The sequence below is a fragment of the Anastrepha obliqua genome, chromosome 1 (genome assembly GCF_027943255.1).
Source record: "Anastrepha obliqua isolate idAnaObli1 chromosome 1, idAnaObli1_1.0, whole genome shotgun sequence".
Taxonomy (NCBI): domain Eukaryota; kingdom Metazoa; phylum Arthropoda; class Insecta; order Diptera; family Tephritidae; genus Anastrepha; species Anastrepha obliqua.
In genome coordinates this window covers 112,801,794-113,020,831 of record NC_072892.1, presented here as the reverse complement: position 1 = coordinate 113,020,831, position 219,038 = coordinate 112,801,794, and the positions used below count along the sequence as shown (strand labels likewise).

At 36.1% G+C, this 219,038-nt stretch overlaps 3 protein-coding genes across 9 annotated transcripts; 1 reads left to right on the top strand and 2 right to left on the bottom strand.

The window, feature by feature from the left end:
• Positions 1-1,021: 1,021 nt before the first annotated feature.
• On the bottom strand, positions 1,022-6,096 carry LOC129235655 (protein suppressor of hairy wing). Of its 2 annotated transcripts, none has more exons than XM_054869610.1 (9): positions 6,016-6,096; positions 4,688-5,103; positions 4,457-4,615; positions 3,125-3,552; positions 2,877-3,009; positions 2,615-2,805; positions 2,446-2,552; positions 1,692-2,371; positions 1,022-1,614 (listed from the first exon to the last, which is right to left on the bottom strand). In XM_054869610.1, the coding sequence occupies exons 2-9, from the start codon at positions 5,096-5,098 to the stop codon at positions 1,357-1,359; spliced, it is 2,367 nt and encodes a 788-aa protein (XP_054725585.1). In that variant the 5' UTR covers positions 5,099-5,103; positions 6,016-6,096; the 3' UTR covers positions 1,022-1,356. The 2 variants fall into 2 exon arrangements, with proteins under 2 accessions (XP_054725585.1, XP_054725584.1); XM_054869609.1 differs by having other exon boundaries at positions 5,909-6,047.
• Positions 6,097-7,444: 1,348 nt separating this feature from the next.
• LOC129235654 (palmitoyltransferase ZDHHC6) lies at positions 7,445-25,187 on the top strand. Its single transcript, XM_054869607.1, has 6 exons — positions 7,445-7,632; positions 10,030-10,214; positions 23,440-23,521; positions 23,587-23,885; positions 23,957-24,175; positions 24,298-25,187. Exons 1-6 carry the CDS (start codon positions 7,572-7,574, stop codon positions 24,808-24,810), a joined length of 1,359 nt encoding a protein of 452 aa, XP_054725582.1. The 5' UTR covers positions 7,445-7,571; the 3' UTR covers positions 24,811-25,187.
• A 6,365-nt stretch (positions 25,188-31,552) lies between these two features.
• Positions 31,553-216,205, bottom strand: LOC129235652 (F-actin-monooxygenase Mical). 6 transcript variants are annotated; one of them, XM_054869601.1, is made up of 24 exons: positions 215,911-216,205; positions 214,876-214,965; positions 190,245-190,344; positions 125,182-125,217; positions 88,202-89,186; positions 87,735-88,126; positions 87,441-87,673; positions 84,539-84,665; positions 83,989-84,464; positions 83,645-83,706; positions 82,181-82,429; positions 77,525-78,043; positions 76,542-76,811; positions 75,991-76,474; positions 73,397-73,515; positions 64,954-65,112; positions 60,301-64,884; positions 57,485-57,517; positions 39,670-39,928; positions 39,279-39,495; positions 39,066-39,152; positions 38,889-38,989; positions 35,804-36,033; positions 31,553-33,200 (listed from the first exon to the last, which is right to left on the bottom strand). In XM_054869601.1, the coding sequence occupies exons 5-24, from the start codon at positions 89,183-89,185 to the stop codon at positions 33,195-33,197; spliced, it is 9,591 nt and encodes a 3,196-aa protein (XP_054725576.1). In that variant the 5' UTR covers position 89,186; positions 125,182-125,217; positions 190,245-190,344; positions 214,876-214,965; positions 215,911-216,205; the 3' UTR covers positions 31,553-33,194. The 6 variants fall into 6 exon arrangements, with proteins under 6 accessions (XP_054725576.1, XP_054725577.1, XP_054725581.1 ...); XM_054869602.1 differs by lacking the exon at positions 57,485-57,517; XM_054869606.1 differs by lacking the exons at positions 77,525-78,043; positions 82,181-82,429.
• Between the last annotated feature and the right edge of the window lie 2,833 nt (positions 216,206-219,038).

The window sequence follows — 219,038 nt, the reverse complement described above, 5'->3', positions numbered from 1 at the left end:
ATTCGGCGATAGCTATTAACGACAGAATCCAAGCTGCAAATAACGCCTACTACGTTAACATAAAACTATTTAAATCAAAAGATTTGTCCAGAGCACAGAAAATAAGAATGTACAAAGTACTGATACGACCCGTCCTTACATATGGTGCAGAAATATGGACGCTGAAAACAAATGACATTCATCAGCTGATGTGCTTCGAAAGACGTATCATAAGGAAAATATATGGTCCGGTTGCAACAATAGATGGCAGCTACCGCATTCGCTACAATAATGAAATCGAAGAAATCGTTCAAGGACAAAATATAATACGTTTTATCAAAGCCCAACGAATTAGATGGATTGGGCACGTACTGCGCATGCCGAAAGAGCGAAATGCTAGGAAAGCTTTTATTTTAACACCAATTGGAGGAAGAAAAAGAGGACGCCCACGAAAGCGATGGTTAGATGACGTCGAATCAGATCTTAAGCAAATGAACGTACACAACTGGAGAGATGTAGCCATGGATAGAATAAAGTGGAGAAGAATTGTTGATGAAGCTATGGTCCACCACGGACTGTGAGGCTAAGAAGAAGAAGAAGAAGTTTCCTAAAAAAAAATGTATGTAGGCATATGATAGCTTCAGAATTCGCTTTACAAAATACTTTTGCAGTATATCAACTTCTTCAAACCACCCAAAACCCTACACCTGTGCTGCGTATGACTGTATTGAACGACAAATTGCAAGAAATTGAAATTTCTTTCTTAAAAAAAAAAAACACGATCCATAAATACCATTTTTTGCTGCAGCTGTTGTTTTCAACATATTTTTAAAATTCGTCTGAGGTGTTATTTCCACTCCTAAGTAAGTTCTAATCGATGCATATGTGCAGTATTACGGGACATTAGCTCGCTAAGTGATTTATCCTAACAATTATGTAATTAAGTGAAACGAGCGCCTTAAATTATGCAATATGTAGATAGACGTGTACACATTTTGTTTACATCCGAACTATCTAAGATATTAAAAACCAAGTTTCCTCCTTGTTATTTTATAACTTCACTTCGACTTTTATTCATTGTTAATGTAATATTTTACAAAAATTAAATATATTCCATTCCGGCAAAAAACGAGTGCATGTAAAATAATTAATTCTCAATTCAGTTATAAAAAAGTACACACATACATTCAATACCGGCATAAATCTATGCAATACGTTTTGTATATTTGTACGTAAATCTGTACATAACATCAAATATGCGAAAATGTTAAGACGTTAAGACGTTAAAAGGCAATTTCACTACCGTAGTTTTTCATATTATTTCATATGAGTTCATAAAAAACAAAGGCAACGTTTTCTGCACCTGTACATTTTAAACTAATTCTTCATATTACTATTGTCATCAAATTCGTTATCAACATCATCGTCTTCGTCATCATCATTACCCAAAACATATTCGACTACTTCGTCGATTGGATAATTGTTCAACAACTCTTTAATGGAGTCATTGTGAATCACCACCGTAAACAGCAATTTTACATATTCACGCATGCGCGTTGCGTAGTCACAATCACGATATGTTTCTGCATCTTTTGTCAAGTTGTAGCCACAATTCTCAATAACGCGACACAAAACCTATATATAATAAATAAATAATTTATAATAATTTAATAAATTATAAAATTTATTTTAATGTTACGGATGAAACTTACGTTCTCTTCGCTGTTAGTTGGCCAACCAAATTTCTTTAATGTTTTGTTGTCGACTAACATATCTAGCAATTTACCAACATTATCCTTAAGTTTCATATCCTCTTCATTCAATTGAATCGGTTCACTTGGCGTGACGGGTTCTTTACCGATAGCGACCGCCAGCGATTCAGCCAGCGATTTACGTCGTTCCTTTTTAACTTCCGACGATACATCTATAGAGCCTATTGTAACTGTTTCAATCGGACCGTCTCCATCCAATGGTACGACGGTGAATGCTTCAAGAACAATTGCATCATCTCGCTCCGCCCTCGGCAGATCATTGACGATAAACTCCTTCACAACTAAACCTCCATTGCTTCCATCTTGCGTATTATTGTAAATTTCTTTGCTGTTCACACTACCAGCAGCCATAATGGCGGCATTACCTTCGGTTTCGCTTAGAATCTGAATTTCGCTTGAAGTTTCACCTTCAATTTTATATACATTTTCACTGCTTTTACTTTTTTTGTTTTCTTTCGGCTTTTCATTTACAAAATCTTCGGGATCCACCTCGTGTACTTTAAGAATATGAAATTGCAAGTTCTTGACGGTACTAAAGTCCTCATCGCATACAGCACAATCAGTGCGAGCACGCGTCTTAGATTTTCGGGTGCTTGACCTTCTAGGTGTTGTGGTTGATTCTAGTAAATGAATAATATAATTGTGTCAGTTAATAAAAGAATGTTACAAAAGAAATAATTAGTAAGGAGCTCACTTTTATGAGGAACATTTGCCATGTGATCTTCCAGTTGAGACTGATCCGTAAATGATTTATTGCACTCATTACATTTTTTCACGTGAGTCTTTCTATGTTTCTCCAGCCTATTATTAATATTTATTTATCACAAATATGTGCATATTTACAATTTACAAAGTAAACTCACTGCTTTGGTGTTTTGAATTTTTGTTCGCAGTCTGAACATTCGTATGGTAAAACATGCGTTCGTGCATGATTTCGCAGTTGAGATGCTTGTATGAAACTTTTATCACACTCCATGCAACTATGTGGCCGTTCACCCGTATGCCGCTTCATATGACGGTTTAGTACTTCTTTAACCGCAAATGATTGATTACACTGCAAAGGAAGAGAAGAAACCAGTAATGTACTTCATTCCAATATATATTGGACATTCTAAACGCACATACCACAGAACAAGTGTAGGGCTTCTCACCGGTATGGTATCGCCGATGTTTCTTCAGTGCAATTAATGACGGAAATTTTTTTTCACATAAATCGCAATCGAAAGGTCGCTCTCCCGTATGTGTTCGAGTATGTATACTACAAAAGTGAACGAATTTCTTTTATTAGATGATATAAAATGCTATAGTGTACAAATTTTGTACTGCTGTTCCAGACATATTTTAGAAATACTTGTTATGGTGATATTACTTACTTTAATGTTGATAGGCTGTAAAAACAATTTTTGCATTGCGGACATCTATATTCGGGTTTCTTTGCCACGTGTGTACCCAAATGCTGCCGCAGATGCGCACGCAAATTGTCCAAACGGAAGAAAGCCTTATCGCATACTTTGCATTTCATAGAATCAGTGCCACTGGCTGAGCATGAAGAATATTTTTGATGACGTTTAAGATGGTAGGCACGGGTAAAATCTTTTCCACATATTTTACAAGCAAATGGCTTGCCACGATTTTTATGCTGTTCTTCGTGTAAATTTAATAAGTTTGCGCTGCGTAACTTTGCATTGCAAATCGAGCAGGGATAGTCATCAAATTCAGAGTGCGTGATAAATATATGACGTTCATAGCTCATTTGCGATTTGAAGGATTTAGGGCAATCTGGGCAATTGATGTGCCCCAACTAAGAAAATATGAATAAATTTACTACAAACGAATGACGATTACAATTATAACTAAATATACTACAATTATCACTAATCAATTATAACTAAAAATGGACGATAACCAAAACGCTCTGATGCAAAGCCTTTCATTTTTACTATTCGCAACGACGGTGAGTTTTTGATTTTAAACTTGGTTGCAGGTATTGAGTTTCATCTGCAGTTCCCTATATATAAAAGGCTTAGTATCAATACATTTTGAGACTCTCGAACATTTTTAAAATACAATATTTTACAAATTTTCATAGTGGTGACTAATAAAAATTAATTTTGAATATCTTTTTACTGCTGTTTCCGTGGCGCCGCAATTTAATGGCGGGTTCTTATAGAACTCGACAAAAGAAAACGAAATGAATGAGTAAAATTTTTTGATATCTCGCTTAGTTTTCGAGATATTAAATAAAAAAAAATAATAATAATAATTTTTTCTTTTTTTCTTTCGATAGAATTCGGCGAGATAAGACAAAATATAGGAGTAAAATGTTTCGATATCCCGCGCTCCAAAAAAATAACCCTCATTAGTCCGACTCCGGCTACGCAATTCACCGTATTTTTGCGTAGAACTCCTTAAAAAAATAACCCTCATCAGTCCGACTCCGGCTACGCAATTCACCGTATTTTTGCGTAGTACTTCTTTTCGCGTGGGCCGCCTTCGGCCGCGCTTCAAAAAAATAGCCCTCATCAGTCCAACTCCGGCTACGCAATCCACAGTATTTTTATTCAATATCTCGAAAACTAAGCGAGATATCAAAAAAGTTTACTCTTTCATTTCGTTTTCTTTTGTCGAGTTCTATAAGAATCCGCCATAAGATTGCGGCATCACGGAAACAGCAGTAAAGAAAGGGGATTTATTCGAATACATACATGGAATGTGTCGTAACTTTCGTTGCAACAAAAGCAAACATCTTTGTTTTCCATTGTTATAGCATCTTTCTCGATTTTTTCCAGGTTTTTCAACATTTCATTTTTGCGTAAATGATAGCCACTGTCATAACGACAAAATTCCATATGATTTTTGAGCCCCTAATTTACAATTGAAAATAAATATTAAATAATAAATAATAAGACACCTTATTTGTAATTTAATTTACTTACACTGAAGCGGCGGAAAGTTTTGTAACATTTGCCACATACATGCTCCACCATATCATTTTTTCCATCAGTGTCATCAGCTTCCTCCTCGCTAATTTGCAGCTCTTCCGCAACTTCACCAACGGCATTTGTTCCATCTTTTTGTTTCTCATTTTGATCAGACAGCACAAAGGCTATTGTTTCTCCGCCTTCAACATTTTCCTCGTCCTTAATAGTTTTAAGCACATAATGATCCATGTCTGTCTTATTTTCACCAGTATTACTATTTCCTATGGAAAGTTTGACATGCTTCGCCGGTGTACTAGACTCGGAACTAACTGGTTTCGAGCGTTTGGAAGCGCGTTCGTTTAAGATTTTTACAGCGCTGCCAGGTTCTTTGACCTTCGAGCTAGACTTTTTGCTGGTATCACACATTTTATCTGAAAAAAGATTACATGCATGCATAAGTGTTGAATAATATTTTGGGATACACTCATAAATCTTTTATAATGTTAAATAACAATAAGCACAAGGATAATATTATTCGTGTGGTATCTAATTAATTTAATATTTATTATTATTTATTTATAGTGCAGAAATATACATGAAATAGGTGTATATATAATTGATTTTTACACAAGGTCTATTACAGCTATCTAAATAATCAATGGTAAATTTTTAGCCTCCGGTACCCTACTAAATATGATGTATAAAAATCATAACCAATTTTTAGGCACCGAGTACTTTCAAAAACAAATTGAGGACCAATGAAAAAAAATGTATACGTCAGCAACGCCTAGAAGCAGTATTATACTATGTACAATACAGCAACACAATCAGAACAATTATACTGGAAGCAAACCGATCTTGAGGCGCAAGGCATATCTAAACTTCGCGTATACAATGAACCGAACACATACACATGCGCTGACATCGGCAACAGAACGAATGCAACAAGTCTTTATGTGGAGCTCTACATATGTACATTAGTTGCGAGAAAGTGAGCACCATTGGGCTGATTTTCAAGCGAAATGAAAACCTCATTCAGCGTGTAGATTTTGTCAAATTTATTAGCATACTTTTTTATGTGATTACAAATACTTAGGACTTTTAACACACTTTGCTGGTGGTCATTTAAGTTTCAGTAAAACTGTATATAGTTTTATTGTGATAAGCGTACGAATTCCTTTACAAACCACACTCAATTATTGTTTTCAAATTCCATTGTCACTGCTTTAAGCCTACCTTTGATATGAATTCGATGTATTTGCACTATTGTGTTATATTTAATACAATTTTAAGATAAATTTTATTTTATTTGCATTTTTTTCGAATTTTATTACGGAATTTACCTAATTTTATGCTTTGAAAACGAATTCCACAACTCCACACCAAATGCAATGATATACGGGCGTTGCCATACCTTCAAGCCATCGTAGACCATGTCTTTTTTAATAAAATCTATTACAACTTTTGAGATTTATTTTTATGGGATTTATTTTATGTAAATATTTCTAAATAAACTTTATTCATTGATATTAAAATATATGTAATACTTTTTGGGCAGCCAATTCAACAAAAATTAGTAATCGGTGAGAAGTAGAAAATTTAACGTTTTTAAATTAAATAAAAAAATAAATAATTGGCTCGTACACTTCTGTTAGGTGTTTGGCCGAGCTCCTCCTCCTATTTGTGGTGTGCGTCTTGGTGTTTGTTCCACAAATGGAGGGACCTACAGTTTCAAGCCGACTCCAAACGGCAGATATTTTTATGAGGAGCTTTTTCATGGCAGAAATACACTCGGAGGTTTGCCATTGCCTGCCGAGGGGCGACCGCTATTAGAAAAATGTTTTTATTAATTTTGCTTTCACCGAGATTCGAACCAACGACCTCTCAGTGAATTCCGAATGGTGATCACGCACCAACCCATTCGGCTACGGCGGCCGAAATTATTAAATTATTATTATTAGTATTAAATACTTTTATTAAATTCCACTTACGTTTCGTATGCAACACTTACCATTATCTAGTTTTACCAAATTTCGTAATTAGTTGTTGAAATTGTATTTTTTAAAATATTGGTTTTTTACCAATTTCATATTTCAAATATCTCTTAATCTTGCGATAAAACTTCTATGTGTATGCAAGCATACGTGACTAAATTCTTAAACCAGTTTTACTTCTATGGGAAAAATGGGGAAACAATAAAAAAAATTATCCGATTCTGGGGCAAAAAATAGTAAACTCCACTTCACGAAAATTTCTTTCCCGTCCTAACAAGACATCATTTTTACTCACAATTTTTTGGAAATTTCAAATACAGTCGAAAATAAACTGTTCTGTAGAAAACGAACCAATTCCAAAATGTAAACAAACAAATGCAAGCAAACAACAAGTGACGAATCCACTTTTCTGCTACTTCTTCTTCTAAACCAATTACAAATACACGGTCTCGTTCTTTATTAGGTTCATATAAGGCCATTAAACGGGTAGCAGCAGTAAGGCAAAATATACAGGAGCAATATATTTTGTTTTTGCTTTTGGTTCCTAGAATTTTAAAATCTATAAACAAAGATTGACAGCTTAGAGCAACTCAACCAAAATTTGACCAAGAAATAGAAAAGAAGTAATATTACAACACCACTATTTCTACAAGCTGTACAGAATCCAACCATTCTTGAGTTTTAATAAAAGGTGTGGTTACTCTGGTAGATACCGACAAATGGTTTTCTTATTTGCCAATTCTGACATTCGGTTGTGATTTGCGCATTTCGGCTTCCGCACGTCAGTCGCATTTTAGCATTTGTATGAGTTGGTTTTTGTTTTTAATATATATTTACTTTAGCACAGTGAATCAGAAATTTACGCAAAAATATAAACAAATACAGTAATTAATAGTATAAAAAGAATGATGGCTGCAGTATCAGGAATGTGGAGATTTCTACATTGGGGTCCACTAACTGCGTTGAGTAAGTAATTAATTTTTTTTGTGTACATGCATCGTGCATTGGCGATAAAAGACAATATGAATGGTAAACCAATGACTAACGGGTTTAAGCTATTTGTCAATGAATCTGCATCGATGGAAACTCGAGACGCCAACTCATTTTGCGTATGAACAAAATCGAGTTGGCACACCAAATCTTTATTTTTATGTGTACTAATATTTGCTTCTGATACATCTAAAAGCAATCGGCAAAGCATAGTAATGATATTAGCTTCAGTACTCTATGAAATTTAATTACATAGAACGTCTGAAATAGTGCAAGTACGTTAAACAGAGTAGAGCCATAACCCAAACTCACTTAGCAGTTGTGTTTTTATTTATTTATAGAAGATGTACGTATTTATGTCGGCATAGTAAAACATATTTAAACCTTAATCAACTTATGTTAATTTCCACTACAGTCTGAACTACGATATGGCAAATTTCGGAACTATATTGGGTCAAGTACTGCTACACCCAGAAGTAGCCTCCAAAATTTTAAAGAAAGTATTATATGCGGCCGCCGAAGCCAATGGTGCGTGAATACCATTCGGTAGCCCTCAGGTTCGAAACCGCGGGCATCAAACACCAAATGATAAAACATTTGTTTTTAATAGCGAGTGCATTTCAGCCATAAAAACTATCCTCATGAAAAATCATCTGCCATTTGTGGAAAAACATCAAGACGCACAACGCAAATAGGATGAGGAGCTCGTCCAAACACCCAACAAAGGGTGAAAGCGCCAATTATAAATATATACATATATATGTACATACATTATATTATACATATATTGTTACAACATTAACAGTATTCTTAGTTCTGTCTGTTGTGCGTGCTAGCTGTGGTGTGAACTATACGGAACTTCCGTATTCGCAGACGGACGCGGAAATTATTCATTTCATTTTACTTTGGTTTAGTTTTGGGCCGCTCAATTTATTTATGCTAATGAAACACTTTGTCCCTAAATTTTGTGGGCAGTCTTCTTGGGCATCTTGATTAGCGCCATGAATATTTTTTGGTACGTTGAGTTAGTAATTGATCATTGAATAGCACAAAATTTGGTTGTAGCAAACAACACTGAATGAATTGCAAAACCTCTCCCACAACTTCCTAATATTTATTGCCTCCAGTAATATGCATCCACCCTACGTGCGTTGTACATTTGGAAAATCAAAATCTAACCGAACCGTTAAGTTTACGTTCTTTTTATTCGCTTTTGTTCCTTAATGTTGTTAATTATACGCCCGTTCTACCCCATTCGCGGCACTTTCCAATTCCGTGAAGCCTCGGCAGCCACATTTTGCGTGCTCACTACTAAATTTATATGTAAATTAACCATATTAGCACAATGAAGCGTTATGACCATTTATTCAATGCGAATTGGCATGGTTTTTACCATGAATGGCACATAAGAAACTACGCAGTGCTTAATCCTATTTTACTCAAACAATTCCCCACATGTATTTGGGAAATATTGATGGAGAGACAGTTCTTGATCGAATATAAACCTGGGGAGTTTCGGTAAAGTAGAACCGACTGTCGTGAGCACTTTTAGAATAGAAAATATCAGGTAATCCTCAGAGTACATCATGAGTAGACCATGTTTGTGGAATAAAAATCAAGCACGTCTCAGTTTTTATTATAGTGGATCAAAGTTTTAGTCATAGAAATCTACTTGTATATGAAATGCTTTTAAGTCGAATTTTCTGTGTTTTAACCATTTAGCTTCTCTTTTTATTGGCCAGATTTTACCACTTTTTAAGAAAAATCCCAAAAGTCCAATTAAATAGACATTTCGGCATACAATTTTCTACAAAAAGGTTTTTCTTAAAACTTCAGTGGGGTCAACGAAGATATAAAACCAGTCACACGGCCCCTGACTATATGACTTATTAGGCACACTTGTGTTCTATATATTATATCAGCTTAAACTCCTACGGAATTGACTCATACATACTCAACATATGTATGCCCGGAATGTGAAAGTACTCCGCACGATACTACCAACTCCTCACATATCCACTCTGTTCAGATCCGTGGCATCGTAGCGGTCCTCTGGTGGGTGCTTTGAATAAGTAACGACACGTTTCGAAGGCATATAGGTAATAGACGTCTGTTGGCGAGTACAGCATCGGGCCACAAACCGTGTGGTTCACTCACTGTGTGACTAAAATCTGTATTATTGCACTTTACTGGAGTATAGCTTGGATAGAGTCTTCCCTGACATATGCAGCATGTATACACTCTAGGTCTGGCGTTGGACTCCGTACCGTCTCGGGTTAGATGTATGTTGTGTAACCTCGCTGCTAGGTGTTCTAGGATCGATCGAAAATTTTCTAAATTGTAATCACTTTTCGATATTTCCGTACATTTCAGGCATCATAAAAGTAATAACTTTAACTACGCTCTACATGAACTCAATGTGGTGGCCACCGAATGCCTCTTTGGGTGGTTTCTTTAACCAGGGACTTTTTTTGCTGCTCTCCTCTGTGGCCACCTACAATTACATAATGGCGACGCTAACAGGACCAGGTTTATTGCCGAAAAAATGGAAACCAAAAGTAAGTGCATCTACAAAAAAATATACACACATACGTAGTAACATACATATATGAGTATGCATGCATGTATTGTATCATTAGGGTACCTCAACAAAAAAAGTTGCTGTCTTTCCACCGGAATTATAAAATCTCTTATATTCAAAGATTCCCGCCAAAACTTTTGAAAAAAAATTAAGATTTTCATGAGCTGGATAGATTGGAAAATTCCTCCAATAATTGAGTTTTTTATAACTGAAATTAGTTGTTAAAGTTTTTTTTTAAGAGTTTAGATTAAAAGGTCTGTTTTATAAGGTTTAAAATTTCATCAACAGAACTAAAATAATAATAATAATAAATTAATTTTTTGGGGTATTTTTAAATCCGCCCAGCTCACGTAAATCTTAATATATTTTCGAAATATTTTGGCAGAACTCTTAAAATATATTGAATTATAAAGGTACGATTTTAAAAACATTACCAAACAAATTTTACAGCATTTACGGACATAAAATACATAAAAACCGAAATAATGGAATGTTTTTTGCAATACTTCAATTGTGTTGTTAAATTTGTATTAATTTGAACAAAAGCAGACAAATACTGAAGACAGCCGAAAATTAATCATATAATTGTTTTCGAATAAGCTTTTTACTAAATAAAAATAAGTAATTTTGACTGATGGAAATCTTTATTTTGTCTTTTACGTGCTCCATTACTTGTCTGTTTGTATACTGGAGACGACTCTATTTGCAAAAATTCTGAATCTTCTGACAGGGTAATTGAGCGTCACCTTGTATATTTTTAAATCTAAGTCAAATCGTACTAAAACAATAACAATGCGTGCAAACTCATTCATAACAGTTATTGTATGCAACAAATTTTTAACAAATACATAAATCTGAAAATTTTCACCAGTTTGTTGAAATTAAGAAATTTACCAAGTGTCCTTGACGTTGATGCAAAATATACCCAAATACTTGAAAAACATTAAAATTCTCTGATATTGACCATATAAAAATTCTTGATGGCATAAAAACGAAAACAAAAATAAAAAAAAAACAAAAAAAGTTGCAGTTAAGGAAATAAAGTTTTAAATGAACTTGAGGCAAATTACTCGTAAAGAATTTTCGTATATTAAAAGCATTATTTGCTTTCTTAATCGCAATATGGCTGATTCTGTAATGTGAGTAGTTTTCATATGACTTTTTGGCAAAACTGAAAAATAACGCAAGCACTGCAAATTTTTTGATATACATACATATAAAAAATTGTTTTTATGTATTTAACGACTTGAAAATTACAAAAACAAAGAAGAAATCAATAAATAGTTAAGCTCCCGTAGATACAATTATGTAGTATTTTTTACATAAATGGCTTTGCACCATTCATCTGGTAAGTCATAATGTTACGAAAAAATCATCCATAGAATACCTTTTAAATATACAATAAGCACAGTAACATTTTTTCAAATGAAATGAAATGAAAAAGGGGGAGATCTGCACTTCGACCTTAAGATTTTTTGAGCCCTCTCCCCACCATAGCTCGTCATCCAAACCTGATGCTGCTTAGAATGATGTGTATAATTTATTATAAAAAAAAACATAGCCAAGCTCTCTAAGTTTTAGTCGTGTCACCAAAGAGATATGTGAACTAGCATTAGGATGAAACATGAGTTGTTTGCTTCAATCCACGTAATTCATTAAATGTTTGTAATAGAAATTAGAGCTGTTAAAAATGCTAGCTTTCAAATCGAAGCAAAACTGTGAGAGTAACTTTAGCTGTTACGTTTTAGGGGATATGACAGCGAAAGGCGAAGGAAATGAAAAAAGGTGTAAAGTGAGATTACATAGTTGAATGCAATCAGTCTCCCTATCAGCCGTTTTCCAGACATCAACGAAGTAACACGAACCATAGTTGCGTCGATTTTTTCGTATATCACCAAGCAAATCTCTGTTTTTGCCGACTTCAATTGTAAACAAACCGTCATCATATCCCTTATCACGTCATCAAATTAGCTGCTTCACTCAAATACGCTGAGAACCGATTAATTGTTTAATGTTGGCCACACCTTTGCGTTCTGTACATTGTGGGTGATGACAATAACTGGAGTGTTCAAGGGAAAGACTTTTACGTATTGACGACAGTTCAACCAATCATATACAGCGGAGTGGACGTCACTACAATTCGATTGGTCTCGTATAGCCATGAAACATCAGTGATAGAAAAAAAGTGTCCATTTGGTGATCATTTCATGGTAGGCAATAGTAAACTTTCGACTGCATTTTTGCCATGAAAAATAACAAATATCCCATATTCGTGGTCCCTATAAAAAATAGTTTAAATATTTAGTGTGCAAGACTTACTTAAAACTACTTACACATATACCATCGGTAACTCTTGATGAATTCAAAACATTTTTTAATTTTTATTAAAAGCAAATTGTTAGTACAGTTATACAAACTAACTTACGCTGCGATAGATAAAATTAATAAATAATGCAAAAGTGGATTCTTGGGTATCTGAAATAAATAAAATATAGCCAGCTTTTTAGAAATATTTCTAAATAAAATAAGTAACTACAGGGTAAGCCAAATAAGACCTACTACTACTACGCAGCAGGTCCATAGTTTGCCTAGCGGTATGCGCAGTTGCTCCATCTTGTTGAAACCACAAATTAGGATGCTGCTCCGCCAATAGCCGCAAAAAATTTTCAATCAATGTTCTGTAAGAAGCCCCTGAAATCGGTTCCAGCGTTTCATCCTCATTTTCGAAGAAATAGTGGCCATAACACCGCACCAAACAGTACATGGATGCGTGCAACTGATGTTGTTGTGTCCTTGGATTTTCAGAGCCCCACAATCTACAGTTTTGTTGGTTGACATAACCATTTAAATGGAAATGCACTTCATCCGACATCAAAACATTATTTAAAAAATCAATTTATGTGGCTAAATGTGTAAAACGAATTGCGTTTGTAGTCGTTTTTGGTGGTCTTGCGGTACGTTTCCATAATAAATTTCCAACAATTCAATTATAACCAACAAAAAGAGAAAAATTAATATGTCAAAAAATAAAAAAATATTTGTGCTTAACATTAGTAGCTCTTATTTGGCCCACCCTGTATTTCATAACTTTGATACGAATGTTGATTTCTTTGATTTAGAAATAGTATTATATTGAGAAATTTCTTTTGGAAAAGTCAACAAATTTTCATCTAAGTTTTGAACTTTTTAATCTGAATCTTGAGATCAGGTACGCAGCAACTTGGCTCATGAAATTTTATTGAAATAAGTGTAAGCGGCCGCCATAGCCGAATGGGTTGGTGCGTCACTACCATTCGGAATTCACAGAGAGAACGTAAGTTCGAATTTCGGTGATACACCAAAATGAAGAAAAAGTTTTTTCTAATAACGGCCGCCCCTCGGCAGGCAATGGCAAACCTCCAAGTGTATTTCTGCCATGAAAAAGCTCCTCATAAAAAATATCTGCCGGTCGGAGTCGGCTTAAAACTGTAGGTCCCTATATTTGTAGGGCAACATCAAGACGTACGCCACAAATAGGAGGAGGAGCTCGGCCAAACATACAAAAAGGGTGTACGCGCCAATTATATATGATATATGTATGTATGTAAGTTTCAAATGGCAAAAAAAGAGTTTGGATTTTTAATAACTTTTTCTGACCGCTTTCTGCATTTCACTCCATTTACAAATTAATTTCTAAGGAAAGAATTGAATTGCAAACAATTGAAAAGAACCAACTCAAGTTTTTATAAATTCCACTTGTTACATAAGAAACAAAACACAAGATCCATCACTAAATATGTTTAAATCAACACGATTATTTGCCTCTTAAAATTTGCACTTATTTATGGGAGGTTGAATTAGTTTTAAAGGTTTTTTCGAAGATTTGGGGCTTTATTGTGAAAAAACGGTACAAAATAAGGGATAAACGCTAAAAAAAAACACTTTTTTCATGAATTTATTGTAGCGAAACGGTTCAAGTCAGTTTATTAAAGGTTGTTGCATATTATAAAGTAACACTTCAAGAATATTTGATAAAATTTTCATGTAAAAATATTACAAAATGAGCGAATGAGAGCACATTTACGTAGACGTCTTTTCAAAAATACATTTTACAATAGTCAGCATATCTCAGCGTAGAATCATCTGAAATCAAAAAAATCGAATAATTTAGTTAAAGTATGAGTTAAACTTCCTCCCAACGTTTATTTTGACGATTTATTTTCATTTTCAGCCATTTGGTAGTCGTTTGAATTAAAAAGTGATTTTTGGCGAAAAAATGCCGCCATTTTGTAGGTGTAAAACCACCTTAATATAAAAAAAAAATGGCGAAAAAAAAACGTTTGGAGGAGGTTTTTTATATGTAAAATATGTGTGCAAAATTTCAAAAGGATCGGTTGGGTAGTTTTCAAATGCCAATGACTACGCACTTTAAAAAAAAAGGTTCGAGAAAACCGTTTAAAGTTTGTAACGGACTACGCGCGCAACTGCTGCGTCTCGGCAGATATTTGAGGCGGCTCGGCTTTATGCTCTATAACTTAAAAAGTTTTGAAATGTTTTACTACAATAACATGCAAAAAAAAAAGAATCGATTTTTATCCCTTACCCTCCCCTTAAAGCCACAGGTTGGTTCAATGAGGGCAATGTAGAGTGAGGAGAGGGGATATCTCTGGTGGTATCACAATGGGCCTACAGCAGGCCTAGGTGTGCCAAGTGACAATCACTATACCTACCTACTTCGAATGGTTTTGATCTTTTTTGGCTTATTATTTTAATTAAATTTTTGCATAATCGAAAATTTTTCTAAAAGTTCAGAATAGATGAAAATTTGTTGAATTTTTCTTGAATTTTGTAAAGTGTAAAAGTTTGATTTATATGATTTTGGTTAAAGGATAAAAATAAATAATAAAATTAGAATAATATTATTCTTCCAAAAACGTTTTAAATTTCACGTTTAATAAACGTTTTATTAAAAAAAGAAAAATCATCCTAGACTTAGTAATGCTCTCCACTGTTGGTATATTAATACTTAATTTATATTAAAAATTTAGGAATTTATTTATTAACATCTTTTTTCTTAGATTCTCTGTAGATACGCGGATTCGCAGTTCATTTAATATCAATAACAGATCCGTTTTGATGTTGTCCCCGATTGGCTAATGTGCTTGTAGATCGCGTGAGTTGTAAAGGAGCCAGTCCGCGCTTCAACCCTGAAGGCGGGAAATCTCAATTTTGTTACTCTTGCCGATACGTCGCATTTACAAACCGCTCAAATGTAGTTTTGTACTATCACCGACTTTATGTATGTATGTAAACACTTTCGCGTGCATAACTCTTCATTGTCGCGTGTCTTTAGGTCCTGCGCTTAATAAATAGCGCAATTTAGCGTAAACAAAGCACGCCACCATCGGCCATTTTTGTGGTGCCAGAACCTCCCCTCCCAAAGTGTGACATTCGATAAGCATCTGGTAGTTGGTATGGGCTGCACGATATTCTGCGCATTTAAAGTTCCGTCTCAATTTTGTGGTAATTATTTGTTGCTATCACGCGACCACGAATGCTTCTAACACTTCCTATTGCAATAAATAACTGTATTTATTACTAGGGAAATACGTGTATTTTATATGCAAAAGGCACTAACTTTCTTTAAATACAAATTTATAGCACTATAATTATCAAGACCTACATTGTTGCAAGTAAGTGCATACATATGTATATGTGCATGTAAGTAAATATAAAGGATACTAGGATATGACTGACTGCACTATGGGCGAAATCTCTTTTTTTTTTGCCAAAACCTCAATTTTTTAAAAGATTTTGCGTGAATGAAAATTAAAAAAATAGGTAAATTTTTGCAAAAATATGGATTTATTTTATTAGTGTGTGCATTTTTTTTTTAATATTGCCCATTAGAATCTATAACTTTTTGCTACCTACCTGGCAATTTATGGATACCTTGACAAAAACCCCAGTCCCCTTTTGAGATCAAGAAAGAAAAAATCGTATTTTTGAACGACCGTTTTGCATTGACCGAAGCAAGTAAATTTCACAGGCACATAGTTTTGGTGAATACGACGGATGTGATAAGACTTTTCAGCCACAGTTTTGTAAACAGATTTTAACCGCTGTGGCGAGCTAATGCTAGCATCGACACATAGTGGAAGTTTAGCATTCGGTTCTAGGCACATAATTTGGGAAATTTGCTCTTTAAACAAATCAGTATTAGACAGTTTAACTGAAATTGTGTTCTAGTGGCACCAGGTCACCAGATTCAGAGCTCGGTTTTAAACTAACTTCGGAAAATTCATAACTATATTGAAGTAGCCAAAGCTCTAGTTCTAGTACAAGTTCATAGTACAAAACTTATGGAACTCTTTGAAAAAGTATTGAAAGCGAAACCCCGTTAACGAATAGAGGAATGAAAATTTATACGCCACTTTAAAACTTAAACGACTGCTCGCGAAATTTCTCGTGTTTCAGTGCCGAGACGTAAAAGACCGACAACGATATTTCTCGTTTCCATCTCTCACTTAAAAAACTTCAGGGCCGAAGATTTCTCGTTTTTATCTTTTTTCTGTGAAAATTATCTGTTGTCACGGTAATTGCATACATCTTGAGCTTGCTGGCAGTTGTTTGGTATTCTCTTAATAATTTTAATTTAAAGAAAATTAAATTCCCTTGAATAATGTCTAGAAGAACACTAATACGTGTAACAAAATGAGTGTTCTTCAGATGATTTGTCGGATATATTGAGCGATAACGACTGTAATTTTATTACAGATTATGAGGGCAGTGTGTATGATGGTGACTATTTAGACAATTTTGAAGACTGTGCCAAAAATAGTTATAGTGATGATGATGAGATTAATTATAGTGCGCAAACTTAAAACTATGCCACTAAATGCAAGTTCTAGTGAGACCGAACAATCGGAAAATGAAGATATTTGGATTAAGAGGGACTGAACTATACATCTAGAAGCATTTGTTCGTACTTCTGGAGCAAAAATTGTACCATAAGATGTTCGAAGTATACCGCAGTATGTTGTACTGTTCCCGAACAAAGATTTTTTTACCATGATAGCGGAGCAAACCAATATTTATTATGAGGAAAACAAGGACAAGTATAAACCTCAGTGTAAAACTTTGAAATTTCAACATGTAACATGTACAGTATTGAAGAAGTTCTTTGGTCTGACAGTTCTACTAGGGCAAAACTTTAAATCAGGTTTGAAGAAACACTGGTCAACTAATCCCCTTATTGAAACACTAATCTTCTTGCCGGTCCTAGAGTAAACCTTCGAGAAATAATATGCGTTAATTTAAGTGTTAATATTTCATATTAATTCATTCTTTATTTACAAGCCATTTGCAGTGGTTGCGCCAGTATAATGAAAAAACTGAATATCGTGCAGTGATGAAAGTATTCAGATGAAACTATCCTGGAAGGTGGTTGCGCGCAAAGTCTTTTAAATCGGCATCATAATTTACATGATTGCTTTATTATTTTCATTGTTTTTTAAATTAGTAAATTACCGTAAATTATGCTTTATTATTTTCATTGTTTTTTAAATTAGTAAATTACCGTCAATCCATTATTTTTATTGGCGCGTTAATCTTCACCTATTGTCGGCGTTTGACAATTGAGTTTCTCGCATAACCATGATTTGTGTGAAAACCAAAAATATTCATTGCGGTAACATAAAAAAGTGTAATAAGGCGCCTTCGATCCGCCACTTCTCTGCTCGCTTCACGAAAAATTTCCATGTGAAAGCAACCAAAAAGTTATCGGGCAAGATTCGCTACTAACAAGTATGGTTGTATCTCATAAAACTGGTACATATAACTCATATTTTCGATGCTGATATTAGGCAAGTTTCATTAGACCGCGTTCATGCAGGGAAACTTTTGTTGTTTGAGCTTTGTGAATTCTCTTTTGATGTTCCCGACCTGTTCACAGACCTTGCAATTGTTAGTTTTTAGTCTACAGTCAACAACAACATTGAGAAGAATGAGAACACAAAGGGTTTTGACAGAGTACGACGAGCTTCTCAAGAAATGAGTTGAAGCAAAAAAAATATTTGATTTTTCTTACTTGAGAATAGCTTGGAACTTAAAATGATAATACAAAACAAAAATATTGTTCGATTGTGGCGTTAAACGATTCATGATGACTTGCCCAACCTTGCAGAACAGAAATGACAACATAGTTTGTCATTCTTAGCTGTCAAAAATTCAGCAAACTTTCACCAGAATTTCTAATAAGAGTGTTTAGAAAAATTTTGTGTATGCAGTTTTGTGACCGATTCAATTTTGGTGTAATACTCGTATTGCAAATTTCAAGTTGCTCAAAAATCGCGTATATTTTTTATAATTTTGATTTTTGCTGACGGTGTTAGGTGTTTTCTTCCATGTAAAAAATGTCGAGTCATTGATTGGTGTGGAGACTTAATCACCATGCAGCCCGTTCCAGGAATGGGATAACGAAGATTAAACTTAGTTAATTAAGAGATAACGTTTTTGTTTTACTAAAAGCCTCGAGCTGCGGTTGAAGAGTTCTGAAATGTTGCTAACCAATCAAGTTGTTCGGGGTATACAACTCTTAAGAGGATTTATAAGAACATCATCGTCTACTTCAATGGAATCGGTCCGACAAAGACAAAGAGTAGCAGTAGCTGTACCACAGAGGGTGCTAACGCGACGAAATTTCAAAAACTAAACTGCAATCAGCAAGAAAAACAGGCCTTCAAATTATTGTATTAAGTTTTTCAAACTACGTTTTTTTGTAATTTTTACTAAATTATGGAAAGCAGCGTTGGATGCACAAATGCTGTGTTCATGAAATGGGTTTCAAACGTAATAGTGTGATTGCATTATATAGGGTTATTCAATAGGTGCGCTTCAACTTTTTTCCGATAGGGAGGGCGAACGACGCAATATTTTTTATTTTTCGCTTGTCATTTGTAAACTTCATTAGTATACATTTCATCATGGAACGCTACACACTTGAGCAACGATTGCAAATCGTGCAAATTTTTTATGAAAATAATCGTTCTGTTGCTGCTACTTTAAGAGCATTACGGCCATTTTACGGCCCATTTAACAAGCCGTCCCGTTTTGGGGTTATGTGAAGTCATTGGTCTACAGTAACAAGCCGGCGACGATTTGTGAGCTCAGAGCCAATGTTGACCGCGAAATCGCTGGAATTTCGGCCGATTTATGCAAAAGAGTGGTCGAAAATTGGGTTCAACGATTGGACTTCGTAAAACGTGCACGCGGTGGTCATACAAAAGAAATCGAATTTCATACTTAAATGTATATGTTCAAACTCGATAATAAAAAAAAATTAGTTAAAAAAGTCAAACCGTTTGTGTTTTATTCAAAAAAGTTCAAAAGTTGAAGCGCTCTTACTGAAAAACCCTATATTTAGCTGGAAAATCACAACCAACGAGCTCGAGCACCTTAAAGTAAATAAAATTTTTGTTTATCGCACCATTACTCATTACAATGATACTGGTAGCAGCGCGAAACGTCATGGAGGTGTTCATCGAAAGACTGCAACGTCACGTGAAATGGTTCAAAAAGTGAAGAAGCGACTTCAGCAAAATCCCCGACGAAGTGCCAATCAAATGGCGAAAGAACTAAAAATACCTGACCATAGCATCCGTCTCATACTGAAAAATTATCTCATCATCAAGCCTTAGAAGATCCAAAAAGTGTATGATCTCACACCAAAGCAGCAACAAGTCAGACTTGAGAGAGCGAAAGACTTGTTTCGCTTGGGCGAAGACGTCAATTTCAGAACATTGTCTTTTCTGACGCGAAAATTTTTCAAATTGAGCAATTCATAAACTTCCAAAACGGTAGGGTTTATTTGACCGATCGTACATACGAGAATTTGAGTCATTGGCCACCAGGAGGAAGTACCCGCCACAGGTAATGGTTTGGGCCGCTGTAACCGCAGATAGTCGCTCTCCAAACGTTTTTATCGAGCATGGCGTCAAGGTAAATTGCTTTGAAGTCGGGGGCAGACAAACATTTCGGTTGCAGACCAAGCGGTTCAAAAGGACTCGGCACCGTCTCACAAAGCTCGTTCCGAACTTAAAAAATTAACGTTCCGTTCATAATGTCCACACAATGACTCTCACACTCACCAAACGTAAATCCGATGTTAATTTAATTGGTTAATTAATTCGAGTGCCGGACCCTGTACTTAAAAGAAAGTTTAAAAATTGAGGTACTTTTTAATCATTTTAACAAGTTTTTCTTAACTGCATTAGAACTATCGATATCGATTCAAACCATAGCTGAAAGTTGGATGTAAATATATGGTTTTTGTAAGATAATTAACTAATAGGACTATGAATAAGTTCGTGCGGTTTTACAACAGATGGCGTAACTTGATTATTATTCCATCGATCCACATTTCCAAACATTCATTGGAGAGCTACTGTCGTAAGGCACAAACGTCAGTATAAGTTTTTTATTTGAAGCGTAAACAACAATATTTTTACCACACTTGAAAATGTCGAATTTCGTGCCAAATAATGTGTTTTTGCGGGGAATTCTTCTTCATTATTTTAATATGAAGAAAAAAGCAGCCGAAAGTCATCGTATCTTGGTGGAAGTTTATGGTGAGCATGCTCTAGCTGAGCGAACGTGCCAGAAGTGGTTTGCACGCTTTAAAAGTGGTGATTTTGGCTTGGAAGACGAAGAACGCGAGGGTGCGCCGCCAAAGTTCATGGATACCGAATTGGAGGAATTGCTCGATCAAGATCCGGCTCGAACGCAAGAAGAGGTTGCAAAAACTTTGGAAGTTGATCAATCAACCATTTCCAAACGTTTAAAAGCCATGGGAATGATCCGAAAGGTAGGCCATTGGGTGCCGTATGAATTGAAGCCAAGAGACGTTGAACGCCGTTTTATGGCATGCGAACAACTGCTTCAACGGCACAAAAGAAAGGGTTTTTTGCATCGAATTGTGACTGGCGATGAAAAGTGGGTCCATTACGACAATCCAAAACGTCGGGCAACGTATGGATACCCTGGCCATGCTTCAACATCGACGTCGGCGCAGAATATTCATGGCCTGAAGGTTATGCTGTGTATCTGGTGGGACCAGCTGGGTGTTGTGTATTATGAGCTACTGAAACCGAATGAAACGATTACGGGGGATGTCTACCGACGACAATTGATGCGTTTGAGCCGAGCACTGCGAGAAAAACGGCCGCAATACGCCGATAGACACGACAAAGTTATTTTGCAACATGACAATGCTCGGCCACATGTTGCACAAGTGGTCAAAACATACTTAGAAACGCTCAAATGGGATGTCCTACCCCACCCGCCGTATAGTCCAGACCTTGCGCCATCCGATTACTATCTCTTCCGATCGATGCAACATGGCCTGGCTGACCAGCACTTCCGTAATTACGATGAAGTCAAAAAATGGATCGATTCGTGGATTGCGGCAAAACCGACCGAATTTTTCACAAAGGGAATCTGTGAATTGCCAGAAAGATGGGAAAAAGTAGTAGTAAGCGATGGACAATACTTTGAATATTAAATTTGTAACCATTTTACGTCAATAAAGTTTCAAATTTCGAAAAAAAACCGCACGAACTTATTCATAGTCCTATTATATTTTCACACAGAAAAAAATAATAAAAAAAAAAATTCCAAAACTTGTCAATAACTCGCTGGGTTATAGTTATTTAACGCAGTATATATTAAGTGACTGAATAAAATCGAGGTTCTACTTCGAATCTTCTGTATATTTAAATATTGATGAATCTGCCATTGGCTTTGGTCTGATCTGTGTATGTACGGGACTGGAGTGATTCGGAACAAGGCTAATAACTGTATTCCCCGAGAGTTGGTGAGGGATGATTTATGCTGTTTCAGAAACAAGAAGTAGAATAAACAGAACTCAAATTCAGAAAATTAATCACTCTATCTGAAGATGTTTAATTCCTGCAAATGACGTCGGTTGGCAATCATATTTGACTCCTGTGAACTAGACAGCTGATACTGCAGCTGCAAACAGGCAAGCATGGAGTGCCATTTTCAAACTCGACAACGAAAAGGACGTTTTTGCGTCGAAAATCATCATGACTGACTGAGGTTTAACAAAATGCGAATGAAAAGAGATCTATCGGAAATTGGTTCAGGCATATTCAAGAGCATGTATATTCAGAAAATTTAAAATACAAGTTTATTCCTCAAAGTTATATTATCGCCTTCAACGTACACTCCATCAACTGCCACGTACTTATCTTATGTCAGCGTTTGATTTCATTTTCATTCAACATTTTTGGAACTATATTTTCCATTTTTATTTGCGTTGGGTCAGATTCAGTCTAGGAAATCATGTCTTTGGAGATATCAACGCGGTCTCTTTTTTGCATGAAACTCTGGTCTTTTGGGACCAACTTGCAGCAACACCGCACAAACGCAAATCATTAATACAATGTCTTGAACGAATCCATAAGCAGTGTTCAAGTTCTCTGCCAGCTGACTGATGGCTAATTTGCGGTTATTGATATCAACTTCTCTTTCACTACGCAGGCCATTCTTCATACTCTATGTACTCACGATCCCTTCTGAAGCGTTGTTTTCTTTATAGTATCATTACCGAAACAGTTTACCATCATTTCTAAGGTTTTATCACCATTGAATCCATTTCTAACTTAAAAATTTAATACAAACTCATTGCAAATTCAAATCCATTTTAAAAACTGTAATAAATCGAAAACACGTACAGAGATGGATTCACTCAAGACGGCGTAACTTTTACGAATGTCAAGGTAGGAATGTTAATCACAGAAGTGGCAACGTAAAAAGAAAAAACAGAAGTCAAATCAGTTGACTTAGAGCATCAGCTGGCGGTTGTTCCGGGAAGTTTTTGTTCAAAGTGATATGAGGCCTCTTCTATTCGCCACTTCTCTACTCGTTATCTCTCTGCTCGGCTCACTTGACGAAAAATTTGCATGTGAAGGCAACAACAAAGTTATCGAGCAAATTTCGCCGATAGCGAAAATGTTTACACATAACTGGTATAACTCCAGCTAACACTTGGCGAAAAGAAGAGGCCTATTATATTGATCATTATGGAGAATATTTTTTAAAAGAAAAAGGCTGAAATAACACCCTCTAACGTCCACGTACAAATAATACTTTTCCTTAATTACCTTTAATAACAAATACCAATTTCTACTCATTTCTTTTAGGACCCAAAAAATGAAAACGAATTACAATTCTGCAAGGTATGCGAAGGCTATAAAGCGCCTCGTTCACATCATTGTCGAAAATGTGAGTTTTTTTTGTAATTTATTTTTAATATATTCTGACTTTCGCACATGTAACTTCCTCCCCAGGTAATCGGTGCGTTAAGAAGATGGATCATCATTGTCCGTGGATAAATCATTGCGTCGGCTGGTCGAATCATGCCTATTTCACCTACTTCCTTGGCTTTTCCATCTTGGGTAGCTTTCAAGCGTCCATTATCTTAGGATTTGCCTTCTACCGTGGCGTGCATCGGTACTGGTATCTGACACACGGTTACCTACATTTAGCCACTGTGCAATTCACAATGACCAGCATTGTTATGACCATTATAGCCATGGGCCTGGCTATTGGTGTTGTTATTGCCTTGGGCATGCTGCTTTACATTCAGGTAAATATAAGTGCCATACCTCTTTGATAAAGGACTGGAATTAATATTTAATTTAATTGTAACATTTTTAGCTGAAATCAATTCTAAAAAATCAAACTAGTATCGAAATGTGGATTGTGGAGAAGGCGATTTATAGACGTTACTGCAATCCAGATGAAGAAGAATTTGTATATCCTTACGATTTGGGCTGGCAACAGAATTTGCGTCATGTATTCAATAAAAAACTACTCGAAAAGGGTGCGGGCATTGTGTGGCCTGTGGTAGAAGGTTGTGACCAATACACCTTAACGGTAAATATAACCACTTCTAAATATGTGCATATGTATGTATGAGTATAACGCATATGAAAATTGCTCACTTCCCGTTCACTTTCTTTCCTTCCAATGCGTTAACGCGTAAATTTTATATATAGCGTGAGCAAATCGCCCAAAAAGCAGAGAAGCGCGCGCGTACCAAAACATTTAGGTGTATTCGTCCAGCAACAGGTCATTTCCTACCACTCTTCTCGCAGGGCTTGCGTGTATGCTTGTCGCCACCCTGCAGCGATGAGGCGCGTATTCGTCTCGAAACTGGTGACGTCATTAAAGTGACACGCTTTCGCCAGCACTGGTTGTTCGGCGAACGTGTGGTACCTGATGTAGAGTTGCACCACCCGGAACTACAGCGCAAGGGGCCAATACGCGGTTGGTTCCCTCGTCGTTGTGCCATTGAGCTAATACAGCCAAAGGAATACTACTATGCAGATTACACTGATCAATCAGAAGAGGGTGAGGCTGATAGCGGTGGCGACCATCAACATGTGACCGTGAACAATGAAAAGGCGAATATTGCCACAAATAGCGTGCCAAAAATGTCTAAAAAAGCGCTTGCTAACGGCAACTGTAAACAACCAACTCTAAATGGTCAAAAAAAGAAAAACAAGTGAAAGCCAACAAATGGAAAACTTGAATGTGGGCGAAAATAATGGAAAATATACAAGTGCAATTTTCAGTCGCTATGTGGATGTTTTCTACATCGCCGGGGGTTTTTAAATTTACTTCGGGAGCATAGCGTGTATCACTCAACTACTTCCAAGACTTTCTTAGTGCTAATATAATTTATACACATGTAGAAGCCATATACATGCATATTTATAATACATACATACATGCATACATATATATGTAGATGAATGGGTGTTGTATACTGCATAATTGACATACTTTATAACTATTTTTAATGCTGAAAACATACATATGCATATACATACATATATGGTCTCAACCGGTAGTTTAATAAAGGCAATTACTGTTGCAAATTTTATTTAAAACAAGTTGTTTTTTTGTTTTTGAATTTGATAGCTGCATTGCATGGTGAAACGAATTTTAGTAAATCTATCATCCTTGGTCTACCGGTAAAGAGCTGGCTTGCGGCACTGAACACTTACCCACTCGCCACGTTCGATGGAGGAGCAGATGATGTATCAAAGCAATTAAAACAAATCGTGCAAAAACTAAAAGTTAATGAAATTTTTTAACAAAAAAATTTAAGTTTGGCTCTTTTTGGCGGAAACCGATCTGAAATTTTGTGGTCGACATGTCCGAAGCCGATGTTCGGTCTTTCTCTAAATTTAACATAGCGATAATTCATCTCAGAAGGTCATTCCTCTTATATTTATGGAAGATCATGACCATTTTGCGCATGAATGCATACAGGGCGATAATCGAGCTAAGCAAGCAGATCCTCCTCAAGAGGACGTGTTTGGCGGAAAAACAACAAAAAATTCCTAAATATTGACAGGTTTGGATGGATTGGAAACCATTTATCAAGAAGAAAGTAACGCACAATTACTTAGAATCTAGAACAACCGGATTTTGTCATATGGGGCTAGTTCGAGTCTCAATTAATGCGGCAATAATGTGAAGCATTATGTTCGATGTAAAATTTTCCGCAAATGTCAAGCATTCGAACATTTCGAATTTTTTACTTTTAATGCGCGCGAAACCGGCATCTGCAAAATTTGTGAAGAAAGAAGCAAATTCACAATTTTTTAATTTTTATTAAATGATTTTGATTTATTGTGCTCAAATACAGACACTAATGCGTAACGTATTGTTTTCATTGTAAACAATTGAATTAGTTTGAAGAAATTTGTCGATTTAGCCACTACCCCCTTCTTGAATATTTCGGTCATAAGCCACTTTCTTTTCAGCAGAAAACTTTGTCTCCTTAATTTTTTTATATTTTAATAACAAGCCGCTGTCAATGATCTCCATGTTGGCCACTGCTAAATTTATCAAAATCTCACTTCGAGCAAATGCAAGCCGCGCAAAATATCCGCCATATTTGGATTAAATATCAGCTGGGGATCTGCAACAGAGTGGGAAAAGAGTAACAGGCCATGGTCTTATATAAACAGAAGATGCTGTCTTTTATATTTTGCGTAGAATGGAATTGTTGGCGTTTGCCGATTTTATTGACATCACGACGGCAAAACGAAATATCTCCTATCATCAAACAAATAATCGGCGCACTCCCGTATCGATAAGATACCTTGTGTAATGAGAAACCAGCATTAATACCGAAAACAATGTCAGCCTTGAAATCCAACGTAGAATATCTCTCTTGCCAACAAGTGCTACTTTGGAATAAGTAGGCAATTGAGCAGTAAAGTCCTCTCTCGACGAACAAAACTAACACCCTATAAGACTCTCATCATGCCCGTCCTAACGTATGGCGCAGAAGCTTGGACGATGCCAACATCCGGCGTCCCTTGGAGTGTCTGAGAGCAAGATTCTGCGGAAGATTTTTGAACCTTTAGATGTTGGTGACGATGGCACAATGAAACGATGAGCTGTATGAGCTTTACGACGACATAGACATAGTGCAGCGAATAAAGATCCAGGGATTTCGTTTGCTGGGTCATGTCGTCCGAATGGATACAACGCTCCGGCTCTGAAAGAACTCGATGCGGTACCAGCTGGTAGTTGGAAAAATTAGGTGGAGAAGAACTTGGTGTGTCTAACTGGCACCGATTAGCACGATAAAGAAACGACTAGCGCGTTTTGTTTAAACTCGGCCAAAATCGCGTTAGCCGCTCTCACGCCAATCAAGAAGAAGAAGAAGAATAGAAGCCTAGTAAAATAGTAATAAAAATGGATTTATTATTTTTCAAAATATTCTCCTTGGAAGACAATAAAGCAACTTTATCATCTCAACGATCCGCAACGTTTTAGCTGGTGGAAATAATTTAATCAAAATCATGTGGGTTCCAAGCCACGTAGGAATACCTGGCAATGAAGCCGCTGATGAAAGAGCGAAACTGGCAGCAAATCAACCACTTATCACCTTGAACGTGATTCTCAAAGAAGATGTTTTTAGGCTTTCAGAAGCAAAATTTTTCAAAGCCAAACTTTCTGAGTGGAATAATTTCCGGCATCACTACTCAGCATTAAACTCGGTAAGGCAGTCACCCACCTTCCCGAGGGGAATAAACTGTAACGATCTTAGAAATTTCTCCCGCCTACGAATTGGTCATACGACAGCAACGCACAACCATCTCCTTAAGGGTCTTCCACCTCCACTGTGTCCATTTTGCAACAGCGGTTCAATCTCGGTCATCCACTTGCTCGATAATTGTCAGCATTTTTCAACAATAAGATTCAACGTCTTCGGTTACAACACCCCTTCCGATGCCCTGAAAAGCTATGGCTCCGAATCCGTCAAGAACATCAACAAGTACCTTACGTTAGCTGAGCTTAGGAAGTTAATTTAGAGTTAATTGTCTAATAGCGTATAATGTAAGATATTAATATAATACTATTTATTGTTACTCTGGTAAATTCATTAACAAGCGAGCCGAAGGTGTTTACACTAGTGCTCCATTTCAATGTAAAGTAGTGGATCTCCTCTACTTTTCTTATATATAATAATAATAATAATAATATTTTTCAAAATATTCTCCTTGGAAGACAATAAACCTCTGCATTCGCTTAAATCAATTTTCAAAGCACTTTTGCCACTCAGAAGTGGATACCTCCAAAACGCGGTGTTTAAAGACTTTAACATAACAGCTTCTTCAGGCGTTTTAAAACGTTGATTCATTGACCTCGAATTTTATTTTTGATGGCGGGGAACAAAAATAAATCATTAGGCACCAAATCAGAGCTGTATGGCGGATGTGTGTGCAAAAAATCTCTTCTGTGAGCCGATACGTAAGAGCTCGCATTGTCTTGGTGAAGGTGATGATTCTTCTTCGGCGCCTTGTTTTCCTTAACTCTGCGAGAACTTCTCGCATAAAAATGGTTGTGTACCACTGAAAATGGCACAACAACCATTTTGGCCGGTCTTTACGAAATTCATCCTGCAAAGATCGACGTTTCGTTTCACCAGCGTTTCACAGTGGGTAAGTGTGGTGCTACATTGTCAAAATCGAAGTAGTTAGTTGATCAATGCACTCCTGTCTCGATAATCCAAGTCGAAAATCGTAAGAAATCATTGCACGAAAATTTTCACGAGCTTTTTTCCATCTTTTGGTCGAGATGAGTTTTTCCAACTCACTGAAAAAAGAACAAAACTCGTCAGTGAAAACGTTGTATGTACGTTTATGCTGAAAAATACCAAACGTTTCGATAAAAATGTCGGATTGCAGCTCATCACACTCAGTGGTGCAAAGGCGCAAAATAAAAAAGGTAACCCTCGTATAGCTCAAAATTGCGGAATATACACTGTGGTCAGGGTACCTGATACCTCCGATTAAGACATCTTACTATTTACGTATAAGCCGAGCCGCTTTAACAGCCAGACCCCGCAATATGGTTAACTTTTCCCGCATCCGTTTGAAAGCTACCTTCTACCAAAGCCTTAGTGTGGCCGCTAACTATTGTTTTTGTAGTTATTTCGTTTGAATGGGAAGCAAGAACGTCTATTAAAATCTTAAAAGTACTTTTGTTGGCCCGGTAGTTAGACACAAACCCCTCAAACTTTATCGTTAGCATAGCGACATTAATTGTCCACAACAACCTAAGGACTTACACCAATGTAAGCACATCTAAAGGATTTAAATGAGCGTGTACAGGGTCCGGCACTCGAAATGTAACCAATTAAAAAGGCCATCAATTTAGTTTGGAAAATTACTTTTATTCAATTCAAAGTAAAAAATGTGTGAAAATAATACAAAATTAAGAATAAATTTACTTTTGCTCGATATGACCACCTTTTGCCTTGACTATGGCCATGAGGCGGTCCAGAAACGAATCGCAAGCTGTCTGAATGTAACTTGCAGGTATTTTGGCTCACTCGCCGACAATGGCTTTTTTCAGCGCATTGAGGCTGGTGAATCATTTAGTTCGGACCATGCTCTCCAAAATGGCCCAAAGAGAATAATCCATCGGGTTCACGTCTGGTGAATCTGAGAGCCATTGCGTGGACGTTATGAAGCTCGGGGCATTGTTTTTTAGCCGTTCTTGGTTCACTTGAGCTTTGTGAGACGGTGCCGATTATTGTTGAAACGTCCATGGTCTGTCACCGAAATATTTGTCTGCCCACAACTTCAAAGCAATCTCCAGATTACTTTCCCGATAATAAAGCGTTTTTCAGTAAGAGCGCTTCAACTTTTGAACTTTTTTGAATAAAACACAAACGGTTTGACTTTTTTCACTAATTTTTTTTTTATTATCGAGTTTGAACATATACATTTAAGTATGAAATTCGATTTCTTTTGTATGACCACCGCGTGCACGTTTTACGAAGTCCAATCGTTGAACCCAATTTTCGACCACTCTTTTGCATAAATCGACCGAAATTCCAGCAATTTCGCGTTCAATATTGGCTCTGAGCTCACAAATCGTCGCCGGCTTGTTACTGTAGACCAATGACTTCACATAACCCCAAAGAAAATAGTCTAGAGGCGTCAAATCACACGAGCGCGGCGGCCATTCGACCGGTCTATTTCTGGAAATAATGCGCTCATCGAACTTACTCTTCAACAAATCAATTGTAGCGTGTGCTGTGTGGCCCCGTCCTGTTGAAACCACATGTCGTCTAAGTCCATACCATTCAATTGCGGCCAAAAATAATCGTTTATCATGTCGCGGTATCGATTTCCATTCACAGTAACGTGGCGATCGTTCTCGTCAACGAAAAAATATGGGCCAATTACGCCGCCGGCATGTAAACCGCACCAAACAGTGATTTTGGCAACGGTGCCTCATGAATCACGTGTGGATTGCTTTCTGCCCAGTAACGCATATTTTGCTTGTTGACAAAGCCATTGAGCCAAAAGTGAGTTTCATCACTGAAGATGATTTTTCGACTTTAAACTTTCTTAACAGAACACGCATTTTTATAATAAAATTCAATGATTTGCAAGCGTTGCTCAAGTGTGTAGCGTTCCATGATGAAATGTTTACTAATGAAGTTTACAAATGACAAGCAAAAAATAAAAAATATTGCGTCGTTCGCCCTCCCTATCGGAAAAAAGTTGAAGCGCACCTATTGAAAAACGCTGTATTTCACATTTACCTTGACGCCAGACTTGATGAAAACGATTGGAAGCGTCCATCTGCGGTTACAGCGGCCCAAACCATTACCTGTGGCGGGTACTGCCTCCTGGTGGCCAATCGATGACTCAAATTCTCATATGAACGGTCGGTCAAATAAAACACTATTGTTTTGGCAGTTTACGAATTCCTCAATTTGAGAAATTTTCTCGTCAGAAAAGACAATGTTCTGAAATTGACGTCTTCGGCCAAGCGAAACAACTCCTTCGCTCTCTCAAGTCTGACTTGTTGCTGCTTTGGTGTGAGATCATGCGCCGTTTGGATCTTGTAAGGCTTGACTTTGAGATCATTTTTCAGTATGCGGCGGATGGTACATTAATTGATTTTGCTGCAAGCCACTAATTTTCTATTAAAGTAACCGTTAACATAGTTTTTTTTTCATTAAAATATTATTAAAAAAATTATTATTTGTGCTGCAGATTTAAGTCGTCGTAAAGTTCATTTTTAGGGCGAATCAAAAATGAGTTCAAAAATTAACAAATTATTCGTTTTTCAAAACTCCAAAACTAGCGTCACTAATAAGAATTTAGATTCTTTCAGGTTTCACTATTTTTATTCAAAACACGGCCCTTAACAATTACATGTGACAAATACACCAAGAGTACGTCTACAGGTAAATTCCGCCAAATAGTCGATTCAAGAATGCCGAGTTGTTGCAAACGTCAAGATATCGAAGTCTGTGATTTTTCTTTCCTCGGTAAAACCATTTTCATGAAATTTTTTCACCAACCTTTGCACTGTCGACTCATTCGGACGATCATTTCCTCAAAAAAAATCACGAATCTTGCAATACGTTGTTCTTGAAGATCAATTACTTTAATAGCTTAAATGGCCCTATGCTCCAATTTGGAACTCAGGAATTTGTGGTGATTTTTATAATAAGTTTCAATAATCTTAACGCGTTTTCCTATCGTGTACAATTGTACATCTGTCTACTTGACAAATGTCAAATATGACATAAAAAAAGTACCGTCTAGGAATTTTTCACTGTTGACCTCTAGGCGTCACTTTATTTCGGTTAATTTTCATATTCATTATCCACTCTGATACCAGAACCTACCTGATAATTTTATCTTTTTCGTCAGCTTGAGCGGAAAAAAAATAATTTAATTAAACAGAATGCTTCAATTAAACGAAATTTCACTTTATTAAAATTAACTCATCATCAAAGATCTTTACTTTAATAAAATAAATGTAGGTAAATATTTGTTTTCCATTTTTACTTGCTTTGTAAATTCGATATACATTTAGTATATATGTATGAATGCATATTGTAGCGTATAAATAAAGTAATTACAATAATATTTATAATTATAGCTGATACCATATAAAATACATTCACATTCATGTGTGCTGATTACGCTGAATTTGTGTTGCCTGCACTGTTTTCGAACGTGCATGGGCGGTGTGAGTGTGAAATTCTCAACTCAATGGCAACCACACATGCACAGACAAATTACACTAACCAATTACATAAAATTAATTCATGTTAAAAAAAAAGTTATTTAACAAAGTAATAATACAAGAAAAAAAAAAACAAACACATGCATGCAAAAATGTGTATGTACGAACAGCAGTGTGAGGAAATATGGGATATTGCGCATAAAATATATTACATTTGAGTTTTTCTTTTATATACCGAGTTGCAAAAATAAAATGTGATTACAAATCGGATATTTTCATATTATTCTGAAAAAACAAACACAAACTAAAATACAATTATGATAATTGTGACGAGTACAGCTCAAATTTTGTACTGTGCCTCAACTCAAACCAGCACACGACAGAGTGCTTTGGTTGTGGAATTTCGGAGCATAAGGAAATAAAGCTTACTAAAATAAAAAAAAGAGTTCTGCACACATACATGCTCAGAACGAACAATTCTCAACTATATAAATATCATCATTAATACATACAGAAAGTGTATTAAAAATAAATGAGCAGGAGAGGCTTGGCCGATTAGTTCGGTGTTTGGTTACAAGGACGATTATATATGTATATACCATATATACATACATACATGTGTGCAAAATGTATGCTATGCACATTCTATTCTATGCATTTTTATGAAACTTTACAAATAAAATATTTGCATGGGCGTACTGGTGTACATATGTACATACTTATGTGTATCGAAGTATCGATTGTGCACACAAATTGTATGTAAAATTCTCTTGCCTATACGTTTGATTGGCCTGCATTAAAATGTTTTTGTTTTTGGTTTTTGTAATATATTTATGTACCTAGTTTTGCTTTGAAATTTTAGCAATATTTTTTTTCTTTATTTTTTTTTACTGCAGCTACCTTTGTTTGTGTGTTTGTGTTTAGTTTATGCATTTTATAATTGATTTCGTATATTTTGTTGAAGGCCAGTATTGACGAGTTGAAATTTCTTAGTTCGGATAAGTTTTTTGTTTCTTAGTTTCTGTTTGTTTGCTTACGTTTCGGGTTTAGTAATTTTAAATACAATTATTTAATTAATATTGACTATATCTAGCTGCTAGTATAGTTATTTAGTATTTTATAATATATAATTGCTATTTGATGCGACTCCAACGTTTTTTGCTCATTACGATTATCTCAATATATGTAGTCCTTAGCCAGAAGATTGATCAAGAATAAATGTTAAAGCACAAAATAGATTGACTATATCTCCCAAGTGCCTGGTTTTTCGGTTTTTTGGTTAAATGTTTAAAACGTGTTAATTGTTTAGATTTAAAATTGCATAAAAAAGTTCAGAGGCGAATAGACTCCATTGAAAGCGTATGTTTCAAATCTATAAAGATGAGAAAAGATATTTATGGTTAGTTTTTTTATGTTAATGAAAAAAAAATGACGTAAAGCACATAAAAATAGTTTATTTAAAACTATATAAAATGTATGCCATTTATATATCAGTCGATAAAATAAAGTAAAAACGCACCAAAAAACCAACAAGGATAATACTTTGAAGTCATACTGTAGAATAGCTATAAATCAATCAACAAGTGAAAAAAATAGTTTTTTTTTAGCATTGGGAGACTGTAAGCGTGGTTTTGTCAAAATAATTAAACAATTGAGTTATGTTAACTAGTTAAAAAAATTAACTGTAAAATCATAAAACATCTAATGAAATATCATAGGTCTCCGATTCGCCACCTTTCTGATCGTTATGTTTGAGCTCTGCTCGCTTGAAGAAAATTTTGCATGCGAGTGAAAACCAAAACCATGTTATCGAGCAAGATTCGCCACTAGCGAGTACGGTTCTGCTTCATAAAAACTATATTCAATGCTGCCAACTCTCTTTTCTGATCCACGTTCATACACGACACGACGACACTTATGTTTATCTGCTCGTCTCAATGTTGTTGTTGGCTGTAGACTAGATACTAAAAACACTGTATGAACACGGTTTCACTAATACTCATAAAGTGCTCCCAAACACATGTAATTTATGGCAGCTCTTTTTCAGTGCTGCCAAAATGCGTTTATTCATGCCAGTTGCTTCATCTATTTGCCACTCGCTAACGCATGGCGAATCGTAGATGGGTACTGGTAATATACATCAGCAAGAACTTTTTACTCTTATGGTAATTTCAACATACTAATCTAAAATGTTGTTTTTTTTGTGGGACGGTTTGTGACGAGTTTCTAGCAAACGAGCCACACACAGGGTATCTAAGAATTAATCATCCTATTGGAAGATGTTTAATTTTCGAAAATGTCATTCATATTTGACAGACAGCTGCAGTATAGAAACAGGCAAGCAATGGAGCGCGTAAAGATCAAAAGACAGATTTTTTTTTGTTTATATTTAGTAAAAAAATTATTCAAAAACAAAATTAGATGATTAATTTTGCGCAATTTGATAGACACATTTATTTGGTGTTTGGCCTTTTCTCCATCAATTTGCAGTGTGAGTCTTGATAATGTTCCACAAATGGAGATGGTTTGTTCTGAGAAGCTTTTTCATGGTAGAAATACTCGTGAAGATTTGTCACTGCCTGCCGAGAGGCGAGCGCCATTAGAAATTACTCTTTTTTAATTTTATTTTTCATGCGTACAATGGACTTCGAACTTAGGCAGTTACGCAAAAACCGTTCGATTACGGCGGCCACTGTAAACAAAATTGATAATAGAAAAAGAAATAGAAAACAATTGCATTTTGCAATTTTGAAAAAAATATAAAAAATGTTTATGTTCTTTATGTTAAAACAAAAATCAATCCTCAATTAAAAAAGAAATATGAAAAATCTGTAGAAATAGATGTCTTATTTGAAAAATTCAATTTCACGCGTATTTGAATAGTTGCTTAGCTCTCACTACCGGGTATACTTCTTGGTGTTAGAAGAATGTTGATATTTTTATTATTTTAATTCGCAGGTTATAAGTTCGACCTCCATATGGCAACAATTTCTTCTACAAGTTCACGAAGCGTAAATAATAGTTCGTCTGCGATGGGTGGTCTCTGATTACGGCATGTGAAGGTATCGTCTCTCTGTAAATGTCGTTCAGGCCAGGAGTTATCCACGTTCAGATGATGTACTAATTATGACAATAGCAATGCCTAGAGCGTCTTAACTATTGGCGAAAGGAGAAGAAATATCGGACTGTGTGACTCTCTTTGGCACAATTCAGAGATAATTAGAGAAGTGAGTAACATGATGAGCTCGGTGAGAATTCTTACTTCCGCAGTTCCCAGACGTTTTAGCATCAGCGGGCAGGCGGAATTTTCCTACAACTCCCAAAAACTTACACTCAACAAGAAAATCCGGGGTTAGAACACTTTCAAATTATACTTGATTCAAGCACATCTGAGTTGCTTTTAGCTTCGTTTGAGTTACAGAAGCGACATCTAGCCGAAATTAAGTTTGAATGAAACCTTCGCTGACAGACGCAGTAGAAATATTTTTATGTTCCAAAGTTACGAAGGAGGTGAATTGTTGAAATAATCATACTTTTCGAGTCGTTGTGGAATGTAAAACCGTCCGCCATAAATAATTAGTAATCAGTTGTAAATTGTAGTTCATTTTCTCGACCTAAGTTTGTTTAAAAAATTATTGAAATGCTAAACCTTCACTTACACTTAAATCCAACATAAGTTTTGAATGAGGATATAGCATTTCTTGGGTTCTAGACTTGCCAAACTTTTTAGTGCTGTACATATGCATAAATAATTTGTGAAAAATACCATACAATATATCAATTTTGTTTATAAAATAACTTTCGTGTATAAAACAAAAAAATTATATTAATTAAAATAAAGATGATTTTCAATTATTATATAAAAATTAAATTAAAATTGCATAAGATATATAAGAGCAAAAAAACACAAAAAAACGAGGTAGTAAATAAATAAATATTGGAAAAGAAGAATGTGCAACTGTATGCCGCACTCACATTTGATTCATTGTTGATGTGCGTTGTTGGTCCACGCGCACCACCAACACTACCCATCAAATTAATACCATCCTCGGACACTGCCGTCGCTGACGCCATTAAGTCTGCAGCTGTTAAAAGTTCGGCACCAGAGCTAGTTGGGCGCAAAGCGGCACGTTTAGCAACAATTTCCAACATCTCATTGAGTATTGCACCCTCTGCTGCCACATCGGCGGAGCTCTTATCTAATTCTGTAGAAAGAACAAAGGAAAATGATTAATACCTGGGTTTTTCAAAGGAAATTTTAATGAGTGGATTCAAATATTCCATATTATTTCTCAATTTTATTAAAAACTTATTTCTTGTAAAAACATGTGAACTAATCCACCTGGTCACCTAGACGAATTGTTCATATCATTTACAAGATAAAATCAAATATATTGAGCCCTAAATGCCAAAAGCGGGTAAGATAATAGGTTCACATATAAAAACATTACTTTTCAGAGCTTACAATCCGTAATTAAAAAGCGACATTACCCATACAAAATTTCTTTCCGAAATACGAGATTATAAAATAATCCTAGATTATAACCATACTTTAAGCGACAAAATGTTCGATTTTTTTTGTTTTTGATAGAAATCGTTAACTTACCACCATATGTACGAGCTGTCAAAGCCCTACAAAGTGCCGTTACAAAGTTGTGGTGGTTTTGTTTCAAATACTAAAAAACATTTTTATTGAATAAATTTTTTGTAATAGTGTTGCAATTTTAAAATATATGAAATTTTTACAGAGCATTAGAATTTGTATTCATTGTGTTTTTATTGGCGTTTAGTTTTATTTGTAATATTTATTTGCTCTCTGCATTTACAAAACACCAACATTTCATCTGTAATACAGTTTTCACAGCCCATTCGATGATTTTATTAAAGGCATCATAAAATCGAACGGTTCTGTATTCCCCATTAAGAAGAAAATAGTTTCTTATTTAAAGTTGGCGAAAAATAGTTTGTTTTATTTAAACCTTCATGAAAAAGTATACATTTAAACGCCTTAGAACATCGAACCAACTGGATTTGGTATACACCTGTGTTCGAAATAATAGAAGCACGACGAATTACTAAGTTTTAACAAGTTTTTCTATTTAATTTTGTTTCTTTTCAATGTTTTTATAAAAGTGTAGTGGATTCTATTGATTACATGATCCCAACGGTGGCATTCAATATGAATTTTGCCAAAGAATTTTTTTTTGAAAGAGTTTCATTTCGCGGGAAATGCAGTAAGGGACTTTTACTAAACAACTGCGACACTCTGTCTTCACAGGTGGTTGAAAAATGGATTGTGGTGTTGGAGCAGGTATACTGTATATGCATATTCTTATGGACTTAGAATTGAAAAATCTGTGCAACTTCCTAATACTAGCAGTGTTTTCCAGGCGCAAATATTGGCAATAGGGGAAGCTTGTTGGCTACTAATCGCAGACTTCACTTACCATATAAGGGCAATACCGCTACCCTTTCGGATAGCCCAGCTGCAATCCAGACTCTTGATTCGGATACATCAACCTCAAAATTGGTGGAACAAAGCAGAAATAGCTCAAGGTTGTAAGAGTATAAACCATAACGTTACCTTAATCTGGGTCCCGGGACATCGGAACGTTCACGGAAACGAAAAAGCGGACTAACTGACAAGAGAAGCATCTGCCATGAAGAATATTTTTGCAGAATCGGTATTCACACCACTGGGTGTAATCAGGAATGCAATCTCCTCAAAATATCTACGAATCGCGGATTTTAGATGGAGAAATCAGACAACCTGTAAAGTCAGCAGAAGGCGGGCCACCCCGTCTACAACTACAAACAAACGTCAACATTGACAAATATGAAACGAAGAGATGTCTGCAGGGTCACGACAGTGATAACTGGCTTCTGGCCCAGGAGAGCAGGCAGCCGAAATGGGCATCCGTTACAATATATACTGCCATTGTTGTAATCAACCGGAGAAAAAGGAAGCTATATTTCACTTCCTCTGTAAATGCCCTGCTCTATGGATAACAAGGATGTTACACACCGCTTTTGGAAAACCTCAAAGTAGGTCGGGAACTTTGCAGACCCTTATACTGTTTAAGTTGCTATTTACTTCATTTGTTCGGTCTGCATAGGAATATCTTATTTTTATTTGGCATCTTTACCCCTAATTCTCTACAGACAGAATTGAACGAGTACAAAAAGTTTTGCTTAAGTATGCTCTCTCTTCGCTGAATTTCTCCCGCTGAATAAACCCCGTCCAATAGCAGATCGATTTTGACGCTATCTTTTTTGTTTAATATTTATAATAAATATCCGTTCTATTTGAATAGGTTCTGAACCAATTATGTCTGCACTGCTCCTAATGCTCGCACTCTTCATGAACTCAATGAAATCTCGAGTTGAATAAGAGTTTATATTCTTTAAACTATCATTTTCTGCTCAATAAAATTGTGTATTGTAATTAAATTTTTTGATAACGATGTATATATAGTTATATATAATTGGCGCGTACACCCTTTTTGGGTCTTTGGCCGAGCTCCTCCTCCTATTTATGGTGTGCGTCTTGATGTTGTTGCACAAATGGAGGGACCTACAGTTTCAAGCCGACTCCGAACGGGAGATATTTTTATGAGGAGCTTTTTCATGGCAGAAATACACTCGGAGGTTTGTCATTGCCTGCCGAGGGGCGACCGCTATTAGAAAAATGTTTTTCTTAATTTTGGTGATTCACCGAGATTCAGAACTACGTTCTCTCTGTGAATTCAGCATGGTAGTCACGCACCAACCCATTAGGCTACAGCTACCGATGTAGTCAGTATGAAAAATTTTAAATCAACTGGTAAGTAGTCAGTAAGAAGAATTGTTTATTGACTTCAGAATAAATAAATTCTTGCACAAATTTCAACACATTTCCTACCGTACCTCCTTCTTCTAAAGTTTTTAAGACTCAATATTTGTTTTTTTTTTTTCAAAATAACAGTAATAAGCAAGCAGTTTTTTGTACTTCACTCAGTACAAATTTTGGATTTAGAAACTTCATGTGCAGTATAATATTAAGATCTATACTCGTACTTACTATTGCAAGATAATCTCAAGTTAAGCTCTTCTTTCAACTGCGCATGCCGATGCTCTAATTGTAGTTCCTGTTGCCGTATGCCCAGTTCTTCATCACGCTTTCTGTACAAAAAGAGAACAGTAATGAAACACTTAAATACTGAAATGAACCGAATCCTTTTTTTAAAATTTTGCTTACTTAAGTTGTTTGATATTGCGCCAAATTTCCAGCAGCTCTTTCAGTAGTTTTTCATCATTGCTGCCAATATTGGTATGTGTTTCAAAACTGCGAAAATACGAATATAACGTAAAATTATTAAGGGAAAATGAATGTTATCTTTGTTTGGTGAGGTCTCAAACCATCACATCCACAATAATAAAAAGCATTTATGGTTTATCATACAGTTCTTACTTGCTGGCATGTTGCTCACTCTCGCCGCGCAAAGCTTTCTCAATGCGTACGCCACGCGCCTCCAACTCCCTCAATTGTACTTCGATCTCTTCTTGCTCACGCTGAATCTCCTGAGCGATTCTTAGTCGCTTGAGCTCAGCTTGTCGAACAGCCTTCGATATGGCACGCTGCCGCTTCTGCTCACGCGTCTCGGTAGCGTTACTCTCATCTCTCTCATCTTAAAATCCATGCAAATAATTATTTTTACTCATACTCATTTACAAACGAAATGCAAAGAAGTTCAATAAGAGTTAAAGAGAAAGAAAAAATTAGCCAAACAAATACTTTTAAAGAAAATTCCAAACAAAATTACTATCGAAAAAGTGGAAAAGTGTAAAACAAACCAACGAACCATCGGATCTCTGGTAATTGAGTGGCAAAGGCGGAATGGGCGGTGGTGCGGATTCATCGAAGTCATGGCTCGCCACATAACTCGGCCTGTTGTGGATAAACAATTGTGGACTGGATGATGAGAGCGCTGCAGTTGATGACTTTTTGTTGCTGCTCTTTGTTGGTGTAGTGTTCAAATGTATATTGGTATTTGATGAGCTCGTGTTTGATGTAATCGCGTTGTTGTGTAGCTGGGCTTCATAGAGATAGCCATCCTTGTCCTAATGACGTGTTTGGTAGATTTCGATTTTTTTTTTTTAATTTGAATTAAAATTTTTTTATAATATTTTTAATGTTTTATTTTTTTTTATGTATTCATTCCGATTCGGTTTCAGGCAATATTTTGTAAAATACATTTTTTTTCGTTAAGTGTGTGTTATTTGCATATTATTGTTGTTATTTTGTATAAATGTGTTGTGATGATGTTTTTAAGCCGCGTGCGCGCGCAATGATGTTTGATTAGCAAAAAGGCAGCAGCATTGTCAGCGGCGTGGAAAAAGACACGATGAATTTAGATTTTAGTAATATTACACATTCAATGAATTGGAAATGAGTGTTGACTATGTGTCTATAGCTTGGAGTGAATGGCGTCTAACTACTCGAACATATAAAAACATTAAAACATTAAAATTAAACCGCTAGCACCAGTTCAGCTCCAAGCAAAACAAAAAAAAGCAAAAAAAAAAAACTGAAGAAAGTGAGAGCCATATAAACTTATACATAAAATGCATGAAATAATAATGGGGACCATTACATGCGCCAAACTAAAAATATTGAAAACCAGTGCCTATTAAGTATTACCTACGTAAATAGGTGATTCACAAGGTGTTGTAAGCAGCGAATTGTCTGTGCCATCAAGTTTTTAACGGTTAGAGGGCTTGAAACCTTAACCAAGTATTTTGGAACTCATCACATTTCTTAACATTACTTGTAGGTACCTTGCCAACCCGCTAAATATAATTTTAGCCATTTACAATTTACGACAAACAACAATACGACAATTACGACATCTTGTAAATACCCCACTAATATATATTAAGAAACTTAAAACCTCTTCCAAGAATAACTCGAACCGAACACCATTTAAAATATTTTTTTATCAGTAAATATTTTTTTATATAATTCGCTATGTACATATGTATTAAGGATGCCAATATTAGTGGCACATTTTGCCCCGAGATTTCGGAATATTTTAAAAGTGAGGCCGGAACATAACTTTCTTAATAGGGGTGGAAATTCAATAACTGAAAACATGATATATAATAAATCCATTTCAAATTGAAGATAGGCTGATTTTAAAAATTTCATCATTAATACAGTTAATACAGACAAATCTCAAAGTAAAACATTTTTTATATTGAGCTTAAAAATTATGTGATTGCGGAACGCATGCGCCTATTACAAATAAGAGTGCAAATAGTTATAAAGTACAATACTTTTGAAGATAATAAGTAAAATTAAAAAAAAAAAAATTATAAAAATATACAAAATCAACACCTCTCGTATATAACCAAATTCGTATTTAAAAACTTAATTAATTATTATTATTCCCTTTAAAATGTGAATAGCAAATCATTTAAAATGGAGTTTTCTAATCTTGACCCGAACCGAAAACATCTCTCAACCTCAACACTTGCCGACTGAACTGTCAAAAGCCATTTCAAGATTAGAAAATATTTTAACATCTTTTACAGGTATTAGCTTTTCGATATAAGGATAGGCAATATTCCTTGATTGATTTAATAAATTATGGAACTTTTCCTTAAAACTTTCTGTTTCTCCTTCTTTCTATCGTTTTCTTTGTTTCATTTAATTTCTCTTGGCAAAAAAGACTCTGGCTGTAATTTTAGAAATATAGTTTGAAGATCTTTCATAATTGTAATCAAAGATGGCATTTTACAAAAATTATACTTCTGCTCACAAGAGTGGCCTCCTCGGGGATTGTCATCTTGCCGTGATGAGGGGGCTCAGTGAGTGCGATGATCCTGAGAATGATGCCGGCGGTAGCGTAGTAAAGAAAACTAAATCGAATCCTTCGTTGACGAAAATCTATAGGCGAAATAGGCAACTTTATACGAAACAGGCAAATTAGGTGGCCCTACGCCCCAACAGGAACTAAAGGAAATTATATATACAGAGAGTATACGAAGGTTGCCTTTGCAACACTAAGTGTGATGAGCTGTAATTCGACATTTTATCGAAAAATTTGGTATTTTTAGCATAAACTTACATACATATAACATTTTCACGAGTTTTATTTGTTCTTTTTTCAGTGAGTGGAAAAATTTAACTCGCTCAAAGGCTTCACGCAAGAAGACGCGAAACAGAAGGTGCTGGACCGGGAGGTGGGCACAGCTGAAGGCAACTGTGTCAAAAAAAAAATTACAACTTGCAAGCGAGGGTAAAGAACCTGCAGCTTCAAGAGCAATAAATTCCGCAACAAAAGCTGAGAAAAGAGTCAATATAAATTCCAGCGAACTTGACGTTACTTATGCTACCATCGTTATCGGCTTAAGACGGGCTGTTTTACCTGAATCTTTCTCTGCACAAATACTCTCACAGAAAGAGTAGGGAAGGGTTGAAGATTCCTTATAATTTATGGTATAAGGGATATAAACCCAAACTTAAACTCGAATGTATACACTTTCGATTGTGTAATCGCATAAGCTGAAAACTGGTATGTGAAATGGCGCCAAAAATGTCCGGCTGAGAAGGTCCAATGGCATATGTAAAGAGAACAATATACCGAGTGTACACCTAATGACTGTGTATTAGGGTGGTCCAAAAAAAAATTTGTATGCTGCCGCCCCCCAAAATAGTAAAGAATGAAAAATAAAAAGACCCGTATTTTTTTTTTTTAATCAGACCATATTTAATGGTGCCGCCGGGGCTTTGAAATATCCCATGTATTTTGCATGGGGAAAAAATACTTTTTCGTAGATTTCATGTAAAAACCTGGAAAATGAATATATTTTAACCGGATAACTCAGTTTCTCTTCATAATTGGTCAGGGAATAACAACCAATTATGAAATAATTAATTTTTTTTGTATTAACTATTTTCATAAAAGTAATATAAAATATTGTTTTTCGATTTTTTCTTAGATTTTCGTTTTATGGGGGCTTTTTGGGGTTCTATAAAAAATAGTTAATACAAAAAAATTAATTATTTCATAATTGGTTGTTATTCCCTGTTCAATTATGAAGAGAAACTGAGGTATCCGGTTAAAATATATTCATTTTCCAGGTTTTTACATGAAATCTATGAAAAAGTACTTTTTTCCCATGCAAAATACATGGGATATTTCAAAGCCCCGGCGGCACCATTAAATATGGTCTGATTAAAAAAAAAAAATACGGGTCTTTTTATTTTTCATTCTTTACCATTATGGGGGGCGGCAGCATAAAAATTTTAATATAAATTTTTTCCCATGCATTTTTGGACCACCCTACTGTGTATCTATCGCGAGCAGCTGATATTGAAACAAAGATGCTTCTGAACCTCATCACCACCCAGAACAGGCGTATATGTACATATCTATGGAGAGTACTCAGCAGCAAAGAACTGTAAATGGGGAAATTATTAACAGTAAGCATCGACAATCAGCTAATAAAAGTTTTCACGGAAAACAAGTGTAGAATATCCTATAGATTCGGCACGATTCCCGTCCATTTACACAAAGCACAAGGTAATAGAGAAGCTGTGGCTGAAATGACAACGGGGATAAAAACAGCCGCGGTAGTTGCGGAAGGCTCAGATCAGCTAAAGAAACAGATAGCATCAAACCAACGTCAACATTGGAATCAAAACAAATGTTTCCCTGGCAAAATTGTGCTGTTAGAGGTTTTTACTCTTACACTATTTTATTGCTGATAGTCGACTTTTCAAAATGAGAATATATGATAAAAGCACATATGAACTTGCCTTCTTCCTTCACAATTTACATAGTGACTTCAGTACAGAAAATAAACAAACCTTTGTATGCAAATATATGCATGGTCAGACGCATGTGTGTACGATTTGTTCAAAGTATACTCTTAACTTTCCATGCATTTTCACTTATTTTTCCTCTTCTTTTTCTTTGTTTATTTTCTGTACTGACGTGACGGCACTTGGGTAGGCGCAATCCTGTATTCCATCATTCTCGTCATTAAAGCTCAAGTTTACGTTTGACGTCAATCCCATTGGTGAAAGGTAACCATAGCTTTCATTACCATCAAGAACTCATTTCCGTCAAAATTATAAATAGAGGGTGTAAGCCCTCGATATGTATTTTGATTGGTGCTAATACATATTAATAAAACCCATTTATTTAATATTCCAAACGCAAACCCAAAATGATAAAGAATAACATGGTACTCTGTTTGAACAAAATTGATTTATTTGTCATTAAGCTTAAAAAAATTATTGGGAGGTTGAATTAGTTTTAAAGGTGACACACAGATGGCGCTATTTATCACTTTATCGCGTTGGCAATACTCAATATATATTCATGACAAAGCCTCATCCCAGGGCTTTGTTTATCAGTATCTGTCATTTCGCTGAAGTATAAACAACGCAGTGTTTTCGTGCTCCGAGTATGTTAACTTTCGTGCCGTCGAAACGCAATTTGCGGGAAGCTTTGCTTTTCTGCTTCAATTTGAAAAAAAATACAGCCCAAGCCCGTGAATTGCTGCAGGAGGCCTACCCAGACCATACTCCGTCGATTTCAACATGTGAGTACTGGTTTCGACGATTCAAAAGTGGTGATTTTCACACCGAAGACAAGGAGCGTCTTGGCCAGCACAGAAAGTTCGAGGACGCGGAATTGGGGGAATTGGTAAACGAGGACTCGTGCCAAACCCAAGAAGAGCTTGCTGAATCATTGGGCGTTGATAAATCAACCGTTTGCAAGCGTCTAAAAGCGATGGGAATGATCCAAAAGCAAGGACATTGGGTCCCGTACGAGTTGAAGCTGCGCGACGTCGAACGGCGATTTTTTACGTGCGAATTGCTGATCGAGCGACAAAATCGGAAGGGTTTTTTGCATCGGGTGGTGACTGGCGACGAAAAATGGATCCACTACGATAACCCAAAACGCAAAAAATCATGGGGTTTGCCCGGCCACGCATCAACGTCGACGGCCAAGCGGTAAAAAGGCACGACAAGGTTATTTTGCAACATGACAACGCTCGGCCGCATGTTGCTCAACCTGTCAAAAAATACCTTGGAACGCTTGGCTGGGAAGTGTTACCCCACCCGCCGTATAGTCCAGACATAGCTCCCTCCGATTATCATTTGTTCCGGCATATGAGTCTCGATTTGGCGGATCAGCGGTTCTCCTCGTACGAGGCAACCAAAATATGGGTTGGGTCATGGATAGCCAAGCAGCGGCCAGAATTTTGGAGAAACGGCATCCGGAAATTGCCCGAAAGATGGGCGAAAGTTGTAGCTAGCGATGGCCAATACTTCGAATAAAATATTTTGTACCGTTTTTTCACAATAAAGCCCCAAATCTTCGAAAAAAACCTTTAAAACTAATTCAACCTCCCAATAATAAAATGATAAACATAAAATTGATAAACTAAAAAAAGTAAACAAAGGATATAATTTATCAAACTTAATGAAAAAAGTTGCCGACTTGACTTTGCTTCATATTAATAAGTAAGTTTGTATGTCTGTACTACAATCGCTCATTTACTGGAATAATCGCATAACTCAAAAAAAAAAAAATCAGGAAAAAAGATTTTCAATTTACTATGCCTCTCTAAATAAAAGTGAATACACATTTTTATCTATTAACACTATTTCTACCAAAGATGTCAAAAAGACACTTTTCAATTTTTATTTTTTAATATAAAGAGTTTTCCAATAACAGGTGTTTTCTATCGCTATCGAGAGATTATTAACGATTTTTTATGGTCGGAATTGGATGGTATTGATCTGGACAACAATATGGCACTACGTGCCACACATGCAACGAAACCATTGATCTTTTACGGGAAAAGTTTCCGGACCGTGTTATCTCTCGAAGAGGTGATCACAATAGACCACCGAGATCTTGTGATTCAACACCTTGTGATTTTTTTCTTTGAGGCCACGTGAAAGAGAAGGCCTACGTCAACAGCCCAGGGTCGATTCCAGACCTCAAAGATGGAACTCATGAGGCTATCGAGGACATAGGGCAGCTGCTTTGCAATTCGGTTATGGAAAATTTCATGAAAAGGATATTGTCCTGTAAGCGTGGTCGTGGTGGTCATTTGCCTGATGTTATTTTTCACTATTGACGGCATACCTTCCTCTTTATACTGAAATAAACATCCGATCATTTATATTATATTAAAAAATAGCATTTTTCGTTCAAGGGAAAACCTTTAATTTTTCTCTGACTGTAATCACATATCTCTCAATTCATGTTTTTACTTTTTATGTAAGAACTTTTCAATTTATTTGGCAGTATAATTTTCATTCAGCTAATGCTAGATTTGAATATATTTATGTACCTGGAATACCTATTCTACCATGGGGTGTCTTCTTGATGCCTTAACGCACATTTTCAATTCTAACTTATAGAGAAATTTACGTTACAATTCTAGGAAAATAGGATAATTTCCTTTATAACTGTAGAAAATCAGGGAATTTTCGTTTTAATTTTTATATTCGATTGCTGTTTGCAATATTGCAGATGATTGAAGTGAATAAATTCTAGAAATAATTGTAAAAGTATTTTTTGATATTTAATGCTTCTGTTTTCGCAGTGACTTCAATTCAGATATATAGTCGGGGAAAGTTTCTTTAAATTATAATTTCAGGTGTGTAAATAGGAGTGTCTATACCTTTGGTCAGTTTATCTATTGTAATCCCAAGGATGTCCGGAATTTCAAAAATTAAGGAGTATTGCAGGATATAAATAGTATCAGTGAAGAATATTTGCAGATTGATGAAGGACCACCACAATCTGAAAGGGATGATTTGTCTGAAGTTCTCGAAAGTCATTATGAGATCTATAGCGAATATGAAAATGAGTCGTCAAACACTGAATAAGAAGAGGAAAATATTCTGAATGGCTTAAAAGACACCTTTTGGTCGAAATAGGTATACACAAGTCGTGATACTTTAAAATAGTGTTGATAGAGTTTTTTTCTGTGAGCTATGTATAACGTTCTTCTAGTAAACAAGCGATATCCATATATGATATTATTGCGTTACGTATGAATAGCAAACGTATATGAACATGCCTGTTTATGTAGATACACACAGTGATGGACAAAAGTCTACATATACTCCCTATTCTCCGTTGGTTTAAAAGTGCAAACAGTTTATTGAAACATTTATTGATACAGTTTTATTTGAAACCTTTTTCTAATCACAATAAACTAAACAAATCTATTCTTAAATAAAAAATTACAAAGTTATGAGTGTTCACAAAGTCTATATACAGAGCGAATTTAATAGTTTATACATTGGTATGCTGTGTGCGATAACGGTAAAGTACCGTTTGTCTTTATCTTTCTTTTTGTTATGTTTGCTGCTTTACTGATAGTTTAAAAATTAGTTGTGACGTTAACACTTAAGCATCAAAAATGGCTCCGCGAAAAGAAATATCAGTTGACGTAAGAAATTTGGTTATGCAGCGTAGAAAAAAAACGAGTCATATGGCGGAAATTCAAAAATTTTAAACTTGAAATAGTATGTAGACTTTTGTCCATCACTGTATGTACGAATTTGTTTATGCATTTTGTTATGTGAGTGTTAATATGTAACTACATGCGTTCTATAATGACACTTCAATTTTAGAATTTCTATTCAAAATTGATTAAATGGTACTGAATTTGCATTATTTGCATTTTTATACCCGCTTATACATACATACCTCTGCAGATATACATAAGTACATACATACTTATATATTTAGTAATATTATTGTATATGTATGGGCATATGCAGATGAACAGCTGTGTTCACAATAATAGTTTTGGTTATTTATTAATTTTTTTTTATGAATATAAAAAAATTAGTTAATTTGCTTTTTATAAAAGTCAATTCTCCTAAAAAACTATACAACGTAAAGTTTCAAACTTATTACAAAATAAGAAAACAAATAAAAAAATTTTCATTAAAATTTCAAACTTTTTAATCAGTTTTTTAGGAAAATTCAGGGTATGCAGGTTTGTAATTTATATTTATTTTTACGTACTACAACACAATTATATAAGTCTATTAAGCAAAGTTGCAAGCTTTGTACAAAATTCAAAAAAATTAAACAAACTTTCAGCAAAATTTAAAAAATTTTTGTCGAAATTTTCATAAAACCATTTCCAAATAAAAGTTTCAAATTTTGTACAAAACTCAAAAAATTCAACGAATTTCCATAAAAATTTCAAGATTTTCGTCAGAATTTTTAGGAAAAATTTGGGTAAGCAAATTTGTAGCTCATTCAATTTTGAGTAATAAAGTGCCGGTTTAGAGTGGCTCCGAATTCGGGTTGATTTTTGATATTTTTTTTATTTTGTTATGCATTTTCTTCGATATAACGAATGCCTGCAAGTTTTTTTATATAGAACCAGTCACCCAAATCCAATAGCCTATAAAATTGCATGCCCAAAGTTTTTCTAAAAATTCTCTTTAAAAATTTTGAAACTTGAATGCAAATTTTTGGAATTTTTAAAAAATTTGACAAAGTTTGAAACTTTGAGTTATATAGATTTTTTTTGTAGTATAAAATGTATTTTTATTAAAAAAAATTAAAAAATAAATAAATATTCAAAGCTCTCTAAATAAAAGTGAAGAAAAATTTTTATTTATTAAAACTATTTCTACGAAAGTGTCAAAAAAAACATTTCAATTTTTTTTTCTCTGACTGTAATCATATTCTCTCAATTCATTTTTTTTTTTTAATTTTAATTAAAAAGTTTGAAATTTTGATGCGAATTTTTGGAATTTTTAAAAAATGTCACCAAGTTTGAAACTTTGAGTTATTTAGTTCTTCTTGTAGTATAAACTGTACTTTTATAAAAGAAAATAAAAGAATTAATTAAAAAATAAATAAATATTCAAAACTTTACAATAAGCCGTGCTGCTATATTGTGAGCCCAGGTGCAAGTATGTATGTATGAAAATGTACTTGCTCCGACAGTTATAAGAAAATACTAAGATTTCAATCATATATGCACGTATGTATGTATGGTAGATACATACATATATCAATATCGTTTTATTAGTTTTTTATTTATGACAGAAATCATACATTTCGTTGTTGTTTTCGAAATTGTTCATGTGCGATCTTAACTATTATTTATAAATATACATATGTACATATGTATATGCATATGCATATCGCTTATATGGTTTTTTATAATTACACAGTTGTATACTATTTCTATATATGCATATATATAATATGTATGTATGTGTGGAAGAGTGTTGATGTGTAAGTGCATGTTTCGTAAACCAAAAAGCATCACCACACATTAATAGTAATAATAAAAAAATTAAAATAATATTGTATATGTATTTCTCGTTGAATAAATTATGAATTAAATAAAATAAAACTATTTATTTGAAATGTCGCCACAAGGCAAGTGGTTGGAGTAGAGTGTTGTGGAGTAGTAGATTGGATTGGAGTGGATGTAGAGAACAGTAGAGTAGTTGCAAATGTTCGCCTGCGACATACTACATGCATACATAGATATGTATTTATATGTGCATACATATGCAAGTATTTACGCACATACACGAACTTCGTTTTTACTCTACATGTGCTAGAAAAGCTATTTATGCTGTAAGAAAAAAATCGAAAAAAGGAAACAAAAGAAATAATAAGTAAACCGAAATCGATTGTTTTACAGTGGAATTAAAAAAATAAATAAAATGTTTAGAAAGTTAACATAACGTGCATTTACTTGCAAAACACTAAGGTGCAGGTGCATGTGCATAAGTTAAGGATTTTGTTGCATTTCGATGCGAACACCGACAATTAAAACATTTCGAATAAAGTAATGCATTTAAAATACAATATGAGCGCATTTCTTTTTTAAAAACGAAGTCATTAGGCACAAATAAGCGTATAATGCGATAAATGCTCTGGATGTAAATTTACGTACTATAATTTAAATACATATTATTATATACAGTGAGTGTCATCTAGCTATTTTTGCAATGTTTACTTTTACGATAATCTATTATAAATAAATATAGGGTTTTCTAATAGGTACGGGTCGATGTTGAAAGACTGTGTTATGCTGTTCTGGCGACGTCTTTAACACGTTGAATGCCACGCCGATTTTACATGGTTTGCCCGTGGCGTCAACATGAATTTGTTAGTATGAAAACATTTTATGTGCACATGAAATTTATACACACATTTCTCATATTTAAATAAAATATTTTTGTATGTTATTATATCAATTAAACTATTGCAATAACTTAAGGGGCCACCGGTGACCCCCACGGCGCTACAAAAAAACTTAGTACCGGTCACCGGTGCCCCCATGGTGTTAAAACCAACATATTCGGATATGAGCTGCTATTCGTTTTCGCATGAAATCGAAAAAGATTTTATATGTGCGGCATTTTATTGCTCAGTTTTCGTTTTCGAACATTGATTTGCACCGACTTGGCATGTGCCCAAAATTAGGCAGCAGTTAAGCGAAATTAGTAAAAAAAAAAAATGTAGAATACACCAGAAATGTAATGCTTCCTTATGGTATGTCGCTGCAGTTTGAAAAGTGCTATTATTTTATATATATACATATGTTGTACTTTGTATTCAAAAATTTTAAGCATAGTACTTTAGTAAATACGAGGGGTGCCTTTTATATGTCGGGATTTGGCAACCCTGGTGTTGCAATCTGGCAACTGACAGCTGTATCGCAAAGTTTGACATTTTTTAGCTTTTACGTACTCAGAACGTTTTGAAATACCAGCGCTATTTGTGTTGTTTACAGTAACTCAAAAGATTCATCTCGGTCCAAAAATGGAATTAATACGTAAACATTTTCATGCGATTATTTTTTACAACTTTCGACGTGGATTAACTCAGCAACATTGCATGGATGAACTTAATTCATTTTTTGGCGATGAAGCTCCATCAAGGACCAGTGTTTATCGATGGTATGGTGAACTCAATCGTGGTCATAGTTCACTCCAAGACGAATTTCGTGAAGGTCGTCCAAAATCAGTTGTTGTTCCGAAAACCATTGATGCTGTGCGCGAACTGATATTGCAAGATCGTCATGTGACCTATCGTGAGATTGAGACAATCTTAGGCATTAGTGGGACCAGCATACATTTGACTGTCAAAAAAATTTGTTCGCGTTGGATCCCACACAATTTGTCAATCGCTCAAAAAAAGGCTCGTGTCGATTGGTCGAAGGAAATGCTCAAAAAATACGATCAAAAATACAGGTGATGAATCATGGATTTACACGTATGAGCCCGAAAGTAAACAGCAGTCGACTGTATGGGTGTTTCAAGATGAGCCAAATCCAACAAAAGTTGTTCGCGCACGAAGCACTTTCAAGCAAATGGTCGCCTGTTTTTTCGGAAAAACTGGACATGTCGCAACCTTACCACTAGAACAACGTAGAACAGTAAATTCTGAGTGGTACACAACCATTTGTTTGCCAGTTGTCTTCCAAGAAATTAGGAAAACCAATCGCCAAAGACGGATCACTCTTCACCAGGACAATGCGAGCTCTCACACATCGGCTCAAACAACTGCATTTTTGAGCACCCAAAACATCGAATTAATGGGTAATTCGCCGTATAGTCCTGACTTGGCACCGAATGACTTCTTTTTATTCGCGTACGTAAAAAACAAACTGAGAGGTCAACGTTTTTCGACACGTGAAGAAGCGGTTGCGGCATTCAGAATGCATGTTTTGGAGGTACCTCATTCAGAGTGGCAAAAGTGCTTCGACAATTGGTTCAAACGCATGCAAAAGTGTATAGATCTTCATGGAGAATATTTTGAAAAACAATAAAGTGATTTTCGATGATTAAAATTTGTTTTTGTTCTCTAATCCCGACATATAAAAGGCACCCCTCGTATAAACAAAAATAAAATAAATACTTGGCTCTTACACCTCTTTTGGGTGTTTGGCCGAGCTTCTCTTCTTACTTGTGATGTGCGTCTTGGTGTTGTTTCACAGTTTTAAGCCGATTCCGAATGTCAAATGGTTTTTTTATGAGTAGCTTTTTCATGGCGGAAATACATTCGAAGGCATGCCTTTACCAAGGGGCGACCGCTATTCGAAAAAAACTTTTTTCTATTACTTTGGTGATTCATGTAGATTCGAACTTACGCACTTCCGAATGGTAGTCATGCCCCAGCTCACTCGGCTACGGCGGCCACCTATCATCATCGAATACTTATTTGAAAAATGCAGCATTATTCGACAAATCGACGTGTGTAAATATGTATGTATACTTCTGTACGATTTTTAGTGGCACTCACTGTTTATTAAAGTTTGATTATGATTATGATGACTGTTACATAAGCAGACATGCCAAAAACAATTTCAACAAATATACAGTTAAATGTATGTATGCATGCATGTACTTGAGAAAAAAGCAATTGCCCAAGTTTGATATGCAAGTATCATTAAAAAAGGTACATCCTACATAAATGCTGCTATAATTTTGAAATGGACCCTCTGCCTAGGCCGAGAATCGTATCAAAAACTTTTTTACAGATATGCTAGTTTTCGAGAATGTTTTTTAAAACAGTTGGGGGTAAATTTGAATTAATTTATTTTTCTATCGATTCAGCAGTTTAGCAGTTTCATGGTGTTCAGCTCGCGGAGAGTAAAGCGCGGTTGTAGAGAGAGAAGTAGATACTGTGAATACGTTTTATTTGGTTTTGAATAGGCATGCGGTGTACTTTATTAAAAGATGTAAGCTCAATTGCTCAAGTACTTTTGTACGAGAGTGATGCAGTTTGATAAGCACATGGAACTGCTAGTTTTTCAATAAATCTCTTATTCAATTCATTCATGCAACAACAACTTGAGGGGGCGAGGCTAGCGTACTCGTATAAGTAGGCTAGGTTACGGTTGTTGCCACTCTCCTTGAGGGTGTAGCGAGATACACATAGGCTTGAAGACCATTGTGATACCACATTTTAAGTCTGCCAGACAGTCAAGAGAGAGAGAGTGGCCTGTGATGAAAACAACTAATATACAAACGTTATTCCTTGACCGATTGAGAGCATCCTTGAACGCCTGACGTTCCATTCTGATCAAATTATTTTTGTAGCGGTATAACTACAACATACTATTCACTCACTTCGCGTTGGCTGAAGTGTCAAAAATGATATCGGCCAGATGTCCCTCGAGACAATAGTTCAAGTTGATTGTTTCATCAAAATTTTCAACCACTTTTTCGCAAAATGGCGGGCCTACTTAATTAATCACGTCACAGTTTTTGAGTTCTAAGGCTGTACTCGTTTCGATTACCTCCGTATAGACTCTATATTTAAATTAGCTCCCCAAAAAAAACTCCAGTGGTGTTAAATCGCATGATATTCATATCAATAATAGGTCAAATTCAGTTGTTAACATCTCTCAATAGCGTAATCCATTGACCGTAACCGCATTCCCATTCGAATTTTCGAAAATTGTGCTGGATTATTTGACCAAACACAAGTATGATAAATACCATCGTGCAGCACCGTATTCACCTGACAGGGCGCCATGCGACTTCTTTTTGATTCCCAAGTTGAAGTTACCACTTCGTAAAAGGAGATTTCAGTCGATAGAGGAGAGCAAAGTGAATGCGACGAAGGAGCTGAAGGCCATCCAGGTCTACCAGGGGTGCATGGAGGACCGGATCATATTTTGGAGGAGATAAAATAAATTTGTCTGGAATTTAACTCTGTTTTGTTTTATTTAGACATTCCCGGTACTTTCTGATCATAGGTACATGGCAAAATATCAAATGTCAAGACAGTCATTACACTAGGCTTTGCCCTCATTAAAAACAAAGTTCCTTTTGAAAAACTCTTATTTAGCGCTGGCCTGTTTTTCATTTATTTCCAAACTTTGCAAAACTTTTTGAATGTAATGAAAAGTTTTCCACCAAAACTTAAAGATTGTTTTCTCCGTAATAGCATGTGATGATTAACGATAGAACGGTCGTGGCAGAATGGTTCGGCAGAGGCCCTCCGCAAGGCCCTCCGCAAGGCGGTGTTCTCTCGCCACTACTCTGGATTGCCGTATTTAACGACCTGCTGGAAGAGCTGGAGAGGAGGAGTTGCAAAGTGATTGCCTACGCGGATGACGTGGTACTTATTGTTAGAGGGAACTTTTTAGATACTCTGAATTGATGATAAAATACCTAGAGTGTTTCTCCCCTCAATAGCGAGCGCTCCGTTGGGGCTCTCTGACAAGGTGAAGTACCTGGGACTTATCCTTGATAGAAGTCTTACGTGGAAGCCAAACATTGAGCAGAGAATTAGGAAGGCAACAGTCACCTTATATGGTTGCATGGGCGCTATCGGCAAAAGATGGGGGCGCTATCGCCTAAAGTCACTTTTTGGCTTTATAACACGATTATAAAACCAATCTTGCTGTACGGAGTCCTTGTCTGATGGAACTCGCTAGAAAGGATGGTATCAGTTAAGAAGCTGGAGAGGCAACGAAGGTCTGCCCTCATTGGACTCAGTGGGGCGCTCCGTACCACTCCTACTCTAGCGCTTAATGCTATGCTGAATGTGGCACCCGTGGACATTGTAGGAAAAACTACCGCTGCACGCGCCGCAATCAGACTAAGGTGTTCGGGATATAAGCATGACTTAAGTTACGGGCACTCTAGCATTATTAAAAATTTTGAGCTCGTCCCCATGGTGCTGGATCACTGTACACCCACGCAAGGTCCGAGCGGACCTTTTTCCACTCATATTCCCTTCAGGTTTCTGGACCACTGTATTGTTTTCCAAGCGAAGGCATCCGCAATTAAGTAAGCAGTGGATTGGATTGCTTACCTCGGTAATTACCGTTAAAGAAGTAAATATTTACACTGATAGCCAAGCAGCAATTAGGGCCTTGGGCTAGTTGTTTGTGCGTTCGAGATTGGTCGGGGAATGTCTGGCATCTCTCTCGATTGCATCCGAATGTTTCAACATCAGTATTATTTGGGTTCCCGGTTACAGCGGCATAGAGGAAAATTGCTGGGCTGATGAGCTGGCTAAACAGGGAACTTTGGAGATGGTTTCGTCGCGAAATGAGAGAATTGGGGTTCCCTTGAGAACCTGTAGTCTTCTCCTGGAATGATGGGCCTCGAGTCCACTCAACGAGCGCTGGGCTAGTGCGCAAACGTGCAAGGTCGCGAGATCCTTCTGGCCACGGGTAGACCGGGAACGCTCGAGGGAACTCCTAAGGATCCCAGCTCTCGAATTTAGTGGGTATCCTTACCGGACATGGTCCGTTAGGTGTTCATGCGTTGATACTTGGGATTGCCTCAAGTCCGTTCTGCAGAAGCTGTATTGAGGACGAGATGGAATCCTCTCAACATCTTTTTCTCCACTGCCCTGCTCTCGTCTGGCAAAGATTTAGATATCTGGGCTCTCATTTTTTCGCTACGCCTGCGGATATAGGAGGTCTAAATATCACAAATCTGGTGAAGTTCATCAGTAGCTTGAAGCGGCTAATTACGAACGTAAATCAGCCACCGTCGGCGTCGTCGTAAATGCTTGGTCTCTAATCCCAAAGCTCCTTCTTCCTTCCCTTCTCCTTTCTCCTCTCCCCTGTATGGCATCACAACGGACGAATTTTTTGAATATTTGTCCAAGTATGCCCTAAACTAGGGCTTCCATTTAATCTAACTTACCCATAATACCATGAAACTATTAAGCCGATCAGATAACCATGTAATTTACATGCATTTTTCGAATTATTTTAAATTAAATTTTATATAAAGTATGAGAACTTTTTGTATTTTGCAAACATTTATTTTTTACGAAAATGTATCCATAAACTCTTCACGCTACGGTTTTCGAAATAAGGAAGCAAAACCCCATTTCCCTACGCGATAAATCGTTCTAGAAAAATGGTAGTGGAATGTTAGAGCGGCGCTGGAATGATTGCGTTGTTCTTGATGGAAATTACTAATTTTGAACAAAAAAAAACAAGTTTTCTTTGTTAAGACCTGGACTTTTTAGCCTATGTGTTATGTGTTGATTTTTGCTTTCAATTCAATTCGATTAAAAATATATATATAAGTACTTATATACTGCTAAGTGTGACGAATGATTGTGAAAACTTATAGTGGGGCTACAGTCGGTACAAAATTGATGATTTCGATGGTGAAAATAAAGAGTATCCTGGCCGGATGAAAAAGTTGAGGAAACTACTGAATGAAGATTCACATCAGATGAAATAATAACTTGCAGATTCATTTACTTATATATTTATATTATTTATTTATTAGAAATATAAGCAGATTCATTAAACGTAACCCAGTAATATAAATATTTCCCATAGTTTGAAAGAAAACCTTGGTAATGATGGAAAAACAAAGAAATTTCTTGACGCTCTTTCACGTCCATAGAGACGCTCAAATGGCAAAATCCTCGTATATATCGAATTCGTTTGGGCGGAGTGTTAAAAGGAAAACGAGTAAAGTCACAGCAAAGTGATTTTCCAGCAATATAACGCTCGTTCATATGCTTCTCAGGTCGTTTAAGCAACATTGAAATAGAAAGTCTCATTGCTCAGATATTGATTATTCTCTGCTGAGGACAAACATTTAGTTTTTGGTTGTGACTTCCCTTTTATTTGTGGTGTGCGCTTGTATTCAGCTGCGAATGAAGGGATCTACAATTTTATGTCGCTTTTGCAGATGGTTTTTATGGTTTCAGGGCAGAAAGCAACTTACTATTGCCGAGCGATCATTTGATATTTAAAGTCTACAGGGAACCCAACCCAAGTGAAGCCCATTCGGCGGCTATTTAATCTACTGTAAGCTACTGGAATAATCGGAAAATTTGTGACTACTGAAGTGCTATATTTAAACTCAATACTTTTCTATAATACATATTTATAAACTTATTAACCTGAAAAAAAGCCTCTAGTGCCAACTTAACAGAGAAGAGAGAAGTTTAATAAATTCAATAATGCTGTTGCATTTCAATAAAATTTAATTGCTAGGGTAAAGAAGTGTCGACAACTTTTTTATTAAATACGATTCAAAAAGTACTAAAATAATAAGTAACTAAAGGTGGCTCAAAATTAATCACCCTAATGGAAGAATTATAACTTTTGCAAATGGCGGGGTTTTTCAATCATATTTGACACTTGTGAACTAAAGAGTTGCATTATAAAAAGACGAGCAATGTAGCGCGTAAAGGTCAATATAAAGATTTCCATCACCCAAAATCATGTCTACTTTATTTAGTAAAAAAATGATTTAAAAACAAAATGGATGATTAATTTTGCGCTACCTTGTATAAAACATCATGTTTCAAAATCTCAAATCTATAATGGGAATTAATCTAATAAAAATAGCTCAAGTGAAAACATAGCGACTAATACTAATACTACTCAGTGTTTATTAATTAAATTCTAAGCATGAATGAGTTAAATATGAAAGAATTAATAATTCCATCTTTATACTCTTTTCTACAATAAGTGGCGATATGGAGTGATCCTTTTTTTATAACATTTTCACTTAAGGTAGCAAGAGCTCAAAATTCTCAAGTTAGTTTTCGAAACAAAGCGTTTAGGCCAGCCAAAAATATAAAAGAAAGTGATAAAGCGAAGCAACGAGAAAAAATTTAGTAAAATGAAGGCTAAGCTTACACCAAACCCGATAGTCCTGACATCGAAGCATGACTGGAAAAACGAAATTCTTAGGTTAAACTACTATTATGACAATAAATGTATGTATGTAAGATACCAAAAATATGTAAAGTAAAATACGAAGAATAGAAAATATGGCATGGCGTTAAGAGGTAGTGGATATAAACATTTACATATGTGTGTAGGTGTATTAAGCTGAAGATAAGAATGCGCCTCCTTGTACAAGAAGCGCGCGAAAAAATTAAATCTGTCATTGATCGAAGTAGGAATAAAGCAAACAGACATCTTTATATAATTTTACTTTCTATTTATGAGTATAACACTCTAGGGAGGCTAAAAAGACATATAAACACCTCGAGACATGTGAACTTAATTTTGGGTCGTAGAGTACGCAACTGTGATGCGTTTTGCTGGGTCATGTTATTTTCTCAAAATACTTCGATTTTATGTTTGGAATGAATTGGAATGCAATTTATCGATAAATTTTTAATTGAAAAAGGTCGCAGTTGTTGGCAATCAATTGTAACCCAAAAATAAAAAAGGAAGATAGAATGATTTTCCAACATATATAATTTGCGCTTACACCCTATTTTGGGTGTTTGCCGAGCTCCTCTTTGTATTTGTGGCGTGCGTTTTGATGTTGTTTCACAAATATTTCCAATGTAGCCAATGCAAAATGTTGTATTAATTCGAAAACAGAAATACAAAGTATGAAAAAATTAAAGTTTTTACAAATAGATCAAAAAATGTATACAATTGGACGACCTTCTTTCAGTTTTGTCTTTGCGATTTTTTTCATTCACAGCGATAACCGACAAGATATATTACTATTTCAAATCCAAATATTTTGTCAAAATGACATGATCCAGGAAATCGCCACACAAATCCGTAATCTACAACCCAAATTAAATTAATATGTTTCGGCGGTTTTCGCGTCATTTCAGAACTAGATATTCTACGTAAAAGAAATAAATAAATAATTGACGCATACACTTCCGTTAGGTGTTTGGCCGAGCTTCTCTTCCTATTTGTGGCGTGCTCTACAAATGGAGGGATTTACAGGGTTGCAGATATTCGACGGATCCGATCGCCTTGGTCGGTTTTGATTTGGCCTCTTTGGAAAGAGCATCACCAGTCGAAAACCTTTCGTACAAACGTTTAATGGTGTTCTTAGAAGGCGCACTTTTCATATTATTTAATTTTTTATACGCACGTTGAGTTTTCACAATTTACTTCTTTTGTTGAATGTAAATTTCAACAATTTGGGAGCGCTCGCGTAGCGTGTACTGTTCCATGGTAGACATCTGCTTGGACTGACGCTTTCAACGCGGTATGCCATTAAGCGATCGGACGTCTCTGTCAAAAGATACGGGGTTGCCAGATGGGTCCGTCGAATATTGGCAACCCTGTACAGTTTTAAGCCGACTCCGAACGGCATATGGCTTTTGCTTTTTCATGGCAGATATACATCGGAGGCTTGTCATTTCCTACTGAAGGGCGACAGCTATTGGAAAAAACTGTTCCTATTAATTTGCTGTTTCATACACGGAGATTGAAATCTACATACTCCAGAATGAGAGTCACGCACCAACTCATTCGGCTACGGCGACAGCCGCACAGACTAATTAATTTTTCTCTTCTATTGAAACATTAAGTAATTAAATGGACGTGATGTTGTTGTTGTTGTTGTTGTTGTTGTAGCAGCATAAACATCCCCCATACTTACATACGGTGAATGCTGCTGGAGTGACAGTCCTTGGCCGGATATAAATCCGGGTCGTTTCGGTAACGTAGAACCGACTGGTTTTTATTTGTCGAGAGAAAAGTCTGGCCTAACGAGCCAAAATATCAACTGCTGGCAGGAGTTGCTCTTCACTCGACCGCAACTCTCTAGCCTCCAGTTTTAAGCTGGATAAAGCTGCGTCGAGGTCAATCCTATTTGTAGAGCGACAAAATTTAGGCCTGTTATAACTGAGTATTGATTTAGAGTCTCTATAGTCTTTTTAAGAATTTGGCATGCTGTAAAATGTGACGAATCTGGCGGCGCATTCAATTAGTTGAGAAAGGGCTTCAATCTTCCATTGAGTACCGTTGGTAAGCGATTCTGAGAAGCACTAACGCCCGGTGATTAGCAACAACTGCAGAGACCACATGGATTCTAATTATTGGGGATGCATTCATTAGACCAGGTAGTAGTAGTAGTAGCTGGCATATGCTAAGTTACCTTAAGTTACCTATTCTTCGCCGCGAAAAAATTACTTCAGCGTAATGCACATACAACAATAAATTTACTTTCACCCACATGCCTATTTACAAATACACTATCAAATATTTAGTTAAGTAAATTAATTAATATTTCGTACATATATATGTACAATACCAAGCCTTTAGATAAACAATCCTAATTCAATGAGGACACAATACGACAAACTATTGCGACATTAAATGAAGACGGTAAAATTTTTCCATTAAAGATTTTTTAAGTTTTAAAAATAATTCGTACCAGCTAATTCACCCTAGTATTTAAAACAAAACATTTTCCAGACTTTTTTCTTTCCAATAACTCATTGTTTTACTTTTAAACGATTTAGTTTTTATCGAATTAGGATTGTTTAACATAAACGCATGTAGGCCTGCAATAATTTTATTTATTTGACATCACACACACAAATGAATATCAGTCCAGCACCAAGCATGCTAACCAAATCCAACAGACAACATCAGTTAGCTGCCAGTATGCGCACACATACAAGCACAAGCACGCATCAGACAACACTACAAGAGGCTCAAGAGCAGAGAGTAAACTGTGTACTAACCTTGGATTTCTCCTTAGTTTTCGGAGATATACGGAAGCGACTAAATACACCCATATCAGCGCCACCCGAAGCTGCTGTGCTATTGTTGCCACTAGTTCCCGGACGTTCTGACTGAGCAGAGCCAAGTACACTAGTTGCGCTACCACCACCATTGTTGCCACCAGTGTCCTTCTTCTCCTTATGAAAGAAGCTGGACAATGATTGTATTAGGCTTTTACGACGTTCCGGATCTTTCTGTCTACGACTAGATTTGCCTTTTGCCGCTTTATTGCTAGCGCTGGCGCTGCCACTGCTGGATGGTATGGATGTTGAAGAGAGCAGTAAATTGGGGTCGGATGTGAAGTCGGCAGTCACACCCGTCGCTGACTTAGTGTTAGAATTTACATCGGTACACAGTTCAGTCGGTTTGCTTGCCATGTATACTAAATCGTTGACACTCTTCGATGCGCTTAGTCGGCGATCGCGTAAGTTCTGCTCCATTTCTTTTGGCGATTTACTCGGCGGTTGAGACTGCAAAGGCGTAGTAACGCTATTTTTCGCATCTATATGTTCGAGATGCAGTCGTTGGCGAAGTAATTGCATTTTCTCCTCTGGACTAAGACCGAGCTCAGTGTTCGATTTGAGACGTGCACGTGCACGTGCTTCGGAGCGTAAATTTTCTGTCGATACCGAAAATGAGCTGTCAACACTTTGTGTGGCTATCACAGGTTTTTGAGTGCGATTGTGACGCCCCGGTGCTATTGGTGCTGCAAATTTATACACATTTTCATCCTTCAGTGTTGACTTGTTTGATTGGGTGGGTAGCACATATGAAAACGAAGGAGTCTTAGTCAGTTTATACCTTTCGAAGGCGTCCAACTGTTCAGCGTCCAAGTGTTCGCTAAATGGTCGTTGCTGATAGGCAATAATGCGCGTCGGGGAATTGCCTGTCATACCGTAAGCAGATACATATGTCGAAGACTTTTGCAGCGGGATGCTTTCTCTTAAATTCACAGTAGCTACACTCTCTTCTGTGGCATTTACTGTAGTCGGCGTTGCTGCTGTAGATTCGTGATAGTGTGCACGGCTGGTACAATTGGTATCACTGGTCGTTGTTGCCGCCGCCAGTTTCGGTGTAGGACTTAGACTAGAACCGCTTGCGTAACCACTTGTAAGCATCGTGCGCTGACGACTGCGGTGCAAACGCTTTTCGGCATTCAATTGCTTCTTCGATTGTAGTTTGTCCATGACCAAGTCATGTATCAGGTCCTTCTGTTTGGTGCGCTCCTTAGTGATCTCTTCTAGTTTGCGGGTTAATGTAGGAATTTCAGGTACCTTGTGGATTTGTGCAGCCGCTGTGGAAGGACTGGCAGTTGCAGTTGTGGTTACAGTTGCATTTGCAGTTGTGTTCTCCGATTCGGTGAGTTGCAGCTTGGATGGTGTTGGTTCTATCACAGTTTGTACATTGCCGACAGGCATTTCACCCTTGGAGCTCTTTCGCTTTTGTTTGCGTACATCTGAATCACGACCAGTGCTGATTTGTGTAATCTTCTGTTGTAACGCACGTACGCACTCCTCATACGATAGTTCATTTGAGGGTTTGCGCGGTGCCGCCTTGGGCGCAGTTGCTGATGTTGGTGCTGCGGTTCCTACCGCTGAAGTGTTGGTACCCAACAATAGTGACGGAGCAGGAATTTCTTGTGACAAGCAATTCGGAGGTGTGGCTTTGCTCGATGAGGCAGTAGAAGTACTCGCTGTAGTGCACGTTGACTGCGAGGTTTTTGGATTCTTATCAGAGCTGCTGGGCGTAGAACCAGCCGTCAATATAGCAATTTTGCTTCCAATATAAGAACTGTTGTGCACATCTAGCGCCTTTGGTGATGAAGAATCCAGCGGACTGGTGACAACGGTCAGTGCTTCACTCTCTTCTGTTGTAGTTTTAGCCGTGTTGGCATTCGAAAGCTGAATTTGTGAATTTGGTGTTGCTGAAAAGAGGCTATCGTCCTCTAAATCGTTCAAGGTGCTTGAATCGGTGAGCGATTGAGTCATAAGTGATGGCGGACCAGTAGCTTGCGATTTTTCCGACAATGAAGCGACTAAATTTGGATCCTCGTTCACAGGAGTCTTAAGCAGATCATGGTCGTGGTTGCTACTTTGCAAGACACATGCACCCTGTTCAATGTAATCTATACCAAGTTTCTCATCGCGTTTGGTCGCCAAAGGCTTTTGGCTACTATTTGTGTAGATGGATGGATTCGTTTTGTGCGTGGGTATTGGCTTTGGCGTCGTCGCTTCAATAAACTCCATGTATCCACAGTTATGCAACAGCGCTGCATTGGTAGCAGAATACGCTTCCGCACATGAGCCCTCCGATCCGGTATCCATGAATTCGATATCATCAATGTCAATCGACTTCAGTATGCCCTCGAATTCAGCAACTGGCGCTGTTTTAGTTATCTCTCCGAGCATTTCAATTGTGCTGGGCAATTTCGAAGCAACTGACATCCGCTTTTTCTCCTTTTTATTGCGTTTAATAGTACCCTTGTTAGAGTTTAGCACGAATTCCATATCGACAAAATTCTCGGAAATGCAATCGTCTGCCGTCCAATCGGACAGCTCCGTTTCGGTCAGAACTTGGCCAGTGCCAGTGAGTTCGGTTTCTGAATCGGAACCACGTGACATCAAATCACCCGTGGGTGTTATATCACTATCCACTAGCGGCGATGTTGGTGTGCGAGGCAAAATAGCAATCGCTTTAGCGGCAGTTGGTGTTGTGGGTGTGTTTGGTGATATTTGAGCGCTATTCAAATTTAATGTAATTGGCTTAACAGCTTTTGTATGCTCCACAATTTGGTCGACAATTAGAGGCAGATTTTTAAGGCTTTCTACTTTATTATCATTTTTGGTATCGAATTTGAGGTTGACTGTTTTCATGTTTGGCGGTCCACGCTCAGGAATCGGCGGTCCACGCTCAGGTAATGGCGGTATTAATTCCTCTACCTCCGTCGTCTGCTCGGATTCTTCGTCTACATCAAGCCTATTTTTATTGGTCTCGATCACTGTGCATTCAACTGGCTCTGGTGTGGCCGTAACTGGCTCCATATCAGCTTCGTTCTCATCCTCAATCTCCGTTGTCTTAACTGTAGGCGTTTCTGGCACAAGTACACCTTCAGGTATTTCCATGTATTTCAAATCATCTGGATCGCCAATATATTTGCCATCAATTATCATTAGACTATCGATTTGCATAAGCGTTCCCGAGGTGTCATGTATTTCTACGCGTGGCACTTGATGACCAATTGCCATGCCACCGGTTTGCGTATCCGGACTAGTCGTTGATTCCAGTATATAGTGTTGTATATCTTCAATGCTTGATGAGCTTGATGTGCAACTAGAACCCGTTGTTGATGACATAGTGTTTGTCTTACGTGTACTCCACGGTATATTCGGCACTTGTATTTGCAATGTATCATTCTCGAATTGTTCTTCCAATTTTTCGGGTGAATCCATTTTCTCCTCATCGCAAGAGTGACTTAAGAGGTGTTGTTGATCTTCTGTTTGGTGCAATGTTGACACCTTACGGTCCGGTTTGACTTCCTGACCAATATGCCCCAATATATCAGGTATACTCTCCTTTACATCCTTCGAAACATCCGGCTTCAACTCTTCTATAATAGTTTTATCGCTTTTCACTGGTGATTCGCAGGTAAGATCTATAATCTTATTACTATCGGCAGTGAGTAGTGCATCATTGTTTTCAGGCGAGTTAAATTTCATCTCATCATTATCAACTCTTATATTCTGGATGAAATCGATATTCGATTCCGATGTTCTCGTTGGTGTGTCTACATTGGTTAAATCTATGATTGGCACAGGCTTTTCTTTATCCGGCGAAACTAAATCTATTGTGCCCATTATTGTGTGATTGTTAGTTGGCGTTGAAGGCGATTTTTTGTTTGCGGCTTCAAGTACAACTGCGTTAACAGTTTCTGAATATTCCATGCCTTTATTAAGCTCATTTTTGCTATTTACAAAAACGTTCTCCTTCTCATTGTCTGTCGAGGCAGTGGATGAAGCTTTCTGTATGGTAATCTCAACCTTTAGATCGTTCAATATATTTGTGGTAGCTGAGCGCATCAAATCGTTGTTTGCGTTTTCGCCCAATTTCGTACGGTCCAAAAAAGTCTTCATGCTAGGAGAGATGCCGCTACCAGGATTCAGCAACTTCTGACATTCGGATATATTCGATTGGAAACTGCGTATGCGAGAGTCGAGTACAGAAGTAGAACCGGATTTTTGGATCTTATTGCCGTTGCCCTGTTCACCAAGTAGATAACGTTTTTTAAGTTCTAAACTTTTCTTCGAAGCGATACCCTCGGTACTGGCCGTTTTATTCAGAAGATAATCGCCTGGACGCGGATTTTGTAAGGGCGCGCGGGTTTTCGTTAAGAGTGTGGGATCAACTTGAACAAGAGGCTTGAATTGGGGTTGTGGTGGATTTACTTGATACTTCTGCAGATAACTGCCTCTTAAATTGTGCGTATTATTGGTAGATGGTACGTGGTGTCGTTGGCCGGCGGTCGATGCAATAACGGTAGATTTTACCTGTAATGCATATTAGTTAAGACATATTTGTAGTTTTATCGTTGTATGTGAAAATGGCGTGCAACTTACTTGAACTTTCGTTGGCTTCCTAAGGTGAGTGTCGTCAATGAAAATCTTTGGGGTATCACGAGTTAATTCATCATGGTCGAATTCCGAATCAGTAGATATTTCCGTGGCGGAATTGAGCTCAACCTCCTCGGGAGAAGAAGACTCTGATTCGCTTTGAACCTGCAAAATATAATGGTGTTTTAATGCTTTTTGAATTATATATTACTATTAAAATTGGTTTCGAACTGATGGAAGAAACAAAATTCAACAAATATAAAAATAAATATTGTAGATATTTTGTACTAAAAAAACGGTCATAACAAAACAAAGCAGTAAGTACAAGGCGCATTAATTAATAGTTGGCATTTCCCTTGTGGTATTTTTATTTGCAATTAAGTTGATTTTAGTTCGGATGGTGTGGTGAGTTTGAAGCAAATGGATTCGGCATGCAAAACGAACGAATCGTTGATGATTTTTAATTTCTTTACACAACAATCTGCAATAAGGTACGATCCAAAAAGGCACAGCACAAATGAACACAAGTATTATGCTTGAGGAGTTTTTCAGTTAAATATACGAATATGTAAATACTTTTAATTTATTGATTACAAACTGTTATTAGCATGAAACGCAGCAAGCGCACGAAAAGTAACGTTGACAGCAAGTTTAAGGTCATAGGTCAGTAAACATTTCACGATTTGTTGTACATCGTTTCGCGTTAATACGAGCGATATTCGATTGAGCGTCTCTCGTATAGCGAGCGAACAAAGGCAGTTATTTAAAGGCAGTTAATATTTGTATGTGTAACACACGCTTGAACGCCGAAGCGGATTTGCTTGGGAGGGTTAAGTATTAGTTCTTTTTTACCTTCAAAGATCGTACCCGTTGAGCATTATGACTCAATCAATTCTCTCTTTAGCGCTTTATAATTTTTTAGCTTTCTCAATTCCTTTTCGTCTTAAAATTTGAAATGTGGGAGAGAATTTTGTTGTTTTGTTGTTGCATTCAAGGATGTTTTTTATTAAAAAATTTTTTTGTTTGTTTTTTAGGCACACCGAGCGTAAACAAGCTGGCGGGCGGATAGGCAGACGTTTTTTGGTTGAGTGGCTGTTGGTTGCTTGGTACGTTGGTTGGTCGTTGGGAGGTCGTACGTACGGGCATGTAGACAGATGTTTTGGTTGTTTATTTTTGTTTATGTTTTTTATGTTTTTCAATTAAAATAGCTAATGTTTTAATGTTTTGGTGCGTTTTTTATTTCTAATTGTTGATATTTGTGGGTAGTATTTTCGTGTAGAATTAAATATGGCGTTGGTTTCACACCATTCGTTTTTTTTTTTTTTGTTTTTTTGATGTTTATAATATAATTTCTTTTTTAATTTTCTTATTAGTATAAATGTATATTTTTAATTTTTTTTTCTCAATTGATATATGTATGTAGACTATATAAAGTATAGGTGTGTATACGGAGTTAATTTCTTTTGAGGTTTTCCGCTTTCCTTTTGTTTTTGTACGTTTTAAGCATCATGTTAATATCTCCAAAATCTACTGTTAAATGGAAATTTAGTGCATTTCACAAAATAAAACGAATGCATATGTATTTCTTTTAAGTTATCACGCACGATTCTTTGGAGTGTTCCCGCTCGCGATGGCGCGAAGGACTACGTTTGGTGTAGTCGTTGAAATGCATGCTGCGTCCAATGGAACTGCCATAACCCAGACTGCCACTGCTTAGATATGGGTTATAGTCCAATGAAGAAGTACTTGTAGGCAAAGTTGCGGTGCCATACAGGCGTCTATTGCTCAGTCCGTAGTCTGTATTATAGGTAGGTGTGTAATTGTAATGACTAATCGGCCGTTCGCGTCCTAGCGCTCGCGATGTTGGAAAACGTGTCAGCTGTTTGGCTCTATAACCACTTGGCCGATAACAATCTAGCTCATCCTCTGCCGCCTCGAGTGCCTCACGTTCCAGACGCTCTGTTCTGACTGTATTACGCAAATAGGGATTTCGTTCGGCGGCACGTTCATTGATGAACTCACTTTTACGATTATGCAAGCGTTTGCTACGGTCTAGCAACATGCGCGTGCTGGCATCTATCGATTGCTCAGAGGTTTGGCCAGCTGGTATGTGTCGCATCGGACGCTTTGGTGCTTCACTGGTCGATGTATGCGATATGGAGTTTTCGGCACTCGAACGAGATGAAGGTACACCAAGATTCAACGAGTGTTCGGAATCGTACAGCGGGTTGGTGTTTGGGGAATCATTGCGTAAATCTGAGATCGACCTTGAAGTGGACTTATAATCATTATGCTCGTCGGCTGTTAGTCTATGTCGGCGACTCGATTGGGGTGAGTGTGATTGTAATTTTCTAAATTTCTTTCTATTCCTTGAGATTTCTCTGAGCGAGTCCTGATCGTCAGAGTGTTGTCCATCCGCTTCATCAAATATCGTGTTCCCATCAGGCCATTTGCGATTGCGAAACACCTCGGGTACCGGTGGTTTTGGTGCTGTGTCCGTGCATTTGATCTCAATTACTGTATCGGGTGATTCGCTCGTATCAATTTCTGGTGAAAGCTCTGGCTTAGGCCACGGCCGGTTTTGAAATACTTCGGCTATGGGTTCTGAAATATCTGGCACAATTATGGGCTGTGGGTTTGTAGGAATTTTTAGCTTTTGTGGTAACGGCGCTTCTCTCGCCTCCCCGTTACTCATGAGCTCGATAAGTGCAAATGAGCTACAACGAGAACTGAGCGAGGGCAGATCTTCAGATTCTGATGGAATTGAAAGCTTCTTGAAGTTTGGCGGTGTGCCCTCTCTTTGTGTGCTAATGCTATCTTGTGTGCCGCGGCGCGAGCTACGCGGCGTTGGTAACGGAGTATTGCCTTTGGAGTTATTCCTACTGCTGACTTTGATTTCGTTCGTTTTCTTTTCTTTCTGTATAGTTTTATTTTCTTTTTCTTTTTTCGTTAACTCTTGGTAATCTTTGTCACGCTGTATCAAGGCCTGACGTCTTTCCATTTCGAAATCTTCAATTATACGACGTTCTTCGGAATCGCTGCTGTTGGAAGAAAGATTATTGAGCATTTTTATCGAACTTGTTGGCGAAACGTCTTTAATTCTAGCATCTTCGACACCACGACGTTCGGCATGCACAAATTTCCGACGTGGCATAGGACTTCCCAGTATTTTGGTCATATCCCATTCCAAAGATCGCTCTTTACTTCTCCCTTTACTGGAGGGTTGTACATTCAGCGTTTCATTTAGACTTTCTTTTGCCGTATGTAAAGATGTATTCAATAAGTTCTGTGACTCTATATGTTCTACCTGATCTACGAGATTTTCATGATCGGATGACGGAGTTGAGTTTTCTGTATTAGCTAAAGCTTGTGATAATCTCCACTGCATCAATGGAGAGTCACTGACGACTACATTCGAAACTTGCGATAACTTTCGCGGCATAACTGGCGATTCATTGGTAGTTAAAGCCTTGTCAGGGATTGAGGTTTGTGACATTTTACGTTGTAATAATGGAGTATTTATGGGTGTGGTAAGTTGTTCTTTCAAAGATGCTTGTGAAGACCTTCGTACCGCACTAGAAGATTCCTGAGCTAGTGCTATTTTCTCATTTATTGAGGTTTGGGAAAACTTTCGCTGCGCTACTGGAGATCCTAACAGAGAGCTCCTTGTTGCATCAACTGAAGCTTCTGAATGTTTTCGACTTACGGCTGCACGCTCTTTGACTAAAGTACTTAAGTCATTATTGGATAGTACAGTTCCAGAAGGTTCTTCGGAAGGAGTATAAATTTCGCAAATTGGTGCTTGTGAAAGCTTTCGTTTAGCAGATGTGCACACTTCTACTGGAGTACCGTTTTCATTCAACGACTGTGATGAATTTTGCTGCATGGAAGAATTATTATTGTTAGTAATTTGGTCCTCTGATGACTGTGGTGACATATGTTCAGCATTAGAAGCTTCATGGTTCTCAGAATTTGCATTAATCGGCACAGTAGTAATCTCTTTATCGTTCATACTTTTCATATTTTTATTGATTGCAACTTGTGTCTCATTATCAGAAGAAGTGTGTACCCCCTGTACAATGTTCTCTTTTTCAATAACTGGGTTTACATTCATTACTGTCGTGGACTTATTTTGAAATTGATTTCCTTTCCCTTCCTTTTCCTTACACTCTATATTTTCCTCCACCTTCGCATCTTCCAATTCATCTTCGGATATGTTGCGTGGGAATTTATGTAATGAAATGCCACCATTTGCTGCAAGCTCGGCGGTCAAACTTTTTGTGAATGCTGTTTGCATCAAATCCTGCACCGATGGTGGCATATTGTCGGGGCATAATTTTGCTAATTTATGTTTAATGCGTTGCGGCGCAATGGGTGCCGATGCTTCGCTAGAAGATGAGGTGCTTTTTTGTCTGCGTTGCGGTCGGACTGGGAAAGGTGTTTCTTTTGGATCCATATAGAGCATTGATTGTATACTTTCCAATGTTAGTGGTCCAGCTCTGGCAGCGGCGGGGGTACTGGTGAAAGGTTTTTGAGGAGCTCCAGATTCATTAGTCACTTGCAGGCCTTGCGTCTCCCCTGATTTTATATTTTTGTACTCATTATCAGTTTTACTCTCACTTTGGGCGCTTTCAGAACACACTTTTTCAATTTTAACTGGCGCAAAGTCAGCTGTAGAAACTTCGTCCTTTTCCAATGACTCAAGTCTATCGACAAAATCGTTCTCCTCCTCGGTTTGACTTTCAAGTGGTAGGCGTGGTGTAATGGCCACTATCTCATCATTTGAATCAAATTCCACATTTACAAGCATTTCGTCTGAGAACTGACTGAACAGCTTTTCGATGCTTTCATCCTCTGATGAGCCACGCATGCGCACTGTGGTCGGCGCAACACTGGGACTTTTGCTAATAGATGTGCAGAGCGAGTCACACTCCTCTTCCGCATTAGGATTGCGCTCTATATTTTTACTTGCCAAACGTTCTACAATGTTTTGGAACAGTTCATCTACATTGCTATTTGATTCCTTTGAGGAACTTTTCGTTAACTTTGCAACGTCGTTGTCTAGCTTATCCTGCAGAGAGGCATCTGAGCAACGGCGTGAATGTAAGCTGGTTTGGGAATTACGTCGTGAATTACTTAGCGATTTGTCGCAACCGGTTTTCGGTAAATTTCGTATGTCTTCAACCAGCGGACGCCTTTTCAAAGGTGGAGTTAGTGGTACTTGAGTATCTAAGTTGTCGGAGTTTTGTCGCGACAAAGTTTTGGACTGTGTAGTTATTGTAGTAGCAGTATCCGTCATTGGACTGGGCTCATTCGAAGTGATGTCTGTGTTGCTCTTTGACTCGATAGGTGCTGCATCTTGAATACTATTCGGGGCATTATTCGGTGACAATTGGCGCGCTGTGTTCGTTTCACTACCTTTTTCCACTAATAAGTTCATCTCGAAGTCCTCCATTTGATTTTTAGGTGGAGATATTGCCTTCTTTGGAATTTTTGTTTGCTTTGGAACTCCTTTTGTGGTATTCTCTAGATTGTCAAGAGTTTTATTCTGATTTTTTATTGGCGAAGGAGACTTGCGTTTAGTATCCTTCGCATTAAGTTGCAAATTAGGCGATGTTTTCGTTTTCATTTCAGATACTTTATTCAGGTCCTTAACTGGCGATGGCGACTTCTTCGCCGTGGCACCATTTTTCACTACTTTTTTCATTGGCGTAGTTGTAACACTTTTTTTCTCCGGCGATTTCTTTTTTGTTGGCGCTTTCAGTTTTTCGGGCGATTTGGTTTTGATGCCGAAAAATTTGGCGAATTTTGATTCACGATATTGCACTGGCAAATCATCGTATTTCGTTTTCTTCATAGCCTCCGCTATAGCAGCTGCCTCTTCCTCTTCAATGGCTCGTTTCTTTGAAAAGAAATTATCTCGTTTCTTTTGCAGAAAGTTGGTTGCCTCATTGCGCCATTCTGATCTTAAATACTCCATGGTCTTCTCCAGATCACTCAATGAGTCTGATTCACGCGAAATTATAGAATCATGGGAAATGAGTGACTCACGCGACTTATTTAAATTGCTAGTGGTAGATTCCATACGACGCAGTTTGAACGATTGTTCCGAGGATTTGATAGAACTCATTGATTCGAAACGTGCAAGCAGCCCTTGCACACCAATTGGTCGATCGCCATCTTCTTTAGTTTCTTGTTCATCGTACTCCAAATTTTGTTCCTTCGGGTAGCGTTCGAATTCACCCTCCCCCAGTGATTTGGTTTTCAATAATCTCCTTTTATTTTCGTTGAGCGACTGCTGGGGTCTGCCCAAATCGATGCCAGTTTCTTGGAATATTTGCTCAACTTTATCTGATATATCTTCACTAGGTGATTTTTCTTCCTTGAACAGCTGTAGGTACTCAGCGCTTGGCGAATGCATTTCCTGATCGGTCGATTGCAGAATTTCATCCAGAACACGATCTGATTCATCACGTGGAACGATAGATTTGTGATCTTGTGTGCCGTTGTTTTTCTTTGTCGAGGTCACTACCTTCTTTTTAGGCACAATTTTCTTGACGATCTTAACGTTACCCTTCTTCGTCAGTGTCGCCGTTGCTGCTGTGGTCTTGACCGGCGTTTGTCCATTTTTGACCGCTTCACTTTTACTGGCTAGAATAGGCGTCTTCTTCTTCGTCAAATCAACCGCGCCGTCCAATTGATGATCACGCAAACTAAATGCAGCATTTCCAAGCGAAGCTTGGCGTCTGGGGATCATCGCCGGAGACTTCTTTCCGTTTCCCTTATTTGTCATACTGCTGTTAGAAGCACTTGCATCTGTGGATGCAACTGCGACAGGCGCAATAGCGTTTTCCGTTTGCGATTTCTTCAACTTATCTGCCACAGTGACTACAGCGCTGCGACGGTGGGGTGTGGGACTGCTAGGGAAATATTTGCCTAAATCAACATCTTTTAGATTCTTCTGGTTTTTATTAACCGAAATGGCATTCGATTTCTGTTGTTTCTGGTCTGGAAAGTATTTGGACAGATCGACAGATGGATTTGCTTGCGAACTAATTGTTGGCACAACCATTTGTGATTTTATGGCGTCCATTGTGCCCGAAAAGCTCTTTGTCTCGATCTCTTTCAATTTCTCCTGCATCAAACGCCTATCGACTTTTGGTGAGAATTTACTCTCTGCATCATAAAGCAATTTACCGATATCTGAATTTGACTTATTAGCGCCAATAGGTTTATCTTTACTTGAGTCTTGTTCACTCTTATTATCGACACTCTTCACTAGGCCCAGTATATTTTGTATTTGCATGCGGCTATCATTTCCAATTACTTCATCCTTTGAGGTAAATTTTTCGGAACGCTTTAGACTGTTTGTGCGACTGATTTCGCCGCTTTTGTTTGGGTCTTTGGAAATGGGTGAAGTCTTACTTTTGAAACTGTTGGAACGACTGTTACTTGCACTGGGCTTTTTACTAGCACCAGGACTGGCAGTTGGACTAAGTTGTTGCCTTTTAAGGCTACCCGTACGATTGAGGGAAGCAGTCTTAATCTCTGCTTTTAAACTCTCCAATACCTCCTCGGGTGAAGTAGCTTTATGTGATAAGGGTGTTACAATAGGTTTTTGTATATCACTTTTGGCCGCATTGCTGTTAATTTCAGATTTAATTTCGGTTTTTAAATTATTTAAAATCGTTTCAACTGAATTAGCAGCAGGTTTTTGAAGTTTTGCTTCAACGCCATTCACATTTACCTCGACATCTGCATTATTTTGCTGCTCTTTTAAGGCATCTTGTTTTGGTGCAAATCGGTTTTCAAATGTGGATTTGGGTGCTAATGGATTCGAGTTGCCAACAGAACTGTCCGATAACCATTTTTCTTTCATTGTCAATTTTTTGAGTATGTCGCTCTTTACTAAATTTTCTTTTGCTATAGTTTCAAGATCTTTGCTCATTTTCACAACGCTGTTGAGACGATGCAGTTTTTCATTGATTGCCTCAATTTCAGCGCTGAATCGGCGTCCAGTAATTTGCTCTAATTTTTCTATATCAGCTTTAGTAGGTGGCGGTGCGGAAAATGGGACATTTGTCGAAGCGGCAGATTTGAATGACTTATCTGAATTGTATGACTTTTCGGAGGACTTATCTATCTCTGGCTTAAGATTTTGATTTGACTCTGACTTTTCAGGAACTTTATTATCTAATTCAATAATTTCCACATTTTCTTTGCTGTCATTATTTTCATCTGGTAATTTAACCTAATTATGGTAAATTTTTACGAAAGTTTGATTTGTTACAAAAATGTGAAGTAATGAAACCAACACCATTATTTTATGTATTTGTAGCAAGTATAATTATGGTGGTATTCGAGTGAAGAAAATAAATATAAAAAATAATTCATTGTAAGAAGTCATAAAAATAGTAAAGAACCAATTTTTCAAATAACCAAAACTCACCTCAGTCTCGGTATCAGTGGGCAAATTAGCGGGCAGTGGCAGTAGGCGCACTTCTTCTCTACGCAGTTCACGAGCCTTCTTGAAATCCTCCCCTTCCGTATCGTCTTTACCATCATCATCTGAAAGGTAATTTATTAAAATTACATTGTAAAGAAAAAAATGGCAAAAATTATACAGAATTACACATTTAAGATTTCTCATGACAGAAATACACTTGGACGTTTCCTAGCATTTTGGTGTTTCATGCGAGAGATTCGAACCTACGCATTTCCTAAAGGTAGTCACGCACCAACCCATTCGGCTAATATCGCTTCATTAGTCTGCTCTTATAAAGGGTTTTCCAATAAGAGGTGTTATGATCAATGGTTTCGTTGCCTGTGTGGTACGTAGCGCCGTTTTGTTGAAAATGAACGTTATCCAGATCAATACCATCCAATTTCGGCCATAAAAAAGCGTTAATCATCTCACTTTCGGCTACAACAGCAATATTTGCGGCTGTTCTTGAGTGACGTGCACGGGTTTTATTCTTCACATCACTAACTTGCCCTAACAGCTCGAATTTTTACACCAATTTCTGTATTGCGGTCCGACAGGGGGCTTCACGATGACCCAAAAATGTTTAAGTTTTACGAACCGTCTCTGCCAAGTTTTCACCATTTTTATAGTGAATTTTATTACTTTCAATGCGTTGTTTAAGCGTGCATCGTTCCATTTTTATTAATGGCGTAGTTTCTACTTGTCAAATATCAAAAAATGACAGCTTCAAAAGTGACATCTACCGAAATAGCGGGCTATTCAAAATAACACCTTTTATTGGAAAACTCTCTGTTTCACTGATAAGGTGGTACTCCGCATAACTTAGGTGACGAGAGACCGCACCTAATCAGCCTTTCAAAATCAGTTCGCGAAAAAACTGACTAGATATGTACTAACCATCCATATGGTACTCCGCATAACTTAGGTGACGAGAGACCGCACCTAATCAGCCTTTCAAAATCAGTTCGCGAAAAAACTATAACACCTCAACATTTTGACAAGTTTTGATTACTTATATTTATTTATAAAAGCGACACTTCATTCTATAACCAAAACCTTATTAATTCCAATTACCCACTTTGTACAAGGCTGATAAGAATTGGAAAAATTTTCATTTAATTTTAAAATTTTTAGTCAAAATTTCAAAAAAAAAATTGGATGCGCAGTTTCAAAGCCTATTAACCCTTATCGGTCGTAAGTCACCTCTGACGTGACAACAGTTACAGCACGTATTTATTTTTTCAATTTACCGTTAAAATTTGAGAATACGAATCTTTTCAGTTTATCGTTAACAACAGAGCATTTAACTTCCGTAATCAAATATGAATAGTGGTTTTTTTAATATCTGAACATATGTTTTTGTCTATAAAATGGATAAAGAAAATATTATAAATATCACGAAAATTTCTGAAAGTTATTTTAGCTCTAGTAACGGGGCTTCTTTATTTCTAAGAAAAGAAAAGTTGTAGTTCCTCCACAGAAGAAAATGGTGCAGAATCAGAAGTTGATAACTTAGACCAGGGTTTGATTGAAATCGAGAATAAAAGTTATGATGCTCTACCTAACAGGATTCCCTTTTCAAATAATGGTTGTCAAATTTTTGGAATTGTTCAAGAGCCTATTGATTATTTCAATGGCTTATTGTAATAGTTTACCATTCAATTTCTTCTCATTGTCTGATGTTGAAGAAAAGGGTTAAATTTTCGTAAAATAAGGTGCAAGTTTGAAGTGGTTTGATTGCTCGTTGATTTCTGACAATTTTTTCCGGATAGTGTTGTATATTTTCTCCATGTAAACATTTCCCCATTGCACAAAATATCCGCAACAACGTTTAGAAAAAAATTTATGGCAGGAGCCCTAGCAAATATTATTGATTTCAACAATGAAAAGTGGCTACACAGCCCTCTCTCTCTCTTCACTAATCAGCACCTATAGCTACCCGATAACTCCTAGTCATCAGCTGAGTAAAATATTCACATATTTTTTTACGGTAACTTTGTTGGCCCAAGGAGAGTTTTATAACTGTTTGGGGTCCAAAGCTATAGATGGCTAAATCGTTAGTTATTTAGAAAAAAATACCGTTATGTTTACCAATATAGTAACAGTTTTGAAATAATCAGAGCGCTGACTAATGACTTAAATGCGACTTGACTGGACGTAAGCCCTTACCGCTATATTTATTCTCAAAATCATAACTTTCCATAGAAAAGTGAAACCTTATTTTTGAATGTGCCAGCAAAGATTATAAAATTTGGAAGACCCCGTTGGGTATCAGAACAAGGTTAAAATTAAAAAAGAAATTCATTATTTTCTCGGTAGATGGTTGTAGTGATCGATATCTCGTAAAGTATAAATCAAACAATTTCAAGTTTATGCTCGTTGTCAAGGTGACATTTCACAACAAAAAAATCCTTAGCTGCAACCAAGAGATAATTCGGTACATTTTACAGTTTGCTTTGATAAAGGCGAAAATGCAAGCCAGGCCGCTAAAATTGTGAATGGTGTTTATGGTGCCGATATTGTAACAGGTACATACATACTATATCACTATCACTTACCCGCAATGCCTTCACTCGAATCGTAAAAGTCATCTGAATCATCACTATCGGAGTAATGTTGCTTGCCAATCCAGTCGGTGGCCAACTGCAAAGTTTGTGCCCCCAAAGGTGAGTCATTTGCCTCTTCGAACATATCAGCATCCGATTCAGTGTCGGAGTCATCGGAACTAGATAGATCCGACTCAGAATCTTGATTCGATTCAGGTAAGAAATTCCGACCTGACCATTCATGCTCGTCGAGTATATGCTCCTCTGAAGGCTCGCCATCAGACATGGCATCGGTATTTTCGAATTCGATACGCTCTGGTGTTTGACCACGATCCAACAAATCAAGTTGTACAACGCTGTCGGCGGGACCGCGCAACTTATCGGGTGTTTTGAGCATATCCACAGGAGACACGACAACACTTGCAGCATCCGCTGTAACAGCAACATCTGAAGCTGCAACTACTGCTGCGGCGGCTTGTTGTTGCTGCGTTGGTTTCTAAAATTTAAAAAAGTCATGACATTCAATAATATATATATGTATGTGTGTTTGTGTATGAATTTACCCTTTGTCCTGGCTTCCGCAATACAGGCCGAATAGCCTTCGCAGGTAGCCTGTAGTGTTGTGTGCAGTAGAAGCGTCCATTCGGATCATCACGATCGAACGCATAGCCACCCAGACGTAAGTTTGTGTGACAATGATGACACTTTAGACACGAACGATGAAATACAAGATCTTCAGCGGTGATTTTTTCCATTAAGTAAACGATTTGCTTGCAGAAGTGGCATTTTTCGGAAGCCGCTTGTTTCTTGAAGGCTAATGCAACCTTAGCGCTCTGGATTTTGCAAAATAAAAACAGGCATTGTCAGTAACAATGGACGTAATTTTAGGACTACATATGAAAACAAATCAGTTAGTTTATTGCTGTATAACGATTTCAGGTTGAGTGTGATAGAATATAATGGTGTTAGCGTATGAGTGCGGATATGAGTTTATGTACAAAATATGAGTGAAACACTTCGAGAAAAAGCCGCTGTGTGAGAGAATTCCCTTGATGTTAACCACTTATGCACACACGTATATAAAGCAAATACATATATACGAGTATACTAAGGAAGAAAGCAAATATTTTGCATATATTGAATAAATTCATCCAAAGCTACAAGGGTAGCTTGTCTAAATTGATTATCTTTGCAAACAAGATATTTTTTTACCTACAACAAACGAAGTAATTGCAAAAACAAAAATCCAAAGTTACGAAATGAAAACATCTTCACCAGTTAAACGCATAATAATATTAAAATAAAAAAAAACCAAATGAAAGCAATAGAGTCGACTTTACAAAGTTGGCCCGGAAAAAAACTGAAGCTAATTGCACATAACCATAGTCAACATAAATTCGACTTGAGTTCAAAAGCTCTTATAGATGTAAAAAACCTGTCCAGCTTTGTGCAGTCCATGGTTATGAGTCAATAGCTTCCGGACTATTTCGAAATTTCACTTTAATGATTGCATCTGTAAAGTCGACCCATCTGGCACATTACTCACTGATTTCGGCACTACATTGCCAGTGGTGGGGGTAGGATTCTTTTCGTCGCTTGGTTTATCATCTTTCTTCACGAATTGCCCAGCAATCGATGCAACCTTATTGCGGCCACGTTCCCCGACTTCAAGTATTGAGCCCTCCTTCAATTGTTTATCCAAATTTTTCAACGTTTGATCGATTTCTTTGAATTTCTCCTCCACTGATTCTTGGCGTGTCGGTTTCGCCATTTTGTTTTGTCTAGCCAAAAATTGCTCTTTACTCCATTTCGGCACTTTCTCACGTCCTTTAGGGCCGTGTATTTCTGTTCTCTTCGATTGCTCGATTTTCTTTTCGATTTCGCGCACATTCCAATCGTTGCTGTCGATCTTGCCGATGGCACGCATCAAGTCCTTGGGTTTCTTATCGGTGCCATAAGCGTTTTTCGAACTTATACGTTGCTCCATGGATTTGATACGATCGGTAAACTGTTCATCGGGATTATTCCTTGGCATAGATGAAGGTATATCGCCCCGATTGCGATCCTGTGCGGGGGGCACGCAAACGGGCGTTGGAATGTAATTTGATTTCAGTTGGTTTGATTTTAATGTACACAGGTAGAGGAAATATAGGAGGATGGGAGAAAAATTTAAGGGATGTTACATTTTGACAAAAGTAAAATAAGGAAAAGGGCGTTGAAGGTGTTTTATAGATGAAGAGAAAGAAAAAAAACCATGATATTTAATAAAAAAAATATAATAATCGTAAATAGTGTTTACATTAATCTAGGTACTTAACATAAAACATTAACACTTTTTAAACCAAAGACATTAAATACAAGAAAAGAACCGCAGCGAGAAAACATTTTTACAATTAAACAAGAATACATTTTTATTAGTTTTTATCGCAAGCATTAGTTGCGAATATTTCAACTATAAACAAAAAATAAAATAGAACAAAACAAATGAAAATAGAAACGCAACGATTGCACTCAGAAACTCAATATAGATTAATAACCTACGACTAATACGAGTATTACTAACCACGGAACTCTAACAAGAAGTGAAGGAGCGGAGTACATTGCTAACAATATTAAGCTGCAAATATTAAGATCACCTGGACTACCATTTTAAGTGGGTTTAATAATAATGGAATACCTCAGATAAATTAAATAATTTTTAGGCATTTTTCCATTTTAATAACGCTAATACCAAACTTAGACATGCTACTTATTTATCATTGATATATATTGGCAAAATAGAACAAAATATCTGATAATCTGACGAAATTGATAAATTACACTATGCAACAAATATTGATTTTTTCTAATTTTTTATTTATATTTTTTTCATAAGCGTCAAGTGAGTATTGGTGGCGCAGAGCTTGAACTCGTCCTCAAAAATGTTCCATCATGTTAGAGAAAGTATGGCGCATTTTGCCACAAAAACCATAAAACTCAAAGCTCCAAAGTTTGTACGAAATTCATAAAATTTTTTAAAAATTTCATAAAATATTACTCAAAATTTTCAAGCTTTTATTCAAATTTTTTAGAAAACTTTAAAGTAAGCACTTTTATAGCCGATTTAATTGTAGTACAAGGTGGCGTAAAATTAAACACCCAATCGAAAGATTTATAATTTTTGCAAATGGCGTCGTACGTCAATCATATTTGACACTTGTGAAATGGACAGCTGCATATACAAAGGGACAAGCAATGAACCGCGTAGTGGCCAAAATAAAGATTTCTTTCTCTCTCTCTAAATATATATTTTTTAAGTTAAAAAAACAGTTTTTTTTTTTTACTTTTTTAAATAAATATTTTTTTTTTGTTAATGATGTTAAAAATTTCTTTCCATATAAAGCATATGCTGGCAAGTCTTTTATATGGAAAAAATGCTCAGCATCTCAGCGTAAAAAAATTGTCTAAAATCCACAAGAATTTCAAGCTACTGGAAACTTGCACTTTGTGCGCTAATATTGAATAAGCTATCAAGCTACTTCAAAAATTTTGAATAAAAAGTTGGAAATTTTCATGTAATTAATTTTTTTACTATTATTTTTTTTTTTTTTGTTAATTTTGTGCAATGTTTGGAATTTTGAGTTTCATAGTTTTTGTGGGGCTAGAGAGTGCGCCCCCAGGTGGTGGATAAGGGAATACCTCCCAGATATGGGTGCTAGGAGAGAAATGAAGTATCTCTCGCGAACTATACAGGTCGGATACATAAAGTTCGTGATCCCTGATTCATCATGTAAGATGCGATCGTAAGAGGGTGTTTGTACTTGGAGCGTCGCTATACAAATGTGTTACAATAGATAGAACTCTCCACTTGCGAACGTTGGTAGCCCGGCCGTGAAACAGAATTACCCAAGAAACGGAGACCTATGTTCCGATTAGAAACGTTTATTAAATTGCAATGCTAAATTTTTTTGTGTTCCATTTATTGGCAAGGAAATAAAAAAAAAACACGTCGCACTCCTATTATTTTGAACACAGGTATGTGAATAGGTGGTATGTGAAAAAAAAATATCAAAGAAAGCTAATTTGTTATTATTTAGACGTTCACGGCTACTATTTGTTAAAAAAATTGAGCTACCAAGAGCCAATGAAGCTTATTAGCGTCTCACTTAACTTGCTCGTGTAGGAAAATGTTAATTTGCATGTTAATTAACAGCTTTTATTGGGAAAGAATTAGCGATGTTAAATATATTTATTAGTATAGCGCTTTAAAATGAAAAGCTGTGAATAAATATTAACATTTTGGAAAATGTTTTTTCGAAATTTTTCAAGCGAGTTTTGTTAGATTACGTGTTTACTCTAACCACGCTTTGCATCGCGCTCAACCTCTACGAGCAAGTCTTATTATGAGAGTCCCCGGAGCACAAGCCTCAATAAATTTAATAAAATATGGTTAGTCACACCACATTACTGTAGGCTAACAGGTCTCACGAGCGGTAAAGCTCAAATAAATAAAACCGCAAATGGAACCTGGAAGCTCAGGTAGCACTTAATTTATACTTGCTTCTTTCACACTCCTTAAGCTAAAAACAACGTTGAAGTGATACAAAAATTCTGAAACTGGGATAACGTTCGAAAGTTTATTGAAAATAACTGGGCCCTTAGCAGTGGAAGAATTATTTCGCATGTTGCTATTGATTGGTTTTCGTGGGTTAAAATAATACCATAGGAAATTATTTCATTTCAAAATGAAGTTACTTTTTTATTATTCAATATTCAAAAATGTTACATTTTTTTAAATTCGTCACAATAATTCTGGACTTTTTCAAATTTCAAGAGCCAATTATTCACACCCGAAAATTTGGACGAACTTCGGTAAAAACTAAAACACTCCCAAATTTTGCAAAACAAAAAAATCCTCGGAAGTTGAATATACACTAGGATTCAGGTATATTCGGCAAAGGACCGTAACAATAATTAAGAAAAATGGCTCGGTAGATGAATCTGCACTCGGATTAAAGTATATTCGATATTCGTTTATTACAATCGTTTGAAAATGTATCATGTTCTTTGTAAAAAAAAGATGCCTAGGCAGTTGAATCTACACTTGGATTTATGTATGTATGTATATTCGGCCGCAATGTCACAAATTTTTTAAAATTTATTGGGAAGGTTTTTTGAACAAAAATTTGCGCGGCATTTGAATTTACGCAATAATGAAAAAACTTATGAGAAAGGTCTTAAGTACCAGTTTTTAATTGAGGGTCTCACTTATTTGTATTAATTTTGTAAATTTGATTATTGTCACCGTTTATTGGTATGCAGAAGCATTAAGCTTTCGCACTGGATTTCGGTTATATTATCTCTCAAATAGCAGATAAACAAAAGAAAACGAATTTATATTTCGGTGTCACGTCTAAAAATGACAAAAAATTTGTTAAATTGAACTTAAAAAAATTCCCCTTTGATTTTCACTATGAAACTTGAAGAGATTTTTAAATCTTAATTGACCACAAGATGAGCAGTGATGTCGTAATGGATTCTATGTACCGCATTCCTATGGCAGCCGGTACTACGTGCCAGAATGACTCGGATTTTTCCCGACCAAGGGCTGCCGTCCCTGTGAACTAGCTCTGTCTGGTGCGCTGAATCTTACCAATGAGCCTGCAGTCCTAAGAGGGCTCCTCTACACCGTCATGAGTGGCAACCAAGGTAACTTAATCTAATTTAAGATGAGCAATCAGGCTATAATCCGAGTGAAAAAAAATATAAATTTGTTGCATAGCGTTGAGGGACATAGTCAAACTAACTATACAGGACAAAAACATAAAAAGAGCATAAAGCTCAAGTACAATACTTAAACAAAACTGCCTACATACCATACAATGCAATAATTTACTTAGCAACATATATTGACCGACTGAGTATGTGTGTTAATTGAGATTTTCGCATATTAATGGTATTCTTCGAATACTGATTAGATAAAAAAACTGTATTGCAGTAGATTAGCAAGAAAAAATAGATTCCTTCGCATATAATTAGTCATCAACTGTCAAGACGCCGATTATTGCAAAATTCAACTGTAGCATTTTGCGTGTAAGTAGGTTAGAAGGCTTGAGTACACAACACGGAGCATCATGCCCAGCACGCGGTCAAACACGGTAGTGATAGGAGGCAGGCAGGCAGGCAACAGTCAAACAAAAACTTCAATTTTCGACTTTCTTACAGGAAACAGCAATTTGCGCTCCAAATCCTTTACGCGATCGTTGAATTCCGGTGCTTGTTGGCGATATACGAACAGCGAGTAGTCCTCAAATGCTGTCGGATCATCGGTTTCGCGCAGCAACGTGTTGGCTTGCAACATTTGCAAGCTTTTGTAAAAATTCTGCGTCTGTTGATACCGTTGTTGTCGACGTTTGCTTAGACGGTCCTGGCGATTTTCTTCGATTTCTTGTAGTCGCTTCTGACGTTCCTCCTAATAATTCGTAATAACACCAATTGGCATAAAATTGAGTAAAGGGTCAGTCGGGTATAGGCTGATTAAACACAATGGGGAAGTTTTGATTCGAAACTTCGCTTAGAAAGATATGCGCAATCGTGCTTAGTTCATGAATGTATGGATTAATAAATGCATTTCTTTAGAAACTGAATTCTTATGAAGATAAATACATGTAAATAAGAGATGAACGACTATGCAGTGAGTAGCAAACATTTGTATGTATGTAGTAGTATAAGTAGTTAGTCGAAGGGGTGGATGGACGAAGAATGCAAGAACATGAGATCACAACTAAAACGCATAGTGAATACCTCAGATTGTGCGTCTGTAAAATCATTAATGACGATGCATGTACTCTGATGACGATGGTCTAGCATAATATGAACCTTATGAAAGTAATAATACACCAGTTTTTGTTTGTTTTCAAATGGAATAATTTACAATTAATAAAAAAAAAATAACTTAAGTAAGACCAATAATAAAATATAGCAAAAAAAAAAAACGTTTTTTCATGTTTCGATACATATGTACATATGTATGTATGCATATGATATTGTATAAGGTTTGAAAAGTGATCGTTGTTTGTAGGAGAACGGCCTGATTTTTGTTTTTGCTGTGTCAATTCTTTGCAAACGTTGGATTAGTGCGAAACTAATTCAAAAAAAAGTTTAAATTTTGCAGAACTCTCGTACTTCTTTTTGTCAAATTCAATTCAAATTTATTTGGATGGTTAACAATTTTAATTAAAACCAATTAAAAATGCTAAATTTTAAAAAATTCATTAAAAATCAACAATCTTAACAAATTTTTTTTTGTTTGCGGAATGTCAATGATTTTTTTGATAATTTAAATTCAATTTTAGGTGTTTTTAATTTTAAAAAAGTTTAAATTTTGCAGATCACTCTCTACTCCTTTTTGTAAAATTCAGCTCAAATTCATTTGAATTCTTAACAATTTTAATTAAAACTAATTAAAAATGGTAAATTTAAAAAAAAATCATGGAACATCAACAATCTTAACAATTTTTTTTTGTTTTGGCGGAATGTCAATAATTTTGTTGTCAATTTAAATTCAATTTTATGTATGTTATACTATTACTGACAATTTCTATTGTGGAGTTATGGAGATCACTTTTCAATGTCTGAAAATGCAATTTACAATAGCTTCCTTAAATACGGCGATTGTGATACTCACAATATTTGCAGCCTTCTCGGCGTTTCTCCTCTTTTTGGCACGACGTGGTGTATCAGTTTGACCTGCAAAAACAAAATTAAGTGAATACAGCTGCATATATACCCACAAACATGCATAAGTATATACGCTTATGGAGCAAATAATATTTCGTTGCAAATTAAGTTTAAAGTTCAACTTCGGGCTTAAATTTAAATTAAAAATTCCTCACTGCCCACTTGCACTTGAAAATTGGTCTTTAGTGGCAAGTTGAATTCAAAAATAAATTTTTTCTCGCTTGTATTCGAGTTAATTTTCTCAGCTTTTACTGCCACAAGCTTTTGCTTGCTCCATTTGCCTTTTCTTACCTTGTAGTGGTGAGTTGCCCGCAGCGGTCTGACCGCCGGCGCCTGGCTCATGCCTGCGTATACGTTTCACACGCTCCTCGTCCAATACCGAACGACGTTGCACCACTTGCGGCACATCGACCATATCTTCGATGGGACTCTTGGCTTTCGGGTATTTTGGCTTGGTTGAGAGTTGCAACAATTTCGAAAAGTCTGGCTGCGCATGCGCGTTGTTGAGACGATACTTTTCGCGCAATTCTGTGATGTCCATTTTGGGATGCTTTAGATACGGCACTTCACCTCGGAACACCTCGCGGACTTGATTTAAATAATGCAACCACAGTCGCGTATCTACCTTCTCTAAATCCATAGACCTCTCGCCGGTCATAATACGTGGTATTTGATACTCGGCTTCCAATATCCTGAACGCTAATTCGTTACGTTCAGCAGAGGTTAAGTCGCGTGTTGCTGCATAGTCAATTAAATCCGGCCGAAAACTAAAAGTTATAATGGAAAATAGGTTAGAGTATATGCTTTTTTGTAAAAAGGCATAACTCGAAGTGTTTTATACCGGCTAATTAAGGCGCAGAGTGATTTTCCATTCTTAAGTATGTCGGCAGGCTCCTTTATGTCCTTAACAAAATCGTACAAGTGTAGTTGTGTACAAACCCAATGTAATAAAGCTTCAGGCACAATGTCTATAAAAAGTATATTTTAATTAAAATATTTTTGAATTATTACATTTAGTAAAATTTATAATAAAAAAAAAAATATTAAAAATAATAAAATTCTGAACTTCTGACAAGAACCTACTTCGTTAAGCATGAAACCACACCCATAAACTTTTGAGGAATGCTGTGAGAGTGACAGTCCGCCTGATATATATCGGGTATCGAGTGTGTTTTTAAAAACTTGAGAATTTAAAATGATACTACAAACCATAAAAGTTATTGGAATACATTTTTTTTATAATCTGGTAGATAATTTCACAGCATTTATTTTTTTAATATATTTCCGATATATGTCCACCGCGACTACGAGTTACATGATCCATTCGACCAGTCCCATTTTTGACTACTTTTTCAAATAAATCTGGATAATAAATCTAAATGAGCTTAATCGGCAAAAATGCGATGCAAACGTTGTTCATTTGGCTCCAATTCTTGCACGAACTGTATTTTATAGGCACGTAAGCCAAGATCCTTAAATTTCCGTAAAATTATCCACGTTAAGATAACGGCCAAGAAGTTGAGAAAGGCGACAAATCGACATTTCGGCGTCTTCTTCAACAGTTCCCTCTGTGAACTTTGCGAAAAGATTTTTTTAAAGCAAATTTCCACAATTTTGAAGCGTTGTTTTGGCGTTAAACGATTAATGATGACTTGCCAAACCTTACTAAACAGAGATGTTAACACAGTTTGCCGTTCTAAGCTATCAAAGCATAGTTATTGATATCGACAGTTCTGATGCAGCTAAAAAAATACACTCAATACAATTGGCACTCCGTAGCGTAGACCTGACTGTCGTTTTAATACTAACACTCATTTACTGGGTTACACTAAAATTTTGAAAAAATTATTGTTTTCTATATTTAACTACGGCGGCTGCCGTAGCCGAATGGGTTGGTGCGTGACTACCATTTGGAATTCAGAGAGAACTTAGGAGAGAATCTCGGTGAACGGCCAAAAATGAAGAAAAAGTTTTTTCTAATAATAACCCCTCAGCAGGCAATGGTGAACCTCCGAGTGTATTTCTGCCATAAAAAGCTCCTCATAAAAATTATCTGCCGCTCGTAGTCGGCTTAAAACTGTAGGTCCCTCCATTTGTGGAACAACATGAAGACGCACGCCACAAATAGGATAAAGAGCTCGGCCAAACAACCAAAAGGGTATACACGCCAATTATACATATATATAGTGTTTTCAAATAAGAGGTGTTATTTTGATATTCAATGAAAATTTCTATTTTTTTTCCGTTAATAGTGGAAAATAACATCAGGAAAATCACCACGCTTACAGGACAATATCTTTTTCAAAAAATTTTCCATAACCGAGTTGTTAAATCATAAGATCTCAGTGGCCAGTTGTGATCACCTCTCCGAGAGATAACACGCTCCGGAAACTTTTCCCGTAAAAGATCAATGGTTTCGTTGCTTGTGTGGCACGTAGCGCCGTTTTGTTGAAAATAAACGTTGCCCAGATCAATACCATCCCATCCCGGCCATAAAAAATCGTTAATCATCTGTCGATAGCGATAGATAACACCTGTTATTAGAAAACTCTTTATGTATATATTTAACTAGACTTCAGAGTTTTCATTTGGTGTTAAAGTGGATTTTTTTAATCATTACTCTCCCCTTCAAATTTTAAACGCGTGCACGTTATAGATGTCGGTTCTTGGCAAATTCTTTCAAATCTTTAATTATATTATATAATTGGCGCTTGCACGTCATTTGATGGTTGTCTGCCCGAACTCCTTCAATTTGTGGTATGCGTGTCTTGATGTTTTCCACAAATGGAGGCACGTACAATTTTACCCGACCTTCGAACAACAGATGTTGGACATTTTTATGCAGAATTTCGTTTGCAATAGTTAATGTTTTCTTTATTTAATTATACCCGTGGATTTTCGTATACTCGTATTTGACAATTTCTTTTATTTGAAAAGATAATTTCCAGCTTTTCTTGGATCAAATTAACGAATTGTTGGCGTTGTCGATGGTCGTATAGCTTCAATTCTTGCGACAACTGAACCTTCGCGACCAAATCCTGACGCAAAATTTGCCACGTGGTAGTTACACATAGACTCAATTGCTATAAATGCTAATGGCATCCAATTTTAACATTTCAATTTCAACCGGATCAAACATGCTTTTTATGTTGTATACGGAACCAATCATCTAAAAACTTCCGATTGACTTTACTTCGACTTCTGTTCCGAAACGTAGTTTTCACAAATCCACCTTTGTCGCAGTTCTATTCGTTTTATACGGTTGTCGAGCGACAACGAACACATTTTAATTAATGAACGGTATCGTCATAGCTTTCAAAACAAAGCAAAGATAAAAAGACATGAAAGGCTGTAACACTTTATTGGGAAGTGTAAAGTTCTTTTATTATCAATTCTAAACTATCTTTTCTACAAACACTCCACTATTAAATTAAAAACCCCCTTTGCAGTTTTTATATAAAATATATTACTATTGTTCCACCGGTGAATCACTTAGGAGAAAAGAATAAAAAAAAGTCCTAGCCTCTTACATATAGTCCTAAAATAATTCGCTACATTTATTCTTTTTTTCGGACGCTAGAGTGGTTTTAACCCTCAAGGAAATAGAGAAATTATCTTTATTTCAAAGTGAATTCAAATGCGCGCAGGGTTTTTTCTAATTCAATGTTCCACCAAATCATTTCTTACAATTACTTATATTAAAAACATACGATTCCCGCATACGCAACTACTGCAAAACATACCTGCACTACGACGCGGCTTACGCAACACCGTTGACGCCTCAGCCAACGCTGGTGTTGTGACAATTTCGGCAATCGGTTGCTCCAATATCTTCGGATCATCCGAGTCCACGAGGGTTTTCACCTGAAACGGGTTCACAGCGGTGCGATTTAGATTTGGATATCTTGAGGCTGGGTCAACAGTATAGGAGCCTGTGTCACGCTGCAAATTTTCAGGCGTGGTCTGGTTGAGGAGCCTAAAATAAGGAAGTACAATGCAATTTTGTTGATCATTTAACTGGCACTACTTTCATCTACCTATAAATACTTTCACGTTGCGCCACAACACCCAGAATACTATTACGTGTATTCGACCACAATTTGGTTGCATATGCAGCATCCATGCTAGAGAGAAAGCCGCGAGCACAACCTGATCCAGTGGGCCAGAAAGGCTCCAGCAAGCTATCACCCACTAAACACTGTAACAAACGATAACCGTGGCGCACAATCACACGGCATGACGCCTCAGCGGCGAACATGGATGTGAAATCAAACATGGCCACGTCCGGTTTGCCATAGTGATTAACAGCGAACTCAAGATTTGGCATTTGGTACTTTGTGGAGAATTCGGCCGCTTCACGTGCATAATCGAGCAGCTTGTCGGCGCTAACGTTGGCTGGCGCGAGCAATTCCGCAGGATCGGAGAAATCCTAAACAGATACAGATACAATACAATTTGAGTAGATGAAACTCATTGTTTAATGATTTGCCTTTTTTCAGTTTACCTGTAAAATCACACCCTTGTCGATGAGGCTGTGCTTCTTCGCAGTCATAACAAAGTAATGTGTTTCGTCCTTGTAGTATACGATATTCTCCAAATCTATACCCGTTTTCTCGTAAAGCTCCTTGAAGAATGACTGATTAAATATAAAAGCCACACCACTTATCTCCTCCGCTTTAGCCTCCGCCTCGGTTTTCTTATTTATAAAATTGGCCGTAATTGCAATAGCAAGTTTTCCACGAAACTCTTTTCGTTTAAAGCCTTCTAGTGTGTTGCGTTTACCATCGGCTCCGATTAAAACATCGAATTCATAGTATGAAACTACATGATCCGCTGGCGTTACAGCCGCACGCCAACCAAATCCATCATCGCTCGGCTCAATTGTCCGCTCAAAGGACACATTCTCGTGTATTTCGACACCCAATAGCAGCGCCACCTTCATTAAAATTATTTGCAACTGTCTAATAGATATGTGATCTATAGAACCAGCACAAAATTTTCCATAGAACTTCTTTGCGCCCAAATTACGTAGATCGGTGATCACGAATGGCCATAAGTGCAACACATTGTTACGTGTGATCCGATCGCGCTTCTCCAGCACAACAACTTTAGCACCCAATAATTGCGCCTCAATGGCGGTGCGCAGACCACATGGACCTGCGCCAATGACTAGCACATGCGTACCATTGCACGCTGTTCCTTTCGCATATACACGATGAGCCGCTCGTGCATCGAATTTTTTCCATAGCGCCTGCGCTTTCCACGAACGAATTTTCGCTTTCAACATGGGATAGAATTCGTTGATCGGGGCTGACCGCAAGCCGAGTATGTCGCACATGTCACGATGTAAACCTAAAATCTGTCGCATTGTCGTTGCGACACAAAAGAGATCGAAGAGCTCGGAGGCGGCGATGGCCTCCTGCTCTGTAAGGTGTTGCTTCGGCGCCTTTGGCTGCTGCATTGTGCGTTGCTGTGAAGGACGACTCATGCTGAAAGTAACGAGTGAGAAAGAATTTGGAATTAATTAGTATCAATAGTATAGTGCTGGAAACTTTGTTGTTCAATTACAATAAAATTTTATTCTAAAGTAACTACTTATATAAAAACATTTGTACATATGTGCGTATTATTCTAAACACTACCAAGCACCACGAGAACAACGGAATATGTTTTAAAATGAAAATATTGCAGTTAACTGCAGCCAACAAGATAATGGATAGAAGGTAAAAAAGACCAAACCTACAAGTGTCAATTTGCGAATTTGAGATAGGTATGTCATAGTATGATAAAGAAAAACCGGTACGCGCTGACTGGCAGTTTGCAAATAATTTATGACAGAATGAACGTCGCCTACGGTAAGGATGAATATAATAAAGGCTCTTTCAAAAGTGACACCTAGATGTCGGTAGTGAATAATACCTACACGGCATAGATGGGCATTTTGCAGTAGCACTAAATATAGTTTTTTAGTAATATTGCAATTTAGTTTGCATTTACAGAAAATTTTTACTGATTACTGAAAAAAATTGCAGTAATAATATTTTTTACTGATTACTGAAGTACTGTCAGTAAAAGAATTGATGATATAATTTGATTTGCACTATCAGTAAAATATTTACTCTTTATCGATAGTCAAAATGTAATGCACTCTCATCAGGGAAATTAAATTATTGATATTTATACTCAATAAATATTTTTAGTTTTGTCCTATCTTCTTTTCCTCAGAAAAAGAAAAGAAGCGTATGGAATACTAAATACGAAATAGTAAGAACTTGAAACTGAAAATATTCAGCAAAGGCTGAAATAAAAATGATGTGAAAATATATTTAGTATTAAGAACGGATGGAGATCACAGTCTATCTTGTCCACACATCAAGTCCACCTTGCATAAAATATAATCTTAAAACAAATTCTTATTACGACTATGCTGTATAAGATGTAAACTATGAATTAATTCATAGAAAACCAAGGTTGAAAATCTTGAGTTGTGACTCTTTGCATTTCGTGTACGACATAACAAAATCATTACCTCAAAACTGTAACTGTCTACAATCCAAGCAAAAGAATAGTGTGAAGAGGCAAAGAGATTTGAGAAGTACTTTCTGATTCAGCCCGATGCTTGGGATGATGTTATTGCCGCTATTTCTGTCCCTAACATTAAATTGCGATTTTTAAAAAGCCATTATAAAAGTCATCACCAATTCCTGAGTTCCAAGTTAGAGCATAGGGCCGCCTACTATAAAAATGGAAAGAAAAAGGACTGACATCCCAAATCTGCACGTCCTGTTGAGAATAGTGTTGCTGAACAATCTTCAACATCACATCGATATCTCAACGTTCTAACAATTTAGCATTCATGAACCGACTGTTTGGCCGATTTTACCTGTAAACACGTTTGACATTTAAATGTTGTCATTTTTCACATATAATTGTTAAGAGCCGTATTTTGAATAAAAATAGTGAAACCTAACAGAATTTATATTTTACATGTTTTATTAAAGACTAGGCGCGTCTTTTGAAATACCCTTTATAACAGTGTATTTAGATGGGTCATATGTACACTTGTCTTCACATAATTAAGTCACTTGATTTTTAACAATATTCGCAATTTTTTTGAAGCAAATTTTTTATAAAAATATAGTTTATGTATAGCAAAGCCCTTGTGAACCGCAGTTACAAAATTGGGCGAATTTCGAAAAATTATTATTATTAATTTTTTTTAACCTTTTAATTTAAATTTTGAGAAAACTTTTGGGTATGTAGTTTTGTAGTTCATTTTAGTATAATAACGTGTAAATTAGAAGTAGCATGAAAATTGCATTGATTTTTGACAATTTTTTTTTGCATTCGATGTTGAGCATTTTCTTCCTTGTAAAAGACTTTTCTAATAGCGGTCGCCCTTCGGCAGGCAATGGTAAGCTTCCGAGGGTATTTCAGCTATGCAAAAGGTTCTCACAAAAACGGTTTGTCGGATTTGTGGAACAGCATAAAGGCTTACGGAAATTTCTTTAATTTTTAAAGTTTGACAAATTAACGTAAAAATTTAACTTAAAATATTGCAAATATTGTACAATAAAAAGTTGAAATGGCTTAATTATGTGACGAAAAGTGTATATATATTTATACATATGTATATATGTATTTGTGCGTGTTGAGCGAGCTACTCCCTAAAACAGCCCTAACAAATTTGATAACTGACAATTCAAATATTCAATAACTAACAATGAGTCACTGACCAACCAAATAAGAAAACGTTGAATCGCATAAAAAGGAGACAAAGACAAATCACGCATATAAAAACAAAAGAAATTTTTTACAAATATGCGAAGCAACAATAATAAATAGAGAATGTAAGAAGCGCCATAACACGCAAAGAATAAAGCACAAAAGAACATTCATCAAAATTATTTAAATTCTCTTTTGCAAATAAAACAGTTAAAGAAATTGGGAAGACAAGTATTTTTATCACTTGGGAGGTATTCCATGCATACTTGCGGCTAGCAGTTGCTTCACCAGCCGGTCATTTTCGAAGGCTTTGCGAGTTCATTGAAAAATATAGAAGTATAGACATATGTGCGTATATAGATAATATATGTAAGTTTGTATGCATGTACCTACACTTCATCAGGGAATACCTATCACGAACTCTGACAGAAGGAAACATGAGCACACTTTAAGTCAATAAGCAAAATTGTATATGAATTTGCTCTAACTAAATACGACTAATTCGTATCCCCACGATTTAGGTCGCTTTCTTTGCTTTCTTTAGGTCTTTGCTTTCATATAAAATCTTTGAACATGTACAAGGTGGCACAAAATTAATCACTCTATCGGAAGATTTATAATATTTGCGAATGGTGTCGTAGGTCAATCATATTTGACACATGCGAACTAGACAGCTGCAGTATAAAAAGACAAGCAATGCAGCGCGTAAAGGTAAATAAAGATTTCCATCACTCAAAGTCATGTTTTCTTTATTTAGTGCAAAAGTTATTCAAAAACAAAATTGGGTGATTTATTTTGCGCCTTTTGTACTTTGTATGGAAGAAAAGACATCACATCTCAACGTAAAAAAAAATTCCAGAAATCAACGGCAATTTGTAGTCACTTGAAACTTGCACTTTGTAACACTACAAAACTGCATACCCCCCAAAAATTCCAAAAAATTCCATCAATTGAAAGTTTTGATAAAGCTTTGAAAAATTGTATACAAAGTTATATGATTTGGTTGTAGTTTTAAACAAATAATGGTGTGTTTAAAATTTTGCAACGGACAGTTTGGACTATTTTTCTTTTTTTGTTAATTTTCATAAATTCTATTTTTTTAGTCCTGTTCACTGGTTCCTTCCTCGCTCGTGCGATTTAACGCCTCTGGTTTACTTTTTATGGGGCCATGTTAAGTCCGTGGTTTATGTCGACAAGCCAGCAACACTTGAAATATAGGAATCCAATGTTCAAGGCACCATTGACGCCATACGTCCAGATTCATGGGAAAAAGTAGTAAAAAATTGGACCCTTCGAATGCACCATGTACCTCGTAGCCTCGGCGGACATATGCGGAATATCATATTAAAAAAATAAATGCCATGAAATTATCTACGGGATTATAATAAAAAATGCACTCCAACAATATTTCTGTTCCGTATTATCATTTTAAGCTCTCAATCGCTTAAAAAACACGCGATACAATAAAGTGCAAGTTTAAAATGACTCGGAAATCTCGTTGATTTTTATAATCTTTTCCTTTGGCCGTGTTGCGCATTTTTTCCATGAAAAAATTTCGTGCATTCGTTATATGTATGTATGTATGTATGTATTTATGAACAAGCAAAGTCTGTCCTTAAAGTAAATGTTGGTTCAATGGGCGAAAATTGCGCATTTGTTAGTCAAGCCCTTGACCTGTGGTAACAAATGAATTCGCACAATTTGAGTTAGATAAATATACATACACATACATACATACATACATACGTCCATACATATATTTATTATAAACGGAATAGTATCAAACACTTGCAACTTTTCACCAGAAGATTAAAGTTTCAAAAATACTTCACTGAAATACTTAGCTCTATAAAAGGATGAAACCACCCTGAAATTTAAAAAAAATCGATTAATTTTTTCTTTTTAAAAGCATATTCTTGGGAATATCTTAAGATGTTTCTAATAAAAAATATTTAAATAATTAGAGAGAAGTTATGATTATTTGAATCTCGCGCAGGGCTAGGGATAAACGCCGGAAAAACGGACATGGTACTTTTTACCAGGAAGTACAAAGTTCCGGCGTGGAACCTCCCGAAGCTAGGCAACAACGAACTACTCCTCAAAGACCATGCGAGGTACCTCGGAGTAATACTGGACAGCAAACTGCTGTGAAAGCACAACGTTGAGGAGAGGGTGAAAAAGGCCAGTAATGCGCTGTACGCATGTAAAAGAATGCTGGCCGTTACTTGGGGTCTATCACCCTCTCTGATGCATTGGTGCTACACAGCAGTAGTCAGACCGATATTGCTGTATGGAACCTTAGTATGGTGGACTGCGACAAAAAAACGGACATACTTAATGCCGCTAGAAAGGATTCAACGACTCGCTGCTCTGTGCATAACAGGAGCGATGAAGACCACTCCAACGGCGGCGCTGGAAATGATACTCAGAGTGCCACCTATTGACCTCATGGCGGAAAACCTGGCAGCGAAATCCGCGAGGAGGCTAATGGCTGCGGGGGTATTCAACTGCAGAACCTTCGGTCACAGCTCAATAGGAAAGTGGAGCTGAGGTGGCACGGACTACATGACTCCGTACTTTAATTGGGAGAGAAGGTTTCGCACTACAATTGAAGAGGAGGGATGGCACAAAGGCATGAAGCCTGGCCATAGAACTTTTCACATCTATACAGACGGCTCGAAAACTCCAGACGGAGTGGGAGCGGGCATTTACTGGCCAGGCGGAAGTTTTTGCTGTGGGGAAGGCCGCGGAGCTAGCCTACACTAGAACAAGAAAGAACTCAACAATTAATATATACGTGGATAGTCAAGCAGCAATAAGAGCAATAAGCTCATATTGTATTAAGTCCAAAAATGTTCGACGGAGCAGGGAGGCCATAGAAAGGCTAGCCGGAAACAATAGGCTGCATATCTACTGGGTACCTGCTCACAAAGGCATTATGGGGAACGAAATAGTAGATGAGATAGCAAAGAGTGCTGTGAGACTACCATTTGAACAAGAGAACGACATACCAAAACCGCTAAACACAATATACAACGAAATGGACGACCACATGAAAAGGCAAGCTAGGTGGACTAACCCGACCACATGCAAAACAGCAAAAGTCATGTGTAGAACTAACGACAAAAAACTGACTCCATTCGTACTTACGCTCTCGCGAAAGGAATGCAGAACTATCATAGGTATGCTAACAGGCCACAATCTATTGGCTGCATATGCGTACAAGATAGGGATTGCTAACATGGACAAATGCAGAAAATGCAGAGGATGTTGAGGAGACTTTAGAACACCTTCTGTGCGTTTGTCCGGCATTATTAAAAACGCGACTAAGATGTCTGGGAGCCCCATTGTTTGAGGGTCTGGAAGACGTCTCAAAAGCGGAGCTCCCAGCCCTACTTTGATTCACCAAAAGCGCTGATATCCTACATGATGTCTACTTCAGGTATTCATAGAGGTCGGTCTCCATCTGGTATCGCTAGGGACCAAAAGGTCTATGCGTGGCTTATTGCCAACCAGGCTAACCTAACCTAACCTATGATTATTTGAAAACAAAGAACAGATAGCTTTTTAATCTTCTTTTGGGTGTTTTTCGAAACCACATTTTTCATTCTGGAAACAGGCCCAGATTGGAGCAACTCATAGTAAATAATTTTCTTCCTATCCCACGGAAAAACTTTATATGACGTTAATTCAGGGTTTCCGATAGTTTGTGCCGGTTTACTGACGTTCGGTCACTACCTTCGTTCTAGTATTGTAATTGAGCGTGTATCACCAGTTACCATCCGCTTCAAAAATTGGTCGACTTCATTGTATTTCAGCAAATATTCGCAGACGATGGGGACGGCGCAAATGGGTCTATTTCGTAAGTTCGTGTGGCATACATACATTGAGTTTTTTCTTGCGACGAGCCTTCACAAATGGTTTTCTGACTAATTCGTTGAATTTAGTCCTAAGCAATTGATAAGAATTTCATGGGCATTTTCGATACATAGTTATGTATCAACTATCAAGTTTGGTTATGGGAGAGAGGGAATTGATATTCAACCTACAAGTCGATTAGAACAAAATTTGCAAATTTCTGTGGATACCTGAAATCTTGGGAGGCATTGGATTCCCAAACGGCACAGTGGCGTCCAGTTGAACGACGGTTTAATAAAGGACTCATTATGTATTTTATCATGTTTCGAGTCAGCTGAAGTTCTTTTCATTTAAATAATTTAAATTCTACTGGACTGGAAATTATTTAGTTATTTCTTAAATGAGAAAATTGTGTTATATAGCTTCAAAGTGCAAAGGCATCTTTGAAGAAGGCCTAAAAATGTCTAGCGAGCGTAATATTTGATTCTATCCACGCCATGTGGTCTGCAGGCAGTTCAAGAGACCGCGGATTCGATGAAGCGGACCAAACAAATGCACATTTCAATTTTAATTTCTTACTTTTTGTGAAGTTATAAAGTATGTCTAGTGAGACTTACTGTTTGTTTATACTGAAATACTCTTATAATTAAATTGCATTTGTACATGTTCCGTAAATTGCTTTAATTTTTTAAAATCATTTGGAAGTGACATACAATTTAATACTTGACTGCTGCTATTTTTAAGGGGTATATGATTAGTCATTAACTATATATATGGTATATGCCCAAGAATGTATGTCAAAAAGCAATACCCAAAATGTTTGGCGTCCAAGTGTCACATTACTAAGCCCCCAAAGGACGTTAAAAATCAACCACTAGAAAAACACTTCTAATGCTAGCTGTAGGTTGCCGCACCCAAATTAAAAACAAAGCATGCCAAGCAATCCACACATGCTTACATATAAGAGTATGAGTGCATTATGGCTTCTAATTATTTTATATGACTGGGTTATTGATTTTCCCTGTTGACAAACTTGCACAAAAAAAGGACAATAGTGGCCGACTTTTCATGACTCTCAAGGTGCTGCCACCACCATATACAGTGAGACCTCGATATAGGAAATTAAAGTGGAAGTAAATAATATTGGGTTGGCAACTAAGTAATTGCGGATTTCACTCATAGATAGCTTCAGTTGAATTTTTAGGATTGCAGACGTAGTACAAATGTAAAACACATTTTGTTATTTGATAGTTGGCTATTCAGCTGTCAATCAGTAAAAAAAGTCTTTTGATCGGTTGTGTAGTTTTCATTTGGCGTTCGTTGAAAAATGGAAAATCAAAAGGAACATTTTCGTCATATTTTGCTTTTTTATTTCCACAAAGAGAAACTGCATCGCAAGCTCATAAAAAGTTATGTGCTGTTTATGGTGACGCAGCCTTAAAAGAATGGCAGTATCAAAACTGGTTTGCCAAATTTCGTTTCAGGTGATTTTTCGCTCGTGCAGTTGAAGTTGATGACGCCCTAATCAAAGCAGTAATCGATTCAGATTGTCACAGTACAACACGTAAGATTGCAGAGAAGCTTCATGTATCACATACATGTATTGAAAATCACTTAAAACAACTTGGCTATGTTCAAAAACTCGATACATGGGTTTCTCACGAACTGAAAGAATCGCATTTACGCAACGCATTAACAGCTGCGATTTGCTAAAGAAACGTAACGAAAATGAATCATTTTTAAAACGACTGATAACTGGCGATGAAAAATGGGTTGTTTACAACAATATCAAGCGGAAAAGATCGTGGAGCAGGCCAGGTGAACCAGCTGAAACTACATCAAAAGCTGATATTCATCAAAAGAATTTTTTGTTATCAGTTTGGTGGGATTACAAGGCAAATGTTTACATTGAACAACTAACGAAATTAAACAATGCGGTTGAAGAAAAGTGGCCTGAATTGACAAATCGAAGAAGTATTGTATTCCATCATGACAATGCAAGGCCACACACATCTTTGGTCACTCGGCAAAAATTATTGGAACTTAGTTGGGATGTTTTGCCACATCCACCATATAGTCCTGACCTTGCACCATCTGATTACTTTTTGTTTCGATCTTTACAAAACTCCTTGAATGGTAAAAATTTCAATAATGATGATAATGTCAAATCGTACCTGATTCAGTTTTTTGCTAATAAAAACCAGAAGTTTTATGATGCTGCCTGAAAGATGGCAAAAGGTCATTGATCATTCATGAAAAAATAGTGTTTGATTTTCTAAAAATCCGCAAATACTTAGTTCTCAACCCTATATAATTCAACATATATCAATACTTTAATTATTAATTATATTATCATCATAGAAACCTCAGCATAAAAAGAAACATAATGATTTTTCTGAAGAATATAATAATACATAGTTTAGTTTGCTTAGCTTTTTTTAACTTTTATGTTAAAATTGTAATTTAAAAAATATATTTAAGATGGATATTTAATAATTTAATCGCACTTTTTTTAATCAAAACTGATTAATTACACTAGTTTACAAGAAAAACGTATTTCGTTAAAAAATGCTTTTCCGACCAGTTCGTGGTCGCTGAATACGGAAATGAGTTTAATTTATTTGTCCAAAGATGGAATTTCGAGATGTATACAAAAAAAATCTGTTTTCTTGGTCTTTATCTTTTAGCAACTACTACAAGGAAAAAAACTCAAAAAAAGCGAATGATATCTTTCAAAAGGTATATCCAGTCTTATTAGGTTGATATATTTTATATCAATCGGTACTAGTCCGAGTTACTGGGATGGAAATTCAAAAAACAAGGACAATTTCAAGCTTTTTCGAAAACTTTTTAAGTTTAGTTCATTATTTTTAGTTGACAAATCAAAAAAAATTAAATGGTGAAACATAATTTCATTACGAAAATGTAAAGCCTCAGAGGGTCAAAACCGGAAAGAAAATGTAAAAGTTAAAAAAATTAAATACAAGCGGCCAATTTCAACTTCAGCCACTTTGCTCCTCATTTAAAAATCTACCAAATACTGTTAATTTTTATCGTTTCACTGGTTGCAAGGGAGTTGTTTTTGAAGTTTTTTTTACAATAATTGAAAAAATTTGTATTTTTGCCTATATCTCTCTTCATTCAAAAATTAAATGAATTACGCTTAAGGGGGGAAGCTGGTCTAGAATTTTGAAAAAATCGAAAAATTTTTTTTTGTCTTAAAAGGTGCTTTAGGGTCTTAGAAATAATATATCAAATGAGGGATGCCAGCAAAAATGTCTAAATGCCCAAATTTTTCATTCGACGGCAGTGCCTCGCAGGTATGCCCCGAACGCTACTTACAACTTTAAACGCGTTTTTCTCGAAATCACTTTTTTTAAACTGGCCGAAGACATAACTCGAACAAATCTTTACCGATTCTTACGAAATTTTGACAATACATTCGAAATACCTTTCTCCGGAGACGTACGTAGGATTTTTTATTTATATTACATAGTTTTTTTTTTAATCAACAATTTTATGTCGTTCTTTATAGTGAAAATTGTAACTTTTTGTTCAAACGTGCACCATTTCGCGAAAAAACAAAATATCGAAAAAATCCTACGTACGTCTCTTTCTGTTGTTATATAGAAACTAAAAAAATTTTATTTTTTGATCCAGGACAAAAATTAAGGAGTTTACGTCTTCGGCAATGGACCCACTAGAAAAAAGGGCGCCTTAGGAGAACTGCTGGACAGCGGCCATTTTGAAATTAATTCAGACGAAAAATTTTGTATTTGTACCATGAAAGCTATATTATTAAACCTATTTCACAGATTTTCGATTGATTCCTTTGTTGAGTCAAAATAAATTCATAAAATATGCCCATTTTTTGCGCTCTAGACCAGCTTCCCCCCTTAAACAGTTATTTTACTGTTTTGATTTTATGTATTCCAGTATTAAAAACAAGGTAAAAAGATGAAATCTAACACATTTAGAACCGCTTGCAGTCACATAACCTGGTAAACTCCCACCGTTTTTATGGATTTCTGGTCACAGAATCATCCATACCATTCCGTATTTCAAATAAACGATATTTGTATATAAAAATAATAATTCATAATTTTTTTCTCTGTAGACATTTATTTTTAAGTTATTTTATTTTAGTAGTCCCTCTTTTGGCAAACAATGGCAGCAACACTCCAAGTTTTTTTTCTTTTTTTCAGGCAAAAAAACAAAAAAACTTTACAAAAACGGAGTGCAGCCAATAAATGTATGTACAGTAGGTTCTGTTTTTATGCAAAAACTCATCACAGATTACATCAGAAATGCTAACCCTACAAGTATGGAACCGCCTGCATAACTATCTAGATCAGACGTGTACATTTCCTCAAGTGACGAAAGTGATTTTACGCCAAATCCTAAACGAACGCGCAACATGTGGGTATTGTCTGATTTTATTTCTGACTTAAATTTATTTTTCGATTCTGACGTTTCTTAAATAAAGATATAATTTTCAAAAATACAATTTTTTGTTTATGCGATTTTATTTAATTATTTCAGATTCATGCGGTCTATGGAACATATCTATAGTTATAATATGGGACTAGTGCCCTTTTTTATGCGATTTTATTACATTATTTCAGATTTATGCGGTTTTAGCACTTTTGAAACGTATCTATAGTTTTACTATAGAACTAGTAGCTTTTTTTATGCTGTTTTTTTTATGCTGTTTCTTGCGGATCGTATCTACCGCATAAAAACAGAACCTATTGTATTGAGATTTTGTATCTACCATGGTTTGTTATATCGAGGTGTTACCGTATATTTGACTTTACACTTTGTTAAGAATTGCGCATTCATAATAATATTTTTGTTGGGGCAGACAACATTTGCGTGTTTTTGGGCAAAATAAGTCCATTCGGAGTGAAGCAGATATAAGCGAGGAAAGGGGGCGAGATTGGTGTGGGTGCTGACGACGATTTTCATGATGATTCAACGTTGGCAATAAAATGTGTTTTTCTGTGTAATATGTATTTGTGGAAAATTATTGATATGTATACATACATACATATGTACGTATATACACCCATTGACAGCAAAAAGAAACGTGATATTTCGACCAATTATGCCCACTTTTCCTTTCATTGTTTAATTCTCATAAATTTTTTACAAAAATATAGTTCATTCTACAAGATTTATAAATATTCGACCATTTTCATCAAAATTTCAAGGTTTTTAATCAAAATTTAAAAAAAAGTTTGACGATAAAGTTGGCTTTGGTGTCTACTGTTAAAGCCAGATGTAAGCGTTTCGGCTCGTCTTCCTAATCATAATCCATTAATGAGGAAGCTGTCCGGTGACTACGTTTAGAAAAGTCTGTATTTACTCTGATAGCGAAGCGACGATTAATTAATTGCGCCCAAATGCTGATGCCCGGCATTAACGAGATGGCGGTATATCTCCGCATGCATTTGACATCGGTACCAGGGAATAGTGGCATGCCATGGAGTTGTAAGGCAGACAAATTAGCTTGAGAGGGCACTCTCTTTCGCCTCTCTCTTGGTATGGAGATTGGAGATTGTAGATACACCCCTCTCAGCTACAAACTACGTGGTACAAATACAGAGTGCGGCACTCGAAGTGTAACCAATTAAAAATGCCATAAATCTAGTTTGGAAAATTACTTTTATTCAATTCAAAATAAAAAATGTGTGAAAATAATACAAAATTAATAATCAATTTACTTTTGCTCGATAAGACCATCTTTTGCCTTGACCACCCTATGGGCTTGAAACGGTCCAGAAACGAATCGCAAGCAGCCCGAATATGACTTACAGGTATTTTGGCTCAATCGCGGACAATGGCTTTTTTCAGAATTGAGAGACATTGTGTGGACGTCATGAAGTTCGGAACGTTTTTTTCTAGCCTTTCTTGGTTCACCCGAGCTTTGTGAGAAGGTGCCAAGTCCCGTTGCAACGCCCATGGTCTGCCACCAAAATGTTTGTCTGCCCACGGCTTCAAAGCAGCCTCCAGACTACTTTCCCGATAATATTTCGTATTTACCTTGACGCCAGGCTCGACCCAAATTCTCGTATGAGCGGTCGGTCAAATAAACCCGAATTGCTCAATTTGAAAAATTTTGTCGTCAGAAAACACAATGTTCGAATTGATTGACCGCTTTCGGCTAAGCGAAGCAACTCCTTCGCTCTCTCAAGTCTGACTGTTTTGGTGTGAGATCATGCGCCTTTTGGATCTTGTAAGGTTTGACTTTGAGATCATTTTTCAGTATGCGGCGGATGCAACGGTCAGATATTTTTAATTCTTTTTTGCTTCTTCACTTTTTGAACCATTTCACGTGACGTTGCAGTCTTTTGATGACCTCCTCCATGACGTTTCGCGATGTTACCAGTATCACAGTATCATTGTAACGAGTGATGGAGCGATAATGCATGAAACAAAAATACCAGCATGCAAAAAACGCGTGGGTATCTGGTGACAAAGCCTCACCGAGGGGCGTCCTAAAGAGGATCGATGATACCGCTCTGCAAAACTGGCAGACCAAATGGAACGATAGTGGGAAGGGAAGAACGACTTTCACTATGATTCCCGGCATACAGAAATGGATCCGGAGAACACATGGAAACGTTACCTTCATGCTGACACAGTTTTTAACTGGGCATTTTTGTTTTAGGCAGTATTTGTACAAATACAAGTACTCAGACTCCCAATTTTGCCTATACTGCCAAGAAATATATGAAACGCCTGAGCATGCCCTGTTAGAATGCTCTAGATTTGATGGGGAACGGAGTATGTGGCGCTCAAATATCGGCGAGAGCATGACAGCTGATAGCCTAGTACAATATATGCTAGAATCTGAAGAAACGTGGAACTATGGTTGTAAAGTAGCCTCAACAATTATGCGAAGGCTGAGACATGATGACAATGAATGCAGACAAATGAGCGAATAAACACATCGTGCCCCCTCGAAGGACTATCTTAACTGGTAATACCGAGGGAATAAAAGCAGAACTGCGAGGCGATGGGATGGTTTAGTCCGCAGGCACTACGAAACTCAGTTCAAAAGAGCCGGGGAATATCGCATGTGAATCGGGCATATGCATGAGTCGGAACTCTAAGGTCCGCATACCACAAAAAAAAAAAACGAAAACAAAACAAGAATGATGGAGCGATGAACAAAAAGTTTATTTATTTTAAGATGCTCGAGCTCACGAACAATCGGTGGTTGCGATTTTCCGGCCAAATATAATGCAATCACACTTTTACGTTTGAAATCCATTACTGATTTTATTTTTTCGCGTTTACTCTAGGCAAAATGCTTCTGCGCGCATTTAAACAATATTCTGGACTATCATATATCCAACCAACTGACAGCTGATGCTCGTGCATCGGCTGCGCGAGCGGTCTGAGGTTGGTTACACTTCGTGTGCCGGACCCTGTAGCATTATCACTTCAGCCAACCCGACATGGATTGATAGTCTGACATGTTACGTTACAAAAATGTTAAGGTTACGTTAATCGGTTAAGGAAAAACGCCTCTATGTTAGTTGCTTTGATCACACGCCACTGTCTCCTAGGTCGACATATTCAAAGATTGAGCGTACCTCATTTTGACTATTGCAGAACCTGCAAGAAAGAAGAGGAGGAAGAGTCTGTCAGACATCTTCTCTGTCACTGTCCTGTGTGGCACGCAACTAGGTTTAGCTACAAAAAAGAAAAATAGTCAAAACTAGTCAAAATATCGCGTTTCTAATTAGCTGTCAACGGGTGTACACATCCAAATATATTTAGAATTTTATAAATTTATTTTTAAGCCCCTTTAATTGTTTTCAAAAAAAAAAAAAACAAAAAAAAAACAGCAAAACTATTAATTCGGCACGGAAATAAAGGGTGGTTAAATTTCAAGAGCCGATGTTGAATGTGAACCACACCTAAACGTCAAGTTTTTTTCTGCATTTCATTTGACATTTTTCAATTTCAGACTAACTCAATTTGAACCATGGAAAGACACACAATCGAGCAACACGTTAAAGTTATTCAGGCTTTTTATGAAAACGGGCGTTCAAATCAAAATGCATATCGCGCACTTCATCTTCAGTGATGATGCACATTTTCACCTCAGTGGATTCGTCAATAAGCAGAATTGCCGCATTTGGGCGAATGATAATCCAAGAGTGATTGCCGAAAAAGCAATGCACCCACAAAGAGTGGCTGTTTGGTGCGTTTATGGGCTGGCGGCATCATTGGGCCGTATTTTTTCCAAAATGAGACCGGTCAGGTAGTTACTGTAAATAGTGTTCGCTATCGAGAGATGATAACGAACTTTTTATGGCCCGAATTGGAAAATATGGATGTGGACGATGTGTGGTTTCAACAGGACGGTGCCACTTGTCACACAGCTAATGAAACAATTGCTCTTTTGCGCGAAAAATTTGATGACCGAATAATCTCACGTCGCGGCGATGTCAATTGGCCGCCAAGATCATGTGATTTGACACCGTTGGACTTCTTTCTTTGGGGTTATTTAAAAGAAGAGGTGTACGTCGATAAGCCAGCAACAATTCAAGAACAAAAGGATGAGATTATTCGGCACATTAGCGGCATAGAACCTGAATTATGCCTCAGCGTCATCGAAAATTTAGACCATCGGATGGAGGTATACGGCGAGGCTGCGGCAGCCATTTGGCCAATATTTTGTTCCATACGTAATTGAGCCATACCAATATTATCATAATAAAGAGAAATGACAATAATTTCTAAAAAAATTGTATTTTATTCTAAATCAACACCGGCCCTTGAAACTTAACCACCCTTTACAGGAATCGAACACCGCACAGGCATTTCTTAAAGCGAATAGATAATTCAAGGTTTTCCAAATTCAAATAGACTTTTTTTTTGGGAGATGCAAAAACTACCTGCCCTGCTGCCTTGAGTTTCAATAAATTTTACAGTGCATTATGAGAAATTAATTCCGAATTGCATGCATTAAATAGTGAAAATACTTTTAATATAAACAAAGACGCAATTCCACTTAAAATTTTAATGAATCATAAAGGCATTTTTGAATATTTCTATTCTTAGCTCAGCAGCCTAACGTCACTTTTTACCTGAATACATACATATCCACACTACACCCTCTGCTATTCTGTAGTATTTCTGGTATATTTTTAAAGAGCATAGTCAGACCGGAAATTATGATCCATCATTGGTGGTCGGAACTAGAGCACAACATTTTTAAAATCGTTATACGCCTGATTGCGTTGGTCGAACGATAATTTTCATTTTCACCAATTGGTGATGTGATTGGCAACCTGCCAAATATTAAATACACATTTCCTCACTGCTGTACCTTGACTTTAATTATTTGCAGCTACTTAGTATGTACTGCTTAAATTGAAAGCCTCAAAAGAGTTTTTTGGTGGATTTTTGCAAAAGTAACTTCATGAGACCTAATGCGCAAAATGTATCTAATTTGAGTCATGGTATGGAAACTGTACAGATGATTCAGAGAGAAAATTTTAACACATTCAAATTTCTGTAGTGCCGTCGCAGAAATTTATGTTAAAATAAATATGGTTTAAAATATTAGGAATTTGCCTGCATATCCAGAACGTTTGGGATTCATCAGCGTGGCTGAAATTAATTTGGTCAGAATCCTTTTAATTTTCTATACCCAACTTGTATTTCTATCTTCCTACTAAAGAAAATATGTTCACATATAAGTTGTAGCTTTCACTGATATTTTCGTAGAACATTTTACTCTGTGGACTTTTTTGACCAAGATAAAATAGGATTAGCTCGTAAAAAGCAAGGCAAAGGGGTTGTTTCAAAAAAGTGATCCGTGTGAAATTCTGCCATAGGGCATTGACTATCGCGTTCGGTTTATAACGCTTTGTACACGTAGTATAAAAATTACTATGAACAAGCTATGCAACATGTTACCCACCGAGACATGCTGGACTCAAAAGGGGCTTTCAGATGTGTATGCCCAATCGAAGTTTTTAGGCATTATCCTAATGTGAAATGCGTTTTTTTTTAATTAACTACAATAATGAAAACTGAGCGGTTTTCTAATCAGATAATTACATTTTGAAGCGAGAAACTGTTAAGATTCCCGCATTGGGTGTTTTGCGATTATTGTGGAATGATTGCATAACTGTCAGAATGGACACACCTACAGATAGAGGGCATATTTCCGAATTATCAGAACAAAATAAATAAACTGAAATAAAAAAGCAATGTCAAATATACAAAAAGTATAGGATTTTCCAAACAGAGGTGTTATTTTGATATTCAAAGAAAAATGTTATTTTTTAATATAATGATCGGATGTTAATTTCATTATAAAGAGGAACGTATGCTGTTAATAGTGGAAAATAACTTCAGGCAAATAATCACCACGACCACGTTTACAGAACAATATCCTTTTCATGAAATTTTCCATAACTGAATTGCAAAGTGGCTGCCCTGTCTCCTCGGTAGCCTCACGAATTCCATCTTTGAGGCCTTGAATCGACCCTGGGCTGTTGGCGTAGGTAGACCTTCTCTCTCACGTGGCCTCAAAGAAAAAAGTCACAAGGTGTTGAATCACAAGATCTCGGTGGCCAATTGTGATCACTTCTTCGAGAGATAACACGCTCCGGAAATTTTTCCCGTAAAAGATCAATGGTTTCGTTGCTTGTGTGGCACGTAGCGCCGTCTTGTTGAAAATAAACGTTGTCCAGATCAATACCATCCAATTCCGCCCATAAAAATTGGTTAATCAGCTCTCGATAGCGCGTTATTGGAAAACCCTTTAGTAGAAATAATAGTTTACAAGTGATAATTGCACTTTCAATAATGGGTTATCGCACACACTTCCAGCGCTTTTGCTTTGCTAGACCTCTTCAATATGTGCCTCTGAAGCACCACTAATACAAAGCGATAAGAAAAATTCGTGTAAACACTCAAAAGAAGCATAATAAGTGCCTCTAGATAAATTGCCTTTTCGTAACAATAATATTTATGCTATCAATTGCCGATGTTCGCGGTTATCGCTTGCCATTTGACATTTGTTATGGGTGTGGCTTTTATAGCATGTGGTAAATTAAAACTGTAAATAATGTAAATATAATAAAAATAATGTCAAGAAAGATAATCTCAAAGTCTTAAATTTACTATGACTTCGTAAGTTAAAGAGTAATCTCTGGATTAATTTTTTTTTCTATTATTAAATAAAATTCTTTCTCCTGCTTACATATATATTTTTTTTCATATTTTCAAATAGTTAATTTTATTTACCATATGAATGTTTTTCCAAGCAAACCAATGTAGCCTTTTAAGGGGGAAGTCTACTGTGACTAGGGAAAAAACAGGCTTATTTTCCGGATTTTATTTCGAACAAAATATTGCTCGTACATAAAATCTATTTAAACTCTTATCTTTATTATATATTTAAGTTTTTGAAAAAAAAATTTTAAGTCAAAATATTCAAAATGGCCGCTGTGGCACTTCTGCAAGCGCAGGTCCGCTTTTCTATACGGTGTACACGATATCTCGAGTTCTGATAAATGAATCAGGTTAAAAATCTGCGCTTGCAGAAGTGCCACAGCGGCCATTTTGAATATTTTGACTTAACATTTTTTTTTCAAAAACTTAAATATATAATAAAGATAAGAGTTTAAATAGATTTTATGTACGAGCAATATTTTGTTAGAAATAAAATCCGGAAAATAAGCCTGTTTTTTCCCTTGTCACAGTAGACTTCCCCCTTAAAAGGCTCGCCTTTGCAACACTACGTGTAATGAGCTATAATTCGATATTTTCATCGAAGAGTTTGGTATTTTTTATCATAAACTTACATATAACGTTTTCACTTAAGAGCCTAATTTGTTCTTTGTACAGTAAGCTGAAAAATTCATCTGGCTCAAAATCTCGCTGGAATTAACTTAAAAATTTTCGTGCGATAATTTATTACCATTTTAGAGGTAGATTATCGATACACGATAGCGTTGATCAACATACTTCGACTTTTGGCATTGGAGCACCACCCTTAGCCACTGTCCAACGCTGGTACACTAAGTTCCAACGTGGCCGTTGATCCTTACAGGATGAATTTCGTGAAGGCCGTCCAGACACGGGTGTTGTGCTAGAAACAATCGATGCTGTTCATGAAATCGTCATGTGTCATATTGCGAGATAGAGACGTCCTCAGGCATTAATGAAACCGGTTAGGATGGTTTGATCTCGTTAGATACAGCATAATTTGACAATCGTCCGAAAGAGGACTCGTATCGATTGCACAACAAAGCAAAGCGTCACCTGTTTTTTCGTATAAACCGAAAAATCTGGTCAAGTCGCAACTGTACCACTAGAGAAACTTAACCCTTTGCTTTCGGCGCGTATCAGCTAGTTATTTGTCCCTGAGTGATTTAAAACAAATATATGGATATTAGAAATTGATCGTTGAAATTGATTTATTGTGTTTAATAGTATAGTTTTCTACTGATCTCAACTCTACTGATCCCGGAAATATTTGCTTTCCTCTAAATGACATCTTGCCACCAGACTTTTACGATGAATTGCGAATGATGCCGCGACAGTGGCACAAAGGGTTGAAACAGTCAATTCAGAGTCGTACTCAACCATTTGTTTATCAAAAGTTTTCGAAGAATTAAGAAAAAACAACCACCGACGGTGAATCGTCCTTCACCAACACAATGTGAGCTCTAACGTATCGGCTAAAACAAAAGTTTTTGAGGAGCCAGAAGACTGAATATATGGGTTATCAACCTTACAGCTGTGATTTAGCACATAAATATTTTATTTTGTTCCCCAGGATCAAAAATAAAATGAAAGGTAACGTTTTTCAACGCCTGGTTCAAGCGAATGCAGAAGTTTATTTACTTACAAGAAGAATATTTTGAAAAACATTATTATTTTACTGGGTTTTCATTACTGGGCGCAAAATTTAAAAGGCAAGCCTCGTACTTGAAGTATGGGATTTCTTTTTTTTTGCGCAAAAAAAAACATATTCATGTTATCAAAACTGGCACTTAAAAAAATCGCAATTTTTTGTTAAATAAAAAATAAAAACAAATTAAAAAAAAATAGGTTTAATTCACTCATTCTGGCAGAACATTCAATACAAAGCTTTCTTATGAGAACTTATGGTTATGCAATTTATAAAGTCCATGCTCTTTTTTGATTTTGGAAAACACTTTTTCTATTATTTGATGTTTCATCCCTGGGATTTCGAACCCGGGCACTACCGAATGGTAATCACGCCTCAACCCATGCGACTACGGCGGCTGCTACTTATTCTCTCGTGCTAAATAAATACTGAACGGATTGCTGCCTGTTTCATAATCCCGGCATAAGAATAATTTAGAATAATTTTATAGTATTTAAAATCTGCTTAGCAGTTGCTCTTTTCTAGAATACGAATCCAATTCAACACTGCGCATAATTTCTTAAAGCCATTCTTAAACAGTTACTTAGTACCATGCATGCATGCATATTAAGAAACTTATGTAGCCTGATTAACATCTCTGTACACAAGCAATACAGAAATTGCCACATAAAAATTTAAGATAATGGAAAAAATAGTTTTGCTTATTATTTAAATGAAAACTAAAAAATTATTTTATGCCTGAAAATGTCTTCAACACCTAATAAATTCTTCAGGTCGAGCCAAGTCGGGCCGGGCGAAATCCTCATATTTCAAATGAGGCGCAAAAACATACAGCCAAACGACAGCTGATTGATATTCTCATCCAAATGAAATAAGGTTTCTGTTTTTCATTTTTTCCTTCTATTCATAGAAGATTTAAAAATGTTGTACCGGTAGGGCAATTTTAATTGGTTAGTTGCCAACCAACCCGGCAGGGATAATTTACTTGAACTAGTGAAACAAATTTCTATGTAGTTCAGAACACTCGATATTTCAGCAAATATGAACCCGTATAGTATTGACTACTTTTTGACAATTTAAGTTTGTCCAAATGAGACGTTTTAACAAAACCATAGAGGGCAATTCACGTGCAGAATCGGTAAATTTCCCTACCAAATAAATAAATATATACTCATATTTGCGAATCAATTAATTAATGCGAGTGCATGTAGCACAGTTTATCAAGTAAGTGTTTTGACAACTATAACAACAAATAAAGCGTAGGCAAATTGCGGAACACATTGAGTCACACGTTTTTGTACGACACCTAATACAACTCAGTGAGGGCTAGGTTAGTGGGCAAGCGTGCAAAGTCGCGAGATTCTATTGGCCACGGGTAGATCATGGACGCTCAAGGAAACTTCTAAGACTAACAAAGCATCAGCTCTCGAATTTGGTGGATCTGCTTCCGGACATTGTCCGATTACTTCAAGTCATTTCTACAGAAGCTCTCTGGCGTATGAGGTGGAATCATATCAGCCCTTTCTGCCTAGCTCTCTTGCCCTGCTCTCGCCGGGCTATGATTCAGACATCTAGGCACTAAATTTTTTACTATACTTTGCAGATATAGCAGATTGAAATATCACAAACCTGGTAAATTTCAACAGGAGCTATTATAAGGACCTGAATTGCATGCAAAAAAGAGCGTTATTATCGCCAAAGACATGATTTCCAATGCTGAATCCGACACAAATCAAACGAATCATTACTGGAGACGAGACGTGGGTTTATGAGTATGAAGAACGGATTTGTGGAAAAACAACTCGTAGATTTTGTACCATGATAACGCACCGTTGCACTGTGCCATCATTATACAATATGAGAATTTTTGAGCAAGCGCGAAACGAATACGACCCAACACCCATCGCATTTACATGATATAACACCCTGTAATTTTTTTCTGATTCATCGAGTCAAAAACCACTATGAATAAATGAATGAAAAAGTAATGGAAAAATCGAAGACGGCTTTGATGGTTGCGCCAAGAATAGAGTTCCAGAAATGTTTCAAGCGCTGGATCAAACACTGACATACATGCGTGGCAGTTGAAGGCGATAATATTACTTTTGTTAAATACTACAATATATAAACTAATATTTTGAATTTTTTGAATATATAGCGGGAACTTTTCGATCAAGGTGGTATTTTGACACTTAGTTGAATGGTAACAAGATACAAAAACTTAATTTGAATGTTTAGGTAGCATTAGATTATAAAAATATTAAAAATGTTCAGTACTAATAGCGCCATTCTTATACAAGTAGTATGCAGCGCGTACAGGGTTGCCCATATTCGACGGATCCGACGGATTTCGATTACTCTTTGGGCCCATTCCAATCGACGAGACTTGTCCGCAGGCAACAATCTTTGCGTCAATTGAATCTTATACGGGAACAAATTCAAATCAATGCGGATAATTCGTTGTAAAGTGGTCCGAGCAATGCCCAACTGCTGAGAACGGCGATTTTGGGATGTCCTTGGCGACGTCTCAACACTGGCCCGTACAAGAGCAATATTCTCATCCGATCGCCTTGGTCGGTTTTGATTTGGCCTCTTTGGATTAGAAAGAGCATCACCAGTCGAAAACACCTTTTAATGGTGTTCTTAGAAGGCACATTATTTAATTTTTTATACACACGTTGAGTTTTCACAATTTACTTCTTTTGTTGAATGTAAATTTCAACAATTTGGGAGTGCTCGCGTGGCGTGTACTGTTCCATGGTAAAAATCTGCTTGGACTAATGCTTCCAACTCGGTATGTCATTAAGCGATCTGACGTCTCTGTCAAAAGATACAGGGTTGCTAGATGGGTCCGTCGAATATGGGCAGCCCTGTATTTAGTCTCATCGCAGAAAGCGAGTTTTAGGCAATCCAAGTAAGTACAATCTGCTTTCCATGCGCTATATGAAGAGCAAAAGCTTCTAACGAATAATTCTAGTTTAGCGTTTTAATGACGTCAGTTTCGCACTGCTTTTTAAGCTTTAATTTTTTTAGAATGAAAATTCAAAGTTGAATGTTAAAAGTACGTTAATTAACCAAAAAACTATCAGAAATCAGCGAAGAGCTCAAACTACGAGTACAAATATTTTATTTTGTCAAAATACTTTCTTAACAAATGTGTTTTGGTTTTAAGGATACTTATCTATAGGTAATTTAGTTAGCGGCGCCGTTTTGCCAAGTAAAATTTGTTTCTGGTTGAACAGAAAGATTACAATTTACATTCTATTTATTCAAATTTAAGTCTTAAGATTTATATTGAATGGCGTATGTTTTGGCAATGTGCGGAAAAAGTGTGGCATTTTTATGAATAAAAATATATTTATTTATAATGAATTGAAATGCTGCTGTTTTCACCAATTAGAAATTCTTGCTTAACAGCGTGTTTGGTTTGTTTAGAAAATTTTAATCGAATTCATTTTGGCTACTTGCCATTTGTTGAAAGTTCACTTAGGATATACACAGTGTGATATGTTTATGTAGGTACACTTTTGCGTATTATAGAAACTACAGAATTTGTGCAAAATATATCTTGTTTAAGGTTTTTCAGATTGCGTTATGATTTTGAAATTAAAATAGTGGGCTATATAAATATATAAATCCTTTTCTTCGTTTTTGATTGGCGCTGTAGCCGTTTAAGCTAGTTCAACAAAGGGTGTCTGTTACTTATTCCTTCTCATGCTAACTGACGCTAATTAACAAATACAAAGGGAGGAAAAATACTATTTCACTTGGTACTTGCAGCATTGAGGAAGTTTTTCTCTAACTGTACCACCATCAGTATCTCATACTTTGAAAGCCGTAAGAGCCAACAACATTGCCCACTAAGCTCAAGCCAAGAAAATGTTGGGACTACCATTTATCGAATGGTGTACTCCGCTGATCTGTGATTCTACCACCTGAGCTAATTATCACAAAATCAGTATTCTTAATGTGAGATTCTCTCGACCGTTTTGTCACTTTAGACTTCACCCGTGTGATATTGGACTTAGTATTTATACCATTTGTTAGACATTCATTCATACAACACCGAAACGGTTCGAGAAAATATAATCGATGCACACATCTTCTCTTTGCCAGCTTTAAGCCGCTTTCGACAGTAAAAAAATGGGGTTCGTATACATACAACCGTTGAAAAATACTTAAGAAAGAAACAAAGTTCTCTCCATTTGAGAATTTTTTCAGAAAAATCGAAGATGAACAATCCAGAAGAGTGATCAAATTGTCTTCGCAAAACTTTTTTGCCACACGAGAAGTGTGCTTCGGATCATTGCCTTGTTGAAACTTTCAAATCACCGGTAAATTATCTTCCGTTTTGAAATATCTGAACGTACTTGACCGTTAGTACCTTCAATACGACGAATTGGCCGAACACCATTCCACGAAAAGCAGCCCAAAACCACTATTGAGTTTCCCTGTGCTTTATGATTAGTGAGACGAACTTGAAGTTGAACACTGCACGTTTTGGCCGCCGCACGTATTTCGTATTATCGCTGAATAAAATATAACGCCACTGAATTTGAGTCTAAGGTATGTGTACTCAAAAGCTAACTCAATTCGGCGTTGTCGTTGCAATGCTGTTACCAATGGCTTCTTTCGTGCCATTCACGGTCGAAGCCCTGCTTCCGCCAGTCGAAGCGCAATTGCTTTTCTATGTGAACAAAAATTTCTCGATGGATGTCAGCAGCACTCTTCCTGGGATCCTGTGTTGGCAATCTAACGATCATCTTATCAATTATACTAGTAGTCTTTCGCGCTTTTTTTTTCTGGAAACGTTTTCTGCTGTTTTATACTTAGAAAAATATTTCAAATTATTAAAAACCCTCGTTTTTGAAAAGTTTGACTGTATTGAAATTGCACTGTAGGATTGCTTTGATTGTTTTTCAAAGAGCTGGGGTAAAATTTTTCTCTTTCGACATTATTGAATTATTTCAATGAAGGTGCGCACTTCACTGCATTATTGAAGATCAAATTTTTATTTAATATTACTTCTTTTACGTTTAGGCTGTAGTCGCTTAAATAATAGTGGAAAGACTACCGGAAGGAAGTAAAAGTCAGGACTTCTCTGCACAAAAAAAAAAAATGTGAAGAGAAAACGATAGCGTCCTGAAGGAGCTAACAGAAGAAATTGTTCCAGCATTGCTTTGAACAATGAAAGATTTCCAAGTAGCGCTGCACGGATAGAGGAGAGATGTATAAAGAGGGTGATAATAAAACAAATATTTATAAAATCAAAATATTATGTTTACAGTGCCAGTCTCGTTACTTAGTGTGCACACCACGTATGTATGTATATAGAAGTGCATGTGTTCCTACATATCTAATCAAGACACCAAAAGCTGCCTGATACAAGTGCAAGTGATTGATTCTACCTGCTTTTAATCCATCATTCATATGAATGAAGTGACATTTTCCGGCGTCCAAGTGCTTCACACTGACATCGAGAATCCATTAGCCGATTGCAATTGCAACAATTAAATTTAAAATTCCAATGCTAAGCAATCAATTGTAAATTAAAGATGATTTGATCACAAATAAAGCGCAAATAAAAAGCAAAATCGAAGACTGGCCAAAGGAAACCGCAATCAAAGCGTAAAATTGTAAACACGGGAAGACTCACTTTAACATACACTTGTGATCACATAATTAGGTCATTTCAATCACACTCATTCTTTTTTATGCTAAATTATTTGTTCATTACATTTTTGGCATAATATAGTTTGTTTTATAACAAAAACGTTATAAATCAAAGTTTCACACTTGGTGAAAAATTTACAAAAATGTAAAAAAAAATGCAGATAATTACTACCAAAATTCTTAACTTCTTCAACAGAATTTTTACTGCTGATACAGTTTTATAACCTAGTCAATTTTAGTGTAAGTTTGAAGTCTATCGGCACACACGCGAAGCTGTGGGGATCTTCCAGAGAAGGAGACTGTTGAGCACTTTCTCTTTAAACATCTGGGCTTGGCAGCTAGACGATTAAGGTCACTGAGTGCTCCTTTCTTCGACAGATTGGGACAGTGAACTAACCTAAATCACATCAATCTTCTTTATTACATCAACAGCTCTGGTTGGCTGTAGATATCAGCCTGTTGGTATCAAAAGGGCCGACCTACCTGAAGTTGTTCAAGAGACGCGTTGGTTTTTGGCAATTTTTGTTTTATCAATGACTTTGAGCATTTTCTTCCATATCCGAAAATTTTGGTTTAAGGTTTAAGCTTTTAGTTATGACAAAAAGTGTTGCATGAAAAATATTGCGAATATTCTAAATAGACAAAGTGACTTAATTATGTGACCACAAGTGTACATATTTTTGTGTGCACATCTCTACAAACATAAGTGCAAAAGCACTACCTACATAGAAGTGCAATTAACTGGTAAAGAATGAAAAATGACAAACAAAAGCATAAACACCAACAATTTTTATGCTGTAGCGAGCAGGTTTGTGGCAAAGATTAAATGCAAGTTTCAGCAACAGTGTAAATCAAATTGTATAACAATGATAAAATTGTGCGAATGAGGCAAGAAAAAAACAAGAGAAGCATTTACATTTACCCCAGTACGTATGTATGGGCTCATGTAAAGCGTGTTAGTGTGTGCCTTTTGCTTATTGCTGGTGTTCGGGCGGCAGGAAGCATTTTAATTGAATTCAAATCAGCAGTGCAACAACAATTTCATTAGCTTGGGCAAATCAATTGGCAACTCTCTGCCAGAGTCGACACTTTGTTTTCTTCCTTCTTCATTGCTAAGGCTCGAATCGTTAGCGATGCAAAACAAAAACAATGTAGAAACGTTTTACTTTAGAAGACTTGCTGGCAAAGCAATGCATATTTTCTTATAAAAATTTTTGGCTCGTTTAATTTTGATGTGCCTTTTTATTCAGCAACCAACCACCAGTCTGAGCAGCTACAGTGATGTGCGTATTAATAGCGATTCAAAGCGCGAAATAATGTTTGCCACATATTTGGAATTGAAAACGCTTAGGAGGAGTGGGGGCCAGATTGTATAAAGACCAGCAAGTTAATATTAGAAGATAATAGTAATTTGGACTTTATCGAATTTTTTTTAACGTTCCACCTTTATACAGGGCCCGCCATCTATCGTTACGGATTTGAACTAGGTAGTATTTGAAGAATGGTAACACTTAGCTGTCATCTGATTTGACAGAAAATTAGTTTTATCCTTCCGCTGAACGAAAATGGTTGTGTATACGCTCAAAGAACGCTGGGAAATATTGCGACATTACGACATTATGTGTACGAAAATTACGTACGGCAATGGGAAGAAGAAAAGCACCGAATGAAGCGTATGTGCGTTACTTTGCGAAAAAAGTAAGAGAAACTGGGTTGCTTATTGACAGACCCGAAAATATGCTGCTGTGGCCGAGAGTGTTCGTGAATCACCAGGAACATCAGTTCACCGTCGTTCTCAACAATTGGACATTTCGGAGACATCATTGAGACGAATTTGGCGTAAAGACCTTGGTATGGTAGCCGAGGCAGCCATATGAATGAAGTTGTGTTCCATCATTAACCGAAAGGATTGTACTTCAAAATAAAAAAAAAAACAGTTTGGAAAAATATTGAGTAGTTTCTTTTTTATAGCATTTTTAATTCCGTAAAGTTATATGGCGGACCCTATATATATTTACATATATAATTTATTGTTAAAAAATTCAAAATTTCCAAAAATAAAGCCATCGAAGTGCTAGTTATGCTTTCAATCTGGTATACATTTCATTCAAGTCCATGGATTGGTTAAGAAAATAAAACTTAACTGAGTTTTTTTAATATATTGTACAATAAGTGGAAAAAGGGTTAAAATTCATATCGAAGTGAAATATGTAAGGGTACATAGGGTACAATTTCGCGAGGAATGAATTTCTAGAACATTTTTACCCATTGGCTCTGGCACGAAAGGCTCGTATAGACCCAATTTTTGGAAAGTCTAAATAAAGCGGCATTCAGGAGGTCGGTGAAACATTAAAATATTACAGAAAACTATGCACTAAGAAAATTCACTAGTAGTAGTTTCAGACAAAATCTTTATACAAAAAAACGTAGAAAATAAGAAGTATGCAAAAAAAGAGCTGGAATTATATCGATGAACAAAATATTAAAAAAAAAAAACATAAATTCAGGTGCTCAATGGAGGATCTTCCCACAGGTATGGAATTAAGAGTTATGCAATTTGAATAAACAGAAAAGTATGCGTAATATATCAATAGTATATAATATTATAGTAATAGTAAAGTAGCAAAATTTTAGTAAAACGCGATGATGTAAAAATTCAAAGCGATAAGTTCGGTAAAAAAAAGGCATGTCTACATCCTCCCAAGCATTAAAAGCCAAAGCATGGACTATATATATACGGATTGAAGGAAACTACCTGAGGTTGATGTTGTTTTGCCATACAAATCTGATTGGAATGCGACCGATTCCATGACGGGATGTTGAGTTGTGGCAAATCGATTCTTAGCAAAAAACTACGACCTGAAAATATTTTCCAGTGCTTGCTTTGCTGCCGCCTTTTCAAGCATTATAACTCTCATCACTTTTAAGGGAAGAGTTTTACTATTCGATTAAAATTGGCTAAAAAACTCAGATATCTAGTAATTAGCTCTTGGTATACTTATTATTTTTTTATTTTGCTTGTTCACTCCACTCGGGAGCATAGGGCCTCGACGAGGCTCAGTCTTGTGTTGGTTTCGTTAATCTATTTGGTTTCTGATAGGGTAGGTGATTAGCCTCCCGCTATACTTAGTTAGGTCTCTAGTAATCTCTCGAAATCTAAAAATCTATGAAACTTAGGTTGCGAGAAAAGTTACCCAGTAAGGGAATTTGATCACGAGCGGATCCCACAGATAGGTGTTGAGAAAATATTTGATTGAATTTCTTGCACATAAGCTGCCATCTACTTATACATACATGAAACATAGTTCACAACCCTGATACTCGCATTAATTGCTTTTTATATGCCCAGCACTGTAAGCACAAAACATTGCACGATTTAGCAATTCGTACTCTGCTGGTAGTACGAGTAGTTGTTGTCGATGTTGCTGCTTCTGCTGCTGTTGATGATGATGGCGTTGCTGACGGCGCGTGAAAATGCCACAATCGACGTGTATGCGGCGCACAACTAGAATTTAGTGATTTTTTTTTTTTCTTTTTTCTGTTTGTTCATTTATTCTTAGCGCTTGGAATTGGGTCAAAATATACTTGCACATGGCTGTGTTGGTGATGGTGTTGTCGATGGTAGCGAAAGCGTTCCACGCTCGGTAGTCACCGGAATCGCAGATGCTTAAAAATTAAACGTTTTTTGTGTGTAAGGTTGTGGCAAATTATGAATTTGTCGAAATAAAAGCGTTCATCAGTAATTTTTAACCGACGTCAGAAAATTTAAGAGATTCTGTTTTTCATTCCGATGCTCGGCTTCATGTTGAGGCTTTGCTCGAGTTTTTGGTTGTCATATAATATAAAACAAAATAGTTAAATAAGCAAAGGAGAGGAGATCAGATGTCTCTGAATCAAGAAGTGAAAGAATTTGAAGTGAAAAATTTTGCTTTGAGTATTTCATAAACAATCAAAACTATATCGCAGCTAATTAGGGAGACGTTCAGGATTAGAGGCACACAACTTTATTTAATAAAATATCGAAAATGAATAAAATGACAATTTTTTGGCGACTTATATATAAAATTGGGTGTTTGACCGAGCTACTCCTCCAATTTGTGTTATGCCCACAAATGGAAGGGCCTGCAGTTTTGTGCCACCCGCGAACGGGAGATGGTTTTTATGAGAAGCTTTTTTCTTGGCAAAAAAAAACCACTTGGAGGTTTACCAATGCTTTTCAAAGGCCAACTGCCATTAGAAAACACCTTTTTACCATCATTTAGTGCCACATACCCAAAAGGACTTAGTGCCACAATTAATTTTATATCATTTATTTACCATTTGTCGTGTGACCAAACACAAAAGGAGCAAAAAAACTCTTTCCAAATTTTAAAGTGCTTTAAAAAAAATCCGCTATTTTGTTTAACTATTTTTAAGGCTGGCAACGTTGATTAGCAAAACCAGCTTTTCTTTAATTACATCACTTTAAGGCGTCAGACTATTCTAGCAACCAAAAACAGACTAACATTGATAATTTATTTATGGAAAGTGTAAAGAAAGATTAGTAATTACTTTTTAGAGTGTTTTTTTTAATAAATATTGAAGTATTAAACACAAATTTTCTTATCATGCAAAATGGCGGTGACAGAACCAATCTTCGAAGATGACACTTTTTGAAAGTTCACGGGTGGACGGATTTGCTGCAAAGTGCAAGACCTGAAACAATAAGTAACAATTTGCGTGACACACGAAGTTATTTGCAAAAATTATAAATCTTCCGATGGAGTGATTAATTTTACGCCACCTTGTATCAGAAGGGCCAAAAAGTCATGTCGTTTCTGCGAGTTGATGAGTTCATTGCGTAGTTGAAAGTCGTGGAAGAGACATTTCAAAGATATTTAGTTTCGAAAACTTAAGCTTTATATTTTCTTTTGCCATTTTGAGTGAAATGGCTAGCCAAATAACAGAAGAGATTCATACCCGCCATTGCATGCTTTTGGAGTTGCATTAGTAATGCAACAGTTGCTATCAAAAACACTTGCCATGCTTACTCAAGTGCCTTAGATGTTCGTAGAACCGCAAAAGGTGGTGGTTTTCTAAGTTCAGATATGATAATTTCGATCTTTCTGATACACATCGATCATGAAGACCAACAATTTTAGACAATGACGCATTAAGGGCAGAAATGGAAGCAAATCCGTTTTAGACAATCGAGGAACTGTCAAATACTCTTAACCAATTTTGATCGACCATCCAAGAACATTTGCAACAAATTGGTACAACAAACATAGCAGGTGTTTGGGCTCCGCATAAAGCGTCTGAAGAAAACAGAGCTAACCGTTCCACGACATACAGCTTAAACGGTACACTAAGGAACTTCTTTTTCAATGATTGATCACTGCAGACGAAAAATGGGTCCTCTATGATAATCCAAAACACAAAGGCAGTGGCTCTCTTCGAATGAACCGCCACGAAGGGGTGCTAAACCAGATCCGAAAAAGGTGCTTTTGTGTGTTTGGTGGGGTATTCATGAAATCGACCATTTCAAAGTGCTTAAACCTGTAGAAACTGTTAATGCAGACCTTTATTGTGATCAATTCTTCTTCGCTTACGCGATTAACAAAGCCCGTCGTTTCTTTCTCGTGCTAACCGGTGCCAATTAGACACACCGAGTGAAGCCAAGACCTTCTTCCCCCTTCCAACGCAGAGAAGGCCTTCCTCTTCCTCTGCTACCACCAGCTGGTACCGCATCGTATACTTTCAGAGCTGGAGCATTTGTACCCAATCGTACGACATGACCCGGCCAATGAGCCGCTATGCTTTGAAAGCTTATATCGCCTACGATACTCGCTGTTAGCAACGTACAACGTTCCAAAAGTCTTCCGCAGAATCTTTCTCTGAAACACTCCATGTACGCTTCATCGGATATTTTCATCGCCCAAGCTCCTGCGGCATACGTTAGGACGGGAATGATGAGAGCTTTGTAGAGTGGCAGTTTTGTTTGGTCGATAGAAGCCTTTACTACTCAATTGCCTACTTAGTTCAAAGAGGCACTTGTTGGCAAGAGATATTCTGCGTTGGATTTCAATGTTATCAATTTAAATAGAGTAAATCAATCATTATATGAAACGTATCCAGCGTATTTGCAAGACGATAATGCAAAACCGCATTGCGCAAGAAAAACGCTGGAAAAAATTAATGGATTTGGGTGGGAGGTACTGCCTCACCCATTATACTCGCCCGATATTGCACCATCGGATTTCCTTTTATTCCATTCACTGCAACACTTTTTAATTGATTTTTATCAATCTGACATTGAAAATTTGCCCACTAAATAGCAAAACGTTGTTGCCAACAAGAATGATTACATCACTGACTAAGAAGAAAAACTTGTAAGAAATATATTCATTCGAATTTACTGCAAAAAAGCAACTTTATAAGCGCATAATTTTTTAAATTTCTTTTGGGCGCAACAAGAATAGGTGCGGAATTTTAAATTGATATAAATTAAGATAAGTTATATTTCAAACATTTAATAAATTAGTACTAATATTTATAAACAACATATAACTAAAGCATTATTCAATCAAAAAAAATTTGGAAAAAAGAAAATACTCAGAATGTATTTAAATGTCAAAGAAGAACTAATGACTTATACTTGTACATCATTGCAAGAAAAAAGTCGTCGCTTCAACTGGATTAGCTCTTCCGCCGAATGAAAGGTTAAATTAAATAGGCGAGTAGTGTCTTACCCATAGAAATAATAATAATAAAAAGCTTTACTTGTGAAGCTCTTTGCGACATTTCAAATCAAATCATCGGTGATTCTACCTATACGGCACCCGTTGATGATTAGATTGTTATTTGACATGAATAAAAAAAATTAAAATAATGCTATTCTACCATTTTTAATAACAAATATTCGTGGTTGCACATACGCTCATATTGGCGTTGATAGAATTGTGAAGAAATTGAGATACGCGTTTGCACATTTTTACTGTCCTAAAAAACATGAATATGTTGATGCTTCATTTTTATGGCATTGCGCGATCATCTTTCCTGTATTTTGTCTGCTTGTTACACATACGGACATACATATACAGAATTGTAAAGCACAGGACTATACACACGTTTAACCTAATTCCATAACGACCTCAATACCATGTGCTTGTGGAGCGGATAAAATCAGCTTCCTGTAGGGACACAAATTCCTTTCAAAAGCGCTCTAGTATTAACTTGCGTAGGCGTAGTTTCAGTGTGTCGAGGACCAGAAGGGATGTGCGTTGTACATAAACTTACGAATGTATGTATGGACATATAAAGGGTGGCCCATATACATAGGTCCTTTTTTCAATTCATGCACAAAAATCAATGTTGTCGGTGTATTATTGGTTTGTTCGAAATACAAATAATTCTCCTTATTTAGCGCAACCTATAACCCAGTTTGCCAAGATTCTGGTGATGGTTTCCAGCAGTTTCTGATGAATGGCTTGCTCGATATTCGCCTTCATTAATAGATTATACGGTCAACACGATTACCGATCTACCGACTGCAAAAAGTTTTTTGTGGCATGTACTGTGTAGCGTGGCGCGCCATCTAACTGAAACCAAAGATCGTCCAAGTACATGTGTTCAATTTCCGCCCATAAAGAATTGTTGAGCATGACTCTGACCGAAATTGAGTTTCCAACAGCTTTTTTAAAGAAAAATGGACCGATCTGGCATCGCTCCAAATTCGCACCAAACTGTCACTCTCTGAGAATGCATTGGCTTCCCGATAATTACGTGCGGGTTTCCTATTCCCAGATGCGGCCGATCCCCAGATGTTAATACTGCTGGCGAGATGATGCTATTTTCGGATCTCCAGATGCTTATAACATAGCTACCAAGATAAAAGTGTGTTTCATCAGAAATGATGATTTTTTCAACCAAAACGTTGTCTATTTCGAGCTGCTGAGACTGAGATGCAATAACGAAGCGGATGGTCGTTTGCCATCAATTGCTGTGTCAATTGCAAATTGTAAGCGAATAATGTGAGGTCTTTGGACAAAATACGCATCGTTTCAATAAACGCAATTGAAAATAAGTTTGCTATGTATAACAACGTTGCTCAAGCGTTAGGCGCTTCATTTAGTTCCGGAGATTTTCTGTCAAGATTTTCAGCAGCAATGAGCTGCCACTGTCATATGATTAAAAAACACTATATGGATCACCCTGTATGTATCAACACACACACTTTCTTGCCTTAAGTGAGTAAATGTATCTGCCTACATCCAGTTCGACTAGTATTCCTTCTTTTGAAAGGTCTAGCATTATTTCGCGTAAAAGATTGAATATGTACATACACATATATTTTTCTTCATACATACAATATATAATACTGTATGTGCATATAATATATGCGGCAACTACTAAGTCTACTATGTCTACTCTTTTGTCTGCAGGGATGTGATTTAATGGCCCTATATCCACAATTGTTTTTCTCCAAACACACGCATTTGGACTATTGTTTATGTATTTGCTTAGGCCTTTATTACCTGAAAATTTGTATAAAAACGTAGTTCCCCAATGCAAGAAAATAGTGAATTTAATGATTCAATAACAAGAAGTTTGAGCAAACCAATTTCTAAACAGTAATAAAATTGAAAATCTATTAAAAACTTTTTCCGGATATAAAGAGTGGGCCATCAATCAGCTTGTTGCTTTCTAGAGCCAGATGCTACTCCAGCATTAACATTAATTGCTTACAAAAAAACACTCGAAACCGCTTACATTGTACACTAATATCAACCATCAGGCCGCCGGGGTCTATCAGAATTGGAACGTGACTACTATTCGGAAATGCATAGGTTCGAATCTACGTGCATGAAGCACCAAAGGGATAGAAAAAATTTTTTTTTAATAGCGGTCGCCCCTTGGCAAGCAATGACAAACCTCTGAATGTATTCTGCCATGAAACAGTTCCTCATAAAAATATCTCCCGTTCGGAGTCGGCTTGAAACTGTAGGTCCCTCCATTAAAAGAAATTTAAAAAAACTACAAAAGAATTAAAACAATAAATTAAATTAAAAAATATTAAAAAAAAATAATAATAAAAAAGTATTTTAACTCTCTTTCGGGTGCCTAGGTCTGGCCAGACTTTTTCGGCTTTCGACGTGAATTTAACATATTTCTATTAAAGGTAACGACTTGGAAGAGCTCCCTAATGGATATAAAATCCTAAACAGGATGAAAAAAGGTCAGACCCGGAAGCATAACCGAGGGTTTTAAAAAAGGTGTCCAACGGAAGGTTAAAAAAATTAATTAGAATTGAAAAATTAAGAGAAGAAAGTAAAAAAAAATTAATTATTGTAGATATTTTTCTGTTTTCATTTAAAAAGTCATACCTCGCACTCTGCCTAATGTACAGAAAATGTACCGTAATCGTAATGAAAAATGTGCTGTGCCAGAAAAATCAAAGAATTTGTGTCAGACATGACATGGCGAGCACATATGAATGAATTTTGCAGACTTAATTTTCAAATCCAAAGCATTTTCATATTTACATGCACATACATATATATAACTGTATGCTTGTATGCAATATTTCGCATTGTAAGTTATGAATTATGTCAGTTTTATGTCAATTTGCATTCTTTGGTTTTAGGTTTTTAATATAATTATTTGCATACAGTATTGGTAAAAACAACAGCATCTCGATCGTGGCATAATTATTTCTTTTGTTAGAAAATCATTATAATATATTAATTAAAAATTATTAGGGAGATATACTATTTTGAAAAGGTTCTTCGTCTTCTTCTTCTTTATTATAGGATTTAATCCTGTTCTTCAACAATTTTGGTACAAGAGATACAATTTGTTTGGATAATACTGGATGTCCAATAGTCATTCCAGCGTTTGGAAGAGCGTCCGAGTGGCCTCATTGTCATCGGTTTTCCCGTAATTATTGATTTGGCCAACATCTTCCTCGATTTTTATATTGTTACAGAGTGCAAAATTAATCAAGCAGACAAACAATAGTGAAGAATAAAGATTTCCATGAATCAAAAACGTTGTTTTTTTTTATTTAGAAAAAACGTTATTCAAACACAAAATTGGATGATAAATTTTGGGCCACCTTGTATAATGAGTTATATTAAAGCTGAATGTACCTATTACCAACAATTTATATTGGAAAAGAGAGGCAAATAAAGCTTTTGAAACTAGTTTAAATATTATTGCAGGTTTGTTAGTTAAATAAACTGTCATATCACAAAGTTCTGATATATGTTTTATTTTTACATGAGACATTGCAAAGAGTAAAAAATCTATCAAGCGAAATTCCAACAAAAAATGCATGGACGCACAAATATTGGTATGCAAAATGGCACGTAAATGAACCACCATTATTAAACTGACATTTTTAACATATAAAAATCTAATTTAATGGAGCCTTGAGAGAACTTAATTTTAACCATTATTATCACAATTTCCGAATTTCAACCCCAACTTGTGAAACAGAAAAAAATCTCTGTGTACATATTTTAAGTCGTATGATATTTATCAATAATACACCAAAAGTTGTATACTCGGAGATCGAATAGAGTGCACTGTGCGACGATAAAATACGGCGATCATGGTGTGGGCTGGTTCTCGTCCAATGTATTAGAATAAAACAACGGTGGAGTGAAACATGTTTATGTTGATATATAATATTACAGCAATTCATGTGAATTAAGCAAAAGAGGAAATGGCTTTGCATTGGATTCTGCAGCAGGACAGTGACTACGAATGAACGCGCCAGCAGGAAATTAAGAATCATACGTTTATAATTATTGAGTGATCTGCGCAGACATATATTTCAATCTTATTAAGAACTTCTGAGTAAACAAAAGAATGTTTCTAATTGGAAACCAACAAACTAAGAAAAACGCACTTTGGTTTGCCGTTTCAAGATCCTATATGTAGCTATATTTCACCAAAAATATGCTTAGATTTAGCCGATTTCATGGCAAAACGTTGCACAGCAGCTATAATTGATAAGTAATATGCGAAAAAATATGAATTTACTTAATTGGGTTTCACCAATATTAGTATTTATTTTAATCAAAGTTGTTCAAAAATGTTCAAACTTTCTTTTTTGTTTTTGACCTTCTGAAAAAAAGTGTAAGATTTTTTAAACAAGTATACATTCTTACACTTTCTTCTTGGCATAATCCAAAGCCTTTTTAAATTCATTTTAATGCATACAATTGGTCTAAGCCAATAGGTAAAATAATTCTTATGAGCAAAGAGAGTGTCAGTTTTCATGGTGTTCCTTTTTTTAATGCAACTGTATCTATACATAATTAAATTTATTAATTGTATTATTTGCTTACATTATTCAGCCAATTTCCTGAAAAACCATGTGTAATCTGAAAGTAAAAATATAAAACTATTAATTATATCATCGTTTCAATAAATTATTGAATAGAAAGGTATTTATAAACTTAAAAATTACTTAGATTACAATGATTATCATAAAAATTGCGAAATCAGTAATAAAAATGTAAAAGTAAAATTGGTTTGCGTAAAGACCAAAAATCAGCGTGAATTTGTTGAGTGACTAATTTCACTTTTAAGCGATTCCATGGGTTTCGAAGACTTAAAAAAACATATTTGCATAAATTTTTTCTAATATAACAAAAAAAATATGTTATTTAAACTTTTCAACATGTCAAAATACAATATTTTGTGAAATCGTGGAAATTCGCCATATCACATAAAAATGTAATACTTCTATACTCGCACTATCAACAAGTGCAGTAAGATAACATAACAGTAAATATAATATATATAAAAAAAGAAACGGAAACTCGAGCAATCATATATCAAAAGTTACACATGTTACACCTAAATTAATTACCCTATCTAAAGATTTATAACTATCGCAAATGGTAAGCATTAATTAATATTTCCATCACTCAAAATCATTTTTGTTTCTATTTAGTAAAACAGATTTTCAAAAACAAAATGAAGTATTATTTTTGCGCCACCTTGTATGTGTGTGTGAAAAGACAGTCAGACTGGAACAAGAATATAATTCATATATCAGTACCCAGTACCCCGACAAAAAACTTAGTTATTGGATCTAAAAATAAGTCTCCCCGTATACACATTTATATATATGTGTGTGTGTACAAATACATACTCAGTCTCATACTCATGTGCTTAATTCTAGTTACAACAAAATTCGATCACTTTAATACAAATAGCGCGATATAAATATCGCACTGATTAATTTCCCCTGAGTGGTGCTAAAAGGATTTTGCACTCACAAATATTGGCGTATAAACAAATTGTCAACAACTGTTAGTACTCGTGGCACATTTTGATTGAATAGAAAACTGTATCAAAATTTTGCAAAATTAAAGTCTCAAAATAAATAATTATATTTATGAAAGGACAGCAATATAAAGTACACAAAGCAAGTATCCACATGTAATGCGGATGACGAAATGAGCACAGGTGGAAGGCCTCAGAAGAACATATTCGCCTAGAAGTACATTCATGCATTCATACATACATACATAAGTGCATGCCCGTGGTAATTGAACTATGGCGAAAATTATGATAATCATCATTGGTGCGGCAGCGGCCCAACCTGCTTAGCAATAAAATTGGAAGTGTGCACCGAGCCTGCCTGCAGCTTTGATAGCAGTAGCAGCGTGGAAGAAGGCAAACCACAAAAACATGAGCTGCCATTAGCGTGCAATACAGCTGGGAAGCTAGTGAAACGTGCGAGGTAGGTATGGCCCACCAGCAGCAAGTCATTAGTTTGGCTCAGCTGGAACCAACCAGCTAGACCGCAGTCAAGAGCCCCATATGAAAAATAAAAATTACAACAATAACAAAAACAGCTTTGTCCCAGTACTTGTACAAATGGGTTTTCACTGGTACCAGTTGTTGAAAGTCAATCGCAACATGATTTTGTTGTACGTACAGTAGCGGACACTGAAATTCGGACACTCAAAAATTAACGCAATTTTTAATATATATTTGTTTATTAACTGAAGCCATGTCGAAAATAGTTTTAGGAATGGATATATACAAGGTGGCACGAAATTAATCAAATATTTTGTTTGTTCAAAATTAATAAAAAAATATTTTGCTTAAAATTATAAAAAAAAATATAGAGCACTTGGTGGAAATTGTAATTTAATAGCCTTCAATTGGAATATTTTTAGTTGTCAGCGGAACCATCCCTATCGATATTCTAGCACAAGAGCGCAAACGGAGATGGGAGGCAAAAAACACAGGAGTCCCAGTACCACGCTTCTCCGATATTTGAGTTCAAACGGTTACACTTTGGCGGGCAAGATGGAAATCTGAACGGTATGGTAGATGGACAGCAAAACTAATAACCGATCTAAAAAAGTGGGTAGAAAAAAAGCACGGTGAGGTTAACTATTACCTCACACAATTTTTGTCCGGACATGGGTCTTTTCGCAAGTATTTGTGACGAATGGGAAAAGTGAGCCTTCCAAACTGCATATATGGAGATACTGAGTATGATGATGCGGAGCACACCTTCTTTAAATGAGAGAGGTGAACATAGAGAGAACAGGTCTGCAATGAGCTATTGGTCTTTTTACACCTGAAGAAGTGATCGAGAAAATGATGATAGACGAAGAAAAATGGAATGCCGTTGCAAATTTTGTGGAGGATATTATCCGAAAAAAGAAGCGCGAAATGTTGAAGAGCATTGAGCATAGGTTTCTCACAACAGGCGACCCTTGACGCAGGGTGAGTAAGTAAGTGTCCTTAGGACGCCGTCTTGGCCCTCTACCTCGAAGCAATACGGAAGCAGTCACGGGGTGGAGGGAAAAATCCAAGAGAAGAGGAGGGATATTTTTAGAGTGGAATCACCACACACGAAGTAGCGACGGTTACTATATGGTGCGAAGGCAGGTTTAACCTAACCTCGCCGCCAAAAAAAAAAACCAATACTTTACTGCTTGAAAGAGAAATTTATTTGAGCGAAAACCATAAAGTTAAAATTTTAGTTTTTGCGCAGTCGATTATATTTTTCTGATTCTCTATTTGTTCACGACTTACCAATCGCGCATTTAAATAATAACAAAAAGGGATATGTGAACTAAGTAACACAAAAACAAATTGTAAAGCCTGCTAGACTCTGTCAAAATTCAACTGCAGCTGATCGCTACTACAGAAGTGTCCGGATATCAGTGTCCGCAACTGTATTTAAAGCAATTGTAGTCGCCGTGCTGTTGTTTTTTCTTTTTCTTTTTGCCCAAAGTGACGCAAAAACTTGCGTTCCCAAGAGGCCGTGGTAATTACCAAACTATAATCGAATGAATGGACACGTGAAAACACTGGTTCGACCGGAGAAGGTGCATGAAATTGGTAAAACGATGTATCTGAAAGGAATTTCGGGTTTCAAAAATGCACTACTCACACGCCTTTATTGATAAAACTATGGAAAATATAATTTTTTCTCCAAGGAAGATATGTATGTATGACAATCGAGCAAAGAAATTCGAAATAAGAAATAATCACTCTTTCTGAATGAAAAAATAAAACCCTAAGAACAATTATCACTTTTTAGTAAAATAACAAAAATAAAAAAGATATGTTTTAAATTTTTCATGAAACACAAATCAGTGTTGACTACAAGGTGAAGTCCAAAATAAACTTGTTTTGACTGAGCTAAAATAGAAACGACAGGATCTTTGTTCTGATAACTTCGAGTTTATTTATTCCAAATATTCCCCTCTGGCCTCGATACACTGTTTTGCGTGATCTAAAGAGTCTTACAGCTTTGCGAAAGAGTGTTAGAAGTCATTGAGTGGAATGTCCTTCAGGATGTCGGTACAAGCCTTAAACGTATTGCTTTCATGGCCATGTCAATTTTCCGAATATGTAGAAGTCACAGGGAGTCATATGAGGCGAATACGCTGAGCCATTAATGATTAAAATGCGATTTCTAGTAAAAAAAATCAGTCACAAGAGTGGATCGATGAGAAGATGCATTATCATGCAATAAGCGCCAGTTTCCTCCTTCGCGGTATTCAGGACGAATTCGACGAATGCGATGCAATAAACACTTCAAAACGCCGAGATAGAAAATCCCATTGACAGGTTGGCTCATTGGCACGAACTCCTTGCGGACGATTCCCTTTGAATCGTAAAAGCAAATGTTTCGGTAAACGTTTTACCAATTTTAAAACAAAATTTGATATTACCTCATTTTCGATGACACAAACATACTGACACTTTAGACGGAATAACTTCGCTTCCACTGAACCGAATTTCACTAAGCTTTCACTGGAAGTCAGCTAGGGATGTGACTTCCAACGCACTAACTCATTGAAAATATGGCGCCATCAAAAACATTTTTATGACACCAGTCTTGTTCATTTTGGACTTCACCGTGTATAACAAGACAAACTAAGGCTAATGCAAGTTAAAAGAAATAGCGATTCTTTTTTATAATTTGCTGTCATAAATATTAATATATGAAATAAGTAAATGTTTAAGGGTTCTCTTACTAAACTTCATTTACAAAAAGTAAAAAACTAAAAAATAGGCATACAAATTCATACAAAATATGTTCAATGTTCTAAAAAAAATAGTATAAAAAACACAGATTTGTTTAATAAAAAAAATCCGAATCAAATAGACATTGAAAATAAAAAAATCGCTCTTGTTTGCGCTTCGTTAAAAAAAATTCATACGCATGATTCAATAATAAAAGGTTTGACAACTGATTTCGATGCTACTTAATTCATTGATGCAATTTGGCAGTAAAGGGAAAATAGGCATGAGTTTATTCCTTCTCTGCAAAGGTAGGAGAACATTTAAAAAAGGTCGATGTAAGTCTACTTATTTATTTATATTTCTAACTTAACCGTTCCCGTGGATTTGCCACATATACATACATATATTGATAACCTAATTACTGAATTCTTTATTTTTCTTGGTATTTTTGTTTGTATAGCTTTAATGTAGTAGCTTTAAGATTTGCTATGATTTTTTGAGGTTTTAGAAAGAGGAATATACTAAATCAAAAAACCAAAAACATACAAAAATTAAATACACCTTGACCTAGTATTTTCAACTTAAATGTAGGATTTTAACAATTCGTGTCACTTTCGGTACCTTTCACAAAATCCTTGACAACCTGTATCTTAAAATTTTAAAATTCCCCCAAAAAAAGGTATAGAGATATTTTCGCATTCTCAGAAAACCTTTGTGAATCCATGTTCGAATTTTGGAGACCGTTTGCTTGCGATAAAAATTAATTCATATGGAAAGCGTTGGTAATACAAGCACTTTAATTCCATGTATGTATAATGGAAACACAGAATTGAAAGATGCGAAAGTCAAAACAAAAGTCTGTTGACTTTTTTTGCGAAAATTTCCATTTCTATACTTTTAAGTACTTTTTTCAGAATTTGCTTGAAAATAAAAAGTAGATTTTCAAGAGATTTATTTATTAAACAACTCAGCATTTCTTAAGTAACTGGCACAGGGTGAAAATTAGCCGTCTTATATCACCTTTAATTTTTACTGTAGTATTGAAGTAAGTAAGCAAGTAAAAAACTAAAACACAATTAAATCCATTGTACTGCACTCGGATTCTCTTTTTAATTTTGTTTAAATCTACTCGACCTCCGAAGAAATCTGAACAAATCTAGTGGTGCTAAGGAGCCAAGGTGGTCGCTCCTTAACACATCAGTGCCATATTACGCATACGCTGAATTTCGGGACCATATGCAACTATTTGCAAGTTTATCCGAATGAACGGGCTTATAAGCACTATTGGTGAGTAATTACAACTCATGCCTGCAAAAACAAAAATTGAAATTCAATTGCTGTGCTGCTTTGGCGCCAATATCTACATAAATATATAGAAAAATAACAACAAATTTTACCGCTTACAATTCCAGTTCAATGAATGAGTAAATGCAACGGCACATCCAAAGGTACTTACTTATATGTAGTACTCTTTTATATTTTACATACATATGCATGTGCACAGATGCCGCTGGGAAGTTTTCTTCTGCAGTCAACATTAAAGTCTATAAACTAAATAAATTCCCTTCACTGTCGATAGCCCTTTCATCTTAAAAATTACTGCTGACATTTTCATAAAACATTTATAGATTCGGTAATAATGATTTATTGGCGTTCTACTGTAGTTGCAAACCAATAGGGTGGCTGACGTGCGATTCCTCCTGCCTAAAATAGTAACCATTTGAGTCAGCTTTTCTCCATAAAACTGGACACTTAAACTTAGTTCCTTTTATGGTATTTGAGTATTGACTGCGTTCATTTTAATTCTCTTTTAAAATCTTTGACGAATTCTGCACTGTTGTGCGTCATTTCTCAACTTACAATAGCTACAAACTTCCACACCACTTTAGTGATTTTTAAATCGGGGTCTATACTGCAGACATATCGATAAAACTGGGAGCCCAGCATTCAAAAGCTAAGGAAAAAAACATAAGCTACCCAAAAATTATCATTATTTTAAAATTTTCGATGAAAAAATCACTCCCTGGTTGTAGGTATTCTAACTCATCTCTACAGCTTCTACTGGTCTGATCCTAGCGGCAATATATATATTCTTAGCTCAAAATTAATCAAATTAGTTACTCAGATATTAGTAACTTTTCCAGTCTTTTTCTTAGCTTTTGAATACTAGGTTCCCAATATTTAGAGGACCACCTCACCAGTTTTGTAGCCATAAATATTATATGTATATAAATAAATATATATGTATGTAGGTGCATATTTTTTGATGATCTTTATGAATCTTTTTAAAAGCGTTTGATCGATGTCAACAAAAATGATTATTAAAAAATAAATTCGATAAATGATTTCACCTTCCGAACATCCTTCCCTGCATTAACACTTCCTGCGTTAATGCCCCCAAACTTAAAATAATGCGCTTCAGATAAGTGGTCCTTTCTTCGAAGACTTCGGCAGTCTAAGCAATGGTTTGTTGGAAGAAGTGAGTGGACTGGCCAAAAGTTCGGGATAGTTTAGGGGCATATAGGGAAAGAGTTGGAAAAATATTATATTTAAATTTTGAAAAATGAGACAAAACTCTAGAAAATGAAACTGTTTCGGGACGACTCTCGATATGGCGATATATATATTTTTTTATTAATATATTTAGTGCCGTTTTATTTATATTGAGTTCAAATTTGCTTGCTTCATTCTTAAACATTGTCTTCATTGAGTTATCGTTTGGGGTACTGCGGTGTCTCCCACGTCCTATTTGAACTATCCACTTGGTAACTTCGGCGAGCCTTTCTATCTCATCAATATATATGTATGCCAGGGGCGTTTCCTTGCTAAGGCTTTAAGAAAATATTTTCCAAAACATATCGGTATACCTTTGATCTTTACAAATATAAATCTTGGTTGTTGTGGTTGTTTTTGTTGTAGCAGTTTACAGATAGCTAACAGAGCTTTCAGTTGATTTCAGCAGTGACTCAAGGGCAAGAGGTAGAGAAGTAGGCTTAAGTGGTCATGAGGGAGAAGTGTTTACGGTCATGCAAGGTAGATTCGAGCGAAGGACGGCAGACATCATCAGTCCAACCAGCTGCCTTCATTCCCTTCCCTGTAAAGCTCCCTTGTGAGTTGAAGTAACCCGTTTGCTAACCGTAACTTTGATGGCTGCAGAAGGGAGCGGCAGAAGTTGGCTTCAAAGCTCATTGTAGCTAAAGAGTCAGATGTCTCGTTACCCGTGATTCCCACGTGTCACGGGGCCCATGTTAGCATCAGCCTGGATTTACAGGACTCAACTACCCTTAAAGTGGTTCGAGGACTATCTAAGGCCAAGAACGCAGTTTTGCTGTCGCTGCAGACACAGACAGATCTGCCTCCCCACCTGTTTTCTACAAGATACTTCATTGTTTCTTGAACAGCATACACCTCCGCTTGAATCATAGATGCCTACATTCCAAGAGCTAAGTGAAATTGCGCCTGATTTGGTCATTCCTTAAAAATCGCTGAGAGCCGGCTGATATTGTCCACATCTCTGCATTCTGTACATCGTGCGTCTATACTACAAACTCCCTCATTATCTTTATAACTGAAAGTTAAGTACTTTATCTGACTCGGCTTCCGGTATTTGCTCCACTCCCCTTCAATTCATGCACACATACACCTTCAACGCATACATGCCTTCAAAACACTGCAAAGGTGATCTGAAAGGAGCACTACTGGTAGGCTCGTTCTAAATGACCCTTCCGCTGACTTGTCCGCGTAGTCATTCACATTAATGACGTCAAACGTTTGGCGTTGTCTAGACATTGCCAGTTCTCCAACAGCGTCGCATCATTCATAAACTCTTAAGAGAGGAGCTTCGGTTTAACTTTTGCGTCCTAAGCTGTCCCACCGACTAATAGTAACAAAATATCTGGTCATTTCAACCATATCTGGTTCGGTTTGTTTGGATGCGTTCAGAATATATGACACTTTCCAATGATAGATTTTGAGTACTCTAAACTCCGATAATTCAACCGACGTGCTTTGGAAACTAAAGAAACAAATTTGAAACCATGAATGTACGAGTACACCACTTAAAGAACCAAACACTAAAAACTAAGTATAATAAACATCGCGAAACTAACCAAAGCAACAATGAAAATACAAATTTATGATATTAAAACGGCAGTTAAGATGAGTGGTGGTTTTTACCTCGTGCAACATCAACAGCAGCAAAGTAACGGCCAGCAGTAAACTAACAACGGCGACACACCAACAATGCAAACGACAAGTGCAATATTGGCAACTCGGCCACTGACAATATTGCTCGGTTGGTTGGTTACTTGGTTGGTTGCTTGGCTGACTGGATAGTTGGCTGTGAGCAACACAAACGTTACAAGAAAGCATAGAAACAACAAGTGCATACAAATCGTCGCTGAATTTCTGCAGACAAAGGGAGTCGATCACCAGACACCGACAGTGCCACCATCACAGCCATTCAACTCAAAAACCTGACTACTTGGGCGTCAATTTTGCGGCTGCCGGAGGTGATTGCAGCGCGCAGATTGTTGCCACGACAAAAACATTACCGCAGAGCTGCCAACAGCAAAATATTTGTGTAGGTATGTTAGATGTTTATATGTATGTATATGTGATATATTTACAAATATGTACGCATTAACCAATCTGCCTCTGCAGGCTTTCACTTGGCACATGCATAGAAAAATTCGAAAACAAATAAATTTCAATGAATTACGTACGCAGCAGAATTGAAGTGAAAAGTAGGAACTTGCATGTTCTTACTACAAAAAAAATCATATCAAATTGCTCAGTTTCAATTTTACTATTTATTTCGAGCGACGTGAACAACTCTGAGAGAAGTGACAAGGAATCTGGCATCTTTCTAAAAGATGACGCGATTCGGTTTTTCATAAGCAAATCTAAAAGGCAGATTGGCATAGGATATGATGTGTTCTCTCAGCAAGTCTGACTGAGAGAAATTTACATATGTATAATATTATGCATCCACCTTAAAGTTTCCTAAGCCCGGTTTCGAGACTAAGAGATGGTCCGAGAAGCGATAAAGCAGACGAATGTTCGAAGAAAGCGTTTGTGACAGCAATTGAGGAATTTGAGGAATTTAGTTCAAACATACAAGCCCCGCTGAGTTTCCTGCATACCCAAATTGTGGAAATATTTTGAACAGCAACTAACAGCAGTTGAACTACTCTGGACATTTGCAGAGTAGCAAGTTCATTTAGATGAACGAAGTATGTGGAATTTACTGAGGCTGTAATATAATAAAAGTAATAACTAGAATGCTAGGAGAGCACTAGGATGTTGCCCAACCTATCACCAGGTCCAGAGCCCCAAATAACTACTTCTTGCCGAAGATATTGATATAAGAAAATATATTCCACTAGGTACTGTCAGCGTCAAGAGGAAAAAATGTACGCTACATATTGGAAAGTGTTGACTATTTTTGTTTTTTCATTTCAATAATTTTTTTTTATGTATAATTTTTTATAATTCATACTACAACAAAACCATATAATGCTTTGTAGAAAATTTATAAAAATTCGGCAAAGCTTTTTACTCAGACTTCTAAGAAAAATTTCGAGTAATTCATTAAATTTTGGTGTAATAAGGTCAAAAATCACATTTATTTTTAAGAACTTTTTTTCGCTGGCGGTCTCGCGCATTTTCTCCATTTAGCGCATGTCCGGCTTTTTTTTTAACATGATCATGATATAAGCAGTGCGCTACAGTAAAGCCAGGCATGGAAGTTATTTGAATGAAATTGTATTCCCTGTAAAATATTTATGTACGCGTAGCAATTAACTCCATTCTTAGTTAAATGTAATATTCCACTACGAGTATTAAATTCAATTTATTTGTACGATCCTAAAAGAATTAGTATTACAATTTAATTTATGATATAAAAATGTCTTGTTCACTCGATGGTTGCAGTAGCGAAGCTTTTTAATATTGCTGGGGACAAGAAAGAAAAGAACGCGTTAACTTTTTCGGTAAATCGTTTGAAACCTTCGTCGCTCACCAGATGACCCAAAAGTTTGACTTCAGTCTGGTCCTAACGTAACTTACCGGGATTGATGACTAACCAAATGCTATTCAGGCGTTGGAACAAAATGCGTCCAATATGTCGTTGATGTAAACGAATAGAAATGGTAAATCACGCTTAAGATAGTTAATGAATTTCTGGAACGTCTGGGTAGGATTTTGTAGACCCAACTTCATGTACGAGAGCTCGAAAAGGCAGGATTGAGTTATGATAGCTGGTTTACAGATGTATTTTGCAGCTAATTTAATTTGGTTAAAAATATTTGCTTTAGAGCCGCGGTAACATCTTCTAGGCAGCGCACTTGATATTTGTCTGGCACAGTGCGGACATTAAAACTACGGTAATCTACGCATGGCTTCCATTCACCTTAGCTTTTACGTTGGAGATGGAACGGCAATGACCATGGAGTATGAGATGGCCGAGCGGTCCCAAGCTTTATCATCCGGTCGAATTCTTCACGAACTGCTTTAAGCCTATCTGAGTTAAGTAGGCGCGTATTGCCTATTACCAGTTGATGTTCGAATGTGATGATCTGTGGCGTGCTTCTTTGTGTTAATAAAACTGTGAGGTTTAGTGATGTCAGGATACTTTGTGAAATATAGTATCAGTCTTCAATTGTTTTAATTGATGCGACATCAGAGCTATCAGTGGGCTCACTTTCCCAGAATGGTAGTCAGGTAGTTGCACGAACCAAGTACGAACTGAGTCGCACTACAATTAAAATATTCGAAGTAGCCTGACTCCAGCGCCACCAAGCGCGTGCGATTTAAAAACAAATTTAATAAAATTGGTAAAGCCGTTGCGGGAGCGAATGATTATGAGCATTTACCTATCGAAATTTTATACTTCTACATATATTAACATAAAAGGTTCTACGCGTTTTCTGCTAGATGCCTGTCGTGAGCCATTTCACCTGATGCATATGGTAGATGATGATGCTCACTTGAAAAGAAAAAAATATGTCGGACCTTTACGAAAAAGGTACAAAACAAACAAAAATTTCGGAAATAATAAGTTGTTCACGTAAAATAATGTTCAATGTCATCAAATGTATCAGTATTTCGAAAGTCCCCTGCAGCACAATCAGAAGGCCATCGTTAAGAAAAATAAGCGTGACTCTTTTAAGTCCTCACGAGCTATAACGCTAGAGATAAATAAGGAATGTAGCCTGGAAAAGAATACTTTTTACGGACGAAACTAAAATTAATAGGATTGGTCCTGATGAGAAGACTTTTGTTCATCGTGAAAAAAACCAACTGTTCAGTCCCCGGTATACAACAAAGCACGGTGGGGATAACTTGAAAGTTTGGTAATCATTTTCTTGGAATTGGATCTATAGTGAGAATAAATGGCAAAAAGGATAATTTTGCTTATCTTGATATTCTCAAAAATGCGATGGAACCATGCCTGATAACGTCCCCAAGCATACAGCAGAAGATGAGAAAAATTAGTTTTTCAAAGAGCAAATCTATTGTGAGGATTGCGTTAAAAATATTTAATATAGGAATAAATATTTATTTTTTTTTCTTTTTTGTTTTTTAGGAAAAAAAATGTAAACTCACATTATACTGTAAAAATATATTTTTTACACAAAAATTTCAACTTCGTAGAGTCATCACCGCCGCTGTATACGCATTCGACATTGATCAAGCTCAAAATTGGATGTACAAAGTGAGCGGTAAAATACTTAAAAAATCAATGTCATTAATACAAAAAAAAAACTAAAGCGATCAAAAACCTACTGTGATTGAAATGTCCAATAAAAGTTGCTGCTGCTTAACCCTGATCTTGGTACATTTATGGCAGCTATTGATACAACCAAATACAAAACAAACAAAAACACAAAAAAAACATTTCCGAGCAATCAACATCGCATTAATTCAGCTCATCTACACAAGCGCATGTCCGGAATCCATAAATGCCATAGTTGTACAAGTAATTTGGAGTAGTGACAATTAGTGTCGCAATGATTCATTTAAATGCAATTAGTATCCACTACTGATGCTGCAACCCACTCACCACTCCTCCTCTTACCTAACTTGGAGAACATTCCCAAATGGGCATTACATCTTAAAATGCCATTGTACTCTGATCATTAATTAATTGTCGGGTCGTTCGTCTGAGCTCAGTAACTTACAGCGAACAAAAGAAATTATGAAATGCATTTCCAACTGTCTACCCAATAACGAAAAAAAAACAAAAAACAAGCAGAGGGAAGACGTCGAATGGCGGTCACCGTGCGGGAGGCCAATTATGCATTTGTCTAAATTAATATTCCTTTAAGTGTAATGTCTCATAGGCTTTGCTCTTTAGTACATATGTAATAAAATTGTATATGTGTGTATGTATGTATGTATTGTATTTGTATGCTTATGAATTGGCAAAGGCCGGGCGGATGTGTTGTTGACCCGATCTGTTGCGCACAGCTCACAAGTTGATGACAACAAAGCCAGTCAGTCAGTTAGGCAGTCCAAGACGTTTGTCCGTCTGTCTGTTTGTCTGTCTGTCTGTCTGTCTGACTGTCAATTTGTAATGCCAATGAGATGATGCATGTTATCATCAACTATGCTATTAATGTTTTCATATCATTGACTCGTGGCATCGCGCAGCTTGTCGACATTGTTTACGGGTTTTCTCATGAAAATTTTCCGCATTATTGTACACGAACTACTTGTAATTTTATACGAGCCGCATTTGGATGGGAGGACTGTCACTTTTGTCAGCCCGATTGTTATAAACTTATCTTAAACTTGCAAAGATTAGCACGTAGTTGCAGGCAAGTGCCTCCCACGCAAGTTGAAAATAGATGCATTTGCACTTTAGTATAAAAGATTGTGCAAAATTTTTATTTTTTAATTATAATTTTCATCACCAATAAAAATATTCCTTCCAATGCCAATCCACATAAGGTGACGTTGCTATAGCGACTGATTTGTTGTCTTCTTGTGATTTGGTGGTTGGCTTCTTTGTTGTTGCTTTATTTGTTTGTTAACTTTCTCATTGCAATATTGAATTCGAACCACCAAATTGCAAAAACAAAATAGATGTAAATGCTTTTGTTGTTCTAGCGAAGTCACCTCCTACAAATTCGCCTTGATTAATTTTAAGCATTTCAAACGAAAATTGATAGATTAACAAGTTTTAGTCTTCAGCTATGGTGAAGAACGAAATTTTCACCATGTTTGAAATCCACTTAAAGCTCTCGAAGCAACAGTAATACAAAGTGGCGCAAAATTAAGCATCGAGTTTACTTTTTGAATAACTTTTTAGCTAAATTAACAAAAAAACATTTGGAGGAATGGAAGTTTTTGTTCTGACCTTTACGGGTTCCATTACTTGTATGTTTGTATACTACAGACGACGCTATTTGCGAAACTTATAAATCTTCCGATAGGGTGATTAATTTTGCGCCACTGTTAGTCGTGTTTTTTACGCGGATATACATATGTACGCATCGACCACTGCCTTTAATCCGTGAAAACATTTGGCACCACTGTTCAACAAATAGCAAGTCAATATTTATTGAAATAAATTACGAATTTAAAAGTGTAACCAGTATGAAAAATTATTAATTAATTGAAAAATGTGTATTGATATGTATATCTTAATTGTTTTCATAATTCTGAAAGAGTATTGCACGATATCGATGTATGTCTCCTCCGGTCGTTAAAGCGGATTGCAAAAAGCCGATAAAAACTACATAACAAAACTTGAAAATACCGATTTCATCCGTAACTATTTCATAAGCTCATATAAAACTGGGCGCTTATTTTAATTTTATTTCCTTGAAAATAAATTGAATACAAAAATAATTAATGTAACGTTACAATTTAGTATCGTTCCTAGTCGGAACATAGAGCGGAAGTCGGAAATATTGATTCATGGAAATGTTAAACGCAGTCGCATATGCGCGATAAAAAACACAGCTGTTGTCAGTCATCCAATTATTGCGAAATTGGTGAAAAATATTGTTGGCCATGCCAATACAAAAAAAATTGGATACATAGGCATTTCCAAAATTTGGTCGATTACCCTGCAATAATTGCAAATGAGAATCTATTAGGTGAAATAAAACATGTTCAACTTCGCTTTATTTCAAAGATGAAATGAAAATAGTTACATATAATTATCCCTATACAAATGGTTTCAAATGCTGTTCTGGCTAATCTTCAGTTTCTGGACAATTGGCATAAGCGCTCACAAGGCGGTTTTCGACAATAAAGGTACCCGTTTTTAAGAACAAGGAATTCTGAAAAGTGCTAAAAAATTCAATTAAAGAACGGATTTGAAACAAAAAAAAACATAAAATAAATTCTCTTTTGTTGAAATTTAAAGACAAAAGGCATTCTTATTCTTGCACTACTGCATCAAATAAAGCAACATAAATCAGTTTTATGTAGTATAGATTACACATCAAGTTCATCATCGGGCACTCGTAGTTCATTGTTGAGCGCATGGAAACAAAAACAAAGCAAATACATATACATACATACATGTACATATGTACGTAGCTAAAATCAATACACTCAGGTGTGTAGACAGGACAAAGGTCTACATATGTACATACTTGCAACGTGGCTGTTGTTTCTTTTAATGGACACAAACACCCTGGTTTTACTGATAGGATTTGTTTACATCTCTATTTTCACTAATAAAGCTACTCGTTGGTGTAAAAGGTGGAAGCCCACACCAATTGACGCCAACACATGTTTATATGCTCGTACATACATACTTACATAAGCTTACTGTATTTGCCGAGTAGTGCTCAGTGACGACGACAAAAAAGTAAAATTAGACTTGTTTGTGCATGCGTTGATGCATTTGTGTTTTGCTTTTACACAAAGTAACGGAATGATAGGTGTTGTTGATTAGCTTATGGTGAGGTGCTGCCCACATTACTACTCGTCGACAGCTTTTAAGCAGCTGGAGTACCAACAGCAAATAAAACTAAATCGAGGCAGAAAACACTAATGAAAACTTGCAGTGCGTGACAGAGGGAAATTGACAGAACTGACAGTTTCGATTGCATTGAACAGGCTACATCGATTTCGTAGACGATGGGTTGTCCTTCGGAAATTTTTGAAATGGCATAAATGACATTGAAAACGGGGTTGTTTGAAACTGAATTGAAATTTCTCTTTCTGAATACACAAATAAATAAATATACAAACAAATAAATACACATTCGTACAAAAGTAAATAAATAAATAAATATACTTAAATTGATTCTCGAAAATAAAGTATTTATTGCTTGTTTGTATCGAATATTGTCAATAGACGGTTTTGCTCTCATTGCTGCCTAATTTCCCAAGACGGCCAATGACAGCAGCGACAGGATCGTCGACATGTAAGCAATAAATAGATAGCAGTTATGCGTAGCAGAGAAATTTGTTAGCAAAAATAAAATAAAAACAACGAGACAATAAGGCGATTTCGAAGGTTGCAGACGTGCAGCAACGAATTGCCGTCAACATTGGAAATAGGAAAATCTTGATTGGTAACGCAGCTTATCTGGTATATGTATACATATGAATATATGTAAGTACAATGATTTCAATAAGTTTATGTACGCACTCTTAAGTTTAACATCTTTCTTAGTCGTAATGATTGTAATCTCTTTTTTTCCGTGAAGGTCGAATTTATCCTAATGTAACAACTCTAATTTCTTAACGGCCAAGTACTGTCAAGTCCGCAACATTTTTGGCGTGTTTTGTGCTGCTACAGATGAAGTAAACAATTCAGCATAGAATAAGGAGATATACGCTCTCTCTCCTAGACTTAAAAATAGAGATCGTAATGAGCAAATCTACAACCACTATTTCACATATTGGAAAATACTGCAGGAATCATCGTACCAAGTGAAAACATCCAGTTTTCGGCATATGAAATTAGAGGTTTGAAATGATCGCGATGGACTAAAGACCGATATAATGGCACTGTTTCATAATGTTTCGGGTAGAAGCAGCTGAGTGGAAAAACTTAAGTCATGGTACCTTTTAAAAAAGGTAAATAATTAACGTTACGCCCGTTTGTGAGCGGAGCAGTTAGGGATGCGAGTCGGGAAGGTTCATAACTGGGCAAATTGGAGACTTGAATCTTGCACATTTTTGAGGCAATTTTTTTTCATTCAAAGATGTATGTATAGGCAAGCTCTTCAGCAGCTCCCTAGCAAGAATTATCCCAAATTGAGAATACATCATTTTATAAGTCCTTTAAAATAAACATCCTTTAAGGATCTTCAGAGCTGTTTACAGTATCAGACTGTTATCATTGTGTATTATTTATTCACATTTATTATTTTATGGTACGCACTGTTTGATGGAAAGCTGCTGCATACTGCCAGCACGCAGCAGCCGGGAGCCAGCAATCGGCCAACAGCACTTGACTTGCGTTGCAAAGCGAGGTGAAAAATTGCGATTTTACGCACAATGACTTATACTCGTAGTAAGTGCGAGTGTTCGGCGGCAGTGCTAACTTGGTGCGTTTAGCTATATCATTTTGTGGATATATATACATATGTATATGTACAATATGTATGCATATGCAAGACATGTATGAATGTATATGTATGTATATTTTCAAATACAATGTAAGAATATGTTCAAGTATGGGTGTACAGCTGCAAGCGCACATGGAGCTCTGACAAATTTTCCTGCTAGATAATTTCATTTTCATTTCGTGTGGATTTTATTTTCATTACTATGCGCACTTTCGCATGTACATACACCCAATTAACCCTAGGCTTTCACCCTCATAATGAGTATAAAAATATGCTTACGGACAAATGATCAGAAATTCCTCAGAATGTTTTACAAAGTATTTTCGTTCTTTTCTGTTTGGCCGTTACAATTTTTTTTTAGTCAATTTTAAACTTTCCGATGATCAAAAGACTTCAAATTTTCAGCATAACTCAGATCTTGAACGCATTTTAATACAAAATTAGGGGTCTAATTATTATATTTGGAGAATTCACATTTATAATATCAATTGATGATACACAGAATGAAAGATATGTGTGCCATCTTTATTAAAAAGAATGGAATGAAATGTCTTCGATAACTTGGGGCGCTTTACGTATGTACCCGTCCCTCTCTCTACTTCTTGAGCAGTCATTAGGCAGCATTAGTGACGGTATTAACGAATAAATAAATATTGATTTAAACCATAAATTCAATCAAAAACAAGCTCGATTTTGGGTATTTACCACCTTCATCAAAAAGTTCCCGAAATAATCGGCAAGTGATGCACTAAGTCAACTGATTTCAGTTAAATTCCTACCTTGACATTTATAAAAGCTACTCGGTCTTGAATAAATCTATCTTTGCAAAATGAAAAAGTTTTGTTTTTCGTAGCGGTCGCCCCTTCTGCCAGAAAACAGTTCCTCATAAAAAACCATTTGCCGTTCGGAGTCGAGTTAGAACTGCAGGTCTCTCCATTCGTGGAACAAACGACCTAGGCCAAACACCTAAGAGAAACGCCAATTATTTTTTTTTTTTTTTAATATTTGCACGTGTTTTCGATTTTTTCAGTTTTAAAAATGTATCTGAATTTGCAACAATGAATTTGTATTAAATTCCTGCATTAAAAATGATGATTCAGAAGAGATCGCGAGTCCATCGAGGATGACGAAGGTATTGGCAGGCCGTCGATCAATAAAGTGAAAACATCACCATCAGAGTGCTGGCAGACGACTTGAACATTGCTAATGAATCTGTTCAGGATATTGTAGTTCATGATTTCGGTTTTCGCCGTGTTGCTGCAAAGTAGATCCTTTGGGACCCTTTTCATGCAAGAAAGGGATGGCGTTGATATCGCCAAAGACATGATTTCCAAGGCTGAATCCGACCCAACATTCGTCAAACGCATCATTACTGGAGACGCAACCTATACATCAGGCGAGTGAGCGGAGAGCTCCGAATGAACGAAGACCAAACACGACTACGAACAGCAAATGGTTTTATGAGACAGAATACACTCGGAGTTTTGGCATTGTCTGCCGAGGAGCGACCGCTATTAGAAACTATTTGTATCATTTTCCCATACGTAGTCACGCACCAAGTCATTCGGCTACGGCGGCCACCCAGAGGTCAGGCAGTTAATAAGGACTATTATTTGGACGTTATGAGACGTTTACGCGAAGCAATTCACCAAAAAAGAAAGGACTTGTGGGAAAACAACTCGTAGATTTTGCCCCATAATAACGCACCGTCGCATAGTGCCATCATTATACGTGAATTTTTGACCAAGAACAAAACTATTAACATCCAGCAGCCATCGAATTTACCTGATATGACTCCCTGAGATTTTTTCTCTGTTCTATTGAAACAAAAAATTACTACAGAGAACGCGTTTTAGCAACCGAAAGGAAGTAATGGAGAAATCGAAGACGGTTCTGATGGCTTTACCGAAAATAGAGTTCCAGAAATGTTTCAAGAGCTGGATCAAACGCTGGCATAAGTGCGTGACAGTTTAAGGGGAGTACTTTGATGGCGACAATATCACTTTTGAGGAATAAATTTGTATTTCGAAAATATGTTCGGGGAATTTTATGATTAAGGTATACCCGCGGTACTTAAGCAAGTAAAATGGCACGTGGGTAGTAGGTTAATTTCTAAGCATTCCCGTTTTGGTTTGCTGGGTATTCAAATGTACGTGTGTATGGCTGGGTAGTATAGAAATATGTATAGTTAATATAATATATGTATATATATATACCAATTCGTGGATATTTTTATTGACCCGCTGCGTTGCATGTGGCAAGAAACTTGCAACTTGCCACTCGCCTCACTTAAAGCGTTTATATATTTCTGAAATGGAAATTTTAGGATTGACCATGAATTCGCAACGCGTCTGAAGCTTACAAAAAAATACAACAACAACGAAATTAAGCGGATAATCGACAACACAGGCGAATGACGGAGAAAGTGTATTCATTTATAACAGCTGGTGAATAATTTGTTTAACCGGCTAACGCGCTTGGAAACTGATTTATTATGGGGCAAAATGGTGCAAAGTGGCAGCTGGCAACTTCTTAGAATTTGGATTGCTACAGTTTAAAATTTCAGTGCAGCGAATTAATATCGCAAAGATGAAATTTGCCAGCTGCTTGTAAGCAAACCAAAGCGGCACCGAAGGCTCACATGACAAATGGGGCAGAGGTGTTGCATGAATACTAGTGCTATGTATGGATATGTATGTGTATTCGTATATAAGTATGTACACATAATATGTAATTGATTATAGACAAATGTACGGCTTTATTGACAATTTCATATAAAAAAACCGAATATTGCAACTAAAGAAAAAAATTCTTAGAAGGAAATTGCATACCTTGTGTCCAATTACAAATGGATTATTATAAGAATTCAATTGAATTTTATACAATATTAATATACACATATTTGTTGTTTAAATTAAATCAAGAGAGTTGGAAAATGGAAAAATGATTATATATGTATATAATTGGCGCCCTGTTTGGGTGTTTGGCCGAGGTCCTCCTCCTATTTGTGGCGTGCGTCTTGATGTTTTTCACAAATGGAGTGACTTATTGTTTTATGACGCTCCCTAATAGCAGATGGTTTTTTATGAGGACCTTTTTGTGGCAAAATTACACTCGGAAGTTTGCCACTGACTGCCGCGGGGCGACCGCTACTAGACTATACTAAAAAAAAATTAAAAGAAAAATGGACTAGAGATGCACCATAATGCGTCCCTTTTACAAGATTCATGTTGCGCTCGCTACCCTTACTAGGCAAATGTAGCTTCGAAACACTTAACAACTCTTCCAATATAATGGATTTAGCGGCAATCCATACAATTATAATATTATTTTTTATTTATTTCTTTTTATTCTGTAAATTTTTTTAAATTTCAAAAATAGAATTAAATTAAAACAATAAAAAACAAATTTAATTTTTTTATTAACATTTTGAAAAAAAAAACTATTTTTCAATTTTTTTTTTTAATTATTTTTCAAATTTTTATTTTTTTGAAAAAAATATTATTTTTCAAATTTTTATTTTTTGTTTTTTGAAAAAAAAAAATATTTTTCAAATTTCTTTTTTTTCTACTTTTTATTTGTTTTTTTTTTAGTTTTTATTTATTTTTATTTAAAATTTTTTTTTTTATTTGTTTTCGAAAGCTTTTTCCAAAAACATTTTTTTATTTTTCAAAATAAAAGAAGTGTTTCAAGGAGGGAAAAATACTGAGCATGATTGGCTATTTTGTATTCAAAACACTTTTTTATGATATAAATAAACTTTAAGAAATATCGGAGAAATGCATTTTACCTTAAAAAATATATCTAAAAGAGAAAATATTTTTAACATTCACCTTCCTCTTTATTCATCAAACTTTTTGATCATACTCGTATTTAACACATTGTGTGCGGGACACGTAAAAATACGTTTTTCGCAAACTGTGGGTAGAGCGCGGGTCACGTAGTTATACGTTTTTATAGATGGGTGGTAGAATAAGGGAAATAAAGATATACGGGTTATTAATGTTTGTTGTTACCCTTTCTCATACCTAGTATTACGATGTACAAACATATACAAATCAAAATAATAACGGTAAATTGTGTTTAACAGTAAACATCATACGAGCAAACTTAAAAGCAATTAATTCCAAAACAACTCTTATTTCAGATTTAGTTAAGTGGCGTAATTCACAGTATACAGAAAGTAGCTTTATTTATTATAATAACGATAGAGAATACATTCTAAGATAAGAAAATAAAAGTTAAAAAAAGAAATCAGAGCCTTTTTAAATTTATACTGATTTTTAATAACAATAAAATTCTCGCACATTTTTCAATAATTTACCCGCTCCAGCCGTAATGCACTGGCACAAAACGCCCGACCACAATGTGTTAAAAGCTTTCTAATACAACCGCATATATTCCGTTTGCTTGCCCACTGTGCGTTCGATTATTATTGTTAGCGTCATTTTGTGGCTGCCGTAAAAGGTTTCGCCGGAATTGCATTGTACGAATAGTGAACGACTGCGTCAAAATGCCATAAAAGTCAATACGTCGGATATGTGCTATACAATGTTTATTTATACACATAGATATTTATACTTTTTTGCATATAAATTTGCACATGCTGACTTCTTTATATGTACATAGTACATAGAACATCCGCTTCAAGGTGCTATAGTGCATTTTCTTTGAACAATGCACTTCGGTATATATCACAGAACGTTTCGCAATTTTACACAATGCACATGTGCTATGCGCCTTCTAAGCAGGAAATGTTCTAGAGACAGATTTATGAGGTGGAAAGTGAAATATAATATTACTTGGCAACAATTGGTTAAAAATTCCACCCTGACGTTTTGAAACTATCGCTGCTCTGCAGAAATCTTCTCCGAAATTTTATATCCGCGACACAACTACTGCGACTACGTTTCGAAAAAGAATGCAGCGGTCAATTATTCACACTTACTAGGGCTGCGGGATGTAAAATGAACGATTTGCCTATATGTAAAGTGGATAAACGCGTATTCATCATAGTTTTAAATTATATATAGTAAACTAATTTGTACGCCAGAGCCTCTGAAGTACTATTACGTTAATCACATCATTTAATCCATTTTCGTTCAACGGCTCTAAACTCTGTAATTCTCCTCATCCGTCTTTAGCACATATAATAGTTGTTTCTTAACCTCAACTCTATGCTCTAATTGGCCAACTGATGTTCTATGCACAACTTGCTACATAAAAATCCATTACTATTCTCATAAGGATTAGCTTAATTTTTTGGTGCACCTATAGATATGAACAAGATGTCGCAATAAATTCATAACTGTATTAGAGTCTAAAATAACGCATTCAACAAAAACAAGGCAATTGATTTTTAAAAACTGAAAAATCCAACGAAATGGAATTCGAGATCTCATTAAATTCGAGAAAAACCCGCGCAATAGGTACATTGGACTCGAAATTGGCTTTGAATATTTTGTATTTTTGTAATTTTGTTAGTTTGTTAGCTTGTCCGACTCGAACTAACAATTTGTTGCATTAAAAGTTTTAGGCACACAAAAAATAGTTGAAAGATGCCAGAAGGGCATTTGTTTACAATTACTTTTCAGGCATGACAATTTCAAAATTATTCGTTTTCCTTGGCAGCACTATTTCATCGCCACCAACGATCCATAGCAATAACTTCTTCTTGTTGATTGGCACTATCAATGCCTAATCGATTTTCTCGTGCTGACGTCAACTGGAAATACTGAGTTATCGCTTACTACTGTCTTCAAAATTATGAACTTTTTGTCTGTGGATAACTTCGACGATATCAATTCAATATCGCCTTCAATTTTATTTTCCTGGACTCTTTTTATGACGTGTACAAGGTGGTTCGTATGGCGCGTGTATCAGTTATTTATCAATCCAAAAGTCTTTTCGCCATTTGCACCGAATACCCGTAAGTATTTATTAATGGTGTTTTCTTTTTTATAATAATGTCCTATAGTAATGACGTCAAGGTTGTAAGATCTTCATTTCTCTAAATTTTGCACTCTAACCGGGCAGGAGTACACAATTTTCTGCGCTACACAAAAAATTAGGATGAGCGTTGTCGAACAGATTTCTGTTTATCTGTGTACACAGGTTCGTTCAAATTCAAGGTGGCGCTAAATTAATCGCCCTATTGGAAGATTTAATATTAATAATTTCAAATTCAAAAACAAAACCGGATGATTAATTTTGTGCCACTTTCTAGTTGTACGGGAACAGGAATTGTTACAGAGAAGTGGAAGCAAATCGTTCTATTTTAATACACCAATATACAATTTGTGAAAGTGTTGAATTTCTCTATTCTTACTTTTCTATTTTCATATGAAATACGCCACATTTTCGCAGGCTGTATGATAATATTTGTGTATTGTATATTGTATATTGTCATATAATAAGACAATACAATTTGTTCAAGAAAATATAGCACTATAAGGTATACGAGTCGAAGCTCATGGCTGCTTTGGACAAATATCTATACTTCATCTTTAAGCCTTCAGTCTTCCATATTTTTGAGAATTGTTTCTGTGTTAGTAAGCTACTCCTCCTACTAGTTAGCCTTCACGAGCTACTCAACAGTAAGTAAATAACACTTTTTTCACTACTTCTCTGATTTATACATGTAGTTCCGGTCTTAGATGCAATTTGATAATAATTTGGAGTAAGAAATTAACGCAACCATTTGTTTTTTTTTTCTTCAACACTCTCTTTGATAGTGCATATAAATTTTTGTGAAACCAACAAAAATTAAATTTTAAATGAAACATATTAAAAGAAAAAAATATTATTCAACGAATAATAAAAGAACAAACCAATTCTTACCGGGACTTCTAAAACACGCTCACACACACACACACACACTTACCATAAACGATAGACAATCACTGACGATCGACGTGCACACCGGTAGTCAATTACTTCAGACAATTCAAAATTAACAAATACAAAAAGCAGAATAATTGTGAAAAAAAGTAATAAGTGCGCAAACAGCAAGGCAAAATAGCTGCTTCAAGGCGATTGCACAACTGATCGTAGTAGCAAGGAGAATTCTTTTTTTTTTCTTTGTTTACATGCACACAGTTAATTATCGATAATACACACATACATATGCTTTACAATTGTTGTTGCCGGTCAATTGATGACAAACGCAGTTTTTTCTCTCACTTTGTTTTCTCTCACCAACATAAACTAATACGAGTTGCGAATTCTATTGATTAGAACAAACGATTTAGATGATATAGGTAAACTTATAATTGACCTGTGAACTAATATACATGAAAGTTTTATTGTTGTATTGTGTGTCAAAGTCACATAGCAAAGCATACTCACATACGCAGAGAACTTCGCTCAAACGGGATTCACTTTACACTAAAAACTTTTTGAATAATTGTTAGTTAAATAGTAGAGAAAACTGTTTGCATTTGCTGAGGATTGTTTAGGGAAAGAGAACAACCGAAGGATACGGTAAACAGAAAGCAAATACAATGCACTTAAACATCAAGTCGCCATTCAAACGCGTTCAAATAGGATTAAATTTCACTTTCGTCGCGGCTATGCGAACGCTTTCTAGCATCTGTCATCTTGTCGCCCAGTACATCATAGCTGACATTAACACTCTATGCGCATGTGCCTGTGTAAATCGCCTGCTACTAACTCTGAGAAATGGCATACCATCGCTCAGACCACACACGTTCAATATAAAAGGGCCAACAAATACTTCAAAGAATGCAGTTAGGCGCAGAGAAATTTCTAATAACATATGTATGAATGTACACCGGTGTTCACACTAATAACAGCGCGATATATTACGAAGTTTTGACAATTTATTTATTTTTTACTTTTTTTTTATGTTTTTATATAAGCTATAAACTTAAAGTTTCAACCATTGTACGAAATTAAAAAAAAATCAACAATTTTTTATCAAAATTTCACACTTTCTCATCAAAAATTTTTGAAAAAATTCGGGTATGAAGTTTTATAGCCCATTGAATTTTTGTATGGTACAGTGAAAGTTTCAAATGGCTAGAAAATTTGGTTGATTTTTGTCAGTTCTTTTTATTTTGCTGGAGACTTGGAGAGTTTCAAGTTTTGAAGAAAATTTGTTGAGTTTTTTTTAATCTTGTGAATACAATTTTTGAAACTTTTTCAGGTTTTATGGTTTTTGTTGCAGTATGCAATTAAATTAAATAAGCATAAATAAATAAACTAAAAAAAGAAAAATAAACCAAAAAAGTAAGTAATAAAAATTAAATAAAAATAAAAGACATGAAATAAAAAATAAAATATAAATATGAATAAAATAAAAATAAAAATAAATATAATAAGAAATAAAGTAAAAAAGTGTTTTAAACAAAGTAAAAAAAATTTAGAAAAATAAAATAAAGTAAAAGAAAATAAAAATAAAAATAAAAAACAAATAAATACTCAAAACTTTGCAATACGCCGCGCTTCCCAGGTGTATGTTATTAAAAATTCATTTTTAAAATTTGTACAATGTTTGAAACTGTCATATGTTATAGTATAAACTATATTTTTATAAAACAATTAAACAAGTAAATAAATAGTCAAAATCATTGCCGTCGCGCCTAAAAGTATAGCAGGCTCTACAAAATATTAAGTAAACGACTTTTACAAAAAAAATATGTTCCCTCAGTTTTAAAATTATAGTATATGAGTTTTCTAAAGTTATTAGAAACAAAGCAAATTTTCAATTACTATTGAAATAGTTAAAAAAAAATAAAAAATAAATATTAAGAACATTGTGCAAAAAAATTTGACTACCATATATAAAAAAAAAAGAGGCCCCAAACATTATACTTGAAAAATAGTAAAAATCATAATTTTTTATATGACCGGATTTCAATGGCCGCAACTGCATATGCCTGCATGTATTCCAACATCCCTATTTTTGTTTGTATGTAATACTACTATTTATTTCGGTATGGCACGACGATGATGATGACTCACTTATTAAAGTGGCCATAACGTTTCCATGAATGACAAGTTTAAGTGCAATTCTTTCTACCCTGATAAATATGATATAATTAATGGTGCGTCACAATTTGAAACTGCAAAGAAAGTAGAGTGGAATTAATTATTTGAGTTTGAACTTAATTACAAAAATTATAGGTAGATGTTAAAGTGTTTATGAATTCCCATGACAAGAACATTAAAGCGAAGTTAAAAAAAATTGTTGTCACTCCATCTGGATCAGATGAATGTAACGTCAAAGTGGCGGTCAATATGTGCGCCAATAAGTAAAATAAGCTTAAAGAGATTAACATTTTTTCCTATTGTTATCGATACATTTGGGAACGAGGATTACGTTGGTTAAGCTGAAGGGAGTCTAAGCATTTGCCCTCATGCACTGGTGAGACTTTTTGAGTTGTCTCAAACTATTATTTTAGCGTTATTTTTTCAATTACCCATGAGAGAGCGTAGACTTATGACACTAAGTGTATACATATGTAACCATGTATGTATTTATATACATATGTAAGTATGTATGTACGTAAAAGCTTTTTAATATTTTGCCGCAAAATATTTATGTAATGAATCCATCTTTCATGGCTGTGTCGATGTAAATATTAATTGCATTAAATGAATTAGCAATAATTGCTAGCGGGGTGTAATTATTTCGAAACACAAGTATATTTATGTACTATACTCATACAATGAAAAAAAAATTGTAATTTTTTCTTAACCCACATCTACAGTGAAGTGAATTAATAAAGTTTGGGCACAAGAATAATGATTGCAGATATTTTTCCAAAAGTTTTTTTTAATAAAATCTCGAAAAAAAAAAACAAACAGGTAATGCAAATTTCTACTCAAAATACTTTTTGTACACTACTTAGGGTATGCTTTGCTTTTGTTAATGATCCTGCTCCTTTTGACAGTTTAGAACTTTTTAATGAATTGCGCCGTGAGCCGTTTGTATTGAAGATGTGAAAAAACCGGCTAAAAGATCTACATAATCCGAATAGGTTTCCGTAAAATATTCTATTTAGTGACGAATCCAAACTCAACATTTTTAGATAGAACGAAGCGAGCTAAGTGTAGAGATGAGTGAAAAAGGGCTACAAGAACTGAACTTAATGCCCACGAGCAAGATGTTGGAAATGTAATGGTTTGCAGGTGTACAGCAGCAACTAGCATTAATAATTTGGTATTCATAACAGAAGAAATGGACAAAAGTCCATATCCTAAAGAAAACTTGAGCGCAAGTGTGCACCAGCTGGGTCTCAACAACAATCCATCCTTCTTCAGCAACAAATGTCTCTGCTAGATCACGAATGATTTTTATAGAACTTTTAGTTAAATATATATACATTAAATATGTATGCACATCCCAGCACATAGGGGATTTGTTGGAAAGAAGGATCCGAAAAACTGGCATTCCATCTAATTAAACCTTGAAAACAGTTTTTAACACATTAAGTGCCCAAGGGGATTTTACTAAACTCTTCAACGGGGATCAGGTAGGTTTTTTGTTTTGGGAAATTAGTACGAGGATCGTTTGAAAAGTTCGCCAAAGACAGGAAGAGTCAGGCACTACTGGCGCGTATCGAGGCTATGTTTAGTTAGTAACATCTCTTAGAAGAACACATACCAAGTTTCAGCCAGATCGGTATATTTATTTGTGTTTGGTATTCGTTTGAATCGAGTGATTTTCTTTTTCCATCACGACAACGCACCAACTCACGTTTCAAAAATTGTGGCCGCAAAATTAATGGAGATAGGGCTCTAACTCATTTCGTATCCTGCCATTTTCTCCAGACTTGGCTCACTCGGATCCCTCGGACTACTATTTGTTCCTCAATTTGAAGAAATGGCTGGCGGGAAAAAGATTTTATTGAAACGAGGAGGTGATTGCAGAAACGAATGGTTATTTTTCAGGCTTGGACAAATCATATTATTCGGAAGAAATCAACAAACTAACAAGCAATAGCGTTGGACAAAGTGCATAAGCCTAAAAGGAAAATTAATTTTACATTAAACTCCATTTCCATACTTAGCTTTTACAATTTAATTACATTTCTGTAGCAAAACTTTGTTGATTTTAATGCATTAGATTTCATGTTTTTGTTATTATATATATATTTTTTACTGATTTTTTCTACTTCAAAACCATTAAAAAATGTATATTTCTTTTCTTACTTCTTGCTTGTTTTTCTTCCAACAATTTTTTAAGAAACATTTCTTTCAATAAACTCATGAACTGTTATATTAACGAAAAGGACCCTGTACGTAAACTTTATTAGCCCCTGTGTATAAGCACATACACACATACCTATATAAGTACGTGCATAGATATGTAACAACATACAAAACATATCAAATATTTATCCATGTTGGATTTCACTTAAATTTGAGCATAGTCTGGTTGGTTCACCACTAATTGTATGGGCGCATGCTACTCCCAGACAATTGATTAGCCAGCATGAGCATACATACATATATCTGCAGATACCCTGAAGGAAAAACATGAACTAGTGAAACAAATTGTATGTACGGAATGGACAATGACAAGCGGACGAGGCGTAATTTAAGTGTTCGAGAGTACTCGATACGGTACCTCTGGTGGTTGCAAAGTAAGAAAGTCAACTGGGGAAGGACTTGTGTGTGTCCAAATCATGTCGGCTAGCGCGAGAAAGGATCCGGCGATGCGTTTTGTTGAGCTCGGCAAAATCACTTAGCCAAAGAGGAAGAAAAAGTGTTCAAAACTAGCGTCAAAAATAGTTGGTACGAGAGGATTTCTCTGCAGGGTAAATAAAAGTGCGAATCTCTCGATACAATGTACATATGAGTATGGATTATTCGATAGTTAACCGAACTGCACAGCTAACACAATCATTCGGCCATTCGAGAAGATAAACATAAACAGTTGAAGCGCAAAATTCTTGAGTTGAGGAAAATTATAAGGAAAAGAAGCAAGTGGGTATGAATAATTCAAAAATATATACATACATACTTTTCTACATTATAGAAAATATACATAAAATTATGTACAGACATACAAAAATTGTATAATATTTATTCGTAACAGGTGTTTCTACAGATGTAGAACATTTTATAAGCATGAAATGGCTTTCTTAGCTTACAACTTTTATGAATTTTGTAGTGTTTTCTTTTCTCTAAACAAATATACGCCAAAGAAAAATGCAACACTACCACAAATTATGTATATACTATTTATATATATGTATGTACTTATATATAATTATACAAAGTGGCGCAAAATTAATCATCCAATTTTGTTTTTGGGAAAACTTTTTTCCCAATAAAAATAAATTATTTTGAATGAAGAACATTTTTATTTTGCAGCTATCTACTTCACAAGTATTAAATCTGATCGACTTTCGACGCCATTTGCAATAATTATAAGGCTTCCGATAGGCTAATTAATTTTGCGCCACCTTGCATATTTGACAGCTCTACTGCATAACAGAATAAATACGGCATTATATAATTTCAGTTTTATAGCTTCCTTTTCATCTTTTCGGATACACAGTCCCATTTATCGAATTGGTCCGCAAAAAGTGTTTTTTATGTGAATTTTGGAAATAACTTTCCACCACTTTTTCCAATATGTTCAAAGCAAACACCCATTATGTAATTGTTGAAGAAATAAACCAAAGACCGCATGCGATCAACCGGCTAGTGCGAACGATTTGCTGTCGGTATATGGCAGAGTGAATGGGTGGAATGATGTGTTGCGATGTAGTGTGTTAGTTACTTCAAGTGGCTGATAACCCACCACATTTCCGTACCAGAATAGAGATGCTTGTTGCAGTTACTGATACCGCGACGAACCGTTGCATGTGATCATGTGGCATGAAATTACTACATAATATTCGGTTTGCCACGTAAATGTGTGAATATATGAACACTTCAGGAATAGTAAAATGTGCATACATAATTACATATAGCATAATGATTGTAGAAACAATGAAGTATTAGCAAAAAGCTAAAGGTTTCTTGAACTATCACCCAAGCCTTCCAAAAATGTTTCTTTCAGCAGCTTAGAAACTTTTTATTAGTTTAAAATCTAACAGCATATAGCACTCTTCGTTGGTCAACAGATGATACTCTAAACATTTTTGGATCTCTTGCTGGCACCACCCAAATTTGTATCCCTATAACATTAGCACGAGTATATCTAAGGAAATTGAATTTTCGATATTAATGATCGTTAGTTTTTTAAGACTATGCAACTTTCAATGATAGTTGGAGTTCTTATGAGGCACTGTTCCCAATGACCTATGAGAGAATAAGTCTGATACGACTAAATGTTTAACTGAGCTTCACGATGAACGTTTGTTGGCGACTTTGAGTCGTATCTGCATACAATATGTATATTCATACATACATATATATTTTGCTTCCCTAAATCTCCCGCAAATCTGCCAAAGGGGAAATTAGTCAACTGCGGTTGGTTTTCTTTTCATGCCTTTCCCTCCTTCTTAATTGCCTAAGGCCAGCTTTTCAGTGCAAGTCTAACTAAAGTAAGTTTAAACGATAAAATCAGTTAAAATGTATTCCTCCTTGTGTCTCTCGTATTTATACCTCTTTAAATAAAAGTAAATACACTATTTTTCTAATGAGTTACTCTTAATAGAATTTTCGCAGGTTATGTAAGTATATTCCAATTTCAATTTTTCGTGGCGATATATTGGTACTCATGTCGGCCATTTTGAATGTTCAGTTAATTGTTGACAGCTGATTTGCTTGCACGTCTTTCGGTTCGTCTTCGATTTTTACCAATTCAAAAAGATGGATCAAAGAACCTGTATCAAATTTTGTGTGAAAAACGAAATTAAGTGCGCGGATGCATTCCGGACGCCCGAGCACTTCAACAACAGACGAAAAAATTGATGAAGTGAAGAAAATGGTATTGGCCAATTGTCGAATCACCGTTAGAGAAGTTGCTGAATCGATTGGCTCGTCCCATCCGATTTTTTTCAATGATTTGGGCATGAGACAGGTCGCCGCAAAATTTTTACCAAAACTGCTCAATTTCGACCAAAAGAGGCATCGCATGAACATTGCTAATGAGATGTTGGACTCTGTCCGCGACGACCCAAATTTGCTCCAGAGGGTCATAACTGGTGACGAATCGTTTGTTGTTGTTTATGGTATTGACGTGGAAACCAAAGCTCAATCATCTCAATGGAAGCTGCCGCACGAACCAAGACCGAATGTTAAAATTTTGCTTGCCGTTTTCTTCGGTTGCAGGGGCGTTGTGCATCATGAGTTATTGCCACAGGATAAAACGGTCAATAAGGAATATTACCTGCAAGTTATGCGCAATTTGCGCGAAGCAATTCGCCAAAAACGCCCGAATTTGTAGAGGAACAAAAATTGACTCTTGCATCACGATAACGCCCCTGCTCACACATCGTTTTTGTGCGCGACTCTTTGGCCAAAAACAACACACTAATGATGCCACAACCACCGTATTCCCCAGATCTGGCCTCCTGTGACTTTTTCTTGTCCCCGAAACTGAAGAGGCCCATGAAAGGACGACACTACGCTACGATTGACGATATAAAGACGGCATCGAAGGAGGAGCTGAACAAGATAAAGAAAAGAAAAAATGATTTTTTGAAGTGCTTCGAAGATTGGAAAAAACGTTGGCACAAGTGCATAATGTCTCATGGGGATTACTTTGAAGGGGACATAATAGATAATAATGAATAAATAAATAATTTTTGAAAAAACACAACTCGTATATGGATTTTTTCATATTTATATGTATATATTATTATTTTTTTTTAATTTTAACATTTTTACAGCAAATTAGGGATATTAGAAAAATTGAAAATTAAAAACTACGTGATAAATGGAACAAAGCCATCCCAAGGATTGACAGCCTTCTGACAGCGCAAGGATATTTTTGGGAAAAAGTGGGGTCTTGCTCCTAGAAAGATCATATGAATCTACATAGCTATGATTACACCTATTATCACCTATGCATCTATTCCGACTACTTATATGCTCTGGTTAGTCTACCAAGGGGAGGCCTTGAGGATAATCTGTATGCTGAAACACAACGGGCATCGGTACGGGCCCCTGTCCTGCATTGGACAACAGAGATGGCATGTACTTCAAAGGCATCGATTCTCTCCATAGCCCTTGACTCCTTGCCATCAGGAGTCGTAATTGAAAAGAGATACAGTGTGGTGCTGCTAGAGGCTCAATTGTGGTTAAACTCTGAAAATGAGCCCGGCAAACACTGTTTTCGTTTTTTCACGGATGGATCCAGAGTCTAGGTGGAATCCAGCGGGACAAAACTACACTTTGCTCTTGAAATGTACGCATCTGTGCTTCAAGTGGAGATGTACGTAAGAAGCAAGAAACTTTGTGGAAAACAGATGGAGATGCAGATCTGTCTGTGTGTGCAGCGACAGCACACGTCAAGCGTAAATGAGTCCTGTGAACTCAGGACGAACTATGTCGGCTGACATAATATCCTGGCATGGGTACCGGGACACGTGGGTATCGCGTGAAACGAGACATCTGATCCTTTTGCTAGGATGGGATCTGAGGCCAATTTCTTTGGTCCCTTTTGCTGCAGATGGACAAAACTGATGTTATCTGCTATGTCCGACCGACTGCCGCAGATCCTCCTGTAATTAAGCAGAAAGGACTGCAGACAGCTGGTTGAAGTGATGACTGGCCATATATGGGCAAAGCACATGGCTTTTACATCTCAGAGAGAGGAGGATGAAACGGCGGACCACTTTCTGTGCGTCTGTCCTGCCTTCGCTCGAATCAGGCTTGAGGTCTTTGGCACTGATGTGTTAAGAAGCGACCACCTTGGCTCCTTAGCACCACAAAATCTATTCAGATTTCTTCGGAGGTGGGGTACATTTAAAGAAAATTAAAAAGGGAATCCAAGTGCAATGCGATGAGCTTAATGTTGTACTTACTAGTTGCCCCAACAAAAAAAAAAACACAAAAAAAAACACAAAAAAAAACACAAAAAAAAACACAAAAAAAAAACACACAAAAAAAACAAAGAGAGAGTACTAAGCACAATGACATTTTTTTCAGGAAGCGGTAGTCATGGGAGGAAACAGGTGGAATAAATAGTACTGCTCGTCCTGAAGCGAAAACTTTTGATGAAATCAATAGATTAATCTTCTGATTGTATTATTATTTTAGTATAACGAAGATTATACATACATAGAAGATTATATATACATAGAATATGTACTATATTATTAAGAAGCAAACAGTTTGAATTTACATGAATTTGAGGTAAAGAACATTTTTGAGCTTGTGGTTCAAAATATAAATATAAAACAATGTCCTTCAGTTTTTATATAATTTCTTCTAGTCTCTCTTTATATATTCCTGGGCTGCCAGCAGCCAGGATTTCTAACATTGCTGCCTCTCTTTGCGTTTCTACTGTATGTAAAGCAACGCCATAAATTTATGGTACATGAATATCAGCGTAAACATAGCAAAAACTTTGAACGCTTATTCGATTTGGGTCAACACACAGCACACATTGGACTTGGTATGAGAAATGGGTAAATGAACTTGATGACCACAAGTACACCAAAACAAAACAAAAATTGGGCCAGCCACAAAGCACAAACAAAAATTCATATTTAAAAGCCAAGTAAACCGATTGCCTTATGATTTTTAATTTCACGCACACACAAATAACACTAGTTTACAATAATTTTGACCTTTGGCAAGTCAAATCCATATGTCATGTCAAATTTTCCAATTCTTTCTTCTTCTTTCATAGCGTTACAATGCGGGGTGCGTCACAGCTTCCTTCAAAATGCTCCTCCAAAGCGGTCTATCTTGAGCTGTTGCTTCGTAGTATTCCGTATTCCCAGCCTCTTAAGATCGCGTTCCACTGTGTCTATCCAACGGTTCCTTGGACTGTCTTTGGCCTTCACGCCCATTAGCTTTCCTGTCAAGGCTCTCTTCACGGTACAGTCAACAGGCATACGGATCACATGACCTAGCCATCTTATGCGCTGCGCTTTAACAAAATTTTTCTTTTCATGCGAGCAATCTGAGCACAATCATCAACCTTAAGAGTCCATACCTCGCAACCATAAGTTAGGATTGGTCGAATAAGAGTCTTGTACATAGTAAACTTTGTAGCTTTAGAAAAAAGTCCCGACTTGAACAAGTTAAGGTGGGCGTAATATGCGCTGTGAGCGGCGTTGATGCGATCCCTGACGGCGGAAGTTGAATCACCGCTACATGCGAACAGAACTTCTAGGTACTTAAAATGCTGCACTGCTTCAAAAGTATAGGCTGCCACATGGAAATTTGGCATCTGTGCAGGCCGCCTCGATTTCAACAGATATTTGGTCTTGCCCTCGTTTAGCCCTCGTAAATTATGATGGAATATATGGGAGCCACCATTGTGCCCTCTTTAACATCAGGTTCATAGAAATTTTTTTGATTTTGCAAAAAATTATTATACACGAGTTGTTCAAAAAGTAGGATGACTTTTCAAATTAAAACACATTTGCAATATTTGCAGAGGTGTGGCCATCAGACTGTTAACCGGCTCTTAGCGACTTTGAAGGAGTCAGCTGATTAACTCACGTCATGGGGGTTGTGAAGGCGGTTTGTTTACGAAAAAACTGAGATTGTGTTGGTGATATGCGAAAAAAGTCAACACAGCCTTCACCCATGTTAACTCGTTGCCGTTTGAACAAAGACTAGTTGGACGACTGGGTGAATACTTTGAATGACAAAACCTTGTAATCTATCTTCCTTGAGTTGGGTATGTTCTGGTATGCTCGACGACTTTCTGCTATCGGAAAAATTGATCAACAAATCAGTAATCTAGACTTGGCCACTTACAATTTTTTCCCAAAACAGCAAATAATGCCTATGAGAACACTGAGATTTGCCACAATTGTTGAGATAAAGTCCGCATCGTCGGAAGAGCTCAGGCTATCCCAAAACGCTTTTTGGTCAGAGATGGTTCGAGAATTGGAAAAAGTGTTATCATAAGTGTATAATATCTAAAGCGGATGAACGACGGAACGGATGACGAAGGGAACCAAATTGGTATAGATGAATGAATAAGTATTTGTTGCGGGAAAAATAAAAAGCCACATTACTTTTTCAGCACGCACACTTCGTATAGGAAAAATGGTAACGTAACCGTTAAGATCTTTCAGCCTTGCTTGTGAAATCAATTGAAAATAAAAGAATAGGTTACATATTAGAGAAAGATATCAGCAAAAACAAAGTGGCGCCAAATTATTCACTCTATTGGAAGATTTAGAATTTTCGCGATTGGCGGACTAGAGAGCTGCAGTATACATACAGACAAACAATGGAACGCGTACAGGTTAAACTAAAGATTTCCATCACTCAAAATATTTTTTTTATTTAGTAGTTAGTTTAAAAGTTATTCAAAAAGAAAACTGGATGAGTAATTTTGCGCCACTTTGTATAGTACAGCTAAATTGAATCTTATAATGATATTTCTACATTTCAATTTCTTAAGTTCCGGATATAAATGATTTCATTGAAATCAATGACATAACCATTACTGGAAAAGTTAAATATTGTGCATAATTCTTAAGAAAATTTCATAAATTTATGATTTAAAACATTTGCAAAAAAAAAAAACAAGCATTTCCTGCAAAAAAATTGCTTTGAAATATACAAATTATAAGCACTCAAGTAAAAAAATAATAATTTGTAATTTAAATATATTTTGAAAATTGTTGTTCTTTCTTAATCTGAAACTTCATAATCAGACTCAGCAAAAAACTCTACATAAGAAACGATAGGCAAATGCTGCAGCTTCGAAACTTAAATCATTTTTATATAGGACTATGAATAAGTTCGTGCGGTTTTTTTTTCGAAATTTGAAACTTTATTGACGTAAAATGGTTACAAATTTAATATTCATAGTATTGTCCATCGCTTGCTACTACTTTTTCCCATCTTTCTGGCAATTCACGGATTCCCTTTGTGAAAAATTCGGTCGGTTTTGCCGCAATCCACGAATCGATCCATTTTTTGACTTCATCGTAATTACGGAAGTGCTGGTCAGCCAGGCCATGTTGCATCGATCGGAAGAGATAGTAATCGGATGGCGCAAGGTCTGGACTATACGGCGGGTGGGGTAGGACATCCCATTTGAGCGTTTCTAAGTATGTTTTGACCACTTGTGCAACATGTGGCCGAGCATTGTCATGTTGCAAAATAACTTTGTCGTGTCTATCGGCGTATTGCGGCCGTTTTTCTCGCAGTGCTCGGCTCAAACGCATCAATTGTCGTCGGTAGACATCCCCCGTAATCGTTTCATTCGGTTTCAGTAGCTCATAATACACAACACCCAGCTGGTCCCACCAGATACACAGCATAACCTTCAGGCCATGAATATTCTGCGCCGACGTCGATGTTGAAGCATGGCCAGGGTATCCATACGTTGCCCGACGTTTTGGATTGTCGTAATGGACCCACTTTTCATCGCCAGCCACAATTCGATGCAAAAAACCCTTTCTTTTGTGCCGTTGAAGCAGTTGTTCGCATGCCATAAAACGGCGTTCAACGTCTCTTGGCTTCAATTCATACGGCACCCAATGGCCTACCTTTCGGATCATTCCCATGGCTTTTAAACGTTTGGAAATGGTTGATTGATCAACTCCCAAAGTTTTTGCAACCTCTTCTTGCGTTTGAGCCGGATCTTGATCGAGCAATTCCTCCAATTCGGTATCCATGAACTTTGGCGGCGCACCCTCGCGTTCCTCGTCTTCCAAGCCAAAATCACCACTTTTAAAGCGTGCAAACCACTTCTGGCACGTTCGCTCAGCTAGAGCATGCTCACCATAAACTTCCACCAAGATACGATGACTTTCGGCTGCTTTTTTCTTCATATTAAAAAATTCCCCGCAAAAACACATTATTTGGCACGAAATTCGACATTTTCAAGTGTGGTAAAAATATTGTTGTTTACGCTTCAAATAAAAAACTTATACTGACGTTTGTGCCTTACGACAGTAGCTCTCCAATGAATGTTTGGAAATGTGGATCGATGGAATAATAATCAAGTTACGCCATCTGTTGTAAAACCGCACGAACTTATTCATAGTCCATTAAATATTAAAAAAGTGACTCAAAAACAAAATTTGATGATAATTTTTTTAATTTTTTATTTGTTAACTAGTGTAGTAATATTCCCCACACTTACTTTTGCGCATAAAAGCACAAGCGGCATTACTACAATATATGTGAAGCCAATTTTATTGCTTTTTACAAAATGATGATGTTATAAAATTGCATTGGTCCACTAAAAATAGTGACAACAACTAGTAACCTTTTTAATTTTGCCGCAATATTTCTCAAGCATAAATTAGCGAGCAATTATAAGAATAAAAAGAAATTATATGAGAGAATTTTTCCGTGAAGTTACGCAAGCCAATTGTATTGAAAATGATGATTGCATCTGTGCTACCGTAAAAAATTTTATACCGGTTTGCACGTTCATAAAAATTCTAAAATACAGCACACCTATGCATACATAGGTATGCACCCGTGCATGCGGATAAATTCTTGCAGTAGTTCGATGCTTCGCTATGGGCTTACCTTTTACGTATGGAAATTTATTTTTCATAACACTGGCCTGGACATGGAGTACTACAGACACTTAAATATGCGGGAACACATTGAGGCTATTCCTGGTAGAATCGGTAGACGAAAACTATATAGGAGAAGGTCTTAAATGAAAAGGATTATATTCAAGATTAACATACATAGCACTTTCAGTATTCTTCGACATGAGGTCACTGTGGTAGGTAAGATATTCTTGCCAGACAGATGCTTGCGAGTTCCTCAAATTATCTTGCTAACGAACCATTTTTGTGTTGTGAGAAATTCCTTTGCAGAACGATGACATCCGATGAGTACTTACATAGATCAAAACTTCCTGTTGACAAAATTTTTTTGATAGTCAAATTAAGTTCACATAGTTGTGGCCAAGGTTTTTCGAAAATTTATAAATAACATTAAAGTAACAACCCGAGCTAAATAATTTTTTGCTGAGAGCAATTTTTCGCAAAATACTTTAGGCTTTTATTGCCTCTCTTACATATTACACTTGCCAAAGGGTTATCAGAAGCTGGGATTTAAAGCCTAAACTCGCACTTTGGATGTATACCGCCATAGTAAAACCGATTATGTCATACAAAGAATTAGTATGGTGGCCTGTATTAAACAAAAAATACAACATTGGGCGGCTAACAAGCGTACAACGAACAGCCTGCGCAAGGAATAACTGGAGCTATGAAATCGTGTCCAGCAGAGGCACTAAATGTTATGCTCTACCTGTTACCAAAATTACAACTACGGCTAACAGTAACGAGTATCTCCTTCAAAGTAAAAGCAGGTGGTTTCAACAAATCCAGAACTGACGAGTTGTTAAGAAAGTCAAGAGCAGACATATTCAGAATTATGTAAATAATAACCGATCACTAGCCTTTGGGAGCCCATACCGGGAAGAAGGGGTAGCCATACAACGTTAGATGTGGAAGCTGCAATCAAGAAGAATCTAAGGAAACAGTCTTTCAATATCTGTGTTAGTCCCCTAGTCTAGATGCTCTACGACATAGAATGCTTGAGGAATTCTCGATGGTTAACTTGAAAGAAATTGCAGAAAAGAAAATAGATGACATACATAGGCAGATTCATAGTCAAATCAAAATGCTTCGCCTAATAAAAAGCAGTGGTTCTACAAGTGGTGGATCAAAATGGAATCTTTTGTGCTAATTTGGTCTTAGACAACACCTCCACCACCACCATTGCCTCTCATATTGGGCATTTTTGATGCCTTACTATAATTGACAAGTACCTAAAATATCCTATTTAAAGAGTTGAAGGCACTATAGGGTTTCTCAAATTAAAAAATAATAAACATAAATAATAATTTTTTTCGTATACATATATAATTACTAGCAAACCCGACCCGCTTCGCTGGGCAAAGACACGGTGGGTCCACGTTTTGGCATATATTTCGAGACCCTAGTCATCAATAGGTATGAAAATTACCCCACGTTAAAGCACTTATCGACAGCTTTCATTTGATGCCCATATTGCACATCCACAACCAAAGGTTACCCGGGCCCACGTTTTGACCTATATCTCGAGACCCCAGTCACGGAGCGGCATGAGAAATACTCTGTACTAAAGCATTCACCAACAGCTTCCAATTGATATCCATATTGTACAAACACATTCTAGGGTCCACGTGTTGGTCTCTATCTCGGGACCCTAGTCACGGAGCGGCATGAAAAATACTCTGAACTAAAGCATTCACCAACAGCTTCCATTTGATACCCATATTGTATATACACATCCGAAGGTTACCCGGGCCCACGTTTTGACCTATATCTCGAGACCCCAGTCACGTAGCGGCATGAGAAATACTCTGTACTAAAGCATTCACCAATAGCTTCCAATTGCTATCCATATTGTACAAACACATTCTAGGGTCCACGTGTTGGTCTCTATCTCGGGACCCTAGTCACGGAGCGGCATGAAAAATACTCTGAACTAAAGCATTCACCAACAGCTTCCATTTGATACCCATATTGTATATACACATCCGAAGGTTACCCGGGCCCACGTTTTGACCTATATCTTGAGACCCCAGTCACGGAGCGGCATGAGAAATACTCTGTACTAAAGCATTCACTAACAGCTTCCAATTGATATCCATATTGTACAAACACATTCTAGGGTCCACGTGTTGGTCTCTATCTCGGGACCCTAGTCACGGAGCGACATGAAAAATACTCTGAACTAAAGCATTCACCAACAGCTTCCATTTGATACCCATATTGTATATACACATCCAAAGGTTACCCGGGCCCACATTTTGACCTATATCTCGAGACCCCAGTCACGGAGCGGCATGAGAAATACTCTGTACTAAAGCATTCACCAATAGCTTCCAATTGCTATCCATATTGTACAAACACATTCTAGGGTCCACGTGTTGGTCTCTATCTCGGGACCCTAGTCACGGAGCGGCATGAAAAATACTCTGAACTAAAGCATTCACCAACAGCTTCCATTTGATACCCATATTTTATATACACATCCGAAGGTTACCCGGGCCCACATTTTGACCTATATCTCGAGACCCCAGTCACGGAGCGGCATGAGAAATACTCTGTACTAAAGCGTTCACCAATATCTTCCAATTGCTATCCATATTGTACAAACATATTCTAGGGTCCACGTTTTGGTCTCTATCTCGAGACCCTAGTCACGAAGCGGATGGAAATTGTGAATCTAAACCATTCTCGAATCCCATTGAACACACACAAAAAATTTCATCAAAATCGGTTCAGTCGTTTAGGAGGAGTTCAGTGACAAACACACGAACATAAGAAATATATATATAAAGATAGTTCACTGTACCTATCTACCTAAGATAAAAAGTGGGTGGTAAGACGGATAAATTAGTTTGAGGTCACTCTTCCATAAATCTCTTGGATTCATTGATGAATCTTAAGAGATCCGGAAGAGGAAGAGCATGAACTTTATCCATACTCAGTATATAGCAACCCAATATCCTAAGTCTGATTGTGGAAAACGCCCGACAGCTACAGAGAAAATGCCCTGCAGTGTCGTCATTCTCAAGACAGGATAGGCATATCGGGCTGTCTACGACACCCATGGCAGCCATATGCTGACCACAGACGTTGTGCCCTGTGATAACACCCACCAGTACTCTCAGGTTCCTTCTGCTGAGTTTTAGGAGAAAGGTGGCTATTGTCCTGTTTGGTTCTTTTACAAAACACTTGGCTACTCTGCACGAGTTCAACCTAGACCAACGTCCTCTATGGGTAGACCTCATGAAGTCGTCAATCCATAGTTGAATCGATGCGGAATTGACACCTTGAAAGGGTTCAGGGCCTAGTGGCATTCTTGCAGAGCCTTCATTAGCCAATTTATCAGCTAACTCTTTCTATCTACCTACACTTGCAAATATCTATCGATTTGAAAATGTCCCTAAAATCTCTTTTTACATCAACATTTATACTTGAAAAAAAAAAATATTTAAGTAACACAACCTGAAAAAAGGTAAGTGTAACTTTTTGTAATATTTTAAAATTTTAAAACAAAAAAATCTTTATATACATATATGTATGGTCTGTGCTGTCTTTGAAATTGAGATTTGTTGTATTTTTGGGGTAATATTTTTACTTCTGGTAGCCATGGCAGAGAACGCACAAAGGAAGGAACAACAATTTTTAGCACTTTTCAAATGCGTACAGTTTACAAGCAATAAAGTAAATATGTTTAATGGTCGTGTAACGTTTTTTGTGGTGATGAATGTGTTAATTTCTCTTTTTTTAATTCTTCTAGACGCAATTCTTTAACTTTTCCAGTTTGGAAAAAGTGGTCATTTGACCTACTGTGTAATATGCGTCAACGATTTTACAATAGCCGAAGGAATAGAAGCCACTCATTGCATCTGAAACAGTTGCACAATTTAAAGTAATTACGATGCAAAATTGCGAAAGTAAATCGTCAGAAAATCATAAAATCTTTCGTTTTTTTTTGTTTAATTTCAATAGTCGTCTTTAGTATACAACCCTTTCATTCAGGTCTGTTCTGTATCCCGATTCGGCAAAACGAAAAAGTTATCCCACTCCCTTTATGCCATTCTTCTCAAGATCGAATGAATTTTTTGCATTACTCAATGTAAGGACTTTTGCAAAAAAAACAAAAATCTTAATGGGAATTTTTCGCAATCGAATTACACGCGGCAGAGCTGCAATAAAAGTAAGAATTTTCGCAATTCAATATCAGTTAGTGGAATAAAAAGTGAATTGTGTGCGTTACCTATAGAGATTTCATTGAGATGATCTCACCTGTCGTTCAAATCATATAAAATAATCATTGCAAATCCGACATCAGATTTATTTATATGGTGCCAAATTACACTGAAAAAATGTTACTCTCTCAATTCGTAACAATTTAGTTTGGCGATGAAATTTTAATATCAGTAAAACTTTTACCAATGCATTTGACCAATGACACAGGGCACACAAGATGTATATTGCCGAAATTCGAGATCGATATTTTAATCTAAATCTAATCTAATCCATTGGCGAAATTCGAAATCGAGATTCCAGCGATTGAAATACAGTTCAAAATATCAAAAACATTCTGGAATTTAGCATCTCACCTATCGATTGGGTGCATCGTATTCGGCCATAATATCGTGCGTTTGTTGCACGATACTTCACCATCTCCTTCATCGACACTTGTAAACATTTCAGTACAATAAAATTAATTTAAAATTAACAAAAACAAATATTTTTACCGACGCAAGGCAAGGGTTGTAATGCGATTAGTAAAAGCGATCAAAAAGTCTCAAATGCCATTATGAAGTATATTCTGTCCGACAACTACTTCGATTAAAAATAAATCAAGTTTGAAAAAAAAAACAATTAAAAATGTGATGATGATTAAAAAATGTAATGATTCGAAAATTCCAATTATACGAGTACAAACTACTTTTATTTCTCCTTATGAGACAATTCAGTTTATACTGCTGCTAATTCAAGCTCGATTTTTCTATGCATTATTCAACGTATTGAGAAATGACATGAAGGGGGATACATCTAGCATTTAAAATTTAATTTAATTCAGCTATAGTTAAAAGACGCAAGAATATTTTATAATATGTTTTTTTAAGAGTAAACCTCTAGTGGCAAGGTTAAACACAATTTCATTCAAATGACGACTGGCTTTACAGTTATCCATTTTGTCAATCCCATTACTACTAGCAACGATTTCATGTTTCAACTCTTGAATCGCCTCCAGATGGTTGGCCTAAAATGTATCCTTACCGGTCTATACCGGCCCTATAAAAAATAGTATAGTGGAGTAAAATCGTGAGTTGTAGGGGGTAAATCTGCATCAGCATTCCGATTGATTAACCGACTGCAAAATTTCACAACTTGGTTCAATCGAAAAGCGGCCAATTTCACAAATGTCTAACTACAAACTAAATTTCTGACATATAACGGATGTTATTTTAGCTACTAAAGTCCAAAAATTCAGAATTCAAATCTGAAATCACGCGGAGCACCTGTTGGCATTCTTAGGTCGATTATCGTACCAAAAATATTTAAGTTTTAAGAAAAAATGAACCTAGAAAAGTAGATGCACTTGCAGGTAAACCAAATAATTTTCAAAACGTTCTTCACCCATAAAGCTAATACATACATATATTTGAATTAGCAATTAAAAAGACTGGTATAAAAAATATTATGTTTCCTTTCTCCACATTGGTCTCGACACTCAGCTTCAAAAGTGAAAGCATCAAAAGAAGTGTAATATTTTTTTTTTTTTGTTTTTTTTTTTTTTTGGAAGTGTTATTACCGACATTATTTTTGGTTTTGGGGTTAATAAAATATTTTTATTAATTTTTTTATAGGAACTCAGCTCATGGCACGAAATAAAATGCATTCATGCAAAATATGAAGTTTTAATGGTTGAGCTTGAATGGCCAAACGATTTCTTCCTCTTGAAACTTTTTTTTTTCGAAGTTGCATTTTCTGGCAAGCAATTACATCACAAATTCATCAATATTATTGATTCGAAGAATACGAAAATGTTAAATTTTGCAAGCTCATAATAAAGGTTATAGGAATTGGCCACACCCAAATACAAAAGATATCTATGTTGAAAGCCGGTAATATTGCAGGAGAGTTGAGCAACCTTCATAGCTTTGGAATTGCCTCAGTCCACTTCAAGTTGTACATTTTTTATATTTTATCATAGAAGCACCACACTTCCCTTACCTCTGCTATTTTACTAAAAATACAAAGGATCTTTAGTTTTTGAGTTAACTGAAAAATTCTATTCAGGCTAACATGGCAAGTGTCGATTTGTTGAAATCTGCGGCGAATTGATGTTTACGCCACACAGCATCCTTATTAGGAATATTTTAAAAGGATGTGGAAGAGTTAAGCAATTCAGATTGTTCCGCGGAGCTTTGAAATCGTCTCTAAAACAGACTCTGGGCCAAGATCTGGGGTTTATATAGATCGAGGGAACTGTGAATAGAATCCACTTTTCTCTGGAGAAGTATGCATTGGTGCTTCAAGTTGAAGTTGAGGTCGTAAACTACATCGAGGTGACAGCCAAACTGCCTTGAAGATATTGGTCAGACATCTTACCTACTTAACAATTTTTTCGCAACAAAAGTCACGGATTATATAATATTCATATGTCTTAGAAAATAAACAGAAGATATTGTCCGAAAACAAGATTTTATTTATACGCCTTGTCATGGCTTGAAACTTGTTACTAGAGAGGTTATGAAGTAACTAATTACGAATCTGATGCCAGTTTTTCAAAATTCAAAATGGCTGTCAAATTGTGACGATAAAAAGGGTTGAATTAAAGAAATTAAATTTTGGATTCATTCGAAGCTTGCTACTCGGGGGCTTTTGGGACCGCTGAGTAAATGTTTTTTCCCCCAAAATTCAAAATGGTAGATCCAAGAAAATTTGTCGGATTCACTCAAAACCTGGTATTCGGCTGCCGATTATACCGTGAGACCGAAATCAACTTTTTTGTTATCTAGCAAAAAGCCAGATGCTCATGATACGATATATTTTATATAGTAACTGCTGCAATTATATAAAAAACAATTTTTGGGCAGCTTGTGAAGTAACTGATAAGGAATCTGATTCAAAATGGTGGTCGCATTGTGAGGATATTGGTCGATTTAGACGAAACTCGGTGTTCGAGAGTTTTCAAGGTTGCTGATTTCCAATCTGCTGAGTTTTTCTCCTGTTAATCCAGAATGGTGGATCTATAGCTAATAAGGGAGTTGAATTTTGAAAAAACAAAAATCGAATTCATTCAAAATTCCGTACTCGGGAGTTTTTGAAGGCGGTGACTACAAATCTCCGAATTGAGGATTTATTCGTAACTCGGTGTTCGGGAGTTTTTAAGGCAGCTGATTACCAATCTGATGTCAGTTTTCTTTTCACTCAAAATAGTGAATCCATGGGTAATAAGGGAGAAAAATTTCAGATACTTTCGAAACTCGGAAGTTTTTTGGGCCGCTGATTACCACCAAATTGGCCAGATTCACTCGGAACCCGATATTCGAGAGTTTTTAAGGTATATCCAATATGGCGGTCAAACGCGTCAGGGAGTTTTTAGGGTTAACGATTACGAATTTGATGTTAGGTTAAATGGGAAATAGCGAACTTAATATTGTTGAGAAATTTTTAAATGGTATTAAATTTTCTTAAAATTTTGTAACTAAATTTTCTTTTTAAAATGTGTCTCTGTGCATTGGTTAGCAAGTTTTAAAAAACTCTGCCGTTATAGATTTTTTAAAAATTTAATGTCAGTTTCATAATCAGAGACCCAGAAAAACTAAGAGTAAAAAATGTCAAGGGAATCCGATGGACCGCTCTACTTTTCCATTGTGCTAATTTTATTTGCGTTAATTCAATTATATCTCGATGATGATAATAACTAATTTCTATCGCGCCGATCACTGAACCCATAGTGCCCTGAAGTGTAAAGCAAAAAAAAATTGATAAGGCTAGAAATTTGCAATTTCGTGTTTGGAAAACAGCGAATTATTTTCAATAAATGATCTTTGACTGCCCAAGGCACATGTAGCAACTTTTTTACTCTGTGTCTCAAGTCATTTTACGAGACATTGAGACTTCTGACGATTCGTATAAAGTAGGGCAAGCTTTACTTGATTCGTAACCAGTTGCAACACTCCCTCAGATAATAAGTTAGTTCTTCCCTCAGTACTCTGTAAGGCAACGAGGGACTAACTAAAACTTATTGTATCCTAAGTTTCAGAATGTCTAACTAGCTAGCTGCTCTTTTGGAGCTTCAGAATGTAGGAATGCTGAATACTTGGGAATACTTTCCTTGGTTAAAATATCGCAAAAACGGCATAAATGACAGGCACTTGATCTTTCTGCCCTCAAGTGTATGAAATTACGGAAAGCTCTTTCTATGTGTCTACACCAACTTCGATAGAACTACCTTTCGAGACTTTTGGAAGATATATTTTCAGAGAAGAAAATGTGAGTAACTTCGATAAAACTACCTTTTGAGACTTTTGGAAGATATGTTTTCAGAGAAGAAAATCTGAGCTTCCTAACACCCAATAGCCCTCACCGAGTTTTTCGTAAATCAGGTGCATCAAAAATATATTAAAAGAGACGCAACAGAAGTGCAATAAACGCTTGATAGCCTGATTGCTGTTTTTCGCACTTGTTGTTTATTAAGTTACAACAAAAAAGCACATTGGCTTAAATATGTCGGCGTTGAAATGGGGTACGTATGGATAGGTGGCGTGATAGGTATTGCAAATCAAAAACTTACAAAACTGGTGATTAGTTTTTGAAAACAAAGTACATGACAAGCACAACAGCCGTCGACAGATTTCGTTGAAGTATCTGCTGGTTGGTGGACGCATGTGCATGCATAACATCGATCTTTTTTTTTGTGTATTCACTTTTTCGCAAACTATGCGAACACAAGTTTTTGTGCTAAACCAAAAGCCCCGCGAAAAAAATGCATTTTGAGCGCTTCGTTACACAATGAACTCAATAAATGATATTGTAAGACGAAAAATGCGAACCGAAAAAAATATATATATAATTTCATTTGAGTCAATCAATGGAAACTCATAATATGTGCGAACAAAGCACTGTTTGAGTACAAGTAATGTGCATACATATGTCTGCTTGTATGCAATATGTGTGAACTGTGTGTATAAATGCGTGAAAATAACTAGAGCAAAAAATCTGAAACAAAACAAAGAGCGCACACAAAATGTGCAAAAATCACTATACAAGAAAAGCGATTACAATGTTTAAAGCACAATTAGATACACGAAAAAAATAAGAGAAGCCGACAGCGAACAAGCATTACAAATTACACAGTTATCAGTTTGCTTTGGCACTCGTAATTAGATTAACTCTTAAATTTAATTTTAGTTCGAAAAAATTTTTTTCATATCAAATGTTTTGAAGAAGAGGTTAGGTTGGATTGGGTTATGGTCGCATAATAGGTCTGATTTTGACTCCGTACTTATCGTTGTGCCGCAGGAGAACTTACGAATAGTGTGAACTTCTTCAGATTCACAATTTTAAAAGACTTGAAATCATTAAGCTCCAGAAAAAAATATATATTTAGGGTGCGCTTTAGTCCTTATTTCGAATATTATTATAATTGTCGGGGATAAATCATGGAGATCTTAAGATCTATTGTGTGCCCCTCAGGGATTTGTATATTTCATTAGGTAACTTATAACTCGCATAGTTCGTTCCCCTTCCAAGGATTTAGAGAGTGTCTTTTAATCCAACTACCGTGAGAAACTTTACTACGAATTCATCGGGCCGTCCGTTATGGTGGTCAGATTCTCATCGCGCAATGTCACTGAGCCAAACATAAACCTCACTGCGTATGCCATAAGCTGAGCCAAGCGCTCTGGGAATATTTTAGAAATAAATTTACGCAACTTTTTAATGCATTCATAATTCATATCTCAATTCTTCCGATTGAAATAAAGCCCTTAAAGAAGACATATATATTATATACATATATAATTGGCGCGTACACCCTTTTCGGATGTTTTGCCGAGCTCCTCGTCCTATTTGTGGTGTGCGTCTTGATGTTGTTGCACAAATGGAGGGACCTACAGTTTCAAGCCGACTCCGAACGGCAGATATTTTTTATGAGGAGCTTTTCCATGGCTGTTAGAAAAATGTTTTTCTTAATTTTGGTGTTTCACCGAGATTCGAACCCACGTTCTCTCTGTGAATTCCGAATGGTAGTCAATCACCAACCCATTCGGCTACGGCGGCCGCCCTGTGAATTCCGAATGGTAGTCACAAGAAAGAAGACATAGTTATGGTTAATTATTATCATTACTAAGGGGGGATTTAGCCCTGCGACCTAAAAAATCTACTGTGCCCCATTCATGAATTCAGAGTATTTCTCTGATTCCTCCTACCTTCATAGATTTTAGTATTTGAGTTTTTTTTCTCCTCTGGTAAAATATGTTAACTCAGATGTTTATGGCAATTTTGCATTAGCGCTGGGCACGACTCCAGCACATGTTTGGCGGTTTCATCTTCCTTCTTACAGAACCTACCAGTTCCTTTGGAGTATATTCCCAGGTTAGTAAGATGGTAATTTAATCTGCCTGTGCTGATATTCTTCTGATGATATCTAACAAAATAAAACCGGCTTTACAAGCATCCCAACCAATGCTTCACCTGCACTCTGAAGTCCATTACGCAAGAGACATGAAGACTTAAAAATAAAACACTGTCTTCAAAGCTCAGAGGTACGTATAAATAAATACCACTCTGAAAATGGCCATCGAACAAGTCGAGTATATCCCCAGTTTGGTTAATTGGGTACTTGTTATATCTTCGTTTTCTTCTTAATAACATACAAGGTGGCACAAAGTTAGCCTTCCAATTTTGGTTTTTGAATAACTTTTTACTATTGGGTATGGGAATAAGTGTCCGTCCTTTCTTAGCCAAAGTTACGAATTATTTAAACAATTAAATAATACATGATTTTATGTGAAGTGTGTGCCATTGGAAGCTACAACTATATTACATCTTTAAAGCAATATACGGATTCCTCTGATGAAAAATTCGAGTTCTTTTGACTTGATTTATTCATTAAGCTAGTTTGCCATGCTCTCGTAAGAAGTGAACCGCTTTCCAATAAAGGCTGATTGCATTGATCGGAACAGATGGTAATCCGAAGGTGCAATGTCTCCGTAATGCGGCGGGTGGAGCAAGATTTCCCAATTCAGTCCCTCTAAATAGTTCTGGACGATTTAGCAACGTGTGGCTTGGCGTTGTCATGCAGAAAAATCAGTTTGTCATGTCTACCGTCTCATTCTGGCCAATTTTATTTGAGAGCTCGATTCAAACGCATTAGCTGCAGTCGGTAACGATCGTCAGTGATGGTTTCAAATGGTTTATGGAGTTCATAATAAATTACACCCTTCTGATCCCACCAGATGCGTAACATTGCTGTCGATGGACCTGGTTCACGTCGCAGGTTCCAACATTTTCCACGTCACCAAACGTCTCTCCATATCCATCGCCTTCAACTTATGTGGCACCTAGTTACCTGCCTTCTGGACCATTCGTGCAAACGTTTATCGACGGTTGATCTGTCAACATCCAACTCTTTAGACATATCATCAGTATGATATCATCAATCAATATGCGTCTTCATCCAATAATTGTTGTAGTTGAGTATCTTTGAATTTTTTCGGTGTCCCTTCGCTATCTTTATCACACACGTCGAAATCGCCACTTTGGAAGCGTCGAAACCACTCTTTACAAGTTGTATTTGATGGAGAATGATTACCGTAAATATTGATCAATATACGGCACGTTTCAGCTGTACTTTTCTCTAAAAAGTAATAATGAAGCAGGACTTCCCACAAAAATGCTGCTTTTTCGGGACGAACGTAGACATTTTTGGCGTCGATAAAAAATTATATTTACGCTTCAAACGAATGTCAACTGCAGAAATCGAGACCTCACATATACACCTTCAAATCACCAGTATATTACGGGAGCAAACACAAAAATAGTATCAGGAGCGACACCTCTTTTACGAGGGCGGAATCTTATTCCATATACTCAATAGATAAAACAAAATGATTTTGAGTGATGGAAATCTTTACTAAAAAAATATAGGTATTCTGATAGGGTTGTTAATTTTGTGCCACCTTGTGCATGTTATAAGTACATACTAGCCTACTTATAGGTATACAAATACATACATTTACACTCACTTTTATTTAATATTTTTACTTTGTTATTTACAAAATTATTTTTCTGTTATGAAAATGCGTAGGTGAAGAACAGGTAAAGCTGAAACTTAAACTATTAGTGGCAACAAAAGTAAGACACAAGATGTATGTATGTATGTACGTATGAACACATATCTGTTTTGCACGCTTTGGCGAAATTCGAAAAAGTTGGGCAGCATAATGTCTGTTTGATTTGTTGGCTCTGGTGGGTTAGCCGGTTACAACCGCAAAAACCAATTTTTCCACGTGGAAGATTAGCGCAGCTTTTACATTTTTTCAACCTTCTGTTGATTGTCTACAACACCTACCTACTATTCGGCTAGCTCTAGCCATTATAAAAAAGAAATAGAAAAACAAATAAATAAAAAATTTAGTTAAGTGCATTTGTGAACTGAAATTCTATGTGAGCCCGCATTTGATTCATTTTCTATTACCTTCACCGTTAAAAAGTCATTGCCGGGTAATGTACAATACATAAATACATATGTATGTGTGTATGCCTGATATTGAGGTCCCTTTCAAATCGACCATCCATGGTCGCGGTGCTGCGGGTGTTCACCATACTGTGACTTTCACAAATGCATTCAAGCAGCAAAGAATAATTTTGTATGTATGTATATATACATATATAAAATATACGTAACAATGGAAATATAAAATCACTAGCAAAATCGAAATCGAGCGTGATTTTTCCAACGTAAATAGTATATCGACAATCGGATCGAAACAAAGTTCATACATGCATACATACATTCAAACATACTAGAAATGTCAATATTAGCGGTATTTGTTGATGCCGAAATATCGTGATATTTTTATTTTAGTCCCGAAATCCCGTTCATAACAGGATACACATTTTTAACTATAATTAAAGGCAAATGTTATTTATTTACATCAAATAAATTCCAACAAAAAAGTTCATAGATTACATACATACATTTATGATCCTATTCAGGTTTTGGACTTTCAGAACCAAAGACTAAAGAACTCTGCTAGCCAATACTTTTAGACGGAATTTTACATAACTTGGGTCAACCCACCGCTTCAGCAACACAAGATTCTGATTAGCCAAAACTCAACTTAAGTTACAATACATAGAGGGCTGTAGGCTTTAGATTCCTAAATTATGTTTCTAAATTCAAAGAGCACCGTGAGAGATATAATTTTAGCTGCCATACAATTTTTCTCTTGTTCTTCTTCTTAATTGGCGTGATAACCACGTACGCCATTTAGGCCGACTTTAACAAAGCCAGTTGGACACACCAAGGGAAGCCAAGTCCTATAATTTGTATACCTATTTTAAACACTATTCCTCCAAAAATGCCTTACAAAATACATTTTTTGTGAAAATGTAAAACATATGGCAACGCTTCAAAGAGAACTGTCGAATATAAAGACAAAGTAAACAAGCAAACAAAACAAAACATTGTAAACATGTATATTACAATAAAAAACTAATATGGCTGATGCAGTCGTGATAACGTGCTGAGTTGCAATCAACTTCTACAAAAACTAATTTAAGTTTAAGTCTTAGCTAACAGAGCTCTAACCTAAAATTTCCCGAAGGTGCTTGATGCGCTGAATTCGTGTCTACTTCTTCTTCCTGATTGGCCTGATAACCGCTTCGATTTCGGCTAAGTTAACAAAGTGCCCCAGTAATTTCTTTCTAGGGCTTTTCGGTGCTAGTTGGTGCACCTCAAGTGAAGTCAGTATTTCTCCACCTGCGCTATTTCGATACCGTCGTGAAGCTCATATAGAGCATTTTTCCATCGCCTACAATACTTGCCGTCGATAACGTGCAAATGTCCGAAAATCTTCTACTGCGTGTTAACTTACTTGTGTTTTTTGTGGATCAATAAAGACAATAAAGTAAGTAAAAGTTTTCTATTATTTTTTTAATTTCTCTTTTAGGTAAAAATACTAATACGAGGTTGAAAAATCACTTTTTGCAAATAAAATATGTTGTAAGAACTTGCAAAAAACAAATCTATAAATGATCTCGTAAAGTAGTCTATATACTTATACTGTCCCGTGATTTTCAATAATTCACTTAGATTACGGGATTAATATCCCTAATACACACCTATACACGTATATTATAAATAAAACATGCCTAAACAGAGCAAATGTTGCATATATGGAAAAGTTTTGTTTACCTAAAAGTTGGAAATGATTTAAATATAAAATCAAATGGTAAATTTAGTGGCATAAAATTTTTTAATAACACTGCCAATGTGTGGTATGAATAAGTTTTCGGTCTATATGTACTACACCTCCAGCAAGCGAATACATCGCCCAGTTCATGTGGTAAATAGTATGACACGTAGTGTTACGGTTCCGTCGCGCAATCATCTATACATATTCCACGCTCACCCCACGTCCACAAACTCACCCGTCCGTCCGCCTTTTATCGTTTGTGGCAGACAATTTGTGTTTCCTCTGACACCGGAAGAGGGCTTAGTAAACAATTCTTTCATGTTAATGTGGCAATCTTCTTTTTATAGTATGAATGAATGCAAAGCTACACGCGCTCCAGCTAGGCAGAGTTGAAAAAAATGAAAGGTGTATATCAATTGTGCATCGAGAAAACACAAAAGCGGTTTGCCCTTCATTGATCACCAAATCAATTTTGCAGGCCTCGTAAAATAATATTGCTCTAAATACCGGGAAATATGCTTATTTTCTGTCAGGTGGAGAGGTCATTTTTCTAGATTCGAACTTATAAGTGTCCACAATTTAATAAAAAAAAAACGCACACACTTTTTAGACGTCTACTAACTCACCAGAGTTGGGAGGTGCACACTTTGGCACAAATTGGCACTCAACATCTTCTACATAGAAACAGTTGGAGCACAGTGAGCCATCAATACTATTTTAAGATTAGATCAAGTCCAGCCACAATATTAGAAAAATGCTAACCTTCAATAAGAAATATGCAATAATGAAAGTACCGAATAGAGGAAATACGAAACGTGATTAGTACAAGATATTTGAAAAAATGTGCATATTAAGTATGCCCAGTGTATAATTGAAAAATTTTATTGTTAAAATAGTCCCAAAAGCAACTATATATTTTTTTTTTGCTTGATGTTCATCGCTTTTTGAACCTTTGCATGTGGGTGACGGCGAGTATCGTAGGCGATGGAACGATGAGCTGTATGAGCTTTACGACATAGAAATAGCGCAGCGAACAAAGATCTAGCGACTTCGTTGACTGGTTCATGTCGTCTGAATGAATAGAAACGCTCAGGCTCTGAAAGTATTCGATGCGGTACCAGCTGGTGTTAGCAAAGGAAGAGGAAGGCCTCCTCTGCGTTAGAAAGATCTGGTGGAGAAGGACTTGGCTTTACTTAGTGCGTCCAGCGAACCTCGCTTAGCACGAGAAGGAAACGACTGGCGCGCTTTGTTAAACTCGGCCAAAATCGCTTTAGCGGTTATCGCGCCAATCAAAAAGAAGAAGCCTTTTTGAAAAGTAGTTGCTTATTTAACGTGAAATTAGAAGTAAAATATTATTTCAAATGGGAGGAACTAAACATTGCACAGTGGTGAAGAAACAAATTATTGATAGCTGAGAAACAAAGATAAAATTTACAATCAATTACCAAAACTCTAGGCCGTTCACTGTTTCTCATACAGAATGTACAGTATTAAAAACTGAACCTTTAGAAAATTATCTTCAATAGTCATTTCAGCCGATATTGGAAACGTGATCTCTTTCCGAACGATTCAACGAAGGCTCGTTGAGTAGATATAAGAATTTCTTTGTTCATCGGAGCATTTATGAAGATGCAGTTAGAGTTTGCACAGACACCGTACGAAAATTATCCGGTTCAAATTGCGAAAAAAGTTTCGTAACATTTTGTGAAACGATAAAACAAAAAATTATTTGTTTGTAAATATTGATGGACGAAATATTCGTCGTCTAACAGGCAAAGAGTTTCATGTGTGGTTTTCAAAAATAAACAGGAAGAAAATAACATAAGGATCGGGAGGATGTTTCCTTGGTATGCTGTAGGATCACCATATTAGGTGACCAATACCATGAATAGATTCCAATATGTATTAAAAAGATTCCAAAGGTATGTATCTTGGAAAATACTAGCTTACCACATTCTGAGGAAAGTATGGTACTAATACGGATATTTCAACTATAACGATCCCAAGCCAAGTCAGTATCAAATCGAAAACCTTTGGGCAGAGTTCAAGCAAAGGATTAGGAAACAATCATTCGAAAATAGGAACCAGTTATGAGATTGTGGTGTCCAGGTATTTTTCAAAGCTTCTAATATAAACTTTTTTGAGTAATTCAAAAAACTTTTTTTTATCTTCGTGATTGTCTTGGAAACTTTAAATTTTAATGAAAAATGAGGTATATATGAAAGATAGCAAATTTAATAACCTTCAATTTTATATATCACTTGTATTGCTCGGTTACCGGATTCTCCACATATTCGAAATTTTTTTGGTCTACCTTTTTTTTTTAATACAAAACGTAAAAAAACAAATATATCAAATACAAACCAAACAAAAAAAACAAATATGTGGATTTTCTAAATCAGCGACCAATTTTACATAGGAATTGAATGGCCTAATACTTTAACCAACCCGGCCTGGTTCTTATGTAAAAAGTGATTAAGTTTTAAACTCAGGCCTGATATGACATCTATGTGCATAAGTAGGTAGCAGTGATTGCAAAAAATCCAAAAATTAATTATAACAATATATGTAAATAAAAACTACCTAGAATAGTCTAAGCTGCCAACTATTTTTTAAATAAAAAAAATCACTTTGTTCTTACCTACCTTATTAGGTGATTTTACAACGTTTATATCAACTCGCTTTTTGTTTATTATCTAATAAAGTCATTGCAAAATAAAGTTGGTCAATACTAGGCACATACTTACAATGCCCATGTATGAACAAATACATTTCCAAATGGAACCCAATAATAATTAAATAAGAAATTTAAAAACATTAAGTATATAAGCCAATGATAGGAATTTGATAATTCATAGTACACTAGGTCGCGTAATAACACTCTAAAGGTGTTGTCAGATATGGTAATGAAAGCGCTTTTTCAATTTATTTTGTTGTCAAAAGCTTTTACTTTTCTGGACCCGGAAACTAGTTGTCTGAACTTAGTACTGTTGCAATTTTTTCTTCAAAGTGTTGCCATTGAAACGAGTTTATGTGGAAAACACTAATAAAATGTTGGCGAAAGTATCAAAAGTATTGTTAATAAAATTATGGTTTTGCCCAAAATATTTAATTACTGCCTATAGATTTTTTTTATATATTTGAATACATTTTTTTGAACATTTTTACAAATTTTGGCAACCATGTACGTATTGGCACATCACCTTTTCTAAATGTGGTACATAGTGCAACACTAACAACAAATGACATTTATTACAAAAATGTTTACTATTTATTGTATTCTACGATTTGTGCCATTTGTTAAAAAAAAATTATACAAAATTTTCACGCTGGATTTTGTGGCAATCGGTTTAGAATAGCCAAATCACTTAGACCATGTAGATCCATTGTGGTATCACTGTGTAGCTCGGGAACCTCAGTGTTTATTTATCATGGAACCATTTAGACGCTCTTATGAAGCGTAGGATAGGTTTAACCCAGCAACGGATAGAGATCCAAAGAGTATTTTCCTAACAATCTTGCTCTACTCCTAGTTAAGACTGGACAATTACAGAGGAAGTGATCTATTGTTTCTTCCTCGTCTCTACAACTTCAGCAGTATTCATGAGAAAATACTTCTACTCCTACAAGATCGTAACGAGGATGGTGCGGAAGCGCTAGTTGGATTCTAGAAGAATCACCACTTAAACCAACCAACCAGCTCATACCCTAGATGAGCCACGACCTTCGAGAAGTTCTCTCTTGAGAGGGTGAGCAATTCTCCAGACCCTTTCTTATCTATTTGCGGCCAAATCAGCCTGGTTGTAACACAAATATTTTCTTCTCTCCATGACCTATTCGCCTCTTGGAGAATATTATTTATCCTTTGCAAGTTGTCATAGGAATTCCAGTATTGTCTCTGTTGTAAAGCAGTGGCAGAATAGTACCCAAGCTAGCTCATCGGCCCTGGAATTTTCTTCAATATCTCTATGTCACGGAACCCGGAACCATATAAGACTGACTTTGAAGACATTTAAAGCTGTCAGGCATTCGTGAGCAACCTTTGATCTTACATAGTATAATTGCCGCCATTGATTTGATGACCGCCTGATTACTCGAGAAGATATTTCTCGTAGTTTTTGTTACGGCGTGTTTATTATGGTACGCAGTTACCTCCTTTATGACTGAGACTTCTGCTTGGTATACACACTACAGTAGTCTGGAAATCGGTCAGATAATTCTAGTCCTAATTCTTTTAAAAAACTTCATAGCCTACTTTATTTTCTAGCTTGGATCCATCCGTGTAAAAATTTATTTCCCCTCTTTGAGTTTGCCACTCTCTTCTTGACGGGATGTTAGTCTTGAAGTGCCTGCCGAAGGTGGGTTTAGGGAAAGAGTGGTTGGGTAATTCATAAAAACAAAACTTTCGTTCACAGTCACATAATTCAATTTCAAAAGAAATCAAAGAGAGAAAGAGTTGTTTGTAGTAGTGCGAATAACTAAAAAGTAGTTTTGAGTCACATTTCCGAAATAAAAAGTTACTTTCAGAAAGTACTTTACATGCACAGTTTGACTGCTCGCGCAATCTTCTATCGAAATTCTTCAGTTTGACAGGCTTTTTTAAAGCCATCGCCATGTCATGTGTGACTGCGCCTTTATGTTAGCGCTTTCGCCATCACAGGTAAGTATGTATGTAGGTATGTATTATGCGTATCTATGACGGTTATCTGCCTTGTATACACTCTTTTATGTATAAATGTATATATTCCACCTATAATCGTATGTAAGTAGATATTATGGGTTGATTGCATTTCGAATATGGTGTTTTTGGTCAAGGTTTGTTAATTGACATAGAAAGGCAGCCAGAGCGTATATCAATTTTTTCTTTCTGTTTGGTTGCTGATTAGTTTCCTTATCGCTATTTAAAGGCGTATGTGTAGATGTAAACACACATACATATATTTATTTGCATGTTGTACGTATGTAAATATTCCGTATAAGTAAATTCTTATTGATGGAATTTTTACTTTTGTTATTATATTTATTTTTGTATTATTTATCTCCCAAATACTCGTACGAGGAGTGCCAATTAACTTATCAATTCCCGAACCAAATTGAGTCAAAAAAGCTTTTTCTAAGTTAAATGCTTTTTATATGTAATTGTATCTCTGATGGCAAAAAGGTAAGAAATAAGAAATAAAAAACAAATTCAACTTAAATGTTTAAAAAAATTGTTTTGTAAAAACTATTTTTAAATAATAATAAAACACAATGATTTACTACGCATTCTCCGTGTTTTGTTCATTAGGAAAGGCTTTTTCATTAGAAATACTCATTCACTATTTTTATCTAAATTTAACAAGTTAGATAATGGACTTTACAAAAAAAAAACAACAGTTACTAGACCAGGGAACATAGAGGATATAGCCTACTCTTTTTTTCAACTCTCCTCACCTGATGGTAACACCAAACACCGAAGGGATAATCTAAAATGTATAATTGAAAATAAATATTCATAGTCGGATATATAATATGTAACTTTTTAAAATATTATCCACGTATATCAATACACTTTTGCATGCCTTTGAAACAAACCGAAGCAATCGACAAGAGCCTATTTTGAGTGGTTGTCATGATTATGCGGCATCCAACGTGAAAAAAAAATTTTAACCACCAAATTTTCATGCCATTCTGAATTTGGAACCTAGTATTTCTTAAACTCATATTCAACTCCGATACAATTAAGTTCTGGATATTGCCCCGGTATACTCAATATATGGCCCGCATGATACTAACCACCTACCCACATGCCTTCTTAAACCCACTCACCTACCATCCACTCTGCACCCAACCCGTCGGAACAGCATGATTCCTGGGTCTACCGTTAGGTGAGATAGACGATGACGATCAGTGACTTCACCGTACCGGCAGGTAACGCACTCTTTGTGATTTAATCCCCCCCTTAATCCATAGAAGATCTGCGCACAAAAATTGCTCCCATTTAATCGAATTTTTTGACTAAGCTGAATGTTCCAAGTACTCGTAAACCACAGAAATAGCACCCGTTTAAAAAATGTTCTCAGTACGAGCACGATTTTTATAACAATGTATGTATGCATACAGAGAGGTAATACGTCGTTTTTTTTTCAGTTTACAATGAATGTATAGAATGACTACATTTTACCCGCTCACAGCAAAATATGAATTAATCATACATAAGCTAGAGTGTAATTAAACAAATTATACACCCGTGGGTGTCATTAGATCAGCTACTTACTGACTAACAGTTGCGTTGATCAGACTTGTTCACGGGAATTCTCTGCCAACAAATGTCTGCTTATTAGAATGGGTGGTGAAGGGAAAGGAGAAAAGCAGAAAATGAAGAGCAAGTTATTGGAATTGTTGAGAGGTGAAGTGAGGTATTGATAAAGTTACGGCCACAGATGATTTTTTTGTTTATTTTCTGTTTATGTCCCCCATGATCTATGGCACATATACAGCCAGAGTAATTGTATTAGTTGGTGTTTTTTTTTATATTATAAATAATAAAAAAAAGGAAGAACAATTAGGCGGCTTGTGCACTGCTGGATAAGTACTGCTGCTATCAAATTGAAGGGGTTTAAACTACGCGTATATACCGATTCGAAAAAAAAATATTTTTTTAGGTTGACTGTACTGTTCTTATATGATTTGGGTGTTACGCGACGTTTATGCGCAGCTTTTCGCAAAAAATTGCCAACTCTTAGAATGTGCCAGCTCTCATTGAATTATTGAATTGGGAGCGCTTCTACTTACTATAAGTACATAAGCGCAAAAATAATCATCCAATTTTATTTTTGAATAACTTTTTCTATTTTTGGCGGCCACTGTAGCCGAATAGATTGGTGCGTGACTACCATTCGGTATTTAGAGAGAACGTAGGTTCGAGTCTCGGTGAAACACCAAAATGAAGAAAAAAATTTCTAATAGCGGTCGCCCCTCGACAGGCAATGGCAAACCTCCGATTGTATTTCTGCCATGAAAAAGCTCCTCATAAAAAAAAATATCTGCCGTTCGGAGTCGGCTTGAAACTGTAGGTCCCTCCATTTGTGGAACAACATCAAGACGCACGCCACAAATAGGAGGAGGATCTCCGCGAAACTCAAAAAGGGTGTACGCGCCAATTATATATATATATATAACTTTTTCACTAAATTAAAAAAATGATTTCGAATGATAAAAATCTTTACTTTAACCTTTACCAACTTTTTACCAACCCATTCGGCTACAACATCTATTTCAGGAATCGAAAAACACACTAACGTAAGGGTATTTTGTCGAAGGGGGAGCACTTTGAAAAATAACTCAAATTTGTAACATTTCGATTCGATTTAAATAGACCAGAGAAACATGCTGATTTTCCTAGCACTCCCGCATATTTAGACATTGAGCTAAAGACCTAAGAAAGCATATGAGAAATTTAAATGGTAATACCAACCAGAAATACTGTTGGAATGATTTTTTTTTACTTTTATTATAAGCTAGTAGATAATTCCGTTGCAATTTTTTTCTAAATATGATATCCGACATATGCCGCGGCCACGAGTTACATCATGGTCCATTCGATCAACCCAACTTGAATGTTGCAATAAATCAATTCTTAAGCGCACTGTATTGCAAGTTGCGCCGTCTTGCGGGAACCAAATGTCATCGATGTTTAGGTCATTAATTTTTGTGAACAAATCTTCAGTCAGCTTGGCTCGATAGCGCTCGCCATTGACCGTTACGGCAGCTCCTTCCTCATTTCGAAAGAAATAAGGACCGATAATACCGCTAGTGCTCAATGAACTTCGCGAACATATTTTCCTTTTTTTGGTAAATTTCCACAATTTGGAAGCATTGATCTGGCTTGCAAAACCTTACTGAATAGAAATGTCAACACAGTTTGCCCTTCACAACTTTGATAGGCATCGATAGTGCTCATGCAGCTAAAAAAAACCCTCAATATTACGAAAGAATATTACTTCAGCAGCATTTTTCCGAAAATGTATCGGGAATGTGTTATGTTTCTTCAACAACAGCAACATATCTTCTTGATGATTTCTTCAAGTGGATTTCAGAATGCGCCGCCATAATATTTTCATATGCATATGTATGCATGTATGTGCTTATAATGACCTGAATTTCGATATAATTGACAAAATATTTCAACGCAAGCCCATAAAAATTGCAAAATATTGTGCTTCTATATATCATTCGAAAATAATTTTTGGCATTTGCACACCCACAAATATATAAACATGTAGTTAGACAGACAATTAAGAAATTTAAGCATTTCACACATAAAGTGCATTTCCTCCAGCTGTCGAATTTGTCCGCCCATTGTGTCCACATACATACCTGTCTACGAGTATTTGATGCTGATGGCGAGTAACTCCAATTTAAGGTTATTGCCAGCAAAAGAGTTCAACAGCCTCGCAGCATTGTTGTTATTTGTGTTAAATCAAAAATTGTATCCGCCTGGCTGATACAGCCCATAAAAGGCAGCTCATTGCCTCATGCTGCGGTGTTTTAAAAATAATTGTTTTCGTTTTTGTTTCAATATTTCACTTGTCAATTACAAACGAGCACACACACACACGCACAAGCTCACTCAGTCAATAGTTTAAATTAAAATTAACTGTAAAGCAATACAAAAATATATAAAAAATAAACACTTTGACTTTTCTAATTTTTTTTGTTCATCTATTTTCTGTGGTAGTTAGTATGTTGTAATTTTATACATACATACATATGTATGTATTTATGTACAGAAATACACAAGATATATGTGCATGTATAAGTTATATGTACATATGTACATTAATACACATCGACACCGACGAGTGCAAATAACAATTGAAGCTTGTGTCTAGTAGCCAATTTTTTCTTTTTTTTTATATTTGGCGCGAAAACTCACTTAAAACACTCCACCCCGCATTCAGCTCAATCTGATACCGAATTTTTTGCTCGACACATTTTTTCGCGCACTTTTAATTTTAGCCATGCTGCGCTTTCATTTTTCACTTTGCTTCATGCAGAAAAAAATTCTAAAAGCTGCCAAACTTAAGTATGTATTCAATGCTTGCACGCAACATCAACGAAAAAACAAAAAAAAAACAATAAATAGAAAAATAAAAATTAAATGAAAATAAATTCATAAGATTCCCCACGAAGAATCTGTTAAAAGAAACTTTTCGTTTGGCTTATACCCCACACAGCACACAGTGAGTCAGTGGAAAAATCGCGCAATACTAAAGGCGTAATTTGACTGCACGGAATTGATAACTGCTAGAAAAAAACTTTACTTGACTTACAATATATTAGTTGAAATAGATTTTTTGGATATTATTAATTATTTTATTTTCTTTAATTCCTTTATTTGTTTTCTAATTTCTTTTCTAAACGTCGATTTCATTTTAACCTATGAAGCCTGAAACTAAATTTTTGACTGTACTCGTATATGTATGTATGTAAATACATATGTATATGGTATTCACGTTGCGGCCATTATCAAACAGCTTTTTGAAACAAACTTTTTGTTCTTTTTATAAACTTTTATTGCTGTGCGAAGAAAACTAAAATCGAGCATATAACAATAAAAAAAATAACATGAAACAGTTGGCGGCGAGTCTTCTTAATGCCCCCACATACACACATACGTGGGCATACCTGCACAGCAGAGTTGGCCTGCTATGAAATATATATATACGAGTATACATATGTATAGTACGATGCTTTCAAAGAACAATTTCGAAATCTACTTACAAAAATTACAAAGCATAATATTGCTAAAAATTCGTAGCCCAAGTTAATCAGCAGATATCTGAAAAAAATTATCTGGAAAACTTATAAAAAGAAAACAATTTAAACAACTTACGCATTTTAAGGAATTTTGTTTTTTGTGGTAGTTCGAAACTATTTTTAATAGTTTAGCTCTGCCAGTTGGACAAGGTTGGCAACGAAATACTTTTGCAAGCTGAACTTAGCAAAGTGAGTTTGCGATTTTTTGAAACTTTAATAATTATAATAATAAGTTCCTATACCGCCGGCTGGTGGACGCATATTTTCTTCTTTAGTTAGGAAAATTATACACAAGACACTAAGCATTGCATGAAATTTCAACTAACTAATTTCTACAACTAATATGAGTGTTGCTTTCCAGACTAAAGAAGTTGGTAACTCCATGGGATACCTTTTCGCATATATGTACCTTTGAAAAAACTTAATTTCACGTTGATAAGTAATTTTATTGAGTAAAAATGTTTCTAACGAATCAAATTGATGCTGTCTGTGTTCAAGTATGGAATATAAGGACTATATTATCATCCCATATGTATGTAGGTAGGCACAGACAAACATGCGGAGTTGCCAACTATTCAACTTAACGAAGATAGTTGGAACTCAACTAAAAAGTGAATTACAATGGCGAGACAGAATTTAAAATTATGGCATATGGTTTACCATAGACAGTAGTAGTTGACATTAAACTATGTATAATTAAATAAATATACCTTTTTTATTTTGAAAATGAATAGAATAATTAAAAATCAAATTTTGGTTTTGTGTAATGGCTATTAATATTGAATTTGCACTCATTGAATATGTACATGCACATATGCAAGTAAATACATACACAAATATATACGAAATTTTCAGGGTGGTAGCCTTTACCGCTAAGTAATTAAACTTTGATTGAAAACAAATCCAAAGGATTTTGAAAATTTGTCAAAATGACGCCAACTGCAACTGGTTGCAAAGTGTCTAAAAATTTAATTGCTCCGAAACTATTAGATGGATTACAAAAGTACTGGCAATGTAGCTCAATATACGCAGTTTATTATAATATATGTACGTATAAAGCGGCCGCCGTAGCCAAATTGGCTGCCATTCGGAAGTGCGTAGGTTCGCATCTCCATGCATGAAACATCAAAAAGTATCGGACAGGCAATGGTAAACCTTCGATGGCATTTCTACGACGAAAGCTCCTCATAAAAAACCATCTACCGTTCGGAGTCGGCTTCAAATTGCAGGTCCCTTCATTTGTGGAAAACATTAATCCGCACACCACAAGTAGGAGGATGAGCTGAATTTGTATAAAGTTTTCGATACATAGATTTCGATGGTATCCTAGATTTAGTGAGTGAATTAGTAAGCGACAACTTTTATACTATATATATCATATATATATCTATATATATATATGATTGGCGCGTACACCCTTTTTGGGTATTTGGGCGAGCTCCTCCTTCTATTTGTGGTGTGCGTCTTGATGTTGTTCCATATACTATTATGAAAAGCAATAATTAAATTTTTTTATTCAATATTTAGTTGATCTGCCCAGTAATTTTTAGCATTTTAATTTGCATATTATTAATCTTAAGAAGAGGTAGAAATGCAGCTTTATTTTACGTCTGGATTTAGCAATTTTTAAGTTTTGTGTTTGCTTGTGATTTATTTTATGAATTCTTTAGCATTTTAATTTGAGATAGAAATGCAGCTTTATTTTACGTCTGGATTTAGCAATTTTTAAGTTTTGTGTTTGCTTGTGATTTATTTTATTAATTCTTTCGATTTTTTGCTCCATTTTTTTTTTAATTAAATTTTTTTTTATTTTTTTTTTTTGTTTCAACTTATTTATTTTCTTTTCTTTTAATTTTTTTTTTTGGTTTTTTTATTTTTGTTTTTTTTTTTTTTCAATTTATCCATTTTCAATTTGTGGTTTTTGTAAATAATGTTTTTCAAGCATTTTGAATACAGTTTAAATTGTGTTAGTATATAATTTTTAATTTTTTTTTCCAGTTTTAAATTTATTCTACGCAATAAAAGAGTTTTTCTTACATTTGAAATTTTAATTGCATATCCTTTTTATTTTATTAGCCATTTTAAGTTTATATTTAAAGCTTTCCCAGCTTGGTATCCATTTTTATATGAAACTTTCTGATTTTATAATATTTTTATGGTTCTAACTCAATAAACGAGTTTTAACATTTACTCAAGTCAGTTATTATATTATATAATTAAATGAATATATTTTTTTATTACCTCCGTTATTTTATTTTATTTCCACGAGATTACATAATTGGTTTGCTCTATTTATAAATGGACTCCAGTTTATTTTTATTTTAATTTTTTATTTAATTTAAATTTTTTTGTAATTCAGCAGTCTAATTGATTATTTTTGCGTATTTCTTGACGTTTCATTTGCAATCAATTGTTTAATTGGTTATCTCTAATTACATAATCTCGTAAGCAACATTTTTTTCATTTCGTCGGTCCAATTTTTGTTTTTTTTTTTTTATTTTTTGCCATCGCACATTTTTACACATACGTGCATGATTTTTAAACTAATTATATTTCATTAAAAATTTTAATTTTTATTCCAAACTGAAAGAAATGTATATCACTTAAAAGTTTCTACAAGTTTTAATCATTTATGCGCAAGAAAATTACCGAAAATTTTCAAAACTTAATCGACCGCAACTGCCAGTAAAACTGAGAATTTGCAGTTTGTGAAAGCGCCATCAAGCCAAAGCAATGCAAGGCAAAAGCCCAACGCGAATACGAGTGCGAGGAAGTTCGAAGCAATCAGTTGGATTGCGAGCAAACGCGGAGGCCAATTAAAAGTAAATTGATTTCCACTGTAGGTGCATCGATAAATACTCAAAAACAAAAGAAATAAAAAATAAATAAGCAAATGTTGTGTACCTACCCATGGTAACACATTAAAAATAAATTGCCATATGTACTGTACTTTTAGTATGTGGATAAGCAAATGGCTGTCAGTAAGCAGTAAAAGTATAGATGTGCATAGATATGCAAATTTAGCTGCGTGCAGATAATACAATACATACATATTTAGTGCCGATCGTTTAGCGGAGTTAAATTTATTTTCGGGTGAGTTAAGTTCTGTTGGCCGCATATGTTGCACGAACTCCCGGTGCGAGAGAGAAAATTGAATACTATGTATAGTATGTACATCCATACAAACATACATATGTGAGTCCTAGAAGCACAAACTTAAGAGATTTGTATTTAGAGCTTTCTCACAGCAATTAAATAAATCAACCAACCCTTTGCTTTGCAATGATTCTGTTTCTTTAAATACATTCAACATTTATGCACTGCAGCAGCTATTGACCCAATAAACTTTGAACTTTAGAATGTAGTTGTGAAAGGGATGCACATATACATGCATATATAGTACATTGTATTGTATGAGGTATATACATTGTATACATACCGTACATACTAGGATATCAGTTTGAACAAAAGCACAATTTATCACCAAATATTAAAAATGAACTGCACTTACCTCAAAAATAATGTTAAAAAATATTTGGTATACTTTCTAAACCATTTGTGTTGGTGAACCGTTATTTGAATATTGCTTTATTTCAAAATTTTTCGGAAATCTGCAAAAAAAAGAAAGTAGCATTAAAAAGTGTAAACACAGAAACAATTGAACGCATAAAAATATTAATATAGGGTGTCACATTATGACCACTTAATTTGAAAAATAAAAATAAATATTATTTATTTAATAAATCCTTATAATTTTATTGTTCAAAACATGGCTTCCTATGACGTGGATTACTTTACCCCACAGGTACGTTTAGAAAGCTCTGTTAAAACAGAAATGTCAGATGGAGAAAGCAAATTTCACTGTTTTAACACATCTGTATTACCGAATTTCCCGCCATCAATGTTTGCCTTTAAGTGGAGATACATAGATATTAATAAAGGGTGATCAATTTAAAGGTATAGGATTTTAAATTTAATAAAACAACAAAAATTCAAATTGATTGGGCAATCTTTATTATTTTTGTGTAGAACCATTCAAAATATGTTTTGTTTTTTAAGCTAATCCCTTTCAAACGTTGGCCGCAACTGTGCCGTAATTTGTCCATCCGTAAACATCAATTTAAAATGACTCGCTGGAGAACTTCGGTCGGTATCTCGGGAATAACTTTAGTAATGTTGGCTTCCAATATCTAAATGGAAGCTGGTTTATCCAAAAAGCTTCACACTTTACATACCGCCACAAATAAAAGTTCAAAGGCGTGATATCACACGATCTTGGTGGCCAATCCACTGGTCCGAGAAGAGAGATAATAGTTTCACGGGCTGTACGGCAAGTAGCGCCGTCTTGCTGGAACTAAATGTTGTTTATCATGGTGCGATAGCGATCGAGATTCATTGTTAATTTGGTTGTTTTCAATGGATGTAATTGGATGTTCTTGAATGGCTTCGGGTTGCTCTTCAGCACAAATACGGCAATTTTGCATATTGACGTAGGACGGTTAAGTACACCATAAGTTAGCCTGAGCGCGCGATGAAAACTTTCTACGATTTATAAACGTTCTTGAGGCGTAAGTCTTTCCATGATGAAATGCCAATGAAAAAAATTATGTATTTAGTTTGACAGTAGGCACGCGTCGTCTGTCAAAAAACTCCTTTTGGAAAAAGTACCTCCAATCTGATCACCCATTATGAGGTATAAACCTCAACTTGAAAATCTATTGCGCCATCTAAATAATAGTTTATACAGCACAAATTCTCTTATGAAATTAGATTATAGCAGATATATGCGCTGTAACAGTTTTCCTCTTCTCGATTTCAAGGAACAGATACAATGGTGCCTCTGAGAATGAGTCGCAAAACCAGCATAGCCAATGCACATTCCTAGCCCACTCAAAATATTTTTCAATCTAAATTAACCCGCCTTTAAGCATTCTCAGTTATTCTTTAGAAGATTTATAAGGAGTTTCCCCTTAAGGTTATTTCCTAGCACAGGCCACTGTGTGGTGCCTCGTAGACTTTTCTCTCCTTCTTAGCTCCTCTTGGATAAATGTGTTGCCCCATTGCCAGAAAATGCTCAGGCGATGTCAATCTGTCAGCTATCTCAATCCCGCTAATGCCTTCGTGAAAGTAGAGCGATAAAGTATTTAATCTCTATATGTATAGTACATCTACATAACTAGTGAGAATTTTACCTCAAGCATTGATAAAAAAACATAAAAAACAAAAAAATATAATATATATACGTGGAATGCTGCTGGAGTAACAGTCCTTGGCCCGATTTTGAAGGCCGACAAAGACTTCATTTTTTGAGCGATCGTTGAATTATGCGGCCTTTATTAGTTATCTATTTAGACAATCATGCTATCTCTTCATGTGCTGAGGATGGAACTCGCATACTCTGCGACAGACCAGACTCTACCGTAAAATGAAGTTGCAGTCGTCAGCGACTTTCTGAATGAACTATCATAGAAAGGAAGGGCTGTCGGATTATTGCCTATGCAGACGCCGTGACGCCAACTTTCTCAGGAAAGATTATGTTTAGTTGAACACTACTTTGGCTAAACCGCTGGAGTGCGTGTAAAGTGCTGGCCTTATTGGAAACAGTAGGACACTACGGTCAGCTCTTACTCAGTTATATATCTCAGGTTAAATAATGTACCCATTGACATAAGCGACAAAACTGGAGCTGAAAGTATCGCGATTAGATCGAGCCGACTTATGTAAGATTGACTTACGCGCACTCCGAAATTCATAAAAACTTTGACTGCTTCCTAATGCTTTAGCCTTCAAAGAAATATACATTTATACCGATAGACAGGCGGCATTTAAACCCTAGTCTGGATAACTTCTCTTTCGGCCGCATTGGATTACTTCTCTCTCAAAATAATGTGGCTATCCAGCCCCATTGTCATTGCAGGAAACTGTGTAGAACTAATAGGCTAGAAAAAGAGTGCGGTGGTTCTGTAGACTAACTGCGCTCCGCTCTTAAACGAGTGTACTAATGCATGGTGAAAAATTTTTAGAGGTGTCGAATTCTTTTTAATTATTTGCAACACTGAATATTCAGTAACTTAAACAGCAATGTGTAAATAATTTTTATTTACAGATAGTTTAAAACAAAAGAAAAGAAAAAATTAGGTTTTTAGTACTTGCTGGTTTTCATTTTCTTTGCTTTTTTCGTAAAAGCTTGTGGAATACGAATTTTCCATCTCAAAATAAAGCCCCCATAAGCAATTGTTAAGCTTTTTGTAATTCGTCTTCCTATTTGGCTGTCATTAACCCTTACAACACCGACGTGCAACGTCATACCTTTGAAACTGAAACACGATCATCACGATAATCGAAACGTTCTGACCTTGAATTGAACAACAGACCTGCCCACAGACAAAGTCAAGTGGCAAAGCCAGTGTCAGCAAAAGAAGACGAAGTACACCACTTTAAATCAAATAACAATAAAAGCAACACTTCAGCATAAAGTCGACCGACACCAATCCGACGCAAAAAGCAAAACCTGTGACAAAAGTAGAGCTATACACCAGACTACCAACGTCATCGACACCCAATATTGTGGCGAACGCTACAAAGCAATAAAAATGGAAGAAGGAAAATGAGCTGTACGAAGAGGGGAAAACTTATCTCGAATTCATTGAAATTTGAGTACTTTGTAAAATAAGAAATAGAAAACAACAATGTCGACTCACCACTCGCACCTCTCTTATTTGATGTTCAATTTGTATTATTATTATTATTTCTTTTTTTATCAACAAGTGAAGAGCCAAGTGAAGGAAGAGACACAATTCATTTTAAACTCATAGTGGAGCACATGGCGTATGGTAATTGATATCGATTTACGACTCGAGTTCTTTGTCTTAATGACATGACTATCAGCGTGCGGTAAAGGTGAAGAAGAAGAATTTTGTATGAAAAGTGCAGTTACTGTTATGTAGTCGAATTGTTATTCAACCGCAAGTCTCTCACTATTTTCCAATGTAATTTTTGTCAAGTGATCCAATACGTTCATATCATTTACTATACACAGAATGTATAGCAGAAATAAATTTTAAACGGAGCATATTTCGTGTTGCAGTAAAAGTCAAAAAGTGTTGGATTGATTTTCATGAGAATTATTGCTCATTTATTACCTACGTTATCGAATAATATAATATGTACGGAAATGGATTCCGCCAAACTGAACCTTTTCAGTTTTATGTGGTTTCATTTATTTGTACAACCGGCACACTATTACTATTATAAATTTGTTTACACAACGGTTATTTGTAAAATCCTAATGGCGAGAGATTTTATATAAACAGTTCTATTGTTTAGTGAAGCCAATTGTGTATTACATCATCATTGTCGACGTGAAGTTCCAGTTTGAGCATTAGAATCTTGATCTTTTACAGACATTCTCCAGTTTTTCAGTCCGAAGATCTTGACCTCACCATCAACTGTATCAATCCATATTTTTCATTAGGCGACCCTGAGACATATACAGCTTACTATTGTAAATCTTTTTCGCAACTTTGCACAAAAATTTCGTTTTTGCGGAGGCCCATGCTTCTGGCTGCCTTTTCACATTTTAGAAACTCCTTTTTCAAAGCTACTGTACTTCTGCATATTAGATTGATAACGATGTGCCGTTCAAGCATACAATCATGGACAGATAAATAGCACAAATGTGAAGCTTAAATGTTAAGTTAAGTTTTTAGTACGAACTCTGCTTTGATCAAATAAATTTGTTTGTTTACATTTATTACCATTATTAAGCTTACATTTATTACTAAAAATGGGACGTGGAAAACATTGCACGCCGGAGAAAAGAGCTCTTATATACCGTATGAGTCAAAACGGAAAACGCTATGCATAAATATGTAGCTGAAATGATGATGTGCTCTCGGAAAATGTTTTATAATGCTCTTAATTTAGTTAAGAAAGATTCATCCTATCTAAGCAAAAAAACGGAGAGAGAACCAAAGCCGCGAAAAACTGATGTTAATGTGGATAGAGCTGTAATACGCAAGAGCTTGAATAATGCTTGAAATAAACCAAGAATCTGGTATACAGGTTTCCACAAAACTTGTAGGAAGGTGACTTAACGAAGCCCAGCTGTTTCGCCGCATAAGCAGAAAAAAACCACCTCTGTCAAAAAGACATATCAAACACCGACTTGCCTTTGCAAAAGCCCACAAAGACAAATCTATTCAGTTTTGGAAAAACGTAGTTTGGACCGACGAAACCAAAATAAATATAATGGGACCAGATGGGAAAACTATTGTACGTCGTTCAAAAAATCAAACGCTAAATCCTAGGTTCACAAAAAAGACGATTAAACACGGCTGCGCAAGCATCATGGTTTGAGGAGCTTTTTCCTGTCATGATGTTAGGCCGATTGTTCCCATGGTTGGTAAAATGGATACATTTCAGTATCTGGATTTACTCCAGAATAAAATGGAGCCATTCGTGTTTGAGTTTATGCCATTAAGTTGGACATTTATGCCGGACAATGATCCAAAGCATAATGCAAAGACAGTGAAGCAATGGCTCAGAAGAGAAAAAAATAATGTACTGGATTGGCCGGCTCAGAGCCCTGATCTCAATCCAATAGAAAATTTGTGTCAAAATCGCTAACAAAAATTTTAAAAATTTTGATGATTGTGGGCCGCAGTTGAGGAGGCTTGTTACTCGATTCCAAAGGAAAGATACCACAAGCTTGTAGAAAGCAGGGAGCGACGGCTTGAAGAAGTAATCAAAAACGGTGGATATAATAAAAAATACTAATCTGGTAAAACAATATTATTACTTAACTATCTGATTTGCTTACTATTTTTGGTTTTATTTGGAATTTTTTAGGATGTGTTATTTATGTGTCCAGGAGGTTTCGTGAGTCATCAACGTTCTCGTAAATTAAATCAGAACTGAAATTCTTTTTGGCCTTTTTTTTGTTTTAAAGTGGAAGTAAATAAGTTTTTTATTTCTTATGTTGCTTTTTTCCCAATAAAAAATAATTATTTAAAAACATGTTTAACTCTTTGCTTTCAAAGTCTAAATGTGCTATTTATATGACCTTGGCTGTATACCAAACATGCTCTCAATCTTCTCCATAGCAAACCCGAATAGAGTAGAGCCAACTGGACCACCTTTTTACTGGTATCACCGGTGGTCGAGGATTCGACGAATAACACTGTAAGTAGTAGATTTTCTCCAATTTCAATTGAACTATACAACGTAATAAAAACATTTAATTTTTTTTCAATCTCTGTTAGTGATCCATAATTTTTTTTTTAATATTTTGAAACTTCCGTTGATTCATTTATTTTGTGCACACGACATGAAATTTAAGTGGTGGTGAGGTGCCACGCCCCCTTTTCCAATACCTAATGCGTAACTGTATCAAAGTTCAGTATCTTAGCTTTTGTGGTTACAAAGAAAAGCGATTTGGACATTTCAGTTTATATGAGATATGCCACACCCCCTTTTCCAATACCACTTTTCACCATAAGTACACTATAAACAATTTATGCATTCATGCCAAGTTTCAGTACCCTAGCTTGATTTCTTTTAGAGAAATATTCGTTTTCACATTTAGGGGCCCACTTTTTATCGGGGTTAAAACTGCTGCACTAAAGGAAGTTATTTCCTTCAAATCGGTGCATTTTTCATTGAAATGGTGCGAACGGTACACACAAAAATGATTTTAATATATAATTATTTGTACCTTTTCGGCAAGAGTGTACCTTTTCCATATGAAGCATCTATCCAATTGAATAATCTTTACCTTGTTCGCCATTTCCCCACCCACTCCTCTACAAGCTTTAAGTAATTTTGTAAGACAGGCCAACAAAACCTAGCCAATGTTGAACAGTTGTTTTGGTACATAGTTGTGATATCATCCGCCAATATGGAAGTTAACACATTTCTACTCATACGAATATCAAATGTAAACAAAATATATAACGTTGCACTAAAAAGTTTTCCTGAGGTACCCCATTCGATATCGGAAATTCTTCTATAAGACAATCATTTAATCTTATCGTGAATCGTCTGTTGGAGAGTACGACTTGAAGATGCTATGGAAGTTTGAAGGTAGTATTTTGCTACTTTAATGTAAAAGCCCCTAATGCTCAACCTTGTAAAATGGTGGGGCAAACAAAAATTTAAACTCAAGTCTTGGGCTGAAGAAAGATTGCTAAGCAATACTCTTTTCGTTAAAATGCCTTTCTTATTATATTAGTAGTGCCATTAACCTGTTCTATTAGTAGTGTCATTAATAGTTCCTTGTTTCTCACGCAATCCAAATTGATGTGGAAAGGATTTACAAGGTGAAGTCCAAAATAAACAAGACTGGCGTCATTAAAATGTTTTTGATGGCGCCATCTTTTTAATGAGTTAGCGGGATGGAAATTACATCCCTAGCTGATTTCCAGTGAAAGCTTGGTGACATTCGGATCAGTGAAAGCGAAGTTATTGCGTCTAAAGTGTCAGTATGTTTGTGTCATCGGTACAAAAATGAATTTCGAACGAAGAGCTAATAACAAATTTTGTTTTAAAATCGTTGAAACGTTTACCGAAACATTTGAATTGCTGAAAAAAGTTGATGGTGAGAATTATCTATCTCGTGCCAGAGTTCATGAGTGGTTTACACGTTTCAGAGATGGTTGTGAGGACATAAATGACAATGAACATACGGGCCGCCCAAAATCAGTGAAAACTCCATCGAAATTGTTCGTAAATTAATCAAAAATGAATCGAAATCATCATTGAAATTCATGGGATCGGAGTAGAATATTTCCCAAACATGGATTTATCGCATTTTAACTGATCATTTGGGCTTACGAAAGGTCTGTGCACGTTTCATTCCGCACAAGTTAACTGCGAACCGAAAATTGCTCAGAATTCAACATTCGAAAGACCTCATTAAAGAGGCGAGAAAAGACGAGAACTTCTTTCACAACATTGTAACTGGTGATGAAACGTGGAGTTTCCAAAATGAAGCTAAAACTAAGCGTCAAAGTGCCGAATTGAAAGCCTCAGACGAGCCACCACCCAAAAAAACGCGTTTGGAGAAATCAAAAATCAAGCCGATGCTCATTTGCTTTTACGATTCCAAGGGAATTGTCCACAAGCAATTCGTACCAACGGGCCAAACCGTCAATGCATTTTTCTATCTTGGCGTTTTGAAGTATTTGTTGCATCGCATTCGTCGGATTCGCGAAGGAGGAAGCTGGCGCTTATTAATGCACCGTCTCATCGATCCACTCTTGTGACTGATTTTTTGACTACAAATCGCATTTTAACCATCAATCACTCACCGTATACGCCTGATATGGCTCCCTGTGACTTCTACCTATTCGGAAAATTGCATTTGGCCATGAAAGGAAAACGTTTTGCGACCGTAGAGGCCATCCAAAAAGCTAGTACCGACATCCTGAAGGACATTCCGGTTAATGACCTGAAATACTCTTCCGAAAAGCTTTTAAATCGCGCAAAACAGTGCATTGAGGCCAAAGGGGACTATTATGAATAAATAAGCTCGAAGTTATTATAACAAACCTCCTATCGTTTGTAACTATTTACGCTCAGTCTTGTTTATTTTGGACTTCAGCTTGTATTTTAGATACTAGTACCTTTTCATAAGGTTTCTAGATGTAAGGCAGTAAGCTGACTGGTCGGCAGCGTTGCGACTTTTCCTGATTTAGCTACCATAATGATCTCCGACCCTTTCCAAACTTTGGGAAAATACCAAAATTTTAATACAGCATTGAAAATACTTCTGATTGGAAATGTAGCAAACAAGGTAAAAACTTAAAACAAAAAGGAGGAAAAAGGTGCCAAAGACGAAGTGTACTCAAATTGTCAATAATTTTAGTATTTACAAATACTTATATTGGCACTCACATCTACTTATAGGTAATACTCGTATGAATTGATTCACTGTTTTGGCTGACAGCATACAAATAATGTAAAACAAAGTTGTACCTGTGCACCGACGAGTACATACGAGTATCACCGACCTGCAGCACCTGGCATTCAAAAGAAAACAAGCAACAAACAGAAACAACAAAATAATTGTCCGATTCAGTCAATGCCACCGCCTAAGTGTTAACTATTTCAAAGTTGATTTCGCTACAAGCGCAGACTTGCATTTTTTTTATGCATGCACTTCATTTACCTAGTCCCAAAACAATCAAATTCAGGTACATAGTTCGTATCTTTTAAAATGGATTTTCTCACCATTCGACAAATTAATGAGCAAATGGACCAACTAGGTAGGCAGACCAGCAAAATATAGCCACTTAATAACCAGTTTCTTTTCCTCCCCTACTTATAATCTAACACTCGTGTGGCACCTGCCGCCTTTGAAACTTGCAATGCCCACTCCTCCGCTAAGTCAGTAAATATGAGTACCTATTTTTATGCATTGCATTGCAACCCGCAAACATTTTGTCGACAAACGCAAGTACGTACTTACATATCTGCGAATGTGAATATGTAAACATCTAACAAAATTTGTAGATTATTACGTATACATATACGAATATTTCTGCGCTGGTTTCGCCTCTGTGGGTGCCCCAAAGGTACTTGCTTAGTAAATGGTCGCATTTACTCTTGCTCTCATATTTAAAATTTGCATGCTTCAGCGACTTCTCATATGCCATTTTGTGTGACGTTGTTCATAACATTTTTGATGCACATACTCCTTTGTATCTAAAAGCACAGTACATAAAATATACAGTTGCGAGCATTAAAATACGGTTATGAAAAAATTACAGTTTTTCTATTGATTTTTTTATATGTGTTAATTTTATATTACACACATTTATTAACATATTACAAAAAAATAACTGAAACAAATTTTTATGTATTATCTTTAAAAATATATTCTTCTCATTTGTTTCAGAAATTATATTGTCTCAGTTACATATAATTGATGTTTTTTATAAAAATATTATAAAATAGTAAAAAAAAGAAATTTCATAATAATTTATTAAAACCGGTTTAAACACTTTCTAAGCCATTTAATTAAATTGCCTTGCATTACCAGCAACGAAAAACGTAAACTTGCCAACCAACTGATTCGTGTTTACAAAAAAAGTCTATGTACGCCATAGTTAAAATTCTACTGGACCCATCGGTTTAAATTTCCACAATACTTTATCAAATAATTCTCCAATAACCAATTAGCTGATTTTTTTTGGGAGAAAATCAATTTTTTTAAGTGTTACGAAAAATTTACAAGCGAAAAAATCCGCCCAGTGATACCTCGAGACACTTCTCTTCTAACAAATGTATTTTAAGTTTTTTTTTGTACTGATTCTGTTGCGATTTAAGATATACCTATATCGCAAAACAACCTTTCTCGAGGAGTCTTTGGAGATTCACTGTGGCTCGCTCAATCTTCGATATTTTGTAATGAAAATTTAGGTAAAAATATTGAATAAACTAAAGCAATCTGTATCGCCAAAAAAAAGTTGTTAAAAACATGTGGTTTTTAACGAATTAAATTGTCGGTAAAATTTAAATCAGAACTATTTGCTGGTCAGTAGTGGAATGTGGAAGTCACAGTTTCTGACTATTAAACTATACCTCGAAGAAAAAAGACAAAATAGATACAGTTATTTTTTGGTTTGACAGGACACATAGTCGTCCTGGATAGTACCTATTTCGATACCTAGTTACGAAAAAATCTGACAAATCTAAAATAAATATGGGGTATTCTACTTATATTTGGTACTGGAGCTAATAGTCGAAAGAAATTATAAGAAAAGCAATCCTAGACCGTTATACCAGCTACCAGCTGGTTAAGCAGAAAAAAACTCTTCATTAAAGTGCTCACCAATTCCTCGTCTCCACTATATGACCACTCGTAATGTGACTACAAAACATTTTGATTTTTGGCACGTCCAAGAAAAAGCGACATTTGGTCAACCAAGTTGGGGTCAAATCGGTATTAATGGTAAGTGCCATTTTGGAGGGGTTACCGGGCGTTGAAACCAGCATCCTGAGGTCTTCGAAGCACCGGTTTCTATAGTAATTTCAATACCAAGATTTCCTATGAAATTTCCAGTTAGAATTGACTACAATATTGCGCTCTGTTAACGGATCTTTCTTTGAGCTCGTCTTTTTTACAGCTCTTGAATCAGTTATTCTCTTCAGATACCAGATCCTCGGATAATTTAAAACTAAAATCTCCAATGGCTGACTTACTCAATACTAGTTTAACACTAATCTCTTAATTAAGGACTTCATGTTGCCTTACATTGCCGCTATTTTCCATTTTAATCGTTTTCCATAAATTCAACATACCTTCATTACATTTAGCAATGCTCTTCACGAAAAATTAATCAGTAATTATAATAAAATGTAAAATTAATATAGGGTTGACTATTTAAATTGAAAGCAACCGACAGCCCTATAACATCGACTAATGTCGTACCGCATAGAAGCGTAGGAAACAGAGAAAATTTCGGGTGTCAAGGTCAATATTCGAAAGTAGTTGGAACAAATATGCTTAAAATAAATTATTAACTAGATGACCAAAACAATATTTTAAATGGCCAACTCTGTACTCATCGCGGGTACAAAGGCAGCAAAGTTAATCACCCTATCGGAAGATGTATAATTTTTGCAAATAGCGTCGTACGGCAAACATATTTGACACTTGTGAACCTAGACAGCTGCAGTATGCAAACAGATAATGGAGCGCGTAAAGGTCAAAATAATAAGATCACTGAAAATCAAAAATCAAAAATATCACTGAAAATCATTTTTCTTTTATTGAGTAAAAAAATATTTTTAAAACAAAATTGTATAATTAATTTTGCGCCACTATGTAGCTCCTTCTGCTGAATTCTATACTTGACGAGCATAAACCCATCCACATCTCAATGCCCACAACTGTATACATGTATACGTTAGTGCATATACTTACAAGTGGCTATATATAACTCATGCTCTGAACTCATGCTTTGCCCCAATTCCTTTCATTACCTTTTACTGATTTTAGATAAAAACCTCATTCGTGGATATGCACAGAGTTTTACTTTCTGCCTAAAAATTCATTGGGTGGCATACAGATTTAGATATATCCTTTGCTACCATATTTATTTAAATTATATATGTATATAAAAATATTACATTTTAATCATATTTATTATGTGTACACGATTACTAGAAAATATATCATTAAATTGAATAACTGAAATAAGTTGGGATGAGAAAAAAATAAAAGAGGCCACCAATATCATATGTACAGAACAAGAGCCTTAAAAGACCGCATATTTTCTGGTTTTGCCTGTAATAATATAAAAAAATTAAAGAGAAATTCCGTTTTGTACCCAGTAATATTGAGTTGCATAGGTTAGTCAAACTTCTCATAAGCTGGTCATTCCGCGCGTTAGATTCAAAAATCGATTTTCTCCAATTTACATCTACATATATTTGTAGATCTACAAGGTGACGCAAAATTAATCATCCTATCGGAAGTTTATAGTTTTCGCAAATGACGTGGTACATCAAGCATATTTGACACTTGTGAACTAGACAGCTACAGTAGACAAATAGGCAAGCAATGGAGCGCGTAAAGAATAAAATAAAGATTTGCATCACTCAAATTTGCATCCTACCCGAAAGTTCAGCGGCTTACAGAAGGTTTAAGACCGGGGCGTTTTCCTGTAAGAACAACGTCGGCGAACTGGTGACTGACATCCAGAGCAATCTTATATTATGGAGAGAACACTTCTCGAACCTGTTAAACAGTGATAGCTGCGCATGTCACAGAGAATGTGAAGATCCCGATACCCCAATCGTTGAAGACGGAATTGTCGTTCCGCTACCCGACCATGACGAGGTGAGAATAGCGATAACACGGCTAAAGAACAACAAAGCCGACGGACTGCTGGCTGAGCTATTCAAACATGGTGGCGAGGAGCTGGTAAGGTGCATGCATCAGCTTTCTAAACGCAGAGAATGATGCATATTATATTGGGTAATAAGTTTCCGTCCTTTCTTAGCCAAAGTTACGAATTATTTAACACATTAAATAACACATGATTTGATGTGAAGTATCACAACTTTAATCCATTTTTAAAGTAATGTACGGATTCCTCTGACGAAAAATTCGAATTCTTTTGACTTGATCCATTCATTGAGCCAGGTTGCAATTCTCTCGTAAGAAATGAACCGATTTTCAATAAAGGCTGACTGCATTGATCGGAACAAATTATAATCCGAAGGTGCATTGTCTGAGGAATACGGTGGGTAGAACAAGATTCCCCAAATCAGTCCCTCTAATTATTTCTGGACCGATTTAGCAACGTGTGGCCTCGCATTGTCATGCAGCAAAATCAGTTTGTCATGTCTACCGTCCCATTTCGGCCGCTTTTCTTTGAGAGCTCTATGCAAACGCATTAGCTGCAGTCGGTAACGATCGCCAGTGATAGTTTCAAATGGTTTATGGAGCTCATAATAGATGACACAATTCTGATCCCACCAGATGCACAACATAACCTTTGAGGCATGAATATTTTTTTCGCTGTTGTTGTTGTTGCAGCAGCATAAACATGCCTAAACATATATGGGGAATGCTGCTAAAGTGACAGTCCTTGGTCGGATATAAATCCGTTCGTTGCGGTAACGTAGAACCGACTGTCGTGGGAACGTCTTTTTTTCGCTGTCGATGGACCTGGTTCAACTGACAGGCTCCAACTTCTTCGACACTTAGGGTTATCATAATAGATCCATTTTTTATCGCCAGTGCGCCAGATGCGATGCAGAAAACCTTTTCTTTTCTGCCGTTCAAGAAGCATCTCACACGTTACCAAACGTCTCTCGATATCCCTCTCCTTCAAGTGATGTGGCACCAATGTTTACCGACGTTTGATCTGTCAACATCCAACTCTTTAGATATATAATCGAAGGTTCGACATGCGTTGTTTTGGTTGAGTATCTTCGAATTTTTTCCGTGCTTCTTCGCGATCTTTATCACTCACGTCGAAATTGCCACATTGGAAGCGTCGAAACTACTCTTTATAAGTTGTAACGTGATTACCGTAAATATTGATCAACACACGACACGTTTCAGCTGTACTTTTCTTTAAAAGGCGGGGCAGGACTTCCCGCAAAAGGGTTTTTTCGGGGGCGAACGTAGACATTTTTGACGTCAGATAAAAAAGGATCTTTACAGGCGGTCAGGCGACTAGTCAGGCGTGCATATCTCATAAGGTAACCTCAATATTGTCATATATTTGACTAATGGTCAATCAAGTTTTTATTATCTGAGTACCAGGCCACATTGGCTTTAAAGGAAGTACCACAAACTTCCTTTATAGGTACAGAGCCCTTCTCCAGCGTAGGTGAGAGGATACTGAATCCCTTAAAAAAATATAGCCGAGATAACTTCTGGTATCTCATAACCATGAACGCTTTACCGATTGCTTGACCTTATTCAACAACAACCTAAGAATTTTCAGAGGAATACTGGCAGGAGATTGTTAGTTGAATTTATGATCTGACTAAACCGAGAATTTATTCGTGTGAAACCTACAGATTGAGCAGTGTAGAAACCAAATTGCAACCAGCTACTTGAGTAATGAAAAAAGAATCCTGGGTGACCACCTTATACTAAACGGCATGCTAAATTCCAGACCTCCAAGTTCTAAGTCTTCGAAAGGGGCACAATAGATGTTAAGATCGCAGTGCTCTATCCTCAACAACAATAATAATAGTAAAAGTAATAAAACAAAAACACCTTTCATAATACAATAACAAAACACTTGATAGCTTTCATTGCTTAGCGATAAGAGAATTCAAAAGAAAAATCATGTTTTTCAAACGCAAATGTGAATGATTGCATACTCTTTCGATATGGATAGCGTGAAACGTTGACTATGTCAATTGTTATACTTAGCTGAAATATTTCTAAAACTTATGCTGTTAATGTTTTCTTTTCTGCATCTGCAATAAAACGAAGAAAATATCTGTGTAATCGAATGCATCAAAACAAACAATAAAATCGATTTGTATGTAGTTTTATTTAGAATGGTTGGTGACATATTTTCGCTTGCTGTCAAACGTTATGAAATGTATAGTTCTGTGTGTTTTATGTAAGTTGTGGTACGTACATGCGCACATATATATGTACAATGTCTTCGCTTTTAATACTCTTGAAATTGGGCGTGTTGTTCAAATGTGAAAATCTCAAGTGAAAATGGTGCCAACAGCGGTACTTACTGATGCTGCCACTGCTGCTGACGATGGCGCTATTGGTGTGTCGTATCGAAAGAATAGGGCGTAAACACCTGGCTATGAAAAAAGGGTCGTTTATATAGTGTAGCGTTTTTTTTTTTAGTTCATAGCATAAGCGCTGGTAGAGAATGGAGCGCAACAACATCTTCAGATGGGTTAAAAACAAATCTTGCACTGTGTTAGTATTCAAGCAGTAGCGGTCACGAAAATGGAAGCTAAGAAAACAAATATTACTTGTATTTTAAGGACTTAAAAATTGCATCAGGCTATTTAATAAAAGCTAAGTTATTACCGAGAATAACTGAACATCGATTTTTAAGGCCGAGCCGAACTTCGGCAATTTCAACCGAAGCCGAACCGAATATGAACCGAGAATTTTCCAGAATATTTGATTCCATATATATTTGATCCTTTTGTTCTTGTATAGAACATAGAGCCTCGAGAACCCAAGTAATTGACCTTAACTACTTTTTTTGCATTTATATTTTTTTCAGAGAATATATTTCAGTGTTAAAATGAACGCTGCTCCATAACTCTAAATCTACTGGATCAATCGTTTTGAAATTTTGATAGTGGTTCTTCAAATAATTTACCAGGTATCTCCGGGATATTTTTATAATTTTTTTAGGATCACTCTGATCTCACAGTAACAAACTACCCGATTCATTTTAACCAAAATCGGTTTTTTGACTTCCAAGACCTCCCAAAGATTTCTCGAGAAACATTTCCTTCATCAAATCAATTTAAGTTTTTGTTTCAGCTGATTCTGCTGAGTTATGATGTACACAGCAAAAAAAAATTTCTTCAGGCGCTGCCGTAGATCAAAGTCACTCGCTCAATTTTCAATATTTTGCAATGAAAGTTTAGGAAAATATTGTTCAAATGTAGCATTATTATATGGAAATTAACTAACACTTTCTATATCGAACAAAAATTAATATTTAATAATTAATATTTAGCTTTTCGATTTCACACATTCGCACTTCTTGTATTTACGTAATAAGGGTAAAATAAGAGAGGCTGCTCCTACCAAAAATTCACGCGGTGGTCCCAGAAGCACATTGTAATACCCAGGAACAGATTTCCCCTAATATATCAGACGTTTTCTTAAACATTCAAATATTGGGAGTTGTTCATTGAAAATGCGCCCGTTACACATATGTCAAAATTTTTGTTGCTGGAATGTTGGTACAACTGTCCTCTATAGTGTCGCAGAGTGTGAGCGTGATCTGTCAATTAGCTTCTTTTTAGCATTTAATTATATATATTAGTCAACCGCAGGTGTGTTCTGCGATTTTCACTACGGATAAAAATATCGAACAGAGAATTTGCCTTAAATTTTGTGTTTTGAACGGGATTTCGTGTGCCGAATTGTTGAAAATATTGCAGAAAGCCTACGGCGAGTGTGCTTTATCAAAAACACGGGTCTACGAGTGGTATAAGGCTTTTGCAGAGAGCCGAGAAGTCGTGGAAGATTTGCCCCAATCTAGTTGCCCATCAAAGTCTTCAACGGCTGAAAACGTCGACAATGTCAAGGAAATGGTGCTGGAAAACCATCATTTAAGTTTGAGAGAGGTAGCTCGTGACCTTAGCGTGTTTCACGAATCAATTCACAACATTTAACACCATCAATTGGGCATGAGACGCGTGGCTGCTCGACTCGTTCCAAGAGAGTTGAATTTCCCTCAAAAAATTCATCGGCAGAAGGTGGCTGAAGACATGCTTGAGCAAGTGAATTCGGATCCAACGCATCCAGCGCATCATAACAGGTAATGAGACGTAGATATATGAATTTGACATACAAACCAGCCAACACGCGGCTGAATGGCGCTATCCACATGAGGCGAAACCCAAAAAACCATGTCAAAGTCGGTCAAAAGTGAAAGTCATACTACTCGTTTTCTTTGATTATCATGGTGTTGTGCACTCTGAATTCGTTCCAAATTCTACGGTAAATAAAGAATATTATTTGGAAGTGTTTGAAAGAGAATGTACGTAGGAAACGGCCCTATTTGTGGAAAGAAAAGTCATGGATCTTGCACCATGATAACGCAAAAACTCGACAAATATCATCGAACAACAAACGTATTCACCGAATTTAGCCCCATGTGACTTTTTCCTTTTCCCAAAACTTAAGGGGTCCCGGTAGTCTAGAATTTTCAAAAAATCGATTTTAATTAACTGAAAAAACCCCCGATTTTTAAAGTGTCAAATTCAAAACCGCGCCATTTTGCCAAATTCTTTTTTTTTTATTCTTGTACGGGGCATAGCTACAGCCATGGTTGGTTGGTTAGTACATTCATACTGAAATTTTTTTTCTTCACTCATCTTATAGTAAATCATTTCAAGAATGTTGTGTCAAAATTTTAAGTGGATCGGAGCAGAACTCTCAAAGTTATAGCCTTTGTAGGCACTCTACCTCGAATGCGGAGCATCGATAATTTCTCAGAGTCATTTTTTCAAACGCGTTTTTCCCGAAACGACTTCTTAAAAGTCGGTGCCAATCACAACTCCGAAACTATTCAACCGATTCTTTTCAAATTTGGCACACGTTTTCTAAATCAAAAATACCTCCCCCCTACACTGTTTTTTTTTTATTTTTTGTTTTTTAAGGTTGTTTTTCACTTAAAAATATGGCGAAATTTTTCGCCAAAAATGCTCGTTTTACGTTTTTTTGCCACCAAAACTACAAAAATGAAAAAAAAAAATTTTTATTAATGTAGGGGGGAGCATTACGTTATACTTTAACTGAAAAATTCGACTTTTTTAGTTTCAGATGATTCTACGACGAATGCCGATTGGCACCGCAGAGCACTTCTCGAAAAACATATCTCCAAAAAAACTCTGTCATGGGCTTATTTGTCAATATTTTATTATTAATATTTTTTAAAAACTTATTGAAAAGATGTACGATAACATGCAACTGATTTTATTAAAGTATCTTAAGCCATATTTCTGTAAAAAATTCACAAAAACAGTGTTTTTTTTAGCGCTAAACCCTACCTCCCCCTTAATAATTTTTTTGGTTTTTGTGTTTCAGATAAATTAAAGAGCCAAAATGGACAACACCGTCCAGGTCCAATTTTTCGAGAGAGCGCCATTTTTTAAATTGTTAAAATAAAAAAAAAAAATTCTTCATTTTTGTATGTAACAAAAGTTAATTAAAAAGCCTAAAATTTTAAATATCGTTTTTCATTTTTTATTCTAAAAAAAATCCTGAAAATACCCTAAATTTTCGAGCTCTAGAGCACCGGGACCCTTTAGATTGCCACTACGCGGACGCCGCTTTGAGTCAATAGAGGCCATTAAGGAGATTCGCTGGACTAATAGTTGACAGATGTATTGCCTCGAATGGAGCCTATTTTGAAGGCGACAAAATAAATTTTGATGATTAAACAATTATTTTGCGTTTTATTGAACAATTCTCGGTACTTTTTTGACAGAATGTATGTCTATAAATCATTTAGCGTAACCAGAATAAAATTTGAACGTATTCTTCGAAGTGCAGAGCGTATGAAGTGCGGGATGGATTCTACCTCTATATTCTCAGCTCTACAACCTTACCTGACCATAGCTTTTGTTGAAAGCTTTAACTAATGTAACGAAAAATACGAGCTTAAGAATTCGAACTCATGTGAAATCAAGCTACAACTTTTATACAAGGTGCTTTACTTACTTGTATACTTAACAATAAAAGTTTTTAGGAAGTTAGAAGACGTAGCAATCAGAATATGTACATGCAGGTGTAATTTAAAAAAAAATTAAGACGATATCAGAAGAGAGTTCAACACTATAGATGTCGAATCTGTTTCAATGGTCATTCCTATGTCTATATATTTGCTTTGAGAGTCCATTCTAAGTATGTATGCCAAAGATTGTATTTAAAATTTATTTGCTTTCGGTGACTGTCATCACTTTGACGCATGTATGTATAAGTGTTTGGAATTTAAACTATAGATTTTTTCTGTTCAATTTGAGTGCTAAAATATCAGAAATTTAGTGTATATGTAGTTAGGCATTAACAAATTGGGACGCTTATCGCTGGAATAAAGTTTAGAAAGATTAAAATGGAAGAGTCAGCCGAAACGGTGATATTAGTTTGCCGTCCAGAATTTACAATTTTACTCCATTTGATAATTTCTGAAATGTTACTATCCAGAGACGATCCAAGTATTTAAAAATCTGAAAATCGTTGTAGCCATTGAAGAAATGAAATGCGAAACTCCCGAAAATGTACAGAGATAATCGGGTTCACAGAATGGGAAATAATCAATGTAAAACTAGCCGTGTAAAGCCACTTAGTGATCGGGTTCTTTAAGTTCTTTGAAAAATAGTAATGCGTCTTTTATTTATAGCCGAATTAAATTAAATTACAAGATCTAGAGGGACCACCAAATACCTATATAGCCATTGCTCAATATGACATACATATGTATGTATTAGAGTTCTCGAACGTGCCGGGCGTATGAGCAACGAGTTCCCCCACACTTCTACGATGTTATAGACGTGTTTTGAACAACCGCGGCTCAAGTTTTTCAACATTTCTTTCCACAGATCGACACGAGTACTTTTTATGCCGCGACCAACTAGAACAAATTTTCTCGACGACCAAATGTTCATGCAATATTGAATATATGCTGGACTCACTAATGGCCAGGGATGTCTCTATCTCGCGATATATCACATAATGATCTTACGTTATCAATTCACGAGTTAGTTCCACCTTTTTGGGCGGTACATTTTGGTGAAAGTCTTAAAATGTAATACACTTTACAATTTCGATGGAAACCAGTACCGATTGTTGTTTTTTTTTTTTGTATGAAGAGTGATGCACCCTAATGTATGTACAAGTTTTTATGTCAAGTTTGCTCAGCAAGCAACTGCAGTGAAGTGTTTCATGCTCATATCCTTTTTCCTTAAGCGGCAACGTGGAGCCACATGACATCAGACATAAAAGACGACTAGGCGCCACAGAAATACGCATAGAGAACAAGAACGCACAATCAATTTTTTCATGACTACTAATTTTGTGTCGTACACAGAAAGAGAATGTACATATGTATGTATATTTACATGGTAATTTTATGAGCAGCAAAGGGTGCCCAATACCACAACAGCCAAAGGCATTTTTAGATTTGCTGGTCGTTTGCAGTGAAAGCTGATGTCTAACTGACCTTGACTCACTTTGCTGTACGTTAAACACTTAATTATTTTCAGCAACTGACTACGGCTATTACAATTAGCAGCTTCACCCATTCCGTTGGTTCAGTCAACAATTCATTCTAACTAAATTACAAATTGGTTTTAGCAAAAACATACATACATACGTACACACGTAAGCTGTGGAATTTGCGGTACTTGTACACGCAAAAGAGGGGGGAAACGAACAAAAGAATTAGTAAGTGACAATATTTAGCCTGATAGTTACGTTGAACTCGCTTCAAATGTCTGCAAGTCATCTATCAGCGGCTTGTGAGCTTGTGAGTCATGCAGTAAATAATTTTATAAATTATTCGACACAATAAAGCGACTGCGAGTCACAGCTGAAGAAGACAACGTATTGTATAGTAGTTTGACAGCGTTCGTTCAAAACGTTCATCGTTGCCGTAATCACCAACATCATAGTCTCATCATATTTTTTGTGATGTACTAGTCCATACATACATATGTATGTACGAGTATGTATGTTTCTTTTTCTTCATACAGAATGCATAGTGTGATAAGATGTAATATAGAGGTTTGTGCCGGTCATGAACTTTGCAGCTGAACTAACGCGTTCGTTGCCTGAGCTACGTAACTAAGTGGCTATCTGATAGCTAGACAGCAGGCAGCTTCATAATCAACTAAATTTATTGTACATAGACTCACCCGTATGTACACATATACATATCTGTCTTCATGTGAATATGTGCATGTGTATACAAGTGTAATCGTGGAAGTAATAACTGCACTTTCACAAAGACACCCTACGTCGAGATTACTGAAGCATTATGATTTTCATTATAAGTGAACGGAAATTTAACACTGAAACTAAGTAATGCTCCACGATTCATTTGACGCTTACATTTAGTGATGTTGGTATACCTTTTCTGCTCTAAAACAGACGGATTTGACTTTAGAAAATACTCAACTAATAAATAAACTGTACGAATAATAACAGGCTAATGCATATATCCTTGAATGGTGTGCGTCTTGCTGTTGTCCCACTAATGGAAGCAGAGAAATATGAGAAATAGATCATAGTGCAGATTCTATTAGAATAAACAGAGTATCTCAAGATGTGAGGATTTCCAATATTACACGAAAGTTTAAGATTAGGCTCAAAGATAATGTTCTCACGAGAATCGGACACACACTACCGAAACGAAGCGAGTTTGCGCAAGGTAGTGTTTTATGCTCTTATAACAACAATGAGAAGCTCTAGAGTTATGATCTAGCAAAGATGAATTCATGTAAGGTAAACTCACAATTATTTTGTTTTTGCTTTTTGGTGGTTTGACTGTCAAAATAATCTGTTTTTTGTTGTTATTTCATTAGTTTGTTTACATTCTAATCGAAATTTTGGTATTCAAACAACCAAATTGCATCTGGAATCGCCTTGGATGCAGGATTTGGAATTTGAACTCTCGATTTACTTTTATTTTGGTTAACGAAATAACATCCGCAATGTGTCAGAAAAGTAATTAAAGGTTAGGAATTTAGAAAATACGTTGCTTTTTGCTTGAATTTAATTGGAATATCAAAATTTGAAGGCTGGTAAAATAAAACAACAACAACGCATATAGAAGAAGTCATAAATCATTATTCATTTCATGGAATAAAACGTATGCCATCATTAATGTTATGAACTGAAATTTTCAGAATAGCCGGCTTTATTTTAACATCTTTTTGTTTTTAACCATATATTAGTATTTGGATAAAGCTTATTAACACTTTACGTATACGGTTGAGAGCATAGAGAAGATTGCGCAAATCGCCCATCTATTCTCAATGAATTTTACACAATCTGCTGCTGAGGTGACGTAAGTCTTCCTAGTTTTATTTAAAATTTTTGTTCACAAGAAAATTTGTTTTTGCTATAAATGAAAACTGTCCGAAGTATTTCTTAACGAAAACTGCGCAGCGAACTCCGTCTTTACTTTATTGAGTTTAGTTATGAACGCACTACAAAAATGAACTTAATAACTGAAACTAAAACGATGATGTTACCTGCATTGCCGCGTGATATCCTTGCTGGAATTTTTGCTGCTAAAGTAGTTCGCACGTGCGTGTGCAGTGTTAACTTATATTATTATATGCTTACAATAGCCTAAACCAACTTTTAATTTTTGTTTATTATTTCTCTCACAGCGATAGCGATACGAACATTAGACGAACCCAAGGATGATAGATTACCAGGTTTGGCCTTCAGCTATGGCGAAACACGAAATTGAAAATTTGGCTGTCTTGTCACTGGGAACTAGGCAGCAGGATTCTGGCCGTTTATTTCACATGTATTCACACATCAGTCGTCATTCAGAGGGCAACAAAGTGAAATGAGCAAAGGCTGTGTTGAATTTTTTTCCTTAATCACCAATGCAATCTCAGTTTTTTTCGTAAACAAACCGCCGTCATCTCTCCTGTTACTTCAGTAAATCAGCTGATTATTTCAAATTCGCTAAGAGCCGGTTAATTGTCTGATATTAGTCACATCTTCGCATTTCTCTTCACTATGGTAGTCACGTACAAACTCATTCGGCGACCACCCAAAAAGAGTTAAACAGATAGTTTCCACGACAATCGATCGTGGGAACGAACCGGATTTATACCCGATCAAGGACATTATTTCAACAGCATTCCCCTAGCAATTTTTACCAATGATTATACCATTACCACAAAAAAAATATAAAAGTGGGTCAATAAAAATATGAGTACATGAAATCAAATTTAACTAAAACTATCAGAATTACTGAGCCTTGGCAATCGGTAAGACCGCGTTTAGCTTTCACCAACTTTAGATATGCTTTTTGCCCATTCTCTCTAAAGTACATAAAAAAATAGTAGTTTACTTCATGCTTTGCAACGTTTTTCCACAGGCTGCACGTGAATTCTCGATGAGGCAAACACTCTTGGCAGCAGTTCAAATTCATAAACGCACAGCCCCAACAGCAATGGCGAATGAAAAGAGACAACGACACCTAACCCCAGGCGAGGTCTTGAAGCAGACTGAAGATGGAAACGAACAAAAAAATTCGCAAAAAAAAACACGAATATCCGTACACAAAGGCTACTTAAGTAAACGTTGTGCATTCATTAGTTGAGGCGAAGCGAAAAAGTTCAACATGGACAGTTACAAAGTTTAAATAAAGTACCAACAGCTTTTCAAACAGACGCTGCGGAAAAATTATGAAATGGGGAATGTCTTAGGCAAGAACAAAAACAACAACAATAACAAAAGAAAGCATCAAGGCAGTGGTAACACTCGCAGTATTTAGTATGCTATAAATAGTGAATGTTGGTGACTTCATGCGCGCTTATAATTGCCTTGTTAATTTTTTCGCTGTTTGTTTTTGTATTTTTCTCTAACTTTTTCGCTTTTTTGCTTTTGTAGACCCACAAAGCTGTAAAGGCTATTATTATCAGATATCGACTTCATGCCGTGGCCGATAAGATAAGGCAATAGCGTAGCTTCCTACAACCAAACATAGTAAATGCAAACTAAAAAAAAACTAAATGAAATTAGTTCTATGGAAATTTGTTTAGCAAAGCTTAAGAGGGGATTTAATTAGAATATATAAATAAATAATATTGGAAGCCAACACATTAACAACAGTCAATAAATCTGGAAGACGTGAATTTCAATAGAGTATACATATGTATGTATGAAATAAATATACACTACATGAACATACATATGCACATACATAAAAAGGGAACACCCTGCATACATAACTTCATCGTGTACAGATTCGCCTTGGGTCAAATCCCAATCAATACAAGTATATTATTTTTTAATTCCATATCAAAGGCGGTACAGCAAAATTATTTTTATTTTAAGTTATTCGCTGCATGCAAAATAAATAAATGCGTGCCTCAGGTACGTACACTTACGTACATATGCACATACTTACAAGCTATGCACAGGTATTTCATGCATAAATATATAAGTATATATACATATTTGTTTCTGTGTCTATGACCACAAAAATTGTGTGCAGCAAATCTTTGTGTCTGTTTACCAAGCGGTGTTCGCCAAATGGACAACTCACGTCAGTCATTCAGACCGAGAGTGTTAGAAGGCGATAAGTGAAAGAATGGCAATTGTTCGCACCTGGCTTTTTGACACATTTTTCAATGTATTGCAAACAAATTTAGGCGCACAAAACGAATGGATTCATTTCGCATTTCTGAAGCCCTCTTTTGGTATTCATAATTCACAGCGCTGCTACCTGTATGTGTGAATCGACCACGAGATGGTTTCTTTTGGATTTCAAATAGCAGAATTTATTTCAACTTAATATTTTTTTCTTATTAGGTAGATGCCTACTATTTAAAATAATTTAGGCTACATTTTTGTGAACTACGCATACCAATTTTTTTTCCAAAACTTCTGTGTGCACTTTGAGCTTTTCTATTAATGATTTTCGGTACGGTGTAGGGCCTCACTTTTGATATCAATAAGAAACGAAATTTGTTTATATTCATGTTTTGTATGTATTCATATTGCTTTTAAATAAATATTATCACTACAAATAAAAGCGAATTAATCTTTACATATTTCTTACATAGTATATTATAAATAAGCACTATAAGTAACACACATACTTGCATATGTTCAATATATGTGTAGGTATACAAATACGTTGTATTTCATGTATTTTATTATAAACAAAGGAGTAACAAATGTTTGCAATACTTACACTTCTCGATATTTTCCACACGTTTTTGTTTTTTATCCTTAAGCTATTTTTCGTTTAGTTTACTCTGTTGTGCAACAGAGAACTCGTATACTTGAATGTCGAAAATCAGTCGTACAGAATATAATGCCGAAGAAAATAATGGAAATAGTAAAAATCTTAATAAGAAACCGGTTGCGCTTTGTTTATAACAAAATTACTTGAAGCAGAATGAAATAAGGAAGGCAGACATAAAGATGACGCGGCGCAACTATGACTGAACGCGATTATTGGTTCGGGATTTTACCTTTCGAATTAGTTTTAATTAAAATTTCTACGAGGCTACCATAATTATTTTCAAATGTTAGGTTTTGAACGCAGGAAGACATCAAATAAAAAAAGTACCCGTTTATTAGATTTGTTGACTATACTCTAGTGGCGATCTAAAAGCTGTCACTGCACATTTGCGAATGCGCGAAATAAAACTAATCTCTTCACAGGATAAATCGCTTTTTATCCTCAATGAAGCCCGGCTCCCCTCCCCATCAGCAGTTTCACTACGCGTTTGTCACATAAAAAACCTTAGATTTTATCATTTTCCGAGATATGTACATGCCAAGGCGCATTCATTAATAGATTCGCCTTGGTACATGCATCGAAAAATTTCACGATAAATAACGGATCAGCAGCTGACTGGGACCACTGAATTACATTGTGGAAAGTCTATCTGCAACGGGCAAAGGAACCGCAAACAGCTTACCGATTAGAAAAAGAAAAAACCTATATGTTATCCAAAGGAAAGCACCGGCAGTACTGTCTGTTGTCTGACTATTCTCAACGTCCACCCGTCGTTTGTCCAATACTGTGCTGTATGCGCAGGAGTATCATGCATATGTATGTAGAATTCCGACTACTCACACACGGTGTACCGAAGCACTTTTTTTTAGATTTTTATAACGCCAAAAATAAATTGGGTCTTTATTTCATTTATAATCGATTTTGTACACAAAAAACACAACAAATAGTTCATGTAATTTCAACCAGATTACATATAATTACTTCGAATTCAATTAACTTATTTGGATTTTCTCCGGTTACCACCATATTTTCAATCTAATTTTCATTCCTATTTTTCTTTTCTTACACTTTCTTATATTCGCTTTGTTTCGTAACTATTTCTTCGCTTAATTGCACATCAGTTGAATCACAATTTTGCACGCTACAACTTCAATTTATTATGAACATTTAATTTATTATTAAACGATTTAAGGCGTTTCTACTCCAAGTTTATTTTTATTTCTGAAACCAGAATTATTTATTTTGCGCTCACCAAAACCCGTCAACTGTGCCGTTTCACGAGAAATGACTGCAATGACAGGTAGATGCGGCCCCAAAATGCAATACTGTTCGATTCCCCCCAGTGCAGTAATAGATTCTAGCTAAGGCGAATTCATAGGAGGTGGCTTCGCTAGATCACCAACAACGATTACGCATTTTTAGTTCTGGTAATATGGACTTTAAAAATTTGTAAGATAATGTAAACTAACAAAAAAGGCAACAACAAAGAATTAAAGCTCTTTGGAATTGGACGAAAAAAATAAAATAAATTAGCTTCTATGGCGAACTCAACCATGATAGACAGAACACAGAAGGCGGCGCCTTTCGAAAACGGATACCTTATTTATCGCTATTTTGACTACCGATGAAGTCAGGGCCACTAATAAATAAACAAAACGAAGAGAAATTTCTTGTTTGTGAATACTCGGTGAATGGTCTGAGTTGCCAAAAGCCGAATCTATGCAAATTGGAGACACTAGATGAACGATTATATAATACAAGGGGGCGCCTTGCGAATCCGCTGAAAGGAAGGGGAATTACGTGTTTGTGAAGAAGAAGAGTAGGCCAACGCAACACAAGAAATTATAAACACATTCTTGCCACGGCGTCATCCGTATAAAAGCGCAAAAAACAGCATTTGGAGGCGTTATATTCATTTTGTATTTTCACAATTTAACATGTGGCACCTCGTTTTCTTTAATTTGTTTAGTTTAAATCTCACAAATCACAACATTACCAAGCCAGTCACTGAATTTCCATAAACATGAATTTTCTTCTCCTTTTATTTATTTTGTTCCTTTTTTTTGTATTGGTAACGAATTGACACCAGACTTGTCAAAATCGCAAAAAATAAAGTGACTGTTTTGAGAAGGCGATACCTATAGTACATAATTCGCCTAACAATCTCTTATTCTATTATTCTTGTTCGAATAGCATATGTGTAGAAAAGCGAATTCATACAAGGTGATGGCACCAGTCCAAAAACAAAATTTACATCTATATTGCTTTGTTTTGAAAATTTTCAATCAGAATGTGAACAGTCAATCAAAACAATAATAAAACAACAGAGCATTTTGACATTCAAACCATCACATCGCAAGAAAAAAACAAATCAGCTTTTCTACCTAAAACAAATTTCATTGGTTATTAAAATAGTTATCAGCATACTAACTGATTTATTTCATTGAACTTTGGTGTTGTCTGTCATAGATATACTTGGACCCTTAACAAATAAACAAAAATATATAAATACATACATATGGTTGCATCGGTAATGTTAAAGCAAATATTAAGTGCTACTCTCCCTTTTTCGATTCACTCTAAGTAATCTTATATGCTATTGGTTTAAGCTACATTTTTCACAATGGCTCACAGCGGTTCAGCACCAAACTTTCTTTGAAGAAAATTATGTGTAGGTATAGGATTCATCAAAATCAAGAAAAAAAATTTGAATGGGAACGGTTTATTTTAAAGTATACAAACCTAACCCAAATAACACCTTAAAAGTACCGTTCAAGTGGGATCCATGAATGTAGGAGTACAAAATTTCGTCCAAATATTTATAATAATATGCTAAGTAAACATACAAAAAATTAGCAAAATCGATTTACTTACCCATACAGGCCTAACTAGAACAAGCTTTAAGAAACTATAAAAAGGTAAGAAGGTAAGGAATTTTCCTTTATTTATTATGGTTGCTATTATTCCTATTACTATTATTGTTTAAAATTTGTTAAAAAGTTCTGCTTATTGTTTGATCAAGCAATTGCTATAAACCTACAAAGGCATAGCTTTCAGTTACCTCGTAATATTAGCACCAGAGCTTTTTCTGGGCGGAATACTGCATATTTTGTTGACTTTTCTTGAATTCAGAAACACGCCCAGAAAATATCTTACATGGCATTATCCTGTGGTCTGATAGGGAAGGCTCGGAGGAAACTTTCCAAATTGACACCAAGTTGTCCACCCGGTTGTTACTTAGGGTCACATCAAGGACTTCCTGTCAGTTCCAAATAGATACTCACCCCTTCTGTTATAGTTGCTGCTCCCCCATCCCATATTATGCGCTTTGGCATCACATCCCATTAGGAGTGACATTACCTGACCAAACTCCTTACCTCTTCTATTTTCTATTTTATACTACGTATGCCGTAGGTCTTTCTTGCGAAATATCCAAAATTATCTTATTGTTGTTGTTTTTGAGGCGCTTTACCTGGTTCCTGTAGACCCACGGCTCTTGAGCCAGTATTATGCCCCGATCCTCCGAGGAATGTCCAATGACGACTCATGCCGCAACCGCACGATGTAGATTGATCTGGGCTACTGTCAAGAGGTGTTGTGCCATTCTAGTCCATTTGCCTCTAGCTCGTCCTCGTCCGAGAGCAGCAACTCGCTGTCGCCCCTTCTATCGAGCTCGAGCTTCCATAGGTCCAGTCCCTCTAAAAGTTCTTGTGTGGTTCGGATGTAAGTCGTCCCAGTAACTTGCTTGAGATGGGCTGGTCCAGTAACTTGCCTGGATTTTGGTAGCTCAGTGTGTTGCTTGGCTTCCCCAACAGGAGGGACTTCTACCATGGTAGGTATGGTAGTCGGAGTGACCGTTTTGGCTTACGTATCACTACCCTCGTCCACAATTATTGCTTCAGGCTGGGCCTTCTGCCTCCCTGGTCTCATGGTGACAGAGCTGAACCGATAATTCAGCCGGAAGCCCATCCTACGCTCAGGTTACGCATGCGCCTCGCGTTGTTCTAAGCCTTCAGTAGCCCGATTGCATAGTCCGCAGATTTGTCTCCGCTCCTCGGCAGGTATACTATCCTTCTTTTCGAATTTGAGGACTTTAGTGATATCATCTC

Coding starts and splice junctions, on each gene's coding strand:
- LOC129235655 (XM_054869610.1), bottom strand. CDS start 5,098: ATGTGTGATACCAGCAAAAAGTCTAGCTCGAAGGTCAAAGAACCTGGC. Junction 3,010..3,124: donor TACAGCCTATCAACATTAAA/GTAAGTAATATC, acceptor TCACTTTTGTAG/TATACATACTCGAACACATA. Junction 2,806..2,876: donor AGCCCTACACTTGTTCTGTG/GTATGTGCGTTT, acceptor CTTCCTTTGCAG/TGTAATCAATCATTTGCGGT.
- LOC129235654 (XM_054869607.1), top strand. CDS start 7,572: ATGATGGCTGCAGTATCAGGAATGTGGAGATTTCTACATTGGGGTCCA. Junction 10,215..23,439: donor CGAAAAAATGGAAACCAAAA/GTAAGTGCATCT, acceptor CATTTCTTTTAG/GACCCAAAAAATGAAAACGA. Junction 23,522..23,586: donor TTCACATCATTGTCGAAAAT/GTGAGTTTTTTT, acceptor CTTCCTCCCCAG/GTAATCGGTGCGTTAAGAAG.
- LOC129235652 (XM_054869601.1), bottom strand. CDS start 89,185: ATGAGTCGTCCTTCACAGCAACGCACAATGCAGCAGCCAAAGGCGCCG. Junction 88,127..88,201: donor ACAAGGGTGTGATTTTACAG/GTAAACTGAAAA, acceptor GTATCTGTTTAG/GATTTCTCCGATCCTGCGGA. Junction 39,929..57,484: donor TCAGGACTATCGGGTTTGGT/GTAAGCTTAGCC, acceptor ACACGTCATTAG/GACAAGGATGGCTATCTCTA.